The following is a 258,758-nucleotide window of genomic DNA, read 5'->3' as shown; positions in this document are numbered from 1 at the left end:
CGGGGAGTGGGGGCTTATTTACATTACCCTATCAAACCGTCCCAACACTTATGGCCAGCATTGTCTCTGGGTACAAAAAATCAAGATTTTAAAATGTGTGTTTTAGCCTATATCTCCTCAACTATAGCTTGATTTTCATCCAATTTTACATGTAAAACGGAGAAACTATATCTTTTTAAAGTTTGATTCAGCATTGACTCGGGGGAGGGGGGCTTGAATATTACATTACCTATCAAACCAACCCAACTTGCTGCATGGCCAGCATTGCAGGATCATATGTCTGGAGATTCGTATCCTTGGTAGCCTGTCCCTAGCATGATCAGATCCAGATTAAGATTGATTTAGGGTTAATGGTCCGATTTAGGCTTGCTGATTAGTGTTAAGGTGTTGATTAGGTTCGATTCGCATTTAGGAGGCTGGAAGCTCGTGGATAAGGATAGAGATACGACTAAGGTCCGAAGTTAGATATGGGTTTAAATGAGAGTTATAGATCAAGTTAGGGTTCCGGCAGGTTAGGATGAGAGTGAGGCCATACAGGATGCTGTGAGGCCTGGCATAGACAACGATATTACTAAAGACTAGGTTTTATTTTACACGTGACTATAGGCCCTTGTACATGCGTAAAGCTTAAGCAAAATGCCCTAGCCTCAGGCCTATACTGTATTTACACATGCACATGCCTATGTACGATATTTAAAACCAAGGAAATCACCAACAAAAATGTGCATGTGGGTCTAATTAACAAAGTGCCATGTCTATTATGATCACATCAGTCAACGACTTTTCATCATCATTAAGCTTTCTATATTATGTATACGCAGCGCAAACCCGAAGGTTGTTGAATTTAAGCTTCCTGAACTCACAGAAAGCAGCCGTAAACCCACATACTATTAAATGCCACAAGTCCCCCGTCCCTCAACCCGTTACTACCTCAACGGGTTCTAAAAGCATACCTTAGTGGTCGAAGAAGAAGATGCACGCTTTTTCTTGCCAGGGCAAAATACAGTTAAATGTTGAGAAATGTAAGCAAAAAACATAGCTAGAAAAGTCTCCATGACGAATATCAGATCCGCAGAATTCAGTGTTTCTATAGGTTAAATACCACTAATTATGTATTACACGGGTTTCAATGGAAAATGCTTAATTCCGGGTGAAATTTTCTCATATTTAGAACTCTCACAGTTCAATGCCACACCCAATATCGGGTGAAAATATATAGTTTAGATGCCATATGATCAACAATTTAACATAGGTTGACTTTTAGGTGAGGACTTTTCTTGTTTTACTTTTACCCGAACCGTAAGCACCTTAAAATGACAGTGCGCCCTCGAAGCTGGAAGATTACAATATGACAGGGCGTATATTTACTAAAAACCGAAGTCGTGCGTATGAATGTTGGTACTATTACAACAAAAATGCCATATAATGAGAGAAAATGTACCATTTTGAAGCATCAAACTCTTTTTTGGCTATATAACTTAATCAATTTCAGCGATTTTAATGCAGTCTTTTCGAATGCCATGAAAACAAATAGTTACTCGTCGTATTTCAATGTATCGCCCAGGCCTATTTGTGGTATTTTAACCTATAGAGGGCAGCTAGGTCCAATGCTGGCAAAAGAATTCATTGAATTTGTTTGTTACTTTTGATGGATCATTATAAGTTTCATTGTCACTTACAAACGTTTGAGAAGATGTCTTTTTTTTTTTTTTTAGTACAGAATTCAGAATTTTCCATGTATTTCTCATATTATACCTTTCTTTGTCCAGTTGTGAACTGTAATAATTTTGTTTTGCCCTCCTCAATAAGGAGTTTAACTTGTTACGATACATTATACTTATATCTATGTACATTCGCATCAGTAGGTTTTGGATATGTTTTTTGAACAACTTGTTCTTTCTACGAATACATTTTAGTAGATAATATGTTATCCAAGGTGCCCTAGGCATCCTATTTTTGTAATATGAGATTTCTTAACTACCTTTTTGGAATACATTCATCAAAAACCGCTTTAAATTTATCAATAAACTTGTTGTATGATACATTAGCATCATGATTTTCACACACATTGTCCCAGTCAACCTTGCTAAGTTTATCTTTAAGTGCATTAATGTTTTGTACACTCATATCCCTAATTTCGATGACAAAATCTTTGGTATTTTTACCATAAACACTTAAGTTTGTAGACACAAATATAGGAAGATGGTCACATATATCAGTTAGAATAATGCCAGATGTTTGATTTGCATAATTGTTGGTAAAAAGTTATCAATCAGAGTTGCTGATTTTCTAGTTATCCGAGTCGGTTTAGTTAAACTAGGGTATAGAGAATATGATGTTATAACATCTACAAATTCACCAGTTGGTTTATGAACATCATCATTGAGTAGGTTTATATTAAAATCACCCATTATATATAGGAGCTTATTTTCCTGACCTGTTATTTTACATAATACAGCATCAATATATTTATTAAATTCATCAATAGTTTGGTCAGGTGGTCTTTACACTACACCAACTACAATGTTTTGCGAATTACTTTTTTTCAATTTCTATAAACATCGATTCAGTATACTTCAGCTGATTTAGATCATTAATATCATGTCTAACATTAGAAGCAATATTCTCATCAACATACATAGAAACACCACCGCCTCTCTCGTCATTTCTATTACATAATTCAAGGTTGTATCCTCTTAGATGATAGTAATCATGAGGCTTTTCTTTCAACCAAGTTTCAACCAGTCCAATGATTTGAAAGTTGACATCAATTTCTGAGAGTAATTCCTTTAATGCATCAACGTTTTTAGTCAGACTTCTTACATTGCTACAAAGTAATGATACATTGCTGTTTTTTTTATACCGGCTGTTTCTTTTATATTGTGTGTTACTATTACACTCATTTACTTCAAATGCATCATCATTATCAAAAGGATTGTATTTCATGTTATCAAAATGGGATTTCATATATTCAGTATCAGCTGACATGTCCTCAAAACACCTAAACAATTCAAGTTGGAATTCGCGTTCGTCAGTAAAATGATTAAAAGGCAGTGTCAAATTTTCATTACAGCTGAGCAATGCCAATAGTTTGTATAGTCATTGCTTCGGAATTCCTTTGCAGATAGGTCACTGCAACATTTGTGAACATATTTCTTACATAAATTGCAAATTAACTTTCTATGATTTCTTTTTACAAGATTGGAGCATATAGCACATAAACAAGACATAAATAAATAAAACAACAAACAAATAAAGTAAAATGTATATGCAATAACCTAGTTATGCTGTAAACACAGCAAAATATTAGTGTTTCACTTAGATATTACTAAGCTTGCATGCCAATATTATAAAGAACATATTTACAAAGAACATATTTATCCAAAACAATTTGCGAATTAAGACACATCATGTCGATGTTGAATGATGCAGTATTAGACTTTGAACATGACCAATTTATAGAATAAACTTACAAGATTCATAAAATCTGTATATTGAGGACATACATGAATTGTATACAAGCATACATGAAAAAACAATTTAAGGGTTTACAATTTCATACACGCCGCTAGTTCGACACGCCGCTAGTCCGACACGCCGCTAGTCCGACAACACAAATTCCTATACATTTCATCAGTAAAAAGGGCTCAGCTATTTGGTGAACGAATGGAAGGAACAAAACGAATGAACACAATTTGAAATGAAACAAACAAACAAAATAGAAAAGCAATACCTGAATTGAAATCACACGTGTTGTGACCCCTTAATGACCTTTGACCCCAAAATCTACGAAAACCCCATAGGCATTGGCTTTATATGTCAATTATGTGTGCACATAATATCATGTACTCAGCCATGTTATTTGTGACAGAAGGGACATTTTGAATGTTCTTCGTCTTGGACCGGAAGTGACTCCTTAATGACCTTTGACCCCAAATGTGTGCACATGCCGTCACTCTCCTATGTTTTTCTTAGCTTATAAAATTGTTTTAAGATATTTGGTGAACGAATGGAAGGATACAATAAACAAAACGAATGAACAAAATGTGAAATGAAACAAATAAACAAAATAGAAAAGCAATACCTGAATTGTAATCACACCATGTGCGATGGTAATTATGAAACTTAATTAAGTTTGATGTGATTAAACATATGTACCACGGATGGAAAACAAATATTTTTTTCAATCATACGAGATTAAAACTGATCATTTCAGCATGGCAGGTGCATGCGATTATCATCATATCAGTATATTTGTAAAATGTTACCTGCCAAATGACACGTATACAAAATAAGCATACCAACATCATGATAACTTTGTCGATAGAGTTATTAATATTGGTTTTATATATCAGAAAGACACTAGCATGGTTTTAGATAACAAGCAAGTAGCGAGTAAAGTTAAATAACATATTTGAAATAAAAACTAGACTTAGCGGTGGTCTAAGACAACGAACATAGCCGTGTTGTGACCCCTTAATGACCTTTGACCCCAAAATCTACCAAAACCCCATAGGCATTGGCTTATGTCAATGCATGTGTGCACATAGTATCACTCAGCCATGTTATTTGTGACAGAAGGGACATTTTGAATGTTTTTCGTCTTGGACCGGAATGACCTTTGACCCCAAATAAAAAAAAAAAAACATAAAAATTAGGTAAACAAAATTCATGTGTGCACATACCGTCACTCTCCTATGTTTTAAGATATTTGGTTTTTATACCGGAAGTGACCGGGAGCAAATCAAAATCGATGCATGCATGTAAATGCTAGAGCAAATGTAATGGTCGGCAGAAGAAGAAAGAAGAAAGAAGAAAAAAGAAAGAAGAAAGAAGATCCTGTAAGAAAAAAGACACAGCCGTATGTCACGGCTGTGCAAGAAGAAAGAAGAAAGAAGAAGATCCTCTAAGAAAAAGACACAGCCGTATGTCACGGCTCTGTAAGAAGATCTTGTAAGAAAAAAGACACGACCGTATGCCACGGGTGTGTAATAAATCATCTATTTTAATCAGAGGCAATGGAAGCATTAAAATTTACGGGGGCCAGGGGACGAGAATATTTTGTTCTGGTTTCACTGGGACATTTTTTTTCTGCAGCGAAGCGTGTGAAAATGTCAGTTTTCTTAGGGGGCAAAGAAAAAAAATTGCAGTTGCAAATACATACTAGACATGTACATAAATGTGGTCTAAGACCACGAACACATCCGTTGTGTGACTCTTAATGACCTTTGACCCCAAAATCTCTGAATATCCCATTGACATTGGCGACTAACTATATTTGTGACTATGTACTGAAAGGGATGTTGACATTCTCTTTCTGGTAGAAACCTGGCTTTTCAGTGAAGAATACGCTATAATTCAAGAACTTAAACCAATGGGATACTCATTTCTGAACTTTTCAAGAGGAAGTAAGACAAGGGGTGGAGGAATAGGCATTTTGTATAAATCGACCCCTTCAGTTGTAAATAAATATCGTACATCTGATTTCATCAATGAATTTGACAACTTTATTAATGATGTCACCACTATGCCAAACAAGTTGCTGGTTTTGGGTGATTTTAACATTCATGTTAATATTCCTACTAAGTCTAAAGTTCGAAATTTCCAACATTCTCTGTCTACTGCTGGGTTTCAGCAACCTATATCTTGTCCTACCCATGAGTCAGGTAATACTCTTGATCTCCTAATATCAAGGGCTGATGATAATATTGGTGTAAACTATAGTGTTAAAGAATCTCTTCTATCTAAACATCATTTTGTTAAATGTACCCTGAGATATTTAATTGATGATCATGCTTTTAGACAAGATCTTGACAAAGCTTTAAATGATACCTGATTCTATTGATCATGTTAATGACTTGGTTTGTTATTTCTCTAAATCGTGTGCAGTGACTCTTGATCAACATGCTCCATTTAAAACTAAAAGTAGATCCACTGATGAAGACATTTTTAGTGAAAGGTGTCTGCGAAGACAGCTTGAAAGGAAATGGAGAAAATCAATGCACGAGGAAGATCGTGCTAACTACCGTAACCAGCTGCATATTGTTAACACCATGATTGCTCAAGCAAAAACATCTTTCTTCAAGACCAAGGTGGTGGACGCGAATGCTAAAGATCTTTTTCGTACCATTAGCAATCTTCTCAATGGATCAACCAAACCCCTTCCTGTTCATGATTCTACCGAAGCATTCTGTAACAAGTTTGCATTTTTCTTCAATGAAAAAATTGACAAAATCCAGGATGAGTTGGAGGAAGTTGGTGCTCCCACTGAGATAGATAGTAGCTTTTTAGACACAACAACTCATGGATTGCACGTTTTTGAGCCTATTTCTATGGATGAGATCGAAACGGTGATTAAACGCCTCACAAATAAAACGTGTGCTCTTGATCAGATACCAACATGGCTACTGAAACAAAATCTGCCTGTTGTTGTGCCTACAATAACTCGCATTGTAAATATGTCTCTTGAATCTGGTAATTTCCCTGATTTACTTAAAAGTGCAATGGTTACTCCTATATTAATCAATGTGCAAACTTTTAAACGGTATTACAAAAATGTATATTTTCACCAGTTTTAATTAAATAGTGTATAATGTAAATAACATCTTGAAATATATATGTTACTGAGTTATTATGTGTTTTATATGATGTTTTTTATGGATCAATGTTCATTTAATAATGGCATGTGAGTTTTAATAATTATTGCAAACTGTACACATGTATTTTCTTGAGATTTATATTCTTTTAATGTATCTTTTAATAATGGCTTGAGTTGTAAATTGTATAATTATATTCTTTGTAATTCTTTATAATTATATTCCTTTTATGTATTTTGCAGGGTCTCGTGTTAGACCAGCTTTGGCTGAATAGGGCTACCCTGGGTAAACATGTTGTAAATAAATTAAAAAGCCTACTCTGGACCAAAACATATTTAAGAACTATAGACCTGTTTCCAATATACCGTTTATTGCCAAAGTGATCGAGAGTGTTGTGGCATCCAAGTTTAAAGACTATTTGAGTTGCCATGGACTGAATGAATCTACAGGCTGAGTCAAAAATAAGTAAACTCATGTTTGAGGGGCTGTAACTCGAGATCGGCAAGGAATCTGCTAAAAATAAAAATACCACTGGAAAGAGCAAATTCTACACGTCTAAATTAAAAAAAAGAATTGTTGCAATTCCTCACAGTTACACTCATTTGAATACAACCACCCATTTTTGTAGCTGCACACGGCTGATTGATGTTCATCCATTTCAATTTCGACGAGTCAGCTAATATAATAGTGCTAACCATGCTAACAGGATTTATTGTTCAAAAAGACAACTTTTGCTTTTAATTAATATTCAACTAAGTCCATCACGGTACTATAGTTTGTAGGGATACCAACTCAAGTCTTTACGAACCATCCGGCAGAAGCTTGATCGGGGAATGTTGGGTAAAGGATTGAGCTGATCTTTGGCCTTGCTGTAACGCATGTCTAACTCTAGCAATGTTCACTTGTGATCTAGCAGTTCGTGGTCTGCCAGAAGCTTCCGGCTGTCTGTTCCTTAGTGTCCCATGCACATTGAGCTTGTTCACATTCTTATATACTTGGTCTTCGGTTTACAACTGTACCAATGTTGATGAGGCATGGATGTCTTTCTGTGATCTATTCACCACTATCCTTGACTCTGTGGCTCCTCTTAAAGAGATTAGAATAAAAATCATTCTGAGCCCTGGATCACAGCTGAAATTCTTGAGAGTATTAGTGAACAGGATAGTTGGTTGCGTAGATCACGGAGAGACAAACATGACCCTGAACACTACAATATGTACCGTATGTTGCGTAATAAATTACACAATGACATCAAAAATGCAAAACGAAATTATATTGTTGATAAACTTGAGGAAAACAAGGATAATCAAAAGCAATTGTGGAAACAACTTAAAACCCTTGGGTATCAGAAAAGTACTAAGGAGTCTAACGGTATTGTTTTAGATGTTGAGGGTGAAAAGCTTTTTGACAAAAGGGATGTTGCGGATCATTTCAATCATTTTTTTACTGAAATTGCTTCAAATCTGGTTGGTAAACTTCCCAAACAATCTACTTTTGATTATAGTGTTGATACAGACACATTTAAAGATTTGTATAAGAATGTTCCGGCTGACTCCTTTGAACTTCAAAAGGTTTGCGAGGCGTTTATTTTTGAGGAATTAAACAGTCTTAATACTTGACAACCTTCCAGCCCGTTTTATCAAAGATGCGGCAGAGGCTATTAAAGGGCCAATCACTTTCATTATCAACCTTTCTCTTCGGTCTGGCATTATTCCAACTCAAATGAAATTGGCAAAAGTCATCCCTCTATACAAAAAGAAGAGTAGGCTGGATGCAGGTAATTATAGACCTGTTAGCATTCTCCCAGTTGTCTCCAAAATTTTAGAAAAGGCTGTTTTTTCCAATTGAACAAATTCCTGGTTGAAAATAAACTTCTTTATGAACTCCAATCTGGCTTCAGAGGATCATACTCAACTGACACTTGCCTCATTCACCTTCAAGATCATATCAGAAAGAAAACTGCTGCTGGCTTCTATACTGGGATGATTTTATTAGATATCAGAAGGCTTTTGACAGTGTTGACCATAAAATCTTGTATAACAAACTGTCTGCCATGGGTGTTAAGTCCACAGCCTGGTTTAAATCTTATCTTTGTGATCGTAAACAAATTGTTCAAATTGGTGGGGTTGAGTCTGATCCTCTTGTCATAACATGCGGAGTTCTCCAAGGCAGTATTTTAGGTCCTCTTTTATTCCTATGCTATGTTAATGACATGTCCACTTCTATTAATTGTATAATGTTGCAGTATGCTGATGATAGTGCTTTGATATAGTCCGACAAAGATCCAGAGAGAATCAGTCATGTTCTTCGTGATAACTTGGAGAGCTGCAATAAATGGCTTATAGAAAATAATCTCTCTCTGCACACAGGTAAAACTGAACTGATTCTCTTTGGATCGAAGCGTAAGGTCAATAGTGTTTCAGATTTTTCTATCATTTCTTAACAATGGTCAAATAATTAAGTCTAAGCATACTGTTGTTTATCTTGGTCTAGAACTTAATAAGTTTCTTGATGGTGAGGATATTGCAACCAAAATTGTGAAACAAGTTAATTCTCGTTTGAAATTCCTCTACAGACAAGCAATTTTTTTAAATCAAAAAGTGAAGAAAATGGTCTGCTCAGCTCTTGTTTTGTGCCTGTTTGATTATTCTATTTCCTCCTGGTATTGTGCCATTTCTAAATATCATTCAATCAGATTGCAGCGAGCTCAGAACAAAGTTATCAGATTTATCCTGGGAAAAGATCACATGTATCATATTAACCAAGCTGACTTTCAGGATTTAGGCATTTCGAATATCAGAACAAGGGCTGAGCAGCTCCGTTTGAACCATGTTTTAATATTTTTCATGACGTTTGCCCAAGCTATATGAAAGAAAACTTTGTCAAATTATCTCATCTTCATCGTTATAACACTAGGGGTAGCAATTTTAACTTCCAAGTTCCAAAAATCAAAACAGCAGATTCTGCTTCCTTTTTTACAATGCAATCCATGATTGGAACAAACTACCCGAAAATGTAAAATTGTGCAATATAAAATCAAGGTTTAAAAAAGATGCTAAAATTATCCTCTTAGACCACATGGTTATATAGTTTTTAATATTGTAATTTAGGTGTTTCATGTTTTAAATAGTTGTAATATATATATATTTTCATTGTTATTTATAAGGACCCCTTTGGAAATAAGTCTCTGACTTTAAGGGATATCCTTGGCGTATTATCGTGTCAATTTTTATGTTTTAATTTGTATTTTATAATAACTATGTTATTGTATTTATGTTCTGTGCAATATGTTATTTGACTCTTACGATGATATGATTAATAAACTTAAATCAAATCAAATCAAATCAAATACTGTCTTGGCCATTTGTTTTTGCTACTGTAACGGTTGTTTGATGGGATCATTTATTAGTTTTTCAAACAAAACATCATGTACAATCAAATTTTAGGCTTAAACAGCTAAATGTGATATCATACTAATGTATACAGATGCTTTTGAGTCATTCTCAATTTGAATTTCCCCTCTTTTACAAAATTATTCACTTTTATAGCATTTTTATAGCTTTTTCGTATATAAAATGTATCTATTAATGACAAAATTGGTGGCGCTATTTAGTTACTGGAAATTACTGTTTCAAGCTTTTAATACAAATAATTCCTTTTATTGTTTGATAAAATATGTTTATAAAATTTCCTAATTGCTTGTTTCACCTATTCCAGCTGTTTTAATGGCAGTATTACTCACCCAGCCCTTGCAAATAAAGAAATAGGATTTAGGATAAATAGCGCCATCTATAGTTTGTATTTAGTTAATAATGAAGCCAATTCAATATACATTAAACAACCGTGTATATACTGCTCTCTTACATGCCCGGCTTACATGAAACCCGGTTAGCTGTAGGAAATTGGAGACGCTGAACTTCAGTGGGACTCTTAGTTTCATGATACTTCGTCGATAGAAACGTGCGCTCCCGTGCAGTAAATTGTGGTGCCATGTTGTCATTTGGCCCGTTTTATCATAATGTAGTGCAATGAGGTAAAATTCATATTGAAAAGAGCCCTTTAACATGTAGGAATTATTGATCGAAACCACACCTGCCACAGAACTTTATTTGCATTTGAATATCGCGCCTTACCATTCAATATAATAGGTAGACCCCTACTTGGGAAGTGAAACCGTGTGCAGCTACAAAAATGGGTGGTTGTATTCAAATGAGTATAAATTGAGTTTGCTGTGAGCAATTGCAACAATTCCTGTTTTTATTTAGACGTGTAGAATTTGCTTTTTCCAGTGGTATTTTCATTTTTAGCATATTCTTTGCAGATCTCGAGTTACAGCCCCTCAAACATGAGTTTACTTCTTTTTGACTCAGCCTGTATGCAGTCTGCCTATCGCAAATGGCATAGCACCGAGACAACACTGCTGAAAGTTCATGGTGATGTCCTGCGTGAGCTTGATGACAACAAAATGGTGCTCTTAGTTATGCTGGATCTCACAGCAGCATTTGGTACGATCGATCACAACACTTTTTTTCACAGACTAGAAACGGCTCTTGGAGTTACAGGTCCACCTCTTGCTTGGTTCCGGTCATACATGTTAAATAGATACAGTCGGGTCTCTATTGATGCTCTAGTGACATCCCTTTGGACTGCAGAGTGCCTCAGGGTTCCATAAAGGGGCCTCTGACATTTAAAACATACATTCTTCCCCTTGGTAATATATTACGCAGTCAAAATTTATTGTACCATATCTATGCCGAACCAAGCAGAATGTCTTAGTTCACTCACTTGTATTGAGAGGTGTATAACAGATATTCAAAATTGGATGACATCAAACAAATTGAAATTAAATATGGAGAAAACTGAGTTTCTGATCATTGGATCACCTCACAATTTAAGATCTCATCCTGATCTCACCCTTAATGTTGGTACTGCTGAGATTAAACCTACACATTCCGTCCGCAATCTGGGTGTTATCATGGATTCGGATGGGTCAATGACCAGCCAGGTGGGGGGATTGTGTCGCACTCTTAACTACCAGCTAAGAAACATTGGCCGAATCAGGAAATATTTAGATGCGGACACTTGCCATCATATTATCAGAGATCTTGTTCTATCTCGCCTTGACTACGGAAATTCATTGCTTGCAGGCATCACCAACGCGCAATTTGACAAACTTCCATACTGCAGTTACTGTCCGTTTTCCTATACACAATACACAGTGCTCTTTCCCATTGACGCGTGACCTTTACAAATAGCCCTACGTTAACAGTATGGGGATATGACTAGTTAACGTCGCTGTGTGAAAAATAACCGGCCAATATTAAAAAGTACTCTTCTAAAGTTCTAGAAAATATAGTTTTTTTAACATGTCCTAAATTTTTAGCTAATTTAGATGTTTGGAAATATTCGTACTTTGGTGTTTTAGTTAATGTTATAGGTAATAGTACATTTTTTGCCTAGTTAACGTCGCTGTGTGAAAATAACCGGCATATTTAAAAAGTACTCTTCTAAAATTCTAGACAATATAGTTTTGTAACATGTCCTAAATTTTTAGCAAATTTAGATGTTTGGAAATACTGTACTTTGGTGTTTTAGGAAGGATATGTAAACGACAGATAACACCAAAAATATGAAGAAATTATTTCTAAACCGTGTTAAGTCAAAAATCATTATGTTGCTCATTTTCAAGAATGCTGGTTTACAAAAAGCACGACATTGTCTGATTTCGTGAACAAAGCCACACATAACATTGTTTCCTTTCGTTTCCTTTATAATCGGTTACCCAACTGAAGCTATGAATCTTTATTGCGAATCGCACATGAAAACAGTCATTTTGTGCACAACCAGAGAAGATCCGATTTAATCAGTTGAGCTGTTTCAATGAGTGTTATCTTAGTTTAATAGCTTTTAATGGGGTTAAGTCCTGCAAAGGTCGAGATGAATTCTACTGTAGACATGACTGCATCATGCAGCGTATTCAAAATAAAGCTGTGCGCCTGATTTGCGGAGTTAAGAGACGTGAGCACATATCTCCTTACCTGGCGAGGTTTCATTGGCTACCTGTCCGCCAACGTGTTAATGTTAAGTTGCTTGTGTATATGTATCAATTTTTGAATGGCTCACTACCAACATACCTCTCCTCTGATATTACTTTATACAACAGTCAACGCATTTCACATCATTACCTCCGTTCATCCGTTGATCATACTAGGCTCCATATTCCCAAAACCCATCGTTCAACAGGTGACAGGGCCTTTTCCGTTATTGGACCCCGGCTATGGAACATGCTTCCTCTCTCCATCAGAGAAGCGGTTTTCCTTATTGTTTTCAAAAAACTTTTAAAAACACATCTTTTTATGTAAATGTAATTTGTAATTATTTCCTTATGTATTTTTTGTTTGTTTCTATTCCAGCCTTGGCTGTAGTTTGTAAAGGCGTTTTGACCTTTAATTAAGTAGATAATATACGCGGTATAAATTGTATATCTAAGTATGTATGTAATCTGTGGGAGAAGAAGCATTTTGAGTTAAAATCAAGTTTTTTACCCTATGACCCCTACGTGACCTCTGACCCCACACGTTTCATGTGACATGTAGGGGCATGGTCAATGATAGTTATGACTAAGTTAAATCAAAATAGGTGTAAGCACGTCAGTGCTAGAGCAAATATAAAGGTCGACAGAAAAAGAAGAAAGAAGACTAGATGGCACTGTTGTGTTTGGTCAAACACGAATATCTATGCCTGTGATTCCCACCCTAACCCCCACCCCACCCACCATGGCACTCTTAACCCACCCTGACACCCTGTAATATGTTTAATGCTAAAAATGGTTATCTGTATACCAACCTAGAGCATTTGGGCCCATATTATGTGCCATATGGGGCTCTTATAATGCTAAAGATCTATTATTGTACCAAATCTGAGCCCTGTAGCTACTTTATTTGCTGAGAAACGGCCGGCCCTTTGTTTTAACATTTGGGCCTCTGGGCAAAATGCATATCTACAAGTTTGGGCCCATACGTGTGCCACAGACGAGTCTTGGTGCCCTTGTAGTTTTACAGCTAACCTTGTCAATCTGTTGCCCCTTATTTTATCATTCGGGGCCCTGAGGCCCATAATATGTGACATATTGGGCTCATGTATACCTGTAAATACAGAGCACCCAGGGGCTATCAGTGCACCAACTCATGGCCCTGAGGCTGTTTTATTTGATGAGAAACGGTGTGCTTTGTATTTTTACATTTGGGCCCCTGAGGCCCGTGATCTTTGACATATGGGGCCAAATGGGCAAAAGGCACATCTATGGGGTAGGGCCATTAGGTGTGCCAAATATGAGCCCTGGGGCCCTTGTAGTGAGAAGGAGGAGAAGAAGAAGAAGGAAAAGGAGAAGACTAAAAGAGCATAAGGAGAATATCTATGCCCTGTTCCATGCATAAATAAAGAAGATCCTGTAAAAAAAGAAACTAGACATAGCTGTGGTCTAAGACCACGAACACAGCCGTGTTGTGACCCATTAATGACCTTTGACCCCACAATCTACGAAAACCCCACAGGCATTGCCTTAGCCAATCCATTTGTGCACAGAGTATCACTCTGTCATGTTATTTGTGACAGAAGGGACATTTTAATGTTTTGTCTTGGACCGGAAGTGATCCCTTAATGAACTTTGACCCCAAAAAAATACCACATATACATTAGATAAATATAACTTGACCTCACGTTCCTAATTATTGAAGAAGAAAAAAAGTTTGGATTGGGTCTAAGTTTTTGATACGTTATGCGTTCTGAATGTTACACTGTCAAAAAAGTTCTTTCATCCGCATTTTTTTCAATAATCGACTTGATTTGACCTCCCATTCCTAATTATCGAAGTAAAAAAGGTTGGAGTGGGTTTAAGTTTTTGTTACGTTATGCGTTCTGGAGGTTACACTGTCGGAAAAGCTCTTTTGTCCGGATTTTTTTACATGATCGACCTGACTTGACCTCCCGTTCCTAATTATCGAAGAAAAGAAGTTTGGTGTGGGTCTAAGTTTGTGTTACGTTATGCGTTCTGGAGGTAACACTGTCGGAAAAGCTCTTTTATTCTGATTTTTTGTGAATGAATCGACTTGACTTGACCTCCCGTTTCTAATTATCGAAAAAAAAAAAGATTGGAGTTGGTCTAAGTTTTTGTTACGTTATGCGTTCTGGAGGTTAGGGACCGTTCACAAACACTTGCTAGGGGGGCTGATGCAAAAGAGGGGGGTGAACAAATTTGGCCCTCCTAAGGGGAGGGGGGTGAAAAAATAACAACAATTTTTCCTGGGAAAATTGAGTTTATATGCTTTTCTATATAGTAATCCCATAATGTTCATGTCAAAAAGGGGGACCTTGAAATTGTTGAGGTCTATAAAGGGGGGGCGACCCCCCCCCCTTACAAGTGTTTGTGAACGGTTCCTTACACTACCGGGAAAAGCTCTTTTATCCGTATTTTTTGCATGGAGCGATTTGACTTGACCTCCCGTTCCTAATTATCGAAGGAAAGAGAAGTTTGAAGTGGGTCTAAGCTTTTGTTACGTTATGTTTTGTGGCGTTTACACTGTTAGAAAAGCTCTTTTATTCGTTTTTTTTTTTTTTTTTGCATGAACCGACTTGACGTGACCCCCTTTCCTAATTATCGAAAAAAAAAAATGTTTGGAGTGGGTCTAAGGTTTTGTTACGTTATACATTCTGGATATTACACTGTCGGAAAAGCTCTCTCGTTCGCATTTTTTTGCATGAACCGACTTGACTTTACCGCCCGTTTCTAATTATCGAAGAAAAAACAAGTTTTGAGTGGGTCTAAGTTTTTGTTACGTTATGCGTTCTGGAGGTTACACTGTCGAAAATGCTCTTTTATCCTGATTTCTTTTTGCATGAATCGACTTAACTTTTGAAACAAGAAATCGGAGTGGGTTTAAGTTTTTATTACGTTATGCATTAAGGAGGTTGCACTGTCGGAAAAGCTCTGTTGTCCGGATTTTTAAGCATTAATCGTCTTGACTTGACCTCCCGTTCCCAATTACCGAAGAAAAAAAGTTTGGAGTGGCTCTATGTTTTAGTTACGTTATGCATTCTGCAGGCTATACTGTCGGAAACGCTCTTTCATCCGGACTTTTTTATGGATGAATGGACTTGACTTGACCCCCATCCTAGTTATCGAATAAAAAGCGGGTTTAAGTTTTTGTTACGTTATTCGTTCTGGAGGTTACACTGTCGGAAAAGCTCTTTTAACCGAATATTTTGCAAGAATCGACTTGACTTGACCTCCGTTCCTAATAATCGAAAAAAAAAAAGTTTGGAGTGGGTCTAAGTTTTTGTTACGTTATGCGTTTTGGAGGTTACACTGTCGGAAAGCTCTATTATCCGGATTTTTTTTTTCATGAATCGACTTGACTTGACCCCCAAGTCAAGTTTTAGTTACGTTATGTGTTCTGGAGGTTACACTGTCGAAAGAGCCCTTTTATCCGGAGTTTTTTTTCTTTGCATGAATCGACTTGACTTGACCTCCCATTCCTAATTATCGAAGAAAAAAAGTTTGGAGCGGGTCTAAGTTTTTGTTACGTTAGAAGTTACACTTTACTATGGGTGACTTCTAACAGAAGGCGCTAGTTTCCGTAGTATTCCTCATTCAAACCGATTCCATGCACGAACTCAGAGTTACCTGCATGACTTTGGTGGGCTTTTTTGAAACAGTCATGGTTGCACATGCACCTACAAGAAAGTACTAAACTAAGTAATAGCAGTCGCTTGTAGGATATGCAGCTTATAGAACACGGATAACCTCTATAGTGTAGGCCTATTATCCACTAATCATTCTGCCACACCATGTAGATAGCAAAATATGCATAAAATAATGATCACCTTGTTTGCATTGTTCAGAGAAGATGTAGGAAGCATCTTCTCTGCATTATTCAACAAGTTTGGAAACACAGACAATGAATATTAATCAGTCGTAGCATCATAAACAAAAAATGGTACAATTTAAATAAGTACAATTGAATTAGTGAAGTCTCTAAATTTTCACACTGATGTGACCTTTTCTCTTAATTTTGCAGACTTTTAAGTTCACATTACAAATGTTAGTAATAGGCATATGAAAACGCACAAAATTAGACTTCAATTATTAGGTTGTTAGGTACGGCATTGTGATCATAGATATGATGAATTTTTCAATATTTTTATTTAAAAACAAAACAAAACTGGTGGAATTTGGAGTTATAGAAGATAAACAACAAACTTTAATCAGACTCAGACATGAACGGGTAATTACCGTATTTGTAGAGTTTCATAACGTATTCATGGTAATCACCATAATTGCTCCATAACCATAATACGTAGTAGACCGTTGCATGTAACAGATTGTGATGCATTCATAATAGGCTGGTTACTAAACGAATATTGTTTCCAGCTAGTTTTTCCAACTTCGAAAGCAATATTTCTGGAAACAAACCATCAAAATCTATTATGTATAACTGACGCGTTTCATTATTACGGAAAAGATCATTTTGCCTAAAAAAAATTGATGATTAAAAATGAGAGTTATGAGAAGAACACTTTGGGTCTTCGGGTTGTGGTGTGCATCCATTTTTGCCGTATACAAGTTGTGCAGCTATTTGGAAATGTGTGCGTACTCGGTCGTTACACCATCAGGAATGGGAGGAGTAAGGTAAGACGCAATTGAAGAATATCTGAGACATAATTGCAGCAAGACATCGATTCGTACACACTACATTATTAAATCATAAATGATTATTATATTTCCACTAGATAGTCCACGTCAAATTATTGACGTTTCATGAAAATGAATTGAAACAGATTGAAAAACAATTACTTGCTGAATGAATATACGACGCCGAAGTATTTGGGGCATTATTCGGCTATTATAGTTGAGATAATTGATCTCATCTTTTGGATGTTACCAAGTCAAAGAAATAAACTCCTGGTTATAATTCTCTTCAGGACCTGCGATTCAGCTAAATAACGGTTTTAAAGATTAGTGATCCAATGGCTCTTCCAGACATCTATTGCACCCCCATAAAACAAACTTACTTGAAAAACTCAGGAATTTCCAGACCAGGATTTCATTAAAGGAACCCAATTGCAAATTTGAGATTTCTCAGAAAAAACGATTTTGTGAAATTCTATGTCTTCTCTTAGTCATTTGAAATGAACATGATACATTTTTGGGAATTTTCATTGCTAAATACCGATGGGAAGTCCCATGTAGAAGACGGGCTCAATTTGCCGGGAATCCCATAACTTCTTTAAGGTTTATTATTATATGTTGACGTTAAGTGATGCGTAAAGGGTGGGAACCCGGTTTCTTTAAGGGGTGCAATTAATTTCCGGTTCTTACCACAGAACTATTTAAATGAATTCTTATTATTATTCACAATTTCGGTTTGTTGCGAATTTGTGATGTTATCAATGATAAAAATATTGTCTGATAGTTTTAGACCCGAATATAACTGGCATCTTGTATTTTTTGAGACATTTTTCAAGGTAATTCCTACTCTCAACATTGTCAATAATATTTTTAAAGGCCGATATCTCAATTTCTAATTTTATAATATCATAAGTTATAAACTCAATATGTTCGCTTGGGAATGTCCGATTTCATTGGAGAAAATGGCATTGTGGAGCAAACTATCTCTATATTTAAGACATGTAACAAAATTGATAACCTGCCCAAAAGTGTCTCCTTTTGACATGACACGTCACATATATATGAACTATTAGTATGGCCTAGTATTATTGAAGATAATCAAGTTCCTTACAAATCAAATGGTAAATTGGTACGGTTTTCTTTCAATCACAACCTAAGTTTAACATAATGCCTAATAATGACAGTTTTGGAGGCTCAGAAACTCTACCAGACGAAACTTAATAGTCATGTGAGCTTTGGTCTGATTTGAATAGTATTATACCATATAAAATGCATTTTAAGCATGGACAAAATCATGTAGATGTTAAACTTGATGAATAAGATATTCTTAATGCTCCCATTGGACACTATTAGATTAAAATTATGGCTCTTTGCTTATAAATAACTAAGTTATAAATAACAATTTTAATTTCTGGTGGCCATTTTGAAATTTAAGATGGCCGCCTCAAAGGAGGTGCCAGTGACTAAACAACTGGTCTTATTGAATTCCTTGGTAGTAAAAACATAGGTATAGACACCAAAATCGTATCTCTACGCACTCCAGAAACTGAGATATTGTCAAAAGTAATAATTTTGGCGGCCATTTGGAAAAAAAAAGCCCTCTATTGAAAAAGTTAGGCAAATTCAGATCAATCACCCAATTTTTTCTGAAAGCCCTTGTAGTACATGGTGTTACGTAACCCAGTGAAAAATTTGCTACACTAGTGGAACCAATGCTTTTTAGCTTCTGAATACCCCTACGAACAAAACCTGAGTTGGTTCCATTTTTTTCGAATGTGTCTTCGGCGGCCATTTTGAAATTCAAAATGGCCACTATATTTAGCCTTTTTTCAAATCGTGAATACCACATACACGTGTATCGATCCCGGGTATTCATTTCAGTGTCTCTTCTGTATAATGTAATAATATATTAACCGGGCGATGTCGGTGTGAAGCATGCACAGAAGAAGATTCAAATACCGCGTCGAATTGTTGTTATTGGTTGAGGGACAGCTGGGATCACTGAGTTAATACACTGAGAATAAATATGCCACTAAGAAACACAGTCTGCATTTTATGAACAAACACATTAGGTCTTTTGGGGAAAAATCCATATCTTCAATATGAAAGGTCAAAATGTTCAATTGATCGTCGGCTTTTCCTCCCAGCTACATACACTTTAAGAATTTATCATTAGATTTATAAAATTTACTTTGGGGACTGTTTTACAGACTTGACATTTAGTATGGAATATTTGTTCGCAGAATTCCAAGACTGGTCTGGAATGGGTCTGCATAAACAGCACGGGGTAAAAATTAAATAAGGTGTGTCGGTCGATGGTGTAAAGTTATTGTTTGACAGAAAATGGGCTTTCCATTAGTTTACATTATGGCGCTCATAATGTAGTGAATTAACCTAAAATGGCGGATTTATGGAGACAGAATTTGATTTTTGTGAGGTGTAAAATTTCTGAATTTGAGCAACATTATTCTGATATTATCAAATGTTTTGAGGTTTGAGGTGATTTTGCTGAACCTTAATACCAATATATGTTCGTCAGAACTGAATGTACTTGAAATCTACCAGTTTTGAAAGTGGGAGGAGCTTTACAAAATATGGCTCTGAAAAGTGATACGCACTCAGAAAGTTTGAATGGCCCCCTGGGGCCAAATGTTATAAACCTACTGTACACAAAGAAGCAGCATGAGTTCATTGGACAACCAAGAATTGACGCAGTTGCTTTGTACCGTAAGTTTATAACATTTGACCACTTTTGAAAGCCACATTTTAAGCTCCTCCCATGTTCAAAATATTGATACATTGCAATTGTATTTTAGATGTGATGAAAGCGAATTGCTAACGAAGTTTAGGAAATATCACCTCAAACCCCTATAAATTTGATAATAACAGAACAATGTTGCATAAAGTCAGAAATTGTGTCCCCCACAAAGCTCAAATTCAGCCTCCCTTAATCCGCCATTTTAGGCAAATTCGCTAAATTGTGGGCACCATAATGTAAACTGTGTAAATCACATTTTCTATGAAACAATTATTTTACATCATCTCCCGACACACCTCATTTAATATTTAGCCCGTGCGGTTTATGCAGACCCCTTCCAGACCAGTCTTGGAATTTTGCTGAAAAATAGTCCATACTAAATAGTCTGTATATCAAAAATGTGAAAAATATCAAATTTTAATAATTTGTCATACAATTTGTATTATATCGTGAATTAAAAAAAAAGAAAATTATTTGATATCAGAAAGACATTCTTCGTATTCAGAATGCAATTTGATATGTCTGATGTGCTCTCAGGTCCCACAAAAAAACCCCGCTCATTCCAGATCCCTTAAGAGTTGCTTAAATTACGGGGTAGGGGTAGTAATATGGAGCATTTTCCCAGTTTTACTCCGTCATTTGCCATGGTATTTTTGCATAGATATGAACTTCAACAGTACATAAATAAATGAGATACAACGATAAACTAGAAGGCTATATATTTGTACACAAATACGGCTATACCCGCATGTTTTCGGTGTACCCAAACTTACAGTCCTTATTTGCTGAGGACTTAAAATAAAGAAATTGTAAAAAGTCCCCTCCCAGGGGAGTCGTCTCTCTTACTCTCCATAGGTTGCTGTTGTCAGTCTCTCTTATTCACAGTGAGGTTATGCAATATGATTAGGGGAAACTATTCCAGAGGGAGTATCAGTATGTAAATTAAATAGAACAGTCATTTCAGAGGGAGCATGTAATTAAATGGAACAGCCTATTTTGTGACCATTTCAGAGGGAGTAAGTAAATTAAATGGAACAGCCAATGGGTATGTAATTTAACTAGAACAGCCTTAACGTGTATGTCATCTATATTATAATTACGTTATTCTCTGTGGATATGTCTGTTTAGTCCTACGTGTACGGGGTGGTGGGGTGGGGTGGGGTGGGTGTTAGTAACAATGTAATTTTTAGGTGCAATCTGTGTACAAACTATGAACCCAGAAGCTGCTTTATTTGATGAGAAACGGACGGCCCTTTTTTAACATTTGGGGCCCTGGGGCCCATAATTTTTGACTTTATGAGGCTTGTGTACATGATGTTGAAGTATGGTTGAACAAATTCATCAGGATCGGTAGAATAAACATTGGTGGCGCCCCTTCTTCTACTTCTATGGTAATTCTTGGTAGACCAATATTCACTGGTATCTCGCCAAGTGGTGCAACATCACATTCGGTGCAGAACTAACATCAAAATCCTTACGCCCGCCACCAACAAAAAGTGAAGGTTTAATAAAATTCAAGTGAAAGTAAAAAAGACTGGTGCTGACTTAGATGAAGGGTGAGACACCTGCCGTAGAAGTCGAGCCCATGTACATCTTGCCTTCTGGTGGCAGTGGTCTGGTCTTGAATGAGTGCCGAATTGAAAATCTTGACGTTGGATTTGTTGATGGTAACTAGTGGAAGTTTGTTCCATGCTGTGATGGTTCTTGGGTAAAAGCTGTATTGAATCCGATCTTGGTGTGATGATGGTATAATGTGCTTCATGCTGATTCCTTGTCCTAACTGTTGATGACCTGGTTGTTGTGTAATGGCTGGGAATTTCTGCCTTAGCTTCCTGATGGTGGATCTTGTACATCATGGAGAGCCTTGAGACTTGTCTTCTCTGCTGAAGTGTCGGCAGCTCCAAGTCAGTCATCAGGGCAGTGACACTGGCTTTCCTGCTGAAATTGCTGGTAATAAACCTAGCTGCTTTTCTGTGCACAGCTTCCAAGGAAATTATTTTTTTTCTGGTGATGTGGGTCCCAGCAAGAAGAAGCATATTCCAAGGCTGGTCTTATTAATGAGATGTACGCCTGTTTCTTTACTTCCTTTGGGTCAGCTGTATATGTTTCTCTGAAGAAAGTTGAGGGTTTTGTGTGCTTTGCCCGTGATAGCTTTGACATGGTGTTTCCATTCCAAGCCAGAGGAGAGTTCTACTCCAAGGTAGGGAATGTGGTCAAGTTGGACTAGGTCTGATCCCATCATGTTATAAATATGCTGGATAACTTTCCTTTTCCTTGTAACACGAAGAAGGGTGCACTTCTTTGGGTTGAAGCTCATTGCCACCGTTCTGACCAGTTGACCATGGTGTTGAGATCAGCCTGGAGTATATCAGCATCAGACTGGGATTTGATCTTTTTATAGACCAAGCAATCATCAGCAAAGAGCTTTATGGTGCTAGATGTATCTTCTTCAATGTCGTTTATATAAAGGATGAACAGCAGGGGACCTAATACTGTCCCCTGAGGAACTCCTGAGATGACACTTGTTTCCTCTGAGCATTCTCCATCAACTACCACTGATTGTATTCTTCCTGTGAGCCAATTCTTAATCCAGTTGTGAGTATCTCCTCGGATTCCATACCAGTCCAGTTTATATAGCAGGCGTTGGTGGGGCACAGAATCAAACTCCTTTGAGAAGTCAAGAATAAGGCAGTCAATCTGTTCCCGTTGATCCAATCCCCTGGCTAGGTCATCGATTGTTGTGAGTAGCTGGGTTTCACAACTGTGATTCTTCCTAAACCCATGCTGAGATGAAGAGAGTATGTTTTTATCATCTAGATGTTGCCTGATGTCACTGGCTAGGATATGCTCAAGCATTTTGCACGTCACACTGGTGAGTGAAACAGGTCTATAGTTCCCAGGATCACTACGCTCGCCCTTCTTGTAGATAGCAGATATATTTGCAGTCTTCCAATCAGGCGGGACCTCGCCAGTTCCTGAAGATTGGCGGAAGATGTCACTCAGTATTGGCGCAAGTATGGATGCAAAATTCTTGAGCATCCAGGTAGATACCTTGTCAGGTCTAATTGCCTTCCTTGGGTTTAAGGCAGCCAGCAGTTTCTCAACCCCATTGGCACTAATTTTAATGCCAGTCATGGATTCAGTACTACTTGGTCCTTTGCCTGGTATAAACGACAGGTTTTCAGTAGTGAAGACATATTTGTATTGTTGCGAAAAATACTTCAGCTTTCTGTTTAGCTTGACTGAACAGCTTGTTACCGCAAACCAGTGAGGGAATGCCTATCTTATCCATCTTGAGTGACTTGACATATCCCCACAGCTTTTTGGCTGGATTATCTGTCTGGTTTTCTGTTTTGTCAACAAACATGTTCTTAACATAGTCATTGTGAGCTACCTTGAGAGTTGAGTTCACTTCTTTCTTCAGTTGGTTATATTCATCCAAATCGGTTTTAAGGCCATACTTCTTCCAGGCATCGTATCGCCGACGCCTCTTCTTCATCAGCCTTTTCAGGTCGTCATTCATCCACGGCAAATTCCATCGCCCAGAGATAGTTTTAGTGGGGATGTGATTGGTCATGACGCACTCAAGAGTTGCCTTGAAATGGTCCCAGTTCTCTGATGTGCTTCTGCTTTTGTTAGAAGCAAAGAAATCTTGGGAGAACTCATTCAGCTCTTTCTCAATACCTTCTATGTTTGCCTTCCTATAGATGTGTACTGCCCTCGGTTTCTTTTTGTTAGTCTGGATATTTGTATCACATTCAGCTGTGACCGCTTCATGGTCTGACATACCAGGTATGACCATAACATCTTTCACACATTCTGGAACAGTTGTCAATATCAAGTCTAAGATGTTATCTAGTCGCGTTGGTTCCAGGACTTTTCGCTCCAGGTTAAACTTATTGACCAAGTCCAGCATGGCTTCATTTACGGCCAGCCCGTATTGTGGGTTATCATCCAAGCTGTAAGTTCCCCAATCTATTGATGGTAGGTTAAAATCTCCCGTCAAGATGACCTTTGGGACGTGCTCCTGCTTGAAGATTTTCTCAAGATCTTTCTCCAGAGATAGGATAGGTGTAGTGTCCCTAGATGGTGGTCTGTAAAAGGATCCAACGTACATAGGAGCTGATTTCCAAACTTGAACATCACTAGCTCGCTATCTATACCAACACCCTTAACCTCATTCACCACGATGTTATCTTTGTAAGCTATGAAGACTCCCCCTCCATTAGCATCACGATCTTTCCTCTTAACCAGGTATCCCTCAGGGAAGACCTCAGAATCTGTGTAGGAACCATCAAGCTTTGATTCCTGTCCCATCACTACATCAGGTTTTTCGGTGTCAAATATTGATGCTAAATACTTTTGGCGTTGTTTACCTTTCAGTCCCTGGCAGTTAATAGTCATGATGTTGAATTTCCTTTTCTTGAGTTTTGATTTAACCTCATGCTTTGGCTTAGCAGTATGTTGTTCCTTCGTTTGCGTACTTTCTAACCGTGCTGGATGAGTTGTAGCATTACTGCTGCCATCATTTGCCTCATCTAGCTCGGAATTGTCAATGTCTGATAATGAATCAAACAGATTTGAATACGAACAATCACTACTGTCAAAGAAGCTGTCGCTGAAGTTGGGCAGGGCGCAGTTGGGGCAGATCCAAGTGAATTGCCCTTGATGAAGCATCTCTTCGTACTGTTTGCGCCCCTTCTCTTCCTGATCTCTATAGCCTCCTTGACTCCGTGCCTATGACCTCTGCCTCCCCCCAACCGGTGACATGGTTTCTCTCTGCAACATGATCTGTGATGGCCTATTTATGGATGGTTGTAAGCGATTCTTTCCTGCTTGCTCTGGTGACTGTTTTTTCAAGTTCTTTTTCTGCTTCTACGCGGTGCTCATCTAGTCGAGTACCAAATTTCCTTCCCGTCTCTCCCACGTATGAGAGATCACAGTTCAAGCAAGGAATGTTGTATATGGCTTGAGTTGTATTAAGCGGATCGCGTTTATCCTTCGGGTGCACCAGCTGTTTCCTAAGGGTGCTGTGTGGCCGCATAACAGTGGAGATGTTGTAGGACTTCATGACTCTCGACACTCTTTCACTGACGCCTTTGACATATGGCAGGACAACCATCCCTTTGCTCTTTGTCTGTTCTTCTGTACTCTTGGTGGATTTCTTAGGTTTGACTGCCTGCATCTGGTCTTTCACCCGCTTAAATGTCCAATCATGATAACCACATACTTTCAGCGCTTCCTGGACCTTCTCTTCTTCTGCGATATTATCTTCCTCTTCGGTTATAATGCGATCTTTCCTGTCAAACAGAGTTCTTATGACACCCATTTTTTGGTGCAGTGGGTGGTGGGACTGGAAACTCAGGTACTGGTCAGTATGGGTTGGCTTGCGGTAAACGAGGACATTAACCGTACCGTCTTCCTTTCTGACTATAAGGGTATCGAGAAATGGGATGGTTCCTTCCGACTCTTCCTTATAGGTGAACTTTATGGAGTCAGATTTATCAGTTTTGTTTATGTGGTCTGTTAGCTGTTGTACCGTGTTTCTCTTCACCACCTCAAGGATGTCATCTACATATCTTAGCCACAATTTTGGCTTGCAATCCAGGGGAGCCGTAGTAATAGCTTGCTGTTCTAGAGCTTCCATAAAGATATTAGCCGCAGTCGGTGATACTGTGCTTCCCATCGCGGTCCCAAACAACTGACGGTAAATCTTCCCTCTGAAGGTGAAATAGGTGGTGGTCAGAATAAAATCCAGAAGTTTCACCACATCCTCACTAGTCAAGTTGAAACCTGTTTCTTTGTTGTATACTTTCAACACGCTTTCTTTTTCCAGTATGTGTTTCACTATGTCCAGAACCTGATCAATAGAAGTGTTTGTAAACAAACTGACAACATCATTTTTCATTTTTTCATTTCATTCATTTATTTATTTCCACAATTCACATAGAAATACAAAATACGCATTAAAATACCATCAAAGAATCATGGAGGAGATGGCCGAAAGGCCAGTAAGGCCAGAGGTAGCCATCCCCTTTAACAGAAAAGTTACCAAACAGAAAATTCAACAGCAAATAATAAACATTAAAAACAACAAACAAACAAACAAGAAACAAAAAAAAACTACAATGTGAATTGAGTATCTCGTCTTCTTCAATGACCAACTCAGCCAGTTCTTCTGCTAGATGCTTTGAATTTTTCACATGATGTTGTGTATTTCCAACCAAACCACCCAAGATATCAGCCAGCCATATAGAAATGCTGTACCCAATGGTTGCCGTATAATCCACAATATCATGAACAGAGATGAAGGTCAATATCAGCTTTCACACATTTTTGATGAACTGCTACATCCTGTGAAAAATCCATCAAAACATCCAACAGGAAAAAAATCAACTGGCAACACAGTCAACAAGTCAATCACCAAGAAATCAATAGGTGATTGGATGACCAGTTCACAGTAGCAGTCTTCATTCAGTGTTGATAAAGATAACAGAGTTGGTTATCGAAACGTACACAGTAAGTGCAATGTATTGGATCAGAAATAAGAACCTTTTGATTGGGAATGTTGAAGTATTATTCTCAAGTGATATCAGCAGACTCAAGCTGGGCACTGTAGCTGCTTTATTTACTGAGTAACGGCCGGCCCTATGTTTTAGCGTTTAGGGCCTTGGGGCCCATATTATGTGGCATACAGGGCTCATATGTACATATAACAATATAATTCTCAGGTGCAATCTGTGTACAAACTCTGAGCCCTTAAGCTGCTTTATTTGATGAGAAACGGCCGGCCCTTTGTTTTAACATTTGGGGCCCTGGGGCCCATAATATTTGATTGATGGGGCTCATGTACATATGTTGAAATATTATTTTCAAATGCTATCAGTAGACACAAGCTGGGCATTGTAGCTGCTTTATTTAATGAGTAACAGCCTGCCCAATGTTTTAGCGTTTTATTATGTGACATGTGGGTGTTATATATATACACATGACAATATAAAACTGAAGACCTATCTGTGTACCAAATCTGAGTCTTGTAGCTACTTTATTTGCTGAGAAACAGCTGTCCCTTTGTTTTAACATTTTGGCCCCTGGGGCCCCTAGCCTTGTACATATGGGGCCAAAATGGGCAAAAGGCACATCTACAACTTATAGGCCCCATACATATGCCACATATGAGCTCTAGTGCTCTTGTACTTTTAGAGCTAGCCTTGTCAAGCTGTTGCACCATATTTTAACATTTGGGCCCCTAGGACCCAAATTATATAACATATGGGGCTCTTGTATATTTGTAAATATAGAGTAGCCCTAGGGCTATCAGTGTACAAACTCAGGGCCCTGAGGCTGCTTTATTTGATGAGAAACGGCGTGCTTTGTATTTTTACATTTGGGCCCCTGGGGCCCGTGGCCTTTGACCTCTAGGGCCAAGATGGGCAAAAGGCACTTCTACGGGGTAGGACCCATAAGTGTACCACATATGGGTCCCAGGGCCTTTGTAGTTTTAGCGCTAGCCTTGACAGAATGATGTGTTTGATGGAGAAGGAGAAGTAGAACTAGAAGGCTATATATTTGTACACAAATACGGCTATACCCGCATGTTATCGGTGTACCCAAACTTACAGTCCTTATTTGCTGAGGACTTAAAATAAAGAAATTGTAAAAAGTCGCCCAATTGGGCAGAAATGTGTAAAAAGTGAAAGTCCAAGTCATAAGCTTTAATTGAATGTAGGTTGCACTGTCGTAGCACTTAAAATAAAGAAATTGTAAAAAGTCCCCTCCCATGGGAGTCGTCTCTCTTACTCTCCATAGGTGACTGTTGCCAGTCTCTCTTATTCACAGTGAAGGTATGCAATATGATTAGGGGAAAACTGTTCCGGAAGGAGTATGTAAATTAAATGGAACAGCCATTTCATTTTCAGAGGGAGTATGTAAATTAAACGGAACAGCCTATTCTGGGGCCATTTCAGAGGGAATATGTAAATTAAATGGAACAACCAATGAGTATGTAATTTAACTGGAACAGCCTTAAAGCTTCACGCTGGTATTTCCAATTACCATCATTTATATTATAATACGGATCTGTCTTTTCAGTCCTACGTGTGTGGGGTGGGTGGGTGTATGTTAGTAATAATATAATTCTCAAGTGCTATCTGTGTACAAATTCTGAGCCCGGAAGCTGCTTTATTTGATGAGAAACGGCCGGCCATTTGTTTTAACATTTGACACCCTGGGGCCCATAATATTTGACTTATGAGTCCCATGTACATATGTTGAAGTATAATTCTCTAGTGTTATCAGTAGACTCAAGCTGGGCGCTGTAGCTGCTTTATTTACTGAGTAATGGCCGGCCCTATGTTTTAGAGTTTGGGGCCCTGGGGCCCATATTGTGTATTATGTGAGGCTCATATGTATATATAACAATGTAATTCTCAGGTGCAATCTGTGTACAAATTCTGAGCCCTAAAGCTGCTTTAATTGATGAGAAACAGCCGGCCCTTTGTTTTAACATGTGGGGCCCTGGGGCCCATAATATTTGACTTATGAAGCTCATGTACATATGTTTAAGTATAATTCTCTAGTTCTATCAGTAGACTCAAGCTGGGCATTGTAGCTGCTTTATTTACCGAGTTACGGCCGGCCCTATTTTTTTAAGCGTTTGGGGCCCTGGGGCCCATGTTGTGTGTCACATGGGGCTCATATATACATATAACAATATAATGCTTAAGACCTATTAGTGTACCAAATCTGAACCCTGTAGCTACTTTATTTGCTGAGAAACGGCCGGCCCTTTGTTTTAACATTTGGGCCCCTGGGGCCTCTAGCCTTGTACATCTGGGGCCAAAATGGGCAAAAGGCACATCTACAATTTAGGGCTTATACATGTGCAACATATGAGCCCTAGTGCCCTTGTAGCTTTAGAGCTAGGCTTGTCAATCTGTTGCCCCATATTTTTAAAATTTGGGGCCCTGGGGCCCATATAATATATAACATATGGGGCTCATGTATACTTGTATTTATAGAGTACCCTTGGGACTATCAGTGTACCAACTTATGGCCCTGAGGCTGCTTCATCTGATGAGAATCGGCATGGTTTGTGTTTGTACATTTGGGCCCCTGGGGCCCGTGACCTTTGACCTCTGGGGCCGAGATGGGCAAAAGGCACATCTATGGGGTAGGGCCCATAAGTGTACCACATATGGGCCCTGGGGCCCTTGTAGTTTTAGCGCTAGCCTTGACAGAATGATGTGTTTGATAGGAGAAGAAGGAGGAGGAGAAGAAACCACAGGATGGGAAGATACCCTGCATGCTATTGCATGCGGGTATAACTAGAAGGCTATATATTTGTACACAAATACGGCTATACCCGCATGTTATCGGTGTACCCAAACTTACAGTCCTTATTTGCCGAGGACTTAAAATAAAGAAATTGTAAAAAGTCGCCCAATTGGGCAGAAAAATGTAATTGCATGTAGGTTGCACTGTCGTAGCACTTAAAATAAAGAAATTGTAAAAGTCCCCTCCCAGAGTCGTCTCTCTTACTCTCCATAGGTTGCTGTTGTCAGTCTCTCTTACTCACAGTGAGGCTATGCAATATGATTGGGGAAACTATTCCAGAGGGAGTATGTAAATTAAATGGAACAGCCATTTCAGGGGGAGTATGTAAATTAAACGGAACAGCCTTTTTTTTGGGTCATTTCAGAGGGAGTATGTAAATTAAATGGAACAGCCAATAGGTATGTAATTTAACTGGAACAGCCTCAGCGTTGATGTCATCTATATTATAATTCCGCTATTCTCTGTTGATCTGTTTAGTCCTACGTGTATGGGGTGGGTGTAAGTAACAATGTAATTCTCAGGTGCAATCTGTGTACAAACTCTGAGCTTTGAAGCTGCTTTATTTGAAGAGAAACGGCTGGCCCTTTGTTTTAACATTTGGGGCCCTGGGGCCCATAATATTTGACTTATGGGGCTCAGTTACATATGTTGAAGTGTAATTCTCAAGTGTTATCAGTACACTCAAGCTGGGCATTGTAGCTACTTTATTTACTGAGTAACGGCCGGCCCTATGTTTTAGCGTTTGGGGCCAAGGGGCCCATATTATGTGACATCTTGGAGTTATATATATACATATGACAATATAATACTAAAGACTTATCTGTATACCAAATCTGAACCCCGTAGCTACCTTATTTGCTGAGAAACGGCCGGCCCTTTGTTTTAACATTTGGGCTCATGGCACGGTTGTTTGATGTGATCATTTATTCGTTTTTTAAACAAAACATCATGTACAACCCAATTTTTAAGCTTAAATAGCTTAAAGCGGTCAATACTAATGTATACAGATGCTTTTGAGTCATTTTCAACTTTAATTTCCCCTTATTTACAACATTATTCACTTTCACAGCAATTTTTTAAGCTTTTTCGGATATAAAATGTATCTATTTATCACAAGATTGGTGGCGCTATTTAGATACTGGAAATTACTCTTTCAGGCTTTTAATTAAAAAAATTCCTTTTATTTTTTGATGAAATATGTTTACAAAATTTCTTTGTTGCTTGTTTCACCTATTCCACCTGTTTAAATGGCAGTATTGATTACCTACCCCTTGCAAATCAAGAAATATGATTTATGATAAATAGCGCCATCTATAGTTTGCATTTTCTTAATAATGAAGCCAATTCTATATACATCAAACAACCGTGATGGGGCCTCTAGCCTTGTACATCTGGGGCCAAAATGGACAAAAGGCACATCTACAATTTAGGGCTCATACATGTGTCACATATGAGCCCTAGTGCCCTTGTAGCTTTAGAGCTAGCCTTGTCAATATGTTGCTCCTTATTTTTTAACATTTGGGGCCCTGGGGCCCATAATATATAACATATGGGTCTCATGTATACTTGTATTTATAGAGTACCCATGGGGCTATCAGTGTACCAACTCAGGGCCCTGAGGCTGCTTCATCTGATAAGAAACGGCATGATTTGTGTTTTTACCTTTCGACCCCTGGGGCCCGTGACCTTTGACCTCTGGGGCCGAGATGGGCAAAAGGCACTTCTACGGGGTAGGGCCCATAAGTGTACCACATATGGGCCCTAGGGCTTTTGTAGTTTTAGCGCTAGCCTTGACAGAATGATGTGTTTGATGGAAGGAAAAGGAGAAGGAGGAGGAGGAGGAGAAGAAACCACAGGATGGCAATATACCCGTCCATGCTTCGCATGCGGGTATAAGGAGAACTAGAAGGCTATATATTTGTACACAAATACGGCTATACCCGCATGTACCCAAACTTACAGTCCTTATTTGCTGAGGACTTAAAATAAAGAAATTGTAAAAAGTCGCCCAATTGGGCAGAAAATGTGTAAAAAGTGAAAGTCCAAGTCACAAGCTTTAATTGAATGTAGGTTGCACTGTCGTAGCACTTAAAATAAAGAAATTGTAAAAAGTCGCCTCACAGGGGAGTCGTCTCTCTTATTCTCCATAGGGTGCTGTTGTCAGTCTCTCTTACTCACAGTGAGGCTATGCAATATGATTCAGGGGAAACTATTCCAGAGGGAGTATGTAAATTAAATGGAACAGCCATTTCAGAGGGAGTATGTAAATTATACGGAACATCCTTTTGGGGGCCATTTCAGAGGGAGTATGTAAATTAAATGGAACAGCCAATGGGTATGTAATTTAACTGGAACAGCCTCAACGCTTCACGCTGGTATTTCCAATTATGATAATACGATCTGTCTGTTTAGTCCTACGTGTGTGGGGTGGATGGGCGTGTGGGTGTTAGTAACAATATACTTCTCAGGTGCTATCTGTGTACATATTCTGAGCCCGGAAGCTGCTTTCTTTGATGAGAAACGGCCGGCCCTTTGTTTTAACATTTGGGGCCCTGGGGCCCCAATATATATGACTTATGGGGCTCATGTACATATGTTAAAGTATGATTCTCAAGTGCTATCAGTAGACTCAAGCTGGGCATTGTAGCTTATTTATATACTGAGTAACGGCCGGCCCTATGTTTTAGCGTTTGGGGCCCTGGGGCCCATATTATGTGACATATGGGGATTATATATACATATGACAATATATTACTAAAGACCTATCTGTGTACCAAATCTGAACCCTGCAGCTGCTTTATTTACTGAGTAATGGCTGGCCCTATGTTTTAGCATTTGGGGCCCTGGGGCCCATATTATGTGGTATATGGGGCTCATATGTACATATAACAATGACATTCTCAGGTGCAATCTGTGTACAAACTCTGAGCCCTAAAGCTGCTTTAACTGATGAGAAACGGCCGGCCCTTTGTTTTAACATGTGGGGCCCTGGGGCCCATATTTTTTTACTTATGAGACTCATGTACATATGTTGAAGTATAATTCTCAAGTGCTATCAGTAAACTCAAGCTGGGCATTGTAGCTGCTTTATTTACTGAGTAACGGCCGGCCCTATGTTTTAGCGTTTGGGGCCTTGGGGCCCATATTATGTGACATATGGGGGTTGTACATACATTTGACAATACAATACTAAAGACCTACCTGTGTACCAAATCTAAACCCTGTAGCTACTTTATTTGCTGAGAAACGGCCGGCCCTTTGTTTTAACATTTTGGCCCCTGGGGCCCCTAGCCTTGTAAATCTGGGGCCAAAACGGGCAAAAGGCACATCTACAACTTAGGGCTCATACATATGCCATGTATGAGCCCTAGTGATCTTGTACTTTTAGAGCTAGGCTTGTCAATCTGTTGCACCACATTGTAACATTTGGGCCCCTGGGGCCCATAATATATAACATATGGGGCTCTTGTATATTTGTAAATATAGAGTGCCCCTAGGGCTATCAGTGTACCAACTGAGGGCCCTGAGGCTGCTTCATTTGATGAGAAACGGCGTGCTTTGTATTTTCACATTTGGGCCCCTGGGGCCCGTGACCTTTGACCTCTGGGGCCAAGATGGGCAAAAGGCACTTCTATGGGGTAGGGCCCATAAGTGTACCACATATGGGCCCCAGGGCCTTTGTAGTTTTAGCGCTAGCCTTGACAGAATTATGTGTTTGATGGAGAAGGAGAAGGAGAAGGAGGAGAAGAAGGAGAAGAAACCAAACTAGAAGGCTATATATTTGTACACAAATACGGCTATACCCGCATGTTATCGGTGTACCCAAACTTACAGTCCTTATTTGCGGAGGACTTATAATAAAGAAATTGTAAAAAGTCGCCCAATTGGGCGGAAAATGTGTAAAAAGTGAAAATCCAAGTCACAAGCTTTAATTTAATGCAGGTTGCACTCTCGTAGCACTTAAAAATAAAGAAATTGTAAAAAGTCCCCTCCCAGGGGAGTCGTCTCTCCATAGATTGCTGTTGTCAGTCTCTCTTATTCACAGTGAGGCTATGCAATATGATTTAGGGGAAAACTATTCCAGAGGGAGTATGTAAATTAAATGGAACAGCCATATCAGAGGGAGTATGTAAATTAAATGGAACAGCCTATCAGAGGAGAATGTAAATTTGGGGCCTATGGGGGCCATTTCAGAGGGAGTGTGTAAATTAAATGGAACAGCCAATGGGTATGTAATTTAACTGGAACAGCCTTAACGCTTCACGCTGGTATTTCCACAACCTTAACCTTCACGCTGGTATTTCCAATTATTATATTATGATACGGATCTGTCTGTTTAGTCCTATGTGTGGGGTGATGGGTGGGGTGGGGTGTTAGTAACAATATATATAATTCTCAGGTGCTATCTGTGTACAAATTCTGAGCCCGGAAGCTGCTTTATTTGATGAGAAACGGCCGGCCCCTTTGTTTTAACATTTGGGGTCCTGGGGCCCATTATATTTGATTTATGAGGTTCACTCTGTACATATGTTGAAGTATAATTCTATAATTCTCTAGTGCTATCAAGCGACTCAAGCTGGGCACTGTAGCTGCTTATTTACTGAGTAATGGCCGGCCCTATGTTTTATGTGCTTGGGGCCCTGGGGAGTATGTAAATATTACGTGATATATGGGGCTCATATGTACATATAACAATGTAATTTTCAGGTGCAATCTGTGTACAAACTCTGAGCCCTAAAGCTGCTTTATATGATGAGAAACGGCTGGCCCTTTGTTTTAACATTTGGGGCCCTGGGGCCCATTGTATTTGACTTATGAGGCTCATGTACATATGTTGAAGTATAATTATGTAATTCTATCAGTAGGCTAAAGCTGGGCATTGTAGCTTCTTTATTTACTAAGTAACGGCCGGCCCTATGTTTTAAGGTTTGGGGCCCTGAGGCCCATATTGTGTGACACATGGGGCTCATATACACATATAACAATATAATGCTGAAGACCGTTTAGTGTATCAAATCTGAACCCTGTAGCTGCTTTATTTACTGAGTAACGGCCGGCCCTATGATTTAGCGTTTGGGACCCTGGGGCCCATATAATGTGATATATGGGGCTCACATGTACATATAACAATATAATTTTCAGGTGCAATCTGTGTACAAACTGTGAGCCCTAAAGCTGCTTTATTTGATGAGAAACGGCCGGCCATTTGTTTTAACATTTGGGGCCCTGGGGCCCATAATATTTGATTTATGAGACTCATTTACATATGTTGAAGTATGATTCTCTAGTTCTATCAGTAGACTCAAGCTGGGCATTGTAGGTGCTTTATTTACAGAGTAACGGCCGGCTCTATGTTTTAGCGTTTGGGGCCCTGGGGCCCATATTATGTGACACAATGGGCTCATATATACATATAGTAGTATAATGCTTAAGACCTATTAGTGTACCAAATCTGAACCCTGTAACTATTTTATTTCCTGAGAAATGGCCGGCCCTTTGTTTTAACATTTGGGCCTCTGGGGCCCCTACCCTTTAACATCTGGGCCCAAAATGGGCAAAAGGCACATTGAAAACTTAGGGCTCATACATGTACCACATATGAGCCCTAGTGCCCTTATAGTTTTAGAGCTAGCCTTGTCAATCTGTTGCCCCTTATTTTAACATTTGGGGCCCTGGGGCCCATAATATATGACATATGGGGCTCATATAAACTTGTATATATAGAGTACCCCTGGGGCTATCAGTGTACCAACTTAGGGCCCTGAGGCTGCTTCATCTGATGAGAAACGGCATAGTTTGTGTTTTTACATTTGGGCCCCTGGGGCCCGTGACCTTGACCTCTGGGGCCGAGATGGGCAAAAGGCACATCTGCGGGTAGGGCCCATAAGTGTATTACATATGGGCCCTGGGGCCCTTGTAGTTTTAGCGCTAGCCTTGACAGAATGATGTGTTTGATAGAAGAAGGAGATGAAACCACAGAATGGCAATATACCCGTCCATGCTTCGCATGCGGGTATAACTAGAAGGCTATATATTTGTACACAAATACGGCTATACCCGCATGTACCCAAACTTACAGTCCTTATTTGCTGAGGACTTAAAATAAAGAAATTGTAAAAAGTCGCCTCACAGGGGAAAAAGTCTTTCTTATTCTCCATGCAGGTGCTGTTGTCAGTCTCTCTTACTCACAGTGAGGCTATGCAATATGATTCAGGGGAAACTATTCCAGAGGGAGTATGTAAATTAAATGGAACAGCCATTTCAGAGGGAGTATGTAAATTATACGGAACAGCCTTTTGGGGGCCATTTCAGAGGGAGTATGTAAATTAAATGGAACAGCCAATGGGTATGTAATTTAACTGGAACAGCCTCAACGCTTCACGCTGGTATTTCCAATTATGATAATACGATCTGTCAGTTTAGTCCTACGTGTGTGGGGTGGATGGGCGTGTGGGTGTTAGTAACAATATACTTCTCAGGTGCTATCTGTGTACATATTCTGAGCCCGGAAGCTGCTTTCTTTGATGAGAAACGGCCGGCCCTTTGTTTTAACATTTGGGGCCCTGGGGCCCAATATATATGACTTATGGGGCTCATGTACATATGTTAAAGTATGATTCTCAAGTGCTATCAGTAGACTCAAGCTGGGCATTGTAGCTGCTTTATATACTGAGTAACGGCCGGCCCTATGTTTTTAGCGTTTGGGGCCCTGGGGCCCATATTATGTGACATATGGGGATTATATATACATATGACAATATAATACTAAAGACCTATCTGTGTACCAAATCTGAGCCTGTAGCTGCTTTATTTACTGAGTAATGGCTGGCCCTATGTTTTAGCATTTGGGGCCCTGGGGCCCATATTATGTGGTATATGGGGCTCATATGTACATATAACAATGAAATTCTCAGGTGCAATCTGTGTACAAACTCTGAGCCCTAAAGCTGCTTTAACTGATGAGAAACGGCTGGCCCTTTGTTTTAACATTGGGGCCCTGGGGCCCATATTTTTTTTTTACTTATGAGGCTCATGTACATATGTTGAAGTATAATTCTCAAGTGCTATCAGTAAACTCAAGCTGGGCATTGTAGCTGCGTTATTTACTGAGTAACGGCCGGCCCGATGTTTTAGCGTTTGGGGCCTTGGGGCCCATATTATGTGACATCTGGGGGTTATACATACATTTGACAATACAATACTAAAGACCTACCTGTGTACCAAATCTGAACCCTGTAGCTACTTTATTTGCTGAGAAACGGCCGGCCCTTTGTTTTAACATTTTGGCCCCTGGGGCCCCAGCCTTGTAAATCTGGGGCCAAAACGGGCAAAAGGCACATCTACAACTTAGGGCCCATACATATGCCATGTATGAGCCCTAGTGATCTTGTACTTTTAGAGCTAGGCTTGTCAATCTGTTGCACCATATTGTAACATTTGGGCCCCTGGGGCCCATAATATATAATATATGGGGCTCTTGTATATTTTTAAATATAGAGTGCCCCTAGGGCTATCAGTGTACCAACTGAGGGCCCTGAGGCTGCTTCATTTGATGAGAAACGGCGTGCTTTGTATTTTCACATTTGGGCCCCTGGGGCCCGTGACCTTTGACCTCTGGGGCCAAGATGAGCAAAAGGCACTTCTACGGGGTAGGGCCCATAAGTGTACCACATATGGGCCCCAGGGCCTTTGTAGTTTTAGCGCTAGCCTTGACAGAAGGATGTGTTTGATGGAGAAGGAGAAGGAGAAGGAGAAGGAGAAGAACTAGATGGCACAGTTGTGTTTGACCAAACACGAATATCTATGCCTGTGTTTCCCACAATTGTTTTAACAATTGGGGCCCTGGGGCCCATATTATGTGACATATGGGGCTCTTATATTCATATAAAATATAATGCTAAAGATCTATTATTGTACCAAATCTGAGCCCTGTAGCTATTTTATTTGCTGAGAAACGGCCGGCCCTTTGTTTTAACATTTGGGCCTCTGGGCCCCTAGACCTAATTATATGGGGCCAAAATGGGCAAAATGCATATCTACAAGTTTGGGCCCATACGTGTGCCACACATGAGTCTTAGTGCCCTTGTAGTTTTACAGCTAACCTTGTCAATCTGTTGCCCCTTATTTTAACATTTGGGGCCCTGGGGCCAATAATATATGACATATGGGCCTCATGTATACCTGTAAATATAGAGTGCTCCCAGGGCTATCAGTGCACCAACTCATGGCCCTGATGCTGCTTTATTTGATGAGAAATGGCGTGGTTTGTATTTTTACATTTGGGCCCCTGGTGCCCGTGACCTTTGACCTATGGGGCCAAAATGGGCAAAAGGCACATCTATGGGGTAGGGCCATTACGTGTGCCAAATATGAGCCATGGGGCCCTTGTAGTTTTGGAGATAGCCCTGTTAATATGAAGTGTGAGAAGAAGGAGGAGAAGGAAAAGAGAAGACCAAAGAGCATAAGGAGAATATCTATGCCCTGTTCACAGGCATAGATAACTAGAAGGCTATATATTTGTACACAAATACGGCTATACCCGCATGTTATCGGTGTACCCAAACTTACAGTCCTTATTTGCTGAGAACTTAAAACAAAGAAATTGTATGTGTAAAAAGTGAAAGTCCAAGTCACAAGCTTTAATTGAATGTAGGTTGCACTGTCCTAGCACTTAAAATAAAGAAATTGTAAAAAGTCCCCTCCCAGGGGAGTCGTCTCTCTTACTCTCCATAGGTTGCTGTTGTCAGTCTCTCTTACTCACAGTGAGGCTATGCAATTTGATTCAGGGAAACTATTCCAGAGGGAGTATGTAAATTAAATGGAACAGCCATTTCAGAGGGAGTATGTAAATTAAACGGAACAGCCTTTTGTGGGATATTTCAGAGGGAGTATGTAAATTAAATGGAACAGCCAATGGGTATGTAATTTAACTGGAACAGCCTTAACGCTTCACGCTGTTATTTCCAATTATGATATAATACGATCTGTCTGTTTAGTCCTATGTGTGTGGGGTGGATGGGTGTGTGGGTGTTAGTAACAATATAATTCTCAGGTGCTATCTGTGTACAAATTCTGAGCCCGGAAGCTGCTTTCTTTGATGAGAAACGGCACGGCCTTTGTTTTAACATTTGGGGCCCTGGGGCCCATAATATTTGACTTATGGGCCCATGTACATAATTATATTGAAGTATAATTCTCAAGTGCTATCAGTAGACTCAAGATGGGCACTGTAGCTGCTTTATTTACTGAGTAACGGCCGGCCCTATGTTTTAGCGTTTGGGGCCCTATGTTTTAGCATTTGGGGCCCTGGGGCCCATATTATGTGACATATGGGGCTCATATGTACATATAACTATATAATTCTCAGTTGCAATCTGTGTACAAACTCTGAGTCCTGAAGCTGCTTTATTTGATGAGAAACGGCCGGCCCTTTGTTTTAACATTTGGGGCCCTGGGGCCCATAATATTTGACTTATGGGGCTCATGTATATATGTTGAAGTATACTTCTCAAGTACTATCAGAAAACTCAAGCTGGGCATTGTAGCTGCTTTATTTACTGAGTAACGGCCGGCCCTATGTTTTAGCTTTTGGGGCCTTGGGGCCCATATTATGTGACATATGGGGTTATATATACATATGACAATATAATACTAAAGACCTATCTGTGTGCCAAATCTGAACCCTGTAGCTACTTTATTTGCTGAGAAACGGCCAGCCCTTTGTTTTAACATTTAGGCCCCTGGGGCCCCTGGCTTTGTAAATGGGGCCAAAATGGGCAAAAGGCACATCTACAACTGAGGGCCCATACATATGCCACATATGAGCCCTAGTCATCTTATACTTATAGAGCTAGGCTTGTCAATCTGTTGCACCATATTTTAACATTTGGGCCCCTGGGGCCCATAATATATAACATATGGGGCTGTTGTATATTTGTAAATATAGAGTATCCCTAGGGCTATCAGTGTACCAACTCAGGGCCCTGAGGCTGCTTCATTTGATGAGAAATGGCGTGCTTTGTATTTTCACATTTGGGCCCATGGGGCCTGTGACCTTTGACCTCTGGGGCCAAGATGGGCAAAAGGCACTTCTACGGGGTAGGGCCCATAAGTGTACCACATATGGGCCCCTGGGGCCCTTTGTTGTTTAGCGCTAGCCTTGACAGAATGTTGTGTTTGATGGGAGAAGGAGGAGGAGGAGGAGGAGGAGAAGAAAACCATAGAATGGGTCCATGCTTCGCATGCGGGTATAACTAGAAGGCTATATATTTGTACACAAATACGGCTATACCCGCATGTTATCGGTGTACCCAAACTTAAAGTCCTTATTTGCTGAGGACGTAAAATAAAGAAATTGTAAAAAGTCGCCCAATCGGGCAGAAAACGTGTAAAAAGTGAAAGTCCAAGTCACAAGCTTTAATTGAATGTAGGTTGCACTGTCGTAGCACTTAAAATAAAGAAATTGTAAAAGTCCCTCCCAGGGGAGTCGTCTCTCTTACTCTCCATAGGTTGCTGTTGTCAGTCTCTCTTACTCACAGTGAGGCTATGCAATACGATTCAGGGGAAACTATTCCAGAGGGAGTATGTAAATTAAATGGAACAGCCATTTCAGAGGGAGTATGTAATTTAAACGGAACAGCCTTTTGGGGGACATTTCAGAGGGAGTATGTAAATTAAATGGAACAGCCAATGGGTATGTAATTTAACTGGAACAGCCTTAACGCTTCCCGCTGGTATTTCCAATAATGTAGCTGCTTTATTTACTGCCGGCCCTGTTTTAGCGTTTTGGGCCCTGGACCCATATTATGTGACATATGGGGCTCATATGTACATATAACTACATAATTCTCAGGTGCAATCTGTGTACAAACTCTGAACCCTGAAGCTGCTTTATTTGATAAGAAACGGCCGGCCCTTTGTTTGAACATTTGGGGCCCTGGGGCCCATAATATTTGACTTATGGGGCTCATGTACATATGTTGAAGTATAATTCTCAAGTACTATCAGAAAACTCATGCTGGGCATTGTAGCTGCTTTATTTACTGAGTAACGGCCGGCCCTATGTTTTAGCTTTTGGGGCCCTGGGGCCCATATTATGAGACATATGGGGGTTATATATACATATGACAATATAATACTAAAGACCTATCTATGTGCCAAATCTGAACCCTGTAGCTACTTTATTTGCTGAGAAACGGCCGGCCCTTTGTTTTAACATTTAGGCCCCTGGGGCCCCTAGCCTTATACATATGGGGCCAAAATGGGCAAAAGGCACATCTACAACTTAGTGCCCATACATATGCCACATATGAGCCCTAGTCATCTTATACTTATAGAGCTAGGCTTGTCAATCTGTTGCACCATATTTTAACGTTTGGGCCCCTGGGGCCCATAATATATAACATATGGGGCTCTTGTATATTTGTAAATATAGAGTGCCCCAAGGGCTATCAGTGTACCAACTCAGGGCCCTGAGGCTGCTTCATTTGATGAGAAACGGCGTGCTTTGTATTTTCACATTTGGGCCCCTGGGGCCCGTGACCTTGACCTCTGGGGCCAAGATGGGCAAAAGGCACTTCTGGGGTAGGGCCCATAAGTGTACCACATATGGGCCCCAGGGCCTTTGTAGTTTTAGCGCTAGCCTTGACAGAATGATGTGTTTGATGGAGAAGGAGGAGAAGAAGAACTAGAAGGCTATATATTTGTACACAAATACGGCTATACCCGCATGTTATCGGTTTACACAAACTTACAGTCCTTATTTGCTGAGGACTTAGGTTGCTGTTGTCAGTCTCTCTAATTCACAGTGAAGCTATGCAATTTGATAGATTGACATTCACAATATGCAATTGATTAGGGGAAAGCTATTCCAGAGGGAGTATGTAAATTAAATGGAACAGCTATTTTGGAATCATTTCAGAGGGAGTATGTAAATTAAATGGAACAGCCAAAGGTATGTTATTTGAATGGAACAGCCTTAACGCGTCACACGTGGTATTTCCAATTATCATCATCTATAATAATGCAATTTGATTAAGGGAAAGCTATTCCAGAAGTAGTATGTAAATTAAATGGAACAGCCATTTCAGAGGGAGTATGTAAATTAAATGGAACAGCCTATTTTGTGGCCAGTTCAGAGGGAGTATGTAAATTAAATAGAACAGCCAATGGGTATGTAATTTAACTGGAACAGCCTTAACGTTTCTGTCATCTATATTATTATAATTACGCTATTGTCTCTGTGAATGGGGTGGGGTGGGTGTTATTAACAATATAATTCTCAGGTGTAATCTGTGTACAAACTCTGAGCCCTGAAGCTGCTTTATTTGATGATAAACGGACGACCCTTTTTAACATTTGGGGCCCTGGGCCCATAATATTTGACTTATGAGGCTCATGTACACATGTTGAAGTATAATTCTCAAGTGCTATCAGTAGACTTAAGCTGGGTACTGTAGCTGCTTTATTTACTGAGTAACGGCCGGCCCTATGTGTTAGCGTTTGGGGCCCTGGGGCCCATATTTTGTGACATATGGGTCTCGTATGTACATATAACAATATTTCTCAGGTGCAATCTATGTACAAACTCTGAGCTTTAGAGCTGCTTTATTTGATGAAAAACGGCCGGCCCTTTGCTTTAACATTTGGGGCCCTGGGGCCCATAATATTTGACTTATGGGGCTCATGTGCATATGTTGAAATATAATTCTCAAGTGCTATCAGCAGACTCAAGCTGGACATTGTAGCTGCTTTATTTACTGAGTAACGGCCGGCCCTATGTTTTAGCGTTTGAGGCCCTGGGGCCCATATTATGTGACACGTGGGGTTCATGTATACATATAATAATATAATGCTGAAGACCTATTAGTGTACCAAATCTAAACCCTGTAGCTACTTTATTTGCTGAGAAACGACGGGCCCTTTGTTTTAACATTTGGGCCTCTGGGGCCCCTAGCCTAAACCATCTGGGGCCAAAATGGGCAAAAGGCACATTTACATCTTAGGGCCCATACATGTGCCACATATGAGCCCTAGTGCCCTTGTAGTTTTTTAGCTAGCCTTGTCAATCTGTTGCCCCTTATTTTAACATTTGGGGCCCTGGGGCCCATAATAATATATGACATGTGGGGCTCATGTATACTTGTATATATAGAGTACCCCTGGATCTATCAGTATACCAACTCAGGACCCTGAGGTTGCTTCATTTAATGAGAAACAGCATGCTTTGTATTTTTACATTTGGGCCTCTGGGGCCCGTGACCTTTGACCTCTGGGGCCAAGATGTGCAAAGGATAAATCTACGGGGTAGGGCCCATAAGTGTACCACATATGGGCCCTGGGGCCCTTGTAGTTTTAGCGCTAGCTCTGTCAATCTGTTGCCCCTTATTTTAACATTTGGGGCCCTGGGGCCCATAATATATGACATATGGGGCTCATGTATACTTGTATATATAGAGTACCCCTGGGGCTATCAGTGTACCAACTCAGGGCCCTGCGGCTGCTTCATTTGATGAGAAACGGCATACTTTGTATTTTTACATTTGGGCCCCTGGGGCCCGTGACCTTTGACCTCTGGGGCCAAGATGGGCAAAGGATAAATCTGAGGTAGGGCCCATAAGTGTACCACATATGGGCCCTGTGGACTTTGTAGTTTTAGCGCTAGCCTTGACAGAATGTTGTGTTTGATGGAGAAGGAAGAGGAGGAGAAGGAGAAGAAACCATAGAATGGCAATATACCCGTTCATGCTTCGCATGCGGGTATAACTAGAAGGCTATATATTTGTACACAAATACGGCTATACCCGCATGTTATCGGTGTACCCAAACTTACAGTCCTTATTTGCTGCACTCTCGTGCAAATAAAGAACTTGTAAAAAGTCCCTCCCAGGGGAGTTGTCTCTCCATAGATTGCCGTTGTCAGTCTCTCTTATTCACAGTGAGGCTATACAATATGATTAGGGAAAACTATTCCAGAGGGAGTATGTAAATGAAATGGAACAGCCATTTCAGAGGGAGTATGTAAATTAAACGGAACAGCCTATTTTGGGACCATTTCAGAGGGAGTATGTAAATTAAATGGAACAGCCAATGGGTAAGTAATTTAACTGGAACAGCCTTAAGGCTTCACGCTGGTATTTCCAATTATTATATTAATAATTATAATACGGATATGTCTGTTTAGTCCTACGTGTGTGAGGAGGGTATTGGGGTGTTAGTAACAATATAATTCTCAGGTGCTACTGTGTACAAATTCTGAGCCCGGAAGCTGCTTTATTTGATGAGAAACGGCCGGCCCTTTGTTTTAACATTTGGGGCCCTGGGGCCCATAATATTTGACTTATGAGGTCCATGGACATATGTTGAAGTTTAATTCTCTAGTGCTATCAGTAGACTCAAGCTGGGCACTGTAGCTGCTTTATTTACTGAGTAACGGAAGGCCCTATGTTTTAGCGTTTGGGGCCCTGGGGCCCATATAATGTAATATATGGGGCTCACATGTACATTATAACAATGTGATTGTAAGATGCAATATGTGTACTAACTCTGAGCCCTAAAGCTGCTTTATTTACAGAGTAACGGCCGGCCCTATGTTTTAGCGTTTGGGGCCCAGGGCCCATATTATGTGACATATGGGGTTCATATATACATATGACAATATAATCCTGATGACCTATCTGTGTACCAAATCTGAGCCCTGTAGCTACTTTATTTGCTGAGAAACGGCCGGCCCTTTGTTTTAACCTTTGGGCCCCTGGGGTCTCTAGCCTTGTACATCTGGGGCCAAAATGGGCAAAAGGCACATCTACAATTTAGGGCTTATACATGTGCAACATATGAGCCCTAGTGCCCTTGTAGCTTTCGTGCTAGGCTTGTCAATCTGCTGCCCCTTATTTTTAACATTTGGGCCCCTGGGGCCCATAATATAACATATGGGGCTCATGTATACTTGTATTAATAGAGTACCCCTGGGGCTATCAGTGTGCCAACTCACGGCCCTGAGGTTGCTCCATCTGATGAGAAACGGCATGGTTTGTGTTTTTACATTTGGGCCCCTGGGGCCCGTGACCTTTGACCTCTGGGGCCGGGATGGGCAAAAGGCACTTCTACGGGGTAGGGCCCATAAGTGTACCACATATGGGTCCTGGGGCCCTTGCAGTTTTAGCGCTAGCCTTGACAGAATGATGTGTTTGATAGGAGAAGGAGAAGGAGAAGGAGATGGAGAAGAAACCACAGGATGGGAAGATACCCTGCATGCTATTGCATGCGGGTATAAGGAGAAGAAACCACAGGATAACAATATACCCGTCCATGCTTCGCATGCGGGTATAAGGAGAAGAAACCAAACTAGAAGGCTATATATTTGTACACAAATACGGCTATACCCGCATGTTATCGGTGTACCCAAACTTACAGTCCTTATTTGCTGAGGCCTTAAAATAAAGTCCAAGTCACAAGCTTTAATTGAATGTAGGTTGCACTGTCGTAGCACTTAAAATAAATATATTGTAAAAAGTTCCCAGTCCCAGGGGAGTCGTCTCTCTTATTCTCCATAGGGTGCTGTTGTCAGTCTCTCTTACTCACAGTGAGGCTATGCAATATGATTCAGGGGAAACTATTCCAGAGGGAGTATGTAAATTAAATGGAACAGACATTACAGAGGGAGTATGTAAATTAAACGGAACAGCCTTTTTTTGGGCCATTTCAGAGGGAGTATGTAAATTAAATGGAACAGCCAATGGGTGTGTAATTTAACTGGAACAGCCTTAACGAATCACGCTGGTATTTCCAATTATATGATATCATACGATCTGTCTGTTTAGTCCTCCGTGTGTGGGGTGGATGGGTGTGTGGGTGTTAGTAGCAATATAATTCTCAGGTGCTATCTCTGTACAAATTCTGAGCCCGGAAGCTGCCTTATTTGATGAGAAACGGCCCGCCCTTTGTTTTAACATTTGGGGCCCTGGGGCCCATAATATTTGACTTATGAGGCCCATGTACATTATTCTGTTGAAGTATAATTTCCTAGTGCTATCAGTAGACTCAAGCTGGCCACTGTAGCTACTTTATTTGCTGAGTAACGGCCGGCCCTATGTTTTAGCGTTTGGGGCCCTGGGGCCAATATTATGTGATATATGGGGCTCATATGTACATATAACAATGTAGTTCTCAGGTGCAAACTGTGTACCAACTCTGAGCCATAAAGCTGCTTTATATAATGAGAAACGGTCGGCCCTTTGTTTTAACATTTGGGGCCCTGGGCCCAATATATATGACTTATGGGGCTCATGTACATATGTTGAAGTATGATTCTCAAGTGCTACTAGTAGACTCAAGCTGGGCATTGTAGCTGCTTTATTTACTGAGTAACGACCGGCCCTATGTTTTAGCGTTTGGGGCCCTGGGGCCCATATTATGTGACATATGGGGATTATATATACATATGACAATATAATACTAAAGACCTATCTGTGTACCAAATCTGAACCCTGTAGCTACTTTATTTGTTGAGAAACGGCCGGCCCTTTGTTTTAAAATTGGGGCCCCTGGGGCCCCAGCCTTGTACATCTGGGGCCAAAATGGGCAAAAGGCACATCTACAACTTAGGGCCCATACATATTCCACATATGAGCCCTAGTGATCTTGTACTTTTAGAGCTAGGCTTGTCAATCTGTTGCACCATATTTTAACATTTGGGCCCCTGGGGCCCATAATATATAACATATGGGGCTCTTGTATATTTGTAAATATAGAGTACCCCTAGGGCTATCAGTGTACCAACTCAGGGCCCTGAGGCTGCTTCATTTGATGAGAAATGGCGTGCTTTGTATTTTCACATTTAGGCCCCTGGGGCCCGTGACCTTTGACCTCTGGGGCCAAGATGGGCAAAAGGCACTTCTACGGGGTAGGGCCCATAAGTGTACCACATATGGGTCCTGTGGCCCTTGTAGTTTTAGCGCTAGCCTTGACAGAATGATGTGTTTGATGGAAGGAGAAGGAGGAGGAGAAGGAAAGGAAACCACAGGATGGCAATATACCCGTCCATGCTTCGCATGCGGGTATAAGGATAACAAAATACCCGTCCATGCTTCGCATGCGGGTATAACTAGAAGGCTATATATTTGTACACAAATACGGCTATACCCGCATGTTGTCGGTGTACCCAAACTAACAGTCCTTATTTGCTGAGGACTAAATTGTAAAAAGTTGTCCAATTGGGTGGAAAATGTGTAAAAAGTGAAAGTCCAAGTCACAAGCTTTAATTTAATATATGTTGCACTCTCGTAGCACTTAAAATAAAGAAATTGTAAAAAGTCCCCTCCCAGGGGAGTCGTCTCTCTTACTCTCCATAGATTGCTATTGTCAGTCTCTCTTATTCACAGCGAGGCTATGCAATATGATTAGGGGAAACTATTCCAGAGGGAGTATGTAAATTAAATGGAACAGCCTTTCAGATGGAGTATGTAAATCTAACGGAACCGCCTATTTTGGGGTCATTTCAGAGGGAGTATGTAAATTAAATGGAACAGCCAATGGGTATGTAATTTAACTGGAACAGCCTTAACGCTTCACGCTGGTATTTCCAATTATTATATTATAATACGGATCTGTCTGTTTAGTCCTACGTGCGTGGAGTGGGTGGGTATGTGGTTGTTACTGTTAGTAACAATATAATTCTCAGGTGCTATTTGTGTACAAATTCTGAGCAGGAAGCTGCTTTTTTTGATGAGAAACGACCGGCCCTTTGTTTTAACATTTGGGGCCCTGGGGCCCATAATATTTGACTTTTGAGGCCCATGTACATATGTTGAAGTATAATCTAGTGTTATCAGTAGACTCAAGCTGGGCACTGCAGCCGCTTTATTTACTGAGTAATGGCCGGCCCTATGTTTTAGCATTTGGGGCCCTGGGGCCCATATTATGTGGTATATGGGGCTCATATGTACATATAACAATGTAATTCTCAGGTGCAATCTGTGTACAAACTCTGAGCCCTAAAGCTGCTTTAATTGATGAGAAACGGCCGGCCCTTTGTTTTAACATGTGGGGCCCTGGGGCCCATTTTTTTTTTTACTTATGAGGCTCATGTACATATGTTGAAGTATAATTCTCAAGTGCTATCAGTAAACTCAAGCTGGGCATTGTAGCTGCTTTATTTACTGAGTAACGGCCGGCCCTATGTTTTAGCGTTTGGGGCCCTGAGGCCCATATTATGTGGCATATGGGGGTTATACATACATTTGACAATGTAATACTAAAAGACCTATCTGTGTACCAAATCTGAACCCTGTAGCTACTTTATTTGCTGAGAAACGGCCTGCCCTTTGTTTTAACATTTTGGCCCCTGGGGCCCCTAGCCTTGTACATCTGGGGCCAAAATGGGCAAAAGGCACATCTACAACTTAGGGCCCATACATATGCCATGTATGAGCCCTAGTGATCTTGTACTTTTAGAGCTAGGCTTGTCAATCTGTTGCACCATATTGTAACATTTGGGCCCCTGGGGCCCATAATATATAACATATGGGGCTCTTGTATATTTGTAAATATAGAGTGCCCCTAGGGCTATCAGTGTACGGACTCGGGGCCCTGAGGCTGCTTCATTTGATGAGAACCGGCGTGCTTTGTATTTTCACATTTGGGCCCCTGGGGCCCGTGACCTTTGACCTCTGGGGCCAAGATGGGCAAAAGGCACTTCTAGGGGTAGGGCCCATAAGTGTACCACATATGGGCCCCAGGGCCTTTGTAGTTTTAGCGCTAGCCTTGACAGAATGATGTGTTTGATGGAGAAGGAGGAGAAGGAGGAGGAGAAGAAGGAGAACTAGAAGGCTATATATTTGTACACAAATACGGCTATACCCGCATGTTATCGGTGTACCCAAACTTACAGTCCTTATTTGCTGAGGACTTAAAATAAAGAAATTGCATGTGTAAAAAGTGAAAGTCCAAGTCACAAGCTTTAATTGAATGTAGGTTGCACTGTCGTAGCACTTAAAATAAAGAAATTGTAAAAAGTCCCCTCCCAGGGGAGTCGTCTCTCTTACTCTACATAGGTTGCTGTTGTCAGTCTCTCTTACTCACAGTGAGGCTATGCAATATGATTCAGGTTAAACTATTCCAGAGGGAGTATGTAAATTAAATGGAACAGCCATTTCAGAGGGAGTATGTAAATTAAACGGAACAGCCTTTTTGGGGCCATTTGAGAGGGAGTATGTTAATTAAATGGAACAGCCAATGGGTATGTAATTTAACTGGAACAGCATTAACGCTTCACGCTGGTATTTCCAATTATGATATAATACGATATGTCTGTTTAGTCCTACGTGTGTGGGGTGGATGGGTGTGTGGGTGTTAGTAACAATATAATTATCAGGTGCTATCTGTGTACAAATTCTGAGCCCGGAAGCTGCGGTCTTTGATGAGAAACGGCCCGCCCTTTGTTTTAACATTTGGGGCCCTGGTGCCCATAATATTTAACTTATGAGGCCCATGTACATAATTATGTTGAAGTATAATTTTCTAGTGCTATCAGTAGACTCAAGCTGGCCACTGTAGCTACTTTATTTACTGAGTAACGGCCGGCCCTATGTTTTAGCGTTTGGGGCCCTGGGGTCAATATTATGTGATATATGGGGCTCATATGTACATATAACAATGTAGTTCTCAGGTGCAATCTGTGTACAAACTCTGAGCCATAAAGCTGCTTTATATGATGAGAAACGGCCGGCCCTTTGTTTTAACATTTGGGGCCCTGGGGCCCAATATATATAACTAATGGTGCTCATGTACATATGTTGAAGTATGATTCTCAAGTGCTATCAGTAGACTGAAGCTGGGCATTGTAGCTGCTTTATTTACTGAGTAGCGGCCGGCCCTATGTTTTAGCGTTTGGGGCCCTGGGGCCCATATTATGTGACATATGGGGATTATATATACATATGACAATATAATACTAAAGACCTATCTGTGTACCACATCTGAACCCTGTAGCTACTTTATTTGTTGAGACGCGGCCGGCCCTTTGTTTTAACATTTGGGCCACTGGGGCCCCCAGCCTTGTACATCTGGGGCCAAAATGGGCAAAAGGCACATCTACAACCTAGGGCCCATACATATGCCACATATGAGCCCTAGTGAACTTGTACTTTTAGAGCTAGGCTTGTCAATCTGTTGCACCATATTTTAACATTTGGGCCCCTGGGGCCCATAATATATAAATATGGGGCTCTTGTAAATTTGTAAATATAGAGTACCCCTAGGGCTATCAGTGTACCAACTCAGGGCCCTGAGGCTGCTTCATTTGATGAGAAACGGCGTGCTTTGTATTTTCACATTTGGGCCCCTGGGGCCCGTGATCTTTGACCTCTGGGGCCAAGATGGGCAAAAGGCACTTCTACGGGGTAGGGCCCATAATTGCATGTGTAAAAAGTGAAAGTCCAAGTCACAAGCTTTAATTGAATGTAGGTTGCACTGTCGTAGCACTTAAAATGAAGAAATTGTAAAAAGTCCCCTCCCAGGGGAGTCGTCTCTCTTACTCTCCATAGGTTGCTGTTGTCAGTCTCTCTTACTCACAGTGAGGCTATGCAATATGATTCAGGGGAAACTATTCCAGAGGGAGTATGTAAATTAAATGGAACAGCCATTTCAGAGGGAGTATGTAAATTAAACGGAACAGCCTTTTTGGGGCCATTTCAGAGGGAGTATGTAAATTAAATGGAACAGCCAATGGGTATGTAATTTAACTGGAACAGCCTTAACGCTTCACGCTGGTATTTCCAATTATGATATAATACGATCTGTCTGTTTAGTCCTATGTGTGTGGGGTGGATTGGTGTGTGGGTGTTAGTAACAATATAATTCTCAGGTGCTATCTGTGTACAAATTCTGAGCCCGGAAGCTGCGGTCTTTGATGAGAAACGGCCCGCCCTTTGTTTTAACATTTGGGGCCCTGGTGCCCATAATATTTAACTTATGAGGCCCATGTACATAATTATGTTGAAGTATAATTTTCTAGTGCTATCAGTAGACTCAAGCTGGCCACTGTAGCTACTTTATTTACTGAGTAACGGCCGGCCCTATGTTTTAGCGTTTGGGGCCCTGGGGCCAATATTATGTGATATATGGGGCTCATATGTACATATAACAATGTAGTTCTCAGGTGCAATCTGTGTACAAACTCTGAGCCATAAAGCTCCTTTATATGATGAGAAACGGCCGGCCCTTTGTTTTAACATTTGGGGCCCTGGGGCCCAATATATATAACTTATGGTGCTCATGTACATATGTTGAAGTATGATTCTCAAGTGCTATCAGTAGACTGAAGCTGGGCATTGTAGCTGCTTTATTTACTGAGTAACGGCCGGCCCTATGTTTTAGCGTTTGGGGCCCTGGGGCCCATATTATGTGACATATGGGGATTATATATACATATGACAATATAATACTAAAGACCTACCTGTGTACCACATCTGAACCCTGTAGCTACTTTATTTGTTGAGAAACGGCCGGCCCCTTGTTTTAACATTTGGGCCACTGGGGCCCCCAGCCTTGTACATCTGGGGCCAAAATGGGCAAAAGGCACATTTACAACCTAGGGCCCATACATATGCCACATATGAGCCCTAGTGAACTTGTACTTTTAGAGCTAGGCTTGTCAATTTGTTGCACCATATTTTAACATTTGGGCCCCTGGGGCCCATAATATATAACATATGGGGTTCTTGTAAATTTGTAAATATAGAGTACCCCTAGGGCTATCAGTGTACCAACTCAGGGCCCTGAGGCTGCTTCATTTGATGAGAAACGGCGTGCTTTGTATTTTCACATTTGGGCCCCTGGGGCCCGTGACCTTTGACCTCTGGGGCCAAGATGGGCAAAAGGCACTTCTACGGGGTAGGGCCCATAAGTGTACCACATATGGGCCCCAGGGCCTTTGTAGTTTTAGCGCTAGCCTTGACAAAATGATGTGTTTGATGGAGAAGAAGGAGGAGGAGAAGAAACCACAGAATAAGAATATACCCGTCCATGCTTCGCATGCGGGTATAACTAGAAGGCTATATATTTGTACACAAATACGGCTATACCCGCATGTACCCAAACTTACAGTCCTTATTTGCTGAGGACTTAAAATAAAGAAATTGTAAAAAGTCGCCCAATTGGGCAGAAAATGTGTAAAAAGTGAAAGTCCAAGTCACAAGCTTTAATTGAATGTAGGTTGCACTGTCGTAGCACTTAAAATAAAGAAATTGTAAAAAGTCCCCTCACAGGGGAGTCGTCTCTCTTATTCTCCATAGGGTGCTGTTGTCAGTCTCTCTTACTCACAGTGAGGCTATGCAATATGATTCAGGGAAACTATTCCAGAGGGAGTATGTAAATTAAATGGAACAGCCAATGGGTATGTAATTTAACTGGAACAGCCTCAACGCTTCACGCTGGTATTTCCAATTATGATAATACGATCTGTCTGTTTAGTCCTACGTGTGTGGGGTGGATGGGCGTGTGGGTGTTAGTAACAATATACTTCTCAGGTGCTATCTGTGTACATATTCTGAGCCCGGAAGCTGCTTTCTTTGATGAGAAACGGCCGGCCCTTTGTTTTAACATTTGGGGCCCTGGGGCCCAATATATATGACTTATGGGGCTCATGTACATATGTTAAAGTATGATTCTCAAGTGCTATCAGTAGACTCAAGCTGGGCATTGTAGCTGCTTTATATACTGAGTAACGGCCGGTCCTATGTTTTAGCGTTTGGGGCCCTGGGGCCCATATTATGTGACATATGGGGATTATATATACATATGACAATATAATACTAAAGACCTATCTGTGTACCAAATCTGAACCCTGTAGCTGCTTTATTTACTGAGTAATGGCTGGCCCTATGTTTTAGCATTTGGGGCCCTGGGGCCCATATTATGTGGTATATGGGGCCCATATGTACATATAACAATGAAATTCTCAGGTGCAATCTGTGTACAAACTCTGAGCCCTAAAGCTGCTTTAACTGATGAGAAACGGCTGGCCCTTTGTTTTAATATGTGGGGCCCTGGGGCCCATAATTTTTTACTTATGAGGCTCATGTACATATGTTGAAGTATAATTCTCAAGTGCTATCAGTAAACTCAAGCTGGGCATTGTAGCTACTTTATTTACTGAGTAACGGCCGGCCCTATGTTTTAGCGTTTGCGGCCTTGGGGCCCATATTATGTGACATATGGGGGTTATACATACATTTGACAATACAATACTAAATACCTACCTGTGTACCAAATCTGAACCCTGTAGCTACTTTATTTGCTGAGAAACGGCCGGCCCTTTGTTTTAACATTTTGGCCCCTGGGGCCCCTAGCCTTGTAAATCTGGGGCCAAAACGGGCAAAAGGCACATCTACAACTTAGGGCCCATACATATGCCATGTATGAGCCCTAGTGATCTTGTACTTTTAGAGCTAGGCTTGTCAATCTGTTGCACCATATTGTAACATTTGGGCCCCTGGGGCCCATAATATATAACATATGGGGCTCTTGTATATTTGTAAATATAGAGTGCCCCTAGGGCTATCAGTGTACCAACTGAGGGCCACGAGGCTGCTTCATTTGATGAGAAATGGCGTGCTCTGTATTTTCACATTTGGGCCCCTGGGGCCCGTGACCTTTGACCTCTGGGGCCAAGATGGGCAAAAGGCACTTCTACGGGCTAGGGCCCATAAGTGTACCACATATGGGCCCCAGGGCCTTTGTAGTTTTAGCGCTAGCCTTGACAGAATGATGTGTTTGATGGAGAAGGAGAAGGAGGAGGAGAAGAAGAACTAGAAGGCTATATAATTTGTACACAAATACGGCTATACCCGCATGTTATCGGTGTACCCAAACTTACAGTCCTTATTTGCTGAGGACTTAAAATGAAGAAATTGTAAAAAAATCGCCCAATTGGGCAGAAAATGTGTAAACAGTGAAAGTCCAATTCACAAGCTTTAATTGAATGTAGGTTGCACTGTCGTAGCACTTAAAATAAAGAAAATGTAAAAAGTCCCCTCCCAGGGGAGGCGTCTCTCTTACTCTCCATATGTTGCTGTTGTCAGGCTCTCTTATTCACAGTGAGGCTATGCAATATGATTAGGGGAAAACTATTCCAGAGGGAGTATGTAAATTAAATGGAACAGCCATTCCAGAGGGAGTATGTAAATTAAACGGAACAGCCTATTTTGTGGCCATTTCAGAGGGAGTATGTAAATTAAATGGAACAGCGAATGGGTATGTAATTTAACTGGAATAGCCTTAACGTTGATGTCATCTATATTATAATTATGCTATTCTCTGTGCCATTTGGGCCATTTCAGAGGGAGTATGTAAATTAAATGGAACAGCCAATGGGTATGTAATTTAAATGGAACAGCCTTAACGCTTCACGCTGGTATTTCCAATTATTATATTATAATACGGAAGCTGCTTTATTTGATGAGAAACGGCCGGCCCTTTGTTTTAACATTTGGGGCCCTGGGGCCCATTATATTTGACTTATGCGGTTCATGTACATATGTTGAAGTATAATTCTCTAGTGCTATCAGTAGACTCAAGTTGGGCACTGCAGCTGCTTTATTTACCGAGTAATGGCTGGCCCTAGGTTTTAGCGTTTGGGGCCTTGGGGCCAATATTATGTGATATATGGGGCTCATATGTACATATATGGGTGTTAGTAACAATATAATTCTCAGGTGCTATCTGTGTACAAACTCTGAGCCATAAAGCTGCTTTATATGATGAGAAACGGCCGGCCCTTTGTTTTAACATTTGGGGCCCTGGGGCCCAATATATATGATTTATGGGGCTCATGAACATATGTTACAGTATGATTCTCAAGTGCTATCAGTAGACTCAAGCTGGGCATTGTAGCTGCTTTATTTACTGAGTAACGGCCGGCCCTATGTTTTAGCGTTTGGGGCCCTGGGGCCCATATGGGGGTTAGATATACATATGACAATATAATACTAAAAGTCCTATCTGTGTACCAAATCTGAACCCTGTAGCTACTTTATTTGCTGAGAAACGGCCGGCCCTTTGTTTTAACATTAGGGCCCCTGGGGCCCCCAGCCTTGTTCATCTGGGGACAAAACGGACAAAAGGCACATCTACAACTTAGGGCCCATATATATGCCACATATGAGCCCTAATGATCTTGTACTTTTAGAGCTAGGCTTGTCAATCTGTTGCACCATATTTTAACATTTTGGCCCCTGGGGCCCATAATATATAACATATGGGGCTCATGAATATTTGGCAAAATAGAGTACCCCTAGGGCTATCAGTGTACCAACTCAGGGCTCTGAGGCTGCTTCATTTGATGAGAAATGGCGTGCTTTGTATTTTCACATTTGGGCCCCTGGGGCCCGTGACCTTTGACCTCTGGGGCCAAAATGGGCAAAAGGCACTTCTACGGGGTAGGGCCCATAAGTGTACCACATATGGGCCCCAGGGCCTTTGTAGTTTTAGCGCTAGCCTTGACAGAATGATGTGTTTGATGAAGGAGAAGGAGGAGGAGAAGAAACCACAGGATAACAATATACCCGTCCATGCTTCGCATGCGGGTATAAGGAGAAGAAACCAAACTAGAAGGCTATATATTTGTACACAAATACGGCTATACCCGCATGTTATCGGTGTACCCAAACTTACAGTCCTTATTTGCTGAGAACTTAAAATAAAGAAATTGTAAAAAGTCACCCTATTGGGCAGAAAATGTGTAAAAAGTGAAAGTCACAAGCTTTAATTGAATGTAGGTTGCACTGTCGTAGCACTTAAAATAAAGAAATTGTAAAAAGTCCCCTCCCTGGGGAGGCGTCTCTCTTACTCTCCATAGGTTGCTGTTGTCAGTCTCTCTTACTCACAGTGAGGCTATGCAATATGATTCAGGGGGAAACTATTCCAGAGGGAGTATGTAAATTAAATGGAACAGCCATTTCAGAGGGAGTATGTAAATTAAACGGAACAGCCTTTTTTTTTTTTTTTTTAGAGGGAGTATGTAAATTAAATGGAACAGCCAATGGGTATGTAATTTAACTGGAACAGCCTTAACGCTTCCCGCTGGTATTTCCAATAATGTAGCTGCTTTATTTACTGCCGGCCCTGTTTTAGCGTTTTGGGCCCTGGACCCATATTATGTGACATATGGGGCTCATATGTACATATAACTACATAATTCTCAGGTGCAATCTGTGTACAAACTCTGAACCCTGAAGCTGCTTTATTTGATAAGAAACGGCCGGCCCTTTGTTTTAACATTTGGGGCCCTGGGGCCAATAATATTTGACTTATGGGGCTCATGTACATATGTTGAAGTATAATTCTCAAGTACTATCAGAAAACTCAAGCTGGGCATTGTAGCTGCTTTATTTACTGAGTAACGGCCGGCCCTATGTTTTAGCTTTTGGGGCCCTGGGGCCCATATTATGAGACATATGGGGGTTATATATACATATGACAATATAATACTAAAGACCTATCTATGTACCAAATCTGAACCCTGTAGCTACTTTATTTGCTGAGAAACGGTCGGCCCTTTGTTTTAACATTTAGGCCCCTGGGGCCCCTAGCCTTATACATATGGGGCCAAAATGGGCAAAAGGCACATCTACAACTTAGGGCCCATACATATGCCACATATGAGCCCTAGTCATCTTATACTTATAGAGCTAGGCTTGTCAATCTGTTGCACCATATTTTAACATTTGGGCCCCTGGGGCCCATACTATATAACATATGGGGCTCTTGTATATTTGTAAATATAGAGTGCCCCAAGGGCTATCAGTGTACCAACTCAGGGCCCTGAGGCTGCTTCATTTGATGAGAAACGGCGTGCTTTGTATTTTCACATTTGGGCCCCTGGGGCCCGTGACCTTTGACCTCTGGGGCCAAGATGGGCAAAAGGCACTTCTACGGGGTAGGGCCCATAAGTGTACCACATATGGGCCCCAGGGCCTTTGTAGTTTTAGCGCTAGCCTTGACAGAATGATGTGTTTGATGGAGAAGGAGAAGAAGAAGGAGAAGAAACCACAGGATAACAATATACCCGTCCATGCTTCGCATGCGGGTATAAGGATAACAATATACCCGTCCATGCTTCGCATGCGGGTATAAGAAACCACAGGATAACAATATACCCGTCCATGCTTCGCATGCGGGTATAACTAGAAGGCTATATATTTGTACACAAATACGGCTATACCCGCATGTTATCGGTGTACCCAAACTTACAGTCCTTATTTGCTGAGGACTTAAAATAAAGAAATGGTAAAAAGTCGCCCATTGGGGGCCATTTCAGAGGGCGTATGTAAATTAAATGGAACAGCCAATGGGTATGTAATTTAACTGGAACAGCCTTAACGCTTCACGCTGGTATTTGCACAGCCGCCATCGGCGCTGTGCATTCTTTTTACCGCGTTCTTCTTCGGATTCTTCTGTCAACATTATGATCAACCATCGTAGCCACATGCTTTCAGGCATGTTGACCATACTTGGTCAGTAGAACCGTTTGGTGGTGCCACAGATGTCACATGGTCAACTTCCGGTCAAATGTCATCCACTTCCGGTCAATGGCCAAAATTTGGATTTTCACTAAAAATGCTTCTCCTCCCACATATTACATAGCATCGTGACGTCACTTACACACATGCATCATCTATATCCAGTGTCTAAAAGTTGTTCACAGAATTGGGATCAAAGGTCATTAAGGGGTCACTTCCGGTAAAAGTCTGACAAATTTGTAAAAAATATTCAAAAAATCACTGTCTTTACAAATCACATAGCAGAGAGTCGCCATTAGCACACATGCATCGCTACTAGCTAGGGTCTTTAGGATGCCTACAGTTTTGGGGTCAAAGGTCATTCAGGGGTTACTTCCGGTCAAAAACCAAAATTATCAGAAAAGTTTAAAATTTTTTTATCTCAAAATGTAAACAGACCAGAGTAATACACTCATCATACATGAATCAGTGTTACTTGATGTATGCATGGTATTTTTATTTTGGGGGTCAAATGTCATTAAGGGGTCACTTCCTGTTTTTAGCTAAATAACTTTAAGAATTTTTATCTCAACAACTAAACAAAGTAGAATTTTTTAATTAAAATTGGAACAATGCATTTCGTCGGTGTACATGTGGTTTTTTTTTTCATTGAGGTCAAAGGTCATTAGGGGGTCAAAAGGTCAATCATAAATTTAAAAAAATTCTTCTTCTTCTTGCACAGCCGCCATCGGCGCTGTGCATTCTTTTTACCGCGTTCTTCTTCGGATTCTTCTGTCAACATTATGATCAGCCATCGTAGCCACATGCTTTCAGGCATGTTGACCATACTTGGTCAGTAGAACCGTTTGGTGGTGCCACAGATGTCACATGATCAACTTCCGGTCAAATGTCATCCACTTCCGGTCAATGGCCAAAACTTGGATTTTCACTAAAAATGCTTCTCCTCCCACATATTACATAGCATCGTGACGTCACTTACACACATGCATCATCTATATCCAGTGTCTAAAAGTTGTTCACAGAATTGGGATCAAAGGTCATTAAGGGGTCACTTCCGGTAAAAGTCTGACAAATTTGTAAAAAATATTCAAAAAATCACTGTCTTTACAAATCACATAGCAGAGAGTCGCCATTAGCACACATGCATCGCTACTAGCTAGGGTCTTAAGGATGCCTACAGTTTTGGGGTCAAAGGTCATTAAGGGGTTACTTCCGGTCAAAAACCAAAACTATCAAAAAAATCAAAATCCATGTATAAGTTCCGATTAAGTTGAAATTCACCACTAATATTCCTTATGACATCCTAAGCACTATGTAATATTTTTGCGGGGTCAAAGGTAATTAAGGGATCACTGCCGGTTCTCACAGATTCATTGCAAAGCAATATGGATAAAATCCAGCATTATTATATTACAATAGATACAATAGAGTCCCTGATCATCACTGATTTCTGCCTTTGGTGGATAATAGCCTATTATTAGAATGTTTGAATCTCGCGCGTATAGGCATAGGTCTATACAACAGGAAATGAGAAAAAAATTGAAATTTAGCAAAACAAATGTTCTAGCCCCCGCCACACACACACAACACGTTCCGAAAATTCTATAAACATACTCAGGTCAAGGAGTTTATGTAGATCGATGTTTAGAGCACGCAACTGTTATAAAATATTCAAAAAGTTAAAAAATCGAAAAATAAAAATAAAACTGATTATTACTGAACAAAATACTCTTTAATTTCATATTCAAAATTGTCAAAAGTACTCAAATTGCTTTTTCAAAATCTGGAAAAAATGTAGGCCTAATAATTTATGTTGCAAGTGAAAAGTGTGCGCGGTATATGATAGGCCTATATATTTCGAGAGTGCTTTTTCTCAGCAAAGCATATCCCGGGAGCAAATCAGAATAACGTTTGAAACTTGAATTTTGCACTTTAACAGCATAGAGGCTTAAAAAGTTTACTTTTCGACATAATTGCATAATCGCCCCCCCCATCCGAATAGGAAAAAAGTTATTTCTCCAATTAAATATACAAACCGAAAAAAAAGAACATTTTTTTTAATGAATTTGACCAGTTCTATATGATTCAAAAACACAAGCTGGGAAAATGTAAAAAAGAGAAGAAACAAAAAAAAAATCATTTGAGAAGGCTTCGGTGGGGTTCGAACCCGGGATATACGCGTGATATATAAAAAACACATTACTGCGCGCTAACCGATTGTGCCACGAAGCCGAATATAAATAATTGAGGTAAAACAACAAACTTAATGAAAAAGAAGTCGGACGTTAATAAAACTAATTGATATCTCTCATCTGTGTTTTATTTGCATGATTAACAACAGAAATCAAACTTTGTCCATATTTAAGCAAACAAAATACAAAACAAAGGCAATTCAAATTCCCCTTTTTTTAAGGGGAGGGGGGTACGGAAAACACGCCGCCACGAGGCGTTCAGAAATACATTTGTTATTGAAACAATGCGCCAAGTTTATGCACGATATATCATGTCCGACTCCCTTAGAATATTTCAACTTTTATATATTTCCCCAAAATGATGTAATACAAATATTTGTGTGGAAATACACGCATATTATGTTCATATTTAAGCTTTTAAGGAACTATAATGACGTTGCACTTCCGGTCCGTTGAAAGTAATTTGCCTCCATGTGATTTGAAACGACATCAGAGGGTGTCTGACTTGATTTAAATTAATTTATCTGATGTGATTTTCTATTTTTTTAAAGCCAGTTTCTATTTTCTGTGATTCTTCAAAATGTATTAATCATCACAGCAAAATACGCAGGGAATTTAACTTCAATAGGCCTATATCTTAACAAGGGAACAATGGCCTATATCAACAAAATGACTATTGGACCCCTATCTACATGTGGGTCGCTCATTTAGAGATAAATAACACTTGGCTTTTTCCAATATGATTTTCTAATGTCGGGGTCATAACTCATTTGTCACTGCTGGCTGTGCATGCTCGCGGTCGCAGGCGAACGCAATCAGATCTCGTTCCAATTATGATAATACGATCTGTCTGTTTAGTCCTACGTGTGTGGGGTGGATGGGTGTGTGGGTGTTAGTAACAATATACTTCTCAGGTGCTATCTGTGTACATATTCTGAGCCCAGAAGCTGCTTTCTGTGATGAGAAACGGCCCGCCCTTTGTTTTAACATTTGGGCTCCTGGGGCCCATAATATTTGACTTATAAGGCCCATGTACATAATTATGTTGAAGTATAATTATCTAGTGCTATCAGTAGACTCAAGCTGGCCACTGTAGCTACTTTATTTACCGAGTAACGACCGGCCCTATGTTTTAGCGTTTGGGGCTCTGGGACCAATATTATGTGATATATGGGCTCATATGTACATATAAGGATGTAATTCTCAGGTGCAATCTGTGTACACACTCTAAGCCATAAAGCTGTTTTATATGATGAGAATCGGCCGGCCCTTTGTTTTAACATTTGGGGACCTGGGGCCCACTATATATGACTTATGGGGCTCATGTACATATGTTAAAGTATGATTCTCAAGTGCTATCAGTAGACTCAAGCTGGGCATTGTAGCTGCTTTATTTACTGAGTAACGGCCGGCCCTATGTTTTAGCGTTTGGGGCCCTGGGGCCCATATTATGTGACATATGGGGACATTATATATACATATGACAATATAATACTAAAGACCTATCTGTGTACCAAATCTGAACCCTGTAGCTACTTTATTTACTGAGTAACGGCCGGCCCTATGTTTTAGCGTTTGGGGCCCTGCGGCCAATATTATGTGATATATGGGGCTCATATGTACATATAACAATGTAGTTCTCAGGTGCAAACTGTGTACCAACTCCGAGCCATAAAGCTGCTTTATATGATGAGAAACGGCCGGCCCTTTGTTTTAACATTTGGGGCCCTGGGGCCCAATATATATGACTTATGGGGCTCATGTACATATGTTGAAGTATGATTCTCAAGTGCTATCAGTAGACTCAAGCTGGGCATTGTAGCTGCTTTATTTACTGAGTAACGACCGGCCCTATGTTTTAGCGTTTGGGGCCCTGGGGCCAATATTATGTGATATATGGGGATTATATATAAATATGACAATATAATACTAAAGACCTATCTGTGTACCAAATCTGAACCCTGTAGCTACTTTATTTGTTGAGAAACGGCCGGCCCTTTGTTTTAACATTTGGGCCCCTGGGGCCCCCAGCCTTGTACATCTGGGGCCAAAATGGGCAAAAGGCACATCTACAACTTAGTGCCCATACATATGCCACATATGAGCCCTAGTGATCTTGTACTTTTAGAGCTAGGCTTGTCAATCTGTTGCACCATATTTTAACATTTGGGCCCCTGGGCCCCATAATATATAACATATGGGGCTCTTGTATATTTGTAAATATAGAGTACCCCTAGGGCTATCAGTGTACCAACTCAGGGCCATGAGGCTGCTTCATTTGATGACAAATGGCGTGCTTTGTATTTTCACATTTGGGCCCCTGGGGCCCGTGACCTTTGACCTCTGGGGCCGAGATGGGCACAAGGCACATCTACGGGGTAGGGCCCATAAGTGTACCACATATGGGCCCTGGGGCCCTTGTAGTTTTAGCGCTAGCCTTGACAGAATGATGTGTTTGATAGGAGAAGGAAAATAAGAAGGAGAAGAAACCACAGGATGGCAATATACCCGTCCATGCTTCGCATGCGGGTATAAATAGAAGGCTATATATTTGTACACAAATACGGCTATACCCGCATGTTATCGGTGTAGCCAAACTTATAGTCCTTATTTGCTGAGGACTTAAAATAAAGAAATTGTAAATAGTCGTCCAATTGGGCAGAAATGTGTGAAAAAGTGAAAGTCCAAGTCACAAGCTTTAATTGAATGTAGGTTGCACTGTCGTAGCACTTAAAATAAAGAAATTGTAAAAAGTCCCTCCCAGGGGAGTCGTCTCTCTTACTCTCCATAGGTTGCTGTTGTCAGTCTCTCTTGCTCACAGTGAGGCTATGCAATATGATTCAGGGGAAACTATTCCAAAGGGAGTATGTAAATTAAATGGAACAGCCATTTCAGAGGGAGTATGTAAATTAAACGGAACAGCCTTTTTGGGGGACATTTCAGAGGGAGTGTGTAAATTAAATGGAACAGCCAATGGGTATGTAATTTAACTGGAACAGCCTTAACGCTTCACGCTGGTATTTCCAATCATGATATAATACGATCTGTCTGTTTAGTCCTACGTGTGTGGGGTGTGTGGGTGTTAGTAACAATATAATTCTCAGGTGCTATCTGTTTACAAATTCTGAGCCCGGAAGCTGCTTTCTTTGATGAGAAACGGCCCGCCCTTTGTTTTAACATTTTGGGCCCTGGGGCCCATAATATTTGACTTATGAGGCCCATGTACATAATTATGTTGAAGTATAATTCTCAAGTGCTATCAGTAGACTCAAGCTGGGCAGTGTAGCTGCTTTATTTACTGAGTAACGGCCGGCCCTATGTTTTAGCGTTTTGGGCCCTGGGCCCATATTATGTGACATATCGTCGGCTGTATTCCATAGTGGCGTATAGTGATTTTTGGTCATTTTTTTGAAAATTGGCACATATGTCTTTAATGATGTTCTCTTTCATTTTTCTAAGTCTCATCAGTCATAATTAGCTAATTAATTAGTAATTGATTAATTAAATGTGGCGTATAGTTACAAAGTGACATTTTTCGTATTCCATAGTGGCGTATCGACCATACGCCACTTTTTATACATTTTATAATTATGAAATATCGGCAAAAATGAAAAACATCGTATGTCATAGTGGCGTACGCGTATCGGACCTATACGCCGCTATGGAATACGATGTTTTTCATTTTGCCGATATTTCATAATTATAAAATGTGTATAAAAAGTGGCGTATGGTCGATACGCCACTATGGAATACGAAAAGGTTAGGTATTGCGTTTTGTTCGTTTTCCATAGTGACGTATAGTTTTATTGTCAGTTTGCCAGCAAAAGTATGTATTTATTTCTTTTGAAAATATATAACAATAAAATCTATTTAGTTTACTACAGAAATTTCACATCATTTACAAAATATAATGAATGTCTGATTTACACAACTCGATTTTAAATTGGCATTTCTTCAAACCCGATTTTCTCGAAAAGTTGTTTATTCGCGGCGCCCCACTATACGCCACTATGGAATACGGACGACGATATGGGGCTCATATGTACATATAACTATATAATTCTCAGGTGCAATCTGTGTACAAACTCTGAGCCCTGAAGCTGCTTTATTTGATGAGAAACGGCCGGCCCTTTGTTTTAACATTTGGGGCCCTGGGGCCCATAACATTTGACTTATGGGGCTCATGTACATATGTTGAAGTATAATTCTCAAGTACTATCAGAAAACTCAAGCTGGGCACTGTAGCTGCTTTATTTACTGAGTAACGGCCGGCGCTATGTTTTTGCTTTTGGGGCCCTGGTGCCCATATTATGTGACATATGGGGGTTATATATACATATGACAATATAATACTAAAGACATATCTGTGTACCAAATCTGAACCCTGTAGCTACTTTATTTGCTGAGAAACGGTCGGCCCTTTGTTTTAACATTTAGGCCCCTGGGGCCCCTAGCCTTGTACATATGGGGCCAAAATGGGCAAAAGGCGCATCTACAACTTAGGGCCCATACATATGCCACATATGAGCCCTAGTCATCTTATACTTATAGAGCTAGGCTTGTCAATCTGTTGCACCATATTTTAACATTTGGGGCCCTGGGGCCAATAATATATAACATATGGGGCTCTTGTATATTTGCAAATATAGAGTACCCCTAGGGCTATCAGTGTACCAACTCAGGGCCCTGAGGCTGCTTCATTTGACGAGAAACGGCGTGCTTTGAATTTTCACATTTGGGACCCTGGGGCCCGTGACCTTTGACCTTTGGGGCCAAGATGGGCAAAAGGCACTTCTACGGGGTAGGACCCATAAGTGTACCACATATGGGACCTGGGCCCTTGTAGTTTTAGCGCTAGCCTTGACAGAATGATGTGTTTGATGGGAGGAAAAGGAGGAGAAGAAACCACATGATGGGAAGATACCCTGCATGCTATTGCATGCGGGTATAACTAGAAGGCTATATATTTGTACACAAATACGGCTATACCCGCATGTTATCGGTGTACCCAAACTTACAGTCCTTATTTGCTGAGGACTTAAAATAAAGAAATTGTATGTGTAAAAAGTGAAAGTCCAAGTCACAAGCACTTAAAATAAAGAAATTGTAAAAAGTCCCTTCTTCTGTAGTTCCTGATGCAATAAGCAATATAATTGTTTTCGGTTTGCCTCTGTATGTGGTGAAAGCATACTGGTAGCATGTATATTCACCTTCTTTCATTTTTGATGTTTGGACTGCGTTCTTAGGTTCGGGTGGATCAATTCTAAGGAGATATGAGGATTTAGGAGGCCGAGGTACAGTTTCTTCTATGTTGTCAATCAAACTCTTTAGACTACTAACCCAGGAAGAGTCTACTGGTTGTGAGGGTCTATATGAAATTTGCTTGCCCTCACTATTATAGAATGTTTTGATTCCTTCTAAGCTAAATTGTGGACAGGAAGACAACGATGGAAAATAATGAGTAGTTTCTTCAGTACAGCAATAGTTATTATCTACAATAACTTTCAAATACCGTACTATAAATGACGAAGCCCAATATACTTCATCTACTGTTTCTCCTGTAAAACTTACTACCATTCTGGCACTGGTGAATTTACCATTGGACAGTCTAAAACCTAGTACAATTATGTTTGTAATTTGAAGTGGTATTTCGACAAGTTTTAGAGGTGGGTAGTTTTTGAATGCATCCAAGACTAGATTATGCATTTGTCTCTTTATGTCCTCGGCATGAGTTTTTCTTAGTACCGCTTGTTGAACAATTTCAAATTCTTTGATTCTTTTATTGATGTTCTCTTGAAGCTGTCTTTCTTTTTCTAATTTCCAGTTTGCAACTTTTCCACTTTTTATAAGGTCTAATAATCTAAGTTTCTTTTTATTCACTGAAAGAGTAGATATTTCTCTGTTTGTTGGAACTTCAAGGATTTCATGCCTTATTTTTTCTATACCTATGCTGTTCTTTGTTTTCTTAGTACGCCATTCCCATTCTACAAAGTTTGTTGGTGGAAGAAGCTTCTGTAAACAAGGAGGATCTTTATGAACTTCAGTTGGCTTTTTAGAGCGGGCTAATATGGTTGGTGCATTCTTAACATAGCATCTGAGTTTATCAATAGTTATTCCGTCTTCAGATATAATGTTGTTCTTCTGGATGTCAAGAATGTCTATGCGAAAGATTGGGCAATTTTTGAAGCCAAATTCTGAAATGAACCACTGCACTGCTTTCTCCCAGTTGTCTATGTTTTTTACATCAAACTGTATTCCTGCAATTTTTCCTGTTTTGGTGTTTGCATACCATCCCACATTGATTGTTTTGGTTGGTTGGTTTGCAATTACGCAGCATCTGTCAATTTGTTCTGCTAGACAAAGCCATTGGTTTGGTGCTGGTTGGATAACAAATAAATTTGTGCCTCTAAACATTTCAAGTGCTTCTTGTATAATGTTATGGGCTACTGTTTATTTACCTCTTTCAAAAGCATACAAGGAAATTTCAACTCTTGTGCAGCCTCGTTCTTGTACTTTGTGGTGTGTAAATGTTTGCTCCATGTGTTCATTGCTGCAGTCAGCATAGTCTGCAAGATGGCCACCAAATTGGGATTGTACTTCACCTGCTTCGAAATTAGATACTATTTTGTTATAAAGTTTGACGCGAATTGTTTTATCATTTTTGGAAGAAATCCATGTACATACGTTGTTGCCTACGGATGATGTGTTTTCTAGAATTGTTGGGGTGTCATTGTTAAATGCGGATATGAAATCACCTTGGTTGTTATAGCCCATACTCATGAGGAAGTTTACAAGGGTGGGACGGTGGAGTGTGCCTGAAAAGTCCTGTGTGTAATCGACGCAATATAGGCTGTATCCAATGGCTAAAAGATGTCTTTGAAAGGTGTCTAAGTGTTGGTGCAGTTTTTGTATTGGGACTTTTGAAACATTAGTTTGGCTACAAAACATGCGGCAGGTTTTTCATTTGTGATATATGTCCATTGGTCTATGCATTGGTTAGTTGTTTTTCTTTCTATTGATTCTATCGTTTTCCCTACTATCCCATGTGTGCCTGTAAGCATTGTTTGAATTATTTGTACAGGAATGAATGCTTCTCCAACACCAAATGAAGCACGAATACACACTTGAATGGCAGCTACTACTCTCTTTGCATGTCCTGTTAGTTCTGTTGATAAGAGTGTTTGTCCACAAGGTTTGAGTTTGAAAGGTATCCATATACGTAAATGTCATCTATGAACATTTGCACACCTTCTAAAGGTTCTAAATCAGTAGGACCTAGGTTGCCTTTGGTGTAATCGACATTAGAAATATCTGATAATAAGTTATTTTCAAAAGTATTTTCAAGTAGGAGATGGTAAGAAAGTCTTTTCTCAGACCGCAATCCTATCTCTTGAATGTGGTGCATACTGCATTTTGTTGGTTTTCTGAATATTGGTTCGTTGAATTTGTTTTCGTTGAAAGTTGGTTCATGGTATATATGGTCAATTCCAGCGAAAGGGACAAAATTCTCTCTATGTTAACTTTCCACTTTAAAATGTCATTAATAAAGGAAATCACGTTATTGATGGAGCATATCATGTCACGTCCAATGTGCTCTCTTTGTGCATATAGGCCTTTACTAGCAAGTCATACCAGGGGACAAGTTATGATGGCTTAAATGAATTGGCGTTACCCACGAATTCAAAGATAAAGCACCATATATGTCATTGAATGTCCTTCAATCAAAATGAAATTATTACCGTTAGAAAGACGTTTGCATGATCTATCATCATATGTAAAACGATTGAATTCCACCAAAGTTTGTGGACTCTAGAGGCCATTAAGTCAATTTGGCTAATAATTTTGTTACCCGCGTATCAAAAATAAAATGATCGTTCTGAAAATGTTAAGTAAATATGCCATAAATGACTATATCACGAAACGAAGTTTCGTTCTATAATCTGAGGTCCAAGTGATTATTTTATGCAAATACGTTTTACCCATAAAATTCCATAAAATCAAATTTGACGTTACCCACGTATCAACTGTTACCCACGAGTCCAGCAAATATAATTGCCATAACTTAAATTAACATTTAATGACTTTGGACACTGAATTTAGTTTGACAAGCGCTTAAAATTGTAAATCGTAAAAAATACGTTCACCGTTTTAAAAAAGAATCTACGACGGTTTAAACTTTTGTTACCCACGAATCCCGAATAGATGCTAACCTTGAAAAACAAGGAGATTGTTTATTTTAAGTTTAAATCAGCACATATTCAAGCCATGGGTATGCTATAATTTTTACAGTACTTACAGTTTATGCACCTAAGAAACGCAAACCCCAAACGGCACTATAGTACTTATAGCTTTACCCACGAATTCGGCGTTACCCACGAATCCAAGGATTTACTCGTAAATTATATGTTTCTTATGCATCTTAACATTTTGAAAACATGCGAAATAGGTTCCAAAACAGTCCTGTTTAATAGCGTCCTCTTGAAGGTATACTGAAGCTGTATCATGAAGTTTTGATTGATTATCCTAAATTACCATTTTTGGGTAAATGCAATTGGTTAGAGAAACGGGAATCATTGAAACACAATGGAGGAATAACCGCATGATGGTTTCCAACCTTCTGTAATATTTTCTATTTTGCCGCTTACCAATACATACCTTCAAATATGTGTTACCCACGAACATTTTGGTTACCCACGAATCCCTACTTAAATTATAGTTAACAATGTATTGATAGTGTTTTAGTTCATAATAACTGTCAAACACGAGTTAATAGAATATTGCTGCATGAAAATATGGAATGATTTTACTAAAATAATAATATAAAACTGTTTGCTCTGTCTATTTGAATTTGGCAACTTCATTATGTATTATTTTTATACCCAAAATGCCATAATGATCCATTCTAAATATTTCATGTAGTCTGTATTTTGATTAAAATTCATTTTAGTGCAATTGCAGCCTGAATTATTCACATACGGAAAAGTATTTTTTATTTTTATTTAAAAAAATTATTAGGAATTGCTATTTTCCAGACGCTGTTACCCACGAATCCATCCGAGATCCTCATCCTGCGACGAGATACAAAATCTAACTTTATATTTAAATGAAGCATTTACTCTAATCTTTCGAAATAATACAGTAATGTTAAATGACAGCCACTTTGGAAAGAGTTCGAAGAATTGACACAATCTTAACTGTACACCTGGTTCTTTCTTAAAATTTGTAATAACCAAAATATTTCTTTGTAGATATATGTAATAAAATTCTATTTTACGTTCAAAGTCTTCACCGATTTCTAGTGTATATGAGTCACACATAAAATATTGAAAGATATTAAAGAAAGTGAAATTTTATGGCGTACAACAGGTAAAAAAGGCTTGAATTCGTGGGTAACATGCATATGCGCATTTAACACTTTATTTGGTCTAGCAAGAAAAGTTTTTTTTCAATCCGATGGCACTTCCACCTGATGATTCACTAGATATGATCGCCTCATTTGATAAGTCTAGAATTGAAAAGGAAAACATTTTCAAAATGGCCCCCAGAGAGAATTTTGTCCCGCTTTGGCTGGAATTGACCATATATACAAAATATATTTATTTTTTATTTTTATTTTTTCAAAGAAAAATAGTAAAAAGGGGGTGCTTGAAGGTAAATAAAATGACAAATGGTGAAAAAGTGTGGGTTTTATGATGATGAAATAAAAATGGTGAAAAATGTTGGGTTTGGGAAATGATGAAAAGCAAAATGGTAAAAATGTTGGGTTTGAAAAATGATGAGAAAAAATATGGGATTTTGAAGGAATGTCTTCGTTGAAATTTTGGGTCGTTGAATTTTTTTTAAGGCTCTTATTAATTGTATTAATTGATAAAAATCTATTTGGATCTTCAGGATCTGTTAGTCGTATTTTTAGATTTTTAACAGAAGCAAAAACTTGATCTGTTTCTGTGTCTTCTAAAAACTCTACTTTTTTGACTGTGTATTTAAATCCCTTTTCCACCCTCTTCGTTTAAGTGTTTTATAAAATTTGTCCTTAGTTGAAAATGAAGGAATAAGTTCACCGGGTGGCTCATTAAAATAAGATGGATTGGCACTAATCATATTGCCATCATTGGCGTCCCATTCAGTCGGTTTTCCCAAGGCATCTTCCTTTTCAAAATCATCTAAAAGAATTTGTTCTTCAGGAATTTCAAAATCAGCCATGTTATATATTTAATAATAATTTATTTTTAAGTAGGTAAAGATTTTTTCTGACATACACCATTTGGACTGAATATAATTATTAAACAGCGCCACACGCTCATTTATTCTACAATAGGTTAAATTTAGAACTTTAAAAAAACAGAAGCGGTTAAAAAACACATTTGAAAGGATTCATAACTCTTTTTTATTGCATTCTAAAATCAAGTATTATATTTAACAATTTTTTAATTATTTCTGTTTTAAAAGGTCATAGGTTAAAGGTCATAAGGTCAAGCCATGCTGAATGGCATTTTGAAGGTTTTTTAACTTTTTTTTGGTTTTTGGTCGTTTGTCGAATTCAATCCTTTTTTTCAGAAATTGGAAATTTTTAGCCATTTAAATACTTTTTATACAGGATTCAATTATGCAACTATGGTACTCTGTATACTACTTATGTTGCATTTGTTTTGACTGCCTTTGCTGCAAAAAGTGATATGAAATGGCACACGGGGCATCCGTCAATGGTGACTGCCAGTTGGTCGTTGCTTGTACAGTAGCTCTCATCTTTTAGCAGGCCTGAAAAAGAAAATGGAAATTTAGAAAATTTGTTAGGATAGAGCTGGGGCAGTTGCACAATACCTCCAGTGTGGGGCTATTACAGCAGCCTCGTTTGAAATCCTTTCCCCCATTCACACTTCCCCAAATGAACACATTGTTCAATAAAAGATCGGTAATCCCCAGTCCCCTGATGGCGGTGGTGGCAGATTTACCCTCAGTTAGGAACTGTTCACCAGCACATGTAACCGGGGGCATGATGCAAAAGAAAAATTCACATATCAGGCCCTGCTTTCGGACCTACAATTATTTTCACCCCCCCCCCCCTCCCCGGCCATGAAAAATGTACGTTAATCAAATATAAAAACGTAAACTCATGTTCTACGATAAAAAGTAGGGTGATTTTCAGAGGGATAAAAATTTTCAGACCCCCTCTTTGCATCAGCCCCCCTACCCAGTTACAAGTGTTTGTGAATGGTCCCTTAGCTGTTCCCTTGATTGCGAAAGTCTTGTTTCTCCACTGGAGAATGAACACCACCCTCCCTCTGGTGTGGTGTCACTCACCAATTTCATTTATTTTTCATTTACCTTACCCCCCCCCCCCCAGTCGATGTGACGTTGACTAACACTTGGTAACAGGGGGACCTAGATGCAATTTAAAGGGGAAAAATAGGCCCCCTTTCAGACCTAATATCATTTATTTTCAGGGCCCGGTAACTCATGTTCAATGAGAAAAATTTATTTTTATGACCCCCTTGCCCCCTCCCTTATCTCAGGTCAACATCAATAATAATATAACTCCCTACCTATTTTTGGCGTAAACAAATTCCCCCCCCTTATTTTTGGTCTCCTAAAATTATATGACCCCCCCCCCGGCCCCCAGTATATTCATGCCCAGCACTTACCCCCCCCCCCAAAAAAAAAAGAAAATGACAGTCCCCTTATAATATCATGGGCAATTTCTACTGAAAATTCACCCCAAATAAATAGTGGGAAAATTAAAGTCTGCTATTTACAAAGAAATTACCCTTCACCATAATCCATCAGCATAAGCAATTAATATTTCACAGTGTTGTAAATAAGACATGTGGGCTAATTTCACAATTAGCGAAATTCACCATACAGGAAGCTCTGAAATGGTTCCAAAGTCGGTCGAGACATGGCCACTTTGCTCATCGTGACAAAAAGCAACCCTATAAACACCAAATTGTCCAAGACAGTAAAATTTTGTCCAGCCTCTCAGAACAACTGCATTTAAAGCTTCGGTTATTAGTAATTAAGAAAAAAACTTGAAGAAAAATAACATTCACCTGAGTTTGTAAGATATTGCCATTCTAAAATCGCTTTTTAGTATCAAAATATTGCATACTGAGTCTCAAAATCGCGCTCCTTAACATTAGAAAGTTCTCAATCTTTAAAAAATCAGGAAAATCTATTTCTTGACCGTTTTTACGGGGTTTGAAGCATTAAAAAGTTCAGTTTACCTACCAGCGAGACGGAATCACGGACTCCATGTTGATCTTGCAATGCACTATGGGTAAGTCATTTCCGAAACTTGCCGATCGCTGATTTATGAATGAAACAGCAATGTTCGGGTCATTTGCGATGACGTCATTTCGTTACAAGTCACGAGCTACTCGCGCGCTGATTGGATGAAAACGCCGACGTAGTAAATGATTTTATATACGGAAACATTACGCTCTGTGTTGTGGTTTACTAACTATTATAATCATGATAATAGTCACTGTGCGTCCATGCGCAAAACCTCCAAAAACGGAGTTTCTGCGCACGTTATACACAGAACCTCCGGCTTTGGAGGTTTTGCGCTCGGGCGCAGAACCTCCGGAAATGGAGTAACTTCATCGGTGTTGGGCAAAAACCGATTTATAGGAGTTTAAGGGCTGGGGTATGAACGTTTGGACAGTATTTATTTTGGGACATTAGAGCACATCAGACATATCGAATTGCATTCTGAATACGAAGAATGTCATTCTGATATCAAATAATTTGGTTTTTGAAATTCGCAATTTAATACACATTTTATGGCAAATCATTAAAATTGATATTTTTGATATTTAACAGTACTCGAAGTAAACTTTATAAATCTGATGACTTATACTTAACGTGTATGTAGGTGGGATGAAATGCCGACGATCAATTGAAAATTTTGACCTTTCGTATTGAAGATATGGATTTTTTTTCCCAAAACACCAAAAAAAAAAAAGGTCTTTTTGAGCAAAAAATCTATATCTTCAATATGAAAGGTCAAAATTTTCAATTGACCGTCGGCTTTTCCTCCCTGCTACATACACTTTAAGAATATATCATTAGATTTATATAATTTACTTCGAGGACTGTTATATATCAAAAATTTGAAAAATATCAATTTTTATAATTTGTCATAAAATTTGTATTATATTGTGATTTTCAAAAATGAAAATTATTTGATATCAGAAAGACATGCTTCGTATTCAGAATGCAATTCGATAGGTTTGAGGTGCTCTCATGTCCCACAAAAAATACTGTCGAAACGCAAACGCTCATTTTAGATCACTTAATAACTGCACATCATTTGCTACTCCAGGTGGCATTTATTGCTATAAGTATAATCTGTAAATTTAATGATTACTAAAAAGTATAACCCACCAGTGTTGACCGTGCTATCTGCATGTCAATGGATATATGTTCTGTTGCTACGTGTCCATGTTTCAAAAACTCTGTTTTTGACGACGTCTGATTATATAATATATGACTTCAAGATTTTATCTGCAGATTTCTTAAAGGTCTTAACAAGAAGAGTTTGAACAACAGTCTTTATCAGAAGAGTTTGAACAACAGTCTTAACAGTCAAGGACAGTACCGGTGTTAAAAAGAAACGATCAAAATACTTTAATAGCCTTGCAATCGTTACCAGGCATATTCATGAATGTTTGTATAGGATTGGATAACAAGACAGGTAAGTTCAGCTATGATTGTAATGTAGGCATAGGGACCGAATAATGAGGTAATTTGCATATGCGATGCCGAAATATCATAAATATGATGAAACGAAGATGAAACGAAGTAGCCAATAGCATGTATTCTATTTGACAGTGTTAAATGGAAAACCCCCAAAAATACAAAACATTTCTTATCATAATTTGACGTACATTTTGTTGATTTGAAAAACTTGTCCCATTTCCAAAAACAAGTTAATATTGATTTAATTGGTTTCTTTTCTTTTACCTTTCTGATCCATCAGTTACCCATGTAAGCATCATGCAGTACAAAATAATGATCCGAAATTAATTTTGAGACGAATGAGAATTTCTTTGAACTTTTTAATCAGCAATTGTTTCACAATGATAAAATCAATAGGGAGCATAGGCGTTGATCCCGCGGGTGGTGTAATGGGGTGGAGGGTGGGTGATAAATCCCCCCAATACTTTGCCAGGAGATGGTCCATACAAATCCCCCATGTTAACGCCTATGGGTTTCTGACCTAATTCACCTCATATTTGCCATTTTAGCCCCCAAATTGCACATTTTTGCGCACTTCGCGCGAATTTATACCACTTTTGCACCATATTTCATCAGTTTAGTTTCAATATTGCAAAACGTTTCACGCGCTTCGAGCGCCTTTGTATCATAAACGTATTCTGTCGCCAAAAGGTGCATTCACTATACTTCGAGAATTCTTTTCCAACCCCATCTCCCAATGTCAAAAAGAAATCTACGCCACGTCTAGGGAGGGAACATTTGGTCTCCTGCATACATTTGACCAAAAGCATGAAAAGGGTGAATATTTACGTGTAAATGGATAGGCTGAAGCATCTTTCATGATCTAAAGTGATGGATTTCTTGAATACAGGGTAACAATCATAATGTGGCCACCAGATTTAAGAGGTTAGGATGCCTATATCCACTCTCTTAATTCAGGCGATCTCTCCTGATGGCCACTTCGTCTTTCACTTGCGCCTTTATTTAAGACAGCCGTCGCTTTAGTATACTGTATTCTTGCCAACGAACGAACATAGCACCACACAACATGCCTTATTTCTCCTCCTTTTGTGATTTTGGCATATTTGAAACACCTGCTGAATAAAAACGTAAAAGAAAAACACATTCATGACCAAAGTCACGTCAATAAACCATTGTTTGAAACTGAATCATGATCGCATGGGTGACTGAAATCAAGTAAAGAAAGAATTAAATAAAAAAAACTGGATCACGGTGCATACCGAGAACGTCTTTGTACATTACATGTATAGGATGTTGAAAAGTGCAACTTATTCTGAAAGCATCATTTTTGGAAAATGTGATCTTTTTTTGACCGGAGGATAGAAAAATGTTTCCTCTGTTCACAAGTTTTTAAACCAACAAAATGTACGTCAGGTTATGCGAAGTAATTTTGTTCGAAGGGTATTTTTTGAACCGTTTAAGTGTGGCATTATCGTTTGTATTATCTGGATCAAAATGCTACTTTTAGTTTATTTTACGATGCAAGCACTGTTTGTAACGTTTGAAAAAAAAAAATGCTACAAGCCCTCGAGCTTTTATTAATAATTGATCAATTTTTTTATCACTCTGAACTATTTTATATGTTTAAACTAGGATTCTAAATTATCATGATCATTGGTATAGCCTATTGTTCAGAAGTATACATAGTCTATAGTTTGCTCTAGCCAAGAGTATGCTCCAGCCCAGATGACTTGAAAAGTTCACTGCAAAAACAAGTGTTAATACATTAACACTATTTGAGCAACACTTTTTAAACATGTTAAACCGTTAATGTGTTAAAATATTAACATTTGTGTTAAAATATTAACAATTATGTGTTAAAATATTGACACTTTTACACTTTTATTAACACATTAACACTATGATTAAATGAGGATGTTCATTTTTAAATGCTTTAACACGTTAACACCACTTTCCAAAAACAAGTGTTAATATATTAAGTGTTACTTTTTAAACACGTTAAACCGTTAATGTGTTCAAATATTAAAATTTGTGTTTATATTTTAACACACAATTGTTAATATTTTAACATAAATGTTAATATATTAACGGTTTAACATGTTTAAAAAGTGTTGCTCAAATAGTGTTAATCTATTAACACTTGTTTTTGCAGTGTTGGCAATTAATTATGTAACATACCACGGGCGTGCAGTTTGTTTCAAAAACAGTTAGTTGGAAGAATCATTATTTTGTGGTTGCGATTAAAGTACATACACATTACATTAGCAACAACATAGGCGGTGGAAGCAGATGGAAGGGGAATGTGTCATCCTTTATACAGAGTTTTTGCAAGGGATGACGCCCCCTAAAAATTCATAACAGAAGGAAAAATAACGCAATAATTGTCCGGAACATTTGCTTTTTTTTTAGTATAGACGACACAAAACCGTCGACGTCAGGACGTCGGCTTGTTCGGTCTTTCAGATGAATTAGGTACAGACGAATCCATTTTTACGCATTCATACACCTCAATGGCAGCCATAGTTGGGTCCCCCGTTAGGTCTATTCCACCTGAAATGTAAAATGATGTGACCCGGTGGGGATATTAAACTGCATTCCATCACCCGTGTTACACTTAGACAAAAGAATGATGAAAGTTTCTAACACAATACAATTCAACATCAATTTGTAAGCTGATTTAACCCCCCCCCCCCACCAATCGGACCGTAACAACACCAGTTTGGTGCAGACGGGACCTAGTAATGGCCGACTGAATGTTGACCAATCTATAGAGGCACACCACTCTTCGCCATGCATAAATTCTCCCAGCCACATTTCCCTAACATAATATGATTTTGAAGGGAAATTTAGTTCGGCAGAGGTGGGTCTCGAACTCACGCCGCACCGCTATCGTGAATTCTGAATGAGCCTAGCGCCTTAGACCGCTCGGCCACCTAACTTGTTGGTATGCATCTTGAAACTTTTTGAAAATATAATCGCAATTTCAACATAGGCTTACCACGTGACAAGGAAACGTACAATATTTTGGAATTTTATTTGCTTAAAAATATTAATGTGTATTAATAGTGCTCAATCGTTGATAACTGCGTGTTCTACATACAGAAATCCGACAATAAATGGGCCTCCCATACATGCACAATATATTATATCAATTTTGAATCGCCGGGCCCCGTGCTACTACTTCATACATGTGGGTCAGTATAATGGAGCCTACCATTTTTTGTATATACACGGTCTGGATTTTTGCAATTTAGATAAGAAGTCCACGTATGTCCCTAAAGTTTCTTTCAGATATTAAAAGATTAGATTCCCATAAAGACGAAACGGTAATCTTTAGTTGGGACCTACGTAAAATTACATAACATTTTCACAATTTTAATTCAGTGTTAATTTCCATTAAATTCAGAAAATATGTTGGCGTATATAAATTTGAAATACAATTCTCTGCTTTCTAAACCACATTAATTTTAGCACCATTGGGTATCACGAATCGTCATATATGATGTACAGTTAATATTCAAATATTTTTTTATACATTATGATGCTTCAGTTTTTACACCAAAAAAATGTCATTAAAAATCCTCCCACTCGGCTATTTTAAAATGGTAATCAGGCTTCCTCAGCACGAATTTCCTAACAACGATTCCTATGCTCACGATGATTAAACTTTTGGTATCAACCTTCGAAGGAAAGTGTATAAAAAAATATTATATAAATTATTTTGCCATAAACTCATCAGACTCTGATTAAATGGGGATGAAACTAGTGGCGACTTTTTAATTTGGCTATCTTTAATACCCTTTGCTTAATTTATTTCATACCAGAATAGACCTACATAAAGAGCTTTTCCTGGAGGATGATGAATGGCAGCAAAGGGACGTCCGTCCTGTAGATTGTCACTGTTCGTCCACACAGGACATGAAGCCCGTAGTTTTAGTTTAATTGCAAGATCGTTATACAAATAACATGTCTCCTTATATGATGTGATCCCAAGAGGTTCTTGGTGGAATATCAGAAACATGCTGAACGAGTAATGGGATGTTGAAGAGAATTGTAGTGCATTTGCATTTATAGTCATATATTTTATATTTGGGCTACATTTTGATTTATTGATGGCTCTCATTTTCATATAGTACAATTGCTGAATATAAGGTGCAACTACAACCTTGCCTTCTGAACTGATATTGACACTGTCGTATTCATTCCATTTGAAGTACATCTGAAGTTATTTTGACACTGACGTATTCGCCAAATAGCCTTGTCACATCTAACGTCGCATTGACACTGACGTATTCGCACACTATGTGGTATTATCGCATTGACACTGACGTAATCGCCCACTCTGTAGTATTATAGCTCTGTCACATTTGACGTCGCATTGGCACTGACGTATTCGCCAACTAGTTTTATCATTTATATCTAACGTCGCATTGACACTGACTTATTAAAAGACGTTTCTTAATATTTTTTTTCAAAACAATCTGTAGAAAATTAATCCATAATTAAAGTGTATTGCAACACTTTATTACGGCGTTGTTCCTTAATTTGCAACAAAAAAATCCTTTTTTGAGTCTTTCTTTCGTCAAACACGCTTTAAATTCTTTTTTTTTTACATACATACCCCTTGGATGTACGTAACAAAATTCGAGAACCTCGGTCCTCTCATCGGGTTTGTGATGCAAAGGGATATTGCACTCCTTGATTTCGGATAGTTTGTTTGATAAGCACTATTATTTTGTTTCATGATGGAAGTCTCGTAGACCGAGAAAGAACTGCCACAAATGCCATCAGGAATGAATGGTGTTTAATTTATCTGAAAGTTAGCCTGTCATGGGAGAAGAAAATAAAGTTGAAAGGGGACCTTCGCATAATTCTTAGTTTAATTTTGATTTATATAGAGAGTGCTGCCCTGGGGGCTCCTGCAACAAAGTAGGATAGTAGTTCACCCGTACTTAGGTATCCACAGAGTATTTGTACTCATGGAAATCCTTCGCCAATTTATTTGCGCATAACTCGTCGGGGAGGGGGTAAAAGTTACGTACACTTTGTGCGTAGGTAAAAATAGCGAAAATTCGGACGACCCCTAATGCTTCCATGCAATTTAATGGTCTTTTGAGGATTAAAATCCTCAAAAGCTATTAACTAAACTCCAATACCCATGATTCAGTAAATAAAAGCCAGCATTTGTAGCGCCCTGCATAATGTCAGACCCGTCACAAGTTACTCAATTGGAAGGCTTAAGTTGACCCCTTCGCTGCATTGTTATATCAAATTGACATGATCTGGTCCATGGGGGAAAAGGAGGCATTTTTGAAAATTAAGTTACTGTAATTATTACATTATACCTACAATAGGCTAATAATATTTACTGAAAACGCCAAATGTCTAGCATACTTGGGCCTAAAGTTTTGTTTTTTTACTCCATATGTTTACCTTTATCTTCAAGTTAGTTTCAAATTTACCGCCTTTGGCCCCCATGGGCCAGATCGTGTCACATTAATACTAATAAATCTATTGACAAAGTTATCATGATGTTTGTATGTTTATTCTGTATACGTGTCATTTGGCAGGTAACGTTTTCCAGATAATACTAATTTCATGATAATCGCCTGCACCTGACATGCAGAAATGATCAGTTTTAATCTCGTATGATTGAAAAAAAAATTGTTTTCCATATGTGGTATGTTTAATCACATGAAACTTAATTAAGTTTCATAATCACCATCGCACATGGTTAAATACCACTAATAGGCCTGGGCGATACATTGAAATACGACGAGTAACTATTTGTTTTCATGTTATCTGAAAAGACTGCATTAAAATCGCTGAAATTGATCAAGTTATATAGCCAAAAAAAGTACTTTTTAGGGTTGATGCTTCAAAATGATACATTTTCTCTCATTATATGACCTTTTTGTTGCAATAGTACCAAAATTCATACACACGCCTTCCGTCTTTTGTAAATATTCGCCCTACCATATTGTAACTTTCAGCTTCGAGGGCGCACTGTCATTTTAAGGTGTTTACGGTTCAGTGCGTTAAAACAAGAAAAGTATCAGGTCAACCTATGTTGATTTTTGATCATTTGGCATCTAAATCATATAGTTTCACCTGATATTAGTGGCATTTAACTGTGAGTGTTCTGAATATGAGAAAATTCCACACGAAAATAACCATTTTTCCCATTGAAACCCGTGTAATACATAATTAGTGGTATTTAACCACATGGTGTGATTACAATCCCGGTATTGCTTTTCTATTTTGTTTATTTGTTTGATTTCAAATTTTGTTCATTTGTTTGATTTATTGTATCTTTCCATTCTTTCACATGAGCCGCTTTACTGAAATGTCCTTTTGGCTACTAGTATGGTTAATAAGCTGAAAACCCAAAGGTACACACACAATGGCTTTTGGTGTGTTCTATATCTGTGAGACCTGTGCTAATTCAGAATCTGTGCGATGCCACCGGGGCACCATTTTGAAATAAAAGACCACAGATGGCCCTCTAGGGCTACACATGGGTTACTGATGCATTCAGTACGACAGCAACTTCGTGACCTCTTTTGTTCGACAGAAAATTTATACGGGTTGGTGAACACGGGTTACGTAACACAATGTTGAAATTTTAGCCGGCAAACGCTTTTTATCAAAATAGCTCGTATATTGCATCATTCATGTACCCTGACCACAGATGAGACATCAAACATTTGTGTAAAGCAACAAATAACGTGTAAAAGTTGAATTAAATGGAAAAAAAAGAAGCTTGAACATGTCCAAAGTAGCACCGAAAATGAGAAAAATTGTATGTCACGAACACAGAAATGTTCATATCATCAAGCAAGAAAAAGCGCCGGAATCAAAAATGGGTGTCATGTTATAGAATAACTTAAGTTAGCTTGCCTGAAAATTTCGTGAATTTTGGTTGGGTATATTCGTAGTCGTATATTGAACATGTTGAAATGTTTATCTTTGTGCGTGACTACTGTCACGCCATATATTGTACGGCCGATGTTTTTCCTGCAAAGAAACTTTTATTGTCAAGTGTCCATTGTTGGTTATTTAACTTGAAAATAATACTCCCAACGTTCAAACAATTTTAAAAGTCAGCATAAATGTTTGTGTTACATTATTTGGACGGTGTTAATTCATTCCAGAAATAGAATACACGAGTGAGGCACTGAGTGTAAATAACATTGCTATTATTGTCACCGAATTAATCATATCTCTGGTATGGCTTAGTGGTAAATACATGTATTTGGAAGTTCGATCTTGGTTCGAACCCCGCAAGCACCTCTCTTTGATTTTTGATTTGATTTTAACTCATATTTTTAAATCCTAGTTTTCATATTTTTATTAAAGCCATAATATACGATTTCGGGCAAATTTGAAGTTTTGTTATTCAAAAAAAATTATAACAATATTTATAATATTAGTAAATAACTGTCAGGAAGGTTTTCACGTTACATTTGAAGCAGAAGTAGCGAGATAAAAATGAAAGAAAACACTTAATATCTTGACCGCTTAACTGTGGTGTTCTGGGGGATTGGTCTAGACAACGAACTTGGCTGATTCCAATTATATTAGGTGTAATCCGAGGTGTAAGTTGAACATTGTGTAAAAATTACAAATATGCCCAAATATTAGGTTTGAAATTCGTGCATCTCATGATTTGATATGTATGCATAAAAGCTTATAAAATATGTTGCCGATATGGGAGGGGTCTAGTCCAATTAAAAAATCGTGAAAATCTGTGTTGACGTTCCTTTATTTGATAGGCCTAGGCCTATATATATATATATTCTTGAACTTTTAAAAATTACTTAAGCTTGACATGCTTTATTTGATTCTATCATATTGAAAGCTACTGAACTTAAATGCATTTTTTTAAAGATATGAACTCGAATGTAGGATTAGGCTTAAACATGAACAAGAAATAAATCATGAAAAAGTGGGCCTTCAAGCCGACATTCATTAGGCCTATATTATTAAAGACAAAAGGGAGAGGAAAAAAGAAAAGAAAAACGAACTGAAAAATTCCACATCATCGATAAGATAACATGGGAATCGAACTCTCAACCTTCGGCACTGCACACCTTCGCTCTGTCCACTAAGCCATCGCAACTTGTTCGGGAAAAGGGTATTCTTTTGCTTATTTCTCGTTCAACGTGTTCAAGGATCTCACTCAACAACAATCTGTTCAAAACTGCCTGTACTTCAGTTAAATGAGATGATACTACCTTCTTTGACGACTACAATATTCACAATAGAGTATTTTGCATTTATAAAATATATAACAATAGACGTTTTTAATTGCTATATTAATCAATACAACATGTAAAATAGACAGCGCCGGCTGGGATCCATTTCGTGAAGCATCGTGACACTTGCAACGTGCGCTTCCGGCACGAGGACTCAAAGAACGCAACTTTTCAACCTACGACTAGGTTATTCCACCGCTCATTTTCGCTGAAATTTTAATACAAGCTGTGGTTAATTAATGTTTATCACAACAGAAAAGCATTAGACCGGCGTTTCCTCAAAGCTGCAGATATAACCATTTTAGTGATCGTGATATGCATTTTCTCTCATTTTTTAGGCTACTTCGCCCACCAAAAGCATTCATTTTTTCCACAATAATTCAACTTTTACACGTTATTCTTTGCCTTATACTCATGTTTCATATCTTATCTATGGGCTCAATATGGACATGAAGGGAGAAACGACTCGTGTATTCCATTTTTTTTTTTTTTTCTAAAAAACCGTATTTGCCACCTGATTTTCAACATTGCGTTACGTAACAGCAGAGGTCACGCCGGTAAAAATTACCGGAAGTGAGCTAAGTTGCTGTCGTACTGATTATACTTTGTCCTACGAAGGTGGTGGTAGGGAGGGGGAAGCAACCCCGTATTTTTTTCCAAAGGACATACTAAAGCTCTTGTATTATACCCTAATGATAATCGTATATCCATTCTGTGCAACTTTGCGCTTATATATTTCAGTGATTAACATGTTAACCTAGCAAGTTACCCGGGTTGAGTGGGGGGAAGGTGGGACCCACCATAGGTTTTTACAGTAAAATTTACTTGTGAATAATGAAGCATACCAACAGAGTATTAATGTTCATTTAAGGCTACCATTTCTTTAATTTATAATAATAAAGGTTTTTTTTTATTGTCAAAAGATTTGCTTCTTGCATAATTAGAAAGATTGGGCAGCCTTAAGCACTAAAGTACCAGTAACTCAAAATCTAGATGAGAACACAAACATCATTTTGAGGAAAAGAGGAGTGTCAAGTTAGATTTGTGATATTTAACCTGCAGTGCACCATAACATTATTCCTGTGTGCGCTAATACGTATAATTAAAATAATTTAGTATGCACGTAGAATGTTTGTACATATTTAGTACAAGAGCTATATAGAAAGTCATGCGAGACATGACACACAAGCCGACCTGCTAATGGGTCAAGTTTGAGCAATTTAGAAATTTGACCTTTGACCCCTAAACTTTGACCTTTGGGGTCATAAATATTTTTAACATGTTTAGAATGAATGTCGTAAGAATAATTCCTGTTGAATTTGAGCTCGATTGGACCAATTTCGAAATTTGACCTTTGACCCCTATAACTTGACCCTTGGGTCACGGATGGGGTAAACTGCTCTTGCATTGTGCTTAGGATGTCATAAGAAAGATTCCTGGTGAATTTCAGCTTAATCGGAACTTATACATGGATTTTGATTTTTTTTAAATTTTTGATTGACCTTTTGACCCCCTTAATGACCTTTGACTTCAATGGAAAAAAAACTTACGTACACCGACAAAATGCATTGTTCCAATTTTAATTAAAAAATTCTTCTATGTTTAGTTGTTGAGATAAAAATTCTTGAAGTTATTTAGCTAAAAACAGGAAGTGACGCCTTAATGACCTTTGACCCCCAAAATAAAAATACCATGCATACATCAAGTAACACTAATTCATGTATGATGGTTATATTACTCTGGTCTGTTTACATTTTGAGATAAAATTGTTTTGAAGAATTTTGATAATTTTGGTTTTTCACCGGAAGTAACCCCTTCATGACCTTTGACCCCCAAAACTGTAGGCATCCTAAAGACCCTGGCTATTAGCGATGCATGTGTGCTAATGGCGACTCTCTGCTATGTAATTTGTAAAGACAGTAATTTTTTGAATATTTTTTACAAATTTTTCAGACTTTTACCGGAAATGACCCCTTAATGACCTTTGACCTCAAATCTGTTTATAAGTTTTGAGCACTGGTTAACGTTGATTCATATACATGAGTCACGTGATCATTGCATGTAATTTGTGGAAAGAGTAGCTTTTTTTGTGAAATCAACATTTTTGAGGCCATAAGGTCAAGATCAAAGGTTACAGCAAGGTCAAAGTGAAATGGAAGGTTTGGCCTAGCCCAGTGGTCATTTGGGTCAAGTATGGTTGAAATCTGTCAATCCCTGACGGAGCAAGAGCATTTTGATTTGTTGCCAGAAGAAAGAAGAAGAAAGAAGAAGAAAGAAGAAGAAAGAAAGAATTGGAAGAAGACAGAACAAGCCGACGTTCGTCGTCGGCTTGTAAAAACCGGACAGAAAATACCAATAGCTATACACTGGGGCCAAATAGAATAGTGTAATGACCTGTACGATATTAAAATTCACCAGGCTCAATTTGTAGTATAACCTTTAAAATACAGAAAACAACAAGAGCTATATAGAAAGTCATGCGAGACATGACACACAAGCCGACCTGTTAATGGGTCAAGTTTGAGCAATTTAGAAATTTGACCTTTGACCCTAAACTTTGACCTTTGGGGTCATAAATATTTTAACATGTTTAGAATGTCGTAAGAATAATTCCTGTTGAATTTGAGCTCGATTGGACCAATTTCGAAATTTGACCTTTGACCCCTATAACTTGACCCTTGGGTCACGGATGGGGTCAACTGCTCTTGCATTGTGCTTAGGATGTCATACGAAAGATTCCTGGTGAATTTCAGCTTAATCGGAACTTATACATGGATTTTGATTTTTTTAAATTTTTGATTGACTTTTTGATCCCCTTAATGACCTTTTGACCTAAATGAAAAAAAAACCTTATATACACCGACAAAATGTATTGTTCTAATTTTAATTAAAAAATTCTAACATGTTTAGTTCTTGAGATAAAAGTTCTTGAAGTTATTCAGCTAAAACAGGAAGTGACCTCTTAATGACCTTTGACCCCCAAAATAAAAATACCATGCATACATCAAGGAACACTGATTCATGTATGATGGTTATATTATTCTGGTCTATTCTAGCAAATAAAAAAAAATGATGGTTTTCGTTTTATACCGGAAGTGACCCCTTAATGACCTTTGACCCCAAATCTGTGAGGACCCCATAGACACTGCATAATATCAATGTATGTGTGCAAGTGGTGTCACTGTCCTACGTAATCTGTGAGAGAAGAAGCATTTTGAGTTGAAATCACGTTATTGACCCCTATGACCCCTGCGTGACCTTTGACCCCACGAGTTTCATATGACATGTAGGGGCATGGTCAATGATGGTTGTGACCAGGTTAGGTCAAAATCGGTGTAAGCATGTAAGTGCTAGAGCAAATGTAGTGGTCGGCAGAAGAAAGAAGAAAGAACTAGACTTAGCTGTGGTCTAAGACCACGAACACAGCCGTGTTGTAACCCCAATGACCTTTGACCCCAAAATATATGAAAACCCCATAGACATTGGCTAATGTCAATGCATGGGTGCACGTGGCATTACTTTGCTATGTTATTTGTGGCAGAGGGGGCATTTTGAATGTTTTTCGTTTCAGGCCGGAGGTGACCCCTTAATGACCTTTGACCGGAAATAAAAAAATACCACATATGAATTAGGTAACCACAATTCATGTGTGAACATACCGTTACTGTCCTATGTTTTTCTTAGCAAATAAAAATTTTGAAGGTTTTTCGTTTTATACCGGAAGTGACCCCTTAATGACCTTTGACCCCAAATCTGTGAGGACCCCATAGACACTGGGTAATAACAATTCATGTGTGCAAGTGGTGTCACTGTCTTACGTAATTTGTGGGAGAAGAAGCATTTTAAAGGTATTTCGTTTTATACCGGAAGTGGCCCTTAATGACCTTTGACACTAAATTAAAAAATACCACATATACACAGGGTAACTACAATTTATATGCGAACATACCGTTACTGTCCTATGTTTTTCTTAGCAAATACAAATTTTTGAAGTTTTTTCATTTTATACCGGAAGTGACCGCTTAATGACCTTGACCCCAAATCTGTGAGGACCCCATAGACACCAGATAATAACAATGCATGTGTGCAAGTGGTGTCACTGTCCTACGTAATCTGTGAGAGAAGAAGCATTTTGAGTTGAAATCACGTTTTTGACCCCATTGACCCCTGCGTGACCTTTGACCCCACTAGTTTCATATGACATGTAGGGGCATGGTCAATGATGGTTGTGACCAAGTTAGGGTAAAATCAGTGTAAGCATGTAAGTGCTAGAGCAAATGTAGTGGTCGGCAGAAAGAAGAAGAAAGAACTAGACTAAGCTGTGGTCTAACCCACGAACACAACCGTGTTGTTACCCCTAATGACCTTTGACCCCAAAATATATGAAAACGGCCATAGACATTGGCTAATGTCAATGCATGGGTGCCTGTGGCACCACTTTGCTATGTTACCTGTGGCAGAAGGGGCATTTTGAAGGTTTTTCGTCTCAGACCGGAAGTGACCCCTTAATGACATTTGACCCCAAATAAAAAATACCACATATGAATTGGGTACCCACAATTCATGTGTGAACATACCGTTACTGTCCTATGTTTTTCTTAGCAAATAAAAATTTTTGACGGTTTTCGTTTTATACCGGAAGTGACCCTTAATGTCCTTTGACCCTAAATAAAAAAATACCACATATACACAGGGTAACCACAATTTATGTGTGAACATACCGTTACTGTCCTATGTTTTTCTTAGCAAATAAAAAATTTGAAGGTTTTTCGTTTTATACCGGAAGTGACCCCTTAATGACCTTTGACCCCAAATCTGTGAGGACCCCATAGACACTGGGTAATAGCAATGCATGTGTGCAAGTGGTGTCACTGTTCTACGTAATTTGTGGGAGAAGAAGCATTTTAAAGGTATTTACACAGCCGTGACGTTAGTTTGTCTTTTTTCTTACAGGTTCTTTCTTCTTTCTTACACAGCCGTGACGTTAGTCACGGCTGTGTCTTTTTTCTTACAGGTTCTTTCTTTCTTTCTTCTGCCGACCATTACATTTGCTCTAGCACTCACATGCTTACACCGATTTTGGCCACACTTGGTCACAACCATCATTGACCATGCCCTACATATCATGTCATATGAAACTCGTGGGGTCAAAGGTCACGCTGGGGTCAAAGGGTTGAAAACGTGATTTCAACTCAAAATGCTTCTTCTCTACAGATTACGTATGACAGGTGACCACTTGCACACATGCATTGCTATTATCCAGTGTCTATGGGGTCCTCACAGATTTGGGGTCAAAGGTCATTAAGAGGTCACTTCCGGTATAAAATGAAAAAACTTCAAAAATTTTTATTTGCTAAGAAAAACATAGGACAGTAAAGGTATGTTCACACATAAATTGTAGTTACCCTGTGTATATGTGGTATTTTTTATTTAGGGTCAAAGGTCATTAAGGGCCACTTCCGGTACAAAACAAAATACCTTTAAAATGCTTCTTCTCCCACATATTACGTAGGACAGTAACGCCACTTGCATAAATGCATTGTTATTACCCAGTGTCTATAGGGTCCTCACAGATTTGGGGTCAAAGGTCATTAAGGGGTCACTTCCGGTATAAAACGAAAAACCTTCAATTTTTTTATTTGCTAAGAAAAACATAGGACAGTAACGGTATGTTCACAAATGAATTGTGGGTACCCAATTCATATGTGGTATTTTTTTATTTGGGTCAAATGTCATTAAGGGGTCACTTCCGGTATAAAACGAAAAACCGTCAAAAATTTTTATTTGCTAAGAAAAACATAGGACAGTAACGGTATGTTCACACATGAATTGTGGGTACCCAATTCATATGTGGTATTTTTTTATTTGGGGCCAAATGTCATTAAGGGGTCACTTCCGGTCTGAGACGAAAAACCTTCAAAATGCCCCTTCTGCCACAAGTAACAGCAAAGTGGTGCCACATGCACCCATGCATTGACATTAGCCAATGTCTATGGCCGTTTTCATATATTTTGGGGTCAAAGGTCATTAGGGTAACAACACGGCTGTGTTCGTGGGTTAGACCACAGCTTAGTCTAGTTTCTTTCTTCTTCTTCTTTCTGCCGACCACTACATTTGCTCTAGCACTTACATGCTTACACCGATTTTGACCTAACCTGGTCACAACCATCATTGACCATGCCCCTATATGTCATATGAAACTCGTGGGGTCAAAGGTCACGCAGGGGTCAAAGGGGTCAAAAACGTGATTTCAACTCAAAATGCTTCTTCTCTCACAGATTACGTAGGACAGGGACACCACTTGCACACATGCATTGTTATTATCCAGTGTCTATGGGGTCCTCACAGATTTGGGGTCAAAGGTCATTAAGAGGTCACTTCCGGTATAAAACGAAAAAACCTCAAAATTTGTTATTTGCTAAGAAAAACATAGGACAGTAAAGGTATGTTCACACATAAATTGTAGTTACCATGTGTATATGTGGTATTTTTTAATTTAGGGTCAAAGGTCATTAAGGGCCACTTCCGGTATAAAACGAAATACCTTTAAAATGCTTCTTCTCCCACAAATTACGTAGGACAGTGACACCACTTGCACACATGAATTGTTATTACCCAGTGTCTATAGGTTCCTCGCAGATTTGGGGTCAAAGGTCATTAAGGGGTCACTTCCGGTATAAAACGAAAAACCTTCAAATTTTTTATTTGCTAAGATAAACATAGGACAGTAACGGTATGTTCACACATGAATTGTGGTTACCCAATTCATATGTGGTATTTTTATATTTGGGGTCAAAGGTCATTAAGGGGTCACTTCCGGTCTGAGACGAAATGCTCCTTCTGCCACAAATAACATAGCAAAGTGGTGCCACGTGCACCCATGCATTGACATTAGCCAATGTCTATGGGCGTTTTCATATATTCTGGGGTCAAAGGTCATTAAGGGGTCACAGCACGGCTGTGTTCGTGGTCTTAGACCACAGCTAAGTCTAGTTCTTCTTTCTTTCTTCTTCTTTCTTCTTTCTGCCGACCACTACATTTGCTCTAGCACTTACATGCTTTCACCGATTTTGACCTAACTTGGTCACATCCATCATTGACCATGCCCCTACATGTCACATGAAACTAGTGGAGTCAAAGGTCAAACAGGGGTCATAGGGGTCAAAAACGTGATTTCATCTCAAAATGCTTCTTCTCTCACAGATTACGTAGGAGAGTGACACCACTTGCACACATGCATTGTTATTAGCCAGTGTCTATGGGGTCCTCACAGATTTGGGGTCAAAGGTCATTAAGGGGTCACTTCCGGTATAAAACGAAAAACCTTCTTCTTTTTTTTAATGATACGACGAACACCATAGGACAGTAACGGTATGTTCACAAATAAATTGTAGTTACTCTGTGCATTTGTGGTATTTTTTCATTTAGGGTCAAAGGTCATTAAGGGGCTACTTCCGGTATAAAACGAAATTCCTTTAAAATGCTTCTTCTTCCACAAATTACGTATGACAGTAACGCCACTTGCACTCATGCATTGTTATTACCCAGTGTCTATGGGGTCCTCACAAATTTGGAATCAAAGGTCATTAAGGGGTCACTTCCGGTATGAAACGAAAAACCTTCAAAATTTTTTATTTGCTAAGAAAAACATTGGAGGGTGATGGTATATTCACACGTGAATTGTGTTTACCTATTGTACATGTGGTATTTTTTCATTTGGGGTCAAAGGTCATTAAGGGGTCACTTCCGGTCTGAGACGAAAAACCTTCAAAATGCCCCTTTCTGCCACAAATAACATAGCAAAGTGGTGCCACTTGCACCCATACATTGACATTAGCCAATGTCACGGCTGTGTAAAGAAGAAAGAAAGAACCTGTAAGAAAAAAGACACAGCCGTGACTAACGTCACGGCTGTGTAAAGAAGAAAGAATCTGTAAGAAAAAAGTACTAACGTCACGGCTGTGTAACTAGAGTCAATAGAATCTGGGTACACAGCGAATAGCTATCTGGCAACCATATTTTGACCTTTTGACCCCAAAGTAAACATTGACCTTTGGGGTCATAAATATTTGTAACATGTTAAGAATGTCGTAAGAATCGTTCCTGTTGAATTTGAGCTCGATTTGGGCCAATTTTAAACATTTTTTTGCAAATTTGACGTTTTGACCTCCTTAATGACCTTTGACCCCAATATTAAAAAACCTCATCTACACCGAGAAAATGCATTGTAACAGTTTAAATAAAAAAAAAATCTACTATGCTTAGTTATGCAGATAAAAATTCTTGAAGTTATTTAGCTTAAAACCGGAAATGACGTCTAAATGACCTTTGACCAAAAAATAAAAATACCGTGCATACATCGGGTAACACTAATGCATATATGAAGTTTATGTCATTCTACGTTTTGAGATAAAAAAAAATAAAAATATTTGATGATTTTTGGATTTTGACCGGAAGCGACCCTTTAATGACCTTTGACCCCAAAACTTAAGACACCCCAAAGACGGTATCGCTTTCCAATTATTGTATGTCTCGATTCTGGTTTATGTCATGGTCTAGGAAAAGTTGATAACAATTGGAAATTGAGCTAAACATTAATATGTATACATTAGCACATGTATCATCATGCATGATCATCATGGTCGTCATCATTCCATATCATGATGATGATGATGATGATGATGATGATGATGATGATGATGATTCATCATCATCATCATCATCATCATATCATCATCATATCATCATCATCATCATCATCATCATAACCATAATAGGCTCTACCTTATTCCTTCTTTCTCTCACCCTCCCGCCATTTGTCTCTCCCCCTTACCTCCCAAGTTCCTCTCTTACTGCCCGGCCCCAACCACTCCGTTTCACATAATCTCTCCCTCCCTCTTTAAAATTCCAAATAATTACTGTGTACCAATCGCCACCTTAATCTCTCACGCGTCACGATTCTCGAGTACCCTGCTACTCAAGTATTTTATCTCATGATTGACAGGCACTAATTGACAGGCAAAATGATGGATTACCCAATTATTACAGTATGTCCCACTTATTTTTAGTTTCGTAAAATCGGAGGAACATATCTACAAGGTGTGCTTTTTCTAAAAATTTGTAGGCAAAAACGGATAAATTACTTCAAATATTGTGGCTATTTCAAAATTTAACCCTTGACTCCAAGCAATGGATAATGACCATGCTGTCAGTGCAGATGGCATCAACGTACTATGTTGCATGCAGCAGATATAATTTTTAAAAGCTTTTTTAGACTCGGACCGGAAATGACCCTTAATGACCTTTGACCCCAATTCTTAGTGAACACCCTATAGGCACTAGATATAGCCGATGCATATGTGGAAGTGACGTCATCGTGCTATGTAATTTGTGGCAGAAGAAGCATTTTGAAGATATTTGGTTTTATACCGGAAATTCCCCTTAATGACCTTTGACCCCAATTCTGTGTTAACCCTATAGACACAGGATATAGCCGATCCTTACGTGCAAGTGACGTTATTGTAGGATGTTTTATGTAGGAAGAAAAGCATTTTTAGCTCAAATCACATTTTTGGCTCATTTGACCCCTCTGTGACCTTTAACATATTAAAAGTAATGTGACATGTATAGTCGTAGTCAATGATGATTGTGACCAAGTTAGGTTAAAATCGGTCAAAGCATGACCGAGCTGGAGCAAAAATGTGTATATTTGTTGCCAGAAAAACCGACCGATAGCATTTCAAGACCTAGCCGCAGTCCCGGCTAGGTAAAGAAAGAAGAAACTAGAGTCAATAGAATCTGGGTACACAGCGAATAGCTATCTGGCAACCATATTTTGACCTTTTGACCCCAAAGTAAACATTGACCTTTGGGGTCATAAATATTTGTCACATGTTAAGAATGTCGTAAGAATAGTTCCTGTTGAATTGTAAACATTTTTTTGCAAATTTGATGTTTTGACCTCCTTAATGACCTTTGAACCCAATATAAAAAAACCTCATATACACCAAGAAAATGCATTGTTACTGTTTAAATAAAAAAAATCTACTATGCTTAGTTATGGAGATAAAAATTCTTGAAATTATTTAGCTTAAAACCGGAAATGGCGTCTATATGACCTTTGACCAACAAAATAAAAATACCTTGCATACATCGGGTAACGCTAATGCATATATGAAGTTTATGTCACTCTAAGTTTTGAGATAAAAAAAATAAAAATATTTGATGATTTTTGGTTTTTGACCGGAAGCGACCCCTTAATGACCTTTGACCCCGAAACTGTAGACACCCCAAAGACCCTGGTTGGTAACAATGCATGTGTGGTAATGACAACACTCTGCTATGTAATTTGTAAAAACAGTGATTTTTCAGACCGGAAATGGCCCCTTAATGACCTTTGACCCCTTATCTGTGAACACCCTATAGACACTGGATATTGCCAATGCATATGTGCAAGTGACGTCATCGTGCTATGTAATTTGTGGCATAAGAGGCATTTTGAAGGTTTTTGGTTTTGCACCGGAAATTACCCCTTATTGACCTTTGATCTCAAATCTGTGAACACCCTAAAGACACATGATATAGACGATGCAAATGTGCAAGTTACGTCATTGTAGCATGTAACATGCAAGAGAAGAAGCTGGTTGCCAGAAAGAAAGAAGAAGAAGAAGAATTGGCAAAAGACAGAACACAGCGAATTTGCAAATTCGCTGTGTAAGAAGAAGAATTGGCAAAAGACAGAACACAGCGAATTTGCAAATTCGCTGTGTAAGAATTTGCAAATTCGCTGTGTAAGAAACTAGACCACCAGCCATGCCGCGACATGGCACACAAGACGGCCCAAAAATGGATTTTCAACTTTTTGAACTTTGACCTTGACCATTTGGGCCGAGACTATTATAGACTTCCCCCACCATTAATGGTGCATCACTGTAGCATATAGGGGCTTAATCCGTCTTCCATAGGCCGAGATATAGCCACTTTTCCGTAATTAAAAAAAATGGCAAATTTGACGTTTTGACCCCTTAATGACCTTTGACCCCAATATAAAAAAAACCCTATCTACACCGAGAAAATGCATTGTTACAGTTTAAATTTAAAAAATCTACTATGCTTAGTTATGGAGATAACAATTCTTGAAGTTATTTAGCTTAAAACCGGAAATGACGTCTAAATGACCTTTGACCAAAAAAAAATAAAAATACCGTGCATACATCGGGTAACACTAATGCATATATGAAGTTTATGTCACTCTACGTTTTGAGATAAAAAAAGACCGGAAGCGACCCCTTAATGACCTTTGACCCCAAAACTGTAGACACCTTAAAGACCCTGGTTGGTAACAATGCATGTGTGCTAATGGCAACACTCTGCTATGTCATTTGTAAATACAGTGATTTTTTGAATATTTTTAGCTTTCAGACCGGAAATGACCCCCTTAATGACCTTTGACCCCTTATCTGTGAACACCCTATAGATACCGACCAAGGTCAAGTTACATGACCTAAGCATGTCACCATCACATGTTATTTGTGGAAGAAGATACATTTTATAGTAAAAATCGCATTTTAGCCATTGTGAGGTGGTCAAAGGTCAAATGGAATTCAATGTCATGTAACATGTGGGGACATGGTCAGTGGTGTTTGTGACCAAGTATGATCAAAATCGGTCAAAGCATAGCAGAGCTAGTGCGAAACGTGGCAAATCACGCAAAATGTCACGTTTTGCTAAGAAAAAGCAAAACAATCACGTTTTTGACCATTGTAGCTAGGTCAAAAACGTGATTGTTTTGCTTTTTCTTAGGTCAGATGCAAGTCAAAGTCATATGACCTGTGCGGGCAAGGTAAGTGGTTATCCTTACCAAGTTTAGTCACAATCCATCAAGCAACGACTGAGCTATAGGCACGAACGTGGTTGACAGAAGAAAGAACGAGATCTGATTGCGTTCGCCTGCGACCGCGAGCATGCACAGCTAGCAGTGACAAATGAGTTATGACCCCGACATTAGAAAATCATATTGGAAAAAGCCAAGTGTTATTTATCTCTAATGAGCGACCCACATGTAGATAGGGGTCCAATTTTGTTGATATAGGCCATTGTTCCCTTGTTTTGATATAGGCCTATTGAAGTTTTTGTTTTGCTAAATTTCATTTTTTTTCTCATTTCCTGTTGTATAGACCTATGCCTATACGCCCGAGATTCAAACATTCTAATAATAGGCTATTATTCACCAACGGCAGAAATCAGTGATGATCAGGGACTCTATTGTATCTATTGTAATATAATAATGCTGGGTTTTCTCCATATCGCTTTGTAATGAATCTGTGAGAATCGGAAGTGATCCCTTAATTACCTTTGACCCCGCAAACATATTACATAGTGCTTAGGATGTCATAAGGAATATTCCTGGTGAATTTCAGCTTAATCGGAACTTATACATGGATTTTGATTTTTTTAAAATTTTTGATTGACTTTTTTGACTCTCTTAATTACCTTTTTTTTTAATGAAAAAAAAAAATGTACACCGACAAAATGCATTGTTCCCATTTTAATTAAAAACTTCTACTATGTTTAGTTGTTGAGATAAAAATTCTTGAAGTTATTTAGCTAAAAACAGGAAGTGACAACTTAATGACCGTTGACCCCCAAATAAAAATACCATGCATACATCAGGTAACACTAATTCATGTATGATGATTATATTACTTTGGTCTGTTTACATTTTGAGATAAAAATTTTTAAAACATTTTTGATAATTTCGGTTTTGACCGGAAGTAACCCCTTAATGACCTTTGACCCAAAAACTGTAGGCATCCTAAAGACCCCGGCTAGTAGCAATGCATGTGCGCTAATGGCTATGTAATTTGTAAAGACAGTGATTTTTTGAATATTTTTTACACATTTTTGATCCCAATTCTGTGAAGGACTTCTAGACACTGGTAATAGGCAATGCATGTGTGCAAGTGACGTCACGGTGCTATGTAATGTGTGGAAGGAGTAGCATTTTTAGTGAAAATCACGGTTTTGTCCACTGACCGGAAGTGGATGACATTTGATCGGAAGTTGATCATGTGACATCTGTGGCACCACCCAAAAGTCCTAGTGACCAACTATGATCAACATGGCTGAAAGCATGTGGCTACGATGGCTGATTTATATGATGTTGACAGAAAGAAAGAAAGAAGAAAGAAGAACGCGGTAAAACAATGCACAGCGCCGATGGCGGCTGTGCAACGAGATCTGATTGCGTTCGCCTGCGACCGCGAGCATGCACAGCCAGCAGTGACAAATGAATCTGTGAGAACCGGAAGTGATCCCTTAATTACCTTTGACCCCGCAAAAATATTACATAGTGCTTAGGATGTCATAAGGAATATTCCTGGTGAATTTCAGCTTAATAGGAACTTACACGTGGATTTTGATTTTTTTTTAAATATATGATTGACCTTTTGACCCCCTTTATTACCTTTGACCTCAATGAAAATAAAACCTTATGTACACTGACAAAATGCATTGTTTCAATTTTAATTTAAAATTCTACTATGTTTAGTTGTTGAGATAAAAATTCTTAAAGTTATTTAGCTAAAAACATGAAGTGACCCCTTAATGACCTTTGACCCTCAAAATAAAAAAAATACCATGCATACATCAAGTAACACTAATTCAGGTATGATGGTTATATTACTCTGGTCTGTTTACATTTTGAGATAAACATTTTTAAAACATTTTTGATAATTTCGGTTTTTGACCGGAAGTAACCCCTTAATGACCTTTGACCCAAAAACTGTAGGCATCCTAAAGACCCCGGCTAGTAGCAATGCATGTGCGCTAATGGCGACTTTCTGGTATGTAATTTGTAAAGACAGTGATTTTTAAATATTTTTTACAAATTTGTCAGACTTTTACCGGAAGTGACCCTTTAATGACCTTTGATCCCAATTCTGTGAGGAAATTTTAGACACTGGATATAAATGATGCGTGTGTGTAGGTGACGTCACGATGCTATGTAATATGTGGGAGGAGTAGCATTTTTGGTGACAATTCAACTTTTGGCCATTGACCGGAAGTGGATGACATTTGACCGGAAGTTGATCATGTGACATCTGTGGCACCACCAAACGGTTCTACTGACCAAGTATGGTCAACATGCCTGAAAGCATGTGGCTACGATGGCTGATTATGATGTTGACAGAAGAAAGAACGAGATCTGATTGCGTTCGCCTGCGACCGCGAGGATGCACAGCCAGCAGTGATAAATGAGTTATGACCCCGAATCTGTGAGAACCGGAAGTGATCCCTTCATTACCTTTGACCCCGCAAAAATATTACATAGTGCTTAGGATGTCATAAGGAATATTCCTGGTGAATTTCAGCTGAATCGGAACTTATACATGGATTTTGATTTTTTTTTTAATTTATGATTGACCTTTTGACCCCCTTAATGACCTTTGACCTCAATGAAAAAAAACCTCATGTACACCGACAAAATGTATTGTTCCAATTTTAATTAAAAAATTCTACTTTGTTTAGTTGTCGAGATAAAAATTCTTAAATGTATTTAGCTAAAACCAGGAAGTGATCCCTTAATGACCTTTGACCCCCAAAATAAAAATACCATGCATACATCAGGTAACACTAATTCATGTATGATGATTATATTACTCTGGTCTGTTTACATTTTGAGATAAAAAAAATTAAAACTTTTTTGATAATTTTGGTTTTTGACCGGAAGTAACCCCTTAATGACCTTTGGCCCCAAAACTGTAGGCATGTAGTAGCGATGCATGTGTGCTAATGGCGACTCTCTGCTATGTAATATGTAAAGACAGTGATTTTTTGAATATTTTTTACAAATTTTTCAGACTTTTACCGGAAGTGACCCCTTAATGACCTTTGATCTCAATTCTGTGAAGGACTTTTAGACACTGGCTATAGGTGATGTATGTGTGCAAGTGACGTCACGATGCTATGTTATATGTGGGAGGAGTAGCATTTTTAGTGAAAATCACGTTTTTGGCCACTGACCGGAAGTGGATGACATTTGATCGGAAGTTGATCATGTGACATCTGTGGCACCACCCAATAGTCTTAGTGACCAACTATGATCAACATGGCTGAAAGCATGTGGCTACGATGGTTGATTTAATGATGTTGACAGAAAGAAGAAGAACGAGATCTGATTGCATTCGCCTGCGACCGCGAGTATGCACAGCCAGCAGTGACAAATGAGTTATGACCCCGAATCTGTGAGAACCGGAAGTGATCCCTTAATTACATTTGACCCCGCAAAAATATTACATAGTGCTTAGGATGTCATAAGGAATATTCCTGGTGAATTTCAACTTAATCGGAACTTATACATGGATTTTGATTTTTTTTTAAATTATGATTGACCTTTTGACCCCCTTAATGACCTTTGACCTCAATGAAAAAAAACCCACATGTACACCAACAAAATGCATTGTTCCAATTTTAATTTAAAAATTCTACTTTGTTTAGTTGTCCAAGTTTGGTTAGAATCGGTCAAGTAATTAGGGAGCTAGAGCCAATTATGTTAAATGTTGACAGAAAGAAAGAAAGAAAGAAAGAAGAAGAAACCACTGGGATTCAAGAGTCCAGCCGTTGCTCGGCTGGACTAAGAAGAAGATCCTGTAAGAAAAAAGACACAGCCGTGACGTTAGTCACGGCTGTGTAAAGAAAGAAGAAGAAGAACGCGGTAAAAAGAATGCACAGCGCCGATGGCGGCTGTGCAAAGAAAGACGAGATCTGATTGCGTTCGCCTGCGACCGCGAGGATGCACAGCCAGCAGTGACAAATGAATCTGTGAGAACCGGAAGTGATCCCTTAATTACCTTTGACCCCGCAAAAAGTAGTGCTTAGGATGTCATAAGGAATATTCCTGGTGAATTTCAGCTTAATCAGAACTTATACATGGATTTTGATTTTTTTTTAGATTTATGATTGACGTTTTGACCACCTTAATGACCTTTGACCTCAATGAAAAAAACACCTTATGTACACCGACAAAATGCATTGTTCCAATTTTGATTAAAAAATTCTACTATGTATAGTTGCTGAGATAAAAATTCCTAAAGTTATTTAGCTAAAAACAGGAAGTGACCCCTTTATGACCTTTGACCCCCATAATAAAAATACCATGCATACAACAGGTAACACTAATTCTTGTATGATGGTTATATTACTCTGGTCTGTTTACATTTTGAGATAACAATTTTTTAAATTTTTTGATAATTTTACTTTTTGACCGGAAGTAACCCCTTAATGACCTTTGACCCCAAAACTGTAGGCATCCTAAGGACCCTGGCTAGTAGTGATGCATGTGTGCTAATGGCGACTCTTTGCTATGTAATTTGTAAAGACGGTGATTTTTTGAATATTTTTTACAAATGTTTCAGACTTTTACCGGAAGTGACCCCTTAATGACATTTGATTCCAATTTTGTGGTACAACTTTTATACACTGACTATAGGTGATGCATGTGTGCAAGTGCCGTCACGGTGCTATGTAATGTGTGGAAGGAGTAGCATTTTTAGTGAAAATCACGGTTTTGGCCACTGACCGGAAGTGGATGACATTTGATCGGAAGTTGATCATGTGACATCTGTAGCACCACCCAATAGTCCTAGTGACCAACTATGATCAACATGGCTGAAAGCATGTGGCTACGATGGCTGATGTATATGATGTTGACAGAAAGAAGAACGAGATCTGATTGCGTTCGCCTGCGACCGCGAGCATGCACAGCCAGCAGTGACAAATGAATCTGTGAGAACCGGAAGTGATCCCTTAATTACCTTTGACCCCACAAAAATATTACATAGTGCTTAGGATGTCATAAGGAATATTCCTGGTGAAGTTCAGCTTAATCGGAACTTATCCATGGATTTTGATTTTTTTTTAAATGTATGATTGACCTTTTGACCCCCTTAATGACCTTTGACCTCAATGAAAATAAAACCTTATGTACACCGACAAAACGTATTGTTTCAATTTTAATTTAAAAATTCTACTTTGTTTATTTGTTGAGATAAAAATTCTTAAAGTTATTTAGCTAAAAACAGGAAGTGACCCATTAATGACCTTTGACCCCATAATAAAAATACCATGCATACATCAGGTAACACTGATTCATGTATGATGATTATATTACTCTGGTCTGTTTAAATTTTGAGATAAAATTTTTTTAAACTTTGTTGATAATTTTGGTTTTTGACCGGAAGTAACCTCTTAATGACCTTTGAGCCCAAAACTGTAGGCATCCTAAAGACCCTAGCTAGTAGCGATGCATGTGTGCTAATGGCGACTCTCTGCTATGTAATTTGTAAGGACAGTGATTTTTTGAATATTTTTTACAAATTTTTCAGACTTTTACCGGAAGTGACCCCTTAATGACCTTTGATCCCAATTCTGTTAACAACTTTTAGACACTGGCTATAGATGATGCATGTGTGTAAGTGACGTCACGGTGCTATGTAATATGTGGGAGGAGTAGCATTTTAGTGAAAATCCAAGTTTTGGCCATTGACCGGAAGTGGATGACATTTGACTGGAAGTTGATCATGTGACATCTGTGGCACCACCTAACGGTTCTACTGACCAAGTATGGTCATCATGCCTGAAAGCATGTGGCTACGATGGCTGATTATGATGTGGACAGAAGAAGAAAGAACTAGACTTAGCTGTGGTCTAAGACCACGAACACAGCCGTGTTGTAACCCCCAATGACCTTTGACCCCAAAATATATGAAAACCCCATAGACATTGGCTAATGTCAATGCATGGGTGCACGTGGCATCACTTTGCTATGTTATTTGTGGCAGAAGGGGCATTTTGAAGGTTTTTCGTCTCAGGCCGGAAGTGACCCCTTAATGACCTTTGACCCGAAATAAAAAAATACCACATATGAATTGGGTAACCACAATTCATGTGTGAACATACCGTTACTGTCCTATGTTTTTCTTAGCAAATAAAAAATTTTGAAGGTTTTTTTTTTTTTACCGGAAGTGACCCCTTAATGACCTTTGACCCCAAATCTGTGACGACCCCGTAGACACTGGGTAATAACAATTCATATGTGCAAGTGGTGTCACTGTCCTACGTAATTTGTGAGAGAAGAAGCATTTTAAAGGTATTTCGTTTTATACCGGAAGTGGCCCCTTAATGACCTTTGACCCTAAATTAAAAAATACCACATATACACAGGGTAACTACAATTTATGTGTGAACATACCGTTACTGTCCTATGTTTTTCTTAGCAAATAAAAAAGTTGATGTTTTTTCGTTTTAACACCACTTGCATACATGCATTGTGAGGACCCCATATCCAGTGTCTATGGGGTCCTCACAGATTTGGGGTCAAAGGTCATTAAGGGGTCACTTCCGGTATAAAACGAAAAAACCGTCAAAAAATTTTATTTGCTAAGAAAAACATAGGACAGTAACGGTATGTTCACACATGAATTGTGGATACCCAATTCATATGTGGTATTTTTTATTTGGGGTCAAACGTCATTAAGGGTCACTTCCGGTATAAAACGAAAAACCGTCAAAATGTTTTATTTGCTAAGAAAAACATAGGACAGTAACGGTATGTTCACACATGAATTGTGGGTACTCAATTCATATGTGGTATTTTTTATTTGGGGTCAAATGTCATTAGGGGTCACTTCCGGTCTGAGACGAAAAACCTTCAAAATGCCCCTTCTGACACAAGTAACATAGCAAAGTGGTGCCACATGCACCCATGCATTGACATTAGCCTATGTCTATGGCCGTTTTCATATATTTTGGGGTCATAAGGTCATTAGGGGTAACAACACGGCTGTGTTCGTGGGTTAGACCACAGCTTAGTCTAGTTATATCTTGTGCATGATCTTGATTAATGACCAAATCATCGAGCAAGAATCTAATGCACATGCACCTTTAGAGCTCTGAATTTGAGGCCAAAGATAACTCTGTTTATACCATTAAATTCAATACAATTTAATTTGTAAAAGTTAAACTGGGCGTAAACAAAACTATCCTTAGCTCTCAATACAAATAGCACATAAAAATAATATCTTAATAAACACTCTAAACCTTGAATATATTTTTAGAATAACAAATTACTATTTAAAGCAATATTATAAGATTTGACATTGGTATTGTTTGGGGTAGATATTAATATCTTTCATTTAATTAAGCTTAAAGTGACATAGTTTTCATGCAATGTTTATCTATTGTTGAACCATATCTTGTAATATTGCTTTAAACATGTTTAATACAATACCCATGCACTTATGAGACTCTTGACAATAACATTCTAGGGTGTAGTTTCGCTCTTAGAGCTATTTTTATTGATATCTATTTGCTTTAGGTTATTGATTAAAATCTATCTGCTCATCGGAAAAGTGTTCAATTACTAGTGTATCATGTTTAATACAATACCCATGCACTTATGAGACTCTTGACAATAACATTCTAGGGTGTAGCTTCGCTCTTAGAGCTATTTTTATTGATATCTATTTGCTTCAGGTTATTGATTAAAATCTATCTGCTCATGGGAAAAGTTTTCAATTACTAGTGTATCTCTGAAGTTCATATTGAAAAATGCATCAACTGCCGCTTGTGTAATGCAATTCACATGCTTGCCTACAAAGCCTACACAAGCGCGTAACAGGAGTTGTAGTTGGGCCCTGCCACCCGAGGTTCGCTTTAATTCCAAAATGGCCATAATGTGAATTGTCTCCAATAATGTGAAATTGGAGCATTTTGAAAATCTGACCGGGAGTTGATATTTGATCTCGGAAATAACTGACATTTATTTAGAATGTTGAAGATAATTCTTACTAAATCTGAGTCAAATTAAAGCATTCTCAGAACTGACCTCAATTTGACCTTTGATGACTTCGAAATTTAGTTTATAATGTTATCGAGAAAATTCCTGTCAATTTTGATTGGAGTATTTTGAACATCCTGAGAACAGTGGAGCCTAGAACTCCTTGACCCTAGCATAATAATACCTGCATTATGTAAACACACCATGAACCTAACATTGTATTAAAACTTGCTGATTGACTAGGGGGAAATAATTAAACACAAATTCTGTGTAAATGAACCCCGGAAATGAACATAATTTGAGAATGTGAAACAATTCACTATGGCAAAGAACACAATACACTTAAAAACTAGTAAAATATTAAATGTAATCTGTAACAACTTTACACTATACACATTGTTAAGTATGTCAAGTAAAAAAATGACAGATTCTTTTGTCAGTCTGTTGAGGCCACTTGTGTTTGTTTCTGCAATTATAGGCAGTAATTACATAAAGTGTGACTTTGTGTCATTATGACATACCAGTACATTAAGTTTGATTTTGTCTTTCACAAATACAGAACACATATTTATGACATTTTGTATCTTTAAAAAAACCTGGTATGAAAAACTGATTTGAATCTATATACCAGCTACTGTGAAAAGTAAACTACAATTTTGTGTAAGATGACTAGCATAAAATAGAAATAATGTGACTTTGTGCATGTCATCTAGAACTGAACAGTATAGCCAATGATAACTATTAATCAGTTTCTGCGAATCAGAAAACAAGTGATCTGAATCTAATAGCTGTTGCGGAATGTATAATTTGTGGAATTACTATAGCAATGATTTCAAAAAAAAATGATTTGTATATCATTCATTCATAACTGATGAACATTTTTTTGATGAACTTTAACTCTACTCTACAACTTAACTCCAAAAACGCAATTTGAATTTATGTCATTCAGAACTGATCAACAGTTCTTTTGATGAAATCTACTCTACACAAAACTATTAAAAACACGGTGTTTGGGAAGTTAGATCGAAAGATGTTATACATCATATATGAGTTCAATGACTAGTTGTAAATATGATACTCTTCGAGAACTTAAATGCCGATTTTTTTTTCAAGTGATCAAAATGTTTTGTTTGTTTTTGGAAGGCATAAATATTGATGTTTGGCATATATCAATGATCAACTCTACTTTAGAACTACATTTATTTGTGTCATTCTTTGGATTTTTAGTTTTCAAGTGATTAAATCTAGTCTATAACTCTAAAAACACAAGTAATTTGACTTTTTTTATGAAATTAAAACTCTACATAAAAGTACTGAAATACAGGATATCCCAAAAAGTTATAGACTGAAAGATGTTATGAATATGACTGGTTGTAAATACGATGCTCTTTGAGAACAATATGCATTGGTAAAAGTTTTTCTTTTCAAATATGTGCTTTTCTAGCTTACAGAAGAAAAGTTATGTTGATTTAAATTTATCTATAAGTTTCTGAGACGTACAGTATGTATCTTTAAACAAAAATGGTTTCGAGGAATCAAAGGCTGATGATTTGAATCTACCATCCATTTGGAGAAATCAAAGTATTTTTAAATAATTTCTAGTAGTCACTCTCAGTAATTTCGTTTTGTGTTATTCAGAACAGTTACTTTGGTTAACTCTTATTTTACTACACACAAAACAGTGCACTAATTTTCAACACAGAGTCTACTCTACTGTATAAACAAAAAAGGTACAGCATAAAGTGGTTTCTACATATCAAATACTGATTTCAAACAAAGTGGTTTCCAGATATCAAAGTCCTAGTTCAGTAAGTGGTGAATCTAATTCAGATGCAATAGCTTGTAGTCACAGTGCAGTAGCTTCAAAACTGTCTTATGCACTAACATTCTTACTGCTCTCGCCACTCTTTTTTTTCACTTTTTGCAGCTATTTTTTTGGGACTACTTTAGGCTTCTTATTTTCCTTGATTGGTTGCATGTGTTCTTTGGGGGCTACACTGGGGGCTACTTGAGCTTTCTTGTTTTTCTCAACTTGTTGCAGCTGTTCTTTAGGGGCTACTTCAGCTTCCTTGTTTTGCCCCACTGGAGGCTGTTCGCCTTTGGGGACTATTTCACCTTCAATCACTTTATTATTGATTGGTTGCATGTGTTCTTTGGGGGCTACACTGGGGGCTACTTGAGCTTTCTTGTTTTTCTCAACTTGTTGCAGCTGTTCTTTAGGGGCTACTTCACCTTCCTTGTTTTGCCCCACTGGAGGCTGTTCGCCTTTGGGGACTATTTCACCTTCAATCACTTTATTATCTTTGTAGGTGATTCTGATGTTTGTTGGAGTCAAGTGCAGAAATTCATTGTACGCCATCTTGAATTGTTCTTTGAAAATGTCTTTATCTATGTTGATGCATGAAAAGTTGTCTGTGATTATTTGAATCTCGCTGAAAACAAAAGAAAACAATACAGTATTATTTTTTCAAGATCTTTTCAGATACATGCAGCCTTGTTTAAAATGTGATCATACAACTACCCCACACATCTGACCCAGCCAGGTTTCAACTCGCTATACATTTCATATAAAAAACCCACTCACATTTAAACAACTCTATTCTGAGCTCTTCTGTAAACCATTCATAATTTACCCTCCTAAGCAACCCATATTACACATCCATCGAATGAACACATTCTATCTTCCCTGATGCAACTCGTGCAGTTGTTCTTGAATTAATGTTTCATTTAAAACTTATTAATATATTTTTTATTAAACATGACGTTACCTGCTCTGTTCTGAGGCACCAATGATGTAATATTGGTAGGTTCCATCATCAACTGTTTCTTCATTAGTCTTAGGCTGCAAAAAAAAAAATATATATATACTGTAAAACACTTTAATTTCGCGGGTACTTTATTTCGCGAATCGCTTATACTCGCCATTTTCGCGAGTACTTAATTTCGCGAATCCAGGATTTTGTATTTCACATCAAAGTTTCCAAATTCTTATTCTCTGCATGGCCAGAAGCTTAAGTGAAAATTAGCCTTACTTTGTTGGGTATTTCCGCCTTACCTTCCCTAAATTGAATGTTGGGGTATCTCTAAAATGAAATATGGCCATTGTTTTGTAGGAAATAACATGCAAACTATGATAAAATTATTAAATACTTTTGCCCAATCAACCCACGCCATTATCATAGCCCATCATGGGGGCGGCCATTTTGTTTCACAAACTTTCATTTCTGTCTCATAATATTTTATTAAAATTACTTCTTAACAATTTTAAATATCTTTTTAAATCATAGAAACAAATGAAAATAATATTTTGGAGTGTTGTTTAGAGTGTTATAACGTGAGAAAAGAAAGTTCAAAACAAAAATAAAATAATCTGATTGAATGAGGACGGGCATAATTGATTGATTGATTGATAATTGGTCATTATTTTCAATGCAGCAAATGGATAAACAAATATCAATTTCGCGATTTTCTAGCGAGTTTTATGTGGAGGTTCAATGCTTTGTGGAATTTATATGATCCTTATAATAATATATGAGGCTATTTTGATGATGTTTCAAGGTAAATAAATAATCTACTAATGAAAATTATGTCACATAGTCACTCACAAAATAACTTTGAGGTGAATTCTGTAATGGAAGTTGCTCGAGTTGGGTTGTCAAATTCGGAACCAGTGTGCAAATTGTCTGAGATAAAATTCGCGAGTATTTAATTTCGCGAATCAAAAGCCCTCGCGAAATTCGCGAAATTAAATACCTCGCGAAATTAAGTGGTTTTACAGTATATGAAAATAATTGTGTGCAAGTCCTGTGAAAATCCATCAAAATATGTGGATATACAGCAAGTACATGTATATGTTGACCATTTTGGGTCAATACCCCTATAACCTTTGACTCCACATCTGCTGGGGTCATATGTGTGACTTTATCGAAGTATATCATTGTGTCCACTTCTAATGAAAAGTATATGGATACAGTGGTCAAATATGCACAGGATTAATAATGCTAACCACACACATCATTACTATACAGATGGGGCCCATTTTATAGTCCTCTTTCCGAACTCATGTTTGATAGCGACAAAAAAACATGGTGAACATAGCACTTTTAACCAATTTAAAACAAAATTAGCAAAATAACATAATGGCTTTTTTACCAAATGTATCTAAGACAGACATTTTGTTTGACCTGAAGGTTATTTTATTTCGTTTTAAAACATCATGAAGTAAGAATATCAAAGTTAAACTATAAAACTGTAAGTATTATAGGGCACAGGGAACCTACACATGAACAGTATTTTAGTAATTCAAAAGCTTAAATCAAACTACATCTCAATTCACCCAATGGGTTGGCTGGTCACCCTCTCAGGTTTTGTTTTAAATCACTTATACATATGCCCTATAGGTCAAATGAACCCATTTTAAACGGTAGGTCTCAACTCCTTGTCCGTTTCTGAGTGAGTTGTGATATGGAATGACTCATATAATATGTGTATATAGGCTTATATAAAGAATTTCCTCATCATTCACAGCATCAGTAAGTGATAGTGCCTAGGGCTATTGCCTTTAGTTTGAAGACTGTATGCCTTGGCCTTCAGCACAGGCCTTGGCCAAACAAGAATTTGTCTTTAAAAAACACAAGTTCACGGATCAGGTGTATAGTATGTACTTTGAGGTACTTTGGTCTAACATTTAATATTCATATCTAATCTACTCTGCACTTATTCGACAATAAATAAGTGATATGAGGGTTAATAATGATACCTGCGTCTTTACTCTGGAAAACAATATTTTTTTTATAACCTCATTTTGCATTTTGTAAGCCACCTATACAGGATCTCATTTTGCATTTAGGTTTTATTGCGTTGCAAAGTAGCAAAACTTTCTTTATATACGGCCCAATTCGTGCCTGGTAAAGGGTAACTTGTCTTACAACCTATCGATAGGTCTGATTTCTAAAATGAGGTGTCACCGGGCTTGCAAGAGATAATAATACCAAATCTAAACACCATGAAATTCACCACATCATGACCAAGCTTACATTGGGCGCCCTATTCCTTTTTTAAAGGAATTTGTATTAACCACCTACAAAAACAAATTTGGCTATAGCCTATAACTACAAAGAAAATTGTATTCAAGATGCTTTATCACTAAAGTAAACAAATTACATAGCCATTTGCTCTTGCTAGCTTTTGTCTGGGTCAGGGATATTTATGAGTCAATAAGCATTCAATTAACTAGTACCGTATAGATAATGGACTTAGTTTTATGCAATGTAGTTATATTGAACTTTTTCTGAAGTAAATTGCCTGCTGCATAGTTTTCTAATACAGATTATATGTTTACTTCAAATGTGATTAGGCCTGGCTATGACCTGCTACTTTTGATTAACCAATCAGTTATGTGCATTGTTAGCATGTGATAGCTATAAGCCAATTGTAAACATGTTTATAAAAAAAGGCTAAAACAATCGTACATTAAACAGACTCTTTGTCAGGTTTAAGGGCTAAATAGCAAGTTGTCATGTGGGGGAAGATTAGATAAAGGCATACAAACTAGGGTATGAGATAGTAGGAATTATTTCCTAGCCTCTTAACCACAGGGTTGGTGGGCTATATAGGTATTAAAGACACAGGATATGTAAGGGATACACTGTGCATATGAGATGTGGGGGCAAGTGGCATCATTTCACTGCCTTTTTGAAGTATGGCACAGTAGGAGAGGGCATACTTTGGTTTGAGTAAACCTTTGTAATGCTTTCTATTCGAGGCTTTTAGAATTTTGGCCAATTTTTAGTTATTTATAATTTCTTAAAACGATAATGAAAATGTTAACACATACATGTAGGCCTAAATGTTGGAATTGTCTCGCAATTGAGAAGCAATGTCTTCTCTATGCAGCCTGAATAGGCCCCTTGTCAGAATTAGCTTGGAACTCTCAAGGTTATTAAAGGTACATCTTAACAGAGTTCTTTATTGTAAGGGGCTGTGCACTGTGCAATAATTATGTTCCCGGTGGAGGTGGGAATTGGGGGAGGCAAGGAATTTTTGACAAGCCAAAAGGGTTCAAGTAATGTTTAGCACACATGTTACTGCGGCACCTATTCAAATATGTTGTACAAATTAAAGGCTTAGAGTTTTAAAAAAATGGCATGCGCTGTGGGGGTGGGCCTTTTTGATTGTTTGTGTCTATTATTTCCTTCTTCGTAATTATTTACTTTTTTTTGACTTGCACAGTATTTGTTATTGCTGCCTATACATGTATTTTGGAATTGTATGAAAGGATTTTTATCTTTGTTAAAGTTCGCAAGCAGAAATGTGTTAATTGCTGTGAAAACACAGTATCAACTTTGTTGCCTGGTGTTTTGCTTACTGTAGGCAATCAAACACTAAATAACCCATCCTCTTACCAAGCCATTTTTGTAACATTGTTTACCAATGGGGGGTCACTCTGTGAAAATTTGTATTAATAACCTGGAACTTATGATTTTGGTACCATAGGATAGTTATAGTCACCTTATTTCCTTTGATACCAAAATAAGAACAAGCATACCTAGTATAAAGTTACAGTGACACCATAACTTCTGTGAGTCATGAAAATTTGCCAAAATCCAAAATCATACGGTTTCCTATCTGAAAAATGATTTTTGTTTTGAAAAGTAGGATTTTCCCCATTTGTTGGCTCTTGATGAGGGGAAATAACAATATTAGAAAAATCAGTGAGTTTTAGGCCCATACTGGTAAGAAAAATAGGTCAAATATACCAAACAGTACTGTACAATCCTAATTAGGGTGGTAACCCCCCCCCACACCTCGACTTTGATAGGACACACTGACCCTGTGGAAGGTGTGGCCGGAAAGGATGAACTTAGTACAACTACCTAGACCCATTTGACGGTACTTAAGCATTTTTGTGCAAAAAATTTGAAAACTCTCAGAGGTTGCTAACCACCCTGCACCCCACCCCCTCCTTGGTAAGAGGGTTAAACATTTCAAAAAAGAGTATATAATTTTAATCTTACCTGGATATCTATTAGCTCTGATGATTGAAGTTGCTTCTCTCTTGAACCGTCACTTCTCCTGAACTCGTTCACTACACAGTTTTTCACTGTTACAGTTGTACCCTGATCTTCTTCTTTGATAAGGTTTGATGTTTCTCCCCACAACTTTAGGCATATTCGTTTCCTGGTTGATTCATCTCTGTGAGAGGAATCTGCATCTGTGAGAGTGATATCTCTTCTCTTCCAATTAGGGCCATCAGTCACCTTTGAAACCTGGTAAAAAAGTAACAAAAATGAATAAATAAATTAATAAACAAAAAGGATTTAATATTAGACCTAATAAAATAGGCCTACGTCCAGTGGCGTAGCTGCCGGGGGGACTGCCCCTTGGCAAAAATTGCTTATTTGGGCCTGCCCTCTAGTGCAAGGAAAAAAGAGGAGAAAGGGGAAAATAGAGAGGAGAGAGAGGGAGAGAAGAGGGGCAGAGAGATGGGGAATCCATACGATATGCAAAACCATACTATTATTATCAATAAGCCTGGCAAAAATTGTCTATTTGGGCCCCTGCCCCCTCCCCGCAAGTGCAGGGAAATTTGGTGGATTTGGGCCCACGCCTCATACAGGCTTGTCCCCTCTGGAAAAAATCCCAGCTACGCAGCTGCCTACATCAAAAGTCCAAAGTAGCCTACTGTTACTTCAATTGTGATTTAATTTCAAAGAGATTATCAAATGCTTAAAAAATGGTTGAATTCATAAAAAAAGCACATTGAGGTTGCCATGGTTGCTAAGTTTATAATTTGTAATTATTGTGCAATGTGTGAACAAAATGTGATATTTCATATCGAGAATGTGTACAAGTTGTCCATGATACACAAAAACAGTAGGTCTGCATTATATGAAAAAGAGGCATCATGCAGTGCGAGGTATCACAGTAGTGAGCTAGATTTGAAAAGGACCCTGGCAAAAATAGCAAATTTTGAAAGTTAAACCTCCCGCAATGTTCCGAATTTTTCTTTCAGCTGATTTCACGAGAGCATTATTCTTTCAAAAAAGCAACTAATGTCAACAAGCATTAATGTTAACAAATAATGTTAATATAAAGCATTTGTCAATACTAGCCTTTTCAAAATGCAGGAAAATGGAGAAACAGCCGATGAAAAAAAAAAGGATCAACCTACCGACCCTACAAATTTGTCTTTAAAGGGCAACCAAACTTTTTTTTTTGCCTAAACATGGTTAGTTAAACAAAATTATTGATTTTTTGTCTTTAGTGACTTTTGTTTTATTCAATGTTTTATTACGTAAATGAAAATTAAGCATTTTATGCAAAAATGGAGTTCGCTTTTTTTTGAGAGGAAGAGTCACTCACCAAAATCAAGCTGCACAAATTACTGGAATAAGGACATGCTGAAAAAAGTCATGTTTCTATCTATAAAAAAAGTAATTCTCAGTTGAGATTATTTCCCCGTCCATTTAGTGACCTCTTTAAACTGTAGAATAGTAAGGTGGCCAACACATGATGATCTAATGCCTCACCCACCGTTAGTGCCAATGCATTATGGTACATCAACAAAAATGGGAAAACCCTGGCTGTTGTTTACTGGGATTCCAGGGGTCCACCGTGATTCGAACCGGTCTGTGCTCAGGGGTAGGCTCAGAGGTTATGCGGGGGGGCTTAAGGGCTAAAATCGCCCCCCAAAACGGCTGATTTTACATGATTTTTAAAAAAGTACGCGGGGATTCAGCACTCTAAGCTGTCCCCTGCACACGCCACTGATTTATAATAGACACGTAAAAAAAAAAAAGTTTCACAATTTTATAAACCATTACACATTTTATATTTGAAGCAAAAATTACTTTACGTCAGTTTAAACAATTGCCAAAAATACATTGAACTTAATTTTACAAGATATCTTAAACCTTAAACTTATTCACATCATTTTTCTATCATTTATTATAAATATTCACAAGTTGTACAAGTAATAGGCTCATATTAGGCCTTCATTTTTGCATGTTCAGTTTGGAAGAGAAATCTGAGGAGCTATGCACTAGAAAAATTGCATGCTTCTCAGTTTGTGTGTTTCTTATTTTTAAATAAACATAATCTCCACAATTTTCAAAATATCGAATTTCCAAAATCATCGGATCCCAAAATCAAATACCAACACTATTCAGTATATCAAGGGGTCCTATACAGTGTTGACAATCAAAAGCGCAGCTGGAAATTCCTGATCATATGTGCACACGCTCCAATATTAATACAAAGGAAGCGGAATATACAACAATAACTGTATAAATATAAACATGGGACAATATTAGCCTTTGTGTTGAACGCACCGCGCACACTAAGAAGTTGGCGGTGACTCTACATTCAACACATACTACTATACAAGAGGCGCCAGAGTGTCCATTGCGGCTTTTCCATGGGAAAATTTGCTATGGCGATCAGCTGGTTTTACGGAAACTTTTAAACAAGATTTTTAAATATCAAAATAAAACAATGAAGTTTTACATCCCGGTTTTTTACATTTTTCAAAGAGAATCACTTGTATTTTTGAGTTGGTAAAGGCAGGGTGGCAAAAAATAAAGGAGCGGCGGAAGAAGGGGCGGCAAAAGAATTATTAAAGAAAAAAGGGCGGAAGAATTTGAAAAATGTTTGAAAATGTTGAAAAAAATGGGACTATATAGGCCTATACATCAAAAGTTTGTGATTTTAGGTAGCTAGCGGCTACAAACGATTTTCTTTTTGCTCTTCACTAACGAACGTTATTCGAAAAAAGCAGGGGAGTCATCCCGGTCTGATGACTACTATCACTATAGTACGTCACACCAGAGAAGATGAGAAGGGTCTTCTCTGGTCACACTAACTACCCATTCCATACTAGAGCCATGACCGGCCCTGTCCTGACTGAAGCAGAAGGACATTGAGTACTGAAGTAGAACTTCTTATGTAGTTCAGCAAAATCTTAGTTTGAAAAAAAAAAAAACACGTCAAAATATGCATGTATGACAGGAATTTAAAAAAAAACACCTATAGATCTGTAATGCCCGTGCATGCCCATTCCAAACTCTTTAAAAACAAAGTAAAACTAACATTATCGACAAGCATCGACGAGTAAACTTACCCTGTCAATTTGTCCAGTAACTTCCACCCTTTTCTTTGTGGGAGACACCATAAGTTCTGGAAACGATGTACTTGGAGGGTTGTAGAACGCGTCTATGTCCGCTTGCTTTACGTTGAACTGGTCATTTGTTTCAAAAATCTGAAAAGTACCAAATTTGAAATGAGTTTATGAAAATCGTAGTTCTGCCGGTACTAAAATTACATGTATAACAGTTTATTCATTTTTTCAGAATATCCAACAAACATCAGTTAATTCCCCATCATCATGATCATGATTGTAAATTGTTTAAAATGTTTCGGGCACAATACGGTCAAGAGAAAAAAAAAGTTTTATTGATAAACTTTCACATACGAACACTGTTGGTCTAAATTGTTCAGTGAATTATCCTTTATTGAATTCACAAGTTGAGTGTTCTTCCAAGTTCCTGTAGTAGGAGATGGTCAATATTTGGAGCTGAAGCCGTAGCCTAGCCAGCTGGGAGGAGGCAGGGGGCAGAGTGCCCTCCTGACAAAAAATGAAAGAAACAAGGAGCCCTTTTCTACTGAAATTCAGCCCGAAAATACAATTTTTTGCGCGCTGCCGCACATTGTAAACATGGTAAAGATAAAGCCATTTCCATCTTGATATTGGGCGAAAATAGTGTAAAATACCAAATTTTGTCCCAATAAAGCCTTTTGTCTCTTTGTATTGTATGATGGAACTGTAATTTTTTTTCGTCTTTGCCCCCGAAATTTTATTTTGCTCCCCCCCCCCCACTACCACCTAGTAAAAAAAAAAGCTGGCTACGCGCCCCTGAGCTGAAGTTGCCGAATAGGGTGCCAGCATTTTATCAAGATCAAGCTTCTAATGGGTTTCAGTACGTATTTTTCTGATTTGAAAAGACAAAATATCCCGTACAGCTAGTCAGCCAGATGAAACGGGCTAGGTTTCGTTAGAAAAAAAAAGCGAAAAATTAATTTTGAAACTTACAATTGCTCTTCCTGCTGGGATGGAAATGAATGGTGTGTGAGAGTTTCTGGAAATCGAAAATTGGCCGCCTATGACATAGTAATGGTTCTTCTCAACCTGTTGTGCTATCGAGTGCGCATCACGCTCCCGTGTGTCTTGGATTCCACATTCAAATACTGTTCTTCCTTTGTCTATTGCATAGAACGTATATCTATTTCCACATCTGTTCGTTGGTTCTGTGAGAGAATAAATTTTCAAGGCTGCCATGGTAGTTCTACCTGTGTTTTCTATCTATATCTATCTACGATGACCTGTGAACAATATCCAGCAATTTACATCAGACAGAAATATGACCAACCTTTGCTGACTGCGTCAAATAATATTTTGACCGGCGCGCTGGCTACCAACCATGCTAACGAAGTCACCGACAAGCTTCACCCCTCCCACTTTTGTTTGTCACTTTGTTATAGTCTCCTACGGAGCCAATTTGGTTACACTCCCTCTGGAGGGGGGGGTGGAACCAAACTGGCGGCTGTGGAGACTAACTTTGTTATAACGGCTTCAGTCCGCTAAAGCGGATTGGTGTATTTCCCAATAATGTTTATGCATACATAAGGCCAAATAAAAAAATAAACATGTTTTACGTCCCCTCCCGCTTCCTTTTTTGAGGTTTCCTCAAATATATTTTTATTTTTGAAATTCAGTTATAACTTTTCAAAAAATATGTCTAGGAAGTTGGGATGCATTCTATAGCCTTGTTAAGATACAAGAAACACTTTAGGAAGGTTTTGTGTCATTAGAGGGTGTGTAACTCTCAGAACAACAAATAAAAAAGGACCTCCCCCTTTTTCCAGGCATTATTGTATACGCTAAAACAGCTCTAAGTATGGGTATTTACAACAATTTTGCGATACAAAATAGAAAATAAAAAGCCCCCTCTTCCTCCTTTTTTTCAAAAACCCGGACGTGAAACATGTTTTATTTTTTACTTGGCCTAAAATTGACAGCTAACTAGGCTCGACAATGACCCTTTCGAGCATCATTATTTCTGAATTGTATGTTTTAAGTAGGGGCCTATATAAAACTATATATTTTTGGAAAGGAAATGAGTCAAGGAATCACATGGTGATTTTTTCAGAAATCTCGAGTTTTTGAAAAAATCACAAAAATTCACTTTTTTACCCAAATTTTTATTGTGACAGCATAAAAAATCAGTTCGGAGTAAAACAAAAATCAGTTCCTTTTTTTTTATGGAGAAGAGACATAAACTTATGGACGGTATTTTTATTTATTTTTTTAATTCGTCTCTTTTCCGGTATATTGAAAAAAAAACATGCTAAAAAAGCATTTTTGTCACTCTATTAAGCTAAAAATTGCACATAATTTTCGTTTAAAACAAATATTTTGTCAAAAGTGAACTCTGGGAAATCGACGTTTTAGTAAAAAAAATGTCAAAATTATGCACAAAATGTCCTTATATTTTAAAACGGTAAAACTGTCACGCATGTGAAAGCTGTAGGCCTATCTAGTGCATGGTCTCAATGTGCATCTCTAGTGAGCCAAAATTCAAAACAATTTAAAAATCTAAGTGCCAATTTGACTGCAAATTTTTTGTTCTGTTTACACACATTTTGCTGGCGTTAACAACATATCGAATGCGCCTTGACTGCGTTTGACATACGCGCAGGATTTCGTCAGCAGAGGGGGTCAAATATTTTAGGTCTATTTAATAGGCCTTCTTAGCTTCTTCTTGTTCATATTACTCATGTGAGATTAGGGCAGCCAGTATGTGTGTAGATGTTTGATCAGTTGCAAAATTACTGCAGGCCTAATTGTCTTTGTAAACGAATTTTCATATTTCTCCAAGTGGACAAATATCGTGTTATGCGCCCGATAAACAAAACTTTTTTTCACGATTGAATTCATTCTTATTATATCGATCTTTTCTGAGTTATAACCAATCCCAGGGTCGTTCGCTTGACCATGCCATGTTGACTGGATAGGTGGTTTTGATATATATTTGAGGGGGAATATCGAGACCTACAAGTTATCTGTTACTCTTCCACGGGGGCAGGCTGCAACTTTGGAGGTGACGCGTATGTAGGGCTATTAATTAAGACCCCCTTTTTCAGCATCGCTGTCACCCAAAGACCCCATATTTTTTTTCGAACACATGCTCACCCGAAGACCCCCTATTTTTCCATTTAATTTGTCACCCAAAGACCCTTACAAGTTCAATTTGAACAGCAACTTTCATTTATCACTGATTTTGTTACTTGTTCTCACCCAATGACATTTTACAGTTTGGTCTCACCGAATGCCCCTTAGTCCGAAAGTGCCAGCCCTACACCTATATCCATTTCATATTGAAGTGCCCGGACTCTTGCATACTACGGTATTAATATCAAAAGTCCAAAATATCCACTGGCAAGTACAAATGGATTTCTTTTTGATTCATCATCGGTGATTTCGGCATCTGTAAAGATACGCAAAGGCTATTTAAAACTGACCTGGGTGATCAGCTAGAGATGAGAAGGCCATCAAAGATCTTTATTATGTTATATGATGTACTTGTATCATGTCTATTTAATAGGTCTACAACTTCTTGTTCACATTATTTTTTTTTAAATCTCTTGTTAGTCTGTTAGTAGACTTACAAGTCTAAAAATGTGATATAAACGTGTAATTAATTAAAAAAGTTATCAATAACCTATAAACGTTAGGATAAAAACCAAATTTGTCAGTTGAATATCTAATGTGTAAAAGGATATGATAACAATAAAAAGTTGACACACTAAATTTGATTTTTTCTGCATATCATGTGAGATTAGGGCAGCCAGTAGGCCTATTTATGTGCTGTTCTGCTGCTTGATCAGTTGAAAAAATATTGTATAGGCCTAGGCATAATTGTCCTTGTAAACGAATTTTCGTATTTCTTCAGGTGGAAAAAATGTCCTGTTATCATGCGCCCGTTATAACAAACACTTTTTTTCACGAGTGGCCTGCACAGAGAGGTCTACACATATAAGATTGATTAAAGAAATTAGTATAAAATGGAATAGAATATTTGAAATCATATTCAATTTGAATTGACAAATAAAATAAAATAAAGTAGGGTTGAATATTAAGTTGTATGATCTTAAAAATAATTACTTGTTACGGTACTTTATTTCTTCCCCGATTTCGGCACTTAGGCCTATTTTGTGTACATATTATAATTGTAACTCTATTTTCGAACTATTTTGGCCACACATCTTCCGATACACGGATCCCATCAAAGGCGCCAACATGCTGTATAACCTTCAGCAGTTCTGATTGGTTAAATTCTACTGAATATATCGGCATACTCAAAGACTTGTACCAGGAAAGCTCTGTCTGTACTACCATGCTAACCAATGAAGGACACACAGCAAAATATATACAAGCAGCCACGCTCATTTGAATAATTTGATTGACGTTATGTTTCACACAACTGGCGGTGCTCTACGTGGAAGGTTAACCTCATCAGTCACCGTTATTTTTTTTTTTCGGAAGGCCGTGATCTAACCTGAGACGAAAATACCTAAATTTTCGTCTCAGATCTAACATATGAAATAAATGTTCGGAAAAATAATGAAAGGCAATTAAAAGCATTGATGCGATTTTACATTAAATTGTTAATTATATTAACTGTGAAGATCGAAGCATGGAAATTATGAATAGGTCTAATATAAAATAAACATATTGATAAGTAGGAAACAAACAAACATAATTATAAATATTAAAAAACAGCAATTAATGTGTGAATATACCGGCTCTTACTATGTTTTTCTTGGCTAACAAAAATTGTTGACGGCATTCTGTTTTAGACCGAAAGTGACCCCTTAATGACATCTGAGCGTGACATTGTATTCATAATGCTCATAATCCACAACCAAATTTTTTAGTGAAAATGAAAATTGTTGATATATAACCGGAAGTAGCCCGTAATGACCTTTGATCCCAAATAAAAAAATACAGTATTTTCTCTGTGTAATAATAAGTCATGTGTGAAAATACTGTTACTGTGCCATGTTTTTTCAGGCTAACAAAAAATGTTGAACGTATTAAGTTTTTGACTGGAAGTGACCCCTTAATGACCTTTGACCTAAAATAAAAAATACCACATATACACTAGGTAATCACAATTCATGTGTGGACAAACTGCTACTGTTCTATGTTTTTCTTACCTAATAAAATTTTTTAAAGGTATTTCATTTAATTCTGGAAGTGACCCCTTAATGACTTTTGATCCCAAATAAAAAATACACTATATTCTCTATGTAATAATAAGTCATGTGTGAAAATACTGTTACTGTGCTTCGTTTTCTCAGGTTAACAAAAAATGTTGAACGTATTAAGTTTTTGACCGGAAGTGACCTCTTAATGACCTTTGACCCAAAATAAAAAAAATACCACATATACACTACGTAATCACAATTCATATGTGGACAAACTGTTACTGTTCTATGTTTTTCTTACCTAATAAAATTTTTTGAAGGTATTTCATTTTATTGCGGAAGTGACCCCTTAATGACCTTTGACCTCAAATAAAAAAAAACACATATACACTGGGTAGTGACAATTCATGTGTGATCATGCCGTTACTCTGGTATGTTTTTTCTGGCTAATAAAAAATATTGAACATTTTTGGTTTTACCGGAAGTGACCCCTTATTGACCTTTGATCCCAATTCTGTGAGCAACTTTTAGAAATTGACTATATATGATGCATGTGTGCAAGTGACTTCACGATGCTAATTAAAATGTGGAAGAAGTAGCATTTTTAGTGAAAATCACGTTTTTGGTCGGTGATCGGAAGTGGATGATCTTTGACGGGAAGTTGATCATGTGACATCTGTTGCACCACCAAATGATACTAGTGACCAAGTATGGTCAACATGGCTGAAAGTATGTGGCTACGATGGCTGATCATAATGTTGACAGAAGAAGAATGACCTTTTGACCCCTTAATGACCTTTGACCCTAATGAAAAAAAAACCTTATGTACACCGACAAAATGCATTGTTCCAATTTTAATTAAAAATTCTACTTTGTTTAGTTGTTGAGATAAAAATTCTTAAAGTTATTTAGCTAAAACAGGAAGTGACCCAGTAATGACCTTTGACCCCCCAAATAAAAATACCATGCATACATCAGGTAACACTGATTCATGTATGATGATTATATTACTCTGGTCTGTTTAAATTTTGAGATAAAAATTTTTTAAACTTTTTTGATAATTTTGGTTTTTGACCGGAAGTAACCCCTTAATGACCTTTGAGCCCCAAACTGTAGGCATCCTAAAGACCCTAGCTAGTAGCAATGCATATGTACTAATGGCGACTCTCTGCTATGTAATTTGTAAAGACAGTGATTTTTTGAATATTTTTTACAAATTTTTCAGACTTTTACCGGAAATGACCCCTTAATGACCTTTGATTCCGATTTTGTGGTTTAACTTTTAGACACTGGCTATAGATGATGTATGTGTGTAAGTGACGTCACGGTGCTATGTAATATTTGGGAGGAGTAGCATTTTTAGTGAAAATCCAAGTTTTGGCCATTGACCGGAAGTGGATGACATTTGACCGGAAGTTGATCATGTGACATCTGTGGCACCACCAAACGGTTCTACTGACCAAATATGGTCAACATGCCTGAAAGCATGTGGCTACGATGGCTGATTATGATGTTGACAGAAGAATGCATGTGTGCAAGTGGCGTCAGTGTCTTACGTAATTTATGAGAGAAGAAGCATTTTAAAGGTACTGATCATGTGACATCTGTGGCACCACCCAACGGTCTTGTGTGGTCAACATGTCTCAAAAGCACCATAGATGTCTTGTACAATTTTTTTCCTGTTTAATGTGCCGAACTTGGGGCCAAATCAGGGAATGCGAATGCGGCTTCTCATCAGTGATCCAGACCACCGCATTCTGGTTTTAACCACAGACCTTCAATTTTTTGAGGATCTGTAGTTTTAAGACTCGTTTCGAAAAGAGCAGTTGAACCTGCTCTCCTGGACCAGACGAGCTTATATTCAGTGACGGTATGACGGTATGGGGTGTAGGGGCAAATCCCGTGGAATTCACCTTGACTGCATAGACAGTCATATAAATAATAGACGCCACGGTTACTGAATAGCTGTTCAAGGTGAAGTCCGTTTTTAAGTCAGAAGGTCCTTCCCACCCTTGCCCATGAGCTTGAACAAATTTGCAATATTCTTGTTTTTGCAAATGCGAATTTCCAGCTGCTCCTTCTGACAGTTTGTGACCCCAAAATGGAGGAAGAAGGAAGAAGAAAGAAAGAAAGAAAGAAAGAAAGAAAGAAAGAAAGAAAGAAAGAAAGAAAGAGGAGGAGGGAAAGAAAGAAAGAAAGAAAGAGGAGGAAGAAGAAGAAGAAGAGAAGATGACGATACCGCCCGGGCGATACCGTCACTGAATATGGCCTGATAGTCTTATTTTATAATAGGTCTACTTCAAATTTCTAAATTAAAGTCTATTTCAGTATAGTAATTATTTTAATTAACACAAGTCTATTTCAGTTTCACTATATATAAATATTTATAAAAAAAACCCAAGTATAAAATTATATACACACAAACATAATACAAAAACTATGTGTACACACATAATTTCAGTATCCAACTACATGTATTTCAGTATCAAACTACATTTATATAGTGCATTGTCATTTGTGTGTGAAAATTGATAATAAAATATGAAATTTGAATAACTACAGCAAAATATAGAACACATTAGGTCAATTATTTACATTATACAATTTGATCAGATTTCAAATATTGCACAGTATGATTATTACAATAATGCAGATAATGCTAGTACATTTGTATTTGAATTAACATAATTCATATTAATTTTGACACAACGGTAAGTCTAATCTTAAACTTGCTTATACGCACGTGCAAGGAGAGTTATATTTTATTGCAACTTGCAACCTTTTACATTTATCTGGTTTAGAAGAAAGGAATAGCACACAATTACTTAAGTCTGAATCTGTTGACACAATTATAATAGGCCTAATTGTCATTATTGCACTTGGATTTATTCGCGATTGTTAGTAAAACGACCTCAAATAAATTATCGAAGCAACAGTGATCTTATGATAATGGATAAAAATGTTAAATACACATTTCTTTACATACGGAGATTATCACAATTTATTCTGAATTTTTAATTGCAATAAAGGTCGGATTGTGATAACTGTAGTACGCTGTGAGAACCGATGCTTGATATGCTCGTGGCTTGGGTTTAACATATATATGGTCTAAGAGAGTCCCTTTAGCAGTGGTGGGTTCGGAAATAACTTGATCATATGATCTAAACACTGGCAAAATACTTTCCTTTAACAAGTTGCGATTAAAGTCTCCCGTTAGTACTGTGTAATCGTTATCTAGTAGTTCGATTTGAGCAGTTATGTCATTCATTTCCTTGCTAAATACACTAGAACTTGTTGCTACCGGCTTGTAGATTGACGCAATCAGTAAATTTGTTTTTCCGTGTGTTCTTATAGTAAGTACATCGCATTCGTTGGTCGGAAGTGGTAAGACTGTATAGGTTACACTATTTTGAATGTACACTGCGACACCTCTGCCGTTTCCAGAATGTACTGATTCTAATGAGTATCCGTCGATTGAGATAGTGTCTATGTTACTGTCATCGCTGAGCCATGTTTCAGACAAGCAGATTACATGTGCCTTTCTGATTTCTGTATTCTTTTTGAGATCTTCTATATGACGATGTAAGCTTTGAATATTGTGATGAGCGATGATGAAATATTTGTTGTGATCAATTTCTATCAATTTGTTGGCATTCGATAAGTCACAAATAGGCATTTTTGCTACGTTGTCTGCAATATGTTCGTTACAGAATATTCGAGATTGATCATAGTTCCTCAAATACATTCCTTCGAGATGGGTAACTCGACTAAGTGCAACATATGCCATGGCTGATTTGACACCTTTCAAAGAAATCACGGCCTGGTTGGTTGTTTGTCCCTGTACTTTGTGAATAGTTACAGCCCATGCGAGTTTTAACGGAATTTGCTCTCTGGTCGTGGAGTATGTTTTTCCTCTTACCCGGAACGTTTCTTTACGAGGTTTTATGGGTACACATCCTGCATAGTGAGGTGGTATAAATTGTGATGTTCGTGATTTTAATCCAATTCGGTCACTGTCAAATTTCACATACACAACGGTTGGCATATTTTCCGAGTTGCCGAATTCGATTCCTTTGACTATACCAGAAACACCATTACATATACCATCCGAAACGTCTACATTCGCTATGAGCATAACTTTGGCCCCTACAGCTAGTTTTAGATAAGATGTCAGTGATGTGTCGTCTATTCGTGTTGTTTCATGTGGGGTTTCATGCACTTTGATCATTCGTCCATCGCTTTGGTCAACGTCAGCAGCTTTGATAGTATACTTCTCGGTGCTTAACGATGCAAGTTTTTCCGCATTGTGGTTATCAACATCTTTGTTAGCATAAAACAAATGTAATGCGTTCGAAGGAGCTGTGAGCACATTGTCTTTTACTCTTCTTGATTGCAGTAATTGTTCGTCTTCGTCATGAAGCGGTTCATTTCGTTTGCGAACGCGAAATCGGTTGAGCTTTTGTGCAAAAACAGCATCGTCTCTTTGTCTCATTATTTCTGTAAGCTGAACGATTTCAAACAAAGGATTCCAGATATCTTTCAAGATTTCTTCGTGTGGAAAGCACAATGGTCTAGGTGGGCTAATTGGTGGTAATTGGTAGAAATCTCCCACTGCTAAGATAGATACATTGCCAAAGTAAGAGGAATCAGATGTTCCCTTAATTTGCTGCAAACGTCCATGTATATATGACAGTTGGGTTGTACTAACCATTGAAATTTCATCTATTATCACTAGCTGAAGATGGTGATATTTTGCACGCAGTGTATTGAGAGTCTGTTCAGCAAGTGGTTTGTAGTCTTTTTGTGATTTAGGGGGGATTTTTAAGCCAGTGCAAATCGTTTGACCAAAGATATTGAAAGCAGCTGTTCCCAAGTGAGCAAGTAGTAGAACGGTATTTTCATCGACAGATTCTGTTATGGATGCAAATGCTTTTTGGGCATAATAACTCACACATTTGATGACATGTGACTTTCCAGTTCCAGCACCTCCAGTAAGAAAAATATGAAACGGGGGTACATTACGATCTCTTGTTTTCTCGTCGCACCACTTTGAAACATAATTAAATAGCTGCCGTTGTTTGTCATTAAGTTGTCGCATCATAGACTCTGCTTGCTCTTCTGTTATTTCTGGGTTGCACGTTTCAATTGCACACCTTGGTTGATCGTGTTTGTTAGATGTGTTTTGAGACTGGAATTCAGGTATTTGTATTTCAGCAAAGTCATCATCTGAATCTTGGACTATGTTACGGTCCACTTCGTCGTCAAGGCGCTGTTGTTCACCTTGTGGATTTATAACAGCCCATGCATCTTGAAGATCTATCGCATCTTGAAGTGCATCCCATGCTGCATCTATGTCTTCATCTTCTGGTTCAAAGTCTGCCATGTTATGTTTAACTACATCTTTGACTCTTTCTTTCTTGCCATTGACTTGTGTGTAACCTTTCATATAATAATCTTGATATGTAACATAATATGAAGTCGGTTTGATATTCTCATTTCTGTGTGGTAGATATAAGCGTAGCATGTTCATATGATAACGCTCACTATCTTTCTTCATTGACACTCTTGGATAGCGAATAACAGCCGGCTTTCCTTGCGTGCGTTCTCGCATTTTGACAGAACAGGTATGAAGCTTTATAATAGGTTGATGGCTACGTCGAGAGTTACTATGTTTCTGTGTTGCTTGTTCATCACAGGGGACTTGATCATTTTGACATTTATCTGCTTCGTCTTGATTCATGGCTTCACTATGCGTTTCCTCTTCGTCACTGCTTTCATCACTATCTGTTTCGTCATCAGTTTCTTCATTTGCATTGATGTTGTCTGATTTGCTTGGAACTTGGTAATGACTAGAGAAAAATGTAGCCATGCACATGTTGTTGTACTTTGCTGTTTTTGGTCTACCTATATATTTTTCGATTTGCGATGTCATCCAGACTTGCTCAGATTTCCCTGCATTTTCTTGAAGTTGGTTTAATGGTAAGGATAACTTTTGCCCATTCATGTCTGTTTGTAGAAATATAATATTTCGTGTCGACTTTTTCAAGGGCATACTGCAAACTAGGTAAATAGCACCCATTACGCTAATTTCTCTGTGTTGAAGGTAAACAGTACCAAGTTTTCTCAATTCCGATACGGCATCATCATTTCCCTCAGCTGCTTCTTTCTGTGCACGTTTGAGCAGGTCACCCATTTCTCTTTCGGATTTTGTAATGTAAGAAAGCATGTACATGGCGGCTGCATACGGATCTAACACATACTGTATGTCCATATTCCCATTCCAGCAGCGAATTAAATGAGGATTATAATTGTTAACCCATTGATCTTGAACACGTCGTTTGAGGTACATGGTGTTCTTCTTTGCAACAAGTGCTAAATATTCCTCAAATTCAGACTGTGTGACTCCTGCGGTTTGGAGTATTTGATTAAAATCTGCATCGGTAGCTTCTACAAGCTCCCACACTTTCTTTAGCGTTTCTTTTGCTTTCTTTTCTTCTTCACCTCTTTCCGCTAGCGCTGCTATGTAACTAGGATCGTTTTCATTTCCTTCAATTCCATCAATAGGTCTACAAATAAAGGTGTTGTTGGATGGTGGTTTTGGAAAATTAAAGCGACATACTTTTCCAGTCTTTCTGCATGACTTTGTGTGGTTTTTGGTATGCATTTGCACAGTTGTCACTATTTCATGTAGTTCTTCGTCACTCTCTGGTGGAAGTTCGCAAGAAATATACTTGTCAACAAATTCAGTGACTGTGTGGTCGTTATCAGGGTCATCCTTTTTGAACTTGGGTGCATCTTTAACCCATATCACCATGTGAATGTGAGGCCAACCTCGTTGTTGGAATTCTGTTCTGTAGTAATAATCCTCGACATTTCCAATTGGATTGGCTTTCGACATAATCACATTATTAATGTAGGTACGCACTCTTTGTTGAAACATTTTGGCTGCTGCTGCTGGATTGGACATGATTATACTACAATGATCTTCCCATGTCATGTTTTTATGCTGCTCTTCTGTCATGGGTGGCTTTCCTTGTGATATAAGAATACCGTTGTCTATTTCGATCCAACGTCTGTCGGCAGCGCTACATGTCACAAACCATGTTGGGATTCCTAGCTGACGAATCATTGCAAACAGATCTCGCTTTGATTTTTCCCAGTACGCAGGGGTTCCTCTTATTTGAGTAAGGAATCTATATCCTTGGTCTCTTTTGATAAGTTTCTTCACTTCTTCATGATCTCGAAACATAGATGCAGTTAGTTTTTTTCCATCTGCAGTCTTCGTACATCCTACTCTGATAGCGATAGATACATTGGAATTAATCTGATCAACCTCTGTTGCATAGAGAGCGAAAAATGTGTATTCGGGATTCCTGGCCCATCTATTATCAGCTGAAAACAGTCTAGCATTAAAATAACGTGAAGGTGATAGTTTCTGTTTTCTTTCTTCTGTGTAAGTGTTTCTACCGTCGGGAAATTCAGCAGGAAAGCACTTTGCCTCCATTTCTAAAACTTTTTCATGTCTGTTTCCTTCACCTGGAGCCAGGGACAATATTGATTCGTTGTGTTTGTCTGCAAGGTACTGAGTAAAATCTACGGGATGTAGAAACGAATATAATGGTGCTGATGTGTTTGTTATGTCGTCGACTTCATCTGATACATCATTTTCATTGTTTTTATCACTTTGATCTTGCTCAACATTGACAAATTGTTCATCATTTCCATCTTGCATGTTATCATTCAAATTATCTGCAATATTGAGATCAGATGACTCTGCAATAGGATATTCAGCATCATTTTTGCTAGTATCAGTAGCATTTGCATTACAAGCTGTATCTCTGCTTGGGTTAACATGAACGTTATCGGAAATGTCAAGGTCATCACTATAGCTGACATCACTATCATAGTCCAAGTAATCATCATTATTATAACATTCAATACTTGAATCGTCGTCATCTATGTCATCATTCATTGTTGACATTTCAATTGGTGCTACTTGGGACATTCTTTCATCTGTATGATCGTCGCTCTCTTGATCCTGCTGAGGTAGATTACAAAGTAACTGATCGTCCAGCATAGTATCAAAGTCGTCAAAGTTTATGTCAATATCTTGATACTCGGGATTGTTCACCTTCAACCAGTCTAGCGCTTTTCTCACTTTAGTTGGATTCACATCCTGACACATATGGTGTCCTTTATATTCTAATTTCCTTTTCAATTTGACTCTGATGAGGCTTTGATCTGTTGGCAGTCGTGGTAAGCATTGAACAGTATTGGTGATATCAGCTTTGACGCATACAACCTGTCCGCTAATTCCTTTTTGAGCACCTTTTATAAGCGGAATCATCTTCATAAATGGCAAGGCAGGACAAATAAGATGTCTTTCTAGCATATTCAACTGCGACAATAGAAGAGGTTGTTCGTACAAGCCTAAACCGTTCACAGATGCTAATTTTGGGATACGTTTGGACATGACGTTTTGATGACATGCATCACAAATCCAAGTTTTGTTGTCATGTTTATCTATCATAACAGGAAAGTTATTAATATTGACGTTGGTCGACAAACTTTGCCTAAGAATTGATTGATCATATCTGTCTCTATATAATGCTCTAACCTGCTTTTTGAAAAATATACGTTGACAAATTTGACAAATGTATATTAATTGTTGATCTTCTTTACAAGATTTCTGAAACTTTGCAACAACCTTATCTATGTCAGATTGTTTCTTGAATCTAGTTTCCTTTTTGGCAGCTTTTTTTTCCAGATCCTGGTATGATTCTTTTGATTGCTGTTTCTTTTTGTCTGCCTTTTCAGGATTTTGATACGATTCTTTTGATTGTTTTCGTGCTTTCTGACGTTTTGTTTCTCCCTTTTCAGGATTTTGATACGATTGTTTTGATTGCTGTTTCTTTTTGTCTGCTTTTTCAGGATTTTGATACGATATTTTTGATTGTTTTCGTGCTTGTTGTTTCTTTTTGTTTGCATATTCTGGTGATGCGTACTGTTCTTTTGATCTTTTTCTTTTTTGGGCTCGAATTTCATTTTGTCTATCTGTTGGTAGACCTGTGAACCATTTGTCGTACCTTGAAAGTGTGTTTATTACGTTTTCTTCAATATGACTATGATTTAATGTAATTTCATCCATATCTGTGGATGTCAAATCAGTAACAGTATTCCCCGTGGAACATCCCGGTTCAGTTTCCATGTCTACGTGCACATGACTTAGATTCGAGTTTGATTCAACAGTGTTTATTCCTACCGATACTGGCTGAATAGCAAAGTTTCTTGGGTTCAGGTTTAACTTGGTTGCTAACACCTGTAAGTAATTATGCAAATTGTCAATGTCTTCAAAAAACAATACAACAGCAGTGCCTTCCGATGTAGGAAAACCGAATTCATCACGTGAATGCGAGTCACAAAATACATAATATCCAGTTGTGGTATCCTTGTAGATTGCCATCATGGAAGAACCAAATATCAAAATGTTCGTATTTGACACAATGAACGCTTGTTGTAATTCAACATCAAGTGGTTCAAATGCACTACCGAGACGTTCATCCAATGTTCCATACCTTACGTTCTCGTAATGAATTGTATATGATGAGGTTCCAATGATGCAATTTGTTGGCAATTGATCATGATATAAATATTTGCTACTATGGAGTTCACCAGATGCCATAACTTTTTCAGATGTTACTTTGTACAACTCATCACCGCATCGCAAAATGTCATCTATATTGTTGGATGTTATTTCAGGCAAAATGTTTGGGATACAACAAAGCATTGCTAGTGCGTTGCACGAACACTGAACGCCTCTGGATTCAGCACTGAATTGGAAATCTCCTTGATTAAAATTTCCAAAGATTCTTTTTGCATAATTGACTTTTATGCCAGTCTCACTTATGATTTCAACTGTGTCCATATTAAAATCATAATTTCTTTTATCATTTTGTTCATTTTCCTTTACAGCATAAGATAAGATATTTTTTTTCTCATTATCATGAGAAGTTGTTTTGTTTTGCTTGCTAACGAGGTAGCTTTTTCTGGCACGTGACTTTGCTGAACGACGCGGCATCTTTATTTATATCAGGTACAACGATATAATGTCAAGAAAAGCAAGAATGTAATAATGTTTACAATATTAAGATGAATATCACCGATAGTTAAACGAATTTGCGAAGCCGGTGAATGAGAATAAGCAAAGATACTAAGTAAACTATTAACTTCAAACCTTAATATAATGGTACGTTAAACAATTATTGTAACTGTTAATAATCTGTATGAAATACAACAATATAAACTACGAAATAACAACTTTATGAATATAATAATATTGTAACAAAAATTTAACTTTTTATCAAAAAACTATCAAACAGCTACATAAAATACTATTAAAGTTAGGCAAAAACAAACAACTAGGCCTAGTCTATATAAAATACTATAAGAGCTAGTAACAAACTAATTATATTCTTTGAACTTTAAAATATATTTAAGTTCTTGAAAGGTTGTAAATATAGTTGTAAACCAAGGTTCATGAAGATTGGATCACATCCAGTACTCCACGTATTCGTGTCGTAAACGAAAAATCAATGTTCGTAATAAGATATCCGTAAGCGGGACTGCACGTAGAGTCTAGCCGCTATAGTAATTAGTCTCTTTCACAAAATCTGTTTTAGAGTATTAATTTCGTTATACGAAATTTTGTGTAACATTTAGCGTTACCCGGGACTTGGTTGTATGCGCTTTGAACTCGTATCATTTGAATATGCTTGGCAAAAATAAATGCGTTCTTTACCATACGGAACCAGTTACACATAAGCCCCATAAATTTGGCGTTACGGTCGATTAACATGTTTAAATTATCCTTCGAAAACGTAGGCCAACTCATAATATAGTTTTTACACTTACTAGTAATAATTGTTGTTCTCGAATCACTATGGTCACCTTTCTGTCCCATAAAAACAATAAGCATCTAGTGCCGAAGTATTGTAATGTTAACATAAGTAAACAATTTGACATCATGATCTACATACAGGCAGTATCAAAATCATTGTTCTTCTAACATGCCTAATATTTTCAATTCTGATTTTGTTAATCATGTTGCTGATATTGGCAATTTCATATTTTCAAATTGCTAAGAATAAGCTAAGAATACCAGGTTTAATAAGAATATTAACTTATGAGAATAGCACATTTCTTTGAATAATAAGTGCGGTTTTTAATGAAGTTTTCGTTTTACCATTTTATCACAAAACTGGGTTGGTGGCATTAGACAAATCCACTAATAATAACATTGCCGTGATTTGAATGGTAAATGTGTGAAAAACAAGTTTGTTTTTTAATCAAATGATCAGGAATTAATAAGCATTTATTTTAAACACGTTATTCAAAGTATAATATTTCCAAATGCAACGACAAATTCCAACAATATCATCAGATCAAGAAGAACTTATATACCATTTCAATCGGTATAATTTGCATTTCAAATAAAACAGATTTTTACTTTTGTGAAAATGAATCATTTTAATACAGCCCGTAGTTTGTCAACCGGTTTAATATTTTTTGGCATAGAAAAAGTAATGTATCAAATATGAGTCATATATGTACAATGCGATTGGCATGCTTTGCTGCCTTTGTCCGAGATGATAATGGTTGCTAGATATGAATCGGACTTGAAGCTAATAAAATCAATTGATTACAATGTCACATTTTTTGTGCTCTATAATATTATAAGGGCGGATTAGGGACTATCACGAGAAAGCGCAGTTTGTACAATATGGATTATTTCAAAGCTTTTTTGGTTACCTATCCTTTTTGTTTATACATTGTTGTATTTGCGACTTCTATTAATGCGCTTACATCAATGTCTTCTTTACAGCGTCACAGTATGCGTCTTCCTAATTATCATCTTTCTTGTGATTTATAATGGAGTGTTTATTGGACTTAACATTTTGGCAAGGTAAATCTAGGTGTAAAAATTGGGCTGGTTAAATGATCTCGGTCATTCGTCCAGGACTTAGTTGATTTTTGGCATTAGGGTGACCGTGTTATAGGCCTTATAACCTTGATTAATAAGATCAACCGAGTATTGTATATAATTCTCCTTTAAGATATTGTAGATACAGGGTGTCCCAGAACAATTTATACCGGGAAAGTTGAACATCGTTTTCATCCATTTTCAGTAATATCAATGTCACGTCAACACGAATCAAGCTATTTACATGAAAGTCAATAAGTAGGAGACATGTTTGTCATTGTATTGCACTTATTAAAATTGGATAAACTACTTGACTATATACTTTTAAATATTTTTTTTAAACACGGTATAAATCATTCTGAGACACCTTGCAGCACAGCTATACAAGACAAGGCACGGAAATTAAGCATTTCATTTTTTTATTTCATCTTTATAATACAATATTACATTTACTATACAAATTTGATTAGTTACCATGGTTAGATGTACATTATGTCTTAACATCAATCAAAAAGGTATTTCACAATCGGTCTAATTCACAATCAAGTTGTTTGGTAAATTTGCAATTTAGTGTTCGGCCGGCAAATTGTTGCGTCGACAACTGACTCTGGGGTTAGCTGCAAGTTCCCTTTGAACCGCTGCAATATTTGCAGTTGAACGGTCAATTCTTGGACGTCCGCTTCGTGCTTTGCATCTATTCATCACACGTCCGAGGTTGTGAAAGTTGTTCATGTGTAGAGGTATGGTAGGTTTTGGCGGGACTCTTACGTTCGGGAAACGAATCCGAAATTGACGCTTTCTGTTCTTAAGTATACCTCTCATAAGAGTCCTCTCTTGTGTTGTGAATTGCCTTATCTTGACACCTTGCAAACCTATTTAGAAATAAGCCACGCAGTCTCAAAATACACGAAGACCTATTTAAAATTCAAAACTTGCGCTATGCTAAATGTTGGTCAATAACAGGAGTGAAGTTCGAGTACATGATTATATTTCTTTCATGCATATAAAACAATCATCACTTTTCAAAGGGAAGCCAAACGTGTTTACCAATTGAATACATGAATACAAAAGCCACCCAAGTCCATGGGAAGTGATTTTGAGTGAAAAACATGTGTATCATTTTAATTCCTTCAGTTAGATTTACCTGGTCAATATGGTAAGTTTTACGTGCAAATGAGTGGATTAACCTGTATTAGGTATGACGATTAGCATTTCAGGGACTTCGTGGGGTTCATTTTAAATTTTGGAATCATATACAAAGACAACAATGTTAGAATGAGATTACCACTAGTAAGATAATACAAAATAAAGCACACAGGTATGTATAATGTTGATAAGCATTCTGCCATGTAATATAAACCACACACGTTCCTTTATTAAACCTATTTTTTGTTCAAAAGTCACTCTCTAGCAATGAATGTGTTACAAGTGGACTTTTATACATACTGGCTTTCAATCAATGTGTTACAAGACTCAAATCATGGAATTGGGTGATTCTTTCATACATGCTATTTTTCACATGCTCAATAGACACAGAGGATGAATTTGAGTTGTTCTTTCATACATGACAGGCCTATGTATAGCAACAATTCCCCATGCTTAGCTCAATTTGGCCAAAGTATGGACTTGGGTGGCTTTTGTATTCATATATTCAATTACATGTATGCCTAACGCATATGTATGCCTTACTTTTAGCAATCGGACAAATCCCATTGAATTACGGGTGGATAAAGTGATTTTTGACCCTCAGACGAAAAACTAGCACCATTTTGTTAATTTAGCTTTTTATTTACTTTCATTACTTCATCACATACTCTTAGAAAGATATACATTTAGAATATGTAACATTAATCATGAATATCTCTTCTATAATTCGAGCAACCACCCTCTGAAATTGGGTAAAGTTGTTTTTGGCCCACACTGTAGATCGTTCTAGGACACCCTGTAGTTAAGAATAGTTCCTGTTAAGTATAGCTACAGTTGAGTATGGCTCCAGTTAAGTATAAATCTAGTTAAATATATCTCCAGTTAAGTATAAGTATATATATATATATATAAGTATAAGTTAAGTATAAATTCAGTTCAGTATAGCTCAAGTTTAATATATCTCCAGTTCAGATCAGTCCTCATAGCCCGAGGCAGGCCCTGCATTAAATCATTGACTCTGGGAGATACAGGGTCTATGATGACACGTGAGTAAAAACAGCAGGCTGTTTAATGCAGGCTTATTCCCCACAGCCTGGGGAAGGCCCCACAAGAAGCTATTAACAGTTTTAAAGAGGAATAAACGTTGACCAGGTCAACTTTAAGAAAATCAGGAATGTCTGTGGTAAAGTTGTAGCAATTATACCTACCACATAGCAAGAAATCTCAAACTCAGATAATATCCCATCATGCATGCACTAGGACTTTACACATATTCTGCATAAATATAAGTTTACACCACCTGCTCTTGAAGGTCACCTCAGAATCAATTTGCATTGTGGGATATGGTGCAATAAAATCTGTGTCTTGTGGGTGAATGTCACTAAATCTCTCCTCATAAAAATAATGTTACTGGATTAAATGGACTTAAACATGCTACATTTCCAGGTGAGATGTGTTGATTCCTCTTTAAGAAAAATCTTTCTCGTCATAGCTTCTTGTGGGGTTCGTTACACAGCAATATATGGACAGTCATGGCCATGTGTCTTGAACTGGTGCACTAATAGGATGGACCCCGTCACGGCTGAGATATATTTTTAATGTTTATGTTTAATTTTAAAAAACATAAAGGATACTTACCTAGATAAAAACATACAATTATTTTATAATATAAATGAAACTTGTATTAAAATATCTTATCATGAATTTGCATTGTATTTCAATGCATTTTCATAATTTCAAATATACCAACAATATATTTGCACATTGAAAAAGCTATAGCAGGAGCTATCGCTTTTCAAAAGCTCTTGGTCCATAGAGCTCAAATTTGATGTTCTTTTTAACAAGAGGATGTGAGCTAAAAACAAAATGTTCAGCTGAAGCGAAGTATTTTTTAATGAAATATTTCCTCTTGTACTGAAATTGTTCTTGATACAATTACACCTAGATATGAAAAAAAACAATATTATTGTGGGATTCCTTGTGAAATTTCCCTTCAACCAATGTATATACTTTGGTCATAATAGGATGTATACTTCTTGATACATGCACCAGTTCAAAAGCATGGCCTCATACAAAGCTACATGTACACTAACCACCACAAGTATTTGGACACATTACATGAGAGTATTAAGAGTAACATGTAATAATAACAAACTACATGTACTGGGAACCCACTGAAGTCTCCTTTCCAGCCATTTTGTGTATTTACGTGTAGAAATGAGTAATGGAGTTTTCCGTGGGGATTTTTTTACACAAAATGTACTATGTACCCATAAATTTGCAATAGTTTCTGATATAAGGAGTAACATCATAAATACTTATGGACTCATGCACCGTGAGTGATGTGTACATGTAGCTGTCCAATAGGTTGGTTCTCAAATGGGCTGATTCTTAATGAGTTGATGTTTTTCACGGTGTCAAAAATTTTCCTTCAAAAGGATTTTAATTTCACCAGAAATCTTTTTTTTAAAGTCTGCAACTGACTGATTTTCATTGGATATAGGGTACAAGCAATATTTCAGAATCATTATCGCATGACTAGGTTCATTCATTGAGTGTCTTCTTTTCATTATACGGTTTTGAGTGTGAAGAAGTCATCATTGAATAGTACATGCATTTTATGAGCGCATTAATTATTCTAGATATTTTCCCTTTGACAATTTTGTCAAATCTAGGGATTTCAAATGGTTACATATTTTTTTTCTATTTCTAGAAAATTGGAAATAATAACATAAAACTGGAAACCAGAATGCAAATAATAACATAAAACTGGAAACCAGAATTTATTATATAGAGAAAGGAATGATTCAGAGCAAATCTATAACAGTGAAATATTGCTATACTACATGTACTACAGCAATATTTTGATATCTGGGATGATTTTGACACCACTTCTAGGTGTCCAAATACTTTTGGTGGTTAGTGTATTAAACAACTACTTTCACATGAAATGTTATAAAGGAACATTCTTGTAACAAGTGTATGGATTGGTCTGAATGCCCTTTAAACATTACAAATACTAGCATTATTCGCGTGTTGCATGGTTCCACATGCAAGGATAGCCTTGAACTTGCATGAAAGGAAATTTTAAAGTAACTTTTAAATACACAATGTTTTATGACTGGTTTTTGAATTCCCATTCATGTATGCTGCCAAATTGAGGCTCTCCTCGCATATGGTGGAACCGTGCAATGGGCAAAATGTATGTGTATGTACATGTATAAGCCACAAGGTGTCCTAAAAATGTTGCACTCACAACGTCACTCGATCCTGGACCTAAAATTTCAGTTCAAGTTTAAATTTCCTTCAAAGAGGAAACATTTAGATAATATACACATACATTTTGTACATTACCATTTAAAGCGGTATTTCGTGATTTTAATATCCTCTTTTTATGGTATGGTTCCATAGATATCCACGAAAAAATTTCGAGAATTGCATTTGCAAGTTAAGCATTTTTAAGGTGTGTGAAAATTGATTTTGAGTTTTCCGTCACCGCCCTCACTTCATTTTCTTACCCTCACTTGAATTCATTATTGTGATTTTCCCAAAACTACCGATAAAAACTGGTTATATTTGCAAACAAGATTATGAATACCTTTATTTTTTGTGGAAAAATCAAAATCAAAACATACATTGTACATTTTGCTGTCAACCTTGCAGACTCTTTTTAATATACTTTTGAATCTCATTTGGGCTATAAAACATCCATCTTCAAGTGAGTGAGTGGTAAATAACAACACATTTTACATGTACATGTGTGTTGGTCATATAATGAAAGGCAGAAAAATAATGAATAATGAAAAAGTTACCTCTTGTTTTCAGAAATTATGTGACGGGAAACTCAAAATTGACTGTTAGTGGCCTAATGGTACGTATTGCCGTGCCATTTTATAGGCCACTGTGTTAGTAACAGCCAAAAAAAAAAAAAGGAAACAAATTCAGTAGGTCAATGAAAAATAATGAATAGATGCATTTGGTGCGCAACATTAGATTTCTTGGGAAACATTTTCCCCTGTAATTTGGTTCAACTCAAATTCGGTAGTGCAATTTTGTTTGCTGTACTATCAAATTGCGCATGTAAAGTTGAGTGTACACACACCCTGTATACGGGTAGTTAGTCAGCAGGCTTGTGGCGCAACCACGAAAAAGTATTGACCTCACTACTGAACTTGAGGTGAACCAACTTTTAGTGAGACGAAAACAGGGAAAACAATAAAATCTAATGATGCACCCCTAAGTTTGTAGACCTACACATGCACATATTTTGAATTTTTTTTAAAGCAATAACCCAATAAATCAACAATAAAATAATTATCAAAAGAATGGACGGAAAATCTGAGACAAATATTACCACAGATTCTGTCCTAAACATTCAATAAATCAAAAAGCAACAAATAAATTAGTAAAATATAATATAACAACAACAACAACAACAACAACAACAACAACAACAACAACAACAACAACAACAACAACAACAACAACAACAACAAAATCCTTCAATAAAAGCAAGTTTTCAAAATCAAAAACAAAAAATAAGTTCCTATTAGGCCTGCCAAATACCAGACAGACATCTAGGTATTAACAACTTAGTCTTGTGAAGACTCTTCAGTCCTGATAGTGTTCGTACAGATCTAACATTCTCAAGAAAAGCATGTGCTTTATGAAAAATTGATTTAATGCTCTTTTGTGCTACGGCTTATTGAAGCACAAAATCGCGAATGCTTCTTTTCCTAATTAGCCTACCATTTTTTTTTTGTGCCAAGGCATCTAGGCATTACAGGAAGAAACACATATCTTGGATACCAAAGTGTTCATTCAGATAATTAGCCTCCCTGCTGAAGTAAGCCACTGCCATGACAGCATAGATATGCACAGGAAGAACATTTCATGAGGGCCCTAGATATCAAAAAGATCTCCGACTGGCTGAAAAAGATTATGCCTGATATCAGGGGATTGAACATGTGGTTTTCAACTTAAAGTTTAACAAAGTAGCTCAAAAGTCTCTTTGTACAAAATGAGGTGGAAAAGGATGACTGTTCAAAATTGCCTTCTATATAAATGCAGTAGTTGAATGTGGAGGTCTAGTAATTCCTCTGTACTGATTGTCCTACGCTGGGAAAGTTAAGCTGAGTCACGGATGTCACATTTTCACAATGGCGCTTGATCTTATAGCAACACATGTATGTATTAGCCACTGTTATGTAACTGGTGTAAGTTTTGGAATTGATCAGCATTGTCCGCATCGGATACAAAGAATTCCAGTTTAGTATCACACTGGTAACAGAATAATATTTTGTAAGTAATTTTTTTCCATTATGACAGTTTTTCAGAGCTCTCATTTTCTGGGAACAATTAAATCAAAATATAGCTGCGAAGACTATGACTATAATGCATTAAGTGAATTTCTGAGAGAGCCGTGGAAAATGTACATGGAATGTTTCATCAAGGCTAGAAAGATATTTTAGTGAACATTCGGGATGGTTCCTCCATGAGTATCCATATAATAGACCAGTGTCCTTGTTTGTCTGCATTGTCTGGTAAGCTTGGACAACCTGTACAAAAGATAGTACATATGAAAACAAAAGATGGTACGGTAATAAATAATTCATTGGAATAAAACACAAACATCATATCATACATTGAATCAACAGGGTCAGGGTGTGATAGAAAAGTGAATTTGAGAGTACTGACATGCTATTGCCAAGAGTGCACAAGCACATGAAAATTACTCATGATGTGAAAACAAATTGCAGTTATAGTGTTGAACCAGATACTCTGAATGATTCTGATGAATTTACATGTATAGATACACCACCTCTAGATTATATACAAATCTTATTAGTGAGGAAGATTCATTTGCAGGCATAAAACCCTAATCTGATGCCACATACAAAGTACTCATGTTTTTCTTCTGTATGTGACACCCGGGCCCACTCATGTATGAAAGTTGTAAGCATTAAAGCATTAGCGTGAAAGAAAATGCGGATTTAGGGTGGTTTTGAAAAGCAAAACAGGGATCAATCAATTCCTTTTATTTTATTATATTAGCAGATAGGCAAGATCTGCTTGTTGACTTGTTCTCTGTTGGCAAGGGGCAGTTTTCAGTGAACGTCTCTTTTCAGAGTCATCAGTAGACAAGGGGCGGTCTACATGTCTCATTCTTACATTGTAGGTACTTTGTCCTGAAGAAGTCAGAGCTACCTCTGGCGAAAGCTTGACAGTTCTAAACTTGTCCGACGGCGAACCCACTAAAAATCCACTAATTACAATTCAAAAAGTTCTATTTTTTTATCAGGGGAATATAAGGCCCTTGAAACTCAAATTCCTGTTTCCTGTCACTTTTTTTTCAGCTCATTATGAGGCAACTTTTTCATTATTCATCATTTTGGCTTGGCGATTTCCATTTCTCAAAGAAATGAACCCCATTGACGCCACCCATGTATGTAAATACATAAATACTCAAACAAGACATTTGAAACTAGCGAAATGAATAAGGGATCACCAAGGCTGAATTGTTTATTCCCTGCTTCCAAAATTATTTTGCAGCCCGTTTTCACTTCCAAGAACACTTCATCACTTCATGATTATTCACTTGCCCTGAAACTCATATCACACACACACCACACACGGTATGGTTCAAAATAAACTGTCAGCATAGTGATCATACTCACAATGATAGATGCAAATATGGTTTACTTTCCTTTTTTTCTAATACATTTAATTGTGACTCGTACAATATTCAATAATTACCTTTCTTGAGGCATCTTCGACTTGGTAAATGCAGCTATTGCAATCTTAAGATTTTCTGCTGTTGCATCCCGATGTGCATCCATATCTGCTAAACCGATAACATAGTAGACACTGCAGATTATAAACATTTTTAAAAGAAAACAAACAAGACCACTTTAAGTTTCTTAGAATCTACAATTAATGTGTTTCTGGCTTCACATACAAAAAGAGGGGGAGGGGAAACTTGATAATAATTAACATGATTAAATCATTAAAATCAATCAATCAAGGGGACATATAAAGGCCAAGTAAAATAAAAAAAAACATGTTTTACGTCCGGGTTTTTGAAAAAAAGGAGGAAGAGCGGGCTTTTTATTTTTTATCGTAAAATCAGTGTAAATAGCCATACAATGTAATTAGAACTGTTATAGCACATACAATAATGCCCGGAAAAAGGAAGAGGCCTCTTTTTATTTCTTGTTGAAAGAGATACTAGTAGTCCCCTCTAATTATCACAGAAACTTATGGAGGCATGGATTTTGAACACTTAAAAGTAATGTATCTCTGATAGAAGTATAAAACCTGACAATGTAATTCCAATCCCATTCTCGGCTTGCATGACAGGTCACAAAAACACCCCCGTTGCAGACGTACTCACAGAAAGTGTACTTTTTGAGATACTGTATGTGTTTCAGTCATAATTACTCTGAAGTGTACAGATCTTTGATGGAAACTAACAGTTTTGTATGCAAAGACTAAAATCTGGGTTTTTTTTAATCTTCCAGGTTAAAATTACTCGGTTTCAGCTGTTGCGGACGTACATTCTTTGTGTTGCGGACGTACGTTCTGATTTTGGTCAATTCCTATGTCTGCAACGAGTTCCGGATGTTATTTCTAAATATTGGACATAGATATAAGGAACAAGGAAATATTTTTAAAACAAAGTAAATTAATACTAAATTTTAAAAATGTGCCAAATTAATTTGTTTCAATTTGCCCATATCTTGGGAAAAAAAAAATGTTAAAATGAAATTCAATAGTAGATTGATAAACTACATGTACATTCTATATCCTTCGATATGAGATAGGCCCTATAAATCAAATTATTTGGACGATTTAAAAATTTTGACAATTTTATGGAATTACCCAATTTAGTGTTTCTTGTATTTTTATGTATGTGATCATGGTGATGCGATCAAGCAAAATGAGTCTGATGTCGAGCAAAATCAAAATTCAGTTTTCAATATCACTGCATGAGCTATTCTTCGAGCTTTATTTTGCTGAAAATCCTATCATAAATAATATATGGTTCCAGAGTTACATGTAATGTATATATGGCAATTTTAGTGTTGCTCAGAACAATAAAATACAAACTATTATTGGTTGCAAATGTATCTCAAAATCAATATTCCCGACATCCGACTCATTTTGCTTGATTGCATCACATTATTATATTAGCAAGGCTATAAAAAGCATCTCTACTTCCTAGAAATATTTAAAAAAAAATTATAACTGAATTTCAAAAAATAAAAATATACCTTAATTGAAGACACCTCAAAAAAGCGAGAGGCCGCGGGGAGGGGATGTGAAACATGTTTATTTTTTTATTTGGCCTACATTTGTAATAAAATTTTATAATACAATTCAAGAAAAGACACACAAAATGATAAAAAATTATTGATCAAGTAATCAAGTACCAGTACAATGGAAGCACATGTACAATCAATGTCAAACATAATCTACCGTACCGATTGCTGCCACATTGATTTTTTTAATGAATGCCAAGATTTCAATTTATGCATGGACCTGCCATGCCCATGATTTGTTTACATTCATGAGAGTTTGAAAAATGTCCAAATTAAGAATGAGTCTTTTCATCATTCATCATGAGACCAGTGGCAGTGCCAGGGGGGGAACATATGCCCCAGTCAGAACTGTTTCCCTGTTGCCCCCCCAGAAAAAACCAAAAATTTCAAAAATTAGCGGTAATTTTGTTCATTTTCCCCCCTGAAATTCATGTTTTCCCCCTAATGCCCCCTGAAAAAAATCCTGGCACCGCTACCGCGCGAGACACATCAAGAAGTTGAGCCACTAATCTCCGCAGAAATCACACGAAATCAGCATCGGCTACAGACATTATATACGTCAGTCTCGATCATAATTTGTCCAGATCAAGACGGGTACATGTCTCTACTCCCCAAATATTCCAGAAAAAATACCGAACTATTTTTTTTGGATTAAAAAATATTATCCTGTTTTGCCAAATGAAACATAGACTACATGTACATGTAAATCATTATCCTTTAGTTGGTCCTAACTGGCAATAAAAGTCCAATTTTAATTATGTTTGGTCAATTTTTGGAAATAAGGGCCAAAACATGCAATTTTGCATGTTTTCTTACAATTGTAGTCACAAAATTGTAAGACTTGGTAAGTTCGTACTTGTAAGTCTAAGGCTAAGCATTCAAAATCTCGAGTATCTAGGGTAAGAGTTAGCTCATATAATTTTGATATAATATTTTATTTTTTTGCTAATTGGTTATGAAAAAGATTGTTAAATGTGTTTTCCAAAAATTAGAATGCATAACTTGAAATTAGTCTTTGTTCAAGTCTTTGGGCTTGATTGTCACAGAATACAAAAAAGGTGGAAAAATGCCCTAAAAATGCATGTTTTTGGCCATCATTTCCAAAAACTGAATATTAAAATTGTACTTCCATTCATTGCCAGTAGCAAAACAGGATAATATAAAATGCAGTAAACATTTGGCGAGCGCGTATTTTAAGTATACATCGCATATTTACCTCGCTGGACGCACTTGTCTCTGAATGGCTGCTGATGCAATCTTCTGTTGACGAGTGGAAATTTATGAATCATGAACTGTGCGCCGTACACAAGCATTTTGTCACCTTGGCACAACATCCTGACAGAAGGACTATGCTGAGTACGCAGCGTTAGAAATGTTGGTTGTCCGGGACAACTAAAAAAGTCGCCGGACAACCAAAAATACTGATTCGGTTGTCCGCCGGACAACCATAAATCTAGCCAAAAGTCACATTTGTAGGCCTACGCCGCTACGGACAACCAAAAACTTAGACAGACAACCAGAAATTGTAATCTGGTTGTCCGTGGGACAACCATTTATTTTTCCTAAATTCGAACACTGTGAGTACGACTATGTAGATGTAGATGTACGCATTGTTTACATTTTGTAGCTCCGCATTTGCAACATCACGGTATAGTCAAATGCAGCAAACCTTTGACGAGCGCGACTACAGTGATGTTGCAAATTCAGAGCCAACAACGCGTACGGCGCAGAGTTCTTTCATAAATTTTCACTTGGCAACCGCAGATCGCCTCAGCAGGCAATCAGAGACAAGTGCGTCCAACGCAGTAAATACGCAAATAAACTACGTACTCGTCAAAGGTTTACTGCATTTGACTATAGTCGCACTCATCAAAGGTTTACTGCATTTGACTATAGTTCGTATTTTTCTTGAATGGGGAGTAGTCCGATTTCAATTCAGAGCGTCATGAGTGACGAGAGCTGTATAAAACCAACACTTCTTTCCTTACAATGGGTCAATGTACATGCTTACCTCAAATGGTTGGTTGAGTATCTACATTCCAGCTCCATAGTATACTAATACATTCATGTACACAGCGCACTGGCACTGTATGATACGTATTAAACACATCACCATACTGCAAGCGGCTAGGGGACGGGGTACAATAACCGGGACAATAACATAACATGTATTCCTTGTCAATCAATGGCCATGGCCATTCTCACGACTAAAAGTCTTCATTTAAATCGGTTGAATCTGGCCAGATCTGCAGCTCATTAAACCACCAATTCAGCATCCGAAGAATTTTGATTGGCTCCCACGCTGATAAATCAAGTCCAATTATCCATAATCATGTCAAATCAGTACAATTTCACGGCAAACCACGACCGGCGGTTTCATTATCCCTTCCTTTGTTTCGATTTGGCAAGTCCCCATCTGACCTCAGGCTAGTATTTGACCTCAAGGGCCAGGGGTTTCGCTTAATCTGTGTGTTGTTTGACCCGGGAGGGGGGATGGTGAATGGACCAGCTAATTGATATAAACAAAACAAAATTGACAAATATATGAAACATTTTTATGAAGTATTTAAAGGTTTGTGAGACCTTAAAAGTACAAAAATAATAATGTCATGTGCCCAAGGCTGATATGGCATAAGGGCGCACACCACCAAAATGGTGTTCATTATTTTTTTCATGTTTTAGCAGGCGGTGATGGAAGCGATATCGCCAATTTTGAGGTCGCCATTGGATTAACACATAATCATGAAATCGTCAAAAACAATTCTACATTTCTTATGTGGTGTCAAAACAAAATTATCTTACTCTAAAACCGTCGGGGTACGATAAAATACCCCACTGCAAGTATGTTAATTTTCCATTTGTAGGCCTACTTGCTAACCGTGTATTTTGAATGGGGCTATCAGGCCTGTATCTTCGCCCCCCGCAAAATTATTACATGAGAGTGCTTAGGATGTCATAAGGAATATTCCTGGTGGATTTCAGCTTAATCGGAACTTATACATGGATTGTGATTTTTTTTAAATTTATGATTGACCTTTTGACCCCCTTAATGACCTTTGACCTCAATGAAAAAAAAACCTTATGTACACCGACAAAATGCATTGTTCCAATTTTAATTAAACAATTCTACTATGTTCAGTTCTTGAGATAAAAATTCTTCAAGTTATTTAGCTAAAAACAGGAAGTGACCCCTTACTGACCTTTGACCCCCAAAATAAAAATACCATGCATACATCAGGTAACACTAATTCAAGTATGATGGATATATTACTCTGGTTTGTTTACATTTTGAGATAAAAAATTTTTAAACATTTTTGATAATTTTGGTTTTTGACCGGAAGTAACCCATTAACGACCTTTGACCCCAAAACAGTAGGCATCCTAAAAACCCTGGCTAGTAGCGATGCATGTGTGATAATGGCGACTCTCTGCTATGTAATTTGTAAACACGGTGATTTTTTGAATATTTTTTACAAATTTTTCAGACTTTTACCGGAAGTGACCCCTTAATGACCTTTGATACCAATTCTGTGAGGAACTTTTAGACACTGGCTATAGGTGATATATGTGTGCAAGTGCCGTCACGGTGCTATGTAATATGTGGAAGAAGTAGCATTTTTAGTGAAAATCACAGTTTTGGCCACTGACCGGAAGTGGATGACATTTGATCGGAAGTTGATCATGTGACATCTGTGGCACCACCCAATAGTCCTAGTGACCAACTATGATCAACATGGCTGAAACCATGTGGCTACGATGGCTGATTTAATGATGTTGACAGAAAGAAGAAAGACTAGATCTGGTTACAGATCTGGACCTAGCCGGGGCCGGAAATGCCAGTCTTAACTTAAAGTTTGACCTTTGACCGGCTATTATGGACATCTCACAGCATTAATGGTGCATCACTGTTGCATGTAGGGGCTTTATCCGTCTTCCATAGGCTGAGATACAGCTACTTTTCCGTATTGTTAAACTTTTTTTTGCAAATTTAACGTTTTGACCGCCTTAATGACCTTTGACCCCAATATAAAAAAACCTCATACACACCGCAAAAATGCATTGTTACAGTTTAAACTAAAAAAATCTACTATGCTTAGTTATGGAGATAAAAATTCTTGAAGTTATTTAGCTTAAAACCGGAAATGACGTCTAAATGACCTTTGACCAAAAAATAAAAATACCGTGCATACATCGAGTAACACTTATGCATATATGAAGTTTATGCCCCTCTGGTCTGGTTACGTTTTGAGATTTAAAAAAATGAACATATTTGATGATTTTTTTTTTTTGACCGGAAGCGACCCCTTAATGACCTTTGACCCCAAAACTGTAGACACCCCAAAGACCCTGGATAGTAGCAATGCATGTGTGCTAATGACAACACTCTGCTATGTAATTTGTAAAAACAGTGATTTTTGAATATTTTAGCTTTCAGACTGGAAATGACCCCCTTAATGACCTTTGACCCAATTTCTGTGAATAATTTATAGGCACTGGATATAGCCGATGCATATGTGTAAGTGACATCATCGTACTATGTAATTTGTGGCAGAAGAAGCATTTTGAAGATATTTGGTTTTATACCGGAAATAACACCTTAATGACCTTTGACCCCAAATTTGTGAATATCCTATAGACACTGGATATAGCCGATGCATATGTGCAAGTGACGTCATTGTAGGATGTAACATGTAGGAGAAGAAGCATTTTGAAATTTGTTGCCAGAAGAAAGAAGAAAGAAGAAAGATCCGATAGCATCACAAGACCTAGCCGGTGTCCCGGCTAGGTAAAGAACGCGGAAAAAAGAATGCACAGCGCCGATAGCGGCTGTGCAAGAAAGAAAGAAGAAAGAAAGAAGAAAGAACCTGTAAGAAAAAAGACACAGCCGTGACTAACGTCACGGCTGTGTAAGAAGAAGAAGAAAGAACCTGTAAGAAAAAAGACACAGCCGTGACGTCACGGCTGTGTAAGAACGCGGTAAAAACAATGCACAGCGCCGATGGCGGCTGTGCAAAGAACGCGGTAAAAACAATGCACAGCGCCGATAGCGGCTGTGCAAAGAAAGAACGAGATCTGATTGCGTTCGCCTGCGACCGCGAGCATGCACAGCCAGCAGTGACAAATGAGTGATGACCCCGAATCTGTGAGAACCGGAAGTGATCCCTTAATTACCTTTGACCCCGCAAAAATATTACATAAACTGGGTAACCGCAATTCTTGTGTGAACATACCGTTACTGTCCTGTGTTTTCCTTAGCTAATAAAAATGTTTGTAGATATCTCGTTTTATACCGGAAGTGGCTATTGTGTTTACTATGAACACATATCAGGATGGATTACGCAGAACACAAAGATCTAATATTCTTATTAGATAACGCTGGTTTATTTACTACTGGAGGTCGCCATCTTGTGCTACTCAGATTATGGGCGCACATCACTATATGATTATGATGATATCAATACACCTTCCCTCCTTTAAAAGATAGGAAGTTACTATATAACTTGACATCTGATATTTTAGTATCTCAAAAGTCCAATGTGACATCAATTATCCAATTAGGAAAAAAAATGCTTATCGAGCACAACCAAGCATTTCGGTTGATTAAGTTAACATATCACAACATGTGAAACTTTAAAAATTATTAACAACTTTCAACTTCAATTAAATCACAAAATTTTGAAATGATACCAAATTTTGACTGAATAAAGTGATTTAGAAAAAACAATCAGTTCTTGTCTTCACTTTTGTATAATTAAAGTGTGATTATATATCAGACATGTGTACCGTAACTTTGAAACAAGTTTTAAAGTTCTTCAGTTCAGAGTTCACAGACTCGTGGTACACAAAATTAATGTTCAAGAGTTCTATGTGCAGTCATACACATCACTGCTGTACTTCGGATTAGGCTTACGGACTATTGTACTTCTGCGGATCTCAGGTGGATGGTTCACATCTGGTTGCGCGGCTGGTTGGTTGTTGTTGTTCTCTTCTGGTACTGGTTGTGCAGGTGCTTGCTGATCAACTACTGGTTGGTCGTCTGCGTCGTACCATTCATCTTCCTCCTCTGGTTCAGTCGTTGCCAACAGATGACGTCTGTTTCTTCTGAGGACTTCACCGGATTCAGTTCTCACCTTGTAGGAACGGTTTGGGATAACTTCCACAACTACTCCTTTGAGTGACCATTGTGGTTTGTTCATGGTTGGTTTATCCATGTTTTGCAGTCTAACTGTGGCTCCTTTTTTCAATGTTTCAAAAGGCACAGCTTTTGCTTTTTTGTCATAGTTAGTCTTTTGTCTCTTTTTCAGCTCGTTTTTCTTTTCAACCACATTAGAGCTGGGCGACTGGTTCTCAAGTAACTTTTTAGCTACTGGAAGATTTGATCTGATACGTCTGTTGAACAGTAACTCTGCTGGGGATTTACCATGTTCCAGAGGTGTACTTCTGTATACTTGAAGAGCTTGATAAATATCTTCACGAGTACTAGTTACTTTCATTATCATGTTTTTCATAATCTTCACAGCATTTTCTGCTTGTCCATTAGACGATGGAAAGTGAGGACTTGATGTAGTGTGATCGAAGTCCCACTCCTTTGCAAACTCTCTAAATTCTTGACTTGAGAATTGAGGACCATTATCACTTATGACTTGAACAGGTGTTCCATGTCTGGAAAATATAGATTTCACTATATTTATTACAGCTCTGCTTGTAGTACTGGTAAGTGTGGAGATCTCAATATACTGAGAATGATAGTCTACCACTGCTAAGTAGTCTTTTCTGTTTACAGTGAAGAGATCCATTCCAACTATTTCCCATGGAACTTGTAGTATTTCATGTGATTTCAGTGGTTCTGCCTGTTGCTTCTTTCTGTTACTCATGCATGTTGAACATGTTTGTAGCATATCATCTATGTCAGCATTCAAACAAGGCCAAAAAATAACTTCTCTAGCACGGCGCTTACATTTTTCCATGCCCAAATGACCCTTGTGAATTTGTTGCAACAGCTCTCTTTGCAGACTTGTAGGTATTACTAATCTGTTACCCTTTAAGATCAGATTTTCTACCACTGACAATTCATCTCTGTAGTTCCAGAAATCTCTGATTTCTACTGGACACTGTTGTCTCTGTACTGGCCATCCTTCCATTATGGCTTTAGTTAGCTTTTGCAGCACAGGATCTATCAAAGTTTCTTCTTTGATTTTCTTAGTTGAGCTTGTGGTTGCTGGAAGTGATGTCATGATCATATCAACATAAACATCTATGTCATCTTCCATACTTTCATCAGGATGCTATGATGCATTAATATCTACAGCTCGAGAGAGAGCGTCAGCTGTAAATAACAGTTTACCTGGTGTGTACTCTAACTCAAGATCATATCTTTGCAATCTAATGCGCATCAACTGTAATCTTAGCGGACTTTCAGAAAGTGGCTTCTTAAATATTGCTACCAACGGTTTGTGGTCCGTTTCAGCTTGTACTTTCTGACCATACAGGAACTGATGAAATCGCTCGCATGCAAATGTTAATGCTAAACATTCTTTCTCGATTTGCGCGTATCGCGTTTCAGCACTTGTCATTGCTCGAGATGCATAGGCTATTGGTGCCCATTGCTCGTCATTATGTTGTTGGAGTAAGACTGCTCCAAGACCGTCTTTAGATGCATCAGCAGATACTTTGCATTGTTTGTCTGGATTATAAAACTTAAGCACAGGGGCTGAAGAAAGCACTTTCTTCACTTGCTGCCAAGACTTTTCTTGCGCATCACCCCAAATCCACTCATTCTGCTGATCAAGCAGTTCTCTCATAGGCGCTGTCATTGATGACAGTTCTGGCACAAATTTGGCTAAGTAATTTGTCATGCCCACAAATCTTTGAAGATCAGCTTTCTGCTGAGGGCGCGGCATGTTGGTTATGGCACTAATCTTACTTGGATCTGCCATAATGCCTTGATCAGTGATAAGATCTCCCATGAAGATCAGTTTGGTTACTCCAAACTCACACTTGCTTCTATTTAGCTTCATGTTATTTTTAGAAGCGGTTTCTAGTACTTTGCGCAGGCGAGTATCGTGCTCTTCACGAGTAGCTCCCCATACAATAATGTCATCCATCATTGTATTTACCCCATTTATTGATTCAAACAGTCTATGAATCTTCTGGTGGTAGGCTTCAGGTGCCATATTTAACCCAAATGGTAATCTCAAATATCGGTATCTACCGAAGGGTGTGATAAAGCATGTAAGTTTACTGCTTTCTGCATCGAGCTTTATTTGCCAAAACCCTGATGAGGCATCTAATTTACTGAAATACTTTGCTCCAGCAAATTCAGCCATTATCTCCTCACGTGATGGTAGCTTGAAATGCTCACGCTTTATAGCCTTATTCAAGTTACGAGGATCGAGACATACCCGAATATCACCATTTTTCTTTTTGACTGTGACTAGGCTACTGACCCAGTCAGTAGGTTCTTCTTGCTTGACTATAACACCAATACTCTCCATTCTTTGCAATTCAGCTTTGACTTTGTCACGCAATTTGAATGGAATTTTTCTACAAGCGTGTTGTACTGGTGGTACTGAGGGATCTACATGTATTGTATGTGTATCTGGTAAACATCCAATCCCTTTAAAGACATGGCTAAATTCTCCCATAACAGTATCTGTCAGTTCATCTTCAACTGAGTCTACCTCCACATTCCAAACTAACTTAATGAGACCCAAGGACTCACACGCCTTTAACCCAAGCACTGGTCTAAATTTGACGCCTTGTCTTGTTTGGTTAGGTATGACTATGAACGATAGTTCTTGTGTTTTGCCTTTGTGTTTTATTTCTGCTTTACATCTGCCAAGAACTGGAATGACTGTACCAGAATATCCCCTAAGTTTCACAAAACTTTTCTGCAGTTTTGGTCTGGGTTTCAGTTTCTTATACACTGAGTGAGGTAATATGTTGACCTGAGCACCGGTGTCTAGTTTCAATGAAACATTGTGCTTATTGACTGGTAGCTTAACAACCCACTCATCACGTTTCCGTGTTGTGAGCTCATGAGTGATCGCATTAATGTCAACAAAGTATTCTTGATCTGAATCGCTTTCATTTATTTCATCTACTTTGCTTCTGTTTTGAGACTTTTTAGAAAGACAGAAGGTTGCGAAATGCCCCTTTTTGCCACATTTGAAGCATTCTATTTTTAGCGCTTTGCACTCATCTTTATTTTTGTGATACTTTCCGCATCTTCCACATTTTGAACTTGAACTTTCAGCTTTCTGTTGTGGATTTGACTTTTGATGTGACTGTTGTCTAGCTTGTGACTGTTGTTGTCTAGGTCTAGGTTTTCTATTTCTATTGAATGTGTCAACATGTGATGATGTACCTGATTTGACTAATTCTTTAGCCTGCTTTCGCGATTGCTCTTTTGCTCTGCACTTTTTTAATGCAGTATCCAATGTTAGCTCAGCATCTTGAAGTAAACTTTCTCTCAGCTTATTGTCTTTGACACCTATAACTATCATGTCTCTGATCAGTCCATCCTTGAGCGTATCTCACAGGATTGGCTACGAGTACGCAGCTCTGTCACGTACTGATCAATATTTTCATTTGCATCTTGATGACGAGAAAAGAACAAGTACCTTTGGTACGTTATGTTTTTCTTCGGTGCACAGTACTGCTCGTACTTCAGCATTACTTGCTCTAGTTTCATTTTGTCATCCTCATTTGTGAATTCAAATGTGTTATAGGCTGAGAGCCTCATCACCCACTACGTGGAGAAATGTTGATGTTTGTTGTGCATCGGTACTTTCCGTTAAACCTGATGCCACCCTAAACATTTCAAACCTTTGTTTGAATTTTTTCCAATTCTCAGAGAGATTCCCCTCTAAAACCAATGGTTCTGGTTGTGAGAGTGTTATTCGACTAGCTACTACTGCCTGATCGGCCATGGCTGTACTATTTGTGTTTTAACTATGTACGTATTCACCTAATTTCTAAATCGCTGTATCGAAGCGCACTTGATTTTAACCCGAAAATCAAGAAAGGCGCCGAAGCGCTCCTGAAAACTCAGGAATCTTGGTTTTGACCACCAACCAAGAAAGGCCGTTGTATGTCATGCGTGTGTGTTTAACTCGCTCGAAGCGCATCCGGCTTGATCTTAAGCTGAGATCAAGAAAGCCGCGGAGCGCACATGACTAATGTGTGTAATTGAACGTGTATTTGTTCGCCTAAGGGACGCGCCACCGGCTTGATTTTTAGCTGAAATCAAGAAAGCCGCTCGAAGCGCTCCTGTCAAAATCAGTCACTTGACTTGATTTTTTATTCAGACAGGTTTACTTTTAGTTTACTAGCCTGCTCAGTTTTACTTATAAGCTTACAGCTTCTTGCTACTTTTTAAGAAGCTTACAACTTCTTGCAAGGCTATTCATTAAGCTTTTCTAGCTTAAATTTGACGCTTACTATATACCCTTATTACTACTTGCATGACTTGCGATACGTTGACATGTCGTGCATGCCTTCAAAATTCTGCACCTTTCACTCGTGCGAATTTTACTGGGATTATTTCTCCCACTTACAAGCGGTTAAAACAGCTGTGACTTCTTCTCCAGCCACTTCTGATCACCATATTGTGTTTACTATGAACACATATCAGGATGGATTACGCAGAACACAAAGATCTAATATTCTTATTAGATAACGCTGGTTTATTTACTACTGGAGGTCGCCATCTTGTGCTACTCAGATTATAGGCGCACATCACTATATGATTATGATGATATCAATACAGTGGCCCCTTCATTTGATCTCAAATAAAAAAATATCATATATTTACTATGTAATAACAAGTCATGTGTGAACATACCGTGACTCTGCTATGTTTTTTCTAGCTAATAAAAAATGTTGAACATTTTTGGTTTTTGACCGTAAATGTCCCCTTAATGACCTTTGATCCCCATTCTGTGAAGAACTTTTAGACACTGGCCATAGATGATGCATGTGTGCAAGTGACGTCACGGTGCTATGTAATATGTGGAAGAAACTAAATTTTTGGTTTCTAACCGGAAGTAGATCCTTAATGACCTTTGACCGCAAATACTATATTTTAATTATGTAATAACAAGTCAAGTGTGAACATACCGTTACTCTGCTATTTTTTTTCTGGCTAATAAAAAATGTTGAACATTTTTGGTTTTCGACCGGAAGTGACCCCTTAATGACCTTTGATCCCAATTCTGTGAAGGACTTTTAGACACTGGCAATAGGCGATGCATGTGTGCAAGTGATGTCACCGTGCAAATTTGTGTACACCCCATAGACACTGGATAATAACAATTATAATGCATGTGTGCAAGTGGCGTCAGTGTCCTACGTAATTTATGAAAGAAGCATTTTAAAGGTATTGATCATGTGACTTCTGTGGCACCACCCAACGGTGTTAGTGACCAAGTGTCAACATGTCTCAAAAGCACCATAGATGTCTTATACAATTTTTTTCCCTGTTTAATGTGCCGAACTTGGGGGCCAAATCAGGGAATGCGAATGCGGCTTCTCATCAGTGATCCAGTCCGCCGCATTCTGGTTTTAACCACAGACCTTCAATTTTTTGAGGATCTGTAGTTTTAAGACTCGTTTCGAAAAGAGCAGTGGAACCTGCTCTCCTGGACCAGACGAGCTTATATTCAGTGACGGTATCATCGGTATGACGGTATGGGGTGTAGGGGCAAATCCCGTGGAATTCACCTTGATTGCATAGACAGTCATATAAATAATAGACGCCACGGTTACTGACTAGCTGTTCAAGGTGAAGTCCGTTTTTAAGTCAGAAGGGCCTTCCCACCCTTGCCCCATAGAAAGATAGAAGAAAGAAAGAAAGAAAGAAAGAAAGAAAGAAAGAAAGAAAGAAAGAAAGAAAGAAAGAAAGAAAGAAAGAAAGAAAGAAAGAAAGAAAGAAAGAAAGAAGAGGAGGAAGAAGAAGAGAAGAAGATGACGATACCGCCCGGGCGATACCGTCACTGAATATGGCCTGATAGTCTTATTTTATAATAGGTCTACTTCAAATTTCTAAATTAAAGTCTATTTCAGTATAGTAATTATTTTAATTAACACAAGTCTATTTCAGTTTCACTATATATAAATATTTATTTAAACAAACCCAAGTATATATATATACACACAAACATAATACAAAAACTATGTGTACACACATAATTTCAGTATCCAACTACATGTATTCAGTATCAAACTACATTTATATAGTGCATTGTCATTTGTGTGTGAAAATTGATAATAAAATATGAAATTTGAATAACTACAGCAAAATATAGAAAACATTAGGTCAATTATTTACATTATACAATTTGATCAGATTTCAAATATTGCACAGTATGATTATTACAATAATGCAGATAATGCTAGTACATTTACATTTGAATTAACATAATTCATATTAATTTTGACACAACGGTAAGTCTAATCTTAAACTTGCTTATACGCACGTGCAAGGAGAGTTATATTTTATTGCAACTTGCAACTTTTTACATTTATCTGGTTTAGAACAAAGGAATAGCACACAATTACTTAAGTCTGAATCTGTTGACACAATTATAATAGGCCTTGGATTTATTCGCGATTGTTAGTAAAACGACCTCAAATAAATTATCGAAGCAACAGTGATCTTATGATAAATGGATAACAATGTTAAATACACATTTCTTTACATACGGAGATTAATATCACAATTTATTCTGAATTTTTAATTGCAATAAAGGTCGGATTGTGATAACTGTAGTACGCTGTGAGAACCGATGCTTGATATGCTCGTGGCTTGGGTTTAACATATATATGGTCTAAAATAGTCCCTTTAGCAGTGGTGGGTTCGGAAATAACTTGATCATATGATCTAAACACTGGCAAAATACTTTCCTTTAACAAGTTGCGATTAAAGTCTCCCGTTAGTACTGTGTAATCGTTATCTAGTAGTTCGATTTGAGCAGTTATGTCATTCATTTCCTTGCTAAATACACTAGAACTTGTTGCTACCGGCTTGTAGATTGACGCAATCAGTAAATTTGTTTTTCCGTGTGTTCTTATAGTAAGTACATCGCATTCGTTGGTCGGAAGTGGTAAGACTGTATAGGTTACACTATTTTCAATGTACAATGTTACTGTCATCGCTGAGCCATGTTTCAGACAAGCAGATTACACGTGCATTTCTGATTTCTGTATTCTTTTTGAGATCTTCTATATGACGATGTAAGCTTTGAATATTGTGATGAGCGATGATGAAATATTTGTTGTGATCAATTTCTATCAATTTGTTGGCATTCGATAAGTCACAAATAGGCATTTTTGCTACGTTGTCTGCAATATGTTCGTTACAGAATATTCGAGATTGATCATAGTTCCTCAAATACATTCCTTCGAGATGGGTAACTCGACTAAGTGCAACATATGCCATGGCTGATTTGACACCTTTCAAAGAAATCACGGCCTGGTTGGTTGTTTGTCCCTGTACTTTGTGAATAGTTACAGCCCATGCGAGTTTTAACGGAATTTGCTCTCTGGTCGTGGAGTATGTTTTTCCTCTTACCCGGAACGTTTCTTTACGAGGTTTTATGGGTACACATCCTGCATAGTGAGGTGGTATAAATTGTGATGTTCGTGATTTTAATCCAATTCGGTCACTGTCAAATTTCACATACACAACGGTTGGCATATTTTCCGAGTTGCCGAATTCGATTCCTTTGACTATACCAGAAACACCATTACATAGACCATCCGAAACGTCTACATTCGCTATGAGCATAACTTTGGCCCCTACAGCTAGTTTTAGATAAGATGTCAGTGATGTGTCGTCTATTCGTGTTGTTTCATGTGGGGTTTCATGCACTCTGATAATTCGTCCATCGCTTTGGTCAACGTCAGCAGTTTTGATAGTATACTTCTCGGTGCTTAACGATGCAAGTTTTTCCGCATTGTGGTTATCAACATATTTGTTAGCATAAAACAAATGTAATGCGTTCGAAGGAGCTGTGAGCACATTGTCTTTTACTCTTCTTGATTGCAGTAATTGTTCGTCTTCGTCATGAAGCGGTTCATTTCGTTTGCGAACGCGAAATCGGTTGAGCATTTGTGCAAAAACAGCATCGTCTCTTTGTCTCATTATTTCTGTAAGCTGAACGATTTCAAACAAAGGATTCCATATATCTTTCAAGACTTCGTGTGGAAAGCACAATGGTCTAGGTGGGCTAATTGGTGGTAATTGGTAGAAATCTCCCACTGCTAAGATAGATACATTGCCAAAGTAAGAGGAATCAGATGTTCCCTTAATTTGCTGCAAACGTCCATGTATATATGACAGTTGGGTTGTACTAACCATTGAAATTTCATCTATTATCACTAGCTGAAGATGGTGATATTTTGCACGCAGTCTATTGAGAGTCTGTTCAGCAAGTGGTTTGTAGTCTTTTTGTGATTTAGGGGGGATTTTTAAGCCAGTGCAAATCGTTTGACCAAAGATATTGAAAGCAGCTGTTCCCAAGTGAGCAAGTAGTAGAACGGTATTTTCATCGACAGATTCTGTTATGGATGCAAATGTTTTTTGGGCATAATAACTCACACATTTGATGACATGTGACTTTCCATTTCCAGCACCTCCAGTAAGAAAAATATGAAACGGGGGTACATTACGATCTCTTGTTTTCTCGTCGCACCACTTTGAAACATAATTAAATAGCTGCCGTTGTTTGTCATTAAGTTGTCGCATCATAGACTCTGCTTGCTCTTCTGTTATTTCTGGGTTGCACGTTTCAATTGCACACCTTGGTTGATCGTGTTTGTTAGATGTGTTTTGAGACTGGAATTCAGGTATTTGTATTTCAGCAAAGTCATCATCTGAATCTTGGACTATGTTACGGTCCACTTCGTCGTCAAGGCGCTGTTCTTCACCTTGTGGATTTATAACAGCCCATGCATCTTGAAGATCTATCGCATCTTGAAGTGCATCCCATGCTGCATCTATGTCTTCATCCTCTGGTTCAAAGTCTGCCATGTTATGTTTAACTACATCTTTGGCTCTTTCTTTCTTGCCATTGATTTGTGTGTAACCTTTCATATAATAATCTTGATATGTCTATGGGGTTTTCATATATTTTGGGCTCAAAGGTCATTAAGGGGTCACAACACGGCTGTGTTCGTGGTCTTAGACCACAGCTAAGTCTAGTTCTTCTTCTTTCTGGCAATGAGCTCTAGCTCCGCAAGGCATTGGCAGATGTCAACCATACTTGACCCAAATGACCATTGGGCTAGTGCAAAACTTGCATTTAACTTTTTCATATATTTTGGATCAAAGGTCATTAAAGGGGCACAACACGGCTGTGTTCGTGGTCTTAGACCACAGCTAATTCTTTGCACAGCCGCTATCAGCGCTGTGCATTCTTTTTACCGCGTTCTTCTTCTTACACAGCGAATTTGCAAATTCGCTGTGTTCTGTCTTTTGCCAATTCTTCTTTCTTTACAAGCCGACGACAAAGTCGGCTTGTTCTGTCCTTTGCCAATTCTTCTTCTTCTTCTTCTTCTTTCTGGCAACCGGCCTCTTCTTCTACAAACAAAATGCGCCGAAGCTCTAATTAATACATGTTGGTCACTAGTGGCATGGGTATTCAGGGTGTTCACAGCTTGACCATTGCTTGACCTTTGACCCCGTATGCAATACAAACTAAATGTGAACAACAAGATATGTCAAGTTATAGTGCTGCATATGATAGACCTTAGTGAGACAAAACAAAAAGTCAATGGTGACCTCCTTGTACAATGTTTACTTTGGGGTCAAAAGGTCAAAATGTGTAAAATTTCAAACAACGAGGTATAGCAAATCTGAGTGCTGTATGTGATAGACCTTAGTGAGACAAAATAAAAAGTCAATGGTGACATCTTTGTACAATGTTTACTTTGGGGTCAAAAGGTCAAAATGTGTATAATTTGAAACAACGAGGTATGGCAAATCTGAGTGCTGCATATGATAGACCTTAGTGAGACAAAACAAAAAGTCAATGGTGACATCTTTGTACAATGTTTACTTTGGGGTCAAAAGGTCAAAATGTGTATAATTTGAAACAACGAGGTATGGCAAATCTGAGTGCTGCATATGATAGACCTTAGTGAGACAAAACAAAAAGTCAATGGTGACCTCTTTGTACAATGCTTACTTTGGGGTCAAAAGGTCAAAATGTGTAAAATTTGAAACAACGAGGTATGGCAAATCTGAGTGCTGCATATGATAGACCTTAGTGAGACAAAACAAAAAGTCAATGGTGACCTCTTTGTACTTGGGGTCAAAAGGTCAAAATGTGTAAAAATTCAAACAGCTAGGTATGGCAAATCTAAATGATAAACCTTAGTGAGACAAAACAAAAAGTCAATGGTGACGGTCAAAGTTTAGGGGTCGAAGGTCAAATTTTGAAATTGGTCAAAATTGACCCATTAATGTTATATTTACTGCCGGCGGCTTGTACTCAGAATCTATTGACTCTAGTTCTTAAGTTAGGCGTCCAGCCTAACTTATTTTCTTCTTGCCATTTCTTTCTCACAATTTGCTACTACTCCCACATCCTTGATCGGATTTCGACCAAACTCACTCACAAGCAGTATTGGGTGGATGGCTACAAAAGTTATCATTTTTTTTCAACATCGAAGGTCATCCAGGTGTCACAGAGGTCAAAAAAAGTCATTTAACTGAAAAATGTTCCAATTGAGCTGAAATTTAAATACAATGATGCTTATGACATTCTAAACATGTTTAAAATATTTTAAAATTCACGTAAGGTCATTAAGGGGTCATAAAGGGGTCAAAGGTCAAGTTTTTTGAAAATGCTCCAATTGACCTGAAATTGAAATGCAATGATCCTTATGACATTCTAAACATGTTTAAACTATTTTGAAATTCATTTAAGGTCATTAAGGGGTCATAAAGGGGCCAAAGGTCAAGGTTTTTAAAATGATCCAATTGACCTGAAATTGAAATGCAATGATCCTTATGACATTCTAAACATGTTTAAACTATTTTGAAATTCATTTAAGGTCATTAAGGGGGGTCATAAAGGGCCAAAGGTCAAGGTTTTTAAAATGATCCAATTGAGCTGAAATTTAAATGCAATGATCCTTATCACATTCTAAACATGTTTAAAAGATTTTAAAATGTATTCAAGGTCATTAAGAGGTCATAAAGGGGTCAAAGGTCATCAAAGTCATCCGCCTAACTTACCTCGTGCCCTTTGCAAGGGCACAATTGTCCTAGTTACAAGCCGACGTCACACGTCGGCTTGTGCTGTCTCTTCTCAATTATTCTTCTTTCTTCTTACACGCCGACGCACAGTGGGCCAGAATCGCCTCAAAGTGTGCCAAAATTATACACGGACAATCAAACGCCTAAAAACACGGTAAAATGACTATATTAGGGTTTTTTGAGGCTGCAGAATTCAATGGAGGCATTTTCAAAAATGTATGACGTCATCAAAATGCTGAACGGTGATTGGTCGATTATTTTAACAATAGTATTTCAAATGACATATGTTAAAATTTTAATTGAAAAAGCAAAATAGGGGTTCCAAGGGGTGCGAAATTCAGTGATGACATTTTGGAAAGCGTATGACGTCATTAATATGCTGATATGTGGTTGGTCAATTATTCCTCCCACAGTTATTCAAATGCCTGTGTAAGAATTATTATAAAAAATTTAAAATCGGGGGTTTTAAGAACTGCGGAATCCAATAGAGCCATTTTCCAAAGCATATGACGTCATTAAAATACCGAACCGTGATTGGCTAATTACTCTTACAACAGTAATTCAAATGTCCGGTTGGAAAACTATTAGCAAATAGCATACTCAAGGTTATACGGACTGCGAAATTAACTGACGGCATTTTTTAATACTAATATTTCTAATACAACCAGCCAGACTAGATGTTGGGGTGGTTTCTCTCACAAAATCTTCCTGCCCGACTCCAAAACGTCACCATTATCTGAAACGTAATTTTAGCCCTAATTTTCAACCCATCACTGTATACGAATTTCCTTGAAAAAGCAACCAATTTTGCCCAAATTGGGTACTTTTACCAACATGTTTCTCAAAATACACAATGACATAGGCCTACTGGGCGCTTTCGTCTGTGGTGAAAACCCACCCATCGCTTTACAAAAATTGGCGAAAAAGCACCTCAAAAGGCAAGTCATATACGTATACCATGTGAATACCCCGGATGATACAACTTATTAATTTAATTCACAAATTTAATATTTAATTAACGAATCTAATATAATATAGGCCTATAATTCGCAGATTTAATATTAAATTCGTAGATTTAATATTTAGTTTATTCAATATTAAATTCACAGATATAATATTGAATTCACAGATTTGAAATTTAATTCATGAAATTTATATTAAATTCACGGATTTTATATTAAATTCGCAGATTTGATATTTAATTTACAAATTTTATATTTAATTCTTGAATTTAATATTAAATTCGCAGATTTGATATTAAATCTGCGAATTATATATTACATCTACACATTTAATATTTACGAATTAAATATTCAATTTGCGAATTAAATATTAAATCTGCGAATTCAAATGCTAATATAATATTAAAATATACGAATAATAATAAATCTGCAAATTTGATTATTAAATCTGCGAATTAAATATTAAATCTGCGAATTAATATTAAATTCAAGAATTAAATATGAAATTTCGAATTAAATATAACATTCGCAAAACAAATCTTAAATCTGCAAATTTAATATTAAATCTGCGAATTAATTACTTATAAATTTAAAATTAGCAGATTTAATATTAAATCGGTGAATAAAATATCAAATCGGTGAATTAGATATTAAATCGGTGAATTAAATATTAAATTTGTGAATTCAATGTTAAATTCGAGAATTAAATATTAAATTCTAGGTCTACTAGTGTATTTAAAAGTTTGTTAAACTTTATCCATCTCTATATCTGATATACGGCGGTTGTACGGTATTCTCCCATCAAGCTATTAATAGAACTCGGTGCAGATGTTTGTACACGCTGCAGCGCGGTACATCTCTTTTCACCTGAATTTACGATTTTGTGGCCACTTTTACTGGCACAGGGCCTCATAAAACTGACTTCACTGCAGAAGACTGCAGAAAGCTGCAGCTGAATTTGGTACCATCACAAAGATTAACCTTTTCTGATTGTGCCTGTATAAGTTTTAAGGCGGGAATCAACGGGAATCTAATCTTTCGAGATCAAATTTGTTAAAATGTAATTTTTCCTTAGTTTCGAGGACGTTTAAGCCAAAATATTTAATTCCCTGAAGGTTTTCATATTCTTCATATCCCATTGTTATATTCTACAAATAGTTTCTCAAATAGCTGTGAAAGTACAAATGAATCAGAAATGTCAAAACAAAATTATAGAATTTTACCCCCAAATCATGATTTTTCTAATGAGAAGCAGATTGTGGCAATTTCGCGTATTTATTATAAAAAATACCACCTTTAAGAACAAACCAGTGGTGAAATATTTTCAGAAAATATTCTTAGGTTTATTATCTTTCCAAATTGCATAAAAAAAATTCGAACATTGAAAGTCACCAAAGTAGGGTTTTGGCACACTTTGACTTTGACCTGGCCCACTGTGCGACGTCAAACGTCGGCTTGTGCTGTCTCTTCCCAATTCTTTCTTTCTTCTTACAAGCCGACGTCAAACGTTGGCTTGTGCTGTCTCTTCTCAATTCTTCTTCTTTCTTCTTCTTCTTCTTCTTTCTTTCTTCTGGCAACCGCAATCAACTGCATGTAGCTCCGCAAGGGATTGACAGATTTCAACCAAAGTTGACCCAAATGACCAGTGGGCTAGGCCAAACCTTCCATTTGACTTTGACCTCGCTGTAACTTTTGACCTAGCTATAATGGTCAAAAATGTGATTTCACAAAAAATGCTACTCCTCCCACAAATTTCATGCGATGGGGACATGGTTGTATCATGTGACTCGACTTTAGTCGGTGTCTATAGGGTGTGCTCAGATAAGAGGTCAAAGGTCATTAAGGGGTCATTTCCGGTCAAAGTATAAAAAATATTTAAAAAATCACTGTCTTTACAAATTACATAGCAGAGAGTCGCCATTAGCACACACGCATCGCTACTAGCCAGGGTCTTTAGGATGCCTACAGTTTTGGGGTCAAAGGTCATTAAGGGGTTACTTCCGGTCAAAAACCAAAATTATCAAAAATGTTCAAAAAATTTTGTCTCAAAATGTAGACAGATCAGAGTAATATAACCATCATACATGAATCAGTGTTACCTGATGTATGCATGATATTTTTATTTTGGGGGTCAAAGGTCATTAAGGGGTCACTTCCTGTTTTTAGCTAAATAACTTCAAGAATTTTTATCTCGCGAAATGAACATGCTAGAATTTTTTAATTAAAATTGGAACAATACATTTTTTCGGTGGACGTAAGGTTTTTTTTCCATTGAAGTCAAAAGTCATTAAGGGGTCAAAAGGTCAATCAAAATTTAAAAAAATCAAAATCCATGTATAAGTTCCGATTAAGCTGAAATTCACCAGGAATATTTCTTATGACATCCTAAGCACAATGCAAGAGCAGTTGACCCCATCCGTAACCCAGGGGTCAAGTTATAGGGTCAAATTGCGGCTTGTATTCAGCGTCTGTTGACTCTAGTTACAAGCCGACGTCAAACGTCGGCTTGTGCTGTCTCTTCTCAATTCTTACAAGCCGACGTCAAACGTCGGCTTGTGCTGTCTCTTCTCAATTCTTACAAGCCGACGTCAAACGTCGGCTTGTGCTGTCTCTTCTCAATTCTTTACAAGCCGACGTCAAACGTCGGCTTGTGCTGTCTCTTTCCAATTCTTCTTCTTTCTTCTTGCACATCCGCCATCGGCGATGTGCATTCTTTTTACCGCGTTCTTGCACATCCGCCATCGGCGATGTGCATTCTTTTTACCGCGTTCTTCTTCTTGCACATCCGCCATCGGCGATGTGCATTCTTTTTACCGCGTTCTTCTTTGCACATCCGCCATCGGCGATGTGCATTCTTTTTACCGCGTTCTTCTTCTTTCTTTCTTTCTTTCTTTCTTCTGTCAACATCATAATCAGCCATCGTAGCCACATGCTTTCAGGCATGTTGACCATACTTGGTCAGTATAACCGTTTGGTGGTGCCACAGATGTCACATGATCAACTTCCGGTCAAATGTCATCCACTTCCGGTCAATGGCCAAAACTTGGATTTTCACTAAAAATGCTACTCCTCCCACATATTACATAGCACCGTGACGTCACTTACACACATGCATCATCTATAGCCAGTGTCTAAAAGTTATACCACAAAATTGGAATCAAAGGTCATTAAGGGGTCACTTCCGGTAAAGTCTGAAAAATTTGTAAAAATATTCAAAAAATCACTGTCTTTACAAATTACATAGCAGAGAGTCGCCATTAGCACACATGCATCGCTACTAGCCAGGGTCTTTAGGATGTCTACAGTTTTGGGGTCAAAGGTCATTAAGGGGTTACTTCCGGTCAAAAACCAAAATTATCAAAAATGTTTAAAAATTTTTTATCTCAAAATGTAAACAGACCAGAGTAATATAATCATCATACATGAATCAGTGTTACTTGATGTATGCATGGTATTTTTATTTTGGGGGTCAAAGGTCATTAAGGGGTCACTTCCTGTTTTTAGCTAAATAACTTTAAGAATTTTTATCTCAACAACTAAACATAGTAGAATTTTTTAATTAAAATTGGAACAATGCATTTTGTCGGTGTACATAAGGTTTTTTTTTCATTGAAGTCAAAAGTCATTAAGGGGTCAAAAGGTCAATCATAAATTTTTTTAAATCAAAATCCACGTATAAGTTCCGATTAAGCTGAAATTCACCAGGAATATTCCTTATGACATCCTAAGCACTATGTTATATTTTTGCGGGGTCAAAGGTAATTAAAGGATCACTTCCGGTTCTCACAGATTAAGGGGTCATTTTTTATTTTGCATCAGCCCCCCCCCCCTAAAATACCTGGCGGTTGTGCATGCTCGCGGTCGCAGGCGACCGTAACCATATCTAGTCTTCTTTCTTCTTCTTCTGTCAACACTATGATCAGCCATCGTAGCCTAGCCACATGCTTTCAGGCATGTTGACCATACTTGGTCAGTATAACCGTTTGGTGGTGCCACAGATGTCACATGATCAACTTCCGGTCAAATGTCATCCACTTCCGGTCAATGGCCAAAACTTGGATTTTCACTAAAAATGCTACTCCTCCCACATATTACATAGCACCGTGACGTCACTTACACACATGCATCATCTATAGCCAGTGTCTAAAAGTTATACCACAAAATTGGAATCAAAGGTCATTAAGGGGTCACTTCCGGTAAAAGTCTGAAACATTTGTAAAAATATTCAAAAAATCACTGTCTTTACAAATTACATAGCAGAGAGTCGCCATTAGCACACATGCATCGCTATTATCTAGGGTCTTTAGGATGCCTACAGTTTTGGGGTCAAAGGTCATTAAGGGGTTACTTCCGGTCAAAAACCAAAATTATCATAAAAGTTTACATTTTTTTTATCTCAAAATGTAAACAAACCAGAGTAATATACCCATCATACATGAATTAGTGTTACATGGTGTATGCATGGTATTTTTTATTTTGGGGGTCAAAGGTCATTAAGGGGTAACTTCCTGTTTTAGCTAAATAACTTCAAGAATTTTTATCTCAACAATTAAACATAGTAGAATTTTTTAATTAAAAGTGGAACAATGCATTTTGTCGTTGTATATAAGGTTTTATTTTCATTGAGGTCAAAGGTCACTAAAGGGGTCAAAAGGTCAATCATAAATTTAAAAAATCATAATCCATGTATAAGTTCCGATAAAGCTGAAAATTCACCAGGAATATTCCTTATGACATCCTAAGCACTATGTAATATTTTTGCGGGGTCAAAGGTAATTAAGGGATCACTTCCGGTTCTCACAGATTCGGAGTCATAACTCATTTGTCACTGCTGGCTGTGCATCCTCGCGGTCGCAGGCGAACGCAATCAGATCTCGTTTACATTATTGATTTTTATTTAGGGTCAAAGGTTATGAGGGTCACTTCCGGTGTTAAACAAAATACCTTCTAAAATACCTGGCGGTTGTGCATGCTCGCGGTCGCAGGCGACCGCAGCCAGATCTTGTTCTTCTTTCTTTCTTCTGTCAACACTATGATCAGCCATCGTAGCCACATGCTTTCAGGCATGTTGACCATACTTGGTCAGTATAACCGTTTGGTGGTGCCACAGATGTCACATGATCAACTTCCGGTCAAATGTCATCCACTTCCGGTCAATGGCCAAAACTTGGATTTTCACTAAAATGCTACTCCTCCCACATATTACATAGCACCGTGACGTCACTTACACACATGCATCATCTATAGCCAGTGTCTAAAAGTTATACCACAAAATTGGAATCAAAGGTCATTAAGGGGTCACTTCCGGTAAAAGTCTGAAAAATTTGTAAAAATAATCAAAAAATCACAGTCTATAAGAATAACTTAGCAGAGAGTCGCCATTAGCACACATGCATCGCTATTATCTAGGGTCTTTAGGATGCCTACAGTTTTGGGGTCAAAGGTCATTAAGGGGTTACTTCCGGTCAAAAACCAAAATTATCAAAAAAGTTTACATTTTTTTTATCTCAAAATGTAAACAAACCAGAGTAATATACCCATCATACATGAATTAGTGTCACATGGTGTATGCATGGTATTTTTTATTTTGGGGGTCAAAGGTCATTAAGGGGTAACTTCCTGTTTTAGCTAAATAACTTCAAGAATTTTTATCTCAACAAATAAACATAGTAGAATTTTTTAATTATTTGTGGAACAATGCATTTTGTCGTTGTATATAAGGTTTTATTTTCATTGAGGTCAAAGGTCATTAAAGGGGTCAAAAGGTCAATCATAAATTTAAAAAATCATAATCCATGTATAAGTTCCGATAAAGCTGAAAATTCACCAGGAATATTCCTTATGACATCCTAAGCACTATGTAATATTTTTGCGGGGTCAAAGGTAATTAAGGGATCACTTCCGGTTCTCACAGATTCGGAGTCATAACTCATTTGTCACTGCTGGCTGTGCATCCTCGCGGTCGCAGGCGAACGCAATCAGATCTCGTTTACATTATTGATTTTTATTTAGGGTCAAAGGTTATGAGGGGTCACTTCCGGTGTTAAACAAAATACCTTCTAAAATACCTGGCGGTTGTGCATGCTCGCGGTCGCAGGCGACCGCAGCCAGATCTTGTTCTTCTTCTTTCTTGCACAGCCGCTATCGGCGCTGTGCATTGTTTTTACCGCGTTCTTTGCACATCCGCCATCGGCGATGTGCATTCTTTTTACCGCGTTCTTCTTCTTTCTTTCTTCTTCTTCTTCTGTCAACACTATGATCAGCCATCGTAGCCACATGCTTTCAGGCATGTTGACCATACTTGGTCAGTATAACCGTTTGGTGGTGCCACAGATGTCACATGATCAACTTCCGGTCAAATGTCATCCACTTCCGGTCAATGGCCAAAACTTGGATTTTCACTAAAAATGCTACTCCTCCCACATATTACATAGCACCGTGACGTCACTTACACATATGCATCATCTATAGCCAGTGTCTAAAAGTTATACCACAAAATTGGAATCAAAGGTCATTAAGGGGTCACTTCCGGTAAAAGTCTGAAAAATTTGTAAAAAATATTCAAAAAATCACTGTCTTTACAAATTACATAGCAGAGAGTCGCCATTAGCACACATGCATCGCTATTATCTAGGGTCTTTAGGATGCCTACAGTTTTGGGGTCAAAGGTCATTAAGGGGTTACTTCCGGTCAAAAACCAAAATTATCAAAAAAGTTTACATTTTTTTTATCTCAAAATGTAAACAAACCAGAGTAATATACCCATCATACATGAATTAGTGTTACATGGTGTATGCATGGTATTTTTTATTTTGGGGGTCAAAGGTCATTAAGGGGTAACTTCCTGTTTTAGCTAAATAACTTCAAGAATTTTTATCTCAACAACTAAACATAGTAGAATTTGTTAATTAAAAGTGGAACAATGCATTTTGTCGTTGTATATAAGGTTTTACTTTCATTGAGGTCAAAGGTCATTAAAGGGGTCAAAAGGTCAATCATAAAAAAAAAAAATCATAATCCATGTATAAGTTCCGATAAAGCTGAAAATTCACCAGGAATATTCCTTATGACATCCTAAGCACTATGTAATATTTTTGCGGGGTCAAAGGTAATTAAGGGATCACTTCCGGTTCTCACAGATTCGGAGTCATAACTCATTTGTCACTGCTGGCTGTGCATCCTCGCGGTCGCAGGCGAACGCAATCAGATCTCGTTTACATTATTGATTTTTATTTAGGGTCAAAGGTTATGAGGGGTCACTTCCGGTGTTAAACAAAATACCTTCTAAAATACCTGGCGGTTGTGCATGCTCGCGGTCGCAGGCGACCGCAGTTATATCTAGTTCTTTCTTCTTTCTTCTTCTGTCAACATCATAATCAGCCATCGCAGCCCAATTCTTTCAGGCATGTTGACCATACTTGGTCAGTAGAACCGTTTGGTGGTGCCACAAATGTCACATGATCAACTTCCGGTCAAATGTCATCCACTTCCGGTCAATGGCCAAAACTTGGATTTTCACTAAAAATGCTACTACTCCCACGTATTACATAGCATCGTGACGTCACTTACACACATGCATGATTTATATTTATTGTCTAACAGTTATACCACAAAATTGGAATCAAAGGTCATTAAGGGTCATTTCCGGTAGAAGTCTGAAAAATTTGTAAAAAATAGTCAAAAAATCACTGTCTTTACAAATTACATAGCAGAGAGTCGCCATTAGCACACATGCATCGCTACTAGCTAGGGTCTTTAGGATGCCTACAGTTTTGGGGTCAAAGGTCATTAAGGGGTTACTTCCGGTCAAAAACCAAAATTATCAAAAAGGTTTAAAATTTTTTTATCTCAAAATGTAAACAGACCAGAGTAACATAATCATCAAACATGAATCAGTGTTACCTGATGTATACGTGGTATTTTTATTTTGGGGGTCAAAGGTCATTAAGGGGTCACTTCCTGTTTTTAGCTAAATAAGTTTGAGAATTTTTATCTCGACAACTAAACAAAGTAGAATTTTTAAATTAAAATTGGAACAATACATTTTGGTAGTATGCATAAGGGTTTTTTTTAATTGAGGTCAAAGGTCATTAAGGGGGTCAAAAGGTCAATCATAAATTTAAAAAAAATCAAAATTCATGTATAAGTTCCGATTAAGCTGAAATTCACCAGGAATATTCCTTATGACACCCTAAGCACTATGTAATATTTTTGCGGGGTCAAAGGTAATTAAGGGATCACTTCCGGTTCTCACAGATTCGGGGTCATAACTCATTTGTCACTGCTGGCTGTGCATACTCGCGGTCGCAGGCGAACGCAATCAGATCTCGTTCTTCTTCTGTCAACACTATGATCAGCCATCGTAGCCACATGCTTTCAGGCATGTTGACCATACTTGGTCAGTATAACCGTTTGGTGGTGCCACAGATGTCACATGATCAACTTCCGGTCAAATGTCATCCACTTCCGGTCAATGGCCAAAACTTGGATTTTCACTAAAAATGCTACTCCTCCCACATATTACATAGCACCGTGACGTCACTTACACACATGCATCATCTATAGCCAGTGTCTAAAAGTTATACCACAAAATTGGAATCAAAGGTCATTAAGGGGTCACTTCCGGTAAAAGTCTGAAAAATTTGTAAAAAATATTCAAAAAATCACTGTCTTTACAAATTACATAGCAGAGAGTCGCCATTAGCACACATGCATCGCTATTATCTAGGGTCTTTAGGATGCCTACAGTTTTGGGGTCAAAGGTCATTAAGGGGTTACTTCCGGTCAAAAACCAAAATTATCAAAAAAGTTTACATTTTTTTTATCTCAAAATGTAAACAAACCAGAGTAATATACCCATCATACCTGAATTAGTGTTACATGGTGTATGCATGGTATTTTTTATTTTGGGGGTCAAAGGTCATTAAGGGGTAACTTCCTGTTTTAGCTAAATAACTTCAAGAATTTTTATCTCAACAACTAAACATAGTAGAATTTTTTTATTAAAAGTAAAACAATGCATTTTGTCGTTGTATATAAGGTTTTATTTTCATTGAGGTCAAAGGTCATTAAAGGGGTCAAAAGGTCAATCATAAATTTAAAAAAATCATAATCCATGTATAAGTTCCGATAAAGCTGAAAATTCACCAGGAATATTCCTTATGACATCCTAAGCACTATGTAATATTTTTGCGGGGTCAAATGTAATTAAGGGATCACTTCCGGTTCTCACAGATTCGGAGTCATAACTCATTTGTCACTGCTGGCTGTGCATCCTCGCGGTCGCAGGCGAACGCAATCAGATCTCGTTTACATTATTGATTTTTATTTAGGGTCAAAGGTTATGAGGGTCACTTCCGGTGTTAAACAAAAATACCTTCTAAAATACCTGGCGGTTGTGCATGCTCGCGGTCGCAGGCGACCGCAGCCAGATCTTGTTCTTCTTCTTTCTTGCACAGCCGCTATCGGCGCTGTGCATTGTTTTTACCGCGTTCTTTACCTAGCCGGGACACCGGCTAGGTCTTGTGATGCTATCGGATCTTTACCTAGCCGGGACACCGGCTAGGTCTTGTGATGCTATCGGATCTTTCTTCTTTCTTTCTTTCTGGCAACACGTGCGTGACTTGCCACGTTTCGCCCTAGCTCTTTTATGCTTTGACAGTTTTTGACCATACTTGGTCACAAACACCACTGACCATGTCCCCACATGTGACATGACATTGAACTCCATTTGACCTTTGACCTGCTCACAATGGCAAAAATGTAATTTTTACTCTAAAATGCTTCTTCTTCCACAAATAACATGTGATGGTGACATGCTTAGGTCATGTGACTTGACTTTGGTCGGTGTCTATAATTTATTCACAGAATTTGGGTCAAAGGTCATTAAGGGGTCATTTCCGGTCTGAGAGCTAAAAATATTAAAAAAATCACAGTTTTTACAAATTACATAGCAGAGTGCTGTCATTAGCACATATGCATTGCTACTAACCAGGGTCTTTGGGGTGTCTACAGTTTTGGGGTCAAAGGTCATTAAGGAGTCGCTTCCGGTCAAAACCCAAAAATCATCAAATATGTTCATTTTTTTATATCTCAAAATGTAACCAGACCAGAGTGACATAAACTTCATACATGCATTAGTGTTACCCGATGTATGCACAGTATTTTTATTTTTTTGGTCAAAGGTCATTTAGACGTCATTTCCGGTTTTAAGCTAAATAATTTCAAGAATTTTTATCTCCATAACTAAAGATAGTAGATTTTTTTAATTTAAACTGTAACAATGCATTTTCTCGGTGTAAATATGGTTTTTTTTATATTGGGGTCAAAGGTCATTAAAGAGGTCAAAACGTCAAATTTGCAAAAAAATGTTTAAAACTACGGAAAAGTTGCTGTATCTCAGCATATGGAAGACGGATAAAGCCCCTACATGCTACAGTGATGCACCATTAATGGTGTGAGATGTCCATAATAGCCGGTCAAAGGTCAAACTTTAAGTTAAGACTGGCATTTCCGGCCCCGGCTAGGTCCAGATCTGTAACCAGATCTAGTTCTTCTTCTTTCTTCTTCTGGCAACAGATTTCAAAATGCTTCTTCTCCTACATGTTACATCCTACAATGACGTCACTTGCACATATGCACCGGCTATATCCAGTGTCTATAGGATATTCACAAATTTGGGGTCAAAGGTCATTAAGGGGTCATTTCCGGTATAAAAGCAAATATCTTCAAAATGCTTCTTCTGCCACAAATTACATAGTACGATGATGTCACTTACACATATGCATCGGCTATTACAGGTACACACAAATTATTCTCCGATTTTGGGTCAAAGGTCATTAAGGGGGTCATTTCCGGTCTGAAAGCTAAAATATTAAAAAAATCACTGTTTTTGCAAATTACATAGCAGAGTGTTGTCATTAGCACACATGCATTGCTACCAACCAGGGTCTTTTGGGTGTCTACAGTTTTGGGGTCAAAGGTCATTAAGGGGTCGCTTCCGGTCAAAAACCAAAAATCATCAAATATGTTCATTTTTTTATATCTTAAAACTGAACCTGACCAGAGTGATATAAACTTCATATATGCATTAGTGTTATCCGATGTATGCACGGTATTTTTATTTTTCTGGTCAAAGGTCATTTAGACGTCATTTCCGGTTTTAAGCTAAATAACTTCAAGAATTTTTATCTCCATAATTAAGCATAGTAGATTTTTTAAATTTAAACTGTAACAATGCATTTTCCCGGTGTATATGAGGTTTTTTTTATATTGGGGTCAAAGGTCATTAAAGAGGTCAAAACGTCAAATTTGCAAAAAAAAATTAAAATTACGGAAAGGTAGCTGTATCTCAGCCTATGGAAGACGGATAAAGCCCCTACATGCTACAGTGATGCACCATTAATGGTGTGAGATATCCATAATAGCCGGTCAAAGGTCAAACTATAAGTTAAGACTGGCATTTCCGGCCCCGGCTAGGTCCAGATCTGTAACCAGATCTAGTTCTTTCTTCTTTCTTCTTCTGTCAACATCATAATCAGCCATCGCAGCCACATTCTTTCAGGCATGTTGACCATACTTGGTCAGTAGAACCGTTTGGTGGTGCCACAAATGTCACATGATCAACTTCCGGTCAAATGTCATCCACTTCCGGTCAATGGCCAAAACTTGGATTTTCACTAAAAATGCTACTCCTCCCACGTATTACATAGCATCGTGACGTCACTTACACACATGCATGATTTATATTTATTGTCTAACAGTTATACCACAAAATTGGAATCAAAGGTCATTAAGGGGTCATTTCCGGTAGAAGTCTGAAAAATTTGTAAAAAATAGTCAAAAAATCACTGTCTTTACAAATTACATAGCAGAGAGTCGCCATTAGCACACATGCATCGCTACTAGCTAGGGTCCTTAGGATGCCTACAGTTTTGGGGTCAAAGGTCATTAAGGGGTTACTTCCGGTCAAAAACCAAAATTATCAAAAAGGTTTAAAATTTTTTATCTCAAAATGTAAACAGACCAGAGTAACATAATCATCAAACATGAATCAGTGTTACCTGATGTATACGTGGTATTTTTATTTTGGGGGTCAAAGGTCATTAAGGGGTCACTTCCTGTTTTTAGCTAAATAAGTTTGAGAATTTTTATCTCGACAACTAAACAAAGTAGAATTTTTAAATTAAAATTGGAACAATACATTTTGGTAGTATGCATAAGGTTTTTTTTTTTAATTGAGGTCAAAGGTCATTAAGGGGGTCAAAAGGTCAATCATAAATTTAAAAAAAATCAAAATTCATGTATAAGTTCCGATTAAGCTGAAATTCACCAGGAATATTCCTTATGACACCCTAAGCACTATGTAATATTTTTGCGGGGTCAAAGGTAATTAAGGGATCACTTCCGGTTCTCACAGATTCGGGGTCATAACTCATTTGTCACTGCTGGCTGTGCATACTCGCGGTCGCAGGCGAACGCAATCAGATCTCGTTCTTCTTCTGTCAACACTATGATCAGCCATCGTAGCCACATGCTTTCAGGCATGTTGACCATACTTGGTCAGTATAACCGTTTGGTGGTGCCACAGATGTCACATGATCAACTTCCGGTCAAATGTCATCCACTTCCGGTCAATGGCCAAAACTTGGATTTTCACTAAAAATGCTACTCCTCCCACATATTACATAGCACCGTGACGTCACTTACACACATGCATCATCTATAGCCAGTGTCTAAAAGTTATACCACAAAATTGGAATCAAAGGTCATTAAGGGGTCACTTCCGGTAAAAGTCTGAAAAATTTGTAAAAATATTCAAAAAATCACTGTCTTTACAAATTACATAGCAGAGAGTCGCCATTAGCACACATGCATCGCTACTAGCTAGGGTCTTTAGGCTGTCTACAGTTTTGGGGTCAAAGGTCATTAAGGGTTACTTCCGGTCAAAAACCAAAATTATCAAAAAAGTTTAAATTTTTTTATCTCAAAATGTAAACAAACCAGAGTAATATACCCATCATACATGAATTAGTGTTACATGGTGTATGCATGGTATTTTTTATTTTGGGGGTCAAAGGTCATTAAGGGGTAACTTCCTGTTTTAGCTAAATAACTTCAAGAATTTTTATCTCAACAACTAAACATAGTAGAATTTTTTAATTAAAAGTGGAACAAAATGCATTTTGTCGTTGTATATAAGGTTTTATTTTCATTGAGGTCAAAGGTCATTAAAGGGGTCAAAAGGTCAATCATAAATTTAAAAAAATCATAATCCATGTATAAGTTCCGATAAAGCTGAAAATTCACCAGGAATATTCCTTATGACATCCTAAGCACTATGTAATATTTATGCGGGGTCAAAGGTAATTAAGGGATCACTTCCGGTTCTCACAGATTCGGAGTCATAACTCATTTGTCACTGCTGGCTGTGCATCCTCGCGGTCGCAGGCGAACGCAATCAGATCTCGTTTACATTATTGATTTTTATTTAGGGTCAAAGGTTATGAGGGGTCACTTCCGGTGTTAAACAAAATACCTTCTAAAATACCTGGCGGTTGTGCATGCTCGCGGTCGCAGGCGACCGCAGCCAGATCTTGTTCTTAAGTTAGGCGTGCAGCCTAACTTATTTCTTTCTTGTGCTTTCTTTCTTTCTTTCTTTCTTTCTTCTTTCTCACAATTTGCTTCTTCTGCCACATCCTTGATCGGATTTCGACCAAACTCGGTCACAAGCAGTATTGGGTAGCTGGCTACAAAAGTTATGTGTTGTTTAACGTCAGAGGTCATCCAAGGGGTCACAGGGGTCAAAAAAGGCCATTTTAACCGAAAATGCTCCGATTGAGCTGAAATTTAAATGCAATGATCCTTATGACATTCTAAACATGTTTCAAATATTTTAAAATTTATTTAATATCATTAAGGGGCCCATAAAGGGGTCAAAGGTCAAGTTTATCAAAATGCTTCAATTGAGCTGAAATTTAAATGCAATGATCCTTATGACATTTGAAACATTTAAAAAATATTTTAAAATTCATTTAAGGTCATTAAGGGGTCATAAAGGGGTCAAAGGTCAAGTTTTTAAAAATGCTCCAATTGAGCTGAAATTTCAATGCAATGGTCCTTATGACATTCTTAACATTTTAAAAACATTTTAAAATGCATTTAAGGTCATTAAGGGGTCATAAAGGGGTCAAAGGTCAAGTGTTCCAAAATGCTCCAATTGAGCTGAAATTTGAATGCAATGATCCTTATGACATTCTAAACATGTTGAAAATATTTTAAAATTCATTTAAGGTCATTAAGGGGCAATAAAGGGGTCAAATGTCAAGGTTTCAAAATGCTTCAATTGAGCTGAAATTTAAATACAATGATCCTTATGACATTCTTAAGATGTTTTAAATATTTTAAAATTCATTTAAGGTCATTAAGGGGGGCATACAGAGGTCAAAGGTCAAGTTAATACTATCCAGCACAGTGTTGCTGCTTGATCAGATCGTCACAGTCATCCGCCTAACTTACCTTGTGCCCTTGCAAAGGGCACAGTTGCTCTAGTTGCACATCCGCCATCGGCGATGTGCATTCTTTTTACCGCGTTCTTCTTCTTTCTTTCTTTCTTTCTTTCTTCTGTCAACACTATGATCAGCCATCGTAGCCACATGCTTTCAGGCATGTTGACCATACTTGGTCAGTATAACCGTTTGGTGGTGCCACAGATGTCACATGATCAACTTCCGGTCAAATGTCATCCACTTCCGGTCAATGGCCAAAACTTGGATTTTCACTAAAAATGCTACTCCTCCCACATATTACATAGCACCGTGACGTCACTTACACACATGCATCATCTATAGCCACTGTCTAAAAGTTATACCACAAAATTGGAATCAAAGGTCATTAAGGGGTCACTTCCGGTAAAAGTCTGAAAAATTTGTAAAAATATTCAAAAAATCACTGTCTTTACAAATTACATAGCAGAGAGTCGCCATTAGCACACATGCATCGCTACTAGCCAGGGTCTTTAGGATGTCTACAGTTTTGGGGTCAAAGGTCATTAAGGGGTTACTTCCGGTCAAAAACCAAAATTATCAAAAATGTTTAAAAAATTTTATCTCAAAATGTAAACAGACCAGAGTAATATAATCATCATACATGAATCAGTGTTACTTGATGTATGCATGGTATTTTTATTTTGGGGTCAAAGGTCATTAAGGGGTCACTTCCTGTTTTTAGCTAAATAACTTTAAGAATTTTTATCTCGACAACTAAACATAGTAGAATTTTTTAATTAAAATTGGAACAATGCATTTTGTCGGTGTACATAAGGTTTTTTTTTCATTGAAGTCAAAAGTCATGAAGGGGGGAAAAAGGTCAATCATAATTTTTTTAAAATCAAAATCCACGTATAAGTTCCGATTAAGCTGAAATTCACCAGGCATATTCCTTATGACATCCTAAGCACTATGTTATATTTTGCGGGGTCAAAGGTAATTAAAGGATCACTTCCGGTTCTCACAGATTAAGGGGTCATTTTTATTTTGCATCAGCCCCCCTAAAATACCTGGCGGTTGTGCATGCTCGCGGTCGCAGGCGACCGCAACCATATCTAGTTGCACATCCGCCATCGGCGATGTGCATTCTTTTTACCGCGTTCTTGCACAGCCGCCATCGGCGCTGTGCATTGTTTTTACCGCGTTCTTCTTTCTTTCTTCTTCTTCTGTCAACATTATGATCTCAACATCATAATCAGCCAGCGTAGCCACATGCTTTCAGGCATGTTGACCATACTTGGTCAGTAGAACCGTTTGGTGGTGCCACAGATGTCACATGATCAACTTCCGGTCAAATGTCATCCACTTCCGGTCAATGGCCAAAACTTGGATTTTCACTAAAAATGCTTCTCCTCCCACATATTACATAGCACCGTAACGTCACTTACACACATGCATCATCTATAGCCAGTGTCTAAAAGTTATACCAGAAAATTGGAATCAAAGGTCATTAAGGGGTCACTTCCGGTAAAAGTCTGAAAAATTTGTAAACAATATTCAAAAAATCACAGTCTTTACAAATTACATAGCAGAGAGTCGCCATTAGCACACATGCATCGCTACTAGGTAGGGTCTTTAGGATGCCTACAGTTTTGGGGTCAACGGTCATTAAGGGGTTACTTCCGGTCAAAAACCAAAATTATCAAAAATGTTTAAAAAATTTTTATCTCAAAATGTAAACAGACCAGAGTAATATAACCATCATACGTGAATCAGTGTTACCTGATGTATGTATGGTTTTTTATTTTGGGGGTCAAAGGTCATTAAGGGGTCACTTCCTGTTTTTAGCGAAATAACTTCAAGAATTTTTATCTCAACAACTAAACATATTAGAATTTTTTAATTAAAATTGGAACAATGCATTTTGTCGGTGTATATAAGGTTTTTTTTTCATTGAGGTCAAAGGTCATTAAGGGGGTCAAAAAGTCAATCATAAATTTTAAAAAATCAAAATCCATGTATAAGTTCCGATTAAGCTGAAATTCACAAGGAATATTCCTTATGACATCCTAAGCACTATGTAATATTTTTGCGGGGTCAAAGGTAATTAAGGGATCACTTCCGGTTATCAACAAAACCGCCTGGTGGCTGTGCTCGCGGTCGCAGGTGACCGCAACCGATCGTATATCTAGTTCTTCTTCTTTCTTTCTTCTTCTTCTGTCAACACTATGATCAGCCATCGTAGCCACATGCTTTCAGGCATGTTGACCATACTTGGTCAGTATAACCGTTTGGTGGTGCCACAGATGTCACATGATCAACTTCCGGTCAAATGTCATCCACTTCCGGTCAATGGCCAAAACTTGGATTTTCACTAAAATGCTACTCCTCCCACATATTACATAGCACCGTGACGTCACTTACACACATGCATCATCTATAGCCAGTGTCTAAAAGTTATACCACAAAATTGGAATCAAAGGTCATTAAGGGGTCACTTCCGGTAAAAGTCTGAAAAATTTGTAAAAATATTCAAAAAATCACTGTCTCTACAAATTACATAGCAGAGAGTCGCCATTAGCACACATGCATCGCTATTATCTAGGGTCTTTAGGATGCCTACAGTTTTGGGGTCAAAGGTCATTAAGGGGTTACTTCCGGTCAAAAACCAAAATTATCAAAAAGTTTAAATTTTTTTATCTCAAAATGTAAACAAACCAGAGTAATATACCCATCATACATGAATTAGTGTTACATGTTGTATGCATGGTATTTTTTATTTTGGGGGTCAAAGGTCATTAAGGGGTAACTTCCTGTTTTAGCTAAATAACTTCAAGAATTTTTATCTCAACAACTAAACATAGTAGAATTTTTTAATTAAAAGTGGAACAATGCATTTTGTCGTTGTATATAAGGTTTTATTTTCATTGAGGTCAAAGGTCATTAAAGGGGTCAAAAGGTCAATCATAAATTTAAAAAAATCATAATCCATGTATAAGTTCCGATAAAGCTGAAAATTCACCAAGAATATTCCTTATGACATCCTAAGCACTATGTAATATTTTTGCGGGGTCAAAGCTAATTAAGGGATCACTTCCGTTTCTCACAGATTCGGAGCCATAACTCATTTGTCACTGCTGGCTGTGCATCCTCGCGGTCGCAGGCGAACGCAATCAGATCTCGTTTACATTATTGATTTTTATTTAGGGTCAAAGGTTATGAGGCGTCACTTCCGGTGTTAAACAAAATACCTTCTAAAATACCTGGCGGTTGTGCATGCTCGCGGTCGCAGGCGACCGCAACCATATCTAGTTCTTCTTTCTTTCTTCTGTCAACACTATGATCAGCCATCGTAGCCACATGCTTTCAGGCATGTTGACCATACTTGGTCAGTATAACCGTTTGGTGGTGCCACAGATGTCGCATGATCAACTTCCGTTCAAATGTCATCCACTTCCGGTCAATGGCCAAAACTTGGATTTTCACTAAAAATGCTACTCCTCCCACATATTACATAGCACCGTGACGTCACTTACACACATGCATCATCTATAGCCAGTGTCTAAAAGTTATACCACAAAATTGGAATCAAAGGTCATTAAGGGGTCACTTCCGGTAAAAGTCTGAAAAATTTGTAAAAATATTCAAAAAATCACTGTCTTTACAAATTACATAGCAGAGAGTCGCCATTAGCACACATGCATCGCTATTATCTAGGGTCTTTAGGATGCCTACAGTTTTGGGGTCAAAGGTCATTAAGGGGTTACTTCCGGTCAAAAACCAAAATTATCAAAAAAGTTTACATTTTTTTATCTCAAAATGTAAACAAACCAGAGTAATATACCCATCATACATGAATTAGTGTTACATGGTGTATGCATGGTATTTTTTTATTTTGGGGTCAAAAGGTCATTAAGGGTAACTTCCTGTTTTAGCTAAATAACTTCAAGAATTTTTATCTCAACAACTAAACATAGTAGAATTTTTTAATTAAAAGTGGAACAATGCATTTTGTCGTTGTATATAAGGTTTTATTTTCATTGAGGTCAAAGGTCATTAAAGGGGTCAAAAGGTCAATCATAAATTTAAAAAATCATAATCCATGTATAAGTTCCGATAAAGCTGAAAATTCACCAGGAATATTCCTTATGACATCCTAAGCACTATGTAATATTTTTGCGGGGTCAAAGGTAATTAAGGGATCACTTCCGGTTCTCACAGATTCGGAGTCATAACTCATTTGTCACTGCTGGCTGTGCATCCTCGCGGTCGCAGGCGAACGCAATCAGATCTCGTTGCACAGCCGCCATCGGCGCTGTGCATTGTTTTTACCGCGTTCTTCTTTCTTTCTTTCTTCTGTCAACATCATAATCAGCCATCGTAGCCACATGCTTTCAGGCATGATGACCATACTTGGTCAGTAGAACCGTTTGGTGGTGCCACAGATGTCACATGATCAACTTCCGGTCAAATGTCATCCACTTCCGGTCAATGGCCAAAACTTGGATTTTCACTAAAAATGCTACTTCTCCCACATATAACATAGCATCATGACGTCACTTGCACACATTTATCACCTATAGCCAGTGTCCAAAAGTTATACCACAGAATTGGGATCAAAGGTCATTAAGGGGTCACTTCCGGTCAAAAACCCAAAAATTTGTAAAAATATTCAAAAATCACTGTCTTTACAAATTACATAGCAGAGAGTCGCCATTAGCACACATGCATTGCTACTATCCAGGGTCTTTAGGATGCCTACAGTTTTGGGCTCAAACGTCATTAAGGGGTTACTTCCGGTCAAAAACCAAAATTATCAAAAATTTAAAAAAAATTTTATCTCAAAATGTAAACAGACCAGAGCAATATAACCATCATACATGAATTGGTATTACCTGATGTATGCACGGTATTTTTATTTTGGGGGTCAAATGTCATTAAGGGTTCACTTCCTGTTTTTAGTTAAATAATTTTGAGAATTTTTATCTCAACAACTAAACATAGTAGAATTTTTTAATTAAAATCAGAACAATGCATTTTGTCGTTGTACATAAGGTTTTTTTTCATTGAGGTCAAAGGTCATTAAAAGGGTCAAAAGGTCAATCATAAATTTAAAAAAATCAAAATCCATTTATAAATTCCGATTAAGCTGGAATTCACCAGGAATATTCCTTATGACATCCTGAGCAGTATGTAATATTTTGCGGGGTCAAAGGTTATTAAGGGATCACTTCCGGTTATCAACAAAACCGCCTGGTGGCTGTGCTCGCGGTCGCAGGTGACCGCAACCGATCGTATATCTTGTTCTTCTTCTGTCAACACTATGATCAGCCATCGTAGCCACATGCTTTCAGGCATGTTGACCATACTTGGTCAGTATAACCGTTTGGTGGTGCCACAGATGTCACATGATCAACTTCCGGTCAAATGTCATCCACTTCCGGTCAATGGCCAAAACTTGGATTTTCACTAAAAATGCTACTCCTCCCACATATTACATAGCACCGTGACGTCACTTACACACATGCATCATCTATAGCCAGTGTCTAAAAGTTATACCACAAAATTGGAATCAAAGGTCATTAAGGGGTCACTTCCGGTAAAAGTCTGAAAAATTTGTAAAAATATTCAAAAAATCACTGTCTTTACAAATTACATAGCAGAGAGTCGCCATTAGCACACATGCATCGCTATTATCTAGGGTCTTTAGGATGCCTACAGTTTTGGGGTCAAAGGTCATTAAGGGGTTACTTCCGGTCAAAAACCAAAATTATCAAAAAAGTTTAAAATTTTTTTATCTCAAAATGTAAACAAACCAGAGTAATATACCCATCATACATGAATTAATGTTACATGGTGTATGCATGGTATTTTTATTTTGGGGGTCAAAGGTCATTAAGGGGTAACTTCCTGTTTTAGCTAAATAACTTCAAGAATTTTTATCTCAACAACTAAACATAGTAGAATTTTTAATTAAAAGTGGAACAATGCATTTTGTCGTTGTATATAAGGTTTTATTTTCATTGAGGTCAAAGGTCATTAAAGGGGTCAAAAGGTCAATCATAAATTTAAAAAATCATAATCCATGTATAAGTTCCGATAAAGCTGAAAATTCACCAGGAATATTCCTTATGACATCCTAAGCACTATGTAATATTTTTGCGGGGTCAAAGGTAATTAAGGGATCACTTCCGGTTCTCACAGATTCGGAGTCATAACTCATTTGTCACTGCTGGCTGTGCATCCTCGCGGTCGCAGGCGAACGCAATCAGATCTCGTTTACATTATTGATTTTTATTTAGGGTCAAAGGTTATGAGGGGTCACTTCCGGTGTTAAACAAAATACCTTCTAAAATACCTGGCGGTTGTGCATGCTCGCGGTCGCAGGCGACCGCAACCAGATCTAGTTCTTCTTTCTTTCTTCTGGCAACCGCAATCAACTGCATCTAGCTTCGCAAGGGATTGACAGATTTCAACCAAACTTGACCCAAAAGACCACTGGGGTAGGCCAAACCTTCCATTTGACTTTGACGTTGCTGTGACCTTTGACCTAGCTATAATGGTCAAAAATGTGATTTCACAAAAAATGCTACTCCTTCCACCAATTTCATGCGATGGGGACATGGTTATATCATGTGACTTGACTTTAATCGGTGTCTATAGGGTGTGCTCAGATAAGAGGTCAAAGGTCATTAAGGGGTCATTTCCGGTCAAAGTCTAAAAAATATTTTAAAAAATCACTGTCTTTACAAATTACATAGCAGAGAGTCGCCATTAGCACACATGCATTGCTACTAGCCAGGGTCTTTAGGATGCTTACAGTTTTGGGGTCAAAGGTCATTAAGGGGTTACTTCCGGTCAAAAACCAAAATTATCAAAAATGTTCAAAAAATTGTTATCTCAAAATGTAAACAGACCAGAATAATATAACCAACATACATGAATTAGTGTTATTAAGGGGTCACTTTCTGTTTTTAGCTGAATAAATTCAAGAATTTTTATCTCAAGAAATTAACATGTTAGAATTAATTAATTAAAATTGGAACAATGCATTTTGTCGGTGTACATAAGGTTTTTTTTTTTTTCCATTGAGGTCAAAGGTCATTAAAGGGGTCAAAAGGTCAATCAAAATTTAAAAACAAATCAAAATCCATGTATAAGTTCCGATTAAGCTGAAATTCACCAGGAATATTTCTTATGACATCCTAGGCCTAAGCACAATGCAAGAGCATTTGACCCCATCCGTAACCCAGGGGTCAAGTTATAGGGGTCAAATTGCGGCTTGTATTCAGCGTCTGTTGACTCTAGTTCTTTCTTTACACAGCCGTGACGTTAGTCACGGCTGTGTCTTTTTTCTTACAGGTTCTTTCTTCTTTCTTCTGCCGACCACTACATTTGCTCTAGCACTTACATGCTTGCACCGATTTTGACCTAACGTGGTCAAAACCATCATTGACCATGCTCCTACATGTCACATGAAACTCGTGGGGTCAAAGGTCAAGCAGGGGTCATAGGGGTCAAAAACGTGATTTCAACTCAAAATGCTTCTTCTATCACAAATTACGTAGGAGAGTGACACCACTTGCACATATGCATTGTTATTACCCAGTGTCTATGGGGTCCTCACAGATTTCGGGTCAAAGGTCATTAAGGGTCACTTCCGGTATAAAACGAAAAACCTTCAAATTTTTTTATTTGCTAAGAAAAACATAGGACAGTAACGGTATGTTCACAAATAAATTGTAGTTTCTCTCTGCATATGTGGTATTTTTTTTATTTAGGGTCAAAGGTCATTAAGGGGCTACTTCCGGTATAAAACGAAATTCCTTTAAAATGCTTCTTCTTCCACAAATTACGTATGACAGTGACGCCACTTGCACACATGCATTGTTAATACCCAGTGTCTATGGGGCCCTCACAAATTTGGAGTCAAAGGTCATTAAGGGGTCACTTCCGGTATAAAACGAAAAACCTTCAAAAATGTTTATTTGCTAAGAAAAACAGTGGAGGGTGATGGTATATTCACACATGAATTGTGTTTACCTATTGTACATGTGGTATTTTTTCATTTGGGGTTAAAGGTCATTAAGGGGTCACTTCCGGTCTGAGACGAAAAATCTTCAAAATGCCCCTTTCTGCCACAAATAACATAGGAAAGTGGTGCCACTTGCACCCATACATTGACATTAGCCAATGTCTATGGGCGTTTTATATATTTTGAGGTCAAAGGTCATTAAGGCGTCAAAACACGGCTGTGTTCGTGGTCTTAGACCACAGCTAATTCTTCTTCTTTCTTACAAGCCGACGACGAACGTCGGCTTGTTCTGTCTTCTTCCAATTCTTACAAGCCGACGACGAACGTCGGCTTGTTCTGTCTTCTTCCAATTCTTTCTTTCTTTCTTCTTTCTTCTTTCTTCTGGCAACAAATCAAAATGCTCTAGCTCCGCCAGGCATTGACAGATTGCAACCATATTTGACCCAAATGACCACTGGGCTAGACCAAACCTTCCATTTCACTTTGACCTCGCTGAGACCTTTGACCTTGACCTTATGGCCCAAATGGTGATTTCACAAAAAATGCTAATCCTTCCACAAATTATATGCAATGATCGTGTGACTCATGCATATGAATCAACGTTAACCAGTGCTCAAAACTTGTAAACAGATTTGAGGTCAAAGGTCATTAAGGGGTCATTTCCGGTAAAAGTCTAAAAAATATTCAAAAAATCACTGTCTTTACAAATTACATAGCAGAGAGTCGCCATTAGCACACATGCATCGCTACTAGCCAGGGTCTTTAGGATACCTACAGTTTTGGGGTCAAAGGTCATTAAGGGGTCACTTCCGGTCAAAAACCAAAATTATCTAAAATGTTCAAAAAAATTGTATCTCAAAAGATAAACAGACCAGAATAATATAACCATCATACACGAATCAATGTTCAATGATGTATGCATGGTATTTTTATTTTGGGGGTCAAAGGTCATTAAGGGGTCACTTCCTGTTTTTAACTGAATAACTTCAAGAATTTTTATCTCGAGAACTAAACATGTTAGATTTTTTTAATTAAAACTGGAACAATGCATTTTCTCGGTGTACGTAAGGTGTTTTTTTTCCATTGAAGTCAAATGTCATTAAGGGGGTCAAAAGGTCAATCAAAATTTTTTAAAAAAAATCAAAATCCATGTATAAGTTCCGATTAAGCTGAAATTCACCAGGAATCTTTCTTATGACATCCTAAGCACAATGCAAGAGCAGTTGACCCCATCCGTGACCCAAGGGTCAAGTTATAGGGGTCAAAGGTCAAATTTCGAAATTGGTCCAATCGAGCTCAAATTCAACAGGAATTATTCTTACGACATTCTAAACATGTTAAAAATATTTATGACCCCAAAGGTCAAAGTTTAGGGGTCAAAGGTCAAATTTCTAAAGTACTCAAACTTGACCCATCAACAGGTCGGCTTGTGTGTCATGTCTCGCATGACAATTTCTATATAGGCCCATTCCATGTCAACTCAGGGATGTGCACCGCAGCACCTCTTCAATTTTTTTTCTTTTTTCTGTGTGGTGGTAGATATTGATGATGAAAGTAAAATCCTGAAAATTTGAGCTTCATACTCCATTTCGTTTTCCCGTGGCATCAATTTGAAATTTAGGGGGTCAGCGTCAAAAATGTGTCGCAACGCGAGACGATATTTGGAGGTCCATAAATGTATTAAGGGAACCCTTTAAAACTGTGAAAAGTATGTATCCTGGGGTACTTTTTGGTGTAGAATTCAAATCTGCTATCAGAAAACTTGTAACTCCTTTACTTTAAAAGATATAGGGCCCTCAAAATGCAACTTCGTCCAACCAGGACCAACTTTGGGGGGGTCAGAACTCCAAAAGTAAAAATAATTTTAGCGTCAATTTTTTTGCCAGTCTGAGCCCTTTGGTAGGACATTACTCTTATCCAATATTGAGCATATTAGAATACATTTAGCTGAGATATTACCCATGGAAAACCACTTTTTTTACATTTTGACCCCCCTGAAAACCAATGTCAGACAAGTTGCATTTTGAGGGCCCTATATCTTTTAAAGTAAAGGAGTTACAAGTTTTCTGATAGCAGATTTTAATTCTACAAAAAAAAGTACCCCAGGATACATACTTTTCAAAGTTTTGAAAGGGTTCCTTTATACATTTATGGTAACGTCGTTTGCGTTCTCCACACATTTTTACGCTGAAATCAAATTGATGCCACGGGAAAACGAAATGGAGTATGAAGCTCAAATTTTCAGGATTTTACTTTTCATCAATATCTACCACCACACAGAAAAAGAAAAAATTGAAGAGGTGCTGCGGTGCACATCCCTGAGTTGACATGGAATGGGCCTATAGCTCTTGTTTCTTTCTTCTTCTTTCTTCTGGCAACATGCTCTAGCTCCGCCAGGCATTGACAGATTTCAACCATATTTGACCCAAATGACCAATGGGTTAGGCAAAACCTTCCATTTGACTTTGACCTGGCTGTGACCTTTGACCTTGACCTTATGTGCAAAAATGTTGATTTCACAAAAATGCTACTCCTTCCACAAATTACATGCAATGATCATGTGACTCATGCATATGAATCAACGTTAACCAGTGCTCAAAACTTGTAAACAGATTTGAGGTCAAAGGTCATTAAGGGGTCATTTCCGGTAAAAGTCTGAAAAATTTGTAAAAAATATTCAAAAATCACTGTCTTTGCAAATTATATAGCAGAGAGTCGCCATTAACACACATGCATCGCTACTAGCCAGGGTATTTAGGATGCCTACAGTTTTGGGGTCAAAGGTCATTAAGGGGTTACTTCCGGTCAAAAACTAAAATTATCAAAAATGTTCAAAAATTTTTTATCTCTTAATGTAAACAGACCAGAGTAATATAACCATCATACATAAATCATTGCTACCTGATGTATGCATGGTATTTTTATTTTGGGGGTCAAAGGTAATTAAGGGGTCACTTTCTGTTTTTAGCTATATAACTTTAAGAATTTTTATCTCAACAACTAAACATAGTAGAATTTTTTATTCAAAATTGGTACAATGCATTTTGTCGGTGTACGTAAGGTTTTTTTTCCATTGAAGTCAAAGGTCATTAAGGGGTCAAAATGTCAATCAAAAATTTAAAAAAAATCAAAATCCATGTATAAGTTCCGATTAAGCTGAAATTCACCAGGAATATTTCTTATGACATCCTAAGCACAATGCAAGAGCAGTTGACCCCATCCGTGACCCAGAGGTCAAGTTATAGGGGTCAAAAGTCAAATTTCGAAAATTGGTCCAATCGAGCTCAAATTCAACAGAAATTATTCTTACGACATTCTAAACGTATGTTAAAAATATTTATGACCCCAAAGGTCAAAGTTTAGGGGTCAAAGGTCAAATTTATAAATTGCTCAAACTTGACCCATTAACAGGTCGGCTTGTGTGTCATGTCTCGCATGACTTTCTATATAGCTCTTGTTACAAGCCGACGACGAATGTCGGCTTGTTCTGTCTCTTCCCAATTCTTTCTTTCTTTCTTTCTTCTTCTGGCAACCGCAATCAACTGCATGTAGCTCCGCAACGGATTGACAGATTTCAACCAAAGTTGACCCAAATGACCATTGGGCTAGGCCAAACCTTCCATTTGACTTTGACCTCGCCGTGACCTTTGACCTAGCTATAATGGTCAAAAATGTGATTTCACAAAAATGCTACTCCTTCCACAAATTTTATGCGATGAGGACATGGTTATATCATGTGACTCGACTTTAGTCGGTGTCTATAGGGTGTGCTCAGATAAGGGGTCAAAGGTCATTAAGGGGTCATTTCGGTCAAAGTCTAAAAATATTCAAAAATCACTGTCTTTACAAATTACATAGCAGAGAGTCGCCATTAGCACACATGCATTGCTACTAGCCAGGGTCTTTAGGATGCCTACAGTTTTGGGGTCAAATGTCATTAAGGGGTTACTTCCGGTCAAAAACCAAAATTATCAAAAATGTTCAAAAAATTTTGTCTCAAAATGTAGACAGACCAGAGTAATATAACCATCATACATGAATCAGTGTTACCTGATGTATGTATGGTATTTTTATTTTGGGGGTCAAAGGTCATTAAGGGGTCACTTCCTGTTTTTAGCTAAATAACTTCAAGAATTTTTATCTCAAGAATTAAACATGTTAGAATTTTTTAATTAAAATTGAAACAATGCATTTTGTCGTTGTATATAAGGTTTTTTTTTCATTGAGGTCAAAGGTCATTAAGGGGGTCAAAAGGTCAATCAAAATTTTTCAAAAAATCAAAATCCATGTATAAGTTCCGATTAAGCTGAAATTCACCAGGAATATTTCTTATGACATCCTAAGCACAATGCAAGAGCAGTTGACCCCATCCGTAACCCAGGGGTCAAGTTATAGGGGTCAAATTGCGGCTTGTATTCAGCGTCTGTTGACTCTAGTTCTTTCTTTCTTCTGGCAACCGCAATCAACTGCATGTAGCTCCGCAACGGATTGACAGATTTCAACCAAAGTTGACCCAAATGACCATTGGGCTAGGCCAAACCTTCCATTTGACTTTGACCTCGCTGTGACCTTTGACCTAGCTATAATGGTCAAAATGTGATTTCACAAAAATGCTACTCCTTCCACAAATTTCATGCGATGAGGACATGGTTATATCATGTGACTCGACTTTAGTCGGTGTCTATAGGGTGTGCTCAGATAAGGGGTCAAAGGTCATTAAGGGGTCATTTCTGGTCAAAGTCAAAAAAATAGTCAAAAATTCACTGTCTTTACAAATTACATAGCAGAGAGTCGCCATTAGCACACATGCATTGCTACTAGCCAGGGTCTTTAGGATGCCTACAGTTTCGGGGTCAAAGGTCATTAAGGGGTTACTTCCGGTCAAAAACCAAAATTATCAAAAATGTTCAAAACATTTTTCAAAATGTAAACAGACCAGGGTAACATAACCATCATACTTGAATCAGTGTTATCTGGTGTATGCATGATATTTTTTATTTTGGGGTCAAAGGTCATTAAGGGGTCACTATCTGTTTTTGGCTAAATAACTTCAGGAATTTTTATTTCCAGAACTAAACATAGTAGAATTTTTTATTTAAAATGGGAACAATGCATTTTGTCGGTGTACATGAGGTTTTTTTTCCATCGAGGTCAAAGGTCATTAAGGGGGTCAAAAGGTCAATAGCCGTCTTGTGTGTCATGTCTCGCATGACTATTTACAAGACGGCGCGCAGCTGCGCCGTCTTGTTCTGTCTTGCTTGGGATCTTCTTTCTTTCTTTCTTCTTTCTGTCAACCACGTTCGTGCATATAGCTCAGTCGTTGGTTGATGGATTGTGACTAAACTTGGTAAGGATAACCACTTACCTTGCCCGCACACGTCATATGACTTTGACTTGCATCTGACCTTTGACCTGGTCACAGGGGTCAAAATGCGAATCTTCTTCCACAAATAACATGTGATGGTGACATGCTTAGGTCATGTGACTTGACTTTGGTCTGTGTCTATAGGGTGTTCACAGATAAGGGGTCAAAGGTCATTAAGGGGGTCATTTCCGGTTTGAAAGCTAAAAATATTCAAAAATCACTGTTTTTACAAATTACATAGCAGAGTGTTGCCATTAGCACACATGCATTGCTACCAACCAGGGTCTTTGGGGTGTCTACAGTTTTGGGGTCAAAGGTCATTAAGGGGTCGCTTCCGGTCAAAAACCAAAAATCATCAAATATTTTTAATTTTTTATCTCAAAACGTAGAGTGACATAAACTTCATATATGCATTAGTGTTACCCGATGTATGCACGGTATTTTTATTTTTTTGGTCAAAGGTCATTTAGACGTCATTTCCGGTTTTAAGCTAAATAACCTCAAGAATTTGTTTCTCCATAACTAAGCATAGTAGATTTTTTAAATTCAAACTGTAACAATGCATTTTCTCGGTGTGGATGAGGTTTTTTTATATTGGGGTCAAAGGTCACTAAGGGGTCAAAACGTCAAATTTGCCAAAATTACGGAAAAGTGGCTATATCTCAGCCTGTGGAAGACGGATTAAGCCCCTACATGCTACAGTGATGCACCATTAATGGTGGGGGAAGTCTATAATAGCCTCGGCCCAAATGGTCAAAGTTTAAGTTCAAAAAGTTGAAAATCCATTTTCGGGCCGTCTTGTGTGCCATGTCGCGGCATGGCTGGTGGTCTAGTTAGCTCTTGTTCTTGTTCAACGTAGAGTGACATAAACTTCATATATGCATTAGTGTTACCCGATGTATGCACGTTATTTTTATTTTTTTGGTCAAAGGTCATTTAGACGTCATTTCCGGTTTTAAGCTAAATAACTTCAAGAATTTGTATCTCCATAACTAAGCATAGTAGATTTTTTAAATTCAAACTGTAACAATGCATTTTCTCGGTGTGGATGGGGCTATTGGGGTCAAAGGTCACTAAGGGGGTCAAAACGTCAAATTTGCCAAAATTACGGAAAAGTGGCTATATCTCAGCCTGTGGAAGACGGATTAAGCCCCTACATGCTACAGTGATGCACCATTAATGGTGGGGGAAGTCTATAATAGCCTCGGCCCAAATGGTCAAAGTTTAAGTTCAAAAAGTTGAAAATCAATTTTCGGGCCGTCTTGTGTGCCATGTCGCGGCATGGCTGGTGGTCTAGTTAGCTCTTGTTCTTTCTGGCAATGTACGCTCTAGCTCCGCAAGGCATTGGCAGATTTCAACCATACTTGACCCAAATGACCATTGGGCTAGTGCAAAACTTGCATTTGACTCTGACCTGGATGTGACCTTTGACCTAGCTGCAATGGTCAAAAACGTGATTTTTTTTTGCTTTTTTCTTAGCAAAACGTGACATTTTGCTCTGCTATGCTTTGACCGATTTTGATCATACTTGGTCACAAACACCACTGACCATGTCCCCATGTTACATGACATTGAACTCCATTTGACCTTTGACCTGCTCACAATGGCTAAAATCCGATTTTTACTATAAAATGTATCTTCTTCCACAAATAACATGTGATGGTGACATGCTTAGGTCATGTGACTTGACTTTGGTCGGTGTCTATAGGGTGTTCACAGATAAGGGGTCAAAGATAGCTAAGGGGTCATTTCCGGTCTGAAAGCTAAAAATATTCAAAAATCACTGTTTTTACAAATTACATAGCAGAGTGTTGCCATTAGCACACATGCATTGCTACCAACCAGGGTCTTTAATGTGTCTACAGTTTTGGGGTCAAAGGTCATTAAGGGGTCGCTTCCGGTCAAAAACTAAAAATCATCAAATATTTTTAATTTTTTTAATCTCAAAACGTAGAGTGACATAAACTTCATATATGCATTAGTGTTACCCGATGTATGCACGTTATTTTCATTTTTTGGGTCAAAGGTCATTTAGACGTCATTTCCGGTTTTAAGCTAAATAACTTCAAGAATTTTTATCTCCATAACTAAGCATAGTAGATTTTTAAATTTAAACTGTAACAATGCATTTTCTCGGTGTAGATGAGGGTTTTTTTATATTGGGGTCAAAGGTCATTAAGGAGGTCAAAACGTCAAACTTGCAAAAAAATGTTTAAAATTGGCCCAATCGAGCTCAAATTCAACAGGAACGATTCTTACGACATTCTAAACATGTTAACATTATTTATTACCCCAAAGGTCAATGTTTACTTTAGGGTCAAAAGGTCAAAATATGGTTTGCAGATAGCTATTCGCTGTGTAACCATATTCTATTGACTCTAGTTTTTTTTCTTCTTTATTCTTTACACAGCCGTGACGTTACTCACGGCTGTGTCTTTTTTTCTTACAGGTTCTTACACAGCCGTGACGTTACTCATCATTGACCATGCCCCTACATGTCATATGAAACTCGTGGGGTCAAAGGTCACACAGGGGTCATAGGGGTCAAAAACGTGATTTCAACTCAAAATGCTTCTTCTCTCACAGATTACGTAGGACAGTGACACCACTTGCACACATGCATTGTTATTATCTTGTGTCTATGGGGTCCTCACAGATTTGGGGTCAAAGGTCATTACGGGGTCACTTCCGGTATAAAACGAAAAAAACTTCAATTTTTGTATTTGCTAAGAAAAACATAGGACAGTAACGGTATGTTCACACATAAATTGTAGTTACCCTGTGTATAAGTACTATTTTTTAATTTAGGGTCAAAGGTCATTAAGGGGCCACTTCCGGTATAAAACGAAATACCTTTAAAATACTTCTTCTCCCACAAATTACGTAGGACAGTGACACCACTTGCACACATGAATTGTTATTACCCAGTGTCTATGGGGTCCTAACAGATTTGGGGTCAAAGGTCATTAAGGGGTCACATCCGGTATAAAACGAAAAACATAGGACAGTAACGGTATGTTCACACATGAATTGTGGTTACCCAATTCATATGTGATATTTTTTATATTTCGGGTCAAAGGTCATTAAGGGGTCACTTCCGGCCTGAGACAAAGGTCATTGAGGGGTCACTTCCGGTATAAGACGAAATACCTTTAAACTGCTTCTTCTTCCACAAATTACGTAGGACAGTGACGCCACTTGCACACATGCATTGTTATAACACAGTGTCTATATGGTACACACACTTTTGGGGTCAAAGGTCAGTAAGGGGTCACTTCCGGTATAACGATATACCTTCAAAATGCCCCTTCTGCCACAAAAAGCATAGCAAAGTGATGCCACGTGGACACATGCATTGACATTAGCCAAGGTCTATGGGGTTTTCATATATTTTGGTGTCAAAGGTGAATAAGGGGTCACAACACGGCTGTGTTCGTGGTCTTAGACCACAGCTAAGTCTAGTTCTTCTTCTTTCTTCTGTCAACCACTCACATGCTTACATCGATTTTGACCTAACTTTGTCACAATGATCATTGACCGTGCCCCTACATGTCACATGAAACTTGTTGGGTCAAAGGTCACGCAGGGGTCACAGGGGTCAAAAACGTGATTTCAACTCAAAATGCATCTTCTCCTACAAATTACGTAGGACAGTGACGCCACTTGCACACATGCATTGTAATTATCCAGTGTCTATGTTGTGTACACATATTTGGGGTCAAAGGTCATTAAGGGGTCACCACACGGCTGTGTTCGTGGTCTTAGACCACAGCTAAGTCTAGTTTACCTTGTTATTTCAATCTAAAATGGACAGCACCAATTCCCGTCAGTAATGTGTCTCTTTTTCCACATTGCTGGCAATATATATCAAACAGTCATAATTGGCGGTCATTTCAAATCATCCCCAAGTCAACGAGGTTTAAGAAAGTTCTCTCATTGTTAATTGTTGGTTATGCATACCTGTACAAAATGCAATGCCTGGTAAACCACCACTTGAACAGGATTTAGCAAAAGCAAACAAAGACCAGAGCTATTAAAAGTTCTATAGCCATCTAAGGTAGAAGCTTATTATCCACTTCAACAATGGGATTATTGATTAATTTTGACTATCAAAATGAGACAGATGTCGGCCAGCTTAAGTTACCGATGAATACGACCTTCGTACACATTTTACACCGTAACTCAGAATACAATTTAGGGAATTTACGGCTCATTTGTGCTGCCGGGTCACATTTGTAGATGTCACGCGTCAATGGTGAGAGCACTGTGTATAGGAAAACGGACAGTAACTGCAGTATGGATGTCATTACGGCATAACAACACTTTTAAGGGTACGTGCCCATCAATTTCATTAAGGGGCGTGTTTGAAAAACGGCACAGCGCATTAGTAAAAAGAATAAAACTATGAATGCTAAAGGCACTATCAATGCTAAAGATGCATATTGTGCCACGGTGACTGTGCTTAACATTCGGCGATTTTCAAAGATATACATATCAACACGTTTCTAGTGTATTGAAAATCAGATTTTGGTAGGAATACAGTCATAGAAAGACATATGACTCTACTTGTCTGTTTGTTTTTCATTTAATACAAAGTAATTTTGATGAATTGAACTGGTACGACTCTTAGGACTCATGATAAACGACGATTAATTTTGTAATAATAAAATCCCATATCAATTAATTTAAATTGGAATCCAAAAAGGAAATGTCAGGTCAAAATTCTCACCTTAGAATTATTGTGAAATAAAATCAAACCAAATTTAGGCTCCGCAAACAACGTCCAATTATTCCTATTGGTGTTTGCTACACGTGCATATAATACATTATGATTTGGGGCTAATTTGAGAAGAGTTAATGCCTCGAGTTTCAAAATACACCGAGTGATGTTTTTGATAAAAAAAACATCGACAATTCAAGACTCTGTAAAAACAAATCAAGAATTATCTGGGATAATTGCAACTAAGTAAAATGAAAGTTATGATCTAAGCTACCAGATGCATCATTAATTTCCTGACTATGATATTTAGTTGTGGGAAAAGATTACTTTAATGTTTTGGCGGGATTATTTCCCGCCAAAAATTGCAACCAAAAAGAGCATGTCGCCTTAAAAACGTCCCAAACGAGTGACTACTCCTTTTCATTAAGGTTAGCAACTATTTTAAACTGGTAGTTCACAACATCTTTCAAATGGTAGTGAACTTTGGCAAAAATTACATTGATCATTTCATAGCGAGTGTAAGAATTCAAATATCACGGATATACTTTTGTAGGTCCTGTGGCTCTTGAGTTATGTCTTGAAGAGGGCTGAAACAATAACGCTTTTGTAAAATGTACATAACTCATTAATAACAATCAATAATATATTGCTTCGACCAACAATACCGCATCTGCCATTAATGATCGGGGCTCCACCCAATTTGTTCAACGCGGCGTTTACGGCTTTGGACGTATAGATATCACACACTTGCTCACACTCGTGCACATAGTGTATGCGTAATTATTCAACAATAGAAATTTTCCTGTAAAATAGGTCACCTGCACATCGACCATTTAAATATAGTATGTTGTATAGGGTAGTACAAAACTTTCCTCAAAACAATTAACAATCCCGCGAAAATCAGCCATAAATATATTGTCATCCCTATATTTTAATTGAAAATTATTAGTTGAGGACATTATTGGCCTGTGTATAATTATGATTACTGTATTGATTTCGAGCTAATTCTTATACGTTGAAGCATGCATAAATATGATAGATAGATAGGTTATTTCCATACCAAAATAATACATACATAACATTACGTCCAAAAGGCCAAAGGAAGCCAGAGGTGGACAACACCTTTCATCTTGCATTACATTACACATAATATTATGTGAAACCAAAGTACGAGAGGACACAAGGACTGAACACATAAAATTATGCCGACAAACATTTGAAATTACAATCATATAACTTAAAACATGCCATAATAATATATAGTATGTTATTGAACAATAGTATATTATTGAATAATAGTATATTATTGAATAACACATTTTTGAATAAATATGAAGTATTATAAAATGATTTGAAAATGTGCAACTTATACTCAAAGAGACTTGTCAAATCTAATCTTAATTTGGATTTCAATATGTTAGTAGATTTTGAATTTTGTGTGTATGGGATATAAAATGGGACCTGATGATCTTATTCCTCTGGATGAGAAAGCCGTTTAATTTCTAACCAACTGGTAATCATTCTTTCGTCTTGTGTTTATGGTATGGACATTTTTCTTTTCTTTTCATAAAATAACATTCAAATAAAGTTGGTAATAAATTAACAGAATGCTTATACATAAAGATTCCAAGATAATATTTATACATGTCAGAGACAGTGAGAATCTTTAGAATTTTGAATAGTGGAGCTGAATGAGCCCTAAAATCACTCTTAGAAATGTTTCTTACGACTCTTTTCTGTGAATTGAGTAATTTGTCCAAATAAATCATATGTGCATTTCCCCTAATCAGAATGCCATAACTCAATTACGGCATTATCAATGAAGAAAATATATTTCCCATTTGATATAATTGGGCACTTCGGGGTTCGGTACAGATTATAAACAATTCAGTATGATATACTTTCGATGGTAAATATATTTTCACTTTAAAAGTTTGTAGTTTTCATAATTGCAATGTGTTAATATTTTATAAAAACACGTATAAGTCTATAATTGTAAGAGTATCGGATCATTTTGAAGGTTAACAAATGCGAAACGCCGGCCGTAGAGACCAGCAATAAATGTATATATCAGGGATTGCCGCGATTATTGCAGTAGTTTTATGAATAGAATACAATAGCGGATACAATATAACTCTATTGCGGGCAAATAAACCTCGTCGCGTTGCTAAATTTCAATTTTTCTTTTTTTTATTAACTAACCGTTATTTCGTACAGACGTGAAAGTGCTCGATCAGGATTCCAACTGGTTTAATCGTGGTGTAAGGGAAGCCATCAACATCAGACGCCACCCCAGTTCACTCAACAAGGACAAAGGCCGCCACCAGCTACCTCCGGTCTATGAACCTGTTCTGTCACATGACATCGTCAGCTCGTCATGTGACATCCCAGATCAATAACTCAATCACCATCAGTTTGAAAAAGACACAGAGTCGTCGTGTCGAAAGCTCACGTAAGTGAACAATTTTAGTTGTGTGTATAGGTTTAAACTCTACCAATAACCGTTATTTCATTAACTAACCGTTATTTTTTAAACTTTGGAAAACCTCGACCGAGGTTTTTAATTCTGAGTTATAGTGAAAAATGTGCATAAAGGTTCTATGTATCTTAAGTTGGTGCTACATGTATCTAATTTTACTTAACTTGCATGTTTTACTGTTGAACTTGTTGTGGTACCTTTTCTCGGCACTATGGTTCTGCTAAAAAAAAACCCATGCTGGATCGATGTTCTTATACAAAATATTATAACTCTCATACAATTTTCATGCCTGTAGAATTAACTATCGTGTTTGAAACAGATATACCGTAATTTTAACAATTTACTCTAGTGCAGTTTCTTGCCTGAAGAGATTCTTGCGTAAAAAAAAAAAAATCATTGAATGATGCTTCCGACTAGAAGGAAGTTGACAGGGGTATCAAGAGTGGCTAACCATCAAAATATCGCACAACAAAAGTTTTTCAGATTTCTTCTTTATTACTTTTTACAATTCTCTTATTTTTCATTGTTGAACTTATTACACAGAAGAAACACAATGAAAAACTAATTATTGTACACGTGTAAGGGTCGCTCCGGGTCGAGAGTCACTTCCGGGTCAAGGGTCATTTCTGGATCGCAAGGCCGATCCCGTAATTTTGACTTCGATACGTAGTATAGAACGAAAAATACGACATTTCTTATCGACCTAGTTTGTAATTTGATCTTTAATGAGTATACGGAATTTAACACCTATACGTTCCGTAATACGGCCGATATGACGCGTTATTTTAGGCAAAATATGTTCCTTAATTTAAAATGTCCGTGTTTCTAGAACAAACATACCACCGTGAGGGCCATTTCGGGTCAAATGTCACTTCCGGGTCAAAAGTCACTCTTAAAAAAGTTTTTTTTTTCGAAAACTCTTTTTTAATTTTTTTTTTCAAAATGGCGGCATTGCCGGTTGACCTTTCAAAATGGCGGCAGTTCCGGGTGATCTTAACCACTTCCGGTTGACATTTGACCTTTGACCCTGAAGTGACCTCGTGATCTTTGACATAGGTTGACCTTTGACTTTTGACCTCGTGACCCGGAAGATGCCCTGGAAAGCTATATTACTACTGTCTTTTATTCCATGGGGTGTATAGATTTCTACTGGAATAGCGCCTGTTAACGTAAGTAAGACAAACAAAACGGTATTTATTCTGTTATTTATTTGCAGATACTTTCTACGACAAAACACAGCTATAAACGTAATACTGTTTTTTAGAATCTACCTGTAAAGTGTGCTGATGCTTGTGGATCAACGTTTTGACTGACTATATTTAATTTTGCTGATATGTTTGCCAGAATTTGCCGCATGTCACGAATCTATTTACTTGTAACGTTGACATCAATTGCATTGTATGGCGTGTTTTTAACAGCTAAAATCGATCAAAATAGTCTGTCAATTAGGACCTTGTGTGATGAGCGATTGGGCTCTTTTGAAGATCGATTTCGTAATGAAGATGTCCCGCAAAAAGATGGCAAAGAAGAGAGCGTTTGGAATGGTGTTGATAAAGGGCAAAGTAAGGTACGCGAAATTGAAGTGCTGCTTCGTGAACTGAATGAAAAAATAAATACCAAAAGTCAATCAAGTGACAATAAAAGCAATACAGCTGTGGCAAAAACTAAACGTGTTGACAAAGAAGAATCTAACAAGGGGATTTAATATCGCCGTTAGATTTTTCTCAAGTTTCGACCAAAACACCACAAAAGTTGACGGTATTATTAGAAAGACCAGCTATACTTCCTGCTCAACCACATGGGGTACCAATGGATATGATGTCGTACATGATCGATCCAAACTATAAAGCTTCCGTAAGTATTATTAAGCTAATTCCTAATCCCAATACAGCCTGTCTCCAAAAAAAATTGTGCAAGTGGAAAACGCTCTCTTTGGTAATTAGAGAATACCGTTGTGACATGAAGCTTATATCAACGCGAAGGACGTAGTCTTAGCTCTCAAATGCCGTTTGTTCTGTTCAATTTGCTTGTTTTAATCTCGAGATATGATCATTTAACAACGAAAAGGTAAAATCACAATTGTGCCACTTTTACTAAGCAAGAGAGCTCTGCATGTAAAACCAATGATACCTGATATGGATGCGTCTAATGCACTCCCCCTTCGGGACTCGTGTATTGCATGCATCAACAATCAGCGCGCGTGCATTATTTTGTCTATAAGTTCTCTCCCAACAAGTAATACGCGTTCATTAACCTATAGGCTAAGTGTGCAATATTTGTTTGTCTTTTAACATGTCTTAACCCTAACCGCCTAGGGGCTTTTCGGCGACGGTAAGGGAAAGAAGGAAGGAATAAACAGAGAAAAGAAGGAAATAAGTTGTTTGCTCTGGGTGGGATTCGAACCCGAGACCCCTCGCATGCCAAGCACACGGTCGGCGACACCTTGCCACGGGTCTTGGGCTTCGCTGGCCAGCGAAACCATGCCTATATATCACTTAGGGCCATTGCGTCATCACACCATGTGGGAAGCACGCACGAACAGCGCATATATCAAGTAGTATTTTGTAGTATACGGTACGGTTAGAGTTAATGAAGCATATATTGAGTTTCGATAGTGGTAACCTAACCCTAACCGCCTTCGGCGACGGGAAGGGAAAGAAGGAAGGAATAAAGAGAGAAAAGAAGGAAAGAATAAAGAGAGAAAAGAAGGAAAGAAGTTGTTTGCTCTGGGTGGGATTCGAACCCGAGACCCCTCGCATGCCAATCACACGGTCGGCGACACGTTGCCACGGGTCTTGGGCTTCGCTGGCCAGCGAAACCGTGCCTATATATCACTTAGGGCCATTGCGTCATCAAACCACGTGGGATGCACACACGAACAGCGCATATATCAAGTAGTATTTGTAGTATACGGTACGGTTAGGGTTAAGTGACTAAGAGAACAGTATTTACCATGATAAAATCTTTGACATGCACATGTTTTTTAATTTTACAGCAGAATGTGAAATATTTATTTATCTTTTAATCTGTTTTAAGTGGATAAAGAGAATCACTATTCCTGCATCATGATAAAACAGTAAAAACAGTATTTTTTTTTGTATTGTGCATTCTTTTGATTTCACGAAGGAACTCTTGATATAAAACTTGATGCTGTCACTGATTTACATGTAAAGCCTCTATTCCCTAGTAAAAGTGCACAGTTGTGATTTTACCCTTTCGTCATTAACTAAACATATCTCGAGATTAAAACAAGCAAATTGAACAGAACAAACGGCATTCGAGAGCTAAGACTACGTCCTTGACGTGGATGTAAGCATCATGGCATAACGGTATTTTCTAATTGCCAAAGAGGGCGCTTTTCACTTGCACATTTTTTGAGACAGGCTGTATGTATATATTTGTTTTAATATCGTGCACACTGGCTTACTTCGTCTCCAAGTGTTCGGGGGGTGCTTTGTTTTCTTTTGTTGTTCTTGTTGTTTGTTTTTTGTTTGTTTTTGTTATTTGTTTTGTTGTTTTTTTTTTTTGCTTTTGTTTCTGTTTTTATTTTTTATTGTTTGCTTTTTTTTTTTTTTTCAAAATGGCGCACAAAATGGCCGCCAAATGCTTAAAAAAGACTATAAGTTATCGTATTCGTATTCTATATTCATTATATTGTACACTGATACTTCCTTATGTTAATTACGGTATTATAGCATGGGGCAGCACTTGTAAAACATACTTAGATAAACTTTTCAAACTGCAAAAGAGGGCTTCCAGAAGCATTTCAAAAGTATTTTGTAAGGCAGAGTACTCTGCACAAGTACCACACGAGAAACAATGCAGATTACCATTTTCCTAAATCTAAAACGAATTTCGCTCATAAAACCTTTAAAAACAGCAGGCCCAATTAAGTGGAATTCACTTGAGAAACATATCAAGACTATAAAGACGATCAAGCATTTCAAAACCAAAGTGAAAGATAATATAATTCTTAATTACATTTACAGACTTGACATTTAATATGGAATACTTTTTCGCATAATTCCAAGACTGGACTGGTAGAGGTCTGCATAAACTGCACGGGCTAAATATTAATTGGGGTGTGTCGGCAGATGATGTAAAATAATTGTTTGACAGAAAATGTGCTTTCCATTAGTTTACATTCTGGCGCTCATTATGTACTGAATTAGCCTAAAATGGCGCATTTAAGGCGACTGAATTTGCTTTTTGTGGGGGTAAAATTTCTAAATTTGAGCAACATTATTCTGATATTATCAAATGCATCGAGGTTTGAGGCGATTTTACTAAACCTAAATACCAATAAGTGTTCGTGAGAACTGAAATGCACCTGTGATCTACCAGTTTTGAAAGTGGGAGGAGCTTTAAAAATATGGCTCTTAAAAGAGGGTGTATGCACTTAGAAAGTTTAAATGGTCCCCTGGGGCCAAATGTTATAGACGTACTGTACACAAAGAAATGTTGTGAGTTCATTGGACACAAATGAATCCACACAGTTGTTCTTGTTTGACCCCAACGGGCCATTCGAAGTTTCTGAGTACGTACAGCCTTTAAGAGCCCCATTTTAAGCTCCTCCTCTGTTCAAAAACTTGGTGCATTGTAAGTGTTTTTCAGGTGTGATGAATGCGAGTTGTTGACGAAGTTTAAGAAATATCACCTCAAACCCCTTTGAATCATTTTCTTACAATCCGTGACACTACTATACGTGGCACTTCGGGACACTTTTGACCTATGACGTCATAACGTGACCTTGGACCTGACATTTGACCCTTGACCCATGACCTTTGACCCGGAGTGACATTTGACCCGGGTTCGACCTTTGAACCGGAAGTAGCGCCGTTTTGGGCGTAAGAGGTACCTAGAGGGCGTTTTTAGGCCGCCATTTTGATTCTAAGATACAAAGAGGGCGTTTTAAAAATAAAATGATGTAATAACGTTTAAAAATGATGTAATATAACCGGTAGTTGCGCAATAACGTGATTAGCACGTGATCGGTGGCACTATTTGCCACTCATCTATCTGCCACAGACATCTGTCGACTTCAGCGTCTCCAAAATGCCGCCGCAAGAGCCATCTTTGCTGTCGGTCGGAGAGTTGATGCTGCCTCACTGCTGGTCAAATTGCACTGGCTCCCCATCTCCAACCGCATTACTTTCAAGCTTCTGCTATATGTTTACAAATCCATGCATAATCTCGCTCATTCTATATGTTCCTGGCCGACCTCTCAGATAATCGGGTGATACCACTCGCTTGGCAATTCCCAAAGCAAGTATCACTGCCTTTGGTGAAAAGCGATTTCACATCATTGCTGCCCAAGCCTGGAATGAACTCCCCATTACAATCAGATCAGCTCCATCCATTGATTCTTTCAAGAGACTGTTGAAATCATATTTATTCTGATGTATTTTGTATTATGTATTATGTTTTTTATGATATTTGTACACGCTATGGTACTTTTGTGTATAGCGTTCTAAATGCAGTGTATTACTATTAACGATGACATAATGCATAGATTGACGTGGACCAATCAGTATGTAACGTTAGATGACGAGTAGCCAATCAGCGATGACCCTAATCACAATGACATAAAACGGATGATGTAACATAACCCTTAGTTGCGCAACGAGGTGAAATAATGATGCAATAACGTTATTATTTTAATAATAGTTTATTCTTATTTTTTAAATTTCTTTGTTTCTTCTTTTGTTTTTTTTGTTTTTAATTATATTTTTAAATTAAATTAGTTAAATTTTGACACCATGGCACTTTTTATTTCTCTGTAAATCAATATTATTCAGAGCCATGTAAAATTGATAATAATTATATATCCAACATGCAAGTAACTTCTTCTGAAGCAAAAATATTCATGATATAATTATAGGCCTACACACGAGACATGATAGATGAAATTGCATGGATCTTGCATCATCTGGGACAATGGACATTTCTTGAATGATCTGTAGCTCCTATTGTCAAATTCTTTAACAATCTGAAATATCATTAAATATTCATGATATAATAGGCCTGTATGAGATATGATTGATGAAATTCAATATTACATCGATCTTTCATCATCTGGGACAATGCAATGATATGTTTACTTGTTGACACAACAAGATGCTTAGGATGTAAAAATCAAACACTTATTAAGAAATGACAATTGCGCAGATTTATTATGAGTTTCCTTCTGTTTTATTCGGTACAATAAGTTACATTTTTATGTTTCATGCTATCGATACCCTTCACCCAAAACATTCCAACTAAGTGTAAAATTTGTGATATAAAGGTTTTTTTTTTGAAAATGTTCATTTCCTTTCTATTGCTGATTGCAGCTGATTCTCCACCTTTTCCCTAACTTGGTTTACCACTTCTGCTTTTGTCCAGATGAGTCCATCTACGGGGGAGCAATAATGGATCTTTCTAAAACACCGCATTAGAAAAGGCCCGTTTTTGCCGCCCTTTCCATTCCGATAATCTTTATTTTTGCATTTTGCTACGGATGTCGTTGTACTTTCCGCAAAATCAATCAAGTTGGCGTCTAAGCTTTGAATATTAGCAACCTCCAGCCATACAGCATTAACGTAGTTCAGATCCAATTCAGAAAACGCTTTTTCGTAAACGATGTCCCACAATGGATCGTCGCGATCTTCATCCAGATACACGCAAATGTGTTTCACCTGGCTAGGATGTCCGTTAGGATAATCAACGAGACATCCGTCACAATGCGTCTTCATGATTTCCCTCGCATCACGTTCCAACTCATTCCCGATAATATAATGCGCAAATTGATGAAGTAGATGTTGTTGTCTCCCCATCTCCATTTCTTCGATCGAGGCGTCCCAATCTTCCTTCGAGTTAAGTGAAACGTCGCTGATATTGAAAGTAGCCATCTCAGGCTATGAAGGATAAATTATGCAAGCTGAAGACGCGATGAAGCCCGTTGTTATGCCGAATAGAGACGTGCGTGCAGACTTTATATCCGATCTCTAGTATACGTCACGGATGACTCGACCAATCGTAATTCTGGATTGTGTTTCATTTCTAAAAAAACTATATTGACACGTGACCTTATGATGATAGGTTATTTATAGATGTTCCTTAGGTAACTCATACTTTTTCATTGACCAATCTGATCCAATAGTTCGACAATACGACCATCTCGGACCAATAGATACCATGTTTTTCCAGTCAGTTAGAGACTCTGTACTCTGGTTTACACCCTGAAAATTTGTTTTCACTCGATCCGCTTTTTTTCAATGTAACACATTTTATATCATCGATGCTACGCAGAATTAATCATCGCTCTCTTCAGCATGTTCCTCATCTTAAGGTTCCTCATCTTCAGGTTCCTCTTGTTGAAAGAGTCCATCAAATTTGGCTTGATGTTTAGCCATCACTCTTTTGAGCGCTTTGCGGATGTTCATGCCCTTATCCATCTTCTCTTCGAGGTCAGCCACGATATCCTGATGAGTGCCATCGTCTTTCAGATGTACGTCGCGTGACAAAAACGTCGTGTAGCGGTCGAAAAAGAAACGTTTAACCGCCCACATGGTTTTCATATCTGCCTTTTCTTTAGCCCCCTCTTCGTCCATCATATCTTCGTTGACGTATTTTTAGAATTTTTCATCCCACATTTCGCGAGTAGCTCGTTTGGCCTGCTCGTACCATTCTTGATACGCAGCGTTGTCCTCCAGCTCGACATCGCTAGACGCATCTGCATCCGAATTTTAAAACTGCAGCCAACAAGCTAATAGTTGAGACTTATGACTGATATTTGATTTTCTTACAGGAAACATTCATATTGTCCCACTGCACTAATTTTATTCATAAGTCTCGATGTTTTGAATGTTAAATAATAGGATGAAAACACCAGATATTTGCACACATCCCAATGCAAGGTATGATCAACTATACCACATGTGTACAAAAGCCAGACATACAAAGTCAGAAACCCCATTGGGTTGTGGGAATGTCTTTAAACATCCTCTGCCTCAACCTCAGATTCGGTTTCATTAATCTCGGAATCTCCAACATCAGAATCATCCATCTCGGAATTTTCATCTTCGTCAAATTCATCTTCAGCGTGTACGGCGTTCTCATGCCTCTTCAGGTCGTACTTTCGCCCGAATGATTTATCGCAGAGGAGACAAGCGTGGGGCTTTGCTACATTCATGTTGACTGTTTCGAGGCTCACCTTCAAATGACGAGATACGGTTCAAAATTCACATTATATGCTCTATCGGGTAACATTTGCGCAAACGACGCATTTTGACGCATTTTGTTACGCACTTGACGCATATTGACGCCGCACTTGACGCACTATGTTACGCAATCGACGCATTTGTGACGCATTCAACGCATTTTCATGGCGCAAACGACGCATTGGCCACACACCGTGTCCACAAGTCTTCTCCATCACCCTGCACATGGTATATCGACGCAATCGACGCATTTTGACGCCGCAATTGACGCACTCGATGCATTTCACAACGCAATCGACGCATTTCATGGCGCAATCAACGCATTTCATGGCGCAAACGACGCATTTCATGACGCAAACGACGCATTAGCTACACACCGTGCCCACAACTCTTCTTCATCACCCTGCACGTGGAACAGACCGTCCGCCTTTTGTAACGCAATTGACGCATTATGTTACGCAATTCACGCAATTCCTGCAGAATGTAGAATCCTCCTGCATTTCTCAGAAAGCAGTGTGGGGAAAGAATACTGCCAAGAAGACTGCTAGAATTTTCTTAAGTGCAATACATTAACATTTTTGACTTGAAAAGAAAAAAGCCTACTTGTGTGGTGTCAAGCATTTACATTACGAAGTATTCATATTTCATGGCAGCGATAATCTGAAAATCGTTTTTTGGCCTGACATGTCTCCCACAAGACATTCCTTGAATCCACAAATTACATTATATAAAGTTCAGCTATTGTAATGAAACTATTAATGGGTGACGGTGTTGAATTTTGGAAATACCTACCTACCTATCAGTCAGCATCGTGCATTTCTTCACCTGCTGCCTTACGTAGGAAAAACTTCCACGTGGCCCGTAGCAATTTCAGCTTCTTCCACAGACCACCTGGTGCCAAGTCTATCCAAGTCCCTCTAAATAACACTCTTCCAAGTTGTCCTAGGGCGTCCAGGTCTTCTCTTTCCATGGGGGGATTCCAGCTTTCTTGGGCCGGATGCGACTCTCATCCATTCTGCGCAGATGGCCAAACCACTGTAAGCATCGCTTTCTTATGATACATTGTAGTGAGCTTCTGTTGTTTCGTCATTGATGATCTTATAAAGTCGTTGGTGATATACTGGGTCCGCGGAGAATTTTCCTTTGGCATCTCATATCAAATGCATCTAATCTGGAATACTGAGGGTTCAGCATTCAGAAGCATATAAAAGGGCAGAGAGAACGTATGCACTATAGGTGTCTAATTTGATATACCCGTTCCTTCCACACCTTCTTAAGTTCTTTAAAAGCATCAGATGCTTTGCCACTCATATGATTGAGCTCCTTATTATATGATCCATCAGCACTAAAGTATGCTCTCATATATTTAAAGTGATCCATAACCTTGATGAGGCCTTCATCTCTCATTGGAGCCAACGGTGCTGAGCTTGAAAGACCAAGTGATGGCTTCAGTTGTATCTGTCATCTTGGCATCAGAATGGATTAGGAGGGCTATGTCAGCATAGTCTAGATCAACCAGTTTTACCTCCGGGTACCTCAAGCTTCGCCTAGGTAGAAGGGTTATACCTTTCTTGCTTTCTATACGAAGTCGATGACATTTCAAAAAGCAGTGGTGATCAAATATCACCCTGTCTGTCTTACGCCAGTGACTATATTGAAGAATTTGGAAAGGGAGCCCTGTGATTTGATCGCACATGTTGTGGCATGATAAGAGTTAATTATGAGTTTGATGATCTTCCTTGGGATGCCATAGACGTGCAGGATTTTCCATAGAGATGGTTGACGAGTCAAAGGCAGCCTTAAAGTCTATGAAGTTAAATAAAGCTTGGTAGTTGTTGGTTCAGACATTTCTTGATGATTTGGTTCAGGCCGAATATTTAATCCTGGCATGGGCGTCCCTAAAACCAGCTTGGTTGTCCCTCATTCTTACTTCAACGCCATCCTTCACTCTTAGAAGTACGATTGTGGAGAAAACTTTGCCTGCAATGGCCAGTAGAGTGATACCATAGTTATTGCTGACAGTGAGAAAGGCACCCCTTCTTTGGTAATGGAAGGACTATGCCTTGTCCCCATTCTCTTGGTGTTTTCTCGGTTCGCCTTCATCAGTTTACAAATTATCAGCAACCATTATTTGATGTTGTCGCCACCATCCTTGAGAAGTGAGAGGATGTTATCAATGCCCGGTGCTTTGTTTCGTTTGAGCAGGCTAAGAGCCCTGTCAAGTTCTTCTCTGGTTGGCGGTTCCATATCAATTTTTAGTTCTTCGAAAAGGATTGAACTTTCAGAAGTTTAATAACTCACTAGGCTCTTCAGCGTTTGAGCAGGTCTTCAACAGATTCAGCCCATCTCTGCAGTCGAGCAGCCTCATCCTTAAGTATTTCTCCTTTGGCATCTCGTATCTGCGAGGCCTTTCTGCTGGTTTTACCAATGAGAACATTCTTCAGCTGGTAGACCCCCCCCCCCTCTCTCTCTCTCTCTCTCTCTCTCTCTCTCTCTCTCTCTCTCTCTCTCTCTCTCTCTCTCTCTCTCTCTCTCTCTCTCTCTCTCTCTCTCTCTCTCTCTCTCTCTCTCTCTCTCTCTCTCTCTCCCAGGCAAAAAAATATCAGACAAATTTCGGAAACATTCACCACTTTCACGACTGGTGCTAAGGAAAATGGTGGTAAAACGGGGGTGAAACTCATTAATTTCACCCTTTTTACGACCAATTTCAGGGCCAGTTCATGGTTTCACTAGTTTCTATTGTCATTTTCATGGGTGAACTCGTGATATATCAGGGGCGGACTCATGAAATTAATCCCAAAATAAAAGGTAGTGAACATCACTAGCTCACCCCTGAAACTTCTCTACCTCCACTCATGAAAAGTTCTATTCATATAATGAGAGTGGTAAATACGGATTAAGTTCACCCTCGATCCACATTTCACTCATGACAAATCCTGTGTCAATCATACCAGAACACCGTAAACATATTGTTGCTCACTTAAAATGTTTCTGTTATGCGTCCGCCCTCTTGTGACCATAATCAAAGCATGTAAAGTTTAGCAACTATTTTAAACTGTTGCAATTTGGTAGTTCACAGCATGTTGCGAATAGTAGTGAGCTTTGGCAAAATTGCATGATCATTTCACAGCGAGCGTGTAAAAGAATTAAAATATCACAGATATACTTTTGTAGGTCCTGTGGTTATGTTGAGTTATGTTGTAAAGAGGACTGAAACAACAACACTTTTGTAAAACGTGCATAACTCATTAACAACAACAAATTTACCACCAGTTTATCATGAGAAAGATGTTATCAAAAAGAAATTGATTAAAAAAATAATACAGGTAATATTGTATGCTCTTGAAAATCCATTTGGAGTTTCTGAGTAATAGTAAGCCTGTAATATAGGTCTTCCCGTCCAATTTCAAACTTTGATCGTTCAGTTTAGTATAAGTGTCATTCCTTTTCGCGCGAATTGAATGAACGCTTACATCTCGATTTGAATTTAGTAGAAAATGGGCTATCCTAGTGTCCAGAAAAGAAGCTCCTGACTATTTGTTATTATAATTATATAATAGATATATTATGTGATATCATGTGCAATGAGGCAGCAGGATACAGTTTAACATGTCTTCTACACACTAGTGATAATTCATTAAAAAATAAGATGTCTCGTGAGATCATAATATAATTATCTCCGAAGATAGCACTCATTTTGCTTATGAGTAGGCCTACTGTTTGAGATTCCAGATTTGTATACAAGTCATTAATTTGCAACATAATATACCCGGTTGTTATGCGGTGATTAGCCAGTACATGCAATTCATGTGGTGATATAGTATTAGTATTTTTAAGCAACGATTCTTTTTTCTGTTGCGTATTGAGAACATTGGCATTGCCTTAAAATACGGGCGGTGGAATCAATTGTCATTTTGTTAATAAAACAAAATTATTTGGTGTAAGTAGAGGATGATGCAGTCATTTGTATGATAAATAGCTTTATACATCATGTATCGTTCCGCACTAAATACTACTATGCAATATTAATGTAGTAGTAATAGACTTGCCGAGTTACCCCGTTTTCTTTTCCATTTTGCCGTGCTGTAGTATAATAAAATGAGCGGTCTCCATTTTAAATTTGCAATTAAATGCTTTATCACAAAATATTTATACTGATAGTACGATTAGGTCGATTGTCAAAAACATGAATAAGAAATTCAAACTTTGCTTGGTTGAATGAAAATATCCCGTTCAAAAGTTTGTTTTAAACCAAGTTTCGAGGTAGCCATCATATTAAAGAATATTCCATATCATTTTAGTTGAAATATAGACGTACAGTTTGGCAGGTGTAAAGCATGCAAACAATTCGTTCTGCCGATCATGGTTTCTCTTATGACTCCTGAAATCGACTAGTGTTCGCTAGTGACGTGGGCGCTTTCACTAGCGAGTTTGGGTGTTAAAGTCCAGATCTATTGTTCTTTTCACTACCAATTCACTACCCGAATTCTCTATTGGTTTCAACGTAAACTAATAAATAGCACTGGTAAACTGGTGGTGAATTGAGCGGACTCATGGGCGAAATTTGGGCTTGAAACTGGTGAAAATTATCGAACGGGCGCTTTAGCACTTTTACCGCCTAACTTCTTGAGCTGTGGCCGAGTATGTATCTGGTCAGGGTTTTTTTCACACACGATGATAATATTAGTATTAATTATTTGTTAATAAAACAAAATTATTCTTATAAGAATTCTTTTAGAAATATCCATATCATGCAAATTTCTGCATTAAATATTATTATGAGAAAGGTGTTATCAAAAAGAAATTGATAACTATAGGTAATACTGTATGCTCTTACAACTCCATTTAGAGTTTCTGAATAATAGTAAGCCTGTAATAAAAGATAAATTGGCTATCCTAGTGTCCAGAAAAGAAGCTCCTGACTATTTGTTATTATAATTGTATAATATAGATATATTATGTGAGATCATGTGCAACATATGTAGCAGCAGGACACAATTTAATATGTCTTCTACACACTAGTGATAATTCATTAAAAAATAAGATGTCTCTTGAGATCAAAATACAATTATCTCCGAAGATCGCACTCATTTTGCTGACAAGTAGGCCTACTGTTTGAGATTCCAGATTTGTATACAAGTCATTAATTTGCAACATAATATACCCAGTTGGTATGCGGTGATTAGCCAATACATGCAATTCATGTGGTGATATAGTATTAGTATTTTTAAGCAACGATTCTTTTTTTTTTTGTTTATTGAGAACATTGGCATTGCCTTAAAATACGGGTGGTGGAATCAATTGTTATTTTGTTAATAAAACAAAATTATTTGGTGTAAGTTGAGGATGATGCAGTCATGATAAATAGCTTTATACATCATGTATCGTTCCGCACTGTACTTTGATCAGATCGTAATCGACGGGCCTTATAACATCGCGGATTAATATCAAAATATTTCATTTTGAGAATTGTCTTGTGACATCACGCCAGAAACATCACAAATTATTAATTCAAGTCCTATGCTTTGTCTACTTTGTGTATGTAGCACGCAAAATATAGACCAAACAGTTCAACTAATAACACTCTTAACGTGGGTCTACTTTTCGGCGTAGTGTTAAAAGCCTAACATTTCCCGCCTATTACGAGCTGATCAAACTATAAATACTACTATGCAATATGAATGTAGTAGTAATAGACTTGCCGAGTTACTGCGTTTTCTTTTCCATTTTGCCGTGCTGTAGTATAATAAAATGAGCAGTCTCCATTTTAAATTTGCAATTAAATGCTTTATCACAAAATGAAATATAGACGCACAGTTTGGCAAGTGTAAAGCATGCAAGCAATTAGTTCCATCAGGCCTTTCACTAGCGAGTTTATAAAGTCAGATCTGTTTTTTCACTACCAATTCAATTTATACTGATAGTACGATTAGGTCGATTGTCAAAAACATAAATAAGAAATTCAAACTTTGCTTGGTTGAATAAAAATATCCCGTTCAAAAGTTTGTTTTAAACCAAGTTTCGAGGTAGCCATCATATTAAAGAATATTCCATATCGTTTTAATTGAAATATAGACGTACAGTTTGGCAAGTGTAAAGCATGCAAGCAATTCGTTCTGCCGATCATGGTTTCTCTTATGACTCCTGAAATCGACTAGTGTTCGCTAGTGACGTGGGCGCTTTCACTAGCGAGTTTGGGTGTAAAAGTCCAGATCTATTGTTCTTTTCACTACCAATTCACTACCCGAATTCTCTATTGGTTTCAACGTAAAGTAATAAATAGCACTGGTAAACTGGTGGTGAATTGGGCGGACTCGCGGGCTTGGGCTTGAAACTGGTGAAAATTATCGAAACGGGTGCTTTAGTACTTTTACCGCCTAACTACTTGAGCTGTGGAAGTATGTTTCTGGTCAGGTTTTTTTTCACACACGAATTATCGAACTTGAATATTAAAGTTCAATCGTTTTAATTGAAATATAGACGGTTTGCAAGTGTTAGTGCCGATCATGGTTTTTTACCTGAAATCCTAACTAGTGACGTGGGCGCTTTCACTAGCGAATTGATACTGGTAAACTGGTGGTGAATTGGGCGGACTCGCGGGCGAAATTTGGGCTTGAAACTGGTGAAAATTATCGAACGGTTCAACGGGTGCTTTAGTACTTTTGCCTAACAAATTGATACTTTTTGGTGCATGTATTAAATAAAGGTTTGAATAAAGGAGAAATGTCATCTTCTTAGAGGCAAGCTGTGATTACTTTGATTGAGAAAGAAGGTAAAGACAGATGCAAGTTAAAGAATTGGAGACCCATGTCCTTATTTAATGTAGTCTACAAAATCGCCTCTAAAGAACTTGCGATGAGAGTTGAAAAGGTTATTCATAACTTGATATGGCAAACCAAAGTGGTTTTGTTAAAGGTAGATACATTGGTGATTCAGTTCGCTCTATCAATGATGTAATGGAGTATACCAAATTTAAAAATATTTCAGGTCTTCTTTTGTTCTTAGATTTTGAAAAAGCGTTCGATTCGTTAGAGTGGAACTTTATTTTTCAAGCTTTAAATCGAATGAATTTTGGTCCAAGTTTGGTTAAATAATTATGTCAAAGCCCTAAGTTAATTCAGTATGCAAATGACACTACATGTGTTTTAGCTGATGTTCAGTTAGCAAATAATCTTATAAAGGTTTTAGATTGTTTCACTAAGGTCTCTGGATTGAAATTAAATGTATGTAAGTCTCAAGCATTATGGCTTGTTGCTAAGAGAAAGGAAGGTTGAAAATGGTTGATGTAAAATCTATTTTTGCTGCTCAGAAAATTAAGTGGGTTAGTAAATACAATACCACTTCAGCGCCTTGGAAAATTATTTAGAATGGATTTATCATCCTATATGGTAATGATTTAATCTTTTACTGTAATATCTCCCCAAAGCAGATAATGAAATGGCATATTCCGTCCTTGTATAAAGATATGTTGATTTCGTATATTAATTTAAGTAATTCTGATAATGTCGACCCTCATCAGCAATGCATTTGGAACAATCGTCACATCCTTGTGAATCTCCAGTCCATCTATTTTCAGCATTTTTTGATCCATGGTATGAAGTTAGTTAGTGACTTATTTTACAATGATGGTACGATTGTTCCATTTAAGGTCTGGAGTGATAGAGGAATTTTTAAAAAGTGCCTTTTCATAACATTTTCCGCATGATATTCTTTTGTCATGTTAGTGCACAAACTTGCATGATATAGATATTTCTCATATCAATAATTGTGTTGTATTAACAAATAATTAATAACAATAGCCGCGTCGAACCCTGTATGAATCACGGTGAAGTCACTTCTTTGTAATACTCGGATGTGCCACAACTGACTGCCTCGAAAAAGGCAGTTTTGAGATAATTGCATTTAAGTTGTGCAACTTGGTTTATAAATACCCGCGGCAGATCTGTATTGAAATGACCGCTTTTTTGAATGGGTGAAATTATATATATTAAAGTTACATTCACAAAAACATTGTTGTAATTCATTAATTGCTCATGATACTAAATTATTTATAAGCCAATGTGTCGAATTTGTATGGGCAAATTATTGGACACTGATAGAACGGAATATGACAGGTATCACACTCCTTTTCTTCTTTTTTAAATGCAATAATAATTGGCAAATTGATATCTATAATTGTCATGATTGTGGTTTCAGCCAAGAGGAAAATGTTAGATTTATATTTGTTTAAACGATTTTATTCTGTTTGCTTTAATTCAAACTATTCAGTATACCAGATTGATTGTTTATGAGCAAAATAGGGTATGTTATGGGATATGTATAAATTAAAATAATTGAGGAAAATAACAGGGAGAGTAAGACGTGAGGAAACAATTGATTATTCTGTATCACTTGCACATTTAAGATATCATGTTTTATATTATTCTGTGAGGGGAATAAAGGAATTTTTTCATAATTTTATAATTTTTTTATTTGCATTTTATTTTATGATTTTAAATGCATTAGGCAATGAATCAAAAGCAAAAGCAAAACATAAGGTAAAAGGAGGCCCGCCGAGCTGCCGAGAGCACTCAGAATATAGTTAATATATGTTATTAATTGATTTTGTTCTCCTCATAATTTATAAAATTAAGTGGAAGTAAAGGAATAAAACATTTTTTGTTCAATGGATATTTTCATTTGGTGAAATATGAACAGTTCACTGTCTCATGAAAATATTCTTCCCATTGTACTCATACTTTTGAAGTCATGCCAAGTTAGTCAGAAGATTGTAGGCCTATTAGTAATGTGTAGGTCTAAATGTAAGTCTTCAAAACATGCATAGGCCTATAAACAGAAAAGAAATTGTGGTTAAAAATGTTTGTAAAATGAAAATGCTAAGTCAGATGTGAACTATATTGGGAGCATTGACCACCCAAAATTGGGTGTATCTAAGAAATGATTTTCAAATTCAGAATAGCCAGTAATGATAACACCATTGCCACTTATTACACCCAATGTGTATTGTTACACCCATAAAGTATTAAATACCAACCAAGGTCTTTCTATTGTAAATCATTCTGAAGCTTAGAAATTGTCTTTTGTGGCAAGATTACATAGCAAACATCGGTTGGATATTTTGAAAGGAAGTTTTTAGAATCAAAAGAAGAGCTTTGTATTTTACCTGCTGTATGCTTTTTAATACCAAATACACAGATACGCACACTTTGCACTTTATGACATGTTGGCTATGTCTAAGGAAGTGGTTATAAAATAATCGTCAGTGAAGAAAAAATAATTATGTATAACATGTTGAAAATGAGAAAAATATGAAAGCAGGGACCGTACATTACTAATGCCGGAGGGGCCCGGGAGAAATATAGGGAGTATGTGATTTTTTACTTTGACAAATACGGGGGAATTATGTGATTTTATTTTTCCTGATGGGGGGAGGGGGTATGTAAAATTTAATAATTATTCACTATGTCAAGTGCAGTATCCCATCTTGTATGGACAGCAGTGTATATTAAAAATAGAGTCTTTTTCTGCAAAATTTCACAATAATGTCATTTTGATAGTTGATCAGCTGAGCGGATTTCGCATACATCAAAACCAAAGTTACACATAAAATTACTTAACATCCAGGTTAGGTCTATTTTGAGGAGCATCTTGTCCTGCGACCTAGTTGCTTTTAGGCTAAATTTTACACACTGGTAGAGACAGTGACAATATCAGCCATACATACTTTGTTTTCTTGAACATGTATGAGAATTTAACATGTCATAAGCACACAAGCTCAAAATAAATATACATGTGCATACTTGTAAATGATGTGTTTTTATTTACTTTGAAAATTGTATATATTTTTATATTTTAAATTTGTATCTAATAGTTGTATATACCGTATAAACTGCATGTTGATAATTGTTGCTTTTATAAATTGTATGTGTAGCAGGGCCCCATGTTAGACCAGCTATTTGGCTACCCTGGATAAATATGATTAAAATAAATATATAAATAAATAAACTTATCTCCTCCCGCAAATAGCCCATAGTAGCTGGGCCGTAAATGCGAGAAATAACTTCCATCCTCCCAGTGAGGAAGATAGTATATTATATTTAGATAATTGGGGAGGTTAGAGAGGATGAAGCATAAAAGCATGGTATTGTCTTATCATACACAATATCGTGGTGCTGTTAAGGGAAGGGGATATGAACGTTTGGACAGTATTTATTGTGGGACACTGATTAGAGCACATAAGACATGATATCGAATTGCATTCTGAATACGAAGAATGGCCTTCTGATATCAAATAATTTTGATTTTTTGAAATTCGCAATGTAATACACATTTTATGGCTGGCAAATCATTAAAAATTGATATTTTTGATATTTAACAGTACTCGAAGTAAACTTTATAAATCTGAAGATTTCTACCTAAAGTGTATGTAGGTGGGATGAAAAGCCGACGATCAATTGAAAATTTTGACCTTTCGTATTGAAGATATGGATTTTTTCCCCAAAACACCAAAAACAATTAGGTCTTTTTTGGGAAAAAATCCATATCTTCAATATGAAAGGTCAAACTTTTCAATTGATCGTCGGCTTTTTCTCCCAGCTACAAACACTTTAAGACTATATCATTAAATTTATAAAATTTACTTCGAGGACTGTTATATCTCCAAAATGTGACAAATATCAAATTTTAATAATTTGTCATAAAATTTGTATTATATCGTGAATTTCATAAAATGAAAATTATTTGATATCAGAAAGACATTCTTCGTATTCAGAATGCAATTCGATAGGTCTGATGTGCTCTCATGTCCAACAAAAAATGCTGTCGAAACGCTCAAAACGCTATTCCAGTTCCCTTAAGTAACCCCAAAATGACAGGTGAAATAAATGGAATTGTAAGCTGAAATCGGGGTTGAAATTTCAAGATGAAAATGAGAAAATAAGGCATTTTGTACTATAGGGCCTATAGCAAAATTCACATCAAATTCCCGGTTTAAATTTTGAAGGATGCATGCAGACTAAACGATTTGAACACACCCTTTTATGTTCCTGAGTATACTTTATACTAACATAATGTCAATACGAATTGCCTAATTATAAGTAACATAATTTGTTGGTCAAATTTGTTTGGTAGTGAGGTTAAAGCTCGACATTAGCTTGTAGGCCTACCTACCCATTTTACACCCATAAAGTATTAAATAGCCGCATGTATGCTCCGTACTCTTAAAAGATTTGGTTTTACCTATGATGAACTTGCAGTTATTTACAAAGCCTATGTACGACCATGGTTAGATTATGGTGATGTTGTGTGGGATTAGTCGTCTGTGACATGTGAACAGGTTAATTCTCTTGAAAAAGTGCAAAGGGCGTACAAAAAATACTTGGTAAGAAATACAACTCATATTCTGCTGCAATTGAAGAATTTGGAATTTAGACCCTTTCTGACCGTACGGAAAATTACAGTAGGAAATGTGCTCGGTCTCTGCCAAAATGTGATCGTACGAGCTATCTCATTGCCCCTACAAAGGCGCTATGTGTTGTAGCAAATTGTTCAGCTTCTGATGGTTTGTTCAGATTGAATGATGGTAGCCTAGAAAATGCTATCCATCTAGTGGCACGTCCCCGTATGGTTTCCTATCAAGTCACCCCTCCCCCGACTTAAAGTGCATGTTTTTAATGTAAAAGTTACTTTTCTAAGACGAACTTTGATGCAGAAACGGAGTCTAAACTCAAAAGTGCAAAATGATTAACTTCAAAAAACTTATCTTTGTGTACTACGGACATAATACTGAAAATCCTCAAATTTGAGCCACTGACTAAATTGATCAATAAAAACTCGTGTTGAATTTGACACTCTTATACCATTCGACTCAAGTACTCGAATTTGGCGAAAATTCAATGACTACCCAGCAAACACAAAACGTTTTCGACATCATTCGCAAAAGGTTATAAAAGGTTGTCAGAAAACGTTTAAATGTCGGGTTATATAAAGGGTATATTAAGAGTATAAAACGTTTTCTTTACCTTAAAAAACATTTTGTGATAATCTACTGCTCAGCAAACAAAAATGTTTTACAGAAAACGTTTAAATGTCGGGTTATATAAAGGGTATTAAAACGTTTTAATAACATTCCAAAAACATTCTTGAAAACTTGATACAAAACATTCTAAGCAGAATGTTATTTTGGGGTTGAAAAAATATTTTGCGAAAAATGTTTGCCCAAACTATTTGCAATAACGTTTTAAAAACGTTTTCATGACCTTTATATAACCCGACATTTAAATGTTATTAAAAGGTTTTGAAAAGAACATTTTAAGAACGTTTCTGTGTTTGCTGGGTTCAAATATTTTAACATTATGTTATTTAAGTATTGACAAAATATTTGGCAAAAATGTTTGCAAAAATAGTTTAAAATAACATTTTTTTTTTATATTTAAAAAATATTGTAGTAGTGTGTTTTCCTACAAAACGTTTTAAAACGTTATCATGACCTTTATATAACCCGACATTTTAATGTTATTAAAACGTTTTTACCTAAACCAAAAGCCAAAATATAACTTATTTAAAACGTTTTTAAAACGTTTTTGTGTTTACTGGGTATGTAACATTTAATATATAGGTGTTTTGGTTTGTTTTCCAAATGTATATTTTTGTTATATAAAAAAATCATGTCGTACGTTTAACAAGTTTAACAAGGTAGGTTATACCTAAGTTAAAAGTATATTTGTTTATAATTTTAGGTTATCAACAATTTGTTTAAATGCATCGTATTTCAACATTTTTATGTCATTTTATGCTAAGGGTCAGCACCCTCTTCATGCTCTTTTCGGGCGAGTCTTTTGGTACATGTAGGAAACTATACACATATATACAATACATTGTGATGGCGCTCCTCAAAAAGAAGGAAATTCCCAGCAAGTTCCCAATTTTCTTGCTGGATGGTAGCGTTAACTTTTTATTACGTTGTCATTGGGTATGGAATTTTGAAAAAGGATCATCGGTTAGAAAATTTGAAAAAAATATGAGCAAAAATGTCTGCTTTATTGTATGGTATTTTGATAATAAAATTCTAAGAAATGGGATCATTGTGTAGCCACGGGAGTAGCCGAACCTAAAAATATGGGATCAGCGGGTAGGATTTTTTTCTTACATATATAGGCCTATGAACTTTGTTTAGTTACCATTTTAAGTTAATTGCAGTTTACTCAATTAAGGGTTACATGTTACAATTCTAACAGAATAATGTGTCAATAAATGTGTCCAAATATTTTACCAAGAGACCGCTTAAACATCAAGTCATTTTTGTAATTTTGGAGAACAAAGTACAAAAATATATGGTTCAAGAATACATTTCAATATATTCATTCACCATAAATAAATAATAGTGAGACACATGAGATGGACTAAACAGAAATAATTAGGTGATTACGTAACCGACGCATGCTTAAACCAAACTTTGCTCTCAAAATTACAAAACATGTGACTCATCAGCATCGTATTGCGTTTCATGGACAAAAAAAGTGTTTTAGCCGGCCAACGCCACAGTAAGAAAGCTTGGCAGAAAGTATGCTTGCATGCTTGCAAGCGATCGAAAACCAGTCGAGGGCGGGGACGGGCCCAAAACCGGGGACATGGCCCGGGGGGGGGGGGCACTTCAATATGAAATGGAAATAGGTGTAGGGCTGGCACTTTCGCAGTAAGGGGCATTCGGTGAGAGCAAAATACAAAATATGTACAAAATATGGGTCTTTAGGTGAGAGACGGATCGTTTGGATCTAAATTCAGGGGGGATTGGGTGAGAACCTTTTTTTAAAATGGGGTCTTTGGGTGATAGCCGTAAAAAGCCCCGAAATTAAATTCATAGTTCTAAATGGCTTCGTTATTTCCAAAGAAGTAACAAAACCGTGATAGATGACTCGTTGGTGTTAAATGGAAATATAAGGGTCTTTGGGTGACAAATCGAAAGGACAAATATGAGGTCTTTGGGTGACGTGACAGAGCATGTGGTCATAAAAAATCGCTGTCACCAAGACCCAATATTTTCTTCGAATACATGCTCTGTCACCCAAAGACCCCTTTAATAATTTATCACTGAAATCACAGCGTGTATTTTGAAGGAAAAAAAAACAACAAAACAAAACAAAAACAAAAACAAAAAAACAACATTTTAATCCAGTTAGAACTAAAACTTTAATGTTTGAGGCATCTATGGGACTGCTTTGGGTCTCACGTCACCCAACACACATACTTTAAAAAGACTATGCTATGCCCTAGGCCCTATATCTTAGGTCGAGGCGTCACCCAACAGACCTACACAACGGTCCGTTTCTCGAGTCCCAACGAACCCATAATTACAAATTACGTCACCCAACAGACCTACTTTTAAAAAGGTTATGTTATGCCTTATTTCTTAGGTAGGCCTACCACTATCCGTTTCTCGATTCCCAACGAAGGTGGGTAGGCCTAGTCAAAATTTAAAGCCAAATTTTTGGAAGGTCATTTCGGGGTCACCAGGTGTCATCTAAGGTCAAATTAGTTAAAACTGTCGGGTGGGCATGAAACTTGGTGTGTACGCTTGAACATTAGAGCCAAATTTTTGGTAGGTAATTTTGGGGTCACCAGGGGTCAATAAATTGTTCCCCTCCCCCTCCCTCTCGACCTGCCAAATATGGCTTGCCCCCCCCCCACTCCCCGGCCTGTCAAAAATTCTTTGCATATTTGAACGTTTATGTAGTGTTTTCCTAAGCCTTTCTAGAGAGTGTTATTTGAAAGGTGCTCCCTAAATGTGTGCAAAAATTACTTACTCCCCCCCCTCGACCTGCCAACAAATTATTTAAAAAACAAACAGAATTATATTGTTTTGACTCATATGCTTATACGATTTTAAGTATAAGTTGATCAATCATTTAACATGTAGATTATCATTGTTTTAAATAAAAACAATAATATTGGAAAATGCCACATATATTTCTAAATTTTTTAATGTAATTTTATGCTAATGGTCACTAGGGTCATTTGGTGTATTGTGAATGGTGAAACTAATTGCACTTAACCCAACCATCTGGCGCGCATTCAAAATGTATCACACTGGTGCTCCTTCAAAAGAACGGAAATTCCCTGCAAACACCCAATATTTATGATTGATGATTGCGTCATTATGTAAGGGATGACAGCATTATTCAGTGATCCCAGCGAAAGTGTAAAAAAAAAAAATTGTTTGTAAATTGCTTAAAAGTGAAGGGTAAGTCGTTTAAATTGTCATTTGGTATTTTTGAAATGAAAAATATGGCAAAAAACGAAGAAAACAGCAGTATTGACGAAGTTGAAGCCCAAGGTCATAAGGGGCTGTGCAATAATTATGAGCAGGGGGGGGGTAAAATTTTCAAATTGTGTGCCAAAGATTGTTCCCCTCGTGCCCCCTCCCTCTCGGCCTGCCAAAAATGGCTTGGCCCCCCCCCCCGGCCTGTCAAACAATCTTTGCATATTTGAACGTTTATGTAGTGTTTTCCTAAGCCTTTCTAGACCGTGTTATTTGAAAGGTGCTCCCTAAATGTGTGCAAAAATTACTTACTCCCCCCCTCGGCCTGCCCAAAAGTTAATTTAAAAAAGCAAACAGAATTATAGTGGTTTGACTTATGGTTATAAGATTTTATATAAGTATATTAAAGTTGATCAATGATTTAACATGTAGATCATTTTTTTTAATAAAAACAATATTGAAAAATGCCACATATAATTATTTCTATATTTTTTTAATGTAATTTTATGCTAATGGTCACTAGGGTCATTTGGTGTATTTGGTGAAACCAATTGCACACAACCATCTGGCGCGCATTCAAAATGTATCACACTGGTGCTCCTTCAAAAGAAAGGAAATTCCCGGCAAACGCCCATTTTTTATGAAGGATGATTGCGTCATTATGTAAGGAATGATAGCTTTACTATCACTTAGTCCCTATCAGTGATCTCAGCGAAAGTGTAAAAAAATAAGATTGTTTATAAATTGCTTAAAAGTGAAGGATACGTCGTTTAAATTGTCATTTGGTATTTTTGAAATGAAAAATACGGCAAAAAAAAACAAAGAAAACAGCAGTATTGACTAAGTTGAAGCCGGGAGTTGAAGCCTTAAGTCATAAGGGGCTGTGTAATAATTATGACTACGGGCCGGGGGGGGTAAGATTTTCAAATTGTGTATCATAGATTGTCCCCTTCCCCCTCCCTCTTGACCTGCCAAAAATGGCTTGCCCTCCCCCCGGCCTGTCAAAAATTATTTCCATATTTGAACGTATATGTAGTGTTTTCCTAAGCCTTTCTAGAGCGTGTTATTTGAAAGGTGCTCCTTAAATGTGTGCAAAAATTACTTACTTCCCACTCTCGGCCTGCCAAAAATGGCTTGCCCCCCCCCCCCCCCCACACACACACCCACACCGACATCACCTGGCTAATAATTAATTGGTACAGCAGATATACTAAAATAAATAGGGGAGAGCGGGGAGTGTTCGCCCTAGGGGCAGGTTCGCCCACCCCTTGTTTCTCAGCACTACGGCTATCGGGGAATTTGGTGATGGCAAAATTAGGTGACATAGGTCATTATAAACTTCTCATATTAGCTACGCGACATATAGGGACGTGTTCATCGAACTGCAGCTAAAACAGAAAAATTACACCTAAACGTATTTTTTCTTGCATTAATAATGTTGTATTATCATTGATACATAATTACAGATGGTTTTAATGGAAATCTGTATTCGGAACATATGGGATTTGTCAAAGATTTAATGCAGTTATAAACTCCTTATTCGATTTGTATTTTTCATACCCTAAAGAAAATACAAAAATGTGCAGAACTTTATAATGATCTATATCACCTACTTTTGCATGTCATCGCCAAATCCCCCGATGGTCGTAGTGCTGAGAATCGCACGATGGGCGAACCTGCCCCTAGGGCGAACACTCCCCGCTCTCCCCTATCTTCCCCGGGCGGACTTACCCCAAACTGGAGAGCGGACCTGCCCCATCAGCGTATTATGCAAAATATTTATAATTATACCATTAAACAAGGTCAAACTACTGAAAAGCATGTTTTTTAAAGTTATGTGGTATCAGTATTACTCATACCACCGTTTATGTCCTAATCCATAATCTCCCCGAAGTTGTAAACATGATACGTTTAAGCTCACTTTGCATTACTCGTTGACTGCCGATAAAACGCCCAATAAAGACTTAGTCACTGGACCGCGCCGGCCAGTTAAAGTACATGCCCTATCACACCACTCCACACCATACATAAATTCTCCCAGTCACATTTCCCAAATATGAAATTAAAAAAGTCAAATTTTAATTTACTTCTTTTAAAGTTTGGCAGAGGCGGGGTTCGAACTCACGGCGCAACGCTTAGTACTCTATGAGCCTAGCGCCTTAGACCACTCGGCCACTTGTCTTGTTGTTATTCATTTGAAACTTATTTAAAAATATAATCGCAACTTCAACATAGGCATACCACGTGACAAGCAAAGACAGAAAACGTATTATATTTTGGAATTTTATCATTAATGTGTATTATAATAGAGCTACCATTAGTTATATTGTTGAATTCTCAAGCGCATCATTTCGAATTGGGTTTTTATTCCTAAAGCCCGATACTGACTCCACCTGTACATTTTAATTTCATCGGGGGATGCTGAGATGTTTGAAAAGCATCGCAGCATCGCATACCGCTGCGAAGTGGAGTCAGGATCGGGCTTAATTCGAACCACCAGCATCCATGTTTCGATGTAGAGAGTCTTTCCTATTCAGAGGAAATATTGCAATTACACACCTTATTGCCTTTTAACAATAACCAATGACACTAGCACGTAATTCCAGTCAAGCACCAATCTTTAATCCTATTGTTGAAGAGGATAATAAGCTTATGTACTTATGTAAAGCATTCGTAAAAAAGCTTAAGTTTTGTTTGCTTTGGTTAAATCCTGTTCAAGTGGTGGCTTAACCAACAATTAACAATGAGAGGACATTCCTGAACCTCGTTCAGTTGGCGATGATTTGAAGTGACCGCCAATTATGACCATTTGATATTTAATACCAGCAATGTGGAAAAAAACAAATAATGTAGTGCCAAAATAATGTACCCTTTTACGGAAGGAGCAAAGTTTAACAAGTTACAAAGTTCTCCGCTTCTGCAGTACGAATGTCAGCGGCGAATGTCAGGTTATTATTTCCCAGTCTTGAAAAAAAATTGCAGGCAGAGGTGGGAATCGATCTCGGTACCTCCCGGTTAAAAAGCACTGTGCAAAACCACTAAGCCAACTAAATATCTGTCGTGAGATGCTTGACATTAATCTTTGATATTGCTGAATGGAACAAAAAGCGGGATTTATTCAGTAATAAAAGAAGTAGGTTCTTATTTAGCGGCCAAATTGGATAAAACGGGAAATATTTGTCCCTGCTCTAAAGAAAATATAGGTTAGAAAATTATCAAATAAATTTAAATTAAAAATTGAGACTTTATATTTATTTATTTCACAAGGCGGCATTATCACAGACAAACACTGTATACGCTAAAAACCTCGACCCTCATTACTAGATGATGGTATAGCTCAGTGTTAGAGCATCAGACTGGTAATGTCAATATCGTTGGTTCGAATCCGCCTGCCAGCAATGGTTATTTTTTTCATTTATTTATTTATTTATTTATTTATTTATTTATTTATTTATTTATTTATTTATTTATTTATTTATGTATTTATTTATTTATTTATTTATTTATTTATTTATAATTTGATATATTTGAAAGGGTATTTGAGCAATTTGAAATTGTTTACCCCGTATAATCCTATGGGGTCATTTTGAACCCACCCCATCCCAAATTGCCATAACTATGAGTTTAAATCATACATAATGATCAGTACGTCAATCATGAGTGAACACCGGTTGGTCACTGCACTTATTTGGGAATGGGTAGGCACTGCAGCTTGATTCACCATCCACAACATGATAATGTGTGCACATGCTACATTATATACACTTGTAGGCCTATGTTGTTGTTGGTGTATAAGTAATGGGCCTTGCAATTGAAATGCCTCAAGCTTTTAATCCGATATGCAGATTATCTATTTGTTTTCATGAATTGGAAGACATTCTTTGATGTATTACTGAGCTCAATGATCTGAAATTACTGGAGTGTGAGGTCAGCATAGTATTTTATTAACAAAAAGTATAGAGGCCCTGCATGAAATTATCGATTGGCTCCAAACAAAGGATTTGAGCCGGTGTCCTTCACCGTAGTTATGGCGGAGTGCAGTCCATTCAATCAAATGTTGTCATCAACCTATTTGATTGCAATCATGCTTTTGTTGAATGCATTTGAGTAGTCCGCCATATTTACGGGATGATATGTCACATGCAAGGCCTCTATTCTCCAAATTCATTTCCTAATGTATGTGAGAATGATACAATAATGACATGATGAACATAGTCATTGATGCATCAGTTTTAAAATAGACTAGGCGGTTACCATATTTGGCGGTTCTCGCCTGGGCGCGATTACCAGGCTGATGGTGACATGCCCATATGACAGTTTTTACTAATTTGACCTCAGATGACCCCTGGCGACCCCAAAATGACCTTCCAAAATTTGGCTCTAAATGTTAAATGTACCCACCAAGTTTCATGCCCATACGACAGTTTTAGTAATTTGACCTCAGATGACCCCTGGGTGACCTTGGATGACCCCAAAATGATCTAAACTTATAACTCTAAATGTTGACTGTACCCACCAAGTTTCATGCCCATATATGAGTTTTTACTAATTTGACCTCAGATGACCCGTGGTGACCTTGGATGACCCCAAAATGACCTTCAAAAAACGTTGTTTTAAATGTTGACTGTACATACCAAGTGTCATGCCCATACGACACTTTTTAGTAATTTGACCTCAGATGACCCCGGTGTCAGATGACTTTAAAACGAACATAAACATTTGAGTCCCGTAGGACCTAGTTTCATGCCCATATGACAGTTTTTAGTCATTTGACCTCAAATGACCCCTTGGAGGGGGCCCCGGGGTCGGATGACTTAACGAACATAAAATTCTTCTTGCCAGGACAGAACTACACCCACCCACCGAGTTTGAGCCCCGTACGACCTACGACGGCCTCACATTAGGGGTCGCAGACAAAACCTAAATCTACAGAATATATCCATTACTCGTCTCGAAAGAGCTCAAAATAAATAACTTAGAAAATGTTCTTGATGTCCTTTAACATGTTTCCATAGTTAACCATCGTTAGCCATGGATATCTATTATCTATGCTGTAGAACTGACCGGTGACTAAGTCCGATTTATTGGGACGTCTATCGACCATCAACGAGTAATGGGACCCCTACATTTACCCTGACCCGACCCCTGCAACAAATTTAGTGACTCCCCAGAAGAGAATGAATGCCCTGTATACTGTTGCTAAATGTTTGAATTTAATATGTTCTTGTTATGCAATGTTTAAACCTTTTTTTCTTTTTTGTGTGATTAGGGTGAACTTACCCCACCATGTGGGCGAACCTGCCCCAATATGGGGCAAGTTCGCCACTTTGCAAAACTTTTTTGTTTGCTCTATCCTGTTGCTATTGTAAGGCCTATAGTTTTGGGATTGTGGTCGTATATAGCTAAGACATAGGGCTTTCACATGGGCTAATCAGGTCATCCCTAACCTTAAAATTGACATCGCTAGGCTGGTCAGAAAAATATAGGGCGAACACTCCCCGATCTCCCTTACCCGTGATCGATACACGTGAATGTACGTGCTATGCACGACGTTGATATTCAGACGCAAATCTTTGGATACCGGGGTAGAAAATGATGAATATCTCCCGTAAATGATTTCGTATAAAGAAGCCAGATGTGGTTCCTTGCACTTGAATATACATGTTGCACAGATATGATAGTCGTTAGCTAGCGTCTTGAGAAAGAAGCTTGCGTCTTGAACTCAAAAACTGACAATAATTCTGATTCTATATGTGCAGAATTATATAGCGCAGTGTAGGCCTATAGGTCAATCGTGGAGGTAGTCTAAAAGCAGTGACCTATGGCGTACCATGCTAACTCACACCATAGATTTTTGATAATCTATGCTCGAGGTCAGTCACCGGGGTATTGTCAGTAGCCTTAGTCAGATGTCCTTCGGCCCATTATGCGTCTCAAAACTATTAAACAGGTCGGAACAAAATGGCTATGCGTGGCGGTGAATTCAACCTACCATCCCAACAAACACAAAACGTTTTCGATATCATTCACAAAAGGTTATAAAAGGTTGTCAGAAAAGCATTAAATGTCGGGTTATATAAAGGGTATATTAAGGGTATAAAACGTTTTCATAACATTAACAAACATTACATTTTATGGATAATCTACTGCCCAACAAACACAAAATGTTTTACAGAAAACGTTTAAACATGTTAAATGTCGGGTATAAAAGGGTATAAAAACTTATAAGGGTATAAAAACGTTTTAATAACATTCCAAAACAATTTTAAAAACTTGATACATTCTAAATAGAATGTTATTTTGGGGTTGAAAAAACATTTTGCGAAAAATGTTTGCCCAAAATATTTGCAATAACGTTTTGAAAACGTTTTCATGACCTTTAAATAACCCGACATTTAAATGTTATTAAAACATTTTAAGAACATTTTTGTGTTTGCTGAGTGCAAATATTTTAACATAATATTATTTAAGAGTTGACAAAATATTTGGAAAAAATGTTTGCGAAAATAGTTTACAATAACATTTTTAAAAACATTTTCAAAATTTTGTTGTAGTGTGTTTTCATATAAAACGTTTTAAAAAATTTTCATGACCTTTATATAACCCGACATTTTAATGTTATCAAAATGTTTTTACCTAAACCAAAAGCCAAAATATAACTTATTTAAAACGTTTTTAAAACGTTTTTGTGTTTGCTGGGATGGCGATTTCTGCCATGAAGATATCGGGGGGATGACACTGTGCCCCCTGTCATAAATTCTTTGCAAACAAGAATTAGTGTTTTGACGTATGCTAAGTTATAAGATTTTAAGTTAAAGTCGATCAATCATTTAACATGTAGAATATCAATTTTTTAATAAAAACAATAATATTGGAAAATGCCACATATATTTCTATATTTTTAAATGTAATTTTATGCTAAGGGTCACTAAGGTCATTTGGTGTGAATGGTGAAACCAATTGCACACAAGCATCTGGCACGCATTCGAAATGTATCACACCGGTGCTCCTTCAAAAGAAAGGAAATTCTCGGCAAACGCCCAATTTTTATGACGGATGATTTGCGTCATTATGTAAGGATGACAGCTTTACTATCACTTAGTCCCATTCAGTGATCTCAGCGAAAGTGTAAAAAAATTAAATTGTTGAAGGATAAGTCGTTCAAATTGTCATTTGGTATTTTTGAAATGAAAAATATGGTAAAACAACAAAGAAAACAAAGCCATAAGGGGCTGTGCAATAATTATGAGCGGGGGGGGGGTAAAATTGTCAAATTGTGTGCCAAAAATCCCCCTCCCTCTCGGTGATAAAAACAATATTGGAAAATGTCACATATGTTTCTATATTTTTAATGTAATTTTATGCTAATGGTCACTAGGGTCATTTGGTGTAAAACTAAGACAATTTGGGTTAAATTCGGCCGAAAATTTTATCGATGGAACCAAATTTCTTTATTGGTATATTGATGGGTCCACATTCAAATGCTCAGCGGCACGACCTTATCAAAACCAAATTTGAGTACACCAACACGGGAGGGGGAGGGGCTACAGACAGTTTACTGCGAATCACACACATTTGGAAACCATAGTGGCTTGGCGACTCGCGGCTCGCTGAACCAATTATATGCACAGTGGAGGAAAAAAGAAGGAACCTCCCAGCAAGTTCCCAAAAAACGTTTAGGGCTGTGGATGCAATAATTATCACCCCCCAGGCGGGGGTAAAATTTACAAACGGCTGGCCAAAATCGCTTGCCCCCCCCCCTCGGCCCGCCAAAAATTCTTTGCCCCCCCCCCCCCCTTGAACATGCCAAATTTTTGTGATCCCAAATTGAACATTTTACATGGTCTTGATGTACGTTGCGAGCGCAGCGAGCAGGAAAATTTGCATATTTAAGCGTTTCCGTACTGTTTTCCTTAGCCTTTTTAGAGCGTTTTATTAAAAGGCGCCCCATGAATGCGTGCCAAAATTGCTTCCCCCCTCTGGCTTGCCAAAATTGCTTGCCCCCCCGTTTCAGATCGCCAAAATGTCTTCCCCCCACCCAATTTTACCCTCTCCCCAGGGCTCATAATTATTGCACAGCCCCTAACGTGGTTAATAGCAGATTTATAACGTTATGAAACATTTGTGTGTTTGCTAAGCCCCTAGTATAGAAATACCAGTCACACTATAATACACAGAACTCTTATACTTTTTATAATTTACATGCTAAAATCCAGTTTCCTTCAAATTTGGGGTTACAAATGACCATGTGCCACATTAAAGTGCGTATAATCTTGTTATAATACAGTCGAAATAGATGTCAACATTGACACTAAAATACTATTCAACTCAACTGCTCGGATTTGACAACATTCAAATTATTACTTTTGTTAATACTTTTAATTAAAAATACTATTTGCTTGATTTCCTATTTATTGATTAAACGTGTGTGAATTTCTTGCCTATCCCTCTTTTTTATGTTTCTTTTTTTTAACATGTCAAGCTCGTTACATTTTCACACCTATACAGTCATATGAATTTGGTTTATTTAACATTTTAAGCTGATTGCAGTTTGCTCAGAAAGTGTTAAAATGGTACAATTTCATGCAGACTCCGTCCAGACCAGTCTTGGAATCATGCGAAAAAATATTCCAAGTCTGTATGTCCTAATAAAGTTCAAGTTTTACTAAGAAGCTTATACATCAATTTTATTAACACATGACCGTAACATAAAATACACACAGTGTCTTAAAATGAATGATAAAGGTAGTTTTGTATTGGCTAATTTATTGTTATAATAATAATTAAATTATCATTATCTTATGTTATAGGATATATTTAACCCATATATAATTAATCGAAAAAGTTCGATGTCGTTGCGTTGCATGGACATAAAATAATACTTAACTTAAAAATATACTACAAGACGGCCAACTCCGCAGTAAGAAGACTTTATAGATATTATGGGTCTTTTGGTGGAAAGCCTTTTCTTGCGAGTCCTAATACTGGGGGGGGGGGGGGGGAAAATAAAGGGTTTGAAAACGTTTAATATCGTTCTAAAAAGTAGTTGTGAGAACGTGATTTAAAACATTCTGACATAATATTATTTAGGAGTTAACAAAATATTTTACAATAACATTTTTAAAACGTTTTAAAATGTTTTCATGGTCTTTATATGATCACGATTGCTGACCAAGGTAAATGTATCAAACACGCAAAGCAATTAAAGCATTAAAATAACATGTGATTTGCCAAATGAGTGTATGTTCAAATAAAGGTGGGTGCATTAAATTGTGTAATTTAATTCAACTATAGCGCTGATGACACTAGACCTATTTTATGAAAAAACCTTTAAATTACATCGCTCATACATGTATATTATAAATACAAGTCTTGTTCAGCAAATGACCGATCTTCGAAAATAATAACAACAACAGTAACAACAACAACAACAACAACATCGGAGCAAGGATTTGAAATTTAGTACTTCCCAACTATTATAATATTTATGATGGCCTGCATGCGTTTTGTGGCTTATACCAGAGAAGATGTAAGGAAGTTTTCTTCCTTCCATCTTCTCTGCTTAATTGCGCTTATACATGAACTGTGGTGATGATGATGTTGCTACGAGCATTGCATAATGTACAGGGAATGTACATTGATCAAAACCCGGAATATAACGGATGTGTTTTGTACAGAGAAGATGTAAAAGAAGGAGATAGATCCAGCTATCCTCAAACAAAATATGTGTGTTGCCGCTCATTCAAAAGCAATCACGCTATTTAGGTTTAACAATAAAATACAACAAAAGGGTTCGAACCCATGACGGGTGTGATACACAAGTTGCTGCTTACTGGTTTTAGGGAAAGGTCAGTGTCTGTATACCATCAATACCATACCATGCATGCAGATCCTAACATCCAGTTTATTTCAAATAAAATATGACCGAAGTTCCATGGCAAATAATAATTTTGCACGCTTGGTTACGCTTTCAACCTCTACGATTTATGATACAGACTATTTTCAATTATCAAAATATCTTTATTAGGTTTGCAGGAAATGACAGGAAAATACATTAAAACAATACAATATAGATGATCAAAAATCATCCCGTTTCTAACAAAATCCTAAAACACTCTCCTAAATAATTAATATATATTCCAAAATGGGCGGATTTTTTTGGAATCTTTACAAAACTACATTTCTTTCTTATAGTATCCACGTGCGGTATCCCTGCAGAGCTACATCAGGAACTTAACACACACGTGTCATACTTTCAAGGAATTATCTATAGAAACATTGGATATGGTTTCAATTCTGGAGTGAAAATTAATCAACCGTAGTCGGCAAGGCACATCACATCAAAGGCTACTTTCAAGTAGATGTGTAACTACTTGAGAATAAAGGACTATGAATAGGTGCGACAGGATAACCTACGGGATTATCTCAAGGATATAATTCCGTTCTTCCTCCTTCTTTTTCAACTTTCCTGGTTTTGTATAATAGCTTATAATTTCTCATGGACGGGTCTTCGGACAAATCCGGGGTAAAAAGCATTCAACCAGACACATAATGGTACAAAGCGTTGAGTTTGCACTTCGACACTTGAAAACCGGCCAGGCAAAATAAACTTTTGTTGATCATTATCGTGTAAAAAACAATTTTTTATTCAAATGCATGAAAGTTGTATCAAGTTTGTCTAGAGAACCTCCAGAGAAAATTATAGTATACTCTTTATTCAAGACTCGTCCTTAGAATTCATATGGGCTCCTCCCAAAATTTAAATTGTCCTATTTCGTAATATAACCATTTTTATTTTTAAAAGGGTTCAAAAGAAATATTTATCATGTGTGATATTTGACTCTTGATCTTTAAAAAAAAGAGGAAAGTTTTACATGTATGTGAGTTTGAGCTCTTATAATTTTCTTCCATTTCGTTAGAGTTTTTCGTTTTAAAACATTTTCCTGATTACAGCGTTCGCATATCCTTCTTAAAAATGTTTCTTGATAAAGAAAATAACGTCTTATTTAGTATGATCATTTTAATCATTTATGTGCTTTTATCATTTTCCGTTCCAATTGTTTTATTTTATAGATATTCAACAGTTGGTTTTTAAGGGCTCCGTATTGCGTTTCGACAGTATTTTTGTGGCACATCAGACATATTGAAATACATTCTGAATACGAAGAATGTCCTTCTGGTATGAAATAATGTTGATTATGATATAATCATGATAATACAAATGGACAAATTATTAATATTTGACATTTTTTAAATTTAGGATATATAACAGTCCTTGAAGTAAAGTTTATAAATTATAATGATATGTTTACTCAACCAAACAAAGTGAGAGATTTTATTTACGTTTTTGAAAATCGACCTAATCGTACTATCAACATTAATATTTTGAAACATAGCATTTAATTGCAAATTTAAAATGGAGCCCACTTATTTCATTAAAACATGTAAAATCAGTACGGCTGTATGGGGAAAAACGCGATAAAGTCTAGTACTAACTGCACTTTGCATGGTAATATTTAATGCAGGATATAGATATTTCTCATACAAATCACTGTATCATCCGCAACTTAGACCAAATAATTTTGTTTCATTTACAAATAAATAATAACAATAGCGTTGTGTGAGACACTGCCTTGCGCTTCCATCGCCTATGCATAAAAGGCGTCGTTTAAGGGGCGCAACACTAAATCACTACGCATTTTATGTAAGAACGAAATTCGGCTAATATAGTCCATAGTGAATATGAGATTGTAGCGACCAATATCAGCTCATATGAATTCGACAAGTGTCTTCAATGATAACATGCAGAAAAACCGGACATTTGATCTCAAAAGCAATTCTCTGTGGCGGATGAAGACAACTTCCGATTTTGAAATGTGAGTGGTGAATTTAGTATATTTTTAGGCCTTATTTTATGCACCGCGAAATAGCGAAAAAAGTCAACGGTCATCGATAAATGCCGACAAATGTTTTGGAATCTACAGAAACAGAGCTTTAATTTGATACCAAACTTATTTTGCCAAGTATTGCAGGGACGCCAGGAATGGCGCTCAAAGTAGGCCAAAATCACACGTTATCCTATGGGACGCTTATTTAGTGTTGCGCCCCCTTAATGTTATCGATACTCAAAACAAAAAGAAGCGTTGCATTTGAAAAAACATAATAATAATCAACTATATCATCACATGAATTGCATGCACTGGCTTATCACCCCATACCAACTGGGAAAAGTACGGCTATATTATGTTGCAAATTAATTATATGTATAACAAGGTGATCAGATCAGGTGTATAGAAATGTGTTCTTCCATTTTCATATCTAACCTGCTCTGCACTCATTATAATCTTACAATAAATTAGTGATTTGAGGCATAATGACTCCTACATCCTCTGGCTAACTCTCCATCCAGCAAAAAACTCATTATCACTATCATAGGCTTATTGAAATTCAATTAATATACCATGCAGATAATAACCTTGGCCCAAAAATTATTTGGGTTCCAATTAACATAAGCAAACATTACTGGGTAGATAACAGGAATTAAGTTTTGTCAGTTGGAAGGAATTGAGTAAATCGCCTGTATTAAAATAGCAGTGTATTTTTCATATATGCAGTAATATGCTCAGCCTTATCAGAAAATAAACAATAGCATTGACCTTATCCACCAATCAGTAAAGCCTATTATAATCATGTGATGGCTCAATCCAATAGTAAACATGCTAAGAAAAAAGGCGAAAAAATAGTCCTGGCTGCCATTGTCTCAATACAAGATAAGATGTGCTAAAAAGTCCTTGTCATGTGGGGCCGGATTAGATAAAGGGATACAAACCTGGGTATGAGGCATTAGGAATTATTTCCTAGCCTCATAATCACAAGGTTGATGGGCTACAATAGTTATTCAAGACACAGTGTATGTAAGGGATAAACTGTGCATATGAGATATGGGTTCAAGTGGGGGAAATGTTCACTGCCGTGAACAAAAATCTCGAATCTCTATCATAATGTTTGCTAGGTAGGCCTAATCGTCATCCAATTGAGTGCCACCTTCGAAGATAATTACATTTGATCTCACAAGACATGTTATTTTAAACGAATTTTTTCTAGTGTGAAGTAGACATGGTAAACTAGTTTCCCTCCTGCTTCTCATATAATCTTTAATGATATATTTATAAATTAAACAGAAATGGTAAATGGCTTATCTAGAGCATAAAGTACCTATATCACTTATCCTTTTCCTAACATTTTTCGCATGATAATATTAGTGCAGAAACGTGCATGATATAGATATTTCTAATGTGAATCATTTTTTTTTATTAACAAATAATTAATAATAATAGTGTCTTGCGGGAAAAACCTATCCATATACACATAATCACCCCGGCGCAACTAAGGTAAACGAGTTTTACGCGGGAATGGTAAAGCACCCGTGAACAGGTCGATAGATTTCACCAGTTTCAAGCCCAAAGTTCACCCTCAACTCCGCCCAATTTACCCCCAGTTTACCACCAGATTACCAGTGCTATTCATTAGTTTACGTTGAAACCAATACAGCATTCGGGTAGTGAATTTGGTAGTGAAAAGAACATTAGTTGTGGACTTTTCCACCTAACCTCACTAGTGAAAGCGCCCAGCTCACTAGCGAACACTATACGGTTCAAGAGTCATAGGAGAAACAGCAATCGGTGCGACAGAAGAAACTCTTTGCATGCTTTACACATGCCAAACTGTAGAGCATATATTTTTTTTTATTTCACCTAAAATCACTTGAATCTGATGGCTACCTCAAAACTAGATTGAAAGCAGACTTACTTTTAAATGGGATATAATTTATTTATTTATTTATTTATTTATTTATTATTTAACCTGGGGTGACCAATCAATGCACTGGCACTGTTCTCCCTTGGTTCCCAGGTGATACTTATTTACTCAACCAAACAAAGTGAGAGGTTTTATTTATGTTTTTGAAAGTCAAATTACTAATCGTACTATCAGCATTATTATTTTGAGACAAAACGTTTATTTGCAAATTTGAAATGGAGCCCACTCGTTTCATTATACCCAGTACAGCTGAATTGAAACGAAAACGCAATAATGTCTAGTACTACTGCACTTTGCATGGTAATATTTAATGCAGGAACTTGTATGATATAGATATTTCTCATACAAATCACTGTATCATCCGCAACTAAGACCAAATAATTTTATTTGATTAACAAATAAATAATAGCGATAGCGTTGTGTGTGAGACACTGCCTTGCGCTTCCATCGCCTATGCATTTTTTAAAAGGCGTTGTTAATGTTATCAATACTCAAAACAAAGAGAAGCGTTGCCTTTGAAAAACATAATAATAATCAACTATATCATCACATGAATTTCATGCACTGGCTTATCACCCCATACCAACTGGGAAGAGTAGGCCTATATTGTGTTGCAAATTCATGATATTTATACAAATCTCGAATCTCGATCATAATGTTACCTAAACAGCTCTGATCGTCATCCAATTGAGTGCAACCTTCGGAGATAATTACATTTGATCTCACAAGACATGTTATTTTTAACGAATTTTTAAAAGTGTGAAGTAGATATGGTAAACTAGTTTCCCTCCTACTTCTCATGTTGCATAATAATCTTACATGATATATTTATAAATTAGAAGAACTAATTGTCAAGAGCTACTTTTCTTGATATAGAGTAGCCTACCATTTCCTTCTATTATACAGGAATGGTAAATGGCTTTTACAGAGCATAAAATACCTTTTATACAGTTAAGTATCCTTTTCCTAATATTTTTCGCATGATCATATTAGGTGCAGAGACTTACATGGTATTGATTTTTCTAATGTGAATTTTTTTTCTTTTTTATTAATAATATAGTGTCTTGTGTGAAAAACCAGTCCATACACATAATCCCCCCGGCGCAAATAAAGTAAACAAGTTTTTACGCGGAAACGGCAAAGCACCCGTTGAACAGGTCGATTTCACCAGTTTCAAGCCCAAAGTTCACCATCAACTCCGCCCAATTCACCCCCAGTTTACCACCAGATTACCAGTGCTATTCATTAGTTTACGTTGAAACCAATAGAGCATTCGGGTATTGAATTGGTAGTGAAAAGAACAATAGTTCTGGACTTTTCCACCTAAACTCACTAGTGAAAGCGCCCAGTTCGCTAGCGAACACTAGTCGAGTTCAGGAGTCATAAGAGAAACAACATTAGACAGAACAAATTCTTTAATTGCTTTACACTGAAACCGAAGAGCCCATTATTTCACTAAAATTACATTATATTTCAAAGAAACTGATTGATTTAAGGTGACATACTTTTGAATGGGTTATTTTTCACTCAATCAGGCAAAGTAAGAATTTGTACAGTTAACATGATTAAAATCAAACCAGTATTGGTTTTAAAAATCACCATAATCATACTATTAGCATTAGTATAATTATTGGTAGCTTTAAACATGTTTAATTACAAATTTAATATGGAGCATAGTCCTGTCATTAAATTAAAAGCAGCACGGATGCGTGAAAAAGAAAACGTGACAAGTAAGAGTATTTTACGCGGAAATAGTAAAACACCGTTGAACAGTTTCACTCAGCCAAATTCACCCTCAAATACGCTCAATTGACCGTACGGTTCACAGTTTACCATGTTTACCGGTGTTAACTTTTTATTATATTCTTGTTATTATTTGACTTCTTTCTTCTTTCTTTTCTTTTTCATCTTTCTTCTTTAAACACAAAATCTAAAATTCTGTATTCTCACAGCCAAAACATACGCGCCTCAGTTTGAGTGCGGGCTTGCGTCGATCATTGTCGATATGCTTTTAGAGGCCTTATGACGCATTTCTTGATACGTTATAATAATGTGTATGTGTTGTGAACTCTGGAACATATAAGTTACATAGTTCTAATGAGTGTTCATAAAAATGTGTGGTTTGATTTACACTGTACTCCCAATAATTATTAAAGAAAAACAAACAAATTAACCATCTAAACAAATACCTTTGTAAAAGTACAAACACTAGAAAAAGGGAGAAATTGTGGAAAGGTAAAAATGCTCCATTAAAGGTGGGTAACCTGTTTGACAGTCTCATCCCCCACTTTACCCCATCAAAATGCAGATTTTGTTATAACGTGAAAGCTCATATTTTTGTCATTAGCATATTGAAATTAGGCGTTCCAAATCGGTATATTCCGAAGAAATCACCAGCAAACTGTTGATTTAGTTTTAACTGTGGTATACCACGTTTGCGACTAATCATGCTAATTCGACAGTTTTTTGATGATATCTTCGGAAACCGATTTGGAACTCCTAATTTCAAGGTGTTAATGATAAAAATAGGATCTCTGATTTGATATCAATTTATTTCTTGAATATCATTAATAAAAAAACCTGTGGACTATATTAATCATGACTATCACGCTGTATAAATGACAGTAATTCCACAAGGAATTAGTCCCATTTACAAGAAACATTTACATGTTCATTTTGCATGGATGCTTGAAAGGGACGACATTTAATGTTATACGTCAATTTTAAAGAATTCCATTTTCCAAATATATCAGGTCATCCTCCTTTAATTTAGAGACAAAGGCAACTCTAACTCTAACTCCAACTCTAACTCCCCTTACGAAAATGCAAGCAATGAAACATGTGTGCAACAGCATGCAGCACACGTGCAGATGTGCGCAGCATGCATGCAAGGCCTGCTGGTAGCGTGTTCATGCGTGCGAACCAGCTGTATGCATGCAGGCATCGCACGCAAATATCCACCGCGCACACAATTTGCTTGCAGAACCTGCGTGCAGACTACCAATCTGCACACAAATTACATGCAGACTACACTTGTGTGCGGACTGTAGGACTGCACACAAATTGTTTCCCAACTTGCACGCATCTTGCATGCAGCACACATATTGCTGCACACATGCAGGATTTCCAGATCACAAAGTTAGAATGCTGCACGCATACAGGGTTTTCAGAAGCAGCAAAGGTAAAATGCTGCATGCATGCAGGATTCTCAATGACTAATTCACCTTTTACACAACTGACATAAGTGAGAATTTGGCAATGACCTAGTAGTGAAAATATTTAAATGTTTACAATGAATAAATAAGTTAGCCTTCAGACCAAAATTTTCTAAGTGTTTAACCTTCAGACCAAGATTTTTTGGCAGTCCAAGAGGGGGGGAGCAAGCAATTTTTGGCAGGCCAATAGGTGAGGGGGGAAAGCAATTTTTGGCAGGTCTAGAGGGGAGGGCAAGCAATTTTGGGCAGGTATTTGAAAATTTTACCCACTAATTATTGCACAGCCCCTAAATAGACCTCGTCTCATAATATCAATACAACATTTGCTCAACGTTGGCAAGCATTGGAAGGACCATCGCGGTTGGCACGCCAACATTGGTCCATGTTTTTTTGCATCTTTTCAGCAGCCTTTGGAATATTCCATTATTGGCCCAATGTTGAAATGCCAATCTTGTATCAACAGTTGGCATTGCAACATTGGGCCATTGTTGATTTGCCATTCATGAGTCAATATAGTTGGCATTGAAACATTGGCCCAATGTTGGAATGCCATTCCTCAAGTTTCGATAGTTAGCATTTCAACATGGGCCAATGTTGGAATGCACCATTCCTGTTTTGATAGTTAGCATTGAAACATTGGGCCAATATTCAGTGGAATTCCATTCCTGTTTCGATAGTTAGGCATTGCATCATTGGCCCAATGTTGAAATGCATTCCTGTTTCGATAGTTGTCATTGCAACATTGGGCCAATGTTGGTATACCATTCATGAATCAACAGTTGGCACTGCAAAAAAATCAAAACAAAATTCAACATTTTTATAATAAATGTTATCAATATTTACAGTAAATTTGATCAATATTCATAAAATGATGCACTTTGGCCGGTTTAGTCATCAAAATATTGCTTATATTAACTTAAAACACTTCATCAAATGTGTACACCCCTGTTAGCTCAAATGGTAAAGCATCAGACTCCCATGCAGAAGGTCCCTGGTTCAAAATCAGGTAGGTAAAGTTAGATAATCACTTGTATAAAATTAAGCCAGGCAATGTTGGTTCATTGTGAAAAAGATAGCCAGGTAATGTAAGACTTAATGTAAGGACAATATACACTGTTAACAACTAATTTAGATTTTTTTTTTCGTAATTTTGTCTCGCATATGTATATATGGCCAGTGCGTGCTGCACGCTAATGGATTTGCATGCTGCATGCAAACTGTGCGCGCATGCATTTTTGCTGCATGCATGCAGCAAGCATCTGCATGCTTCCTGCATGCGTGCCTCGTTCCAAATATACGCATCCGCACGCTACCCACTGCACACATGCTGCACACGGTGCGGCACGCGTGCTGCTTGCGTACTGCATGCATTCAAAAACTGCGTGCCATTTTCGTAAGGGTCTAACTCTAACTCATAAAAAGTAAACAGTCGTGTTACAGGGGTAGGTCGTTACGATCACATTTATCATTACCCAGTATCATTTAAGATAACAATGACCATATAACAGAATCAAGAGCCAATAATACCCGATGTATAGCTTTAGAAAGGCAGCGGGAGAGGAAAATGTTTAGCCGCCCTAAAGGTTTTAGTATACGTAAGATTTAAGATTGGGGCACCAAAATGAAGCCGTCTCCGATTGATGAAGGAGTGGGTGCGGGAGAGGTGTTGCGCGGAAGCGTTTGAAATACATGTATTTTACATGAATTGTACCTTAAATAATGAATTATATCGTACCATTATGAATTTTACCTTAAAAATTTTAACTTAAATTATACGGAGCCCCCAGGGTACTTTCAAAAATACCTCACAAAAATTACTGGGGCCGACATCCCCCGGTTCCAATGACATATATAAATTTGTTTTGTTATTTGTATCATGCTCAAAATTTAATGCGCACATAATATTAATAAAGCTATAAATAAAACCAGAGAGTTAAAACAAAATGAAATTACTATGAGCCTACGCCTTACGGTGGGTAAGTGCAGGACCTGTAGTAAGCATGGTAAGTGATGCAGCATCATGATGAGTAACCAAAATACCAATTTATTCACATATCATGCATATTGAGGGCAGTAGTTAAATAAATGCCCGCTTGAGTAATTATGTATTACGACTCCGCCCACTTCAGGAGTCAGTAGCGAATACTGAAGTTCCGCTCCGGATAGTGGTGAAATTACAGACAATACCCCTGTAAATGGGGATTAAGTATGGACACACTGGTAACGTTCTGGTCCTGAAATGACACAGTCAACAATGGGACCCACAAAAATATTATGGGTGAACTGCTCATAAAGTTCACCACCGGGGGTAAAACATTCCGAAATTCAGTCCTGCGTAACTAGGGTGAAAGTGGTGAATTCTTTGGTTATACAGGGCTGGTTCTGGTCCGGAATTACCAGTCATTCTCTCTCTCTCTCTCTCTCTCTCTCTCTCTCTCTCTCTCTCTCTCTCTCTCTCTCTCTCTCTCTCTCTCTCTCTCTCTCTCTCTCTCTCTCTCTCTCTCTCTCTCTCTCTCTCTCTCTCTCTCTCATGTTGTTTTTACTTGAGGCTACTTCCAAGTCATCAGCGATCTTGCTCATCCAAAATCTTAAGCATTTCTTGTGTGCTTGAGTTCACGGTAGTCACTATTCATTGCTGGTTTGACTACCTTTCTCTTGTCAATAAGCTCCTTTGTCTCGGTTGAGATCAAGTCTGCATTATTCTTCATTCTGAATCTAAGGTGTTCTACTGATGCTCTATTTACGGTATCAACAGATACATTCCACTCTTCATCAATATCACTATTAGCATCTAATTCAGCTAATGCATGGAACCTTCCACCGATTTATCATTAAAGCGTGTCAAAACATCACTCTCCAGCAGTTTACTGTTGTCATATTTTACGTGGATGGTAGTAATTGCCAGGTTATGGTCACTTCCAACATCAGCTCTTCTGTACACTACACTCTAACGTCTTTTAAGGAGTTACGCTATTTCCGGTTGATAAAGGTCAATTTGGTTAATTGTCCTTCCAGTGGGAGAATTCCAAGTTAACTTATGGATTTTCTTGTTTGGGAAGAGTAACGATCCAACAATGAGATTGTGTTCTTTGTGATTGCATGTGTAATTTTTCTATATATATTTGAGAACTTTTAGAATGTATTTCAGGGAACTGAAATACATTGTATTCAGCTGAAAGAAACTGTTGATTTGTTCCAAGTGTAGTTGTACATGGTTGTGTAAATAGGCCTATGGCCATTTTGGAAATATGCTAGTGCTCATTCTCTATGGTCAGTTTATATCCTATTGCATAAGAATGGTTGGGTTATGTCCACAAGCCCATTCCTAAAAAGTTAAATCATTGTAATAGTCCAGAAGTGAAGGTATGTCAAAATCTACATTTTCTGAATTTTGGCAGGCAGCCATCTTGGATTTATGCAAATTAATCATCTTTTTTGATTCTTGGATATTTTGGTACTATTAGTATAGTATTCAAGGGTTCTCAAATGATTATTGTGGTGAAAAAAACAATGTTGCAGTTGTTACAAGCTATTCTACAATACGAAATGTGTTTCCTGTGTAAAATACAGATATTTTACATTTTGGCGGCCATTTTGAAAATATGCTAATGATCCTGCTGTGTAAACATTTTTGTAACATATCCCATTGGACTCGATGTGTCCAAAAAACCCTTCCTACAATGTTAAATTATTGTAATAGTTCATCTAGAAGTAGAGGTATATCAAAATTTAGATTTTTCTGAAATTTTAGCGGCCATTTTGGATTTATGCAAATTAGGCACCTTTCCCATACTTGGATATTTTGGGACTTTTAATATGGTACTTTGGGGACCTCAAGAAAATGCATTGTGGTGAAAAAAAATCTGTTGCAATTAGTTCCTTAGTTGGCCCCCAAAAGTGCTAGATTTACTGGCCTACTACTCGTCATCTTACGTTACATTCTGATTGGTCCACGTCATTCTTTGCATTATGTCATCGTTAATTGTACCACCGATCACGTGAAAGCACGTGTTATTGGGCAACTACCGGTTATATTACATCATTTTTAAACGTAATTACATCATTTTATTTTTAAAACACCCTCTTTGTATCTCAGAATCAAAATGGCGGCCAAAAAACGCCTTCTAGGTACCTCTAATGACCAAAATGGCGCCACTTCCGGTTCAAAGGTCGATTTCGGGTCAAATGTCACTCCGGGTCAAAGGACATGGGTCAAATGTCATGTCAAAGGTCAGGTCCAAGGTCACGTTATGACGTCATAGGTCAAAAGTGTCCCGAAGTGCCACGTATAGCAGTCGTGACCATTCAAAACATACCTTTGTTTCTCTATGGATTTGATTAGATGGACATATTTTAAGAAGAAATGGCTTCTATGTCGCTCCCAAAAATGGCGGGAAAATCTATTTATAGCTCATTTTTCAAAATGACCGGCGACATGAAAATCTATATACCATGACCTGGATAGGCTATAATGACAAATAATGTACCATTTTCAACTATTTTTGGCATACCAAACCTTTTAAGATCATATTCAAAGTGTTTAGAGGTCATATTGACCCCTAAATCCAAGATGGCCGCCAGCGCCACATAGAAAACATGCAAATCGATATATCATGAAGTGGATAGGCTATAATAACAAACAATGTATTGTTTTCAACTATATTTGGCATGCAAAACCGTTTAACATCATATTCAAAGTGTTTAGGGGTCATCTTGACCCCTAAATACAAGATGGCCACCAGCGCCATAATGACATAAACATGAAAATCGATATATCATGAAGTGGATAGGCTATAATAACAAACAATGTGTCGTTTTCAACTGTTTTTGGCATGCAAAACCGTTTAACATCATATTCAAAGAGTTCAGGGTCACATTGACCCCTAAATCCAAGATGGCCGCCATCGCCATATTGACAAAAACATGAAAATCGATATATCATGAAGTGGATAGCGTATAATGACAAATAATGTGTAATTTTCAACTATTTTTGACATGCCAAAGCTTTTAAGATCATATCCAAAGTCTTTGGGGTCATCTTGAACCTTAAATCCAAGATAGCGCCAACGCCATATTAAAAACATAAAATTAGAAATCTATATTTTTGAACTAATTTGGCCTGTCATGACAAAGTATCTTTTCTCGCTACCACTAAAATTGTATTTAACGTGTTAATAAGCAACTTTGACCCCTAAATCCAAGATTGGCATTGCGGCGCCATATTGAAAAACTTGTCGTTTTTAACTTATTTTGATATTTTCATATCTCAATATGACTACCAAACTACTTAAAAGGATACAAATATTTGGCCAATTCTATCAGAGAGGGCTTCATAAATGGTATCACTAAACTAAAATTTGAAATTAACCTAAAAACTACATCATTTCGTTTAAAATGAAAGCTTCTAATACATCATACTACATTTAAACACTTGAAATGTTATGATTTGTATGTGAAATTAGTCCTTGAATATAATTTCTACATGTTTCTTGCAGCTCTTAATTGTCCATATCATCGGCGTTACTTGACTGGTAAGACCCACATCTGTCAGAATCGCTATCACACCACTCTTCGCCATACATACATTCTCCCATCCACATTTCCATAATATGAAATTAAAAAAAAAAATATATATGTTTTGTGAGAGGCGCCGGCTGGGTTCGAACCCATGCTCCACTGAGCCGCGCTTCTATAATGTACTCCTATAAAATATTGACATGACACCAGCGCCTTAGACCGCTCGCCCATCAGGGCTTGATGGTGTTATGATGAAAATTTAAAAATATAATCGCAACTTCATTACTTCAACATACCACGTGACAAGCAAAGACAGAAAACGTACCATATTTTGGAATTTTATTTGTTTAAAAACATTAATGTGTATTAATAGCGCTCAATTGTTGATAACTGCGTGTTTTATATACAGAAATAGGACAATAAATGAGGCTATACACGCACAATAGTATATCGATTTTGAGTCACACGTGCGCTACGAACTCGTCGTATACTAAAAGCATAGATTATCAATGTGGCGTGGCCTACCATTTTTCTTGTAGCTTCTTTTATACACGTCGATGTTTTCATCAATTATACAGTTAGTCCACATTAGACCCCTAATTTTATTTCAGGAAATAAAAGATTAGATTACCATAAAAACGAAACAGTAATCATTGGTGGGGTCTAATGTAATTTATACATGGAATTTTCAACGTTTTTTCTATCGCCATTCTCGCTCAATTAACAAATATTTTGGCGTATATAAAATTGAAATAAAATTCTCTGCCTCATAAACGACATCAAATGTGCCACAATTGGGTATCACGAATAGTTATATATGATGTGCAGTTAATATTCATATTTTCTTTTATACAGAGGATGCTTCAGTTTTGACAGGAAAAATATTTTCTTGAAAACCCTCTCACTCGGTTATTTTAAAACGTTAACCACGCTTCCCTAGAATGTGCAATAAATTAGCATTAAAATTTTTCTTTTCTTATTCTAACAGCAAGCGTTTCTAAAATGCAGTATGGCGAAATGTGGTGTAAATCGCTATCGTCTCCACCGCTTTTGTCGCTGATCTGATTCTCCAACTTCATAATGCTGGGTGTTATTGAGGGCGGGAGAGATGGCTGAGTATGACGAACATGTAAGCATATTACCCATTGACAATATGCCACCCATGACCAAGCGGTGATGGCTGAGTCTGAAGCTGGTAGTGCTTTGAAATGTATGTCAAATAGTTTGCACGCTAAAGATGATGGCTAAGGCTGTCCGACTCAGGAACCAGTCTTATTATCTTCTTCCTCTTCATTGCTTATGTCATTTGACAGCTCTTGCCTATGCTAGAGTTTTATGTTTAGCATCAGCATAGATGTATTCAATAACAAATCGCTCTAGATCACTTAGTATCTCGTCTATCACCGGGAGCTGTGTGCCACATTTTGACATTAGATTGTGTGCTTCTTGAGACTTCTGCAGACGATATGTGACTGCCTGCTTTCTTGCAGCATACAACTCGGAATTGTGGTCACAACCGGTAAGTACATGTAATGGCATAATGGATGCAGGCATTGCTTCATCACATAAGCACCTGGCACTTATTAGTTTACCTTTGCGCTTTAAGTATACGAGTCCAGTGGTATTCTGTGCAACAAATGCTGCTTGCATGTTCGTCATACTCAGGCATCTTTCCCGCCATCAATAACACCCAGAATTATGGAGTTGGAGGATCAGGGCAGCAACGAAAGCGGTGGGGACGATAGCGATTCTGACAGCTGTGGGTCTTACCAATCAAGTGACACTGATGATATGGACAATTAAGAGCTGCATGAAACATGTAGCAACTATATTCAAGGACTAATTTCACATACAAATCATAATATTTCAAGTGTTTAATGTAGTATGATGTGCTTGAAGCTTAAACGAAATGATGTAGTTTTTAGGTTTATTTTAAATTTTAGTTTAGTGATACCATTTATGAAGCCCTCTCTGATAGAATTGGCCAAATATTTGTATCCTTTTAAGTAGTTTGGTAGTCATATTGAGATATGAAAAATATTAAAAATAGTTGAAAACGACAAGTTTTTCAATATGGCGCCGCGGCCAATTTTGTAATTAAAGGTCAAGGTTGTTTCTTAACACGTTAAATACAATTTTAGTGGTAGTGAGAAAAGATAATTTGTTATGACAGACCAAATTAGTTCAAGAAAAATATTATTTGTCATTATAGGCTATCCACTTCACGATATATAGATTTTCATGTTTTTGTCAATATGACGATGGCGGCCATCTTGAATTTAGGGGTCAAGGTGACCCCAAACTCTTTGAATATCATCTTAAACGGTTTTGCATGCCAAATATAGTTGAAAACGACACATTGTTTGTTATTATAGCCTACCCACTTCATGATATATCGATTTTCATGTTTTTCAATATGGCGTTGGCGGCCATCTTGTATTTATGGGTCAAGATGACCCATAAACACTCTGAATATGCCAAACATAGTTAAAACGGTACATTATTTGTCATTATAGCCTGTCCAGGTCATGGTATATAGATTTTCATGTTTTTCAATAATTATGTCGTCGGCGGCCATTTTGAAAAATGGGCTATAAATAGATTTTCCGCCATTTTTGGGAGGGACATAGGAGCCATTTTTTCTTAAAATATGTCCATGTAGTCAAATCTACAGAGAAACAAAAGTATTATGAATGGTCACGGATTGTAAGAAAATGATTCTACTAAATTTGATAATAACATAACCATGTTGCATTAAGTATTAAATTGTGTCCCCCACAAAGCTCAAATTCAGCCTACCTATATCCGCCATTTTAGGCAAATTCGCTACATTATGAGCACCATTATGTAAAGATATGGAAAGCATATTTTCTATCAAACAATGATGTTGCACCATCTTCCGACACATCCGAATTAATATTTAGCCCGTGCGGTTTATGCAGACCCTTTCCAGACCAGTCTTGGAATTTTGCGAAAAATATTCCATATTAAATGTCAAGTCTGTAGTATTTTATCTAATTTCCTTGTACGGATTAAAGTAATTTAATTGTGTATCGTATTATCTGTAATATAGTTAATGTAGTATTGAATTTATCTCGGTAATTTCTTGCATATTCTTGATCACAAAACACATTTTTGTTAGGGTAAATGAGGGGGGGCGTTGTATTTTGACATTTTGTGGTATATTTTGTTGTTGTTTTTATTTTGAAACTTTTTTTTGGTTAGGACAGGGGTTCTTAATACAGGCCATCCGGCCTTCCGAGAACCTCCTCATTCAATGTATGTGTTTAATTGTTGTGCTGTTATATTTTATATTTGAATGAAATAAAGGTGAGTGGATGAATGAATGAATGAATTTTAGCTTAATTAAAGAGCCCAACCTAAACTCAAGTTGATATAAAGGATAAAACGTACCAGAAGTCAGTGTATTTTCAAAATGGCGCCCAAAGTGGCCGCAAAATACAAACATCGCTATAAATGACCATATATGAATACTATTTCTGAATCAAACTAACCTTTTTAGCTTAATTAAAGAGCCCAGAATAAACCCAAGTTCATATAAAGGAAAATAATTCCCTGCAGTAAATATATTTTCAAAATGGCGCACAAAATGGCCGCCAAATAATGAAAAAAGACTATAAGTTATCATATAACGGGATTTGTCTGAACCAAAATATAACTTTTTGACTTGATTTAGGGTCTAATATACTTCTAAGATAAGAAAAAGGGAAAAAGCATCCCAGCCATCAGTGTCCTTCTATGATAGCACCTAAAGTGACCGCCGAAATTGGCACCAATACTAAAAATGACTAATTATTCTCAAATATTAATGCTTATCCAAATAGTCAAATATATAGCAAATATTGTTTCCTCCCTATTACAAGTTTACATCACTAATGATATTAATAAATGAATGGCAGTTTCCTTTTTCAAATGAATATATAGCAAGTATTCTTTTCTCACTATTGAAGAGGTTAACATAAATAATGATATAAATAAATAAATGGACATTTTCTATAGCATCGGATAACCTAAAGCGACCACCGCTTTCTACTCACAAACATGTAAACCTGTTAAAAATGACTATATAACAAGTATTCTTTTCTCACTACTGCACAGGTTAACATAAGTAATGACACAAATTATAAATAAATGAACATTTTCTATAGCGAGTGTCCACCGCTTTCTACTCACAAACATTTCGTCGGCCGTATCACATACTGACGTATTCGACATTTTTAACATTTTTTAGAAAATTGGTATATTAGTTTGCTATGTTCTACTCTATATATTCACCAAACAACATGCCGCAAAGTGTCTTAATTAGTAAGATATTAATTAATTTAATTATGTCGTATTTACAAAACCTTGAAATGTCTGCATCACATAACGACGTATTTGCCGATCACCTATACTGCGCAAGCCCAGTATATCGTATCTGCATTATTTGAAGAATTTGCCGTTTCACATACTGACGTATTTACGCTACGTATTTGCGCGACTCTGTCATTGCACGGCAAAATTGCTGTTTTGTCCTTTTCATATACTGACGTATTTGCGCAACTGTTTCACACACTGACGAATTTGCGAGACGTATTTGTCATTTGTAGGCCTACTTGCTTTACTGTTTGAGTATCAACGCACGGGCTTCAACATGCACAGTTAACATATAGGCATGGAATCAGTGGCAGGGGGAACGGGACAAGAGGGGATCCCTATGTGCCGTCACTATATTTAATATGCATGCTTGTTTTAAATATTACGAGGCATGAATGGCGGGTCGGAAAATGCCGGGAATAAACCAGGAATATCGTATTGTTATGGGGCCTACATGTAGGTCTATATGATTAAAACATCAAAAATATGAAAGAAACAGATCACTGCATTTACATCTATCTGTCCAGGATACGGGAGTGGAGAATATTTGATCTTTGCATAAACATTTTGAAAGCACATAATATTATAGGCCTATATACATGTATGATTTTTTTATGTCAATCCAAAATGCAACTTCAATTATAATGAGGCTATTCTGTAAATGCCCATACCCCATCCTAATAGGCATACCTTAGCCCCGCTAAATAGCAGATACGTGTTCTACTGCAAAATTTGGAAACAACAGTCAAGCTTTTGTTTTGGGAATGGATTTATATGAATATTAATATTAATGTGGCGACTTATTAATATACATCCACGTCTCAAGTACGGCAAAGTGATAGGATTCCCCAGCCCATAAATGCGGGCATCCTTACTAGCAAACCACGGTCACGTTCACGGCCCATTTTACTGGTTGGAAAACCCTGGGTAAGTTTCAACATAATCCCGGCCCTCGCCTGGGTAAAGTCCCAGCCCACTTTCCTGGGGTTTTGGCCGACGTCAAGTCTTATACCACTCCCGGCCAACACCCGGCTCCCCAGGACACATTTTAAGTTAAATCCCGGGTCACATGATGTCAAGTCCCGGACCATCCCCGGGTCCCCAGGGCCGGGGTTGCATTTGATATGTGCATTATTTATGTTAACCTCTTCAATAGTGACAAAAGAATACTTGCTTTATTCATTTTTAACAGGTTTAAATCGTCGGCCGTATCACATACTGACGTATAATTGCAAAATACGCATTTCGAGAAAATCGAACTTTACTGCATAATCTTGATAAAAATATTATTGCCGACTAAACTCAGGTTAACAGTAGTGCAAATATACTATATTTTCAATATAATTCACTTATCACTGTCAGAGCATAACTTATTCTGCGAACGTGTAAACCTGCTAAAAATAAATATATAGCAAGTATTCTTTTCGCACTATTAAACAAGTTAACATCAGCAATGACATAAATAAATAAAGGGACATTTTCTATAGCGAGTGTCCACCGCTTTCTACTTACAAACATGTAAAGCTGTTAAAATAAATATATAGCAAGCATTCTTTTCTCACTAATGCACAGGTTGACATCAGTAATGACATAAATAAATAAATGGACATTTTCTATAGCGAATGTCAACCGCTTTCTACTCCGCTATAGGAAACTTCCAATTATTTATTTACATCATAGTGATGTAAACTTGTAATAGGTTGTAATAGGGAGGAAACAATATTTGCTATATTTTTAACGATTTTTTTTCATTCAGGTTCAAAGATATCTCAAGTTTGACTTGATATTTGACTAAATAAGCATTAAGGGGGTACTACAACCCTTCCCAATTGTGTGCCTATTTTGGCAGTTTTGTCCAAAATTATAGCGCATTGGGGATAAGTAAGATGTGTATATTATAGGGACAAGGACTACAACTACTGCACTGGAAATGTTATTTCAGCACAGACAACACACGGCCGTTCGCCGCCTATGCGTGATGTCAACTTTTATCTAGAGCGCCCTCAGTTTTGACTTAAGGAGTCTTATTTGGTTTAAGTGGTGTTGGGCGATACAAAGAGTTATAATTTAAAACTACCGATACCAATTAGCACACAAAGTATAGCGGTACTGTTGACTCAAAATTCCCATACCGCCCAACCCTACATAGTTACCGAATGTAATCGGTCGCCGATAATGGCGACGAAATGTCCTTTCGAAGTTGAAAATAGCCCTCTTTGATCACTAGAATAGACCCACAAAAACACTCCCAATTATATTTTATTAATTAAGTAAACCAGAAGCTTTAGATAAAAAATGCTATCCAAGAGTTATCGTTCACACTCCTTAGATGCTTGATAACAGACAACTTATTCCGTACACCATCACTAAATTCACTGCACAAAATGCGAATCATACCGTACGGTATAGCGTATTTTAGTCAGAATATTGGAACATAAAAACAGTTAATAATCATCCTCGCTTTATTTACAAGTAAAACAGATGCTAATGATAATAATTTGTGCGAGCATAACAGTGTCACAGTCCATATACTTTGCAGAAATGATATGACATGTACTGATAATACACGCAATATAGCCACTATACTGTACTACAGTACAGTACATGTACATGTAAACTCTACATAGAAACCCCAAAAGTATAACATGTAGTGTGTGTGCGCCGACTGAAATCATTGTGAGTTGCGATTTTGTTGTCAAACCCTTACGAAGCATTAATTTGTTTCGTGTGAGATACGTAACGATATGCTATGACTATCGCTTGTTTTTACCAATCTCGATAAATTCTCCATTTTTTATATTTTGTCCTTCCGTAGTTCTTTACGATGCCGAAATAGTGTATTGGTATTTTCTGATATCATCGTCGCACTCTTCCGAAGAACCAATTTGGTCCGATTCACAAATGTAACGCTACGCGATGAGTTTTAGCTTGTTTCAATCAGCTACGTAACTAAATGCTCTACGGGCCAAAATTTCCGATACAATTCTACATTACATATAATTTTATGTACCGGGTTCCGTAGTAATTTACGGGTTCCGTATCAATTTACGGGTTCCGTATCAATTTACGGGTTCCGTAGTAATTTACGGGTTCCGTATCAATTAACGGGTTCCGTATCAATTTACGGGTTCCGTATCAATTTACGGGTTCCGTATCAATTTACGGGTTCCGTATCAATTTACGGGTTCCGTATCAATTTACGGGTTCCGTATCAATTTACGGGTTCCGTATCAATTTACGGGTTCCGTAGCAATTTACGGGTTCCGTAGCAATTTACGGGTTCCGTAGCAATTTACGGGTTCCGTAGCAATTTACGGGTTCCGTAACAATTTACGGGTTCCGTAGCAATTTACGGGTTCCGTAGCAATTTACGGGTTCCGTAGCAATTTACGGGTTCCATAGCAATTTACGGGTTCCGTAGCAATTTACGGGTTCCGTAGTGAAATAGTGTATCGATATGTTCCGATATCATCGTCGCACTCTTTCGAAGGACCAATTTGGTCCGTGTTACAAATGTAACGCTACGCGATGAGTTTTAGATTGTTTCAACCAGCTACGTAACTAAATGCTCTACGTGCCAAAATTCCCGATAAAATTCTACATTGTCTAATGTCTTGTTCTGTACTGGGTTCCGTAGTACTTTACGATGCCGAAATAACATACCGGTATGTTCCGATTTCATCATTAAGCTCCTACAAAAGACCAATTATGTACGCAACAATACACGATAAGTTTTAGTCTATTTTAACCAGCTGCGTAACTTATTTTTACGGGGCCTAAAATCTGGAGTAAATTGTACATTTTGCTGTGTCGTACTTCTTTACTAATTCACCGTCACAGTTTATGTTTTGGTGAAAAAAAGACCGAATTTTTCCACCCGTCTACATTCGGACCACTGACCGGGTCTTCAAGAATCGGACTTTCACTTTGGAATAGATTTAATTTTAAACTTACATTAATTGCTTAGAGACACAATTATTGTTAAATTGAAGGTATTGGACACTTTAACTATTATATAACCATGATCTAATGGGATTTTAAGGAAGGAAGCTTAAAACTTAACTTTCAGTAAGCTTAAAAACTTAACTTTCAGTAAGCTTAAAGCGTAATATGTATTACGTGTCCATATCTTCAACGTACTCATCAGTAACGGTGGGCATTCGCTGTGTAGGCGTCTGACACGCCACAAACGTATATACGAGACTAATAGTTTACCCCCTCAGTTTTTGTTGTTTTCGATAAAAGTAGACGTTAATAACGGCCGTGGACAGTTGTGGAGTTACAGTCAAAAATGAGGGAAAACCAATATTTGATCAATAAATCACTAACTACTTGCTTTGAGTTGCTGAAGTTTCAGTACAGTAGTTGTATTCCTTGCCCCGATAATATATACATCTAACTTGGCACCAATGTGCTATACTTTTTTTTTTGTCATGGGTGTAGTACGCCCTTAATTTTGAGAATTTTTAGTCATCTTTAGTATTGGTGCCAATTTCGGCGGCCATTTTAGGTGCTATCACAGAAGGACACGGATGGCTGGGATGCTTTTTGCCTTTATCTAATCTTGCCCCTAACACGCCCGAGTACTACAAAATACTACTTGACATATGCGCTGTTCGTGCGTGCATCCTACGTGGTGTGATGACGCAATCGCCCTAAGTGATATAGGCACGGTTTCGCTGCCGAGCGAAGCCCAAGACCCGTGGCAAAGTGTTGCCGAGCCAGTGGTTGGCATACGAGGGGTCTTGGGTTCGAATCCCACTCTGAGCAAACAACTTCTTTCTGTTTTCTCTCTTTATTCCTTCATTCTTTACCTTCCCGTCGCCAAAAAGCCCCTGGCGGGTTAGGGTTAAAAGTATATTAGGCCCTAAATCAAGCAAAAAAGTTATAGTTTGGTCAAGAAAAATACCGTTATATGATACTTATAGTCTTTTTACCGTATTTGGTGGCCATTTTGAAAATATACTGACTTTTAGGAATTATTTTTCTTTATATCAACATGAGTTTATATAAGCTGGGCTCTTTCATTAATCAAAAAGGTTAGTTTGATTCAGAAATAGTATATATTTGGTTATTTAAGTGAGTACCTGCATTTGGGGCCATTTTGGACGCCATCTTGGAAAAACCCACTTGGGGCCAGTTTATATTTTTGTGAACATCCTGATTATGTTTTGGAGTCATCTCAGGAACCTGAAAAAGTTGGTTTGGTTTAGTCCTTGGGGGGTCATCATGTGCCTCTAGTTACCCGAGTAAAATAACACTGATATGGTTTTTAGCAGGATTTAACATAACTTTAAGATTTCCACTCTTGCATAAGCGGCTATTTTGGAATTATTCAAATTAGGCACTCTTCCACTACTTGGATTATCGGGAACTTTTGATGTGTTATTTAGTAAGCTTTTCGAATATGAATGGTGATGAAATGGATCCTGCTGCAATTAGTGTGGCTTAATCTCTACATTTGTCTTAATTTGACTGGCCTAGAATTGAATCTGAGACCTCATGCAAAAGAAGCTAGAATTATAAACTCCGAACCACGCTTTGCACGGAAATAAAGTCGCTACTTCCTACTGTTGAAATTGCTTAGATTTGTGTATTTTTTAGATATTTGAAAAAATAAACAAATTTCGTCAAAGTAATAAAAAAAAGTACTTGCACAACCTTAGACCCAACGTGATTTATATTTTCAAATTCCAAAGTTCAATTTAAAACCCCATTTCGTTTCAAGTTTGCCTAACTGTAGGCAATTAGGGACCACCAGAATTCGATACCTTTTCACAAATCGAGCGGGACGGTCCATTCTCAACTTAGGACATGGAATATTAAAAACCTCGCGTCGAGGTTTTGCCAAGTTTTAAAAATAACGGTTACTTAATGAAATAACGGTTAGTTCATGAAAAGAAGAAGTGAAATTTAGCAAAACGCGACGAGGTTTATTTACCCGTAAGAGAGCTCTATTGTTCCGCTATTGTATCCGCTATTGTATCCACTATTGTATTCTATTCATAAAAGCTACTGCAAGAATCGCGGCAATCCCTGATCTTGCAGGTGTCTACCGCCGGCGTTTCGCATTTATTAACATTCAAAATGATCCCATACTCTTACATTTACAGACTTATTCCCGCTTTTTATATAATATTCAGAAATTGCAATTATGAAAACTACAAACTTTGAAAGTGAAAATATATTACCATCGAAAATATATCATACTTAAATTCTATAGAATCTATAGAGGCATTGCATGTGACCAGAGAAGATGATAAAAGAGGAGGTCGCTCGCTGCCCACATCAAATAAATAATGTGTGCATCCGCCTATTGATGGAAACAATGATCTAATCCGATTGATCAACTAATACGATAAGTGGCTTTGCGAGTCACGACTGTCTAGCTCTAAACGACGCATGCCCGGATATCAATTTGTTACGTCAGTTAACCGCGAAATATACTTTCTGTATTGTTTGGCATGACTGGCTGCTAAGTTTGACCCGAGATCCCTGTGAAAAAGACCCGCATTTTGGATCCAAATAGCATTTTTGGACACGTTTGGACACAAAACGGGAGTATATGGAGAAACTGACACGAGTTTGAATTACTGATTACACTGGTTTTATGTTTCCGTAAACTGCCGCAAATATTCAAATAGTTATCATTTAAATTTCTTTTCCTTTGACCTTATATTAATTTGACTGGAAAATTAATTATGCTTGACTTTCCATAACTTAACAATTTTTTTGATTTTTTTAATGGGAGTTGCAATACATATAATGCTTCTTCACTCGTTTAAAAATCATGGTCACCCTGGTTAGTATTATTAAAAAAAAAAAAAAAAAGCATGATTTGACTGCAAAATTGGGACTTTAACGATGTACTTCCGTGTGTGGAATATTTTCTCCACTGGAGAGAACTACCAAATCAGACGAGCGTGTGGCGGATGAACAGATTACCACAAAGGAAGTTTCAAGTGGTGTTTTAAGTACCCCAAACAAAGAAAAGTGAATAGATGTTAACTGTGGGTAATCGGATTATATGTTCGAGCGATCTCCTCTTTTCTCATCTTCTCTGATGTGACGTATCATCCCGTAAATATGGCAGACTACTCAAATGCATTCAACAAAAGCATGATTGCAATCTACCGTGACAGTTCGTCTCACACACATAACCCTGCACTACGATCAAATAGGTTGATGACAACATTTGATTGAATGGACTGTACTCCGCCATAACTACGAGCGTGTTTATAGTGAGCCAGATTATCCGGTATTTAGAGTATAAGTACATCTTATACGGTATTGGTCGCCACTATAAACAGACCAATAGCGCTATTTGCCGCACATATTATACGGAACTGATATCCTTCGATATCGATGGATATTGCAGTATATTAATTCCGTATACGGCCACTATAAACAGACAGGGATTAACGATACCGTTATTCAAGGAAGTGGAGCAGGGTCGTATAACTCTCCCAGCTCAAATGTATCACTGTAATAACACATCACCTAGAAATATGGTACAGTACTGTAGCAATAATGTTAAAAAATAGGCCGGTATCGTTGCGACGGCAAACTATTTGAAACTGTGAAAATATTTGTGCCTCCCACATTGCATTGCGGTGACCTCGAACACGCAGAGTTCAACCACCTCGGATTCAGAATAGCGCTATTGGTTGCCACTATAAATAGCCGAGATAACGGATAAGTCACATTCCATCCTAATGCCATATACGTATAAGGATTCCGTATAAATACCGTACACCACTATAAACACGCTCTACGGTGAAGGACACCGGTTCAAATTCTTTGTTTGGAGCCAATCATTTAATTTCATGCAGGGCCTCTATAGATACCCAACCCAGAAGTGCCCATTTATTTTGTAATTTTTTGTAATCGCGCCCAAATATCCCCGCAAATATCTTATACACGGTTTTATTGATTCATTTTGGGCATTTCAAAAGTTAGAAATCGTCAAAAATGGCAACATCCATTGATAGCAATGGTTGAGTAAACATTGTCTAAACACTAGATAAAAAGACAGCTTTGTACTACAGAGAAGATGTGAGGAAAAAAATATGTGTGCTGCCGCTCATTCAAAAGTAATCACGCTATTCAGGTTTAACAATAAAAAACAATAAAGGGGTTCGAACCCATGGTGGGTGTGATACACAACTTGCTGCTTAATAGTTTTAGGGAAAGGTCAGTGTATGTATATCATCATACTATGCATACCATGCATGCAGACCCTAACATCCAGTTATATTTCAAATGAAAATATGACCGAAGATTCATGGCAAATTATAATTTCTGACGCTTGTTGACTCTTTCAACCTCTACGATTTATGATACAGACTATTTTCAATTATCAAAATATCTTTATTAGGTTTGCAGGGAATGACAGGAAAATACATACAACAATAAAATAAACATGATCAACAATCATCCCTTTTCTAACAAAATCCTAAAACACTCTCCCTAAATAATTATAATTCGAAATAATAACACCTATTCATTTATTCATTATACACCTCTCGCAAACTGGAATGTGTATGTGGTGAATTGTAATTTTAATAACCGATATGGAAACAAACAGGTACTATAATATTATTCAAAATCAAGAATAATATCAAACAAATCCTCCTACTCGAACAGTACACTTAATTTAGGCCCGGGATTTAGGCCTGCATTATGATTATAGACCTAAGGTAAAAATACTTGAAGAGATAACAAGAAACCTTTCGTGCTTGGCCACTGTAGTGCTTGGCTGATCCTTGCTGGATGAAGGTCAATATTGATCTATTATGTGAGTGAAATCAAACACCGTGTCCTCGTTGCTACTGCCATGTAATCGAAGGTCGTAAAAATTAATCCGATAACAATAGAGGGTATTCATTACTACATCATTGATGTGGTTGCTCAGTGATCATGCATAAAATTCTTCCATGGGCTGTTTAGCTTAATCATGTTAATCGGGAAGTGACCTCTTGAAATGATATCATCACAGAGTGAACGATGTTATAACTTGGAGGGCTAACAATCCAACACCGCCAAATTCGACTGACGTGTGTACAACGTGAGAAGCTATGAGGAAATGGAACACTCGTTGTCTGATAAGGCTGAGTTCACATAGAAGTATACGGTATACGGTATTCGCTATACGAAATACGCTCATTCGTACAGGCTGAGTTCATATAGGAGTATACTATGTGAACTCAGCCTGATCGAATGAGCGTATTTCGTATAGCGAATAGCGAGTATGTCAGTTTACCCATTTTCTTCGTCTTATCAAATGCTTGTAACTTTACTTCTTGAGGTCACATTGCATTCAATGAGGTGTCATAATGTGCAGAATTAGATAGTACATCTATTAAAAAAATGAATTTGCCCACATATGGTTTAGGTTTTTAAAATTTGGACGGTATACGCTGCACTAAAATCGAACACGCGCGATTCCCACTATACTATACTATACGCAGGTATACGGCCTTTTCGAATAGCTCCTATGTGACCCGGTACTATGAAATCACCTTGCTCGATTTAATCTATACGCGTGCACCTGCAAAACGTGCATCGTATACCCGAATAGTATACTTCTATGCGATCGTAGCCTTGTGTGACCCGGTACTATGAAATTGCCTTGCTCGATTGAACTATATACGCGTGCACCTGTAAAACGTGCACCGTATACCCGAATAGTATACTTCTATGTGAACGCAGCCTAATGCATGTGTTTATGGTTAGGATAGCGGTTACTTAGCAGCTCTCGTTCCGCTTGGGTTTATTGAATACACTCTATATATAGTCATCAATATGTCGTTTCCAGTCCCTGGCTGAACTATAGGGTTCAGCTATTATTTTTTAAATAATTCTTTTTACCCCATGCAGCTGATTGGGGTGGTTACAGGTCGTTTAAAAACCACTAACCGCGCAATGAGGATATCGAACATAGGCCCCCGCAGGGCTACAAAAAACTGCTATCCGCGAAATATGGATATCCAACTAGTTTGCCCCTCGAAGCTGTAAAAAACCACTCACCGCGAAATATGGATATCCGACTAGTTTGCCCCGCAGGGCTACAAAAAACTGCTAACCGCGAAATATGGATATCCAACTAATTTGCCCCGCAGGGCTACAAAGAACTGCTAACCGCGAAATATGGATATCCAACTAGTTTGCCCCTCGAAGCTTCAAAAAACCACTCATCGCGAAATATGGATATCCAACTAGTTTGCCCGCAGGGCTACAAAGAACCATTAACCGCGAAATATGGATATCCAACTACTTCGCCTCGCATGGCTACAAAGAACCACTTACCGCGCAATATCTTTTTACCTCAAAAAAGAATTAATATCTACCAAAACACGTTTCAAAACGTAAAAAGGGGCCAAGTTTAAAAAATCTTTCCTGTGTGGCTTTTCACCCTTTTTTAAACTTGGTCCCATTTATGAAAGTTTCTAAAGACCTATACGAAGTCATCTTTAGGCTACTTGTTTGTTTTCTTAGTTGTCAGTGTTCATTTTGTAGAGTAAATTAATTAATGTTCGTGCTTGATTGAAGTTTTTCCATAAAGACGTTATAATGTATTTTGATTTAAGGGGTCGAGCTGTATTGTTTCAAATATCTCCGAAATGAGAGAAATTTGCCATGTTTGATGTGAATTTTTGCCTAGCAATATTGATCATAGGTTCAAAATTGATGGTGCATATCAATGACCAAACTCTCTAGTTTTATATTTGAGCCTGATCACTTGTGTAAGGTCTTAGGAAATTATGTAAATAGGCGTGTATATTTGATGTTACATTATTGCTCACGCACTTTCTAGTGGCAACGAAGATTTCATGAATTGACTTTGCATCGATTTCGCCAGAAGTTCGCCTTAATATGTTGCACACTCTATATAAATAATTACGGTACTTACTTTCAACTTGAGGGTAAGGCATGTGCCTTAATTGGTATCGTTTGTGCACACAATTCATCGTAATTTTGCAACCTTGAAACGCCTATTTCTTATTGCAATTTTGTCCATCAAAATTGAAAAAAATGTCCCACTTTTTAACGAAAAAGACTTCTACACCCATTCCGTTGGCGAAGAAACCCAAATTTGTGTGTATTTAGTAAATGCATCCTATTCAATACGTCCACTTTAGTGCTGAGTTTTGCCTTTATATGTCATATCTACAGAATTGATGTTATGGAATTTTTTAGCATAAATCCATTGATTTAATTTTTTTTTACTCACCGCCTTGCCTCGAAATTTCACACATAAGAAGGCCAAACACAAGCGTTGCACAGTGGTTACTATGTTTCTTCCGATTGGTGTCTTGAATTAGTATAAATCCACATTTTCCTGGTAACATTCCATTGCAATACTTCATAACTAAAAACATGTGTCACTCTGAGCAGCTCTGGATGCAGTGTCGATATATTTATCATCATTTCAAGGGGTCTCAATGTAGGTTGTCAATATACGCTTAATGTATAAAACCGAACTTAGTCTCTGGCCGCGATACTGTCCAGATCATTTTTCTACTGCCAAAATATGTTCTAAAAGCCTTCTAAACATTGATCGCTTCGGCTAACGACTAAAATTTACAGGGACCGGCTTATTCTATACACTGTTCAATAGCCTTATTGTGATCTGGAGCTAGCATTTTTTCATAAATATCGCTTTCAGCCTCTATTGGACTATAAACCATTCGATAAAGTAGGCTGGGCATACATCGGAAAAAACGACAACCAATTTTTTATATTCCAACATGTATAATTATTTTTAGAGTAATTTAGTGAGAGTTATTAGTAGAATTTAGTGTCGAGTTATTATTATAATTAGAGTTAGGTCAGAATGGGGTAGGCCTATTTGGGGGTAGCCCGGGGTAGGTGTGTGTTTTAAGTCGACGGAGTGTGGATTTATTGATGTGGGTGCTGTAGGGGGTGTGTGGGATGTGTGTGTGTGAGTATTAAGGGTTGCAAGGTGGAATGTGTGCATAGGTGAGGAGTTGGAAGTTAAAATTGGGATTCAGAGAGTCAGGGGTTAGATAAGGTTTGGGGCTAGGTTTAGGTTTAGGATTAAAACTTAGGTTACGTGTTAAGGCGACGTTTATAGGGTTATGGTTGGGGTTAGGTTTAGGATATATTTGTGTCTTATCATTAATTGTGAACAAAAAGAAAGAAAGACAAAAATAAAAACATACATTTCAGCATATACCTTCATATTACATAAATGTTTCATTCAGTCAAACATTTTACCTCAATCACCCTAAGAAAATAATACCACAAGGCAAGGGCAAAAATTAGGAAAATGTACATTTTTCGGCAGGCATAATTGATGACGTTTTAACGTGAAATGTGTACAATATTTCAAAACCAAATTGTTTTTGTATAGGACAACGGATCAAGTTTTAATATGCCACAAATGGCCATATTAAAAGATAAGCGCACCCTAAAACAAGCAACCGCCCTACACACCATCACATGTTACGCCACACTATAGGCCTACATGCTACCACACAGAGAATGCTGCAGTATTTTAAAACGTAGTTTATAAACTCTGCAAAGTAAATCACAACTCGCCAATACTATATTCCACAAATATGGACATTAATGTATTCGGATCACTGAGGTGTGTCCAATTTAAACATTGAACTGATTTCTATAAAGCTTAACAATATCAATTGTTATACCTTTACGGTTAAGCTCGGTTGGTTTATGCAGGGATGAGACATGGGACAGCTTTAAGGTGATAGAGGCACAGGTGTGTAGTTCGATTCCAAATACCCATCACCTGTTTTTATCTGTATTATCATTCGAATTGCCCGTGGTACCTTATACGATGTCAATATGTTATATTGATGATGAGGTTGACATGAGTGACATTATATTGTATACCCTCTGTTGCTTTAGACTTGACCAAGTCTTTTGACATGGTTAGAACAGTAAAATTAATTTGCAGAGAAAATTCATGATATAGGCTGTATATGCCTAAGCCTAAATTACTAAGTTATAAGAGGTGTGCGACATATTATCATTATCATTATCAAGATATCATAGGCCTATTATTTACATGAGGGCGCTGATCTCGAACGCTGATCTCGAACTGCCGCATAAATTTTTTGCTCCATTATTTTCGATAATTTCTACGGATTTAATCGTTTTTATCAAGAATATTTTGCTGTTGATGCTTCGTAAGTACATCTGGTATACCAAAGTGAACTCAATCGCTAAAAGTTTTAAACTGTTCCGTGTTATTTTGACATTTTTCATTCTTCGAACTTGAACGTTCATCGATGTTATTATATGCTATTGATATACATTGCGTTTTACTATACTAGCTACGCTACATGTTTACTGTTGACTGTTGTATAGTACTTAATTGTCTTCATTTTATTCATCATGAGACCGTTCTTGCTCTTTCCACCCAATCGATCGTCTGAGCGAAAAAGTGTGATAAACAATAACTATTCTCGTATTGATCAAGAAATCAGAGGTTGCAGAGCTGGCAAACACAAAAAGCGGTCAATAAAAACTTGCATAAAGAACAGAATCCCAAAATGCACCGCTTCATCATCAGTAAATAAGAACAATCTTATTAGCATTCCGCTTAATAGAGATAGTGCCCATAATGCTCCAAATATTTGTTTTGCGGTATGGAATGCTCGCTCCATGAAAGCAAAAAAGAAATCTAGTGCTATTTGTGATTTTATTATCCATCATCATGTCGATGTGTTAGCCATTACAGAAACTTGGCTTACCGGGACTGTTCGAGATAATCGTGCAATCGCTGATATCCAGAATACTCTTCCGCATTTTGTCATCCATCACAAGCATCGTCTCAATTCAAGAGGTGGCGGGGTTGCTGTGATCGTTCGCAAGGGTATTAATGTTGACTTCAACACCACCGGTGATTTTAGTACATTTGAGTACTTGGACTTGAACGTAACTTCTCAGTCATCTTCGTTCCGTTTAATCGTCCTGTACCGACCACCACCTAATCGCATAAACAAGTTCACTTTCTCCGCTTTTCAAGATGAATTTTCCTCTCTGCTAGAAACCTGTACTGCATCCTCGTCAAGGATCCTGCTGGCTGGAGATTTCAATATTCACGTGGACACTCCTGATGATCGAGAATCGTCTGTTTTTCTAAACATTTTGGAGTCTTACAATTTACTTCAGCACGTCACTGGTCCAACCTATTCTAAGGGAAATCACACCTTGGATCTTCTAATATCTTACAAGGATGATGACCTTGTCACTTCGACATCAATTCATGATGATCTTCCTTCATTTCACTCTGCGGTCAAATGTCTGATTAACATCTCTCGTCCGCCGCCGACAAGGAAGATGATACGTGGCCGCAAATTGCGCAACGTTGATATTGTGTCATTCCACAAAGATATCATGGAATCTTCCTTACTCTGTGATCCTGCTAGTGATCTGGATTCTTTGACTGAGCAATACACTGATGTTCTGAGTGAAATCATCGACGCCCATGCCCCTGTTGTGGAGCGAAACGTTATTCTTCGCCCTCACGCTCCCTGGTACGATGATGCGCTACGGGCAGCCAAACAGGAGAAGCGCCGTCGCGAGAGAAAATACAAACGCACTGGGCTGTCTGTTCACCAAGATCTCTACAAGGAACAATGCGTCAACTATAGAAACATGCTCAATGAATCTAAGTCATCTTTTCACCGGAAGGAGATTGAACGTGCGGATCATAAAGATCTTTTTCGTGTAGTGGACAAGCTCTCGAAGCCTAAATCTGACACCATCTTTCCATCCCATACGAACAAAGGTGACCTTGCCAAGCGGTTTGCGGACTTCTTTCACCAAAAGATCAATGCACTTCGAGAACGCCTTGATTCGTCGCCGGTATCGATGCTTCTTGATGACCTCTCTGCTCCCTGTACCAGCACTTTCTCAAATTTTGATCATGTATCTGAGGAAGACTTGCAGAAGATCATTCGTTCATCGTCCATAACATCTTGTCAGCTGGACCCTTTACCCACGTGCACTTTTAAGGAGTGCATTGAGCCAATCTTACCTGTGCTTACCTGCATTGTGAACAAGTCCCTATCATCTGGAAAGTTCCCGGCGTCTCTCAAGCATGCCCACGTGATACCTCTTCTCAAGAAAGTGAATCTGGATGTCGACAATCTAGCTAACTTCCGTCCAATTTCGAATTTAGCGTACCTCGGCAAGTTAATTGAACGTGCTGCAGTTGCTCAGTTGCAGACCTACCTAGCTGAACACGATTCTATACTAGGGCACAGTCTGCATACCGCCCCCACCATAGCACCGAATCTGCCACTCTTTGCGTCATGAATGACATTTTGTGTGCTCTGGATGTTCGTCATGAGGCCCTGTTAGTCCTTCTGGATTTTTCATCCGCGTTTGATACCATCGATCATGCCATCCTACTGAAACGTCTTTCATCGCGGTATGGTATCACGGGAACAGCATTGGACTGGTTCACCTCGTACTTAGATGGCCGCACGCAGTCTGTCAACATCTCAAATGATTTGTCGGAGAAGGTTCCCCTTAAATGGGGAGTTCCTCAAGGCTCTGTAGCGGGCCCTCTTATTTTCACCTTGTACAGTGCTCCTCTTCAGGACATCATTAACAGCCATGGTATCAACACTATCGTTTATGCAGACGACACGCAACTCTACCTCACATTCCCTCCAGAGGATAGAGATTCAGCAGTCTCCAGAATTGAGAAATGTATCCAGGATGTGAAATTGTGGGCCATCAAATAAACTTGTTCTCAATGATGCTAAAACCGAAGTTCTTCATTTCAGATCACGTTTTTCAAATACATCATCCCCATCTCTTACTGTTACAATTGGTGATTCAGAGATCAACGCGTCATCGTGCGCTCGCAATCTTGGTGTCCATTTCGACGACGAGCTTCGAATGAAAGACCACATTTCCAACACTTGCAAAGGTGCTCTCACAGCAATTCGTCGTATCGGCCAAATTCGCAATGTTTTAGATGATACAACATGTGCGCGACTGGTTCACGCTTTTGTTACATCGCGTTTGGATTCATGCAATTCTGCCCTGTATGGTCTTCCTTGTTCCGACATCAACAAGCTTCAACGAGTCCAGAATACGGCTGCCAGACTTGTCGCACGCGTATCTCGTCACGAACACATCTCTCCAGTTCTCCATTCCCTTCACTGGCTCCCGGTCAAACAGCGTACAGCTTATAAGATCCTTCTTCTCACCTATAAAGCGATCAACGACCTTGCTCCACGCTACATATCTGACATCATTTCATTGTACAAGCCCAAACGTCATCTTCGCTCATCTTCCAAAACTCTTCTGTCTGTTACACGCCGCTCATCTACGCAGTTTTACGGCGATAGAGCTTTTGCGTCAGCTGCACCCGCACTATGGAACACCTTACCAGAAAACATCCGTTCCGCTCCATCTGCTGCTTGTTTCAAAACATTGCTCAAGACACACATGTTTCAAAATTTGTAATACCCTGCTTCATCAAGAACCAGATGCTGAAGATCTTGGTTGTGGATGCATGTGCTAGCAACCTCTGCTCCACCAGGGTTGTGTGTTTTGCTTATTTTTCTTGTGCTCGGATTCCCTGCTTGTTTCAAGAGCCGGATGCTGAGGATCTAGGCTGAGGATGCATGTACTGGCGACCTTTGCTCCTCCAGGGTTCCATATAATATTTTGTCTTTGTATGCTCATGATAACCGGTTTCATTAATGCTTTATTATATTTGTTGTATTTATGATTGAATTGTTTATCATTATACTTTGTTGCATCTTAATGTTGCTCATATGTACTGGTGACCTCTTCGTTATTCAAGGGTTCCCTATTTACTCTTGCCTTTGCGTGTTCCTCATAATTATTGGTTCATATTTTGATTCATTTTGCATTATATTTTGTTAATTGCTTGATCACATTATTTGGTTTTGTTTTCATAATTATTAATGATCTTTCCGATAATTGATCATTAGTGGTTTCATATAGTTTGTTGAAATGTAATATGCTCTTATGTTATGTATTCTGATGTTTGTTTAGATAAGGTTTTGCCTGCATTAAAATAATGTTGTTTGACATGTTCTTTTTTGCCGAGGGCGTGGATGCTGGTCATCCATACTCTCTTTTTATTACTTGGCATTTGTAATTGAAATATTTTTATGTTGATGCTTTGATATATTTGTAGCTTACTTTCATATTATATCATTATATCATTATATTGCTTGCCTATATTTTGTGGTTCTATAACTGTATAACTGTATAACTGTATTTTACTTGTATTGCTTGCCTGCTTTTGTAAAACCATCACGTTTGAGTTTCAGCCTTTGGCCATGTTTTGCTCTCCTTCTGACTGTATTCTTAGGCGTGTTGGTTCTTTTAATGTTTTTTATGCATGTATATTTTGTTGTAAAGCGCATTGAGGCTCTTCGTAATAATGCGCTATATTAAGTGTCTGTTTATAATTATTATTATT

General features: G+C 37.7%; 2 protein-coding genes and 1 long non-coding RNA gene across 3 annotated transcripts; 2 read left to right on the top strand and 1 right to left on the bottom strand.

The window, feature by feature from the left end:
* Positions 1-23,222: 23,222 nt before the first annotated feature.
* On the bottom strand, positions 23,223-24,718 carry LOC140144972 (uncharacterized). Its single transcript, XM_072166765.1, has 2 exons — positions 24,177-24,718; positions 23,223-24,135 (listed from the first exon to the last, which is right to left on the bottom strand). The coding sequence occupies exons 1-2, from the start codon at positions 24,716-24,718 to the stop codon at positions 23,223-23,225; spliced, it is 1,455 nt and encodes a 484-aa protein (XP_072022866.1).
* Positions 24,719-72,485: 47,767 nt separating this feature from the next.
* LOC140144970 (uncharacterized) lies at positions 72,486-192,600 on the top strand. The gene is made up of 3 exons (XR_011857967.1): positions 72,486-72,780; positions 190,646-190,880; positions 192,124-192,600. It is a non-coding gene; the product is annotated as an uncharacterized lncRNA (long non-coding RNA).
* A 62,344-nt stretch (positions 192,601-254,944) lies between these two features.
* LOC140144971 (uncharacterized) lies at positions 254,945-256,603 on the top strand. Its single transcript, XM_072166764.1, has one exon. The coding sequence runs from the start codon at positions 254,945-254,947 to the stop codon at positions 256,601-256,603; it is 1,659 nt and encodes a 552-aa protein (XP_072022865.1).
* Positions 256,604-258,758: the final 2,155 nt, after the last annotated feature.

This window comes from Amphiura filiformis, unplaced genomic scaffold (assembly GCF_039555335.1).
Source record: "Amphiura filiformis unplaced genomic scaffold, Afil_fr2py scaffold_106, whole genome shotgun sequence".
In the NCBI taxonomy this organism is placed as follows: Eukaryota; Metazoa; Echinodermata; class Ophiuroidea; order Amphilepidida; family Amphiuridae; genus Amphiura; species Amphiura filiformis.
Note: the sequence above shows the minus strand (reverse complement) of the source record. Positions and strands in the feature narration are given on the sequence as shown.

Excerpts from the sequence above, each read along its gene's own strand:
- LOC140144972 (XM_072166765.1), bottom strand. The coding sequence starts at position 24,718 with ATGCTTCATCAAGGGCAATTCACTTGGATCTGCCCCAACTGCGCCCTG. Across the intron at positions 24,136-24,176 it reads AGCGAGCTAGTGATGTTCAA|ACCACCATCTAGGGACACTA; the intron begins GTTTGGAAATCA and ends ATCCTTTTACAG.
- LOC140144971 (XM_072166764.1), top strand. The coding sequence starts at position 254,945 with ATGAAAGCAAAAAAGAAATCTAGTGCTATTTGTGATTTTATTATCCAT.